Consider the following 288,358-nt stretch of genomic DNA (forward strand, 5'->3'; position numbering starts at 1 on the left):
ATTAGGGACCAAAGTGGCAATCTGTTTGTAGAGCCGGAAGATGTAGGTGAGGTTTTAAATGAATATTTTGCATCTGTGTTCACTATGGAGAAGGCCGATGTAAGCATAAAAATCAGGCAGGGGGACTGTAATATACTTGAACAAATTAGTATTGAGAGGGTGGAGGTACTAGCGGTTTTAGTGGGCTTAAAAGTGTATACACCCCCAGGCCCAAACGAGATGTATCCCAGGCTGCTGTGTGAGGCAAGGGAGGAGATTGCAGGGGCTCTGACATAAATTTTCAGAACCTCCCTGGCCACAGGGGAGGTGCCAGAGGACTGGAGGACAGCCAACATAGTACCATTATTCTGAGACTCACCGGCAGCAGCAGCGAGAGCGACCCTGGGTGGAGACTGAGCGCAGAGACCGAGGATTTAAAGAGTGGGGAGAGAGAGATGTAAAAAGTAAAAGAAGTGTGATGTCACCAGAAAGCAGGTAAGTGATTGGTTGGTGAGTATTTCTCGCTTTCTCGCTTTTTCCAAACTTAATTTTTGTGGTATATAGTTTCTAGGGTCTCTGTTGTGTAGTGGGGAGTGCTAGTAAACAAGGGCCCTTGAGTATATCATTTAATTGTAGTGTAATTAGTGGTATTGATTTGATTTAATATAATTTGAATTAATTAAAGGGTAAGTCATGGCAGCACAGCTCAGCCCCATGGCATGCACCTCCTGCACTATGTGGGAAATCAGGGACACTTCCTGTGTTCCTGATGACCATGTGTGCGGGAAGTGTATCCAGCTCCAGCTACTGGCAGACCGCATTGTGGTGCTGGAGCTGCAAATGGATACATACTGGAGCATTTGCGATGCTGAGGACATCGTGGATAGCAGGTTTAGAGAGTTGGTCACACCGCAGGTAAAGGCTGCACAGGCAGGAAGGGAAAGAGTGACCACCAGGCAGAGTAGTTGGCGCAGGCAGGTAGAGCAGGGGTCCCCTGTGGCCATCCCCCTCTCAAACAGATATACCGCTTTGGATATTGTTGTCATGGTGTGGTGATGCCGGTGTTGAACTGGGGTGGACAAATGTAAGAAATCACACAACACCAGGTTATAGTCCAACAGCTTTATTTGAAATCACAAGCTTTCGGAGCGCTGCTCCTTCGTCAGGTGAAGTGGAGAGATGCATAAAAACACAGCTTATATAGTCAGAGAATAATATCAGATGTTTACAGGTAATCTTTCTAACTGCCATTTATCACACCTCGGCAGAGAGATAATCACAGAAATCAAAGGTGTAAATGGTGTCCAAACAGGTCAGTCAGGAAAACATTACATAAAAGGTCAACACAGATACCATCATCACACGTGAGGACACCACCCACCAGGTACATGGTACATACTCATGTGACTCGGCCAACGTTGTCTACCTCATACGTTGCAGGAAAGGATGCCCTGGAGCATGGTACATCGGCGAGACCATGCAGACACTGCGACAACGGATGAACGGACACTGCGCAACAATCGCCAGACAGGAGTGTTCCCTCCCAGTCGGAGAACACTTCAGCAGTCAAGGACATTCAGCCTCCGATCTTCGGGTAAGCATTCTCCAAGGCGGCCTTCGAGACACACGACAACGCAAAATCATCGAGCAGAAACTGATAGCCAAGTTCCGCACCCATGAGGACGGCCTGAACCGGGATCTTGGGTTCATGTCATGTTACATGTAACCCCACCTGACGTAGGGTCATCCAGACTCGAGTCGTCGTTGGCTTGTTCTCTGCACACAGGTGCGGCCGGACCTGCTGTGATTTCCAGCAAAAAAAATGTTTTTTGTCTGTTTTTTTGTTTTTCATACAGACCCCAGCATCTGCAGCATTTGACCCCTTGTGACCCCACCTCATTGCTCTTTGATGTAATGTTTTCCTGACTGACCTGTTTGGACACCATTTACACCTTTGATTGCTGTGATTATCTCTCTGCCGAGGTGTGATAAATGGCAGTTAGAAAGATTACCTGTAAACACCTGACAATATTCTCTGACTATATAAGCTGTGTTTTTATGCATCTCTCCACTTCACCTGACGAAGGAGCAGCGCTCCGAAAGCTTGTGATTTCAAATAAAGCTGTTGGACTATAACCTGGTGTTGTGTGATTTCTTACATTGGATATTGTTGGGGAGGATGGCTTATCAGGGGAAGGCAGCAGCAACCAACTTCCTGGCACCAGGGGTGGTTCTGCTGCACAGGACGGGAGGAAAAAGTGCGGGAGAGCTATAGTGATAGGGGATCCTATTGTAAGGGGAATAGATAGGCGTTTCTGCGGCCGCAAACGAGACTCCAGGATGGTATGTTGCCTCCCTGGTGCAAGGGTCAAGGATGTCTCGGAGCGGCTGCAGGGCATTCTGGAGGGGGAGGGTGAACAGCCAGTTGTCGTGGTGCATATAGGTACCAACGATATAGGTAAAAAACAGGATGAGGTCCTAAAAGCTGAATATAGGGAGTTAGGAGGTAAATTAAAAAATAGGACCTCAAAGATAGTAATCTCAGGATTGTTACCAGTACGTGCTAGTCAGAGTAGAAATAGAAGAATATTTCAGATGAATACATGGCTAGAGGAATGGTGCAAGGGTGAGGGATTCAAATTCCTAGAACATTGGAACCGGTTCTGATGGAGGTGGGACCAGTACAAACTGGATGGTTTGCACCTGGGCAGGACCAGGACCGATGTCCTAGGGGGAGCATTTGCTAGTGCTGTTGGGGAGCGTTTAAACTAAAATGGCAGGGGGTTGGGAACCTGTGCAGGGAGACAGAGGAAAGCGAAGCAAGGATAGAAGCAAAAGACAGGAAGGAGAAAAGCAAAAGTGGAAGGCAGAGAAATCAAGGGTATAAATCAAACAGGGCCACAGTAAATAATAATTCTAAAAGGACTAAGAGTATTAAAAAAAACAAGCCTGAAGGCTTTGTGTCTTAATGCGAGGAACATTCATAATAAGGTGGATGAATTAGCTGCGCAAATAGATGTAAACGGATATGATATAATTGAGATAATGGAGACATGGCTCCAGGGAGACCAAGGCTGGGAATTCAACATCCAGGGGTATTCAATATACACGAAGGACAGGCAAAAAGGAAAAGGAGGTGGGGTAGCATTGCTGGTTAAAGAGGAGATTAACACAATAGTAAGGAAGGATATTAGCTCTGATGATGTGGAATCTGTATGGGTAGAGCTGAGAAATACCAAGGGGCAGAAAACGTTAGTGGGAGTTGTACACAGACCCCCAAACAGTAATGCTGAGGTTGGGTATGGCATTAAACAGGAAATTAGAGATGTGTGCATAAGGACACATAAGGTGGATGAACTGAAGTTGTTGATGAACACATGGGAGTACGATATTGTGGCTATCACGGAGACATGGTTGAGGGAGGGTCAGGACTGGCAGCTGAATATTCCGGGGTATAGAATCTTCAGGCGAGACAGAGGGGGGGGTAAAAGGGGAGGGGGTGTTGCAATATTAATTAAGGAGTCTATTACTGCTGTAAGGAGGGATGATATATTAGCGGGTTCCTCTAATGAGGCCATATGGGTAGAACTTAAAAACAAAAAGGGGGCAAGCACCTTGCTGGGAGTGTACTATAGGCCCCCAAACAGCCAGGGGGAGATAGAGGAACAGATATGCAGGCAAATCTCAGAGAAGTGCGAAAATAATAGGGTAATAATAGTGGGGGATTTCAACTTCCCCAATATAAATTGGGATAGTCAGAGTGTGAAAGGCTTGGAGGGTGAAAAATTCTTAAAGTGCATTCAGGAAAGCTTTTTGAGCCAACATGTAGAAGGTCCTACAAGAGAGGGAGCGGTGCTGGACCTAATTCTAGGGAATGGAGACGGGCAGGTGGTGGACGTGTCTGTAGGAGAGCATTTTGGCGATAGTGACCACAATTCGGTGAGATTTAAGGTGGTCATGGAAAAAGACAAAGACGGCCCGGAAATAAGGGTTCTAAATTGGGGGAAGGCAGATTTTAATAAGATAAGACAGGATCTGGCCAAAGTGGACTGGGAGCAGCTACTTATAGGAAAATCCACATCAAAACAGTGGGAGGCTTTCAGAAGGGAAATAGAGAGAGTACAACACCAACATGTTCCTGTAAGGGTCAAGGGTGGGACCAACAAGCAAAGGGAACCTTGGATGACAAAGGACATACAAAAATGCATTAGGAAAAAAAGGGGGGCTTTTGGCAGTTACAAAAGACAAAAGACGGTGGAAGCCCTAGAGGAGTATAAGAGGTGCAGGGGCATACTTAAAAAGGAAATTAGGAGGGCGAGGAGGGGCCATGAAATAACACTGGCGAGCAAGATAAAGGAAAATCCTAAGATGTTTTATAAGTATATTAAGGGCAAGAGGATAACCAGGGAAAGGGTAGGGCCCATTAGGGACCAAAGTGGCAAGCTGTGTGTAGAGCCAGAAGAAGTAGGTGGGGTTTTAAATGAATTTTTTGCCTCCGTGTTCACTGTGGAGAAAGATGATGTAGGCATAGAAATCGGGCAAGGGGACTGTGACATACTTGAACATATTAGCATCGAGAGGGAGGAGGTACTAGCGGTTTTAGCAGGCCAAAAAGTGGATAAATCCCCAGGCCCAGACGAGATGTATCCCAGGCTGTTGTGTGAGGCAAGGGAGGAGATTGCGGGGGCTCTGACACAAATTTTCAGAACCTCTCTGGCCACAGGGGATGTACCAGAGGACTGGAGAACAGCTAACGTAGTACCATTATTCAAGAAGGGTAGCAGGGATAAACCAGGGAATTACAGGCCAGTGAGCCTAACATCTGTGGTAGGGAAATTATTGGAAAAAATTCTGAGGGACAGAATTAGTCTCCACTTGGAGAGGCAAGGATTAATCGGGGATAGTCAGCATGGCTTTGTCAAGGGTAAATCATGTCTGACCAATCTGATTGAATTTTTCGAGGGGGTGACTAGCTGTGTAGATGAGGGAAATGCTGTGGATGTGGTTTACATGGACTTCAGTAAAGCTTTTGACAAAGTCCCGCATAGGAGACTGGTCAAGAAGGTAAGAGCCCATGGGATCCAGGGCTTGGCGCGTTGGATCCTAAACTGGCTGAGTGGCAGGAGGCAGAGGGTGATGGTCGAAGGTTGCTTTTGTGACTGGAAGCCTGTGTCCAGTGGGGTACCTCAGGGATCGGTGCTGGGTCCCTTGCTGTTTGTGATCTACATTAACGATTTGGATGAGAATGTAAAGGGTATGATCAGTAAGTTCGCGGATGACACGAAAATTGGTGGGGTGGTAAATTGCGAGGAGGAAAGTCTCAGGCTACAGGACGATATTAACGGGTTGGTCAGATGGGCGGAAAAGTGGCAAATGGAATTTAACCCGGAAAAATGCGAGGTGATGCATTTTGGACGGTCAAATAAGGCAAGGGAATACACAATGGGTGGTAGGGCCCTAGGAAGTACAGAGGGTCAGAGGGACCTTGGTGTACATGTACATAGATCCCTGAAGGCAGCGGAGCAGGTAGATAAGGTGGTTAAAAAGGCATATGGGATACTTGCCTTCATTAGCAGAGGCATAGAATATAAGAGTAGGGAGGTTATGATGGAGCTGTACAAAACGCTGGTCAGGCCACAGCTGGAGTACTGTGTGCAGTTCTGGTCGCCTCACTATAGGAAGGATGTGATTGCTCTGGAGAGGGTGCAGAGAAGATTCACCAGGATGTTACCTGGGATGGAGCGCCTTAGCTATGAAGAGAGACTCTACAGGCTGGGGTTGTTTTCCTTGGAGCAAAGGAGGCTGAGGGGGGACCTGATTGAGGTGTACAAAATGATGAGGGGCATAGATAGGGTAGATAAAGAGGAACTTTTCCCCTTAGTAGGGGGGTCAATAACAAGGGGGCACAGATTCAGGGTAAGGGGCAGGAGATTTAGGGGGGATTTGAGGAGGAACTTTTTCACCCAGAGGGTGGTTGGAAGCTGGAACTCACTGCCTGAAAGGGTGGTAGAGGCAGGAACCCTCACAACATTCAAGAAGCATTTGGATGAGCACTTGAAATGCCATTGCATACAAGGCTATGGACCAAATGCTGGAAAATGGGATTAGACTGGACAGGGATGGATGGGCGGCGCAGACACGATGGGCCGAAGGGCCTCTTTCTGTGCTGTAAAACTCTATGACTCTATGACTATGACACAGCAGTTATCATGGGTGACTTTAATCTACATATAGATTGGACTAACCCAATTAGTAACAATACTGTGGAGGAGGAATTCCTGGAGTGTATACGGGATGGTTACCTGGACCAATATGTCGAGGAACCAACTAGAGACCAGGCCATCTTAGACTGGGTATTATATAATGAGAAAGGATTGATTTGCAATCTTGTTGTGCGGGGCCCCTTGGGGAGCAGCGATCATAATATAATAGAATTCTTCATTAAGATGGAGAGTGAAGTAGTTGACTCAGAGATTAGGGCCCTGAATTTAAATAAAGGAAACTATGATGGTATGAGGTGCGAGTTGGCTAGGATGGATTGGGGAACGTTACTTAAAAGGTTGATGGTGGATAGGCAATGGCAAACATCGAAAGATCGCATGGATGAACTACAGAATTTGTCCATCCCTGTCTGGCATAAAAATAAAACAAAGAAGTTGGCGCAACCGTGGCTAACAAGGGAAACATAGGAGATAAGAGCAGGAGTAGGCCATTCGGCCTCTTGAGCCTGCTCCGCCAATCAATGAGATCATGGCTGATCATCCATACTCAGTACCCTGTCCCTGCCTTCTCCCCATATCTCTTGATCCCTTTAGCCTTAAGAAATATATCTAACTTCTCCTTGAATATATTTAATGAATTGGCCTCAACTGTCTTCTGTGGTAGAGAATTCCACAGGTTCACCACTCTCTGGGTGAAGAAATTCCTCCTCATCTCTGTCCTAATTGGCTTACCCCTTATCCTTAGACTGTGACCCCTGGTTCTGGACTCCCCCGCCATCGGGAACATCCTTCCTGCATCTGCTCTGTCTAGTCCTGTTAGAATTTTATAAGTTTCAATGAGATCCCCTCTCATTCTTCTAAACTCCAGCGAGTATAAGCCCAATCGACCCAATCTCTCCTCATACGTCATTCCTGCCATCCCAGGTATCAGTCTGGTGAATCTTCGCTGCACTCCCTCCATGGCAAGAACATCCTTCTTCAGATAAGGTGACCAAAACTGCACACAATACTCAAGGTGTGGTCTCACCAAGGCCCTGTACAACTGCAGCAAGACATCCTTGCTCCTGTACTCGAACCCTCTCGCTACGAAGGCCAACATACCATTTGCCTTCTTAACCGCCTGCTGCACCTGCATGTTTACCTTCAGTGACTGGTGCACAAGGACACCCAGGTCTCGTTGCACTTCCCCTTCTCCCAATCTATTGCCATTCAGATAATAATCTGCCTTCCTGTTTTTGCCACCAAAGTGGATAACCTCGCATTTATCCACATTATACTGCATCTGCCCAATCACCCAAACTGTCCAAATCATACTGGAATTTCTCGGCATCCTCCTCACAGCACACACGCCCACCCAGCTTTGTGTCGGCTGCAAATTTGGAGATATTACATCTGGTTCCATCGTCTAGATGATTAATATATATTGTGACTAGCTGGGGTCCTAGGACCGATTCCTGCGGTACCCCACGAGTCGCTACCTGCCACTCAGAAAAAGACCCAACTCTTTGCTTCCTGTCTGCCAACCAGTTCTCTATCCAAGACAGTGCCTTGCCCCCAATCCCATGTGCCTTAACTTTACACGCTAATCTCTTATGCGGGACCTTATCGAAAGCCTTCTGAAAGTCCAAATACACCACATCCACTGGTTCTCCCTTATCTATTTTATCAGTTACATCCTCAAAAAATTCCAGTAGATTAGTCAAGCATGATTTACCTTTTGTAAATCGATGTTGACTTTGTCCGATCCTGTCACTGTTTTCCAAGTGCTCTGCTATTACATCTTTTATAATGGACTCTAGCATTTTCCCCACTACCGATGTCAGGCTTACCAGTCTATAATTCCCCATTTTCTCTCTACCACCTTTTTTGAATAGTGGGGTAACATTAGCTACCCGCCAATCCATGGGTACTGTTCCAGAGTCTATCGAGTTCTGGAAGATGATCAGCAGTGCATCTACTATTTCTAGGGCCAGTTCCTTAAGTACCCTAGGATGTAGATTATCAGGCCCTGGGGATTTATAGGCCGTCAATCCCGTCAATTGCCCGAACACCATTTCCCTACAAATACTGATTTCAATCAGTTCCTCCGTCTTATTAGACCCTATGTTCCCCGACATCTCTGGGAGGTTATTCGTGATCTCCTTTGTGAAGACAGAACCAAAGTATGTATTTAATTGGTCTGCCATTTCTTTGCTCCACATTATAAATTCCCCTGATTCTGACTGCAAGGGACCTACGCTTGACTTCACCAATCTTTTTCTCTTCACATATCTATAGAAGCTTTTACAGTGAGTTTATATGTTCCCAGCAAGCTTAGTCTCATACTCGATTTTCCCCCTCTTAATTAATTTCTTTGTCCTCCTTTGCTGAATCCTAAACTGCTCCCAATCCTCAGGTTTACTGCTTTTTCTGGCCAATTTATATGTCCTCTCCTTGGATCTTATGCTATCCCTAATTTCCCTTGTTAGCCACGGTTGAGTCACATTTTTTGTTTTATTTTTATGCCAGACAGAGATGAACAAATTCTGTAGGACATCCATGCGATCTTTAAATGTTTGCCGTTGCCTATCCACCGTCAACCCTTTGAGTAACATTCCCCAATCAATCCTACCCAACTCGCGCCTCATACCATTGTAGTTTCCTTTATTTAAATTCAGGACCCTAGTCTCTGAGTCAACTACTTCACTCTCGATCTTAATGAAGAATTCTATCATATTATGATCGCTCCACCCCAAGGGGCCTCGCACAACATGATTGCTAATTATTCCTTTCTCATTACATAATACCCAGTCTAAATGGCCTGATCTCTAGTTGGTTCCTCGACATATTGGTCCAGGAAACCATCCCGTATACACTCCAGGAATTCTTCCTCCACAGTATTGTTACTAATTTGGTTAGCCCAATCTATATGTAGATTAAAGTCACCCATGATAACTTCTGTGCCCTTATTGCACGCGTCTCTAATTTCCCATTTAATGCCATCCCTAACATCCGCATTACTGTTTGGGGGTTTGTATACCACTCCCACTAACATTTTCTGTGCCTTGGTATTTCTCAACTCTACCCAAACAGATTCCACATCATCAGAGCTAATATCCTTCCTTACAATTGTGTTAATCTCCTCTTTAACCAGAAATGCTGCCCCACCTCCTTTTCATTTTTGCCTGTCTTTCCTGAATATTGAATACCCCTGGATGTTGAGTTTACCCCTGGATGAGGAAATTAGGGATAGCATAAGATCCAAGGAGAGGACATATAAATTGGCCAGAAAAAGCAGCAATCCTGAGGATTGGGAGCAGTTTAGGATTCAGCAAAGGACGACAAAAAGATTAATTAAGAGGGGGAAAATAGAGTATGAGAGTAAGTTTGCAGGGAACATTAAAACTGACTGTAAAAGCTTCTATAGATATGTAAAGCGAAAAAGATTGGTGAAGTCAAGTGTAGGTCACTTGCAGCCAGTATCAGGGGAATTTAAAAATGGGGAAGAAAGAAATGGCAGACCAATTAAATACATACTTTGGTTCTGTCTTCACAAAGGAGGACACAAATAACCTCCCAGAGATGCCGGGGAACATAGGGTCTAATGAGAGGGAGGAACTGAAAGAAATCAGTATTTGTAGCGAAATGGTGTTAGGGAAATTGATGGGATTGAAGGCCGATAAATCCCCAGGGCCTGATAATCTACATCCTAGGGTACTTAAGGAAGTGGCTCTAGAAATAGTAGATGCATTGCTGGTCATCCACCAAAATTCTATAGACTCTGGCACAGTTCCCATGGATTGGAGGGTAACTAATGTTACCCCACTATTTAAAAAAGGTGGTAGAGAGGAAACAGGGAATTATAGACCGGTAAGCCTGACATCGGTAGTGGGGAAAATGCTAGAGTCCATTATAAAAGATGTAATAGCAGAGCACTTGGAAAACAGTGACAGGATCGGACAAAGTCAACATGGATTTACAAAAGGTAAATCGTGCTTGGCTAATCTACTGGAATTTTTTGAGGATGTAACTGGTAGAATAGATAAGGGAGAACCAGTGAATGTGGTGTATTTGGACTTTCAGAAGGCTTTCGATAAGGTCCCGCATAAGAGATTAGCTTGTAAAGTTAAAGCACATGGGATTGGGGTAAGGTACTGACTTGGATAGAGAACTGGTTGGCAGACAGGAAGCAAAGAGTTTGAATAAACAGGCTTTTTTCTGAGTGGCAGGCAGTGACTAGTGGGGTACCGCAGGGATCGGTGCTAGGACCCCAGTTATTCACAATATATATTATGATATAGACGAGGGAACTAGATGTAATATCTCCAAGTTTGCAGATGACACAAAGTTGGGTGGGCATGTGTGCTGTGAGGAGGATGCCGAGAAACTCCAGTATGATTTGGACAGGTTGGATGATTGGGCAGATGCATGGCAGATGCAGTATAATGTGGATAAATGCGAGGTTATCCACTTTGGTGGCAGAAACAGGAAGGCAGATTATTATCTGAACGGCAATAGATTGGGAGAAGGGGAAGTGCAACGAGACCTGGGTGTCCTTGTGCACCAGTCGCTGAATGTAAGCATGCAGGTGCAGCAGGCGTTTAAGAAGGCAAATGGTATGTTGGCCTACATAGCAAGAGGATTCGAATACAGGGGCAAGGATGTCTTGCTGCAGATGTACAGGGCCTTGGTGAGACCACACCTTGAGTATTGTGTGCAGTTCTGGTCGCCTTATCTGAGGAAGGATGTTCTTGCCATGGAGGGAGTGCAGCGAAGATTCACCAGACTGATACCTGGGATGGCAGGAATGACATATGAGGAGAGATTGGGTCGATTGGGCTTATACTCGCTGGAGTTTAGAAGAATGAGAGGGGATCTCATTGAAACTTATAAAATTCTAACAGGACTAGACAGACTAGATGATGTTCCCGATGGCAGGGGAGTCCAGAACCAGGGGTCACAGTCTAAGGATAAGGGGTAAGCCATTTAAGACAGAGATGAGGAGGAATTTCTTCACCCAGAGAGTGGTGAACCTGTGGAATTCTCTACCACAGAAGGCAGTTGAGGCCAATTCATTAAATATATTCAAGAAGGAGTTAGATATATTTCTTAAGGCTAAAGGGATCAAGGGATATGGGGAGAAGGCAGGGACAGGGTACTCAATTTGGATGATCAGCCATGATCTCATTGAATGGCGGAGGAGGCTCGAGGGGCCGAATGGCCTACTCCTGCTCCTATCTTCTATGTTTCCTTGTTTCTATTCAAGAAGCGTAGTAGTGATAAACCAAGGTATTACAGGCCAGTGAGTCTAACATCAGTGGTAGGGAAATTATTGGAAAAAATTCTGAGGGACAGAATTAATCTCCACTTGGAGAGGCAAGGATTAATCAAGGGTAGCCAGCATGGCTTAGTCAGGGGGAGATCATGTCTACCCAGTTTGATTGAATTTTTTGAGGGGGTGACTAGGTGTGTGGATGAGGGTAGTGCAGTTGATGTAGTCTACATGGACTTCAGTAAGGCTTTTGACAAAGTCCCGATTGGGAGACTGGTCAAGAAGGTAAGAGCCCATGGGATCCAGGGCAATTTGGCACATTGGATCCAAAATTGGCTTAGTGGCAGGAGGCAGAGGGTGATGGTCGAAGGTTGTTTTTGTGACTAGAAGCCTGTGTCCAGTGGTGTACTGCAGGGATTGGTGCTGGGTCCTTTGCTGTTTGTAGTTTACATTAATGATTTAGATATGAATGTAGGACGTATGATCAGTAAGTTCACAGATGACACAAAAATTGGCGGAGTGGTAAATAGCGAGGAGGGAAGCCTCAGGCTACAGGACAATATAGACAGGTTGGTCAGATGGGCAGAACAGTGGCAAATGGAATTTAACTCTGAAAAGTTTGAGGTGATGCATTTTGGGAGGACTAACAAGGCAAGGGAATACACAATGAATGGTAGGACCCTCGGAAGGACAGATGATCAGAGGGACCTTGGTGTGCATATACATAGATTCCTGAAGGCAGCAGGACAGGTAGATAAGGTGGTTAAAAAGGCATATGGGATACTTGCCTTCATTAGCCGAGGCATAGAATATAAGAGCAGGGAGATTATGATGGAGCTGTACAAAACGCTAGTTAGGCCACAGCTGAAATACTGTGTGCAGTTCTGGTCGCCAAACTATAGGAAGGATGTGATTGCATTGGAGAGGGTGCAGAGGAGATTCACCAGGATGTTACCTGGGCTGGAGCGCTTCAGCTATGAGGAGAGACTGGACAGGCTGGGGTTGTTTTCCTTAGAGCAGAGAAGGCTGAGCGGGGACCTGATTGAGGTGTACAAAATTATGAGGGGCATAAATAGGGTAGATAGAAAGGAGCTTTTCCCCTTAGTAGAGGGGTCAATAACCAGGGGGCATAGTTTCAAGGTAAGGGCAGGAAGTTTAGAGGGGATTTGAGGAAAAGCTTTTTCACCCAGAGGGTGGTTGGTATTTGGAACTCACTGCCTGAAAGGGTGGTAGAGGCAGGAACCCTCACAACATTCAAGAAGCATTCAGATGAGCACTTGAAACGCCATAGCATACAAGGCTACGGACCAAGTGCTGGAAAATGGGATTAGAATTGACAGGGCTTGATGGCCGGTGTGGACACGATGGGCCGAAGGGCCTCTTTCTGTGCTGTATAACTCTATGACTCTATGACTATGACTAAACCTCTCCGCTACCTCTCTTTCCTCCTTTAAGACACTCCTTAAATCCTAACTCTTTGACCAAGAATATCTCCTTCTGTGGCTTGGTATCAAATTTTTTTCGATAACGCTCCTGTGAAGCCTCTTGGGACGTTTTACTATGTTAAAGGCGCTACATAAAGGCTGAGTTGTTGTTGCTGAGTCCTCTCCTCTTCCTTCTCCTCTTCTGGCTGTCTGTGCTGCTCCGTGGTCTCGTGCTGCCAGTCATGCTCTGTTCCTAGAGGCAGCCTTACCAGGCCGTCCATGTGAGGAGGCAGATCATTTTTGCAGACCAAGTCCACCACAGGAGTGCAAGAAGACCTCTCTCTGTGGTGACAAATTAATCTTTGAACAGCCCTAGAACTTTACAAAACTCACTTAGAAGTTGAGCAGCAGCCACAAGTAATAATCCAGCAATTTGCCTGCAAGTCTTGCATGATCCCTTTAACTAGCGTTGGCGAGGGAGCCTTCATGCCGGTTAGCATCACGTTCTGCTGAGCGAGGTCAGCAGGTGGCGTCCGATTCACCGGGACTTTCCAAACTGGCTGTGGCGACCTGCGCACTTCCCCTGGTGATTATCTCCCTCCTCTGCATGTTGCTGGTGTGCGATTATCTCGCTAGTTTTATTTCCTTCACCAAGACGGCAGGCTATAAGGTTGTGGGTTCAAAGTCCCCACTCCAGAGACTTGGGCACAAAAAGCTAGGCTGACACTCCAGTGCAGGGCTGAGGGAGTGCTGCACTATCGGAGGTGCCGTCTATCGGATGAGACATTAAACCGAGGCCCTGTCTGCTCTCTCAGGTGGACATAAAAGATCCCACAGCACTATTTCGAAGAAGAGCAGGGGAGTTCTCCCCGGTGTCCTTGCAAAAGGCTGGCAGAGTACAGCTAGACTCAACCGAGACAAGACAAGGCTGTGCACCATCCGTCAGAAGTGTGCACGTGCATTTTGTACGCCATTTTGGGACCTTGAGTGTCCCTGTAGCGCCTGAAAAATGCGCAGTACGCGGACCAAGTTAACCCCCGTGGCGTATTGACAATCTCAGGCTCTTGAAAAATAGCGGGGATCTGGAGGAGTGTAGGGCCAGTACTTGACCACCAGATGGAGCTATTACAAAGACAGAATCGTGGCCTCGGAGGCTGAGTGTGACGGGGTGTGAGTCTCCCAGGCAGGGGTGACAGGCCAATAGAGAGACTGCAAAGGGCTCTAGCGGTGAAGAGGGGGATAATATGTTCCACGATGGGGGAGACGATGATGAATACCGGAGTCGACTGGGAGGATTTGGCCCGACAGGCAGCCGAATACCATTGTGAAGATCAGGGAGCAGGTGGGGCAATGTGCCCCATGACCAATGCTCCCTTTAAGCTTCAAAATCCTCATCCTTGTTTTCAAATCCCTCCATGGCCTCGCCCCGCCCTATCTCTGTAATCTCCTTCAGTCCCACAACCCCCCCCGAGATATCTGCACTCCTCTAATTCTGCCCTCTTGAACATCCCCGATTATAATTGCTCCACCATTGGTGGCCGTGCCTTCTGTTGCCTCGGCCCGAAGCTCTGAAATTCCCTCCCTAAACCTCTCCACCTCGCTACCTCTCTTTCCTCCTTTAAGACGCTCCTTAAAACCTAGCTCTTTGACCAAACTTTTGGTCACCTGCCCTAATTTATCGTTATGTGAATCGGTGTCAATTATTTTTTGTCTTAAAATACTCCTGTGAAGTGCCTTGGGATCTTTTACTACGTTAACGGAGCTATATAAATACAAGTTGTTGTTGTTGCATGTCCGTGCAGTGGTGTGGCGGCCACGTGCAATCGGTTCACCAGCTTTTGAATGGAAAAACTGCGCATGTGCGGAGATTTGAATGGGCCGCACACCCAAAATAACCATTAAAGGGAACATTGCCCATGACGCAGGAAAAATACACTATGGATCCAGAAAGCAGTAAAGCCATCAGGCCTCCAGATTCATGGCTCCATGTTCCTCCCAAAAGCTGCAAGACACGGCAGCTCAGGTACCTAAACCTGAGAGAAAGGGAGGCGATATAAAACAGCCCAGTGATGCTGCACACAGGGCTGAACTCAACAATCTGGGCCAGGCGTTGAGCGCGGAGGCTTTAGTGGACATTGGGGCCACCATTTCCGGTGACCAGAAACACGGACAGGGGTCTGACGGAGCCTTACAGGAGGAGGTTCTGCCAACTGTAATCGAGGGGTTCCAGCTGAGATAGTGACTAAATGTAGAGAGTTGTATTTATACAGCGCATTTAACGCAGTGAAACGTCCCAGGCGCTTCACAGGAGCATTATAAAACATGGCAGTATAATGGCGATGTTACTGGACTAGTAATCCCAGAGATCTGGACTAGTAACCCCAGAGACCTGGACTAATAATCCCAGAGATCTGGACTAGTAACCCCAGAGATCTGCTCTAATAATCCCAGAGACGTGGACTAGTAATCCCAGAGATCTGGACTAGTAACCCCAGAGACCTGGACTAGTAATCCCAGAGACTTGGACTAGTAATCCCAGAGATCTGATCTAGTAATCACAGAGACCTGGACTAGTAATCCCAGAGAACTGGACTAGTAACCCCAGAGACCTGGACTAGTAATCCCAGAGACCTGGACTAGTAATCCCAGAGACCTGGACTAGTAATCACAGAGACCTGGACTAGTAATCCCAGAGACCTGGACGAGTAATCCCAGAGACCTGGACAAGTAATCCCAGAGATCTGGACATAGTAACCCCAGAGACCTGGACCAGTAACCCCAGAGACCTGGACTAGTAATCCCAGAGACCTGGACTAGTAAACCCAGAGACCTGGACTAGTAACCCCAGAGACCTGGACGAGTATCCCAGAGACCTGGACTAGTAATCCCAGAGACCTGGACTAGCAATGCCAGAGACCTGGACTATTAATCCCAGAGACCTGGACTAGTAATCCCAGAGACCTGGACTAGTAATCCCAGAGACCTGGACTAGTAATCTCAGAGGCCTGGACTATTAATCCCAGAGACCTGGACGAGTAATCCCAGAGACCTGGACTAGTAATCCCAGGGATCTGGACTAGTAACCCCAGATACCTGGACTAGTAATCCCAGAGACATGGACTAGTAACACCAGAGACCTGGACTAGTAACCCCAGAGACCTGGACTAGTAACCCCAGAGAGCTGGACTAGTAATCCCAGAGACCTGGACTAGTAACCCCAGAGACCTGGACTAGTAATCCCAGTGACCTGGAATAGTAATCCCAGAGACCTGGACTAGTAATCCCAGAGACCTGGACTAGTAATCCCAGAGACCTTGACTAGTAATCACAGAGACCTGGGCTAGTAATCCCAGTGACCTGGCCTAGTAATCCCAGAGACCTGGACTAGTAATCCCAGAGGCTTGGATTAGTAATCCCAGTGTCCTGGACTAGTAACCCCAGAGACCTGGACTAGTAATCCCAGAGTCCTGGACCAGTAATCCCAGAGACCTGGACTAGCAATCCCAGAGCCCTGGACTAGTAATCCCAGAGACCTGGACTAGTAATCCCAGTGTCCTGGACTAGTAATCCCAGAGACCTGGACGAGTAATCCCAGAAACCTGGACTAGAAACCCAGAGACCTGGACTAGTAATCCCAGTGTCCTGGAATAGTAACCCCAGAGACCTGGACTAGTAAACCCAGAGACCTGGACTAGTAATCCCAGTGTCCTGGACCAGTAGTCCCAGAGAACTGGACTAGTAATCCCAGTGTCCTGGACTAGTAACCCCAGAGACCTGGACTAGTAATCCCACAGAACTGGACTAGTAACCCCAGAGACATGGACTAGTAATCCCAGAGATCTGGACTATTATCCCAGAGACCTGGACTAGTAACACCAGAGTCCTGGACTAGTAATCCCACAGAACTGGAATAGTGATCCCAGAGACCTAGACTAATGATCCAGAGACCTGGACTAGTAATCCCAGAGACGTGGACTAGTAATCCCAGAGACCTGGACTAGTAATCCCAGAGACCTGGATGAATGATCCAGAGACCTGGACTAGTAATACCAGAGACCTGGACTAGTAATTCCAGAGACCTGGACTAATGATCCAGAGACCTGGACTAGTAATCCCAGAGACGTGGACTAGTAATCCCAGAGACCTGGACTAGTAATCCCAGAGACCTGGATGAATGATCCAGAGACCTGGACTAGTAATACCAGAGACCTGGACTAGTAACCCCAGAGACCTGGAGTAGTAATCCCGCGACCTGGACTAGTAATCCCAGAGACCTGGACTAGTAATCCCAGAGACCTGGACTAGTAATCCCAGAGACCTGGACTAGTAACCCCAGAGATCTGGACTAGTAATGCCAGAGACCTGGACTAGTAACCCCAGTGACCTGGGCTAGTAACCCCAGAGACCTGGACTAGTAATCCCAGAGACCTGGACTAGTAATCTCAGAGAGCTTGACTAGTAATCCCAGAGACCTGGACTCGTAATCCCAGAGATGTGGACGAGTAACCCCAGCGATCTGGACTAGTAATCCCAGAGGCCTGGACTAGTAATCCCAGTGACCTGGACTAATAATCCCAGAGACCTGGATTAGTAATCCCAGTGTCCTGGACTAGTAAACCCAGTGTCCTGGAATAGTAACCCCAGAGACCTGGACTAGTAAACCCAGAGACCTGGACTAGTAATCCCAGTGTCCTGGACTAGTAATCCCAGAGACCTGGACTAGTAATCCCAGAGACCAGGACTAGTAACCCCAGAGAACTGGACTAGTAATCCCAGTGTCCTGGACTAGTAACCCCAGAGACCTGGACTAGTAATCCCACAGAACTGGACAAGTAACCCCAGAGACCTGGACTATTATCCCAGAGACCTGGACTAGTAACCCCAGAGACCTGCACGAGTAATCCCAGAGAGATGGCCTAGTAATCCCAGAGACCTGGACTAGTAATCCCAGAGACCTGGACTAGTAACCCCAGAGACCTGGACTAGTAATCCCAGAGACCTGGACTAGTAATCCCAGAGACCTGGACTCGTAATCCCAGAGTCCTGGACTAGTAATCCCACAGAACTGGACTAGTAATCCCAGAGACCTAGACTAATGATCCAGAGACCTGCACTAGTACCCCCAGAGACCTGGAATAATAACCCCAGAGACCTGGACTAGTGATCACAGAGACCTGGGCTAATGATCCAGAGACCTGGACTAGTAATCCCAGAGACCTGGACTAGCAATCCCAGAGACCTGGACTAGTAATCCCAGGGACCTGGACTAGTAACCCCAGAGACCTGGACTAGTAATCCCGGGACCTGGACCAATAATCCCAGAGACCTGGACTAGTAATCCCAGAGACCTGGACTAGTAATCCCAGAGACCTGCACTAGTAACCCCAGAGACCTGGACTAGTAAACCCAGAGACCTGGACTAGTAAACCCAGTGACCTGGACTAGTAACCCCAGAGACCTGGATTGGTAACCCCAGAGACCTGGACAAGTATTCCCAGAGACCTGGACTAGTAATCGCAGAGACTTGGACTAGAAATCCCAGAGAACTGGACTAGTAATCCCAGAGATTTAGACTAGTAATCCCAGAGACCTGGACCAGTAATCCCAGAGACCTGGACTAGTAATCCCAGAGACCTGGTCTAGTAATCCCGGAGAACTGGACTAATGATCCAGAGACCTGGACTAGTAATCCCAGAGACCTGGACTAGTAATCCCAGTGTACTGGACTAGTAATCCCAGTGTCCTGGACTAGTAATCCCAGGGACCTGAACTAGTAATCCCAGAGACCTGGATTAATGATCCAGTGACCTGAACTAGTAATCCCAGAGACCTGGACTAGTAATCCCAGAGACCTGGACTAGTAATCCCAGAGACTTGGACTAGGAAACCCAGAGACCTGGACTAGTAATCCCAGAGACCTGGACTAGTAATCCCAGAGACCTGGACTAGTAATCCCAGAGTCCCGGACTAGTAATCCCAGAGACCTGGACTAGTAATCCCAGAGACCTGGACTAGTAATCCCAGAGACCTGGAGTAATGATCCAGAGACCTGGACTAGTAATCACAGAGACCTCGACTAGTGATCCCAGTGCCCTGGGCTAGTAATTCCAGTGTCCTGGACTTGTAATCCCAGGGACCTGGACTAGTAATCCCAGAGACCTGGACTAAACATCCAGAGACCTGGACTAGTAATCCCAGAGACCTGGACGAGTAATCCCAGAAACCTGGACTAGAAACCCAGAGACCTGGACTAGTAATCCCAGTGTCCTGGAATAGTAACCCCAGAGACCTGGACTAGTAAACCCAGAGACCTGGACTAGTAATCCCAGTGTCCTGGACCAGTAGTCCCAGAGAACTGGACTAGTAATCCCAGTGTCCTGGACTAGTAACCCCAGAGACCTGGACTAGTAATCCCACAGAACTGGACTAGTAACCCCAGAGACATGGACTAGTAATCCCAGAGATCTGGACTATTATCCCAGAGACCTGGACTAGTAACACCAGAGTCCTGGACTAGTAATCCCACAGAACTGGAATAGTGATCCCAGAGACCTAGACTAATGATCCAGAGACCTGGACTAGTAATCCCAGAGACGTGGACTAGTAATCCCAGAGACCTGGACTAGTAATCCCAGAGACCTGGATGAATGATCCAGAGACCTGGACTAGTAATACCAGAGACCTGGACTAGTAATTCCAGAGACCTGGACTAATGATCCAGAGACCTGGACTAGTAATCCCAGAGACGTGGACTAGTAATCCCAGAGACCTGGACTAGTAATCCCAGAGACCTGGATGAATGATCCAGAGACCTGGACTAGTAATACCAGAGACCTGGACTAGTAACCCCAGAGACCTGGAGTAGTAATCCCGCGACCTGGACTAGTAATCCCAGAGACCTGGACTAGTAATCCCAGAGACCTGGACTAGTAATCCCAGAGACCTGGACTAGTAACCCCAGAGATCTGGACTAGTAATGCCAGAGACCTGGACTAGTAACCCCAGTGACCTGGGCTAGTAACCCCAGAGACCTGGACTAGTAATCCCAGAGACCTGGACTAGTAATCTCAGAGAGCTTGACTAGTAATCCCAGAGACCTGGACTCGTAATCCCAGAGATGTGGACGAGTAACCCCAGCGATCTGGACTAGTAATCCCAGAGGCCTGGACTAGTAATCCCAGTGACCTGGACTAATAATCCCAGAGACCTGGATTAGTAATCCCAGTGTCCTGGACTAGTAACCCCAGAGACCTGGACTAGTAATCCCAGAGTCCTGGACCAGTAATCCCAGAGACCTGGACTAGCAATCCCAGAGACCTGGACTAGAAACCCAGAGACCTGGACTAGTAAACCCAGTGTCCTGGAATAGTAACCCCAGAGACCTGGACTAGTAAACCCAGAGACCTGGACTAGTAATCCCAGTGTCCTGGACTAGTAATCCCAGAGACCTGGACTAGTAATCCCAGAGACCAGGACTAGTAACCCCAGAGAACTGGACTAGTAATCCCAGTGTCCTGGACTAGTAACCCCAGAGACCTGGACTAGTAATCCCACAGAACTGGACAAGTAACCCCAGAGACCTGGACTATTATCCCAGAGACCTGGACTAGTAACCCCAGAGACCTGCACGAGTAATCCCAGAGAGATGGCCTAGTAATCCCAGAGACCTGGACTAGTAATCCCAGAGACCTGGACTAGTAACCCCAGAGACCTGGACTAGTAATCCCAGAGACCTGGACTAGTAATCCCAGAGACCTGGACTCGTAATCCCAGAGTCCTGGACTAGTAATCCCACAGAACTGGACTAGTAATCCCAGAGACCTAGACTAATGATCCAGAGACCTGCACTAGTACCCCCAGAGACCTGGAATAATAACCCCAGAGACCTGGACTAGTGATCACAGAGACCTGGGCTAATGATCCAGAGACCTGGACTAGTAATCCCAGAGACCTGGACTAGCAATCCCAGAGACCTGGACTAGTAATCCCAGGGACCTGGACTAGTAACCCCAGAGACCTGGACTAGTAATCCCGGGACCTGGACCAATAATCCCAGAGACCTGGACTAGTAATCCCAGAGACCTGGACTAGTAATCCCAGAGACCTGCACTAGTAACCCCAGAGACCTGGACTAGTAAACCCAGAGACCTGGACTAGTAAACCCAGTGACCTGGACTAGTAACCCCAGAGACCTGGATTGGTAACCCCAGAGACCTGGACAAGTATTCCCAGAGACCTGGACTAGTAATCGCAGAGACTTGGACTAGAAATCCCAGAGAACTGGACTAGTAATCCCAGAGATTTAGACTAGTAATCCCAGAGACCTGGACCAGTAATCCCAGAGACCTGGACTAGTAATCCCAGAGACCTGGTCTAGTAATCCCGGAGAACTGGACTAATGATCCAGAGACCTGGACTAGTAATCCCAGAGACCTGGACTAGTAATCCCAGTGTACTGGACTAGTAATCCCAGTGTCCTGGACTAGTAATCCCAGGGACCTGAACTAGTAATCCCAGAGACCTGGATTAATGATCCAGTGACCTGAACTAGTAATCCCAGAGACCTGGACTAGTAATCCCAGAGACCTGGACTAGTAATCCCAGAGACTTGGACTAGGAAACCCAGAGACCTGGACTAGTAATCCCAGAGACCTGGACTAGTAATCCCAGAGACCTGGACTAGTAATCCCAGAGTCCCGGACTAGTAATCCCAGAGACCTGGACTAGTAATCCCAGAGACCTGGACTAGTAATCCCAGAGACCTGGAGTAATGATCCAGAGACCTGGACTAGTAATCACAGAGACCTCGACTAGTGATCCCAGTGCCCTGGGCTAGTAATTCCAGTGTCCTGGACTTGTAATCCCAGGGACCTGGACTAGTAATCCCAGAGACCTGGACTAAACATCCAGAGACCTGAACTAGTAATCCCAGAGACCTGGACTAGTAATCCCAGAGACCTGGTCTAGTAATCCCAGAGACTTGGACTAGAAATCCCAGAGACCTGGAATAGTAATCCCAGAGATTTGGACTAGTAACCCCAGAGACCTGGACTAGTAATCCCAGGGACCTGTACTAGTAATCCCAGAGACCTGGACAAATGATCCAGAGACCTGAACTAGTAATCCTAGAAACCTGGACTAGTAATCCCAGAGACCTGGACAAATGATCCAGAGAACTGGACTAGCAATCCCAGAGACCTGGACTGGTAATCCTAGTGTCCTGGACTAGTAATCCCAGTGTCCTGGACTAGTAATCCCAGGGACATGGACTAGTAATCCCCGAGACCTGGACTAACGATCCAGAGACCTGGACTAGTAATCCCAGAGACCTGGACTAGTAATCCCAGAGACCTGGACTAGTAATCCCAGAGACCTGGACTAGTAACCCCAGAGAACTGGACTAGTAATCCCAGTGTCCTGGACTAGTAACCCCAGAGACCTGGACTAGTAATCGCACAGAACTGGAGTAGTAACCCCAGAGACATGGACTAGTAATAACAGAGGTCTGGACTATTAATCCCAGAGACCTGGACTAGTAATCCCAGAGACCTGGACGAGTAATCCCAGGGATCAGGACTAGTAACCCCAGAGACCTGGACTAGTAAACCCAGAGACCTGGACTAGTAACACCAGAGACCTGGACTAGTAATCCCAGAGACATGGACTAGTTACCCCAGAGACCTGGACTAGTAACCCCAGAGACCTGGACTAGTAATCCCAGATACCTGGACTAGTAACCACAGAGAGCTGGACTGGTAATCCCAGAGACCTAGTTTGGTAACCCCAGTGACCTGGAATAGTAATCCCAGAGACCTGGACTAGTAATCCCAGAGACCTTGACTAGTAATCACTGAGACCTGGACTAGTAATCCCAGTGACCAGGCCTAGTAATCCCAGAGACCTGGACTAGTAATCCCAGAGACCTGGACTAGTAATCTCAGAGAGCTTGACTAGTAATCCCAGAGACCTGGACTAGTAATCCCAGAGATGTGGACTAGTAATCCCAGAGACCTGGACTCGTAATCCCAGAGACCTGGATGAATGATCCAGAGACCTGGACTAGTAATACCAGAGACCTGGACTAGTAATTCCAGAGACCTGGACTAATGATCCAGAGACCTGGACTAGTAATCCCAGAGACGTGGACTAGTAATCCCAGAGACCTGGACTAGTAATCCCAGAGACCTGGATGAATGATCCAGAGACCTGGACTAGTAATACCAGAGACCTGGACTAGTAACCCCAGAGACCTGGAGTAGTAATCCCGCGACCTGGACTAGTAATCCCAGAGACCTGGACTAGTAATCCCAGAGACCTGGACTAGTAATCCCAGAGACCTGGACTAGTAACCCCAGAGATCTGGACTAGTAATGCCAGAGACCTGGACTAGTAACCCCAGTGACCTGGGCTAGTAACCCCAGAGACCTGGACTAGTAATCCCAGAGACCTGGACTAGTAATCTCAGAGAGCTTGACTAGTAATCCCAGAGACCTGGACTCGTAATCCCAGAGATGTGGACGAGTAACCCCAGCGATCTGGACTAGTAATCCCAGAGGCCTGGACTAGTAATCCCAGTGACCTGGACTAATAATCCCAGAGACCTGGATTAGTAATCCCAGTGTCCTGGACTAGTAACCCCAGAGACCTGGACTAGTAAACCCAGAGTCCTGGACCAGTAATCCCAGAGACCTGGACTAGCAATCCCAGAGACCTGGACTAGAAACCCAGAGACCTGGACTAGTAAACCCAGTGTCCTGGAATAGTAACCCCAGAGACCTGGACTAGTAAACCCAGAGACCTGGACTAGTAATCCCAGTGTCCTGGACTAGTAATCCCAGAGACCTGGACTAGTAATCCCAGAGACCAGGACTAGTAACCCCAGAGAACTGGACTAGTAATCCCAGTGTCCTGGACTAGTAACCCCAGAGACCTGGACTAGTAATCCCACAGAACTGGACAAGTAACCCCAGAGACCTGGACTATTATCCCAGAGACCTGGACTAGTAACCCCAGAGACCTGCACGAGTAATCCCAGAGAGATGGCCTAGTAATCCCAGAGACCTGGACTAGTAATCCCAGAGACCTGGACTAGTAACCCCAGAGACCTGGACTAGTAATCCCAGAGACCTGGACTAGTAATCCCAGAGACCTGGACTCGTAATCCCAGAGTCCTGGACTAGTAATCCCACAGAACTGGACTAGTAATCCCAGAGACCTAGACTAATGATCCAGAGACCTGCACTAGTACCCCCAGAGACCTGGAATAATAACCCCAGAGACCTGGACTAGTAATCACAGAGACCTGGGCTAATGATCCAGAGACCTGGACTAGTAATCCCAGAGACCTGGACTAGCAATCCCAGAGACCTGGACTAGTAATCCCAGGGACCTGGACTAGTAACCCCAAAGACCTGGACTAGTAATCCCGGGACCTGGACCAATAATCCCAGAGACCTGGACTAGTAATCCCAGAGACCTGGACTAGTAATCCCAGAGACCTGCACTAGTAACCCCAGAGACCTGGACTAGTAAACCCAGAGACCTGGACTAGTAAACCCAGTGACCTGGACTAGTAACCCCAGAGACCTGGATTGGTAACCCCAGAGACCTGGACAAGTATTCCCAGAGACCTGGACTAGTAATCGCAGAGACTTGGACTAGAAATCCCAGAGAACTGGACTAGTAATCCCAGAGATTTGGACTAGTAATCCCAGAGACCTGGACCAGTAATTCCAGAGACCTGGACTAGTAATCCCAGAGACCTGGTCTAGTAATCCCGGAGAACTGGACTAATGATCCAGAGACCTGGACTAGTAATCCCAGAGAGCTGGACTAGTAATCCCAGTGTACTGGACTAGTAATCCCAGTGTCCTGGACTAGTAATCCCAGGGACCTGAACTAGTAATCCCAGAGACCTGGATTAATGATCCAGTGACCTGAACTAGTAATCCCAGAGACCTGGACTAGTAATCCCAGAGACCTGGACTAGTAATCCCAGAGACTTGGACTAGGAAACCCAGAGACCTGGACTAGTAATCCCAGAGACCTGGACTAGTAATCCCAGAGACCTGGACTAGTAATCCCAGAGTCCCGGACTAGTAATCCCAGAGACCTGGACTAGTAATCCCAGAGACCTGGACTAGTAATCCCAGAGACCTGGAGTAATGATCCAGAGACCTGGACTAGTAATCACAGAGACCTCGACTAGTGATCCCAGTGCCCTGGGCTAGTAATTCCAGTGTCCTGGACTTGTAATCCCAGGGACCTGGACTAGTAATCCCAGAGACCTGGACTAAACATCCAGAGACCTGAACTAGTAATCCCAGAGACCTGGACTAGTAATCCCAGAGACCTGGTCTAGTAATCCCAGAGACTTGGACTAGAAATCCCAGAGACCTGGAATAGTAATCCCAGAGATTTGGACTAGTAACCCCAGAGACCTGGACTAGTAATCCCAGGGACCTGTACTAGTAATCCCAGAGACCTGGACAAATGATCCAGAGACCTGAACTAGTAATCCTAGAAACCTGGACTAGTAATCCCAGAGACCTGGACAAATGATCCAGAGAACTGGACTAGCAATCCCAGAGACCTGGACTGGTAATCCTAGTGTCCTGGACTAGTAATCCCAGTGTCCTGGACTAGTAATCCCAGGGACATGGACTAGTAATCCCCGAGACCTGGACTAACGATCCAGAGACCTGGACTAGTAATCCCAGAGACCTGGACTAGTAATCCCAGAGACCTGGACTAGTAATCCCAGAGACCTGGACTAGTAAACCCAGAGAACTGGACTAGTAATCCCAGTGTCCTGGACTAGTAACCCCAGAGACCTGGACTAGTAATCGCACAGAACTGGAGTAGTAACCCCAGAGACATGGACTAGTAATAACAGAGATCTGGACTATTAATCCCAGAGACCTGGACTAGTAATCCCAGAGACCTGGACGAGTAATCCCAGGGATCAGGACTAGTAACCCCAGAGACCTGGACTAGTAAACCCAGAGACCTGGACTAGTAACACCAGAGACCTGGACTAGTAATCCCAGAGACATGGACTAGTTACCCCTGAGACCTGGACTAGTAACCCCAGAGACCTGGACTAGTAATCCCAGATACCTGGACTAGTAACCACAGAGAGCTGGACTGGTAATCCCAGAGACCTAGATTGGTAACCCCAGTGACCTGGAATAGTAATCCCAGAGACCTGGACTAGTAATCCCAGAGACCTTGACTAGTAATCACTGAGACCTGGACTAGTAATCCCAGTGACCTGGCCTAGTAATCCCAGAGACCTGGACTAGTAATCCCAGAGACCTGGACTAGTAATCTCAGAGAGCTTGACTAGTAATCCCAGAGACCTGGACTAGTAATCCCAGAGATGTGGACTAGTAACCCCAGCGATCTGGACTAGTAATCCCAGAGACCTGGACTAGTAATCCCAGAGACCTGGACAAGTAATCCCAGAGACCTGGATTAGTAATCCCAGTGTCCTGGACTAGTAACCCCAGAGACCTTGACTAGTAATCCCAGAGTCCTGGACCACTAATCCCAGAGACCTGGACTAGCAATCCCAGAGCCCTGGACTAGTAATCCCAGAGACCTGGACTAGTAATCTCAGTGTACTGGACTTGTAATCACAGAGACCTGGACTAGTAAACCCAGAGAACTGGACTAGTAATCTCAGTGTCCTGCACTAGTAATCCCAGAGACCTGGACTAGTAATCCCAGAGGCCTGGACTCGTAACCCCAAAGAACTGGACTAGTAATCCCAGTGTCCTGGACTAGTAACCCTGGAGACCTGGACTAGTAATCGCACAGAACTGGAGTAGTAACCCCAGAGACATGGACTAGTAATAACAGAGACCTGGACTATTATCCCAGAGACCTGGACTAGTAATCCCAGAGACCTGCACTAGTAATCCCAGAGAGATGGACTAGTAATCCCAGAGACCTGGACTGGTAATCCCAGAGACCTGGACTAGTAACCTCAGAGACCTGGAATAGTAATCCCAGAGACCTGGATTAATAATCCCAGACACCCGGACTAGTAATCCCAGAGTCCTGGATTGGTTATCCCACAGAACTGGACTAGTAATCCCAGAGACCTAGACTAATGATCCAGAGACCTGCACTAGTAACCCCAGTGACCTGGAATAGTAACCCCAGAGACCTGGACTAGTAATCCCAGAGACCTGGACTAATGATCCAGAGACCTGGACTAGTAATCCCAGAGATGTGGACTAGTAATCCCAGAGATCTGGACTCGTAACCCCAGGGACCTGGACTAGTAACCCCAGAGACCTGGACTAGCAATCCCGGGACCTGGACGAGTAATCCCAGAGACCTGGACTAGTAATCCCAGAGACCTGGACTAGTAATCCCAGAGACCTGGACTAGTAACCCCAGAGACCTGGACTAGTAATCCCAGAGTCCTGGACTAGTAATCCCAGAGACCTGGACTTGTAATCCAAGAGACCTGTACCAGTAACCCCAGGGACCTGGACTAATAATCCCAGGGACCTGGACTAGTAATCACAGAGACCTGGATTAGTAATCCCAGAGACCTGGATTAGTCACCCCAGAGACCTGGACTAGTAATCACAGAGACCTGGACGAGTAATCCCAGAGACCTGGACTAGTAATTCCAGAAACCTGGACTAGTAACCTCAGAGACCTGGACTAGAAATCCCAGAGACGTGGACTAGTAATCCCAGAGACGTGGACTAGTAATCCCAGAGACCTGGACTAGTAATCCCAGAGACCTGGACTAGTAATCCCAGAGACGTGGACTAGTAATCCCAGAGACCTGGACTAGTAATCCCAGAGACCTGGACTAATGATCCAGAGACCTGGACAAGTAATCCCAGAGACCTGGACTAGTAATCCCAGAGACCTGGACTAGTAATCCCAGAGACCTGGACTAATGATCCAGAGACCTGGACTAGTAATCCCAGAGACCTGGACTAGTAATCCCAGGGACCTGGGCTAGTAATACCAGAGACGTGGACTAGTAATCCCAGAGACCTGGTCTAGTAATCCCAGAGACCTGGACTAGTAATCCCAGAGACGTGGACTAGTAATCCCAGAGACCTGGACTAGTAATCCCAGAGACCTGGACTAATGATCCAGAGACCTGGACTAGTAATCCCAGAGACCTGGACTAATAATCCCAGTGTCCTGGATTAGTAATCCCAGTGTCCTGGACTAGTAATCCCAGAGACCTGGACTAGTAATACCAGAGACCTGGACCAGTAATCCCAGGGACCTGGACTAGTAATACCAGAGACCTGGACTAATGATCCAGAGACCTGAACTAGTAATCCCAGAGACCTGGACTAGTAATCCCAGAGACCTGGACTAGTAATCCCAGGGACCTGGACTAGTAATACCAGAGACCTGGACTAATGATCCACAGAACTGAACGAGTAATCCCAGAGACCTGGACTAGTAATCCCAGAGACCTGGACTAGTAATCCCAGAGAACTGGATTAGTAATCACAGAGACCTGAACTAGTAATCCCAGAGACCGGGACTAGTAATCCCAGAGACCTGGACTAGTAATCCCAGAGACCTGGATTAGTTATTCCAGAGACCTGGACTAGTAATCCCAGAGACATGGACTAATGATCCAGAGACCTGGACTAGAAATCCCAGAGACTTGGACTAGAAATCCCAGAGACCTGGACTTGCAATCCCAGAGATTTGGACTAGTAACCCCAGAGACCTGGACTAGTAATCCCAGAGACCTGGACTAGTAATCCCAGAGACCTGGACTAGTAATCCCGGAGAACTGGACTAATGATCCAGAGACCTGGACCAGTAATCCCAGAGACCTTGACTAGTAATCCCAGTGTCCTGGACTAGTTATCCCAGTGTCCTGGACTAGTAATCCCCGGGACCTGGACTAGTAATCCCAGAGACCTGGATTAATGATCCAGAGACCTGGACTAGCAATCCCAGAGACCTGGACTAATAATCCCAGAGACCTGGACTAGTAATCCCAGAGACCTGGACTAGTAATCCCAGAGACCTGGACTAATGATCCAGCGACCTGGACTAGTAATCCCAGGGAACTGGACTAGTAATCCCAGAGACCTGGACTAATGATCCAGAGGCCTGAACTAGTAATCCCAGAGACCTGGACTAGTAATCCCAGTGTCCTGGACTAGTAGTTCCAGTGTCCTGGACTAGTAATCCCAGGGAACTGGACTAGTAATCCCAGAGACCTGGACTAATGATCCAGAGGCCTGAACTAGTCATCCCAGAGACCTGGACTAGTAATCCCAGAGACCTGGACTAATGATCCAGAGACCTGGACTAGTAATCCCAGAGACCTGGATTAGTAATCCCAGAGACCTGGACTAGTAATCCCAGAGACTTGGACTAGTAATCCCAGAGACCTGGACTAGTAACCCCAGGGAACTGGACTAGTAATCCCAGTGTCCTGGACTAGTAACCCCAGAGACCTGGACTAGTAATCGCACAGAACTGGAGTAGTAACCCCAGAGACATGGACTAGTAATAACAGAGACCTGGACTATTAATCCGAGAGACCTGGACTAGTAATCCCAGAGACCTGGACTAGTAATCCCAGGGATCAGGACTAGTAACCCCAGAGACCTGGACTAGTAAACCCAGAGACCTGGACTAGTAACCCCAGAGACCTGGACTAGTAATCCCAGAGACATGGACTAGTTACCCCAGAGACCTGGATTAGTAACCCCAGAGACCTGGACTAGTAATCCCATATACCTGGACTAGTAACCCCAGAGAGCTGGACTGGTAATCCCAGAGACCTAGACTAGTAACCCCAGTGACCTGGAATAGTAATCCCAGAGACCTGGACTAGTAATCCCAGAGTCCTTGACTAGTAATCACTGAGACCTGGACTAGTAATCCCAGTGACCTGGCCTAGTAATCCCAGAGACCTGGACTGGTAATCCCAGAGACCTGGACTAGTAATCTCAGAGAGCTTGACTAGTAATCCCAGAGACCTGGACTAGTAAGCCCAGAGATGTGGACTAGTAACCCCAGCGATCTGGACTCGTAATCCCAGAGACCTGGACTAGTAATCCCAGAGACCTGGATTAGTAATCTCAGTGTCCTGGACAAGTAACCCCAGAGACCTGGACTAGTAATCCCAGAGTCCTGGACCACTAATCCCAGAGACCTGGACTAGCAATCCCAGAGCCCTGGACTAGTAATCCCAGAGACCTGGACTAGTAATCCCAGTGTACTGGACTAGTAATCACAGAGACCTGGATTAGTAATCCCAGAGACCTGGACTAGAAACCCAGAAACCTGGACTAGTAATCCCAGTGTCCTGGAATAGTAACCCCAGAGACCTGGACTAGTAAACCCAGAGAACTGGACTAGTAATCTCAGTGTCCTGGACTAGTAATCCCAGAGACCTGGACTAGTAATCCCAGAGACCTGGACTAGCATCCCCAGAGAACTGGACTAGTAATCCCAGTGTCCTGGACTAGTAACCCCGGAGACCTGGACTAGTAATCGCACAGAACTGGAGTAGTAACCCCAGAGACATGGACTAGTAATAACAGAGACCTGGACTATTATCCCAGAGACCTGGACTAGTAATCCCAGAGACCTGCACTAGTAACCCCAGAGACCTGGACTAGTAACCCCAGAGACCTGGACTAGTAACCCCAGTGAGCTGGACTAGTAACCCCAGAGACCTGGATTGGTAACCCCAGAGACCTGGACAAGTATTCCCAGAGACCTGGACTAGTAATCCCAGAGACTTGGACTAGAAATCCCAGAGAACTGGACTAGTAATCCCAGAGATTTGGACTAGTAACCCCAGAGACCTGGACCAGAAATCCCAGAGACCTGGACTAGTAATCCCAGAGACCTGGGCTAGTAATCCCGGAGAACTGGACTAATGATCCAGAGACCTGGACTAGTAATCCCAGAGACCTGGACTAGTAATCCCAGTGTCCTGGACTAGTAATCCCAGTGTCCTGGACTAGTAATCCCAGGGACCTGGACTAGTAATCCCAGAGACCTGGATTAATGATCCAGAGACCTGAACTAGTAATCCCAGAGACCTGGACTAGTAATCCCAGATACCTGGACTAGTTATCCCAGAGACTTGGACTAGAAAACCCAGAGACATGGACTAGTAATCCCAGAGACCTGGACTAGTAATCCCAGAGACCTGGACTAGTAATCCCAGAGTCCTGGACTAGTAATCCCAGAGACCTGGACTAGTAATCCCAGAGACCTGGACTAGTAATCCCAGAGACCTGGATTAATGATCCAGAGACCTGAATTAGTAATCCCAGAGACCTGGACTAGTAATCCCAGAGACCTGGACTAGTAATCCCAGAGACCTGGACTAGAAAACCCAGAGACCTGGACTAGTAATCCCAGAGACTTGGACTGGAAAACCCAGAGACCTGGACTAGTAATCCCAGAGACCTGGACTAGTAATCCCAGAGACCTGGACTAGTAATCCCAGAGTCCTGGACTAGTAATCCCAGAGACCTGGACTAGTAATCCCAGAGACCTGGACTAGTAATCCCAGAGACCTGGACTAGTAATCCCAGAGACCGAACTAGAAAACCCAGCGACCTGGACTAGTAATCCCAGAGACTTGGACTAGAAAACCCAGAGACCTGGACTAGTAATCCCAGAGACCTGGACTAGTAATCCCAGAGTCCTGGACTAGTAATCCCAGAGACCTGGACTAGTAATCCCAGAGACCTGGACTAGTATTCCCAGAGACCAGGAGTAATGATCCAGAGACCTGGACTAGTAATCACAGAGACCTCGACTAGTGATCCCAGTGCCCTGGGCTAGTAATTCCAGTGTCCTGGACTAGTAATCCCAGGGACCTGGACTAGTAATCCCAGAGACCTGGACTAAACATCCAGAGACCTGAACTAGTAATCCCAGAGACCTGGACTAGTAATCCCAGAGACCTGGTCTAGTAATCCCAGAGACTTGGACTAGAAATCCCAGAGACCTGGAAAAGTAATCCCAGAGATTTGGACTAGTAACCCCAGAGACCTGGACTAGTAATCACAGGGACCTGTACTAGTAATCCCAGAGACCTGGACAAATGATCCAGAGAGCTGAACTAGTAATCCGAGAAACCTGGACTAGTAATCCCAGAGACCTGGACAAATGATCCAGAGAACTGGACTAGCAATCCCAGAGACCTGGACTGGTAATCCTAGTGTCCTGGACTAGTAATCCCAGTGTCCTGGACTAGTAATCCCAGGGACATGGACTAGTAATCCCCGAGACCTGGACTAACGATCCAGAGACCTGGACTAGTAATCCCAGAGACCTGGACTAGTAATCCCAGAGACCTGGACTAGTAATCCCAGAGACTTGGACTAGTAATCCCAGAGACCTGGACTAGTAACCCCAGAGAACTGGACTAGTAATCCCAGTGTCCTGGACTAGTAACCCCAGAGACCTGGACTAGTAATCGCACAGAACTGGAGTAGTAACCTCAGAGAAATGGTCTAGTAATAACAGGGACCTGGACTATTAATCCCAGAGACCTGGACTAGTAATCCCAGAGACCTGGACGAGTAATCCCAGGGATCAGGACTAGTAACCCCAGAGACCTGGACTAGTAAACCCAGAGACCTGGACTAGTAACCCCAGAGACCTGGACTAGTAATCCCAGAGGCATGGACTAGTTACCCCAGATACCTGGACTAGTAACCCCAGAGACCTGGACTAGTAATCCCAGATACCTGGACTAGTAACCCCAGAGAGCTGGACTGGTAATCCCAGAGACCTAGACTAGTAACCCCAGTGCCCTGGACTAGTAATCCCAGAGACCTGGACTAATAATCCCAGTGTACTGGACTAGTAATCACAGAGACCTGGATTAGTAATCCCAGAGACCTGGACTAGAAACCCAGAATCCTGGACTAGTAATCCCAGTGTCCAGGAATAGTAACCCCAGAGACCTGGACTAGTAAACGCAGAGAACTGGACTAGTAATCTCAGTGCCCTGTACTAGTAATCCCAGAGACCTGGACTAGTAATCCCAGAGACCTGGACTAGTAACCCCAGAGAACTGGACTAGTAATCCCAGTGTCCTGCACTAGTAACCCCGGAGTCCTGGACTAGTAATCGCACAGAACTGGAGTAGTAACCCCAGAGACATGGACTAGTAATAACAGAGACCTGGACTATTATCCCAGAGACCTGGACTAGTAATCCCAGAGACCTGCACTAGTAACCCCAGAGACCTGGACTAGTAACCCCAGAGACCTGGACTAGTAACCCCAGTGACCTGGACTAGTAACCCCAGAGACCTGGATTGGTAACCCCAGAGACCAGGACAAGTATTCCCAGAGACCTGGACTAGTAATCCCAGAGACTTGGACTAGAAATCCCAGAGACCTGGACTTGTAATCCCAGAGACATGGACTAATGATCCAGAGACCTGGACTAGAAATCCCAGAGACTTGGACTAGAAATCCCAGAGACCTGGACTTGTAAACCCAGAGATTTGGACTAGTAACCCCAGAGACCTGGACTGGTAATCCCAGAGACCTGGACTAGTAATCCCAGAGACCTGGACTAGTAATCCCGGAGAACTGGACTAATGATCCAGAGACCTGGACTAGTAATCCCAGAGACCTTGACTAGTAATCCCAGTGTCCTGGACTAGTTATCCCAGTGTCCTGGACTAGTAATCCCCGGGACCTGGACCAGTAATCCCAGAGACCTGGATTAATGATCCAGAGACCTGAACTAGTAATCCCAGAGACCTGGACAAGTAATCCCAGAGACCTGGACTAGTAATCCCAGAGACTTGGACTAGAAAATCCAGAGACCTGGACTAGTAATCCCAGAGACCTGGACTAGTAATCCCAGAGACCTGGACTAGTAATCCCAGAGACCTGGACTAGTAATCCCAGAGACCTGGACTAATGATCCAGCGACCTGGACTAGTAATCCCAGGGAACTGGACTAGTAATCCCAGAGACCTGGACTAATGATCCAGAGGCCTGAACTAGTAATCCCAGAGACCTGGACTAGTAATCCCAGAGACCTGGACTAATGATCCAGAGACCTGGACTAGTAATCCCAGAGACCTGGATTAGTAATCCCAGAGACCTGGACTAGTAATCCCAGAGACTTGGACTAGTAATCCCAGAGACCTGGACTAGTAACCCCAGAGAACTGGACTAGTAATCCCAGTGTCCTGGACTAGTAACCCCAGAGACCTGGACTAGTAATCGCACAGAACTGGAGTAGTAACCCCAGAGACATGGACTAGTAATAACAGAGACCTGGACAATTAATCCGAGAGACCTGGACTAGTAATCCCAGAGACCTGGACTAGTAATCCCAGGGATCAGGACTAGTAACCCCAGAGACCTGGACTAGTAAACCCAGAGACCTGGACTAGTAACCCCAGAGACCTGGACTAGTAATCCCAGAGACATGGACTAGTTACCCCAGAGACCTGGATTAGTAACCCCAGAGACCTGGACTAGTAATCCCATATACCTGGACTAGTAACCCCAGAGAGCTGGACTGGTAATCCCAGAGACCTAGACTAGTAACCCCAGTGACCTGGAATAGTAATCCCAGGGACCTGGACTAGTAATCCCAGAGACCTTGACTAGTAATCACTGAGACCTGGACTAGTAATCCCAGTGACCTGGCCTAGTAATCCCAGAGACCTGGACTAGTAATCCCAGAGACCTGGACTAGTAATCTCAGAGAGCTTGACTAGTAATCCCAGAGACCTGGACTAGTAAGCCCAGAGATGTGGACTAGTAACCACAGCGATCTGGACTAGTAATCCCAGAGACTTGGACTAGTAATCCCAGAGACCTGGACTAGTAATCCCAGAGACCTGGATTAGTAATCTCAGTGTCCTGGACTAGTAACCCCAGAGACCTGGACTAGTAATCCCAGAGTCCTGGACCACTAATCCCAGAGACCTGGACTAGCAATCCCAGAGCCCTGGACTGGTAATCCCAGAGACCTGGACTAGTAATCCCAGTGTACTGGACTAGTAATCACAGAGACCTGGATTAGTAATCCCAGAGACCTGGACTAGAAACCCAGAAACCTGGACTAGTAATCCCAGTGTCCTTGAATAGTAACCCCAGAGACCTGGACTAGTAAACCCAGAGAACTGGACTAGTAATCTCAGTGTCCTGGACTAGTAATCCCAGAGACCTGGACTAGTAATTCCAGAGACCTGGACTAGCAACCCCAGAGAACTGGACTAGTAATCCCAGTGTCCTGGACTAGTAACCCCGGAGACCTGGACTAGTAATCGCACAGAACTGGAGTAGTAACCCCAGAAACATGGACTAGTAATAAGAGAGACCTGGACTATTATCCCAGAGACCTGGACTAGTAATCCCAGAGACCTGCACTAGTAACCCCAGAGACCTGGACTAGTAATCCCAGAGACCTGGACTAGTAACCCCAGTGACCTGGACTAGTAACCCCAGAGACCTGGATTGGTAACCCCAGAGACCTGGACAAGTATTCCCAGAGACCTGGACTAGTAATCCCAGAGACTTGGACTAGAAATCCCAGAGAACTGGACTAGTAATCCCAGAGATTTGGACTAGTAACCCCAGAGACCTGGACCAGAAATCCCAGAGACCTGGACTAGTAATCCCAGACACCTGGGCTAGTAATCCCGGAGAACTGGATGAATGATCCAGAGACCTGGACTAGTAATCCCAGAGACCTGGACTAGTAATCCCAGTGTCCTGGACTAGTAATCCCAGTGTCCTGGACTAGTAATCCCAGGGACCTGGACTAGTAATCCCAGAGACCTGGTTTAATGATCCAGAGACCTGAACTAGTAATCCCAGAGACCTGGACTAGTAATCCCAGAGACCTGGACTAGTTATCCCAGAGACTTGGACTAGAAAACCCAGAGACCTGGACTAGTAATCCCAGAGACCTGGACTAGTAATCCCAGAGACCTGGACTAGTAATCCCAGAGTCCTGGACTAGTAATCCCAGAGACCTGGACTAGTAATCCCAGAGACCTGGACTAGTAATCCCAGAGACCTGGATTAATGATCCAGAGACCTGAACTAGTAATCCCAGAGGCCTGGACTAGTAATCCCAGAGACCTGGACTAGTAATCCCAGAGACCTGGACTAGAAAACCCAGAGACCTGGACTAGTAATCCCAGAGACTTGGACTAGAAAACCCAGAGACCTGGACTAGTAATCCCAGAGACCTGGGCTAGTAATCCCAGAGACCTGGACTAGTAATCCCAGAGACCTGGACTAGTAATCCCAGAGTCCTGGACTAGTTAACCCAGAGACCTGGACTAGTAATCCCAGAGACCTGGACTAGTAATCCCAGAGACCTGGATTAATGATCCAGAGACCTGAACTAGTAATCCCAGAGACCTGGACTAGTAATCCCAGAGACCTGGATTAATGATCCAGAGACCTGAACTAGTAATCCCAGAGACCTGGACTAGTAATCCCAGAGACCTGGACTAGTAATCCCAGAGACCTGGACTAGAAAACCTAGAGACCTGGACTAGTAATCCCAGAGACTTGGACTAGTAATCCCAGAGTCCTGGACTAGTAATCCCAGAGAACTGGACTAGTAATCCCAGAGACCTGGACTAGTAAACCCAGAGACCTGGATTAATGATCCAGAGACCTGAACTAGTAATCCCAGAGACCTGGACTAGTAATCCCAGAGACCTGGACTAGTAGTCCCAGAGACCTGGACTAGATAACCCAGAGACCTGGACTAGTAATCCCAGAGACTTGGACTAGAAAACCCAGAGACCTGGACTAGTAATCCCAGAGACCTGGACTAGTAATCCCAGAGACCTGGACTAGTAATCCCAGAGACCTGGACTAGTAATCCCAGAGACCTGGATTAATGATCCAGAGACCTGAACTAGTAATCCCAGAGACCTGGACTAGTAATCCCAGAGACCTGGACTAGTAATCCCAGAGACCTGGACTAGAAAACCCAGAGACCTAGACTAGTAATCCCAGAGACTTGGACTAGAAAACCCAGAGACCTGGACTAGTAATCCCAGAGACCTGGACTAGTAATCCCAGAGTCCTGGACTAGTAATCCCAGAGACCTGGACTAGTAATCCCAGAGACCTGGACTAGTATTCCCAGAGACCAGGAGTAATGATCCAGAGACCTGGACTAGTAATCACAGAGACCTCGACTAGTGATCCCAGTGCCCTGGGCTAGTAATTGCAGTGTCCTGGACTAGTAATCCCAGGGACCTGGACTAGTAATCCCAGAGACCTGGACTAAACATCCAGAGACCTGAACTAGTAATCCCAGAGTCCTGGACTAGTAATCCCAGAGACCTGGTCTAGTAATCCCAGAGACTTGGACTAGAAATCCCAGAGACCTGGAAAAGTAATCCCAGAGATTTGGACTAGTAACCCCAGAGACCTGGACTAGTAATCCCAGGGACCTGTACTAGTAATCCCAGAGACCTGGACAAATGATCCAGAGAGCTGAACTAGTAATCCGAGAAACCTGGACTAGTAATCCCAGAGACCTGGACAAATGATCCAGAGAACTGGACTAGCAATCCCAGAGACCTGGACTGGTAATCCTAGTGTCCTGGACTAGTAATCCCAGTGTCCTGGACTAGTAATCCCAGGGACATGGACTAGTAATCCCCGAGACCTGGACTAACGATCCAGAGACCTGGACTAGTAATCCCAGAGACCTGGACTAGTAATCCCAGAGACCTGGACTAGTAATCCCAGAGACTTGGACTAGTAATCCCAGAGACCTGGACTAGTAACCCCAGAGAACTGGACTAGTAATCCCAGTTTCCTGGACTAGTAACCCCAGAGACCTGGACTAGTAATCGCACAGAACTGGAGTAGTAACCCCAGAGAAATGGACTAGTAATAACAGAGACCTGGACTATTAATCCCAGAGACCTGGACTAGTAATCCCAGAGACCTGGACTAGTAATCCCAGGGATCAGGACTAGTAACCCCAGAGACCTGGACGAGTAATCCCAGAGAGCTGGACTAGTAACCCCAGAGACCTGGACTAGTAATCCCAGAGACATGGACTAGTTACCCCAGAGACCTGGACTAGTAACCCCAGAGACCTGGACTAGTAATCCCAGATACCTGGACTAGTAACCCCAGAGAGCTGGACTGGTAATCCCAGAGACCTAGACTAGTAACCCCAGTGCCCTGGACTAGTAATCCCAGAGACCTGGACTAGTAATCCCAGTGTACTGAACTAGTAATCACAGAGACCTGGATTAGTAATCCCAGAGACCTGGACTAGGAACCCAGAAACCTGGACTAGTAACCCCAGAGAGCTGGACTGGTAATCCCAGAGACCTAGACTAGTAACCCCAGTGCCCTGGACTAGTAATCTCAGTGTCCTGGACTAGTAATCCCAGAGACCTGGACTAGTAATCCCAGCGACCTGGACTAGTAACCCCAGAGAACTGGACTAGTAATCCCAGTGTCCTGCACTAGTAACCCCGGAGTCCTGGACTAGTAATCGCACAGAACTGGAGTAGTAACCACAGAGACCTGGACTATTATCCCAGAGACCTGGACTAGTAATCACAGAGACCTGCACTAGTAACCCCAGAGACCTGGACTAGTAACCCCAGAGACCTGGACTAGTAACCCCAGTGACCTGGACTAGTAACCCCAGAGACCTGGATTGGTAAGCCCAGAGACCTGGACAAGTATTCCCAGAGACCTGGACTAGTAATCCCAGAGACTTGGACTAGAAATCCCAGAGAACTGGACTAGTAATCCCAGAGATTTGGACTAGTAACACCAGAGACCTGGACCAGAAATCCCAGAGACCTGGACTAGTAATCCCAGAGACCTGGTCTAGTAATCCCGGAGAACTGGACTAATGATCCAGAGACCTGGACTAGTAATCCCAGAGACCTGGACTAGTAATCCCAGTGTACTGGACTAGTAATCACAGAGACCTGGATTAGTAATCCCAGAGACCTGGACTAGAAACCCAGAAACCGGGACTAGTAATCCCAGTGTCCAGGAATAGTAACCCCAGAGACCTGGACTAGTAAACCCAGAGAACTGGACTAGTAATCTCAGTGTCCTGGACTAGTAATCCCAGAGACCTGGACTAGTAATCCCAGAGACCTGGACTAGTAACCCCAGAGAACTGGACTAGTAATCCCAGTGTCCTGCACTAGTAACCCCGGAGTCCTGGACTAGTAATCGCACAGAACTGGAGTAGTAACCCCAGAGACATGGACAAGTAATAACAGAGACCTGGACTATTATCCCAGAGACCTGGACTCGTAATCCCAGAGACCTGCACTAGTAACCCCAGAGACCTGGACTAGTAACCCCAGAGACCTGGACTAGTAACCCCAGTGACCTGGACTAGTAACCCCAGAGACCTGGATTGGTAACCCCAGAGACCTGGACAAGTATTCCCAGAGACCTGGACTAGTAATCCCAGAGACTTGGACTAGAAATCCCAGAGAACTGGACGAGTAATCCCAGAGATTTGGACTAGTAACCCCAGAGACCTGGATTAATGATCCAGAGACCTGAACTAGTAATCCCAGAGACCTGGACTAGTAATCCCAGAGACCTGGACTAGTAATCCCAGAGACTTGGACTAGAAAACCCAGAGACCTGGACTAGTAATCCCAGAGACCTGGACTAGTAATCCCAGAGACCTGGACTAGTAATCCCAGAGTCCTGGACTAGTAATCCCAGAGACCTGAACTAGTAATCCCAGAGACCTGGACTAGTAATCCCAGAGACATGGACTAGTAACCCCAGAGACCTGGACTAGTAACCCCAGAGACCTGGACTAGTAATCCCAGAGACCTGGACTACTAACCCCAGAGAACTGGACTGGTAATCCCAGAGACCTGGACTAGTAACCCCAGAGACATGGACTGGTAATCCCAGAGAACTCGACTAGTAATCACAAAGACCTGGACTAGTAATCCCAGTGACATGGCCTAGTAATCACAGAGACCTGGACTAGTAATCCCAGAGACCATGGCTAGTCATCTCAGACAGCTTGACTCGTAATCCCAGAGAACTGGACTAGTAATCCCAGAGATGTGGATGAGTAACCCCAGCGATCTGGACAAGTAATCCCAGAGACCTGGACTAGTAACCTCAGAGACCTGGACAAGTAATCCCTGAGACCTGGACTAGTAATCCCAGAGACCTGGACTAGTAATCCCAGAGACATGGACTAGTAATCCCAGAGGCCTGGATTAATGATCCAGAGACCTGAACTAGTAATCCCAGAGACCTGGACTAGTAATCCCAGAGACCTGGACTAGTAATCCCAGAGACCTGGACTAGAAAACCCAGAGACCTGGACTAGTAATCCCAGAGACCTGGACTAGTAATCCCAGAGTCATGGACTAGTAATCCCAGAGACCTGGACTAGTAATCCCAGAGACCTGGACTAGTATTCCCAGAGACCAGGAGTAATGATCCAGAGACCTGGACTAGTAATCACAGAGACCTCGACTAGTGATCCCAGTGCCCTGGGCTAGTAATTCCAGTGTCCTGGACTAGTAATCCCAGGGACCTGGACTAGTAATCCCAGAGACCTGGACTAAACATCCAGAGACCTGAACGAGTAATCCCAGAGACCTGGACTAGTAATCCCAGAGACCTGGTCTAGTAATCCCAGAGACTTGGACTAGAAATCCCAGAGACCTGGAAAAGTAATCCCAGAGATTTGGACTAGTAACCCCAGAGACCTGGACTAGTAATCCCAGGGACCTGTACTAGTAATCCCAGAGACCTGGACAAATGATCCAGAGAGCTGAACTAGTAATCCGAGAAACCTGGACTAGTAATCCCAGAGACCTGGACAAATGATCCAGAGAACTGGACTAGCAATCCCAGAGACCTGGACTGGTAATCCTAGTGTCCTGGACTAGTAATCCCAGTGTCCTGGACTAGTAATCCCAGGGACATGGACTAGTAATCCCCGAGACCTGGACTAACGATCCAGAGACCTGGACTAGTAATCCCAGAGACCTGGACTAGTAATCCCAGAGACCTGGACTAGTAATCCCAGAGACTTGGACTAGTAATCCCAGAGACCTGGACTAGTAACCCCAGAGAACTGGACTAGTAATCCCAGTGTCCTGGACTAGTAACCCCAGAGACCTGGACGAGTAATCGCACAGAACTGGAGTAGTAACCCCAGAGAAATGGACTAGTAATAACAGAGACCTGGACTATTAATCCCAGAGACCTGGACTATTAATCCCAGAGACCTGGACTAGTAATCCCAGGGATCAGGACTAGTAACCCCAGAGACTTGGACTAGTAAACCCAGAGACCTGGACTAGTAACCCCAGAGACCTGGACTAGTAATCCCAGAGACATGGACTAGTAACCCCAGTGCCCTGGACTAGTAATCCCAGAGACCTGGACTAGTAATCCCAGTGTACTGGACTAGTAATCACAGAGACCTGGATTAGTAATCCCAGAGACCTGGACTAGAAACCCAGAAACCTGGACTAGTAATCCCAGTGTCCAGGAATAGTAACCCCAGAGACCTGGACTAGTAAACGCAGAGAACTGGACTAGTAATCTCAGTGTCCTGGACTAGTAATCCCAGAGACCTGGACTAGTAACCCCAGAGAACTGGACTAGTAATCCCAGTGTCCTGCACTAGTAACCCCGGAGTCCTGGACTAGTAATCGCACAGAACTGGAGTAGTAACCCCAGAGACATGCACTAGTAATAACAGAGACCTGGACTATTATCCCAGAGACCTGGACTAGTAATCCCAGAGACCTGCACTAGTAACCCCAGAGACCTGGACTAGTAACCCCAGAGACCTGGACTAGTAACCCCAGTGACCTGGACTAGTAACCCCAGAGACCTGGATTGGTAACCCCAGAGACCTGGACAAGTATTCCCAGAGACCTGGACTAGTAATCCCAGAGACTTGGACAAGAAATCCCAGAGAACTGGACTAGTAATCCCAGAGATTTGGACTAGTAACCCCAGAGACCTGGACCAGAAATCCCAGAGACCTGGACTAGTAATCCCAGAGACCTGGTCTAGTAATCCCGGAGAACTGGACTAATGATCCAGAGACCTGGACTAGTAATCCCAGAGACCTGGACTAGTAATCCCAGTGTACTGGACTAGTAATCACAGAGACCTGGATTAGTAATCCCAGAGACCTGGACTAGAAACCCAGAAACCGGGACTAGTAATCCCAGTGTCCAGGAATAGTAACCCCAGAGACCTGGACTAGTAAACCCAGAGAACTGGACTAGTAATCTCAGTGTCCTGGACTAGTAATCCCAGAGACCTGGACTAGTAATCCCAGAGACCTGGACTAGTAACCCCAGAGAACTGGACTAGTAATCCCAGTGTCCTGCACTAGTAACCCCGGAGTCCTGGACTAGTAATCGCACAGAACTGGAGTAGTAACCCCAGAGACATGGACTAGTAATAACAGAGACCTGGACTATTATCCCAGAGACCTGGACTAGTAATCCCAGAGACCTGCACTAGTAACCCCAGAGACCTGGACTAGTAACCCCAGAGACCTGGACTAGTAACCCCAGTGACCTGGACTAGTAACCCCAGAGACCTGGATTGGTAACCCCAGAGACCTGGACAAGTATTCCCAGAGACCTGGACTAGTAATCCCAGAGACTTGGACTAGAAATCCCAGAGAACTGGACGAGTAATCCCAGAGATTTGGACTAGTAACCCCAGAGACCTGGATTAATGATCCAGAGACCTGAACTAGTAATCCCAGAGACCTGGACTAGTAATCCCAGAGACCTGGACTAGTAATCCCAGAGACATGGACTAGAAAACCCAGAGACCTGGACTAGTAATCCCAGAGACTTGGACTAGTAATCCCAGAGACCTGGACTAGTAATCCCAGAGTCCTGGACTAGTAATCCCAGAGACCTGGACTAGTAATCGCAGAGACATGGACTAGTAACCCCAGAGACCTGGACTAGTAACCCCAGAGACCTGGACTAGTAATCCCAGAGACCTGGACTAGTAACCCCAGAGAACTGGACTGGTAATCCCAGAGACCTGGACTAGTAACCCCAGAGACATGGACTAGTAATCCCAGAGAACTCGACTAGTAATCACAGAGACCTGGACTAGTAATCCCAGTGACCTGGCCTAGTAATCCCAGAGACCTGGACTAGTAATCCCAGAGACCAGGGCGAGTAATCTCAGACAGCTTGACTAGTAATCCCAGAGAACTGGACTAGTAATCCCAGAGATGTGGATGAGTAACCCCAGCGATCTGGACTAGTAATCCCAGAGACCTGGACTAGTAACCTCAGAGACCTGGACTAGTAATCCCTGAGACCTGGACTAGTAATCCCAGAGACCTGAACTAGTAATCCCAGAGACCTGAACTAGTAATCCCAGAGACCTGGACAATAATCCCAGCGACCTGGACTAATGATCCAGAGACCTGGACTAGTAATCCCAGAGACCTGGACTAGTAATCCCAGAGACCTGGATTTGTAATCCCAGAGACCTGAACTAGTAATCCCAGAGACCTGGATTAGTAATCCCATAGACCTGGACTAGTAATCCCAGAGACCTGGACTAATAATCCCAGAGATCTGGATTAGTAACCCCAGTGACCTGCTCTAATAATCCCAGAGACGTGGACTAGTAATCCCAGAGACCTGGACTAGTAACCTCAGAGACCTGGACTAATAATCCCAGAGACCTGGACGAGTAATCCCAGAGACCTGATCTAGTAATCACAGAGACCTGGACGAGTAATCCCAGAGATCTGGACTAGTAACCCCAGAGACCTGGACTAGTAATCCCAGAGACCTGGACTAGTAATCCCAGAGACCTGGACTAGTAATCACAGAGACCTGGACTAGTAATCACAGAGACCTGGACTAGTAATCCCAGAGACCTGCACTAGTAATCCCAGAGACATGGACTAGTAATCCCAGAGACCTGGACTAGTAACCCCAGAGACCTGGACTAGTAATCACAGAGACCTGGACTAGTAATCCCAGAAACCTGGACTAGTAATCCCAGAGACCTGGACTAGTAATCACAGAGACCTGGACTAGTAATCCCAGAGACCTGGACTAGTAATCCCAGAGACATGGACTAGTAATCCCAGAGACCTGGACTAGTAACCCCAGAGATCTGGACTAGTAATCCCAGAGACCTGGACTAGTAATCCCAGAGACCTGGACTAGTAGTCACAGAGTCCTGGACTAGTAATCCCAGAGAACTGGACTAGTAATCCCAGAGACCTGGACTAGTGATGCCAGAGACCTGGACTATTAATCCCAGAGACCTGGACTAGTAACACCAGAGACCTGGACTAGTAATCCCAGAGTCCAGGCCTATTAACCCTAGAGACCTGGACCAGTAATCCCAGAGACCTGGGCTAGGAATCCCAGAGACCTGGACTAGCAATTCCAGAGACCTGGACTAATGATCCAAAGAACTGGACTTGTAATCCCAGAGACTTGTGTAGAAATGCCAGAGACCTGGAATATTAATCCCAGAGACCTGGGCTAGTTATCACAGTGTCGTTGACTAGTAATCCCAGAGACCTGGTCTAATGATCCAGAGACCTGGATGAGTAACCCCAGAGACCCGGACTTGTAACCCCAGAGACCTGGAATAGTAATCCCAGTGTCCTGGACTAGTAATCCCAGAGACCTGGACTAATGATCCAGAGACCTGGACAAGTAACCCCAGAGACCTGGACTAGCAATCCCACAGAACTGGACTAGTAACCCCAAAGACATGGACTAGCAATCCCAGAGACCTGGACTGTTATCCCAGAGACCTGGACTAGTAATCCCAGAGACCTGCACTAGTAATCCCAGCGAGGTGGACTAGTAATCCCAGAGACCTGAACTAGTAATCCCAGAGACCTGGACTAGTAACCCCAGAGACCTGGACTAGTAATCCCAGAGACCTGGACTGGTAATCCCGGAGAACTGGACTAGTAATCCCAGAGACCTGGACTAGTAATCCCAGAGTCCTGGACAATAATCCCAGAGACCTGGACTTGTAATCCCAGAGACCTAGACTAATGATCCAGAGACCTGCACTAGTAACCCCAGAGACCTGGAATAGTAATCCCAGAGACCTGGACTAGTAACCCCAGAGACCTGGATTAGTAATCCCAGAGACCTGGATTAGTAATCCCAGAGACCTGAACTAGTAATCCCAGAGACCTGGACTAGTAATCCCAGAGACCTGGATTAGTAATCCCAGAGACCTGGACTAGTAATCCCAGAGACATGGACTAATGATCCAGAGACCTGGATCATGGAGGAGGGGACCGAGTGTAACACATCAAAGTTTGCAGATGATACTAAGATGGGAGGGAAAGTAGTGAGTGAGGAGGACATAAAAAACCTGCAAGGGGACATAGACAGGCTAAGTAAGTGGGCAGAGATTTGGCAGATGGATTACAATACTGGAAAGTGTGAGGTTGTGCACTTTGGCAGGAAAAATCGTAGAGCAAGTTATTATCTTAATGGCAAGACACTTGAAAGTACTGAAGTACAAAGGGATCTGGGGGTCCTGGTGCACGAAACTCAAAAGGTTAGTATGCAGGTTCAGCAAGTGATTAAGAAGGCCAATGGAATGTTGGCTTTCATTGCTAGGGGGATAGAATATAAAAATAGGGAGGTATTGCTTCAGTTGTACAAGGTATTGGTGAGACCGCACCTGGAATACTGCATACAGTTTTGGTGTCCATACTTAAGAAAGGACATACTTGCTCTCGAGTCAGTACAAAGAAGGTTCACTCGATTAATCCCGGGGATGAGGGGATGGACATATGAGGAGAGGTTGAGTAGATTGGGACTCTACTCATTGGAGTTCAGAAGAATGAGAGGCGATCTTATTGAAACATATAAGATTATGAAGGGGTTGGATCGGGTGGATGCAGGGAGGATGTTCCAGATGATGGGTGAAACTAGAACTAGGGGGCATAGCCTTAGAATAAGGGGCTGCTCTTTCAAAACTGAGATGAGGAGGAACTACTTCACTCAGAGGGTGGTAGGTCCATGGAATATGCTGCCCCAAAAAGCTGTAGAAGCTTTACATAAATTTAAAACAGAAATAGACAGTTTCCTAGTAGAAAAGGGAATTAAGGGTTACGGGGAGCGGGCAGGAATTTGGACATGAGTCTAGGTTCGGATAGGTCATGGCCCTGTGGGTAGCGGAGCCGGCCCAGCGGCCGTGTAGCCTGATTCTGCTCCTGTTTTCGTGTGTCTAATGCTGTTAGATTCAGGAGATAGTCCTGTCATAGTGGATTGGCGGTTAGGATCAGATCAGCCATGATCTTATTGAATGGCGGAGCATGCTCGAGGGGCCAATTGGCCTACTCCTGCTCCTATTTCTTATGTTCTTATGTTCTTATAGTAACCCCAGGGACTTGGACTAGAAATCCCAGAGACCTGGACTAGTAATCCCAGAGATTTGGACTAGTAATCCCAGAGACCTGGACTAGTAATCCCAGAGACCTGGACAATAATCTCAGAGACCTGGACTAGTAATCCCAGAGACCTGGACTAGTAATCCCAGTGTCCTGGACTAGTAATCCCAGTGTCCTGGACTAGTAATCCCAGGGACCTGGACTAGTAATCCAAGAGACCTGGATTAATGATTCAGAGACCTGAACTAGTAATCCCAGAGACCTGGACTAGTAATCCCAGAGACCTGGACTAGTAATCCCAGAGACTTGGACTGGAAAACCAGAGACCTGGACTAGTAATCCCAGAGACCTGCACTAGTAATCCCAGAGGCCTGGACTAGTAATCCCAAAGACCTGGACTAGTAATCCCAGAGACCTGGACTAGTAATCCCAGAGACCTGGACTAGTAATCCCAGAGACCTAGGCTAATGATCCAGAGACCTGGACTAGTAATCACAGAGACCTGGACTAGTAATCCCAGTGTCCTGGACTAGTAATTCCAGTGTCCTGGACTAGTAATCCCTGGGACCTGGACTAGTAATCCCAGAGACCTGGACTAAACATCCAGAGACCTGAACTAGTAATCCCAGAGACCTGGACTAGTAATCCCAGAGACCTGGACTAGTAATCCCAGAGACTTGGACTAGAAATCCCAGAGACCTGGACTAGTAATCCCAGGGACCTGGACTAGTAACCCCAGAGACCTGGACTAGTAATCCCTGAGACCTGGACATGTAATCGCAGAGACCTGGACTAATGATCCAGAGACCTGAACTAGTAATCCCAGAGACCTGGACTAGTAATGCCAGAGACCTGGACTAAAGATCCAGAGACCTGAACTAGTAATCCCAGAGACCTGGACTAGTAATCCCAGAGACCTGGATTAGTAATCCCAGAGACCTGAACTAGTAATCCCAGAGACCTGGATTACTAATCCCATAGACCTGGACTAGTAATCCCAGAGACCTGGACTATTAATCCCAGAGACCTGGACTAGTAATCCCAGAGACCTGGACTAATAATCCCAGAGATCTGGATTAGTAACCCCAGAGACCTGCTCTAATAATCCCACAGACGTGGACTAGTAATCCCAGAGACCTGGACTAGTAACCTCAGAGACCTGGACTAGTAATCCCAGAGACCTGGACTAGTATTCCGAGAGACCTGATCTAGTAATCACAGAGACCTGGACGAGTAATCCCAGAGAACTGGACTAGTAACCCCAGAGACCTGGACTTGTAATCCCAGAGACCTGGACTAGTAATCCCAGAGACCTGGACTAGTAATCACAGAGACCTGGACTAGTAACACCAGAGACCTGGACCAGTAATCCCAGAGACCAGGCCTATTAACCCCAGAGACCTGGACTAGTAATCCCAGAGACCTGGACTAGTAATCCCAGAGACCTGGACTAGTAACCCCAGAGACCAGGACTAGTAATCCCAGAGCCCTGGACTAGTAACCCCAGAGATCTGGAGTAGTAATCCCAGAGACCTGGACTAGTAACACCAGAGACCTGGACTAGTAATCCCAGAGACCAGGCCTATTAACCCCAGAGACCTGGACTAGTAATCCCAGAGACCTGGACTAGTAATCTCAGAGGCCTGGACTAGTAACCCCAGAGACCTGGACTAGTAATCCCAGAGACATGGACCAGTAACCCCAGAGACCTGGGCTAGTAATCCCAGAGACCTGGACTAGTAACCCCAGAGACCTGGACTAGTAATCCCAGAGACATGGACGAGTAACCCCAGAGACCTGGACTAGTAACCCCAGAGACCTGGACTAGTAATCCCAGAGACCTGGACTAGTAACCCCAGAGAACTGGACTGGTAATCCCAGAGACCTGGACTAGTAACCCCAGAGACATGGACTAGTAATCCCAGAGACCTCGACTAGTAATCACAGAGACCTGGACTAGTAATCCCAGTGACCTGGCCTAGTAATCCCAGAGACCTGGACTAGTAATCCCAGAGACCAGGGCTAGTAATCTCAGACAGCTTGACTAGTAATCCCAGAGACCTGGACTGGTAATCCCAGAGATGTGGATGAGTAATCCCAGCGATCTGGACTAGTAATCCCAGAGACCTGGACCATTAATCCCAGAGAACTGGACTAGTAACCCCAGAGACCTGGACTAGTAATCCCAGAGACCTGGACTAGTAATCCCAGAGACCTGGATTAGAAATCGCAGTGTCCTGGACTAGTAACCCCAGAGACCTGGACTAGTAATCCCAGAGACCTGGACTAGTAATCCCAGAGACCTGGATTAGAAATCGCAGTGTCCTGGACTAGTAACCCCAGAGACCTGGACAAGTAATCCCAGAGTCCTGGACTAGTAATCCCTGAGACCTGGACTAGTAATCCCAGAGACCTGAACTAGTAATCCCAGAGACCTGAACTAGTAATCCCAGAGACCTGGACAATAATCCCAGCGACCTGGACTAATGATCCAGAGACCTGGACTAGTAATCCCAGAGACCTGGACTAGTAATCCCAGAGACCTGGATTTGTAATCCCAGAGACCTGAACTAGTAATCCCAGAGACCTGGATTAGTAATCCCATAGACCTGGACTAGTAATCCCAGAGACCTGGACTAATAATCCCAGAGATCTGGATTAGTAACCCCAGAGACCTGCTCTAATAATCACAGAGACGTGGACTAGTAATCCCAGAGACCTGGACTAGTAACCTCAGAGACCTGGACTAATAATCCCAGAGACCTGGACGAGTAATCCCAGAGACCTGATCTAGTAATCACAGAGACCTGGACGAGTAATCCCAGAGATCTGGACTAGTAACCCCAGAGACCTGGACTAGTAATCCCAGAGACCTGGACTAGTAATCCCAGAGACCTGGACTAGTAATCACAGAGACCTGGACTAGTAATCACAGAGACCTGGACTAGTAATCCCAGAGACCTGCACTAGTAATCCCAGAGACATGGACTAGTAATCCCAGAGACCTGGACTAATAACCCCAGAGATCTGGACTAGTAATCACAGAGACCTGGACTAGTAATCCCAGAGACCTGGACTAGTAATCCCAGAGACCTGGACTAGTAATCACAGAGACCTGGACTAGTAATCCCAGAGACCTGGACTAGTAATCCCAGAGACATGGACTAGTAATCCCAGAGACCTGGACTAGTAACCCCAGAGATCTGGACTAGTAATCCCAGAGACCTGGACTAGTAATCCCAGAGACCTGGACTAGTAGTCACAGAGTCCTGGACTAGTAATCCCAGAGAACTGGACTAGTAATGCCAGAGACCTGGACTAGTGATGCCAGAGACCTGGACTATTAATCCCAGAGACCTGGACTAGTAACACCAGAGACCTGGACTAGTAATCCCAGAGTCCAGGCCTATTAACCCCAGAGACCTGGACCAGTGATCCCAGAGACCTGGGCTAGGAATCCCAGAGACCTGGACTAGTAATTCCAGAGACCTGGACTAATGATCCAGAGAACTGGACTTGTAATCCCAGAGACTTGTCTCGAAATGCCAGAGACCTGGAATATTAATCCCAGAGACCTGGGCTAGTTATCACAGTGTCGTTGACTAGTAATCCCAGAGACCTGGTCTAATGATCCAGAGACCTGGATGAGTAACCCCAGAGACCCGGACTTGTAACCCCAGAGACCTGGAATAGTAATCCCAGTGTCCTGGACTAGTAATCCCAGAGACCTGGACTAATGATCCAGAGACCTGGACAAGTAACCCCAGAGACCTGGACTAGCAATCCCACAGAACTGGACTAGTAACCCCAAAGACATGGACTAGCAATCCCAGAGACCTGGACTGTTATCCCAGAGACCTGGACTAGTAATCCCAGAGACCTGCACTAGTAATCCCAGAGAGGTGGACTAGTAATCCCAGAGACCTGAACTAGTAATCCCAGAGACCTGGACTAGTAACCCCAGAGACCTGGACTAGTAATCCCAGAGACCTGGACTGGTAATCCCGGAGAACTGGACTAGTAATCCCAGAGACCTGGACTAGTAATCCCAGAGTCCTGGACAATAATCCCAGAGACCTGGACTTGTAATCCCAGAGACCTAGACTAATGATCCAGAGACCTGCACTAGTAACCCCAGAGACCTGGAATAGTAATCCCAGAGACCTGGACTAGTAACCCCAGAGACCTGGATTAGTAATCCCAGAGACCTGAACTAGTAATCCCAGAGACCTGGACTAGTAATCCCAGAGACCTGGACTAGTAATCCCAGAGACCTGGATTAGTAATCCCAGAGACCTGGACTAGTAATCCCAGAGACATGGACTAATGATCCAGAGACCTGGATCATGGAGGAGGGGACCGAGTGTAACACATCAAAGTTTGCAGATGATACTAAGATGGGAGGGAAAGTAGTGAGTGAGGAGGACATAAAAAACCTGCAAGGGGACATAGACAGGCTAAGTAAGTGGGCAGAGATTTGGCAGATGGAATACAATACTGGAAAGTGTGAGGTTGTGCACTTTGGCAGGAAAAATCGTAGAGCAAGTTATTATCTTAATGGCAAGAAACTTGAAAGTACTGAAGTACAAAGGGATCTGGGGGTCCTGGTGCACGAAACTCAAAAGGTTAGTATGCAGGTTCAGCAAGTGATTAAGAAGGCCAATGGAATGTTGGCTTTCATTGCTAGGGGGATAGAATATAAAAATAGGGAGGTATTGCTTCAGTTGTACAAGGTATTGGTGAGACCGCACCTGGAATACTGCATACAGTTTTGGTGTCCATACTTAAGAAAGGACATACTTGCTCTCGAGTCAGTACAAAGAAGGTTCACTCGATTAATCCCGGGGATGAGGGGATGGACATATGAGGAGAGGTTGAGTAGATTGGGACTCTACTCATTGGAGTTCAGAAGAATGAGAGGCGATCTTATTGAAACATATAAGATTATGAAGGGGTTGGATCGGGTGGATGCAGGGAGGATGTTCCAGATGATGGGTGAAACTAGAACTAGGGGGCATAGCCTTAGAATAAGGGGCTGCTCTTTCAAAACTGAGAAGAGGAGGAACTACTTCACTCAGAGGGTGGTAGGTCCATGGAATATGCTGCCCCAAAAAGCTGTAGAAGCTTTACATAAATTTAAAACAGAAATAGACAGTTTCCTAGTAGAAAAGGGAATTAAGGGTTACGGGGAGCGGGCAGGAATTTGGACATGAGTCTAGGTTCGGATAGGTCATGGCCCTGTGGGTAGCGGAGCCGGCCCAGCGGCCGTGTAGCCTGATTCTGCTCCTGTTTTCGTGTGTCTAATGCTGTTAGATTCAGGAGATAGTCCTGTCATAGTGGATTGGCGGTTAGGATCAGATCAGCCATGATCTTATTGAATGGCGGAGCAGGCTCGAGGGGCCAATTGGCCTACTCCTGCTCCTATTTCTTATGTTCTTATGTTCTTATAGTAACCCCAGGGACTTGGACTAGAAATCCCAGAGACCTGGACTAGTAATCCCAGAGATTTGGACTAGTAATCCCAGAGACCTGGACTAGTAATCCCAGAGACCTGGACAATAATCTCAGAGACCTGGACTAGTAATCCCAGAGACCTGGACTAGTAATCCCAGTGTCCTGGACTAGTAATCCCAGTGTCCTGGACTAGTAATCCCAGGGACCTGGACTAGTAATCCAAGAGACCTGGATTAATGATTCAGAGACCTGAACTAGTAATCCCAGAGACCTGGACTAGTAATCCCAGAGACCTGGACTAGTAATCCCAGAGACTTGGACTGGAAAACCAGAGACCTGGACTAGTAATCCCAGAGACCTGCACTAGTAATCCCAGAGGCCTGGACTAGTAATCCCAAAGACCTGGACTAGTAATCCCAGAGACCTGGACTAGTAATCCCAGAGACCTGGACTAGTAATCCCAGAGACCTAGGCTAATGATCCAGAGACCTGGACTAGTAATCACAGAGACCTGGACTAGTAATCCCAGTGTCCTGGACTAGTAATTCCAGTGTCCTGGACTAGTAATCCCAGGGACCTGGACTAAACATCCAGAGACCTGAACTAGTAATCCCAGAGACCTGGACTAGTAATCCCAGAGACCTGGACCAGTAATCCCAGAGACTTGGACTAGAAATCCCAGAGACCTGGACTAGTAATCCCAGGGACCTGGACTAGTAACCCCAGAGACCTGGACTAGTAATCCCTGAGACCTGGACATGTAATCGCAGAGACCTGGACTAATGATCCAGAGACCTGAACTAGTAATCCCAGAGACCTGGACTAGTAATGCCAGAGACCTGGACTAAAGATCCAGAGACCTGAACTAGTAATCCCAGAGACCTGGACTAGTAATCCCAGAGACCTGGATTAGTAATCCCAGAGACCTGAACTAGTAATCCCAGAGACCTGGATTAGTAATCCCATAGACCTGGACTAGTAATCCCAGAGACCTGGACTATTAATCCCAGAGACCTGGACTAGTAATCCCAGAGACCTGGACTAATAATCCCAGAGATCTGGATTAGTAACCCCAGAGACCTGCTCTAATAATCCCAGAGACGTGGACTAGTAATCCCAGAGACCTGGACTAGTAACCTCAGAGACCTGGACTAGTAATCCCAGAGACCTGGACTAGTATTCCGAGAGACCTGATCTAGTAATCACAGAGCCCTGGACGAGTAATCCCAGAGAACTGGACTAGTAACCCCAGAGACCTGGACTAGTAATCCCAGAGACCTGGACTAGTAATCCCAGAGACCTGGACTAGTAATCACAGAGACCTGGACTAGTAACACCAGAGACCTGGACTAGTAATCCCAGAGACGAGGCCTATTAACCCCAGAGACCTGGACTAGTAATCCCAGAGACCTGGACTAGTAATCCCAGAGACCTGGACTAGTAACCCCAGAGACCAGGACTAGTAATCCCAGAGCCCTGGACTAGTAACCCCAGAGATCTGGAGTAGTAATCCCAGAGACCTGGACTAGTAACACCAGAGACCTGGACTAGTAATCCCAGAGACCAGGCCTATTAACCCCAGAGACCTGGACTAGTAATCCCAGAGACCTGGACTAGTAATCTCAGAGGCCTTGACTAGTAACCCCAGAGACCTGGACTAGTAATCCCAGAGACATGGACCAGTAACCCCAGAGACCTGGACTAGTAATCCCAGAGACCTGGACTAGTAACCCCAGAGACCTGGACTAGTAATCCCAGAGACCTGGACTGGTAATCCCGGAGAACTGGACTAGTAATCCCAGAGACCTGGACTAGTAATCCCAGAGTCCTGGACAATAATCCCAGAGACCTGGACTTGTAATCCCAGAGACCTAGACTAATGATCCAGAGACCTGCACTAGTAACCCCAGAGACCTGGAATAGTAATCCCAGAGACCTGGACTAGTAACCCCAGAGACCTGGATTAGTAATCCCAGAGACCTGGATTAGTAATCCCAGAGACCTGAACTAGTAATCCCAGAGACCTGGACTAGTAATCCCAGAGACCTGGACTAGTAATCCCAGAGACCTGGATTAGTAATCCCAGAGACCTGGACTAGTAATCCCAGAGACATGGACTAATGATCCAGAGACCTGGATCATGGAGGAGGGGACCGAGTGTAACACATCAAAGTTTGCAGATGATACTAAGATGGGAGGGAAAGTAGTGAGTGAGGAGGACATAAAAAACCTGCAAGGGGACATAGACAGGCTAAGTAAGTGGGCAGAGATTTGGCAGATGGAATACAATACTGGAAAGTGTGAGGTTGTGCACTTTGGCAGGAAAAATCGTAGAGCAAGTTATTATCTTAATGGCAAGAAACTTGAAAGTACTGAAGTACAAAGGGATCTGGGGGTCCTGGTGCACGAAACTCAAAAGGTTAGTATGCAGGTTCAGCAAGTGATTAAGAAGGCCAATGGAATGTTGGCTTTCATTGCTAGGGGGATAGAATATAAAAATAGGGAGGTATTGCTTCAGTTGTACAAGGTATTGGTGAGACCGCACCTGGAATACTGCATACAGTTTTGGTGTCCATACTTAAGAAAGGACATACTTGCTCTCGAGTCAGTACAAAGAAGGTTCACTCGATTAATCCCGGGGATGAGGGGATGGACATATGAGGAGAGGTTGAGTAGATTGGGACTCTACTCATTGGAGTTCAGAAGAATGAGAGGCGATCTTATTGAAACATATAAGATTATGAAGGGGTTGGATCGGGTGGATGCAGGGAGGATGTTCCAGATGATGGGTGAAACTAGAACTAGGGGGCATAGCCTTAGAATAAGGGGCTGCTCTTTCAAAACTGAGATGAGGAGGAACTACTTCACTCAGAGGGTGGTAGGTCCATGGAATATGCTGCCCCAAAAAGCTGTAGAAGCTTTACATAAATTTAAAACAGAAATAGACAGTTTCCTAGTAGAAAAGGGAATTAAGGGTTACGGGGAGCGGGCAGGAATTTGGACATGAGTCTAGGTTCGGATAGGTCATGGCCCTGTGGGTAGCGGAGCCGGCCCAGCGGCCGTGTAGCCTGATTCTGCTCCTGTTTTCGTGTGTCTAATGCTGTTAGATTCAGGAGATAGTCCTGTCATAGTGGATTGGCGGTTAGGATCAGATCAGCCATGATCTTATTGAATGGCGGAGCAGGCTCGAGGGGCCAATTGGCCTACTCCTGCTCCTATTTCTTATGTTCTTATGTTCTTATAGTAACCCCAGGGACTTGGACTAGAAATCCCAGAGACCTGGACTAGTAATCCCAGAGATTTGGACTAGTAATCCCAGAGACCTGGACTAGTAATCCCAGAGACCTGGACAATAATCTCAGAGACCTGGACTAGTAATCCCAGAGACCTGGACTAGTAATCCCAGTGTCCTGGACTAGTAATCCCAGTGTCCTGGACTAGTAATCCCAGGGACCTGGACTAGTAATCCAAGAGACCTGGATTAATGATTCAGAGACCTGAACTAGTAATCCCAGAGACCTGGACTAGTAATCCCAGAGACCTGGACTAGTAATCCCAGAGACTTGGACTGGAAAACCAGAGACCTGGACTAGTAATCCCAGAGACCTGCACTAGTAATCCCAGAGGCCTGGACTAGTAATCCCAAAGACCTGGACTAGTAATCCCAGAGACCTGGACTAGTAATCCCAGAGACCTAGACTAGTAATCCCAGAGACCTAGGCTAATGATCCAGAGACCTGGACTAGTAATCACAGAGACCTGGACTAGTAATCCCAGTGTCCTGGACTAGTAATTCCAGTGTCCTGGACTAGTAATCCCAGGGACCTGGACTAGTAATCCCAGAGACCTGGACTAAACATCCAGAGACCTGAACTAGTAATCCCAGAGACCTGGACTAGTAATCCCAGAGACCTGGACTAGTAATCCCAGAGACTTGGACTAGAAATCCCAGAGACCTGGACTAGTAATCCCAGGGACCTGGACTAGTAACCCCAGAGACCTGGACTAGTAATCCCTGAGACCTGGACATGTAATCGCAGAGACCTGGACTAATGATCCAGAGACCTGAACTAGTAATCCCAGAGACCTGGACTAGTAATGCCAGAGACCTGGACTAAAGATCCAGAGACCTGAACTAGTAATCCCAGAGACCTGGACTAGTAATCCCAGAGACCTGGATTAGTAATCCCAGAGACCTGAACTAGTAATCCCAGAGACCTGGATTAGTAATCCCATAGACCTGGACTAGTAATCCCAGAGACCTGGACTATTAATCCCAGAGACCTGGACTAGTAATCCCAGAGACCTGGACTAATAATCCCAGAGATCTGGATTAGTAACCCCAGAGACCTGCTCTAATAATCCCAGAGACGTGGACTAGTAATCCCAGAGACCTGGACTAGTAACCTCAGAGACCTGGACTAGTAATCCCAGAGACCTGGACTAGTATTCCGAGAGACCTGATCTAGTAATCACAGAGACCTGGACGAGTAATCCCAGAGAACTGGACTAGTAACACCAGAGACCTGGACTAGTAATCCCAGAGACCAGGCCTATTAACCCCAGAGACCTGGACTAGTAATCCCAGAGACCTGGACTAGTAATCCCAGAGACCTGGACTAGTAACCCCAGAGACCAGGACTAGTAATCCCAGAGCCCTGGACTAGTAACCCCAGAGATCTGGAGTAGTAATCCCAGAGACCTGGACTAGTAACACCAGAGACCTGGACTAGTAATCCCAGAGACCAGGCCTATTAACCCCAGAGACCTGGACTAGTAATCCCAGAGACCTGGACTAGTAATCTCAGAGGCCTGGACTAGTAACCCCAGAGACCTGGACTAGTAATCCCAGAGACATGGACCTGTAACCCCAGAGACCTGGACTAGTAATCCCAGAGACCTGGACTAGTAACCCCAGAGACCTGGACTAGTAATCCCAGAGACATGGACGAGTAACCCCAGAGACCTGGACTAGTAACCCCAGAGACCTGGACTAGTAATCCCAGAGACCTGGACTAGTAACCCCAGAGAACTGGACTGGTAATCCCAGAGACCTGGACTAGTAACCCCAGAGACATGGACTGGTAATCCCAGAGACCTCGACTAGTAATCACAGAGACCTGGACTAGTAATCCCAGTGACCTGGCCTAGTAATCCCAGAGACCTGGACTAGTAATCCCAGAGACCAGGGCTAGTAATCTCAGACAGCTTGACTAGTAATCCCAGAGACCTGGACTGGTAATCCCAGAGATGTGGATGAGTAATCCCAGCGATCTGGAATAGTAATCCCAGAGACCTGGACCATTAATCCCAGAGAACTGGACTAGTAACCCCAGAGACCTGGACTAGTAATCCCAGAGACCTGGACTAGTAATCCCAGAGACCTGGATTAGAAATCGCAGTGTCCTGGACTAGTAATCCCAGAGACCTGGACAAGTAATCCCAGAGTCCTGGACCAGTAATCCCAGAGACCTGGACTAGCAATCCCAGAGCCCTGGACTAGTAATCCCAGAGACCTGGACTAGTAATCCCAGTGTCCTGAACTAATAATCGCAGAGACCTGGACTAGTAATCCCAGAGACCTGGACTAGAAACCCAGAGACCTGGACTAGTAATCCCAGTGTCCTGGAATATTAATCCCAGAGACCTGGACTAGTAAACCCAGAGACCTGGACTAGTAATCCCAGTGTCCTGGACTAGTAATCCCAGAGACCTGGACTAGTAATCCCAGAGACCTGGATTAGTAACCCCAGAGAACTGGACTAGTAATCCAAGTTTCCTGGACTAGTATCCCCAGAGACCTGGACTAGTAATCCCACAGAACTGGACTAGTAACCCCAGAGACATGGACTAGTAATCCCAGAGACCTGGAGTATTATCCCAGAGACCTGGACTAGTAATCCCAGTGACCTGCACTAGTAATCCCAGAGAGATGGACTAGTAATCCCAGAGACCTGGACTAGTTATCCCAGAGACCTGGACTAGTAACAGCAGAGACCTGGACTAGTAATCACAGAGACCTGGACTAGTAATCCCAGAGACCTGGGCTAGTAATCCCAGAGTCCTGGACTAGTAATCCCACAGAACTGGACTACAATCCCAGAGACCTAGACTAATGATCCAGAGACCTGCACTAGTAACCCCAGAGACCTGGAATAGTAACCCCAGAGACCTGGACTAATGCTCCAGAGACCTGAACTAGTAATCCCAGGGACCTGGACTAGTAACCCCAGAGACCTGGACTAGTAATCCCGGGACCTGGACTAGTAATCCCAGAGATCTGGACTAGTAATCCCAGAGACCTGGAATAGTAATCCCAGAGACCTGGACTAGTGACCCCAGAGTCCTGGACTAGTAACCCCAGAGACCTGGACTAGTAACCCCAGAGACCTGGACTAGTAATCCCAGAGACCTGGAGTAGTAATCCCAGAGTCCAGGACTAGTAATCCCAGAGACCTGGACTTGTAATCCCAGACACCTGTACCAGTAACCCCAGGGACCTGGACTAGTAATCCCAGGGACCTGGACTAGTAATCCCAGAGACCTGGACTAGTAATCCCAGAGACCTGGAATAGTAACCCCAGAGACCTGGACTAGTAATCCCAGAGACCTGGACTAGTAATCCCAGAGACCTGGACTAGTAATCAGAGAGACCTGGGCTAGTAATCCCAGAGACCTGGACTAGTAATCCCAGAGACCTGGACTAGAAACCCCAGAGACCTGGAGTAGAAATCCCAGAGACCTGGACGAGTAATCCCAGAGACGTGGACTAGTAATCCCAGAGACCTGGACTAGTAATCCCAGAGACCTGGACTAGTAACCCCAAAGACCTGGACTAGTAATCCCAGTGTCCTTGACTAGTAATCCCAGAGACCTGCACTAATCATCCAGAGACTTGAGCTAGTAACCCCAGAGACCTGGACTAGTAACCCCAGAGACCTGGACTAGTAATCCCAGTGTCCTGGACTAGTAATCCCAGAGACCTGAATTAATGATCCAGAGGCCTGGACTGTTATCCCAGAGACCTGGACTAGTAATCGCAGAGACCTGCACTAGTAATCCCAGAGAGATGGACGAGTAATCCCAGAGACCTGGACTAGTAATCCCAGAGACCTGGACTAGTAACCCCAGAGACCTGGACTAGTAATCCCAGAGACCTGGACTAGTAATCCCAGAGACCTGGACTAGTAATCCCAGAGACCTGGACTAGTAAACCCAGAGTCCTGGACTAGTAATCACAGAGACCTGGACTAGTAATCCCAGAGACCTAGACTAATGATCCAGAGACCTGCACTAGTAATCCCAGGGACCTGGAATAGTAATCCCAGAGACCTGGACTAGTAATCCCAGAGGCCTGGACTAATGATCCAGAGACCAGGACTAGTAATCCCAGAGACCTGGACTTGTAATCCCAGAGACCTGGACCAGTAACCCCAGGGACCTGGACTAGTAATCCCAGGGACCTGGACTAGTAATCGCAGAGACCTGGACTAGTAATCCCAGAGACCTGGACTAGTAATCCCAGAGACCTGGACTAGTAATCCCAGAGACTTGGACTAGAAATCCCAGAGACCTGGACTAGTAATCCCGGAGATTTGGACTAGTATCCCCAGAGACCTGGACTTGTAATACCAGGGACCTGGACTACTAACCCCAGAGACCTGGACTAGTAATCCCAGAGACCTGGACCAGTAATCCCAGAGACCTGGACTAATGATGCAGAGACCTGAACTAGAAATCCCAGAGAACTGGACTAGTAATCCCAGAGACCTGGATTAGTAATCCCAGAGACCTGAACTAGTAATCTCAGAGACCTGGATTAGTAATCCCATAGACCTGGACTAGTAATCCCAGAGACCTGCACTAGTAATCCCAGAGAACTGGACTAATGATCAAGAGACCTGGACTAGTAATCCCAGAGACTTGGACTAGAAATCCCAGTGACCTGGACTATTAATCCCAGAGACCTGGACTAGTAATCCCAGAGACCTGGACTAGTAATCCCAGAGACCTGGACTAGTAATCCCAGTGTCCTGGACTAGTAATCCCAGTGTCCTGGACTAATAATCCCAGTGTCCTGGACTAGTAAACCCAGGGACCTGGACTAGTAATCCCAGAGACCTGGACTAATGATCCAGAGACCTGAACTAGTAATCCCAGAGACCTGGACTAGTAATCCCAGGGACCTGGACTAGTAATCCCAGAGACTTGGACTAGAAATCCCAGAGACCTGGACTAGTAATCCCAGAGACCTGGACTAGTAATCCCAGAGACCTGGACTAGTATTCCCAGAGACCTGGACTAGTAATCCCAGAGTCCTGGACTAGTAATCCCAGAGACCTGGGCTAGTAATCCCAGAGACCTGGACTAGTAATCCCAGAGACTTGGACTAATGATCCAGAGACCTGGACTAGTAATCCCAGAGACTTGGACTGGTAATCCCAGTGTCCTTGACTAGTAATCCCAGAGACCTGGACTAGTGATCCAGAGACCTGGACTAGTAACCCCAGAGACCTGGACTAGTAACCCCAGAGACCTGGACTAGTAATCCCAGTGTCCTGGACTAGTAATCCCAGAGACCAGAACTAATGATCCAGAGACCTGGACTAGTAATCCCAGAGACCTGGAATAATAATCCCACAGAACTGGACTAGTAACCCCAGAGACATGGACTAGCAATCCCAGAGACCTGGACTGTTATCCCAGAGACCTGGACTAGTAATCCCAGAGACCTGCACTAGTAATCCCAGAGAGATGGACTAGTAATCCCAGAGACCTGGACTAGTAATCACAGAGACCTGGACGAATGATCCAGAGACCTGGACTAGTAATCCCAGAGACCTGGACTGGTAATCCTAGTGTCCTGGACTAGTAATCCCAGTACCCTGGACTAGTAATCCCAGGGACATGGACTAGTAATCCCAGAGACCTGGACTAATGATCCAGAGACCTGAACTACTAATCCCAGAGACCTGGACTAGTAATCCCAGAGACCTGGACTAGTAATCCCAGAGACTTGGACCAGAAATCCCAGAGACCTGGACTAGTAATCCCGGAGATTTGGACTAGTAACCCCAGAGACCTGGACTTGTAATACCAGGGACCTGGACTAGTAACCCCAGGGACCTGGACTAGTAATCCCAGAGACCTGGACCAGTAATCCCAGAGACCTGGACTAATGATGCAAAGACCTGAACTAGTAATCCCAGAGACCTGGACTAGTAATCCCAGAGACTTGGACTAATGATCCAGAGACCTGGACTAGTAATCCCAGAGACCTGGACTAGTAATCCCAGAGACCTGGATTAGTAATCCCAGATACCTGAACTAGTAATCTCAGAGACCTGGACTAGTAATCCCAGAGACCTGGACTAATGATCAAGAACCCTGGACTAGTAGTCCCAGAGACTTGGACTAGAAATCCCAGTCACCTGGACTATTAATCCCAGGGACCTGGACTAGTAATCCCAGAGACCTGTACTAGTAATCCCAGAGACCTGGACTAGTAATCCCAGTGTCCTGGACTAGTAATCCCAGTGTCCTGGACTAGTAATCCCAGGGACCTGGACTAGTAATCCCAGAGACCTGAACTAATGATCCAGAGACCTGAACTAGTAATCCCAGAGACCTGGACTAGTAATCCCAGAGACCTGGACAATAATCCCAGAGACTTGGACGAGAAATCCCAGAGACCTGGTCGAGTAATCCCAGAGACCTGGATTAGTAATCCCAGAGACCTGGACTAGTATTCCCAGAGACCTGGACTAGTAATCCCGGAGATTTGGACTAATATCCCCAGAGACCTGGACTTGTAATACCAGGGACCTGGACTACTAACCCCAGAGACCTGGACTAGTAATCCCAGAGACCTGGACCAGTAATCCCAGAGACCTGGACTAATGATGCAGAGACCTGAACTAGAAATCCCAGAGACCTAGACTAGTAATCCCAGAGACTTGGACTAATGATCCAGAGACCTGGACTAGTAATCCCAGAGTCCTGGATTAGTAATCCCAGAGACCTGGATTAGTAATCCCAGAGACCTGAACTAGTAATCTCAGAGACCTGGATTAGTAATCCCATAGACCTGGACTAGTAATCCCAGAGACCTGGACTAGTAATCCCAGAGACCTGGACTAATGATCAAGAGACCTGGACTAGTAATCCCAGAGACTTGGACTAGAAATCCCAGTGACCTGGACTATTAATCCCAGAGACCTGTACTAGTAATCCCAGAGACCTGGACTAGTAATCCCAGAAACCTGGACTAGTAATCCCAGTGTCCTGGACTAGTAATCCCAGTGTCCTGGACTTGTAAACCCAGGGACCTGGACTAGTAATCCCAGAGACCTGGACTAATGATCCAGAGACCTGAACTAGTAATCCCAGAGACCTGGACTAGTAATCCCAGAGACCTGGACTGGTAATCCCAGAGACTAGGACTAGAAATCCCAGAGACCTGGACTAGTAATCCCAGAGACCTGGACTAGTAATCCCAGAGACCTGGACTAGTATTCCCAGAGACCTGGACAAGTAATCCCAGAGTCCTGGACTAGTAATCCCAGAGACCTGGACTAGTAATCCCAGAGACCTGGACTAGTATTCCCAGAGACCTGGACAAGTAATCCCAGAGTCCTGGACTAGTAATCCCAGAGACCTGGGCTAGTAATCCCAGAGACCTGGACTAGTAATCCCGGAGAACTGGACCAATAATCCCAGAGACCTGGACTAATGATCCAGAGACCTGGACTAGTAATCCCAGAGACTTGGACTGGTAATCCCAGTGTCCTTGACTAGTAATCCCAGAGACGTGGACTAATGATCCAGAGACCTGGACTAGTAACCCCAGAGACCTGGACTAGTAACCCCAGAGACCTGGACTAGTAATCCCAGTGTCCTGGACTAGTAATCCCAGAGACCTGAACTAATGATCCAGAGACCTGGACTAGTAATCCCAGAGACCTGGAATAATAATCCCACAGAACTGGACTAGTAACCCCAGAGACATGGACTAGCAATCCCAGAGACCTGGACTGTTATCCCAGAGACCTGGACTAGTAATCCCAGAGACCTGCACTAGTAATCCCAGAGAGATGGACTAGTAATCCCAGAGACCTGGACTAGTAATCACAGAGACCTGGACTAATGATCCAGAGACCTGGACTGGTAATCCTAGTGTCCTGGACTAGTAATCCCAGTACCCTGGACTAGTAATCCCAGGGACATGGACTAGTAATCCCAGAGACCTGGACTAATGATCCAGAGACCTGAAATACTAATCCCAGAGACCTGGACTAGTAATCCCAGAGACCTGGACTAGGAATCCCTGAGACTTGGACCAGAAATCCCAGAGACCTGGACTAGTCATCCCGGAGATTTGGACTAGTAACCCCAGAGACCTGGACTTGTAATACCAGGGACCTGGACTAGTAACCCCAGAGAACTGGACTAGTAATCCCAGAGACCTGGACCAGTAATCCCAGAGACCTGGACTAATGATGCAGAGACCTGAACTAGTAATCCCAGAGACCTGCAGTAGTAATCCCAGAGACTTGGACTTATGATCCAGAGTCCTGGACTAGTAATCCCAGAGACCTGGACGAGTAATCCCAGAGACCTGGATTAGTAATCCCAGATACCTGAACTAGTAATCTCAGAGACCTGGACTAGTAATCCCAGAGACCTGGACTAGTAACCCCAGAGACCTGGACTAGTAATCCCAGTGTCCTGGACTAGTAATCCCAGAGACCAGAACTAATGATCCAGAGACCTGGACTAGTAATCCCAGAGACCTGGAATAATAATCCCACAGAACTGGACTAGTAACCCCAGAGACATGGACTAGCAATCCCAGAGACCTGGACTGTTATCCCAGAGACCTGGACTAGTAATCCCAGAGACCTGCACTAGTAATCCCAGAGAGATGGACTAGTAATCCCAGAGACCTGGACTAGTAATCACAGAGACCTGGACGAATGATCCAGAGACCTGGACTAGTAATCCCAGAGACCTGGACTGGTAATCCTAGTGTCCTGGACTAGTAATCCCAGTACCCTGGACCAGTAATCCCAGGGACATGGACTAGTAATCCCAGAGACCTGGATTAGTAATCCCATGGTCCTGGATTAGTAATCCCAGAGACCTGAACTAGTAATCTCAGAGACCTGGATTAGTAATCCCATAGACCTGGACTAGTAATCCCAGAGACCTGGACTAGTAATCCCAGAGACCTGGACTAATGATCAAGAGACCTGGACTAGTAATCCCAGAGACTTGGACTAGAAATCCCAGTGACCTGGACTATTAATCCCAGAGACCTGTACTAGTAATCCCAGAGACCTGGACTAGTAATCCCAGAAACCTGGACTAGTAATCCCAGTGTCCTGGACTAGTAATCCCAGTGTCCTGGACTTGTAAACCCAGGGACCTGGACTAGTAATCCCAGAGACCTGGACTAATGATCCAGAGACCTGAACTAGTAATCCCAGAGACCTGGACTAGTAATCCCAGAGACCTGGACTGGTAATCCCAGAGACTAGGACTAGAAATCCCAGAGACCTGGACTAGTAATCCCAGAGACCTGGACTAGTAATCCCAGAGACCTGGACTAGTATTCCCAGAGACCTGGACAAGTAATCCCAGAGTCCTGGACTAGTAATCCCAGAGACCTGGACTAGTAATCCCAGAGACCTGGACTAGTATTCCCAGAGACCTGGACAAGTAATCCCAGAGTCCTGGACTAGTAATCCCAGAGACCTGGGCTAGTAATCCCAGAGACCTGGACAAGTAATCCCGGAGAACTGCACTAGTAATCCCAGAGACCTGGACTCATGATCCAGAGACCTGGACTAGTAATCCCAGAGACTTGGACTGGTAATCCCAGTGTCCTTGACTAGTAATCCCAGAGACGTGGACTAATGATCCAGAGACCTGGACTAGTAACCCCAGAGACCTGGACTAGTAACCCCAGAGACCTGGACTAGTAATCCCAGTGTCCTGGACTAGTAATCCCAGAGACCTGAACTAATGATCCAGAGACCTGGACTAGTAATCCCAGAGACCTGGAATAATAATCCCACAGAACTGGACTAGTAACCCCAGAGACATGGACTAGCAATCCCAGAGACCTGGACTGTTATCCCAGAGACCTGGACTAGTAATCCCAGAGACCTGCACTAGTAATCCCAGAGAGATGGACTAGTAATCCCAGAGACCTGGACTAGTAATCACAGAGACCTGGACTAATGATCCAGAGACCTGGACTGGTAATCCTAGTGTCCTGGACTAGTAATCCCAGTACCCTGGACTAGTAATCCCAGGGACATGGACTAGTAATCCCAGAGACCTGGACTAATGATCCAGAGACCTGAAATACTAATCCCAGAGACCTGGACTAGTAATCCCAGAGACCTGGACTAGGAATCCCTGAGACTTGGACCAGAAATCCCAGAGACCTGGACTAGTCATCCCGGAGATTTGGACTAGTAACCCCAGAGACCTGGACTTGTAATACCAGGGACCTGGACTAGTAACCCCAGAGAACTGGACTAGTAATCCCAGAGACCTGGACCAGTAATCCCAGAGACCTGGACTAATGATGCAGAGACCTGAACTAGTAATCCCAGAGACCTGCAGTAGTAATCCCAGAGACTTGGACTTATGATCCAGAGTCCTGGACTAGTAATCCCAGAGACCTGGACGAGTAATCCCAGAGACCTGGATTAGTAATCCCAGATACCTGAACTAGTAATCTCAGAGACCTGGACTAGTAATCCCAGAGACCTGGACTAGTAACCCCAGAGACCTGGACTAGTAATCCCAGTGTCCTGGACTAGTAATCCCAGAGACCAGAACTAATGATCCAGAGACCTGGACTAGTAATCCCAGAGACCTGGAATAATAATCCCACAGAACTGGACTAGTAACCCCAGAGACATGGACTAGCAATCCCAGAGACCTGGACTGTTATCCCAGAGACCTGGACTAGTAATCCCAGAGACCTGCACTAGTAATCCCAGAGAGATGGACTAGTAATCCCAGAGACCTGGACTAGTAATCACAGAGACCTGGACGAATGATCCAGAGACCTGGACTAGTAATCCCAGAGACCTGGACTGGTAATCCTAGTGTCCTGGACTAGTAATCCCAGTACCCTGGACCAGTAATCCCAGGGACATGGACTAGTAATCCCAGAGACCTGGACTAATGATCCAGAGACCTGAACTACTAATCCCAGAGACCTGGACTAGTAATCCCAGAGACCTGGACTTGTAATCCCAGAGACTTGGACCAGAAATCCCAGAGACCTGGACTAGTAATCCTGGAGATTTGGACTAGTAACCCCAGAGACCTGGACTTGTAATACCAGGGACCTGGACTAGTAACCCCAGGGACCTGGACGAGTAATCCCAGAGACCTGGACCAGTAATCCCAGAGACCTGGACTAATGATGCAGAGACCTGAACTAGTAATCCCAGAGACCTGGACTAGTAATCCCAGAGACTTGGACTAATGATCCAGAGACCTGGACTAGTAATCCCAGAGACCTGGACTAGTAATCCCAGAGACCTGGATTAGTAATCCCAGATACCTGAACTAGTAATCTCAGAGACCTGGACTAGTAATCCCAGAGACCTGGACTAATGATCAAGAACCCTGGACTAGTAGTCCCAGAGACTTGGACTAGAAATCCCAGTCACCTGGACTATTAATCCCAGGGACCTGGACTAGTAATCCCAGTGTCCTGGACTAGTAATCCCAGTGTCCTGGACTAGTAATCCCAGGGACCTGGACTAGTAATCCCAGAGACCTGAACTAATGATCCAGAGACCTGAACTAGTAATCCCAGAGACCTGGACTAGTAATCCCAGAGACCTGAACTAATGATCCAGAGACCTGAACTAGTAATCCCAGAGACCTGGATTAGTAATCCCAGAGACCTGGACTAGTATTCCCAGAGACCTGGACTAGTAATCCCGGAGATTTGGACTAGTATCCCCAGAGACCTGGACTTGTAATACCAGGGACCTGGACTACTAACCCCAGAGACCTGGACTAGTAATCCCAGAGACCTGGACCAGTAATCCCAGAGACCTGGACTAATGATGCAGAGACCTGAACTAGAAATCCCAGAGACCTGGACTAGTAATCCCAGAGACTTGGACTAATGATCCAGAGACCTGGACTAGTAATCCCAGAGACCTGGACTAGTAATCCCAGAGACCTGGATTAGTAATCCCAGAGACCTGAACTCGTAATCTCAGAGACCTGGATTAGTAATCCCATAGACCTGGACTAGTAATCCCAGAGACCTGGACTAGTAATCCCAGAGACCTGGACTAATGATCAAGAGACCTGGACTAGTAATCCAAGAGACTTGGACTAGAAATCCCAGTGACCTGGACTATTAATCCCAGAGACCTGGACTAGTAATCCCAGAGACCTGGACTAGTAATCCCAGAAACCTGGAATAGTAATCCCAGTGTCCTGGACTAGTAATCCCAGTGTCCTGGACTAGTAAACCCAGGGACCTGGACTAGTAATCCCAGAGACCTGGACTAATGATCCAGAGACCTGAACTAGTAATCCCAGAGACCTGGACTTGTAATCCCAGACACCTGGACTAGTAATCCCAGAGACTAGGACTAGAAATCCCAGAGACCTGGACTAGTAATCCCAGAGACCTGGACTAGTAATCCCAGAGACCTGGACTAGTATTCCCAGAGACCTGGACAAGTAATCCCAGAGTCCTGGACTAGTAATCCCAGAGACCTGGGCTAGTAATCCCAGAGACCTGGACTAGTAATCCCGGAGACCTGGACTAGTAATCCCAGAGACCTGGACTAATGATCCAGAGACCTGGACTAGTAATCCCAGAGACTTGGACTGGGAATCCCAGTGTCCTTGACTAGTAATCCCAGAGACGTGGACTAATGATCCAGAGACCTGGACTAGTAACCCCAGAGACCTGGACTAGTAATCCCAGAGACCTGGACTAGTAATCCCAGAGACCTGGACTAGTAATCCCAGAGACCTGGACTAGTATTCCCAGAGACCTGGACAAGTAATCCCAGAGTCCTGGACTAGTAACCCCAGAGACCTGGACTAGTAACCCCAGAGACCTGGACTAGTAATCCCAGTGTCCTGGACTAGTAATCCCAGAGACCTGAACTAATGATCCAGAGACCTGGACTAGTAATCCCAGAGACCTGGAATAATAATCCCACAGAACTGGACTAGTAACCCCAGAGACATGGACTAGCAATCCCAGAGACCTGGACTGTTATCCCAGAGACCTGGACTAGTAATCCCAGAGACCTGCACTAGTAATCCCAGAGAGATGGACTAGTAATCCCAGAGACCTGGACTAGTAATCACGGAGACCTGGACTAATGATCCAGAGACCTGGACTGGTAATCCTAGTGTCCTGGACTAGTAATCCCAGTACCCTGGACTAGTAATCCCAGGGACATGGACTAGTAATCCCAGAGACCTGGACTAATGATCCAGAGACCTGAACTACTAATCCCAGAGACCTGGACTAGTAATCCCAGAGACCTGGACTAGGAATCCCTGAGACTTGGACCAGAAATCCCAGAGACCTGGACTAGTCATCCCGGAGATTTGGACCAGTAACACCAGAGACCTGGACTTGTAATACCAGGGACCTGGATTAGTAATCCCAGATACCTGAACTAGTAATCTCAGAGACCTGGACTAGTAATCCCAGAGACCTGGACTAATGATCAAGAACCCTGGACTAGTAGTCCCAGAGACTTGGACTAGAAATCCCAGTGACCTGGACTATTAATCCCAGGGACCTGGACTAGTAATCCCAGAGACCTGGACTACTAATCCCAGAGACCTGGACTAGTAATCCCAGTGTCCTGGACTAGTAATCCCAGTGTCCTGGACTAGTAATCCCAGGGACCTGGACTAGTAATCCCAGAGACCTGAACTAATGATCCAGAGACCTGAACTAGTAATCCCAGTGACCTGGACTAGTAATCCCAGAGACCTGGACTAGTATTCCCATAGACCTGGACTAGTAATCCCAGAGTCCTGGACTAGTAATCCCAGAGACCTGGGCTAGTAATCCCAGAGACCTGGATTTGTAATCCCAGAGACCTGGACTAGTAATCCCAGAGACCTGGACTAATGATCCAGAGACCTGGACGAGTAATCCCAGAGACTTGGACTAGTAATCCCAGAGACCTGGACTAGTATTCCCAGAGACCTGGACTAGTAATCCCAGTGTCCTTGACTAGTAATCCCAGAGACCTGCACTAATGATCCAGAGACCTGGACTAGTAACCCCAGAGACCTGGACTAGTAACCCCAGAGACCTGGACTAGTAATCCCAGTGTCCTGGACTACTAATCCCAGAGACCTGAATTAATGATCCAGAGACCTGGACTAGTAACCCCAGAGACCTGGACTAATAACCCCACAGAATTGGACTAGTAACCCCAGAGACATGGACTAGCAATCCCAGAGACCTGGACTGTTATCCCAGAGACCTGGACTAGTAATCGCAGAGACCTGCACTAGTAATCCCAGAGAGATGGACTAGTAATCCCAGAGACCTGGATTAGTAATCCCAGAGACCTGGACTAGTAACCCCAGAGACCTGGACTAGTAATCCCAGAGACCTGGACTAGTAATCCCAGAGAGCTGGACGAGTAATCCCAGAGACCTGGACTAGTAAACCCAGAGTCCTGGACTAGTAATCACAGAGACCTGGACTAGTAATCCCAGAGACCTAGACTAATGATCCAGAGATCTGCACTAGTAATCCCAGGGACCTGGAATAGTAATCCCAGAGACCTGGACTAGTAATCCCAGAGACCTGGACTAATGATCCAGAGACCAGGACTAGTAATCCCAGAGACCTGGACTAGTAATTCAAGAGACCTGGACTGGTAACCCCAAAGACCTGGACTAGTAACCCCAGAGACCTGGACTAGTAATCGCAGAGACCTGGACTAGTAATCCCAAAGTCCTGGACTAGTAATCCCAGAGACCTGGACTTGTAATCCCAGAGACCTGGACCAGTAACCCCAGGGACCTGGACTAGTAATCCCAGGGACCTGGACTAGTAATCCCAGAGACCTGGACTAGTAATCCCAGAGACCTGGAGTAGTAACCCCAGAGACCTGGACTAGTAATCCCACATGCCGGGACTAGTAATCCCAGAGACCTGGACTAGTAATCACAGAGACCTGGACTAGTAATCCCAGAGACCTGGACTAGTAACCACAGAGACCTGGATTAGAAATCCCAGAGACCTGGACTAGTAATCCCAGAGACCTGGATTAGTAATCCCAGAGACCTGAACTAGTAATCCCAGAGACCTGGACTAGTAATCCCAGAGACCTGGACTTGTAATCCCAGAGACCTGGACTAATGATCCAGAGACCTGGACGAGTAATCCCAGAGACCTGGACTAGTAATCCCAGTGTCCTGGACTAGTCATCCCAGTGTCCTGGACTAGTAATCCCAGAGACCTGGATTATTAATCCCAGAGACCTGGACTAGTAACCACAGAGACCTGGACTAATGATCCAGAGACCTGGACTAGTAATCCCAGAGACTTGGACTAGAAATCCCAGAGACCTGGACTAGTAATCCCAGAGATTTGGACTAGTAACACCAGAGACCTGGACTAGTAATCCCAGAGACCTGGACTAGTAATCCCAGTGTCCTGGACTAGTAATTACAGTGTCCTGGACTAGTAATCCCAGGGACCTGGACTAGTAATCCCAGAGACCTGGACTAATGATCCAGAAACCTGACCTAGTAATCCCAGAGATCTGGACTAGTAATCCCAGAGACCTGGACTCGTAATCCCAGAGTCTTGGACTAGAAATCCCAGAGACCTGGACTAGTAATCCCAGGGACCTGGATTAGTAATCCCAGAGACTTGGACTAGTAATCCCAGAGACCTGGACTACTAATCCCAGAGTCCTGGACTAGTAATCCCAGAGACCTGGGCTAGTAATCCCAGAGACCTGGACTAGTAATCCCAGAGACCTGGACTAGTAATCCCATAGACCTCGACTAATGATCCAGAGACCTGGACTAGTAATCCCAGTGTCCTTGACAAGTAATCCCAGAAACCTGCACTAATGATCCAGAGACCTGGACTAGTAACCCCAGAGACCTGGACTAGTAACCCCAGAGACCTGGACTAGTAATCCCAGTGTCCTGGACTGGTAATCCCAGAGACCTGAATTAATGATCCAGAGACCTGGACTAGTAACCCCAGAGACCTGGATTAATAATCCCACAGAATTGGACTAGTAACCCCAGAGACATGGACTAGCAATCCCAGAGACCTGGACTGTTATCCCAGAGACCTGGACTAGTAATCGCAGAGACCTGCACTGGTAATCCCAGAGAGATGGACTAGTAATCCCAGAGACCTGGACTAGTAATCCCAGAGACCTGGACTAGTAACCCCAGAGACCTGGACTAATAATCCCAGAGACCTGGACTAGTAATCCCAGAGACCTGGACGAGTAATCCCAGAGACCTGGACTAGTAAACCCAGAGTCCTGGACTAGTAATCACAGGGACCTGGACTAGTAATCCCAGAGACCTAGACTAATGATCCAGAGACCTGCACTAGTAATCCCAGGGACCTGGAATAGTAATCCCAGAGACCTGGACTAGTAATCCCAGAGACCTGGACTAATGATCCAGAGACCAGGACTAGTAATCCCAGAGACCTGGACTAGTAATCCCAGAGACCTGGACTAGTAACCCCAAAGACCTGGACTAGTAACCCCAGAGACCTGGACTAGTAATCGCAGAGACCTGGACTAGTAATCCCAAAGTCCTGGACTAGTAATCCCAGAGACCTGGACTTGTAATCCCAGAGACCTGGACCAGTAACCCCAGGGACCTGGACTAGTAATCCCAGGGACCTGGACTAGTAATCCCAGAGACCTGGACTAGTAATCCCAGAGACCTGGACTAGTAATCCCAGAGACTTGGACTAGACATCCCAGAGACCTGGACTAGTAATCCCGGAGATTTGGACTTGTATCCCCAGAGACCTGGACTTGTAATACCAGGGACCTGGACTACTAACCCCAGAGACCTGGACTAGTAATCCCAGAGACCTGGACCAGTAATCCCAGAGACCTGGACTAATGATGCAGAGACCTGAACTAGAAATCCCAGAGACCTGGACTAGTAATCCCAGAGACTTGGACTAATGATCCAGAGACCTGGACTAGTAATCCCAGAGACCTGGACTAGTAATCCCAGAGACCTGGATTAGTAATCCCAGAGACCTGGACTAGTAATCTCAGAGACCTGGATTAGTAATCCCATAGACCTGGACTAGTAATCCCAGAGACCAGGACTAGTAATCCCAGAGACCTGGACTAGTAATCCCAGAGACTTGGACTAGACATCCCAGAGACCTGGACTAGTAATCCCGGAGATTTGGACTTGTATCCCCAGAGACCTGGACTTGTAATACCAGGGACCTGGACTACTAACCCCAGAGACCTGGACTAGTAATCCCAGAGACCTGGACCAGTAATCCCAGAGACCTGGACTAATGATCAAGAGACCTGGACTAGCAATCCCAGAGACTTGGACTAGAAATCCCAGTGCCCTGGACTATTAATCCCAGAGACCTGGACTAGTAATCCCAGAGACCTGGACTAGTAATCCCAGAGACCTGGACTAGTAATCCCAGTGTCCTGGACTAGTAATCGCAGTGTCCCGGACTACTAAACGCAGGGACCTGGACTAGTAATCCCAGAGACCTGGACTAATGATCCAGAGACCTGAACTAGTAATCCCAGAGACCTGGACTAGTAATCCCAGAGACCTGGACTAGTAATCCCAGAGACTTGGACTAGAAATCCCAGAGTCCTGGACTAGTAATAGCAGAGACTGGGCTAGTAATCCCAGAGACCTGGACTAGTAATCCCGGAGACCTGGACTAGTAATCCCAGATACCTGGACTAATGATCCAGAGACCTGGACTAGTAATCCCAGAGACTTGGACTGGTAATCCCAGTGTCCTTGACTAGTAATCCCAGAGACCTGGACTAATGATCCAGAGACCTGGACTAGTAACCCCAGAGACCTGGACTAGTAACCCCAGAGACCTGGGCTAGTAATCCCAGTGTCCTGGACTGGTAATCCCAGAGACCTGAACTAATGATCCAGAGACCTGGACTAGTAATCCCAGAGACCTGGAATAATAATCCCACAGAACTGGACTAGTAACCCCAGAGACATGGACTAGCAATCCCAGAGACCTGGACTGTTATCCCAGAGACCTGGACTAGTAATCCCAGAGACCTGCACTAGTAATCCCAGAGAGAAGGACTAGTAATCCCAGAGACCTGGACTAGTAATCACAGAGACCTGGACTAATGATCCAGAGACCTGGACTCGTAATCCCAGAGACCTGGACTGGTAATCCTAGTGTCCTGGACTAGTAATCCCAGTGTCCTGGACTAGTAATCCCAGGGACCTGGACTAGTAATCCCAGAGACCTGAACTAATGATCCAGAGACCTGAACTAGTAATCCCAGAGACCTGGACTAGTAATCCCAGAGACCTGGACTAGTATTCCCAGAGACCTGGACTAGTAATCCCAGAGTCCTGGACTAGTAATCCCAGAGACCTGGGCTAGTAATCCCAGAGACCTGGATTAGTAATCCCAGAGACCTGGACTAGTAATCCCAGTGTCCTTGACTAGTAATCCCAGAGACATGCACTAATGATCCAGAGACCTGGACTAGTAACCCCAGAGACCTGGACTAGTAACCCCAGAGACCTGGACTAGTAATCCCAGTGTCCTGGACTACAAATCTCAGAGACCTGAATTAATGATCCAGAGACCTGGACTAGTAACCCCAGAGACCTGGACTAATAACCCCACAGAATTGGACTAGTAACCCCAGAGACATGGACTAGCAATCCCAGAGACCTGGACTGTTATCCCAGAGACCTGGACTAGTAATCGCAGAGACCTGCACTAGTAATCCCAGAGAGATGGACTAGTAATCCCAGAGACCTGGATTAGTAATCCCAGAGACCTGGACTAGTAACCCCAGAGACCTGGACTAGTAATCCCAGAGACCTGGACTAGTAATCCCAGAGAGCTGGACGAGTAATCCCAGAGACCTGGACTAGTAAACCCAGAGTCCTGGACTAGTAATCACAGAGACCTGGACTAGTAATCCCAGAGACCTAGACTAATGATCCAGAGATCTGCACTAGTAATCCCAGGGACCTGGAATAGTAATCCCAGAGACCTGGACTAGTAATCCCAGAGACCTGGACTAATGATCCAGAGACCAGGACTAGTAATCCCAGAGACCTGGACTAGTAATTCCAGAGACCTGGACTAGTAACCCCAAAGACCTGGACTAGTAACCCCAGAGACCTGGACTAGTAATCGCAGAGACCTGCACTAGTAATCCCAAAGTCCTGGACTAGTAATCCCAGAGACCTGGACTTGTAATCCCAGAGACCTGGACCAGTAACCCCAGGGACCTGGACCAGTAATCCCAGGGACCTGGACTAGTAATCCCAGAGACCTGGACGAGTAATCCCAGAGACCTGGAGTAGTAACCTCAGAGACCTGGACTAGTAATCCCACATGCCGGGACTAGTAATCCCAGAGACCTGGACTAGTAATCACAGAGACCTGGACTAGTAATCCCAGAGACCTGGACTAGTAACCACAGAGACCTGGATTAGAAATCCCAGAGACCTGGACTAGTAATCCCAGAGACCTGGATTAGTAATCCCAGAGACCTGAACTAGTAATCCCAGAGACCTGGACTAGTAATCCCAGAGACCTGGACTTGTAATCCCAGAGACCTGGACTAATGATCCAGAGACCTGGACGAGTAATCCCAGAGACCTGGACTAGTAATCCCAGTGTCCTGGACTAGTCATCCCAGTGTCCTGGACTAGTAATCCCAGAGACCTGGATTATTAATCCCAGAGACCTGGACTAGTAACCACAGAGACCTGGACTAATGATCCAGAGACCTGGACTAATGATCCAGAGACCTGGACTAGTAATCCCAGAGACTTGGACTAGAAATCCCAGAGACCTGGACTAGTAATCCCAGAGATTTGGACTAGTAACACCAGAGACCTGGACTAGTAATCCCAGAGACCTGGACTAGTAATCCCAGTGTCCTGGACTAGTAATTACAGTGTCCTGGACGAGTAATCCCAGGGACCTGGACTAGTAATCCCAGAGACCTGGACTAATGATCCAGAAACCTGACCTAGTAATCCCAGAGATCTGGACGAGTAATCCCAGAGACCTGGACTAGTAATCCCAGAGTCTTGGACTAGAAATCCCAGAGACCTGGACTAGTAATCCCAGGGACCTGGATTAGTAATCCCAGAGACTTGGACTAGTAATCCCAGAGACCTGGACTACTAATCCCAGAGTCCTGGACTAGTAATCCCAGAGACCTGAGCTAGTAATCCCAGAGACCTGGACTAGTAATCCCAGAGACCTGGACTAGTAATCCCATAGACCTCGACTAATGATCCAGAGACCTGGACTAGTAATCCCAGTGTCCTTGACTAGTAATCCCAGAAACCTGCACTAATGATCCAGAGACCTGGAGTAGTAACCCCAGAGACCTGGACTAGTAACCCCAGAGACCTGGACTAGTAATCCCAGTGTCCTGGACTAGTAATCCCAGAGACCTGAATTAATGATCCAGAGACCTGGACTAGTAACCCCAGAGACCTGGATTAATAATCCCACAGAATTGGACTAGTAACCCCAGAGACATGGACTAGCAATCCCAGAGACCTGGACTGTTATCCCAGAGACCTGGACTAGTAATCGCAGAGTCCTGCACTGGTAATCCCAGAGAGATGGACAATAATCCCAGAGACCTGGACTAGTAATCCCAGAGACCTGGACTAGTAACCCCAGAGACCTGGACTAATAATCCCAGAGACCTGGACTAGTAATCCCAGAGACCTGGACTAGTAATCCCAGAGACCTGGACTAGTAAACCCAGAGTCCTGGACTAGTAATCACAGGGACCTGGACTAGTAATCCCAGAGACCTAGACTAATGATCCAGAGACCTGCACTAGTAATCCCAGGGACCTGGAATAGTAATCCCAGAGACCTGGACTAGTAATCCCAGAGACCTGGACTAATGATCCAGAGACCAGGACTAGTAATCCCAGAGACCTGGACTAGTAATCCCAGAGACCTGGACTAGTAACCCCAAAGACCTGGACTAGTAACCCCAGAGACCTGGACTAGTAATCGCAGAGACCTGGACTAGTAATCCCAAAGTCCTGGACTAGTAATCCCAGAGACCTGGACTAGTAATCCCAGAGACCTGGACTAATGATCCAGAGACCAGGACTAGTAATCCCAGAGACCTGGACTAGTAATCCCAGAGACCTGGACTAGTAACCCCAAAGACCTGGACTAGTAACCCCAGAGACCTGGACTAGTAATCGCAGAGACCTGGACTAGTAATCCCAAAGTCCTGGACTAGTAATCCCAGAGACCTGGACTTGTAATCCCAGAGACCTGGACCAGTAACCCCAGGGACCTGGACTAGTAATCCCAGAGACTTGGACTAGACATCCCAGAGACCTGGACTAGTAATCCCGGAGATTTGGACTTGTATCCCCAGAGACCTGGACTTGTAATACCAGGGACCTGGACTACTAACCCCAGAGACCTGGGCTAGTAATCCCAGAGACCTGGACCAGTAATCCCAGAGACCTGGACTAGTGATGCAGAGACCTGAACTAGAAATCCCAGAGACCTGGACTAGTAATCCCAGAGACTTGGACTAATGATCCAGAGACCTGGACTAGTAATCCCAGAGACCTGGACTAGTAATCCCAGAGACCTGGACTAGTAATCCCAGAGACCAGGACTAGTAATCCCAGAGACCTGGACTAGTAATCCCAGAGACTTGGACTAGACATCCCAGAGACCTGGACTAGTAATCCCGGAGATTTGGACTTGTATCCCCAGAGACCTGGACTTGTAATACCAGGGACCTGGACTACTAACCCCAGAGACCTGGACTAGTAATCCCAGAGACCTGGACCAGTAATCCCAGAGACCTGGACTAATGATCAAGAGACCTGGACTAGCAATCCCAGAGACTTGGACTAGAAATCCCAGTGCCCTGGACTATTAATCCCAGAGACCTGGACTAGTAATCCCAGAGACCTGGACTAGTAATCCCAGAGACCTGGACTAGTAATCCCAGTGTCCTGGACTAGTAATCGCAGTGTCCCGGACTACTAAACCCAGGGACCTGGACTAGTAATCCCAGAGACCTGGACTAATGATCCAGAGACCTGAACTAGTAATCCCAGAGACCTGGACTAGTAATCCCAGAGACCTGGACTAGTAATCCCAGAGACTTGGACTAGAAATCCCAGAGACCTGGACTAGTAATCCCAGAGACCTGGACTAGTAATCCCAGAGACCTGGACTAGTATTCCCAGAGACCTGGACTAGTAATCCCAGAGTCCTGGACTAGTAATAGCAGAGACTGGGCTAGTAATCCCAGAGACCTGGACTAGTAATCCCGGAGACCTGGACTAGTAATCCCAGATACCTGGACTAATGATCCAGAGACCTGGACTAGTAATCCCAGAGACTTGGACTGGTAATCCCAGTGTCCTTGACTAGTAATCCCAGAGACCTGGACTAATGATCCAGAGACCTGGACTAGTAACTCCAGAGACCTGGACTAGTAACCCCAGAGACCTGGGCTAGTAATCCCAGTGTCCTGGACTGGTAATCCCAGAGACCTGAACTAATGATCCAGAGACCTGGACTAGTAATCCCAGAGACCTGGAATAATAATCCCACAGAACTGGACTAGTAACCCCAGAGACATGGACTAGCAATCCCAGAGACCTGGACTGTTATCCCAGAGACCTGGACTAGTAATCCCAGAGACCTGCACTAGTAATCCCAGAGAGAAGGACTAGTAATCCCAGAGACCTGGACTAGTAATCACAGAGACCTGGACTAATGATCCAGAGACCTGGACTCGTAATCCCAGAGACCTGGACTGGTAATCGTAGTGTCCTGGACTAGTAATCCCAGTGTCCTGGACTAGTAATCCCAGGGACCTGGACTAGTAATCCCAGAGACCTGAACTAATGATCCAGAGACCTGAACTAGTAATCCCAGAGACCTGGACTAGTAATCCCAGAGACCTGGACTAGTATTCCCAGAGACCTGGACTAGTAATCCCAGAGTCCTGGACTAGTAATCCCAGAGACCTGGGCTAGTAATCCCAGAGACCTGGATTAGTAATCCCAGTGTCCTTGACTAGTAATCCCAGAGACCTGGACTAGTATTCCCAGAGACCTGGACTAGTAATCCCAGAGACTTGGACTAGTAATCCCAGAGACCTGGACTAGTATTCCCAGAGACCTGGACTAGTAATCCCAGTGTCCTTGACTAGTAATCCCAGAGACATGCACTAATGATCCAGAGACCTGGACTAGTAACCCCAGAGACCTGGACTAGTAACCCCAGAGACCTGGACTAGTAATCCCAGTGTCCTGGACTACAAATCTCAGAGACCTGAATTAATGATCCAGAGACCTGGACTAGTAACCCCAGAGACCTGGACTAATAACCCCACAGAATTGGACTAGTAACCCCAGAGACATGGACTAGCAATCCCAGAGACCTGGACTGTTATCCCAGAGACCTGGACTAGTAATCGCAGAGACCTGCACTAGTAATCCCAGAGAGATGGACTAGTAATCCCAGAGACCTGGATTAGTAATCCCAGAGACCTGGACTAATAACCTCAGAGACCTGGACTAGTAATCCCAGAGACCTGGACTAGTAATCCCAGAGAGCTGGACGAGTAATCCCAGAGACCTGGACTAGTAAACCCAGAGTCCTGGACTAGTAATCACAGAGACCTGGACTAGTAATCCCAGAGACCTAGACTAATGATCCAGAGATCTGCACTAGTAATCCCAGGGACCTGGAATAGTAATCCCAGAGACCTGGACTAGTAATCCCAGAGACCTGGACTAATGATCCAGAGACCAGGACTAGTAATCCCAGAGACCTGGACTAGTAATTCCAGAGACCTGGACTAGTAACCCCAAAGACCTGGACTAGTAACCCCAGAGACCTGGACTAGTAATCGCAGAGACCTGCACTAGTAATCCAAAAGTCCTGGACTAGTAATCCCAGAGACCTGGACTTGTAATCCCAGAGACCTGGACCAGTAACCCCAGGGACCTGGACTAGTAATCCCAGGGACCTGGACTAGTAATCCCAGAGACCTGGACGAGTAATCCCAGAGACCTGGAGTAGTAACCCCAGAGACCTGGACTAGTAATCCCACATGCCGGGACTAGTAATCCCAGAGACCTGGACTAGTAATCACAGAGACCTGGACTAGTAATCCCAGAGACCTGGACTAGTAACCACAGAGACCTGGATTAGAAATCCCAGAGACCTGGACTAGTAATCCCAGAGACCTGGATTAGTAATCCCAGAGACCTGAACTAGTAATCCCAGAGACCTGGACTAGTAATCCCAGAGACCTGGACTTGTAATCGCAGAGACCTGGACTAATGATCCAGAGACCTGGACGAGTAATCCCAGAGACCTGGACTAGTAATCCCAGTGTCCTGGACTAGTCATCCCAGTGTCCTGGACTAGTAATCCCAGAGACCTGGATTATTAATCCCAGAGACCTGGACTAGTAACCACAGAGACCTGGACTAATGATCCAGAGACCTGGACTAGTAATCCCAGAGACTTGGACTAGAAATCCCAGAGACCTGGACTAGTAATCCCAGAGATTTGGACTAGTAACACCAGAGACCTGGACTAGTAATCCCAGAGACCTGGACTAGTAATCCCAGTGTCCTGGACTAGTAATTACAGTGTCCTGGACGAGTAATCCCAGGGACCTGGACTAGTAATCCCAGAGACCTGGACTAATGATCCAGAAACCTGACCTAGTAATCCCAGAGATCTGGACGAGTAATCCCAGAGACCTGAACTAGTAATCCCAGAGTCTTGGACTAGAAATCCCAGAGACCTGGACTAGTAATCCCAGGGACCTGGATTAGTAATCCCAGAGACTTGGACTAGTAATCCCAGAGACCTGGACTACTAATCCCAGAGTCCTGGACTAGTAATCCCAGAGACCTGAGCTAGTAATCCCAGAGACCTGGACTAGTAATCCCAGAGACCTGGACTAGTAATCCCATAGACCTCGACTAATGATCCAGAGACCTGGACTAGTAATCCCAGTGTCCTTGACTAGTAATCCCAGAAACCTGCACTAATGATCCAGAGACCTGGAGTAGTAACCCCAGAGACCTGGACTAGTAACCCCAGAGACCTGGACTAGTAATCCCAGTGTCCTGGACTAGTAATCCCAGAGACCTGAATTAATGATCCAGAGACCTGGACTAGTAACCCCAGAGACCTGGATTAATAATCCCACAGAATTGGACTAGTAACCCCAGAGACATGGACTAGCAATCCCAGAGACCTGGACTGTTATCCCAGAGACCTGGACTAGTAATCGCAGAGTCCTGCACTGGTAATCCCAGAGAGATGGACTAGTAATCCCAGAGACCTGGACTAGTAATCCCAGAGACCTGGACTAGTAAACCCAGAGACCTGGACTAATAATCCCAGAGACCTGGACTAGTAATCCCAGAGACCTGGACTAGTAATCCCAGAGACCTGGACTAGTAAACCCAGAGTCCTGGACTAGTAATCACAGGGACCTGGACTAGTAATCCCAGAGACCTAGACTAATGATCCAGAGACCTGCACTAGTAATCCCAGGGACCTGGAATAGTAATCCCAGAGACCTGGACTAGTAATCCCAGAGACCTGGACTAATGATCCAGAGACCAGGACTAGTAATCCCAGAGACCTGGACTAGTAATCCCAGAGACCTGGACTAGTAACCCCAAAGACCTGGACTAGTAACCCCAGAGACCTGGACTAGTAATCGCAGAGACCTGGACTAGTAATCCCAAAGTCCTGGACTAGTAATCCCAGAGACCTGGACTTGTAATTCCAGAGACCTGGACCAGTAACCCCAGGGACCTGGACTAGTAATCCCAGGGACCTGGACTAGTAATCCCAGAGACCTGGACTAGTAATCCCAGAGACCTGGACTAGTAATCCCAGAGACCTGGACTAGTAATCCCAGAGACTTGGACTAGACATCCCAGAGACCTGGACTAGTAATCCCGGAGATTTGGACTTGTATCCCCAGAGACCTGGACTTGTAATACCAGGGACCTGGACTACTAACCCCAGAGACCTGGACTAGTAATCCCAGAGACCTGGACCAGTAATCCCAGAGACCTGGACTAATGATTCAGAGACCTGAACTAGAAATCCCAGAGACCTGGACTAGTAATCCCAGAGACTTGGACTAATGATCCAGAGACCTGGACTAGTAATCCCAGAGACATGGACTAGTAATCCCAGAGACATGGACTAGTAATCCCAGAGACCTGGATTAGTAATCCCAGAGACCTGGACTAGTAATCTCAGAGATCTGGATTAGTAATCCCATAGACCTGGACTAGTAATCCCAGAGACCAGGACTAGTAATCCCAGAGACCTGGACTAGTAATCCCAGAGACTTGGACTAGACATCCCAGAGACCTGGACTAGTAATCCCGGAGATTTGGACTTGTATCCCCAGAGACCTGGACATGTAATACCAGGGACTTGGACTACTAACCCCAGAGACCTGGACTAGTAATCCCAGAGACCTGGACCAGTAATCCCAGAGACCTGGACTAATGATCAAGAGACCTGGACTAGCAATCCCAGAGACTTGGAGTCGAAATCCCAGTGCCCTGGACTATTAATCCCAGAGACCTGGACTAGTAATCCCAGAGACCTGGACTAGTAATCCCAGAGACCTGGACTAGTAATCCCAGTGTCCTGGACTAGTAATCCCAGTGTCCCGGACTACTAAACCCAGGGACCTGGACTAGTAATCCCAGAGACCTGGACTAATGATCCAGAGACCTGAACTAGTAATCCCAGGGACCTGGACTAGTAATCCCAGAGACCTGGACTAGTAATCCCAGAGACTTGGACTAGAAATCCCAGAGACCTGGACTAGTAATCCCAGAGACCTGGACTAGTAATCCCAGAGACCTGGACTAGTATTCCCAGAGACCTGGACTAGTAATCCCAGAGTCCTGGACTAGTAATACCAGAGACCTGGGCTAGTAATCCCAGAGACCTGGACTAGTAATCCCGGAGACCTGGACTAGTAATCCCAGATACCTGGACTAATGATCCAGAGACCTGGACTAGTAATCCCAGAGACTTGGACTGGTAATCCCAGTGTCCTTGACTAGTAATCCCAGAGACCTGGACTAATGATCCAGAGACCTGGACTAGTAACCCCAGAGACCTGGACTAGTAACCCCAGAGACCTGGGCTAGTAATCCCAGTGTCCTGGACTGGTAATCCCAGAGACCTGAACTAATGATCCAGAGACCTGGACTAGTAATCCCAGAGACCTGGAATAATAATCCCACAGAACTGGACTAGTAACCCCAGAGACATGGACTAGCAATCCCAGAGACCTGGACTGTTATCCCAGAGACCTGGACTAGTAATCCCAGAGACCTGCACTAGTAATCCCAGAGAGATGGACTAGTAATCCCAGAGACCTGGACTAGTAATCACAGAGACCTGGACTAATGATCCAGAGACCTGGACTAGTAATCCCAGAGACCTGGACTGGTAATCCTCGTGTCCTGGACTAGTAATCCCAGTATCCTGGACTAGTAATCCCAGGGACATGGACTAGTAATCCCAGAGACCTGGACAAATGATCCAGAGACCTGAAATACTAATCCCAGAGACCTGGACTAGTAATCCCAGAGACCTGGACTTGTAATCCCAGAGACCTGGACCAGAAATCCCAGAGACCTGGACTAGTAATCCCGGAGATTTGGACTAGTAACCCCAGAGACCTGGACTTGTAATACCAGGGACCTGGACTAGTAACCCCAGAGACCTGGACTAGTAATCCCAGAGACCTGGACCAGTAATCCCAGAGACCTGGACTAATGATGCAGAGACCTGAACTAGTAATCCCAGAGACCTGGACTAGTAATCCCAGAGACTTGGACTAATAATCCAGAGACCTGGACTAGTAATCCCAGAGACCTGGACTAGTAATCCCAGAGACCTGGATTAGTAATCCCAGAGACCTGGACTAGTAATCTCAGAGACCTGGATTAGTAATCCCATAGACCTGGACTAGTAATCCCAGAGACCAGGACTAGTAATCCCAGAGACCTGGACTAGTAATCCCAGAGACTTGGACTAGACATCCCAGAGACCTGGACTAGTAATCCCGGAGATTTGGACTTGTATCCCCAGAGACCTGGACTTGTAATACCAGGGACCTGGACTACTAACCCCAGAGACCTGGACTAGTAATCCCAGAGACCTGGACCAGTAATCCCAGAGACCTGGACTAATGATCAAGAGACCTGGACTAGTAATCCCAGAGACTTGGACTAGAAATCCCAGTGACCTGGACTATTAATCCCAGAGACCTGGACTAGTAATCCCAGAGACCTGGACTAGTAATCCCAGAGACCTGGACTAGTAATCCCAGTGTCCTGGACTAGTAATCCCAGTGTCCCGGACTACTAAACCCAGGGACCTGGACTAGTAATCCCAGAGACCTGGACTAATGATCCAGAGACCTGAACTAGTAATCCCAGAGACCTGGACTAGTAATCCCAGAGACCTGGACTAGTAATCCCAGAGACTTGGACTAGAAATCCCAGAGACCTGGACTAGTAATCCCAGAGACCTGGACTAGTAATCCCAGAGACCTGGACTAGTATTCCCAGAGACCTGGACTAGTAATCCCAGAGTCCTGGACTAGTAATACCAGAGACCTGGGCTAGTAATCCCAGAGACCTGGACTAGTAATCCCGGAGACCTGGACTAGTAATCCCAGAGACCTGGACTAATGATCCAGAGACCTGGACTAGTAATCCCAGAGACTTGGACTGGTAATCCCAGTGTCCTTGACTAGTAATCCCAGAGACCTGGACTAATGATCCAGAGACCTGGACTAGTAACCACAGAGACCTGGACTAGTAACCCCAGAGACCTGGGCTAGTAATCCCAGTGTCCTGGACTGGTAATCCCAGAGACCTGAACTAATGATCCAGAGACCTGGACTAGTAATCCCAGAGACCTGGAATAATAATCCCACAGAACTGGACTAGTAACCCCAGAGACATGGACTAGCAATCCCAGAGACCTGGACTGTTATCCCAGAGACCTGGACTAGTAATCCCAGAGACCTGCACTAGTAATCCCAGAGAGATGGACTAGTAATCCCAGAGACCTGGACTAGTAATCACAGAGACCTGGACTAAAGATCCAGAGACCTGGACTAGTAATCCCAGAGACCTGGACTGGTAATCCTAGTGTCCTGGACTAGTAATCCCAGTATCCTGGACTAGTAATCCCAGGGACATGGACTAGGAATCCCAGAGACCTGGACAAATGATCCAGAGACCTGAACTACTAATCCCAGAGACCTGGTCTAGTAATCCCAGAGACCTGGACTTGTAATCCCAGAGACCTGGACCAGAAATCCCAGAGACCTGGACTAGTAATCCCGGAGATTTGGACTAGTAACCCCAGAGACCTGGACTTGTAATACCAGGGACCTGGACTAGTATCCCCAGAGACCTGGACTAGTAATCCCAGAGACCTGGACCAGTAATCCCAGAGACCTGGACTAATGATGCAGAGACCTGAACTAGTAATCCCAGAGACCTGGACTAGTAATCCCAGAGACTTGGACTAATGATCCAGAGACCTGGACTAGTAATCCCAGAGACCTGGACTAGTAATCCCAGAGACCTGGATTAGTAATCCCAGATACCTGAACTAGTAATCTCAGAGACCTGGACTAGTATTCCCAGAGACCTGGACTAATGATCAAGAACCCTGGACTAGTAGTCCCAGAGACTTGGACTAGAAATCCCAGTGATCTGGACTATTGATCCCAGGGACCTGGACTAGTAATCCCAGAGACCTGTACTAGTAATCCCAGAGACCTGGACTAGTAATCCCAGTGTCCTGGACTAGTAATCCCAGTGTCCGGGACTAGTAATCCCAGGGGCCTGGACTAGTAATCCCAGAGACCTGAACTAATGATCCAGAGACCTGAACTAGTAATCCCAGAGACCTGGACTAGTAATCCCAGAGACCTGGACTAGTAATCCCAGAGACTTGGACTAGAAATCCCAGAGACCTGGTCGAGTAATCCCAGAGACCTGGATTAGTAATCCCAGAGACCTGGACTTGTATTCCCAGAGACCTGGACTAGAAATCCCAGAGTCCTGGTCTAGTAATCCCAGAGACCTGGGCTAGTAATCCCAGAGACCTGGATTAGTAATCCCGGAGACCTGGACTAGTAATCCCAGAGACCTGGACTAATGATCCAGAGACCTGGACTAGTAATCCCAGAGACTTGGACTAGAAATCCCAGAGACCTGGAATAGTAATCCCAGAGACCTGGACTAGTAATCCCAGTGTCCTTGACTAGTAATCCCAGAGACCTGCACTAATGATCCAGAGACCTGGACTAGTAACCCCAGAGACCTGGACTAGTAACCCCAGAGACCTGGACTAGTAATCCCAGTGTCCTGAACTAGTAATCCCAGAGACCTTAATTAATGATCCAGAGACCTGGACAAGTAACCCCAGAGACCTGGACTAATAATCCGACAGAATTGTACTAGTAACCCCAGAGACATGGACTAGCAATCCCAGAGACCTGGACTGTTATCCCAGAGACCTGGACTAGTAATCGCAGAGACCAGCACTAGTAATCCCAGAGAGATGGACTAGTAATCCCAGAGACCTGGACTAGTAATCCCAGAGACCTGGACTAGTAACCCCAGAGACCTGGACTAGTAATCCCAGAGACCTGGACTAGTAATCCCAGAGACCTGGACTAGTAATCCCAGAGGCCTGGACTAGTAAACCCAGAGTCCTGGACTAGTAATCACAGAGACCTGGACTAGTAATCCCAGAGACCTAGACTAATGATCCAGAGACCTGCACTAGTAATCCCAGGGACCTGGAATAGTAATCCCAGAGACCTGGACTAGTAATCCCAGAGACCTGGACTAATGATCCAGAGACCAGGACTAGTAATCCCAGAGACCTGGACTAGTAATCCCAGAGACCTGGACTAGTAATCCCAGAGACCTGGACTAATGATCCAGGGACCAGGACTAGTAATCCCAGAGACTTGGACTAGAAATCCCAGAGACCTGGACTAGTAATCCCAGAGACCTGGACTAGTAATCCCAGAGACCTGGACTAGTATTCCCAGAGACCTGGACTAGTAATCCCAGAGTTCTGGACTAGTAATACCAGAGACCTGGGCTAGTAATCCCAGAGACCTGGACTAGTAATCCCGGAGACCTGGACTAGTAATCCCAGAGACCTGGACTAATGATCCAGAGACCTGGACTAGTAATCCCAGAGACTTGGACTGGTAATCCCAGTGTCCTTGACTAGTAATCCCAGAGACCTGGACTAATGATCCAGAGACCTGGACTAGTAACCACAGAGACCTGGACTAGTAACCCCAGAGACCTGGGCTAGTAATCCCAGTGTCCTGGACTGGTAATCCCAGAGACCTGAACTAATGATCCAGAGACCTGGACTAGTAATCCCAGAGACCTGGAATAATAATCCCACAGAACTGGACTAGTAACCCCAGAGACATGGACTAGCAATCCCAGAGACCTGGACTGTTATCCCAGAGACCTGGACTAGTAATCCCAGAGACCTGCACTAGTAATCCCAGAGAGATGGACTAGTAATCCCAGAGACCTGGACTAGTAATCACAGAGACCTGGACTAAAGATCCAGAGACCTGGACTAGTAATCCCAGAGACCTGGACTGGTAATCCTAGTGTCCTGGACTAGTAATCCCAGTATCCTGGACTAGTAATCCCAGGGACATGGACTAGGAATCCCAGAGACCTGGACAAATGATCCAGAGACCTGAACTACTAATCCCAGAGACCTGGACTAGTAATCCCAGAGACCTGGACTTTTAATCCCAGAGACCTGGACCAGAAATCCCAGAGACCTGGACTAGTAATCCCGGAGATTTGGACTAGTAACCCCAGAGACCTGGACTTGTAATACCAGGGACCTGGACTAGTAACCCCAGAGACCTGGACTAGTAATCCCAGAGACCTGGACCAGTAATCCCAGAGACCTGGACTAATGATGCAGAGACCTGAACTAGTAATCCCAGAGACCTGGACTAGTAATCCCAGAGACTTGGACTAATGATCCAGAGACCTGGACTAGTAATCCCAGAGACCTGGACTAGTAATCCCAGAGACCTGGATTAGTAATCCCAGATACCTGAACTAGTAATCTCAGAGACCTGGACTAGTATTCCCAGAGACCTGGACTAATGATCAAGAACCCTGGACTAGTAGTCCCAGAGACTTGGACTAGAAATCCCAGTGATCTGGACTATTGATCCCAGGGACCTGGACTAGTAATCCCAGAGACCTGTACAAGTAATCCCAGAGACCTGGACTAGTAATCCCAGTGTCCTGGACTAGTAATCCCAGTGTCCGGGACTAGTAATCCCAGGGGCCTGGACTAGTAATCCCAGAGACCTGAACTAATGATCCAGAGACCTGAACTAGTAATCCCAGAGACCTGGACTAGTAATCCCAGAGACCTGGACTAGTAATCCCAGAGACTTGGACTAGAAATCCCAGAGACCTGGTCGAGTAATCCCAGAGACCTGGATTAGTAATCCCAGAGACCTGGACTTGTATTCCCAGAGACCTGGACTAGAAATCCCAGAGTCCTGGTCTAGTAATCCCAGAGACCTGGGCTAGTAATCCCAGAGACCTGGATTAGTAATCCCGGAGACCTGGACTAGTAATCCCAGAGACCTGGACTAATGATCCAGAGACCTGGACTAGTAATCCCAGAGACTTGGACTAGAAATCCCAGAGACCTGGAATAGTAATCCCAGAGACCTGGACTAGTAATCCCAGTGTCCTTGACTAGTAATCCCAGAGACCTGCACTAATGATCCAGAGACCTGGACTAGTAACCCCAGAGACCTGGACTAGTAACCCCAGAGACCTGGACTAGTAATCCCAGTGTCCTGAACTAGTAATCCCAGAGACCTTAATTAATGATCCAGAGACCTGGACAAGTAACCCCAGAGACCTGGACTAATAATCCGACAGAATTGTACTAGTAACCCCAGAGACATGGACTAGCAATCCCAGAGACCTGGACTGTTATCCCAGAGACCTGGACTAGTAATCGCAGAGACCAGCACTAGTAATCCCAGAGAGATGGACTAGTAATCCCAGAGACCTGGACTAGTAATCCCAGAGACCTGGACTAGTAACCCCAGAGACCTGGACTAGTAATCCCAGAGACCTGGACTAGTAATCCCAGAGACCTGGACTAGTAATCCCAGAGGCCTGGACTAGTAAACCCAGAGTCCTGGACTAGTAATCACAGAGACCTGGACTAGTAATCCCAGAGACCTAGACTAATGATCCAGAGACCTGCACTAGTAATCCCAGGGACCTGGAATAGTAATCCCAGAGACCTGGACTAGTAATCCCAGAGACCTGGACTAATGATCCAGAGACCAGGACTAGTAATCCCAGAGACCTGGACTAGTAATCCCAGAGACCTGGACTAGTAACCCCAAAGACCTGGACTAGCAACCCCAGAGACCTGGACTAGTAATCGCAGAGACCTGGACTAGTAATCCCAAAGTCCTGGACTAGTAATCCCAGAGACCTGGATTTGTAATCCCAGAGACCTGGACCAGTAACCCCAGGGACCTGGACTAGTAATCCCAGGGACCTGGACTAGTAATCCCAGAGACCTGGACTAGTAATCCCAGAGACCTGGAGTAGTAACCGCAGAGACCTGGACTAGTAATCCCACAGACCGTGACTAGTAATCCCAGTGTCCTGGACTAGTAATCCCAGAGACCTGAACTAATGATCCAGAGACCTGGACTAGTAATCCCAGAGACCTGGAATAATAATCCCACAGAACTGGACTAGTAACCCCAGAGACATGGACTAGCAATCCCAGAGACCTGGACTGTTATCCCAGAGACCTGGACTAGTAATCCCAGAGACCTGCACTAGTAATCCCAGAGAGATGGACTAGTAATCCCAGAGACCTGGACTAGTAATCACAGAGACCTGGACTAATGATCCAGAGACCTGGACTGGTAATCCTAGTGTCCTGGACTAGTAATCCCAGTACCCTGGACTAGTAATCCCAGGGACATGGACTAGTAATCCCAGAGACCTGGACTAATGATCCAGAGACCTGAACTACTAATCCCAGAGACCTGGACTAGTAATCCCAGAGACCTGGACTAGTAATCCCAGAGACTTGGACCAGAAATCCCAGAGACCTGGACTAGTAATCCCGGAGATTTGGACTAGTAACCCCAGAGACCTGGACTTGTAATACCAGGGACCTGGACTAGTAACCCCAGAGACCTGGACTAGTAATCCCAGAGACCTGGACCATTAATCCCAGAGACCTGGATTAATGATGCAGAGACCTGAACTAGTAATCCCAGAGACCTGGACTAGTAATCCCAGAGACTTGGACTAATGATCCAGAGTCCTGGACTAGTAATCCCAGAGACCTGGATTAGTAATCCCAGATACCTGAACTAGTAATCTCAGAGACCTGGACTAGTAATCCCAGAGACCTGGACTAATGATCAAGAACCCTGGACGAGTAGTCCCAGAGACTTGGACTAGAAATCCCAGTGACCTGGACTATTAATCCCAGGGACCTGGACTAGTAATCCCAGAGACCTGGACTAGTAATCCCAGACACCTGGACTAGTAATCCCAGTGTCCTGGACTAGTAATCCCAGTGTCCTGGACTAGTAATCCCAGAGACCTGGACTAGTAATCCCAGAGACCTGGACTAGTAATCCCAGAGACTTGGACTAGAAATCCCAGAGACCTGGTCGAGTAATCCCAGAGACCTGGATTAGTAATCCCAGAGACCTGGACTAGTATTCCCAGAGACCTGGACTAGTAATCCCAGAGTCCTGGACTAGTAATTCCAAAGACCTGGGCAAGTAATCCCAGAGACCTGGATTAGTAATCCCGGAGACCATGACTAGTAATCCCAGAGACCTGGACTAATGATCCAGAGACCTGGACTAGTAATCCCAGAGACTTGGACTAGAAATCCCAGAGACCTGGAATAGTAATCCCAGAGACCTGGACTAGGAATCCCAGTGTCCTTGACTAGTAATCCCAGAGACCTGCACTAATGCTCCCAGAGACCTGGACTAGTAACCCCAGTGTCCTGGACTAGTAATTCCAGTGTCCTTGATTAGTAATCCCAGGGACCTGGACTAGTAATCCCAGAGACCTGGACTAATGATCCAGAGACCTGAACTAATAATACCAGAGATCTGGACTAGTAATCCCAGAGACCTGGACTAGTAATCCCAGAGACTTGGACTAGAAATCCCAGAGACCTGGACTCGTAATCCCAGAGACCTGGACTAGTAATCCCAGAGTCCTGGACTAGTAATCCCAGAGACCTGGACTAGTAAACCCAGAGACCTCGACTAGTAATCCCAGAGTCCTGGACTAGTAATCCCAGAGACCTGGACTAGTAATCCCAGACACCTGCACTAATGATCCAGAGACATGGACTAGTAATCCCAGAGACCTGGACTAGTAATCCCAGAGACCTGGACTAGTAATCCCAGAGTCCTGGACTAGTAATCCCAGAGACCTGGACTAGTAAACCCAGAGACCTGGACTAGTAATCCCAGAGACCTGGACTAGTAATCCCAGACACCTGGACTAATGATCCAGAGACATGGACTAGTAATCCCAGAGACCTGGACTAGTAATCCCAGTGTCCTGGACTAGTAATTCCAGTGTCCTGGACTAGTAATTCCAGTGTCCTGGACTAGTAATCCCAGACGCCTGGACTAATGATCCAGAGACATGAACTAGCAATCCCAGAGAACTGGACTAGTAATCCCAGAGACCTGGAATAGTAATCCCAGAGACTTCGACTAGAAGTCCCAGAGACCTGGGCTAGTAATCCCAGAGATTTGGACTGGTAACCCCAGAGACCTGGACTAGTAATCCCAGGGACCTGGACTAGTAATCCCAGAGACCTGGACTAATGATCCAGAGATCGGAACTAGTAATCCCAGGGACCTGGACTAGTAATCCCAGAGACCTGGACTAATGATCCAGAGACCTGTACTAGTAATCGCAGAGACCTGGACTAGCAATCCTAGTGTCCTGGACTAGTAATCCCAGGGACCTGGACTAGTAATCCTAGAGACCTGGACTAATGATCCAGAGACCTGAACTAGTAATCCCAGAGACCTGGAGTAGTAATCCCAGAGACGTGGACTAGTAATCCCAGAGACTTGGAATAGAAATCCCAAAGACCTGGACTAGTAATCCCAGAGATTTGGACGAGTAACCCCAGAGACCTGGACTAGTAATCCCAGGGACCTGGGCTAGTAACCCCAGAGACCTGGCCTAGTAATCGCAGAGACCTGAACTAGTAATCCCAGAGACCTGGACTAATGATCCAGAGACCTGAACTAGTAATCCCAGAGACCCGGACTAGTAATCCCAGAGACCTGGACTAATGATCCAGAGATCTGGACTAGTAATCCCAGAGACCTGGACTAGTAATCCCAGAGACCTGGATTAGTAATCCCAAAGACCTGAATTTATAATCACAGAGACCTGGATTAGTAATCCCATAGACCTGGACTAGTAATCCCAGATACCTGGACTAGTAATCCCAGAGTCCTGGACTAATGATCCAGAGACCTGGACTCGTGATCCCAGAGACTTGGACTAGAAATCCCAGAGACGTGGACTAGTAATCCCAGAGACCTGGACTAGTAATCCCAGAGATCTGGACCAATAATCCCAGAGACCTGGACCAGTATTCCCAGTGTTCTGGACTAGTAATCCCAGTGTCCTGGACTAGTAATCCGAGGGACCTGGACTAGTAATCCCAGAGACCTGGACTAATGATCCAGAGACCTGAACTAGTAATCCCAGAGACCTGGACTATTAATCCCAGAGACCTGGACTAGTAATCCCAGAGACTTGGACTAGAAATCCCAGAGACCTGGACTAGTAATCCCAGAGACCTGGACCAGTAATCCCAGAGACCTGGACTAATGATGCAGAGACCTGAACTAGTAATCCCAGAGACCTGGACTAGTAATCCCAGAGACTCGGACTAATGATCCAGAGTCCTGGACTAGTAATCCCAGAGACCTGGACTAGTAATCCCAGAGACCTGGATTAGTAATCCCAGATACCTGAACTAGTAATCTCAGAGACCTGGACTAGTAATCCCAGAGACCTGGACTAATGATCAAGAACCCTGGACGAGTAGTCCCAGAGACTTGGACTAGAAATCCCAGTGACCTGGACTATTAATCCCAGGGACCTGGACTAGTAATCCCAGAGACCTGGACTAGTAATCCCAGACACCTGGACTAGTAATCCCAGTGTCCTGGACTAGTAATCCCAGTGTCCTGGACTAGTAATCCCAGGGACCTGGACTAGTAATCCCAGAGACCTGAACTAATGATCCAGAGAACTGAACTAGTAATCCCAGAGACCTGGACTAGTAATCCCAGAGACCTGGACTAGTAATCCCAGAGACTTGGACTAGAAATCCCAGAGACCTGGTCGAGTAATCCCAGAGACCTGGATTAGTAATCCCAGAGACCTGGACTAGTATTCCCAGAGACCTGGACTAGTAATCCCGGAGACCTGGACTAGTAATCCCAGAGACCTGGACTAATGATCCAGAGACCTGGACTAGTAATCCCAGAGACTTGGACTAGAAATCCCAGAGACCTGGAATAGTAATCCCAGAGACCTGGAGTAGTAATCCCAGTGTCCTTGACTAGTAATCCCAGAGACCTGCACTAATGATCCCAGAGACCTGGACTAGTAATCCCAGTGTCCTGGACTAGTAATTCCAGTGTCCTTGATTAGTAATCCCAGGGACCTGGACTAGTAATCCCAGAGACCTGGACTAATGATCCAGAGACCTGAACTAATAATCCCAGAGATCTGGACTAGTAATCCCAGAGACCTGGACTAGTAATCCCAGAGACTTGGACTAGAAATCCCAGAGACCTGGACTAGTAATCCCAGAGACCTGGACTAGTAATCCCAGAGTCCTGGACTAGTAATCCCAGAGACCTGGACTAGTAAACACAGAGACCTGGACTAGTAATCCCAGAGACCTGGACTAGTAATCCCAGTGTCCTGGACTAGTAATTCCAGAGTCCTGGACTAGTAATTCCAGTGTCCTGGACTAGTAATCCCAGACGCCTGGACTAATGATCCAGAGACCTGAACTAGCAATCCCAGAGACCTGGACTAGTAATCCCAGAGACCTGGAATAGTAATCCCAGAGACTTCGACTAGAAGTCCCAGAGACCTGGGCTAGTAATCCCAGAGATTTGGACTGGTAACCCCAGAGACCTGGACTAGTAATCCCAGGGACCTGGACTAGTAATCCCAGAGACCTGGACTAATGATCCAGAGATCGGAACTAGTAATCCCAGGGACCTGGACTAGTAATCCCAGAGACCTGGACTAATGATCCAGAGACCTGTACTAGTAATCGCAGAGACCTGGACTAGCAATCCTAGTGTCCTGGACTAGTAATCCCAGGGACCTGGACTAGTAATCCTAGAGACCTGGACTAATGATCCAGAGACCTGAACTAGTAATCCCAGAGACCTGGAGTAGTAATCCCAGAGACGTGGACTAGTAATCCCAGAGACTTGGAATAGAAATCCCAGAGACCTGGACTAGTAATCCCAGAGATTTGGACTAGTAACCCCAGAGACCTGGACTAGTAATCCCAGGGACCTGGGCTAGTAACCCCAGAGACCTGGCCTAGTAATCCCAGAGACCTGGACTAGTAATCCCAGAGACCTGGACTAATGATCCAGAGACCTGAACTAGTAATCCCAGAGACCTGGACTAGTAATCCCAGAGACCTGGACTAATGATCCAGAGATCTGGACTAGTAATCCCAGAGACCTGGACGAGTAATCCCAGAGACCTGGATTAGTAATCCCAAAGACTTGAACTTATAATCACAGAGACCTGGATTAGTAATCCCATAGACCTGGACTAGTAATCCCAGATACCTGGATTGTAATCCCAGAGTCCTGGACTAATGATCCAGAGACCTGGACGAGTGATCCCAGAGACTTGGACTAGAAATCCCAGAGACCTGGACTAGTAATCCCAGAGACCTGGACTAGTAATTCCAGAGATCTGGACCAATAATCCCAGAGACCTGGACCAGTATTCCCAGTGTTCTGGACTAGTAATCCCAGTGTCCTGGACTAGTAATCCGAGGGACCTGGACTAGTAATCCCAGAGACCTGGACTAATGATCCAGAGACCTGAACTAGTAATCCCAGAGACCTGGACTATTAATCCCAGAGACCTGGACTAGTAATCCCAGAGACTTGGACTAGAAATCCCAGAGACCTGGACTAGTAATCCCAGAGACCTGGACTAGTAATCCCAGAAACCTGGACTAGTAATCCCAGAGACCTGGACTAATGATCCAGAGACCTGAACTAGTAATCCCAGGGACCTGGACTTGTAATCCCAGAGACCTGGACTAATGATCCAGAGACCTGGACTAGTAATCCCAGAGACCTGGACGAGTAATCCTAGTGTCCTGGACTAGTAATCCCAGTGTCCTGGACTAGTAATCGCAGGGACCTGGACTGGTAATCTTAGAGACCTGGACTAATGATCCAGAGACCTGAACTAGTAATCCCAGAGACCTGGACTAGTAATCCCAGAGACCTGGACTAGTAATCCCAGAGATTTGGACTAGTAACCTCAGAGACCTGGACTAGTAATCCCAGGGACCTGGACTAGTAACCCCAGAGACCTGGCCTAGTAATCCCAGAGACCTGGACTAGTAATCCCAGAGACCTGGACTAATGATCCAGAGACCTGAACTAGTAATCCCAGAGACCTGGACTCGTAATCCCAGAGACCTGGACTAATGATCCAGAGACCTGGACTAGTAATCCCAGAGACCTGGACTAGTAATCCCAGAGACCTGGATTAGTAATCCCAAATACCTGAACCAGTAATCACAGAGACCTGGATTAGTAATCCCATAGACCTGGACTAGTAATCCCAGAGACCTGGACTAGTAATCCCAGAGTCCTGGACTAATGATCCAGAGACCTGGACTAGTAATCCCAGAGACTTGGACTAGAAATCCCAGAGACCTGGACTAGTAATCCCAGAGACCTGGACTAGTAACCCCAGAGACCCGATCTAGTAATCCCAGAGACCTGGACTAGTAATCCCAGTGTCCTGGACTAGTAATCCCAGTGTCCTGGACTAGTAATCCCAGGGACCTCGACTAGTAATCCCAGAGACCTGGACTAATGATCCAGAGACCTGAACTAGTAATCCCAGAGACGTGGAATATTAATCCCAGACACCTGGACTAGTAATCCCAGAGACTTGGACTAGAAATCCCAGAGACCTGGACTAGTAATCCCAGAGACCTGGACTAGCAATCCCAGAGTCCTGGACTAGTAATCCCAGAGACCTGGACTAGTAATCCCAGAGACCTGGACTAGTAATCCCAGAGACCTGGACTAGTAATCCCAGAGACCTGGACTAGAAATCCCAGAGACCTGGACTAGTAATCCCAGAGACCTGGACTAGTAATCCCAGAGACTTGGACTAGTAATCCCAGTGTCTTGGACTAGTAATCCCAGTGTCCCGGACTTGTAATCCCAGGGACCTGGACTAGTAATCCCAGAGAGCTGGACTAATGATCCAGAGACCTGAACTAGTAATCCCAGAGACCGGGACTAGTAATCCCAGAGACCTGGACTAGTAATCCCAGAGACTTGGACTCGTAATCCCAGAGACCTGGACTAGTAATCCCAGAGATTTGGACAAGTAACCCCACAGACCTGGACTAGTAATCCCAGGGACCTGTACTAGTAATCCCAGAGACCTGGACTAGTAATCCCAGAGACCTGGACTGGCAATCCCAGTGACCTGGACAAATGATCCAGAGACCTGGACTAGTAATCCCAGAGACTTGGACTAGAAATCCCAGAGACCTGGACTAGTAATCCCAGAGACCTGGACTAGTAACCCCAGAGACCTGGACTAATGATCCAGAGACCTGGACGAGTAATCCCCGTGTCCTGGACTAGTAATCCCAGTGTCATGGACTAGTAATCCCAGGGACCTGGACTAGTAATCACAGCGACCTGGACTAGTAATCCCAGAGACTTGGACTAGAAATCCCAGAGATCTGGACTAGTAATCCCAGAGACCTGGACTAGTAATCCCAGAGTCCTGGACTAGTAATCCCAGAGACCTGAACTAATGATCTAGAGACCTGAACTAGTAATCCCAGAGACCTGGACTAGTAATCCCAGAGACCTGAACTAGTAATCCCAGAGACCGGGACAAGTAATCCCAGAGACCTGGACTAGAAATCCCAGAGACCTGGACTAGTAATCCCAGAGACCTGGACTAGTAATCCCAGTGTCTTGGACTAGTAATCCCAGTGTCCTGGACTTGTAATCCCAGGGACCTGGACTAGCAATCCCAGAGAGCTGGACTAATGATCCAGAGACCTGGACTAGTGATCCCAGAGACTTGGACTAGAAATCCCAGAGACCTGGACTCGTAATCCCAGAGACCTGGACTAGTAATCCCAGAGACCTGGACCAATAATCCCAGAGACCTGGACCAGTATTCCCAGTGTTCTGGACTAGTAATCCCAGTGTCCTGGACTAGTAATCCGAGGGACCTGGACTAGTAATCCCAGAGACCTGGACTAATGATCCAGAGACCTGAACTAGTAATCCCAGAGACCTGCATTATTAATCCCAGAGACCTGGACTAGTAATCCCAGAGACTTGGACTAGAAATCCCAGAGACCTGGACTAGTAATCCCAGAGACCTGGACTAGTAATCCCAGAAACCTGGACTAGTAATCCCAGAGACCTGGACTAATGATCCAGAGACCTGAACTAGTAATCCCAGGGACCTGGACTTGCAATCCCAGAGACCTGGACTAATGATCCAGAGACCTGGACTATTAATCCCAGAGACCTGGACTAGTAATCCTAGTGTCCTGGACTAGTAATCCCAGTGTCCTGGACTAGTAATCCCAGGGACCTGGACTGGTAATCTTAGAGACCTGGACTAATGATCCAGAGACCTGAACTAGTAATCCCAGAGACCTGGACTAGTAATCCCAGAGACCTGGACTAGTAATCCCAGAGATTTCGACTAGTAACCCCAGAGACCTGGTCGAGTAATCTCAGAGACCTGGACTAGTAATCCCAGAGACCTGGACTAATGATCAAGAACCCTGGACGAGTAGTCCCAGAGACTTGGACTAGAAATGCCAGTGACCTGGACTATTAATCCCAGGGACCTGGTCTAGTAATCCCAGAGACCTGGACTAGTAATCCCAGACACCTGGACTAGTAATCCCAGTGTCCTGGACTATTAATCCCAGTGTCCTGGACTAGTAATCCCAGGGACCTGGACTAGTAATCCCAGAGACCTGAACTAATGATCTAGAGACCTGAACTAGTAATCCCAGAGACCTGGACTAGTAATCCCAGAGACCTGGACTAGTAATCCCAGAGACTTGGAGTAGTAATCCCAGAGTCCTGGACTAGTAATTCCAGAGACCTGGGCTAGTAATCCCAGAGACCTGGATTAGTAATCCCGGAGACCTGGACTAGTAATCCCAGAGACCTGGACTAATGATCCAGAGACCTGGACTAGTAATCCCAGAGACTTGGACTAGAAATCCCAGAGACCTGGAATAGTAATCCCAGAGACCTGGACTAGTAATCCCAGTGTCCTTGACTAGTAATCCCAGAGACCCACACTAATGATCCCAGAGTCCTGCACTAGTAACCCCAGTGTCCTGGACTAGTAATTCCAGTGTCCTTGATTAGTAATCCCAGGGACCTGGACTAGTAATCCCAGAGACCTGGACTAATGATCCAGAGACCAGAACTAATAATCCCAGAGATCTGGACTAGTAATCCCAGAGACCTGGACTAGTAATCCCAGAGACTTGGACTAGAAATCCCAGAGACCTGGACTAGTAATCCCAGAGACCTGGACTAGTAATCCCAGAGTCCTGGACTAGTAATCCCAGAGACCTGGACTAGTAAACCCAGAGACCTGGACTAGTAATCCCAGAGACCTGGACTAGTAATCCCAGACACCTGGACTAATGATCCAGAGACATGGACTAGTAATCCCAGAGACCTGGACTAGTAATTCCAGTGTCCTGGACTAGTAATCCCAGACGCCTGGACTAATGATCCAGAGACCTGAACTAGCAATCCCAGAGACCTGGACTAGTAATCCCAGAGACCTGGAACAGGAATCCCAGAGACTTCGACTAGAAGTCCCAGAGACCTGGGCTAGTAATCCCAGAGATTTGGACTGGTAACCCCAGAGACCTGGAGTAGTAATCCCAGGGATCTGGACTAGTAATCCCAGAGACCTGGACTAATGATCCAGAGATCGGAACTAGTAATCCCAGGGACCTGGACTAGTAATCCCAGAGACCTGGACTAATGATCCAGAGACCTGTACTAGTAATCGCAGAGACCTGGACTAGCAATCCTAGTGTCCTGGACTAGTAATCCCAGGGACCTGGACTAGTAATCCTAGAGACCTGGACTAATGATCCAGAGACCTGAACTAGTTATCCCAGAGACCTGGAGTAGTAATCCCAGAGACGTGGACTAGTAATCCCAGAGACTTGGAATAGAAATCCCAGAGACCTGGACTAGTAATCCCAGAGATTTGGACTAGTAACCCCAGAGACCTGGACTAGTAATCCCAGGGACCTGGGCTAGTAACCCCAGAGACCTGGCCTTGTAATCCCAGAGACCTGGACTAGTAATCCCAGAGACCTGGACTAATGATCCAGAGACCTGAACTAGTAATACCAGAGACCTGGACTAGTAATCCCAGAGACCTGGACTAATGATCCAGAGATCCGGACTAGTAATCCCAGAGACCTGGACTAGTAATCCCAGAGACCTGGATTAGTAATCCCAAAGACCTGAACTTATAATCACAGAGACCTGGATTAATAATCCCATAGACCTGGACTAGTAATCCCAGTTACCTGGACTAGTAATCCCAGAGTCCTGGACTAATGATCCAGAGACCTGGACTAGTGATCCCAGAGACTTGGACTAGAAATCCCAGAGACCTGGACTAGTAATCCCAGAGACCCGGACTAGTAATCCCAGAGATCTGGACCAATAATCCCAGAGACCTGGACCAGTATTCCCAGTGTTCTGGACTAGTAATCCCAGTTTCCTGGACTAGTAATCCGAGGGACCTGGACTAGTAATCCCAGAGACCTGGACTAATGATCCAGAGACCTGAACTAGTAATCCCAGAGACCTGGACTATTAATCCCAGAGACCTGGACTAGTAATCCCAGAGACCTGGACTAGTAATCCCAGAGACCTGGACTAATGATCCAGAGACCTGAACTAGTAAACCCAGGGACCTGGACTTGTAATCCCAGAGACCTGGACTAATGATCCAGAGACCTGAACTCGTAATCCCAGAGACCTGGACGAGTAATCCCAGAGACCTGGACTAGTAATCCCAGAGATTTGGGCTAGTAACCCCAGAGACCTGGACTAGTAATCCCAGGGACCTGGACTAGTAACCCCAGAGACCTGGCCTAGTAATCCCAGAGACCTGGACTAGTAATCCCAGAGACCTGGACTCATGATCCAGAGACCTGAACTGGTAATCCCAGAGACCTGGACTAGTAATCCCAGAGACCTGGACTAATGATCCAGAGACCTGGACTAGTAATCCCAGAGACCTGGACTAGTAATCCCAGAGACCTGGATTAGTAATCCCAAATACCTGAACCAGTAATCACAGAGACCTGGATTAGTAATCCCATAGACCTGGACTAGTAATCCCAGAGACCTGGACTAGTAATCCCAGAGACCTGGACTAGTAATCCCAGAGTCCTGGACTAATGATCCAGAGACCTGGACTAGTAATCCCAGGGACCTGGACTAGTAATCCCAGAGACCTGAACTAATGATCTAGAGACCTGAACTAGTAATCCCAGAGACCTGGACTAGTAATCCCAGAGACCTGGACTAGTAATCCCAGAGACTTGGAGTAGTAATCCCAGAGTCCTGGACTAGTAATTCCAGAGACCTGGGCTAGTAATCCCAGAGACCTGGATTAGTAATCCCGGAGACCTGGACTAGTAATCCCAGAGACCTGGACTAATGATCCAGAGACCTGGACTAGTAATCCCAGAGACTTGGACTAGAAATCCCAGAGACCTGGAATAGTAATCCCAGAGACCTGGACTAGTAATCCCAGTGTCCTTGACTAGTAATCCCAGAGACCCACACTAATGATCCCAGAGTCCTGCACTAGTAACCCCAGTGTCCTGGACTAGTAATTCCAGTGTCCTTGATTAGTAATCCCAGGGACCTGGACTAGTAATCCCAGAGACCTGGACTAATGATCCAGAGACCTGAACTAATAATCCCAGAGATCTGGACTAGTAATCCCAGAGACCTGGACTAGTAATCCCAGAGACTTGGACTAGAAATCCCAGAGACCTGGACTAGTAATCCCAGAGACCTGGACTAGTAATCCCAGAGTCCTGGACTAGTAATCCCAGAGACCTGGACTAGTAAACCCAGAGACCTGGACTAGTAATCCCAGAGACCTGGACTAGTAATCCCAGACACCTGGACTAATGATCCAGAGACATGGACTAGTAATCCCAGAGACCTGGACTAGTAATTCCAGTGTCCTGGACTAGTAATCCCAGACGCCTGGACTAATGATCCAGAGACCTGAACTAGCAATCCCAGAGACCTGGACTAGTAATCCCAGAGACCTGGAACAGGAATCCCAGAGACTTCGACTAGAAGTCCCAGAGACCTGGGCTAGTAATCCCAGAGATTTGGACTGGTAACCCCAGAGACCTGGAGTAGTAATCCCAGGGATCTGGACTAGTAATCCCAGAGACCTGGACTAATGATCCAGAGATCGGAACTAGTAATCCCAGGGACCTGGACTAGTAATCCCAGAGACCTGGACTAATGATCCAGAGACCTGTACTAGTAATCGCAGAGACCTGGACTAGCAATCCTAGTGTCCTGGACTAGTAATCCCAGGGACCTGGACTAGTAATCCTAGAGACCTGGACTAATGATCCAGAGACCTGAACTAGTTATCCCAGAGACCTGGAGTAGTAATCCCAGAGACGTGGACTAGTAATCCCAGAGACTTGGAATAGAAATCCCAGAGACCTGGACTAGTAATCCCAGAGATTTGGACTAGTAACCCCAGAGACCTGGACTAGTAATCCCAGGGACCTGGGCTAGTAACCCCAGAGACCTGGCCTTGTAATCCCAGAGACCTGGACTAGTAATCCCAGAGACCTGGACTAATGATCCAGAGACCTGAACTAGCAATACCAGAGACCTGGACTAGTAATCCCAGAGACCTGGACTAATGATCCAGAGATCCGGACTAGTAATCCCAGAGACCTGGACTAGTAATCCCAGAGACCTGGATTAGTAATCCCAAAGACCTGAACTTATAATCACAGAGACCTGGATTAATAATCCCATAGACCTGGACTAGTAATCCCAGTTACCTGGACTAGTAATCCCAGAGTCCTGGACTAATGATCCAGAGACCTGGACTAGTGATCCCAGAGACTTGGACTAGAAATCCCAGAGACCTGGACTAGTAATCCCAGAGACCCGGACTAGTAATCCCAGAGATCTGGACCAATAATCCCAGAGACCTGGACCAGTATTCCCAGTGTTCTGGACTAGTAATCCCAGTTTCCTGGACTAGTAATCCGAGGGACCTGGACTAGTAATCCCAGAGACCTGGACTAATGATCCAGAGACCTGAACTAGTAATCCCAGAGACCTGGACTATTAATCCCAGAGACCTGGACTAGTAATCCCAGAGACCTGGACTAGTAATCCCAGAGACCTGGACTAATGATCCAGAGACCTGAACTAGTAAACCCAGGGACCTGGACTTGTAATCCCAGAGACCTGGACTAATGATCCAGAGACCTGAACTCGTAATCCCAGAGACCTGGACGAGTAATCCCAGAGACCTGGACTAGTAATCCCAGAGATTTGGGCTAGTAACCCCAGAGACCTGGACTAGTAATCCCAGGGACCTGGACTAGTAACCCCAGAGACCTGGCCTAGTAATCCCAGAGACCTGGACTAGTAATCCCAGAGACCTGGACTCATGATCCAGAGACCTGAACTGGTAATCCCAGAGACCTGGACTAGTAATCCCAGAGACCTGGACTAATGATCCAGAGACCTGGACTAGTAATCCCAGAGACCTGGACTAGTAATCCCAGAGACCTGGATTAGTAATCCCAAATACCTGAACCAGTAATCACAGAGACCTGGATTAGTAATCCCATAGACCTGGACTAGTAATCCCAGAGACCTGGACTAGTAATCCCAGAGTCCTGGACTAATGATCCAGAGACCTGGACTAGTAATCCCAGAGACTTGGACTAGAAATCCCAGAGACCTGGACTAGTAATCCCAGAGACCTGGACTAGTAACCCCAGAGACCTGGTCTAGTAATCCCAGAGACCTGGACTAGTAATCCCAGTGTCCTGGACTAGTAATCCCAGTGTCCTGGACTAGTAATCCCAGAGAGCTGGACCAGTAATCCCAGAGACCTGGACTAATGATGCAGAGACCTGAACTAGTAATCCCAGAGACTTGGACTAGTAATCCCAGAGACTTGGACTAATGATCCAGAGTCCTGGACTAGTAATCCCAGAGACCTGGACTAGTAATCCCAGAGACCTGGATTCGTAATCCCAGATACCTGAACTAGCAATCTCAGAGACCTGGACTAGTAATCCCAGAGACCTGGACTAATGATCAAGAACCCTGGACGAGTAGTCCCAGAGACTTGGACTAGAAATCCCAGTGACCTGGACTATTAATCCCAGGGACCTGGACGAGTAATCCCAGAGACCTGGACTAGTAATCCCAGACACCTGGACTAGTAATCCCAGTGTCCTGGACTAGTAATCCCAGTGTCCTGGACTTGTAATCCCAGGGACCTGGACTAGTAATCCCAGAGACCTGAACTAATGATCCAGAGACCTGAACTAGTAATCCCAGAGACCTGGACTAGTAATCCCAGAGACCTGGACTAGTAATCCCAGAGACTTGGACTAGAAATCCCAGAGACCTGGTCGAGTAATCCCAGAGACCTGGATTAGTAATCCCAGAGACCTGGACTAGTATTCCCAGAGACCTGGGCTAGTAATCCCAGAGTCCTGGACTAGTAATTCCAGAGACCTGGGCTAGTAATCCCAGAGACCTGGATTAGTAATCCCGGAGACCTGGACTAGTAATCCCAGAGACCTGGACTAATGATCCAGAGACCTGGACTAGTAATCCCAGAGACTTGGACTAGAAATCCCAGAGACCTGGAATAGTAATCCCAGAGACCTGGACTAGTAATCCCAGTGTCCTTGACTAGTAATCCCAGAGACCTGCACTAATGATCCCAGAGACCTGGACTAGTAATCCCAGTGTCCTGGACTAGTAATTCCAGTGTCCTTGATTAGTAATCCCAGGGACCTGGACTAGTAATCCCAGAGACCTGGACTAATGATCCAGAGACCTGAACTAATAATCCCAGAGATCTGGACTAGTAATCCCAGAGACCTGGACTAGTAATCCCAGAGACTTGGACTAGAAATCCCAGAGACCTGGACTAGTAATCCCAGAGACCTGGACTAGTAATCCCAGAGTCCTGGACTAGTAATCCCAGAGACCTGGACGAGTAAACCCAGAGACCTGGACTAGGAATCCCGGAGACCTGGACTAGTAATCCCAGACACCTGGACTAATGATCCAGAGACATGGACTAGTAATCCCAGAGACCTGGACTCGTAATCCCAGTGTCCTGGACTAGTAATTCCAGTGTGCTGGACTAGTAATTCCAGTGTCCTGGACTAGTAATCCCAGACGCCTGGACTAATGATCCAGAGACCTGAACTAGCAATCCCAGAGACCTGGACTAGTAATCCCAGAGACCTGGAATAGTAATCGCAGAGACTTCGACTAGAAGTCCCAGAGACCTGGGCTAGTAATCCCAGAGATTTGGACTGGTAACCCCAGAGACCTGGACTAGTAATCCCAGGGACCTGGACTAGTAATCCCAGAGACCTGGACTAATGATCCAGAGATCGGAACTAGTAATCCCAGGGACCTGGACTAGTAATCCCAGAGACCTGGACTAATGATCCAGAGACCTGTACTAGTAATCGCAGAGACCTGGACTAGCAATCCTAGTATCCTGGACTAGTAATCCCAGGGACCTGGACTAGTAATCCTAGAGACCTGGACTAATGATCCAGAGACCTGAACTAGTAATCCCAGAGACCTGGAGTAGTAATCCCAGAGACGTGGACTAGTAATCCCAGAGACTTGGAATAGAAATCCCAGAGACCTGGACTAGTAATCCCAGAGATTTGGACTAGTAACCCAAGAGACCTGGACTAGTAATCCCAGGGACCTGGGCTAGTAACCCCAGAGACCTGGCCTAGTAATCCCAGAGACCTGGACTAGTAATCCCAGAGACCTGGACTAATGATCCAGAGACCTGAACTGGTAATCCCAGAGACCTGGACTAGTAATCCCAGAGACCTGGACTAATGATCCAGAGATCTGGACTCGTAATCCCAGAGACCTGGACTAGTAATCCCAGAGACCTGGATTAGTAATCCCAAAGACCTGAACTTATAATCACAGAGAGCTGGATTAGTAATCCCATAGACCTGGACTAGTACTCCCAGATACCTGGACTAGTAATCCCAGAGTCCTGGACTAATGATCCAGAGACCTGGACTAGTGATCCCAGAGACTTGGACTAGAAATCCCAGAGACCTGGACTAGTAATCCCAGAGACCTGGACTAGTAATCCCAGAGATCTGGACCAATAATCCCAGAGACCTGGACCAGTATTCCCAGTGTTCTGGACTAGTAATCCCAGTGTCCTGGACTAGTAATCCGAGGGACCTGGACTAGTAATCCCAGAGACCTGGACTAATGATCCAGAGACCTGAACTAGTAATCCCAGAGACCTGGACTATTAATCCCAGAGACCTGGACTAGTAATCCCAGAGACTTGGACTAGAAATCCCAGAGACGTGGACTAGTAATCCCAGAGACCTGGACTAGTAATCCCAGAAACCTGGACTAGTAATCCCAGAGACCTGGACTAATGATCCAGAGACCTGAACTAGTAATCCCAGGGACCTGGACTTGTAATCCCAGAGACCTGGACTAATGATCCAGAGACCTGGCCTAGTAATCCCAGAGACCTGGACTAGTAATCCTAGTGTCCTGGACTAGTAATCCCAGTGTCCTGGACTAGTAATCCCAGGGACCTGGACTGGTAATCTTAGAGACCTGAACTAATGATCCAGAGACCTGAACTAGTAATCCCAGAGACCTGGACTAGTAATCCCAGAGACCTGGACTAGTAACCCCAGAGACCTGGCCGAGTAATCCCAGAGACCTGGACTAGTAATCCCAGAGACCTGGACTAATGATCCAGAGACCTGAACTAGTAATCCCAGAGACCTGGACTAGTAATCCCAGAGACCTGGATTAGTAATCCCAAATACCTGAACCAGTAATCACAGAGACCTGGATTAGTAATCCCATAGACCTGGACTAGTAATCCCAGAGACCTGGATTAGTAATCCCAAATACCTGAACCAGTAATCACAGAGACCTGGATTAGTAATCCCATAGACCTGGACTAGTAATCCCAGAGACCTGGACTAGTAATCCCAGAGTCCTGGACAAATGATCCAGAGACCTGGACTAGTAATCCCAGAGACTTGGACGAGAAATCCCAGAGACCTGGACTAGTAATCCCAGAGACCTGGACTAGTAACCCCAGAGACCTGGTCTAGTAATCCCAGAGACCTGGACTAGTAATCCCAGTGTCCTGGACTAGTAATCCCAGTGTCCTGGACTAGTAATCCCAGGGACCTCGACTAGTAATCCCAGAGACCTGGACTAATGATCCAGAGACCTGAACTAGTAATCCCAGAGACGCGGACTATTAATCCCAGACACCTGGACTAGTAATCCCAGAGACTTGGACTAGAAATCCCAGAGACCTGGACTAGTAATCCCAGAGACCTGGACTAGCAATCCCAGAGTCCTGGACTAGTAATCCCAGAGACCTGGACTAGTAATCCCAGAGACCTGGACTAGTAATCCCAGAGACCTGGACTAGTAATCCCAGAGACCTGGACTAGAAATCCCAGAGACCTGGACTAGTAATCCCAGAGACCTGGACTAGTAATCCCAGAGACCTGGACTAGTAATCCCAGTGTCTTGGACTAGTAATCCCAGTGTCCTGGACTTGTAATCCCAGGGACCTGGACTAGTAATCCCAGAGAGCTGGACTAATGATCCAGAGACCTGAACTAGTAATCCCAGAGACCGGGACTAGTAATCCCAGAGACCTGGACTAGTAATCCCAGAGACTTGGACTCGTAATCCCAGAGACCTGGACTAGTAATCCCAGAGATTTGGACTAGTAACCCCACAGACCTGGACTAGTAATCCCAGGGACCTGTACTAGTAATCCCAGAGACCTGGACGAGTAATCCCAGAGACCTGGACTGGCAATCCCAGTGACCTGGACTAATGATCCAGAGACCTGAACTAGTAATCCCAGAGACTTGGACTAGAAATCCCAGAGACCTGGACTAGTAATCCCAGAGACCTGGACTAGTAACCCCAGAGACCTGGACTAATGATCCAGAGACCTGGACTAGTAATCCCCGTGTCCTGGACTAGTAATCCCAGTGTCATGGACTAGTAATCCCAGGGACCTGGACTAGTAATCACAGCGACCTGGACTAGTAATCCCAGAGACTTGGACTAGAAATCCCAGAGACCTGGACTAGTAATCCCAGAGACCTGGACTAGTAATCCCAGAGTCCTGGACTAGTAATCCCAGAGACCTTGACTAGTAATCCCAGAGACCTGGACTAGTAATCCCAGAGACCTGGACGAGTAATCCCAGAGACCTGGACTAGTAATCCCAGAGACCTGGACTAGAAATCCCAGAGACCTGGACTAGTAATCCCAGAGACCTGGACTAGTAATCCCAGAGACCTGGACTAGTAATCCCAGTGTCTTGGACTAGTAATCCCAGTGTCTTGGACTAGTAATCCCAGTGTCCTGGACTTGTAATCCCAGGGACCTGGTCTAGCAATCCCAGAAAGCTGGACTAATGATCCAGAGACCTGGACTAGTGATCCCAGAGACTTGGACTAGAAATCCCAGAGACCTGGACTAGTAATCCCAGAGACCTGGACTAGTAATCCCAGAGACCTGGACCAATAATCCCAGAGACCTGGACCAGTATTCCCAGTGTTCTGGACTAGTAATCCCAGTGTCCTGGACTAGTAATCCGAGGGACCTGGGCTAGTAATCCCAGAGACCTGGACTAATGATCCAGAGACCTGAACTAGTAATCCCAGAGACCTGGACTAGTAATCCCAGAGACTTGGACTAGAAATCCCAGAGACCTGGACTAGTAATCCCAGAGACCTGGACTAGTAATCCCAGAAACCTGGACTAGTAATCCCAGAGACCTGGACTAATGATCCAGAGACCTGAACGAGTAATCCCAGGGACCTGGACTTGTAATCCCAGAGACCTGGACTAATGATCCAGAGACCTGGACTAGTAATCCCAGAGACCTGGACTTGTAATCCTAGTGTCCTGGACTAGTAATCCCAGTGTCCTGGACTAGTAATCCCAGGGACCTGGACTGGTAATCTTAGAGACCTGGACTAATGATCCAGAGACCTGAACTAGTAATCCCAGAGACCTGGACTAGTAATCCCAGAGACCTGGACTAGTAATCCCAGAGATTTGGACTAGTAACCCCAGAGACCTGGCCGAGTAATCTCAGAGACCTGGACTAGTAATCCCAGAGACCTGGACTAATGATCAAGAACCCTGGACGAGTAGTCCCAGAGACTTGGACTAGAAATCCCAGTGACCTGGACTATTAATCCCAGGGACCTGGACGAGTAATCCCAGAGACCTGGACTAGTAATCCCAGACACCTGGACTCGTAATCCCAGTGTCCTGGACTAGTAATCCCAGTGTCCTGGACTAGTAATCCCAGGGACCTGGACTAGTAATCCCAGAGACCTGAACTAATGATCCAGAGACCTGAACTAGTAATCCCAGAGACCTGGACTAGTAATCCCAGAGACCTGGACTAGTAATCCCAGAGACTTGGACTAGAAATCCCAGAGACCTGGTCGAGTAATCCCAGAGACCTGGATTAGTAATCCCAGAGACCTGGACTAGTATTCCCAGAGACCTGGACGAGTAATCCCAGAGTCCTGGACTAGTAATTCCAGAGACCTGGGCTAGTAATCCCAGAGACCTGGATTAGTAATCCCGGAGACCTGGACTAGTAATCCCAGAGACCTGGACTAATGATCCAGAGACCTGGACTAGTAATCCCAGAGACTTGGACTAGAAATCGCAGAGACCTGGAATAGTAATCCCAGAGACCTGGACTAGTAATCCCAGTGTCCTTGACTAGTAATCCCAGAGACCTGCACTAACGATCCCAGAGACCTGGACTAGTAACCCCAGTGTCCTGGACTAGCAATTCCAGTGTCCTTGATTAGTAATCCCAGGGACCTGGACTAGTAATCCCAGAGACCTGGACTAATGATCCAGAGACCAGAACTAATAATCCCAGAGATCTGGACTAGTAATCCCAGAGACCTGGACTAGTAATCGCAGAGACTTGGACTAGAAATCCCAGAGACCTGGACTAGTAATCCCAGAGACCTGGACTAGTAATCCCAGAGTCCTGGACTAGTAATCCCAGAGACCTGGACTAGTAAACCCAGAGACCTGGACTAATGATCCAGAGACATGGACTAGTAATCCCAGAGACCTGGACTAGTAATCCCAGTGTCCTGGAATAGTAATCCCAGAGACCTGGACTAGTAATTCCAGTGTCCTGGACTAGTAATTCCAGTGTCCTGGACTAGTAATCCCAGACGCCTGGACTAATGATCCAGAGACCTGAACTAGCAATCCCAGAGTCCTGGACTTGTAATCCCAGAGACCTGGAATAGTAATCCCAGAGACTTCGACTAGAAGTCCCAGAGACCTGGGCTAGTAATCCCAGAGATTTGGACTGATAACCCCAGAGACCTGGACTAGTAATCCCAGGGATCTGGACTAGTAATCCCAGAGACCTGGACTAATGATCCAGAGATCGGAACTAGTAATCCCAGGGACATGGACTAGTAATCCCAGAGACCTGGACTAATGATCCAGAGACCTGTACTAGTAATCGCAGAGACCTGGAATAGCAATCCTAGTGTCCTGGACTAGTAATCCCAGGGACCTGGACTAGTAATCCTAGAGACCTGGACTAATGATCCAGAGACCTGAACTAGTAATCCCAGAGACCTGGAGTAGTAATCCCAGAGACGTGGACTAGTAATCCCAGAGACTTGGAATAGAAATCCCAGAGACCTGGACTAGTAATCCCAGAGATTTGGACTAGTAACCCCAGAGACCTGGACTAGTAATCCCAGGGACCTGGGCTAGTAACCCCAGAGACCTGGCCTAGTAATCCCAGAGACCTGGACAAGTAATCCCAGAGACCTGGACTAATGATCCAGAGACCTGAACTAGTAATCCCAGAGACCAGGACTAGTAATCCCAGAGACCTGGACTAATGATCCAGAGATCCGGACTAGTAATCCCAGAGACCTGGACTAGTAATCCCAGAGACCTGGATTAGTAATCCCAAAGACCTGAACTTATAATCACAGAGACCTGGATTAGTAATCCCATAGACCTGGACTAGTAATCCCAGATACCTGGACTAGTAATCCCAGAGTCCTGGACTAATGATCCAGAGACCTGGACTAGTGATCCCAGAGACTTGGACTAGAAATCCCAGAGACCTGGACTAGTAATCCCAGAGACCTGGACTAGAAATCCCAGAGATCTGGACCAATAATCCCAGAGACCTGGACCAGTATTCCCAGTGTTCTGGACTAGTAATCCCTGTGTCCTGGACTAGTAATCCGAGGGACCTGGACTAGTAATCCCAGAGACCTGGACTAATGATCCAGAGACCTGAACTAGTAATCCCAGAGACCTGGACTATTAATCCCAGAGACCTGGACTAGTAATCCCAGAGACTTGGACTAGAAATCCCAGAGACCTGGACTAGTAATCCCAGAGACCTGGACTAGTAGTCCCAGAAACCTGGACTAGTAATCCCAGAGACCTGGACTAATGATCCAGAGACCTGAACTAGTAATCCCAGGGACCTGGACTTGTAATCCCAGAGACCTGGACTAATGATCCAGAGACCTGGACTAGTAATCCCAGAGACCTGGACTAGTAATCCTAGTGTCCTGGACTAGTAATCCCAGTGTCCTGGACTAGTAATCCCAGGGACCTGGACTGGTAATCTTAGAGACCTGGACTAATGATCCAGAGACCTGAGCTAGTAATCCCAGAGACCTGGACTAGTAATCCCAGAGACCTGGACTAGTAATCCCAGAGATTTGGACTAGTAACCCCAGAGACCTGGACTAGTAATCCCAGGGACCTGGACTAGTAACCCCAGAGACCTGGCCTAGTAATCCCAGAGACCTGGACTAGTAATCCCAGAGACCTGGACTAATGATCCAGAGACCTGAACTAGTAATCCCAGAGACCTGGACTAGTAATCCCAGAGACCTGGACTAATGATCCAGAGACCTGGACTAGTAATCCCAGAGACCTGGACTAGTAATCCCAGAGACCTGGATTAGTAATCCCAAATACCTGAACCAGTAATCACAGAGACCTGGATTAGTAATCCCATAGACCTGGACTAGTAATCCCAGAGACCTGGACTAGTAATCCCAGAGTCCTGGACTAATGATCCAGAGACCTGGACTAGTAATCCCAGAGACTTGGACTAGAAATCCCAGAGACCTGGACTAGTAATCCCAGAGACCTGGACTAGTAACCCCAGAGACCTGGTCTAGTTATCCCAGAGACCTGGACTAGTAATCCCAGTGTCCTGGACTAGTAATCCCAGTGACCTGGACTAGTAATTCCAGGGACCTCGACGAGTAATCCCAGAGACCTGGACTAATGATCCAGAGACCTGAACTAGTAATCCCAGAGACGTGGACTATTAATCCCAGAGACCTGGACTAGTAATCCCAGAGACTTGGACTAGAAATCCCAGAGACCTGGACTAGTAATCCCAGAGACCTGGACTAGCAATCCCAGAGTCCTGGACTAGAAATCCCAGAGACCTGGACTAGTAATCCCAGAGACCTGGACTAGTAATCCCAGAGACCTGGACTAGTAATCCCCGTGTCTTGGACTAGTAATCCCAGTGTCCTGGACTTGTAATCCTAGGGACCTGGACTAGTAATCCCAGAGAGCTGGACTAATGATCCAGAGACCTGAACTAGTAATCCCAGAGACCGGGACTAGTAATCCCAGAGACCTGGACTAGTAATCCCAGAGACTTGGACTCGTAATCCCAGAGACCTGGACTAGTAATCCCAGAGATTTGGACTAGTAACCCCACAGACCTGGACTAGTAATCCCAGGGACCTGTACTAGTAATCCCAGAGACCTGGACTAGTAATCCCAGAGACCTGGACTGGCAATCCCAGTGACCTGGACTAATGATCCAGAGACCTGGACTAGTAATCCCAGAGACTTGGACTAGAAATCCCAGAGACCTGGACTAGTAATCCCAGAGACCTGGACTAGTAACCCCAGAGACCTGGACTAATGATCCAGAGACCTGGACTAGTAATCCCCGTGTCCTGGACTAGTAATCCCAGTGTCATGGACTAGTAATCCCAGGGACCTGGACTAGTAATCACAGCGACCTGGACTAGTAATCCCAGAGACTTGGACTAGAAATCCCAGAGACCTGGACTAGTAATCCCAGAGACCTGGACTAGTAATCCCAGAGTCCTGGACTAGTAATCCCAGAGACCTGGACTAGTAATCCCAGAGACCTGGACTAGTAATCCCAGAGACCTGGACTAGTAATCCCAGAGACCTGGACTAGAAATCCCAGAGACCTGGACTAGTAATCCCAGAGACCTGGACTAGTAATCCCAGAGACCTGGACTAGTAATCCCAGTGTCTTGGACTAGTAATCCCAGTGTCCTGGACTTGTAATCCCAGGGACCTGGACTAGCAGTCCCAGAGTGCTGGACTAATGATCCAGAGACCTGAACTAGTAATCCCAGAGACTGGGACTAGTAATCCCAGAGACCTATACTAGTAATCCCAGAGACCTGGACTAGTAATCCCAGAGACCTGGACTAGTAATCCCAGTGTCTTGGACTAGTAATCCCAGTGTCCTGGACTTGTAATCCCAGGGACCTGGACTAGCAATCCCAGAGAGCTGGACTAATGATCCAGAGACCTGGACTAGTGATCCCAGAGACTTGGACTAGAAATCCCAGAGACCTGGAATAGTAATCCCAGAGACCTGGACTGGTAATCCCAGAGACCTGGACCAATAATCCCAGAGACCTGGACCAGTATTCCCAGTGTTCTGGACTAGTAATCCCAGTGTCCTGGACTAGTAATCCGAGGGACCTGGACTAGTAATCCCAGAGACCTGGACTAATGATCCAGAGACCTGAACTCGTAATCCCAGAGACCTGGACTATTAATCCCAGAGACCTGGACGAGTAATCCCAGAGACTTGGACTAGAAATCCCAGCGACCTGGACTAGTAATCCCAGAGACCTGGACTAGTAATCCCAGAAACCTGGACTAGTAATCCCAGAGACCTGGACTAATGATCCAGAGACCTGAACTAGTAATCGCAGGGAATTGGACTTGTAATCCCAGAGACCTGAACGAATGATCCAGAGACCTGGACTAGTAATCCCAGAGACCTGGACTAGTAATCCTAGTGTCCTGGACTAGTAATCCCAGTGTCCTGGACTAGTAATCCCAGGGACCTGGACTGGTAATCTTAGAGACCTGGACTAATGATCCAGAGACCTGAACTAGTAATCCCAGAGACCTGGACTAGTAATCCCAGAGACCTGGACTCGTAATCCCAGAGATTTGGACTAGTAACCCCAGAGACCTGGACTAGTAATCCCAGGGACCTGGACTAGTAACCCCAGAGACCTGGCCTAGTAATCCCAGAGACCTGGACTAGTAATCCCAGAGAGCTGGACTAATGATCCAGAGACCTGAACTAGTAATCCCAGAGAACTGGACTAGTAATCCCAGAGACCTGGACTAATGATCCAGAGACCTGGACTAGTAATCCCAGAGACCTGGACTAGTAATCCCAGAGACCTGGATTAGTAATCCCAAATACCTGAACCAGTAATCACAGAGACCTGGATTAGTAATCCCATAGACCTGGACTAGTAATCCCAGAGACCTGGACTAGTAATCCCAGCGTCCTGGACTAATGATCCAGAGACCTGGACTAGTAATCCCAGAGACTTGGACTAGAAATCCCAGAGACTTGGACTAGTAATCCCAGAGACTTGGACTAGAAATCCCAGAGACCTGGACGAGTAATCCCAGAGACCTGGACTAGTAACTCCAGAGACCTGGTCTAGTAATCCCAGAGACCTGGACTAGTAATCCCAGTGTCCTGGACTAGTAATCCCAGTGTCCTGGACTAGTAATCCCAGGGACCTCGACTAGTAATCCCAGAGACCTGGACTAATGATCCAGAGACCTGAACTAGTAATCCCAGAGACGTGGATTATTAATCCCAGAGACCTGGACTAGTAATCCCAGAGACCTGGACTAGTAATCCCAGAGACCTGGACTAGCAATCCCAGAGTCCTGGACTAGTAATCCCAGAGACCTGGACTAGTAATCCCAGAGACCTGGACTAGAAATCCCAGAGACCTGGACTAGTAATCCCAGAGACCTGGACTAGAAATCCCAGAGACCTGGACTAGTAATCCCAGAGACCTGGACTAGTAATCCCAGAGACCTGGACTAGTAATCCCAGTGTCTTGGACTAGTAATCCCAGTGTCCTGGACTTGTAATCCCAGGGACCTGGACTAGTAATCCCAGAGAGCTGGACTAATGATCCAGAGACCTGAACTAGTAATCCCAGAGACCGGGACTAGTAATCCCAGAGACCTGGTCTAGTAATCCCAGAGACTTGGACTAGTAATCCCAGAGACCTGGACTTGTAATCCCAGAGATTTGGACTAGTAACCCCACAGACCTGTACTAGTAATCCCAGGGACCTGTACTAGTAATCCCAGGGACCTGTACTGGTAATCCCAGAGACCTGGACTAGTAATCCCAGAGACCTGGACTGGCAATCCCAGTGACCTGGACTAATGATCCAGAGACCTGGACTCGTAATCCCAGAGACTTGGACTAGAAATTCCAGAGACCTGGACTAGTAACCCCAGAGACCTGGACTAATGATGCAGAGACCTGGACTAGTAATCCCCGTGTCCTGGACTAGTAATCCCAGTGTCATGGACTAGTAATCCCAGGGACCTGGACCAGTAATCACAGCGACCTGGACTAGTAATCCCAGAGACTTGGACTAGAAATCCCAGAGACCTGGACTAGTAATCCCAGAGACCTGGACTAGTAATCCCAGAGTCCTGGACTAGTAATCCCAGAGACCTGGACTAGTAATCCCAGAGACCTGGACTAGTAATCCCAGAGACCTGGACTAGTAATCCCAGAGACCTGGACTAGTAATCCCAGAGACCTGGACTAGAAATCCCAGAGACCTGGACTAGTAATCCCAGAGACCTGGACTAGTAATCCCAGAGACCTGGACTAGTAATCCCAGTGTCTTGGACTAGTAATCCCAGTGTCCTGGACTTGTAATCCCAGGGACCTGGACTAGCAATCCCAGAGAGCTGGACTAATGATCCAGAGACCTGAACTAGTAATCCCAGAGACCGGGACTAGTGATCCCAGAGACCTGGACTCGTAATCCCAGAGACTTGGACTAGAAATCCCAGAGACCTGGACTATTAATCCCAGAGATTTGGACTAGTAACCCCAGAGACCTGGACTTGTAATCCCAGGGACCTGTACTAGTAATCCCAGAGACCTGGACTAGTAATCCCAGAGACGTGGACTGGCAATCCCAGTGACCTGGACTAATGATCCAGAGACCTGGACTAGTAATCCCAGAGACTTGGACTAGAAATCCCAGAGACCTGGACTAGTAATCCCAGAGACCTGGACTGGTAACCCCAGAGACCTGGACTAATGATCCAGAGACCTGGACTAGTAATCCCCGTGTCCTGGACTAGTAATCCCAGTGTCATGGACTAGTAATCCCAGGGACCAGGACTAGTAATCACAGCGACCTGGGCTAGTAATCCCAGAGACTTGGACTAGAAATCCCAGAGACCTGGACTAGTAATCCCAGAGATTTGGACTAGTAACCCAAGAGACCTGGACTAGTAATCCCAGGGACCTGGACTAGTAATCCCAGAGACCTGGACTAGTAATCCTAGAGACCTGGACTAGTAATCCCAGTGACCTGGACTAATGATCCAGAGACCTGGACTAGTAATCCCAGAGACTTGGACTAGAAATCCCAGAGACCTGGACTAATAATCCCAGAGACGTGGACTAATGATCCAGAGACCTGGACTAGTAATCCCAGTGTCCTGGACTAGTAATCCCAGGGAACTGGACTCGTAATCCCAGAGACCTGGACTAATGATCCAGAGACCTGAACAATAATCCCAGAGACCTGGACTAGTAATCCCAGAGATTTGGACTAGTAACCCCAGAGACCTGGACTAGTAATCCCAGGGACCTGGACTAGTAACCCCAGAGACCTGGACTAGTAACCCCAGAGACCTGGACTAGTAATCCCAGAGACCTGGACTAGCAATCCCAGAGACCTGGACTAGTAATCCCAGAGATTGGGACTAGTAACCCCAGAGACCTGGACTAGTAACCCCAGAGACCCGGACTAGTAATCCCAGAGACCTGGACTAGTAATCCCAGAGACCCGGACTAATGATCCAGAGACCTGAACTAATAATCCCAGAGACCTGGACTCGTAATCCCATAGATTTGGACTAATAACCCCAGAGACCTGGACTAGTAATCCCAGAGACCTGGACTTGTAATCCCAGAGACCTGGACTAATGATCCAGAGACCTGAACTAATAATCCCAGAGACCTGGACTAGTAATCCCAGAGACCTGGACTAGTAATCCCAGAGAACTGGAATAATGATCCAGAGACGTGAGTTCAAATCCCACCACGGCAGCTGGGGAATTTAAATTCAGTTAAATAAATAAATCTGGAATAAAATGCTAATCTCAGTAATGGTGACCATGTAAATACCGGATTGTCATAAAAACCCATCTGGTTCGCTAATGTCCTGGCCTATATGTGACTCCAGACCCACAGCAATGTTGTTGATGCTTAACTGCCCTCTGAAATGGCCCAGCAAGCCACTCAGTTGTCAAGAAAGTGTCTCACCACCGCCTTCTCAAGGGCAATTAGGGATGGGCAATAAATGCTGGCCTTGCCAGCGACACCCACATCCCCTGAATGAAAAAAGAGTTGCCAGATGTGAACCCCCTTGTCTGAGCGGCCTGTTTGGGGCAGTAGTGTAACAGGGTGTACGGACCGGGGCGAGTGAGGAACAACCAAACTAGGGCCAACAATGGGGAACATGTGATTCTGATACATCACTTGCTTCTGTATCTCCAGACAACCCTGGAAGGATTTGCCCCTGAGGATGTGAATCACAGAGCAGTGAATCACACCGAGCAGTGAATCACACAGAGCAGTGAGTCACACCGAGCAGTGAATCACACCGAGCAGTGAATCACACAGAGCAGTGAAACACACAGAGCAGTGAATCTCACAGAGCAGTGAGTCACACCGAGCAGTGAATCTCACAGAGCAGTGAATCTCACAGAGCAGTGAATCACACCGAGCAGTGAATCTCACAGAGCAGTGAATCTCACAGAGCAGTGAATCACACCGAGCAGTGAATCTCACAGAGCAGTGAATCTCACAGAGCAGTGAATCACACAGAGCAGTGAGTCACACAGAGCAGTGAATCTCACCGAGCAGTGAGTCACACAGAGCAGTGAGTCACACCGAGCAGTGAATCACACCGAGCAATGAACCACACCGAGCAGTGAGTCACACAGAGCAGTGAATCACACTGAGCAGTGAGTCACACTGAGCAGCGAGTCACACAGAGCAATGAATCACACCGAGCAGTGAATCACACCGAGCAGTGAGTCACACCGAGCAGTGAGTCACACAGAGCAGTGAATCACACCGAGCAGTGAGTCACACAGAGCAGTGAATCACACCGAGCAATGAGTCACACAGAGCAGTGAATCTCACAGAGCAGTGAGTCACACCAAGCAGTGAATCTCACAGAGCAGTGGGTGAATCACACAGTGAATGCTTTGGAAGATGGTTTTAAACTGGGAAAATCAGAAAGCAAGCAGAGGATAGGGTCGAGTGAATACTGTCACTGCATTACTGGTGATAGCGAGGAAGAACGAGGGGCCCTCAAGAAACAGACGCTGGCCATTGGTAGAGGGGACCTGAATTTTCTTGTGGTAAAGGCCGGAATTGACGGAGCAACTGTGACATTAAATAAATGTGGAATAAAAAGCTAGTATCAGAGATGGTGAGCATGGCCGTGATATTCCTTACCTTGGTGGGTCCGGGGCAGGCTTCATCGGTGGCAGGTCCCGACCCCGCTGCCGGCTCCATCCCGCTCTGGAAAATGATTTTCCATTGATTGGGCTTGTTAAGCCCACACAGCGCGTTTCCCAGTCCAATTAGAGGAAGCGGGTCTGGTGATGTTATTCATGACGCGTCATCAGCTGGTTTCCTTAAAGGGACCAAGCGCAAATTTCTTTTGACATTTGTGCCGTCAGTGTTCTAGAGCATTGAGGTGCTGCAAACACTGACAATAACTGCACAGAGGTGCAGGGCTGCACCCAGGCTCTCCCATGACTCCCTCCATGCGCTTGTGGAGGGAGTCACAGCACGCAGGGAAGTACCCTTCCCTTCCCATGGGCTGAAGAGACCTCCACAGGAGACAAACACAGCCTGGTTGCACATTGCACAGGAGGGCACAAGCAGGGATGTTGTCAGGAGGACCAGGCTGCAGTGGCGCAAACCTTTCACTGATCTCAGTAGATCACGAAACGTTAGTACAAAGCCACACTCCACCTCATCCTCCTGTGCCTGTCATCACATCCCCATCACTCTGCATTCCCTACCCTACTCCTGCACATCCTCACTCACACCAACTTACCTTGCACCTCCACCCATCCCTCTCTCTCTCTCTACATTATCACATCCTCATCTCACCCCTCCTACTCACCCTCATCCTAGTGCAATCATACCAACTAACAACACATGAGGGTAGCCACTTGGGTGTTTTATCCAAAGTTCATGTAAAGTTTCTGTTAATGTGCTGTCAAGCATTGAAACTTTTATTTTCAACACTCTGCGTTCTTGGACAGATTTATGCTCACCTTTGGAAGTGGCTTAGTGAGTTGCAGTGAATGGTCATGAGGGTGAAAGGAATGGCTTGGACATTGTTGGGATGCTTTATCGTGTTGGTGTGGGGTGGTGCCAACCTGGTGCTTCATGTGGCAGCCAGGGTGTACAGCGTCAAGTGAAGTAAATCTGGCCTTGGTGAGGCCATCCCTGGCCTCCCGGGCAGCAATGTGGTCGGGTGCTGATGCCCTCTGTCCTGTGCAGCATCAGTTGATTGCGGAGAAGGTTGGTGTTGTTGTTGTTGCTGCTGGTGTGCCTGGTGCTGCTGGTGTTGGGGCTGATCATGGTCGGATTTTGAGGACCAAGGTGAGACAGTATAAAGGGCACCCATGTTGATGGAATAGATGGCAGGTGAAGTAGAGATGACAGAAGTGATCTGTCAATGGTGAGAGAGTTCTTCCAATGAGATAAGACTGGATGGAGAGTGGAAAGTGGAAAGCCTGCAGAATCCATACTGGAAATGGACTGAGAAACAGCTTCTGCCTGAGGAGAGTGACCATCTGTCAGGTGGGAGTTTTTACTGTACATTTGAAGCTGTCAATAATCAGCTGGAGCAATAGCCACTGAACTCCCGCCTCAAGTTGACAGCCATGGTCCTGGAAAAGCGTGGTTCCTGTGGCCATGAAGTTAAAGTGAAAATGTAAGTTAAAAAAGCCTGTTAATGATCTGTCAACTAGATGCTAATGAGTTTAATTGGGTCGCTCGCCGCTGCCTGTCAGGTCTGCTCAGCGCTGACAGACCCGACATCGGGAAAGGCGTGTTGCGGCGGGTTGACGGCGGGTTCCTGACCCGTTGTCAAAAAAATCTAATTTACCACCCGACCCACCACTGATCCCGCCCGCTGACCCCCCAGAATATTCCGGCCCGTGTAACTACTGGATTGTCGTAAAAATGCATCTAGTTCACTAATGTCCTTTAGGGAAGGAAATCTGCCGTCTTTACCCAGTCTGACCTATAATTGACTCCAGACCCACAGCAATGTGATTGACTCTTAAGTGGGGAAGGCTGCCCTTTCGGTGCCTGTCTGTGCAATATCTGACTTGGGGAATGAGGTTCAGCCACCACTTCCACAGCCACGATTATGATGGTGTCTGGCCTCAGTAAGCATGTTGTATCAGTTTGACCGTTATGGGAGACAGTGCAGGCAAAATTAGATTAGGCCGAAAAACGGGCGCAGGGATTGCAATGCCGATCTGCCCATGCCCGTTGAAAGTAGTGCAGGCAGCACACGAAATTCACGCTGCCTGCTCATTCCCACGACAGGAGCGCTGAACCCAGTGCTAAACCCGCTGCTGGTGGACTCAGCACTCAACAGGAGGACCCAATATCGTGTGAAGTCTGCTCTCTATTTAAAGGTTGCCTGCAGAGTGAAAGGCGGTCTGCACTTCTCAAAGGGGAGGTGCTCTGTTACAGAAGTACCTCATTGTGGCTGAAGCTGGAGCAATATGTCTCAACAGGGGAGAAAGCGTGCACCTCGGTTCTCAGATGAAGCACTGGAGGCCTTGGTGTGGTGTGGGGGTACAGGAAGAGACAGATCCTGTACCCACAGGGGGGCAGGAGGCCTCCCAGGCACACTGTGCGAAGGCAGTGGGAGGAGATCACAGAACGTAAGAACATAAGAAATAAGAGCAGGAGTAGCCATACGGCCCCTCGAGCCTGCTCCGCTATTCAATAAGATCATGGCTGATCATCGACCTCAACTCCACTTTCCTGCCCGATCTCCATATCCCTTGATTCCCCTAGAGTCCAAAAATCTATTTATCTCAGCCTTGAATATACTCAAAGACTCAACATTCACAGCCCTCTGGGGCACAGAATTCCAAAGATTCACAACCCTCTGAGTGAAGAAATTCCTCCTCATCTCAGTCTGAAATGACCGACCCCTTATCCTGAGACTACGCCCCCTAGTTCTAGACACTCCAGCCAGGGGAAACTATCTCTTAGCATCTACCCTGTCAATCCCCTTCAGAATCTTGTAATCAGAAGCCGTCAGTACCAACAGTGTCGCCCCCCAGGACATAGATCCAGTGCCGGAAGAAGTTTAATGACATCACACAAGTGGTCAAGGTCAGTGAATGCATCTTCAAATGCCATACCCTACCAACTGCACCACTAGCCTCACACACTGCTCAATGCACCACACCCCCCTCACTCACCTACCAACAATCTCTAGCAATCACGACTCATACCTCTCAAAGCTTCACCTCACATTTACCACTGCTGCAAGCCTCAGGCTCACATCTCACACCTTGCACACAATACCAGCTATTCAACCATGATGAACACATCACCCAAACACATTGCACTACACTCACTGACACACACATCAGCCAAACACATTGCACCACACTCACTGACACACTTCACCCAAACACATTGCACCACACTCACTGACACACTTCACCCAAACACATTGCACCACACTCACTGACACACACATCACCCAAACACATTGCACCACACTCACTGACACACTGCACCCAAACACATTGCACCACACTCACTGACACACTGCACCCAAACACATTGCACCACACTCACTGACACACTGCACCCAAACACATTGCACCACACTCACTGACACACACTTCACCCAAACACATTGCACCACACTCACTGACACACTTCACCCAAACACATTGCACCACACTCACTGACACACTTCACCCAAACACATTGCACCACACTCACTGACACACTTCACCCAAACACATTGCACCACACTCACTGACACACTTCACCCAAACACATTGCACCACACTCACTGACACACACTTCACCCAAACACATTGCACCACTGTGGTAAACCACTGTTTGTATTCCTGTTTGTCCTGTTTGTATTCCACTGTGTACATGCCTGGACATGCCTCGGCTGACTCCTCCCACAGGTCCTAGTATAAAGGTGACTGCTCCCCAGCCCTTGTATCCTGGACCGGTCGACCACTCGAGGCAGACCTCCATTCTGTTGTTAATAAAAGCCTTTAGTTACTCTTCTAACTCTCAGTCTTTTATGAGTAATTGATAGCGCATCAATTTTATTAACAACATTTTTATAATGGAGAAGATCCTCACACCAGCATGCCTGGACTTACATCATCGGGAGGCGGACTCATCCACCAAGTTTACTCACTGGCTTAAGTGTTTCGAAAAATTCCTGACCGCCTCCGAAGCAATCAAATCGGACGAGGACAAACTGGATGTCCTGACCTCCAAAGTGAACCACCGAGTGTACTCGGTCATCCAAGACGCGACCTCGTACGCGGATGCTATCAAGCTCCTCAAGGACCAGCACACGCGCCCAGTGAACGAAGTGTACGCCAGGCACCTCCTGGGGAGTCGTAAACAACAACCTGGGGAATCGACCGTGGAATACCTTCAGGCACTGTCTGTGCTTGGCCGGGCCTGTGGTTGTAAGGATGTAAAGGCCGCCGTGTACACAGAGGAACTTATCCGGGACGCTTTTGTAGCGGGCCACAGATCCAATTACACACGACAGCGACTGTTGGAGCAGAGTAACCTCGACCTCAACAAGGCCTCTGAACTCGCACTATCGTTGGATGCAGCCTACCAGGGCATGGATGCCTACTCCTCTGCACCGTGGACGCCGCGGGGAATGACAGCCTGGGACACGGTAGGACCGCCTCATAGCGCCGTGCCACCCCAGCCACACCCCAACAACGGCCCAACTACCGCAGCAGTGTCCCAAGGCCAGACAGCAGTGCCCCAAGGCCAGAAATGCTACTTCTGTGGCCAGGCAAAACACCCCAGAGCGCGCTGCCCGGCGAAAAACACGATCTGCTCGGGCTGCGGGAAGAAGGGACACTACGCTAGCGTCTGCAGGGCCAAAGCCACCCCGAACCCCAGCAGCGCCGCGTGTGGGCCATGCGGGCCGCCATTTTGGACCTCCCCGGCCGTGTGCGAATCACCGGTACAGCAGCCATTTTGGACGCCTCCAGCCACATGGGGATCATGGACGCCGCCATCTTGGACGACAGCCGGGACGCAGCAGGCCCCCGACACCGCCTCATCTGATACCCGCAGCGACACACCGACCACTACGCTGGCATCCGTTACACTGGACCAAGCGAGACCGCACCAACTGGCCAGTTCCACAATGGACATTAAGGTAAATGGTCACGATACAATCTGCCTTTTTGACTCTGGGAGCACGGAGAGCTTCATCCACCCCGACACGGTGCGGCGTTGCTCTCTCCCAGTCCTGCCTGCGCAACAGCGGATTTCTATGGCCTCCGAGTCCCAGTCGGCGGACATCGGCGGCTACTGCGTGGTGACACTCGTAGTAGACGGGACCGTGTACGATCATTTTAAACTTCTGGTCCTGCCTGACCTCTGCGCTGCCGTCCTGCTGGGGTTAGATTTTCAGTGCCACCTTAAAAGTGTTACGATGGCGTACGGTGGACCCCTACCCCCACTCACAGTCCGCAGCCAGCAGCTTCCAAATTGCCCGCCGCGCACCAGGTGCAACCTCTCCACACTCAGAGTCACCCCCCCACCACTGTTTGCTAACCTCACCCCCGACTGTAAGCCCATCGCCACAAAGAGCAGGCGATACAGTGCCGGGGACAGGGTTTTCATTAAAACCGAAGTGGAGCGGCTCCTGAAAGAAGGGATTATTGAGGGCAGCACCAGCCCCTGGCGAGCCCAGGTTGTGGTCGTTAAGACCAGCGAGAAGCAGCGCCTGGTCATCGACTACAGCCAGACAATAAATCGCTACACCCTGCTGGACGCCTACCCACTCCCCCGTATAGCTGATATGGTCAACCAGATCGCGCAGTACCGCGTCTTCTCGACCATTGACCTGAAATCAGCGTACCACCAGCTCCCCATCCGCCCTGAGGACCGCCAGTACACTGCCTTTGAGGCAAACGGCCGCCTCTATCACTTCCTTAGGGTTCCCTTTGGCGTCACCAACGGGGTCTCCATCTTCCAAAGGGAGATGGACCGGATGGTAGATCAAAATGCGTTGCAGGCCACTTTCCCATATCTGGACAATGTGACCATCTGCGGCCGTGACTTGCAGGACCATGACGCAAACCTCGAAAAATTCCTCCGCACCGCCCAACTCCTAAACCTGACATATAACAAGGAGAAGTGCATATTCCGCACAAACCGCCTCGCCATCCTTGGCTGTGTTGTGGAACACGGAGTCATCGGCCCCGACCCCGACCGGATGCGTCCCCTTATGGAACTTCCACTGCCCCACTGCCTCAAGGCCCTGAAGAGGTGCCTAGGGTTTTTCTCCTATTACGCCCAGTGGGTCCCCTACTATGCGGACAAGGCCCGTCCGCTGATCAAGTCCACCTCTTTTCCCTTGACGGCAGAGGCCCGCTTAGCCTTCCACCGTATCAAGGAGGACATTGCCAAAGCCACCATGCACGCAGTGGACGAATCCATCCCCTTCCAGGTGGAAAGCGACGCGTCCGACTTTGCCCTGGCCGCTACCCTCAATCAGGCGGGGAGACCCGTGGCCTTCTTTTCACGAACCCTCCAAGGCCCGGAGACCAGACACTCCGCTGTTGAGAAGGAGGCCCAGGTGATTGTGGAGGCTGTGCGTCATTGGAGGCACTACCTGGCCGGAAAACGATTTACCCTGCTCACTGACCAGCGTTCAGTTGCTTTTATGTTTAACAACAAGCAGAGGGGCAAAATCAAAAATGACAAGATCTTGAGGTGGAGAATCGAACTTTCCACCTACAACTACGAGATCTTGTACCGGCCAGGGAAGCTAAATGAACCCCCGGATGCGCTATCGCGTGGCACCTGCGCCAGCGCGCAGATCGATAGACTACGGGTCCTCCACAATGACCTCTGCCACCCGGGGGTCACCAGGTTCTTCCACCTCATCAAGGCCCGCAACCTGCCTTACTCTATTGAGGAGGTCAGGACCATGACCAGGAACTGCCAAGTCTGTGCTGAGTGCAAACCACACTTTTATAGACCAGACAGGGCCCACCTGATAAAAGCCACTTGCCCCTTCGAGCGCCTGAGCGTTGATTTTAAAGGGCCTCTCCCCTCCTCCGACCGCAATGTGTACTTCCTCAATATTATTGATGAGTACTCCCGTTTCCCGTTCGCCTTCCCCTGCCCGGACATGACCAGTGCCACGGTCATTAAATGTCTGAACAACCTCTTCACCCTGTTCGGCTTCCCCAGCTATATCCATAGCGACCGGGGCTCATCGTTTATGAGCGACGAACTCCGTCAGTACCTGCTAACTAGGGGTATTGCCACAAGCAGGACCACCAGTTACAACCCCCGGGGGAACGGACAGGTGGAAAGAGAAAATGCGACAGTTTGGAAGGCCGTCCTGCTAGCCTTAAAGTCTAGGGGCCTTCCAACCTCCCGCTGGCAGGATGTGCTCCCCGATGCGCTCCACTCTATTCGGTCACTGCTCTGCACTGCCACTAACGCCACCCCTCATGAGAAAATGTTTGTCTTCCCAAGGAAGTCCACATCGGGGACATCGCTACCGCCATGGCTGACGTCCCCAGGGCCGGTCCTACTGAGAAGACACGTGAGGACCCATAAAACGGACCCCCTGGTCGAGAGGGTCGACCTCCTCCACGCCAACCCGCTTACATCGCATACCCGGACGGGCGGGAGGACACAGTCTCCATAAGAGACCTTGCACCCTCGGGGACCACAGTAACCCACTACCCACTACCACTCCCCCCCCACGATCCGATATCCAGCCCCAGCAGACGGCAGGCCTGGGCCCCGCGACCCGCTCGACATCTACGAGGACGACACGCCTGTGCCACAGCCTACGCTGGACTCGACGCCGGAAGCTTCACTACCCCTGCCGTCGCCACGCCGATCACAGCGGCAGACAAGACCTCCGGAGAGACTCCAATACACTAACTTTTAATACACTTCACCCCGCCGGACTCAATTTTAAACAAGGGGTGAATGTGGTAAACCACTGTTTGTATTCCTGTTTGTCCTGTTTGTATTCCACTGTGTACATGCCTGGACATGCCTCGGCTGACTCCTCCCACAGGTCCTAGTATAAAGGTGACTGCTTCCCCAGCCCTTTGTATCCTGGACCGGTCGACCACTCGAGGCAGACCTCCATTCTGTTGTTAATAAAAGCCTTTAGTTACTCTTCTAACTCTCAGTCTTTTATGAGTAATTGATAGCGCATCAACCACACTCACTGACACACTTCCCTTTCTCTTGCAGGCCAAGGTGGCTCATAACAGGAGCGAGCAGAAACAAATGGGGGGCGGGGGCAGGGCAAGCACAGCTGCACAACCTAACCCCCATGGAGGAGACTGTGCTGGAGGTCATTGGAAGGGCTGTCACTGAGATCGTTCCACAGGGCGAGGCTGAAACCATTGATGATAACATACCTAATCCTTCTTCTCACATCCCACTTCCCCCTCATCCCACAATTGCTTCTCACTTGCAAGCTGCTGATGGTGTATGCACGGACATCTTGCTTTCCCCCCTCCCCTCACTACAACCCAACCCTTGTGCCTTTCTCCTTTCAGATACCCAAGAACTGCCAGCAGCCCAGCCTGTGCAGCATGAATTAGAGGAGGAGAGTGATGGAGAAGAAGAGGTACCCTCACTCGATCTGACACTTCCAGGCACCAGCTCAGATACTGGCACTCGTGTACTTTAGAGGGTAGTATAGAGGCGGGATCTACACATGGTGAGTCACCGGGCACGAGTGGGCTGCAGCCAGGCCAGGGGGAAAGGATGGCACAGGTGCCAGTTCTCCGGAGGGCAAAGTTGCACATGGGCTCTGCTGTACAGGACTCTGATGTGGACCTCGATAGGGCAGCCTTCAGAAGAAGGGTGAGAGCGTGCACACAGAAATACTTGGTGCAATGGCAGGCCTGCCAGAGAGCCTGTTGTCAGTGTCAAGGAGCATGGAGGTGTCCGGCTCCAACATTGCACGGGCTTTATGCGGAGCTTGGAGCCCATGATTTCCAGGATGGAAGTGATGGGAAACTCCATTAAAGAACGTGTAGACCCAACCATGATGCAGGGTCTGATGGGCGATGTCGCAGCTTCCGTTGCAGCACAAGCAGAAGCGACCTAACGTCTGAGTGCTGCTCTGGAAGCTCAGACTTCTGCCAAGCAGGCTCAATTTGCGGCCACGCAAGCTCAGACTGCTGCCATCGTGGCTGGGTCTACGAGTGTGGAAAGGGGATTGCAGGGTCTCACAGCAGTCCAGCAATCTGTGCTCAAACAGATGGCGAGGAATGCTGAGGCACCGGCCTGGGGGGACTGGCAGTGACTCTGTGGAGCAAGAACCTGCTGTCCCCACTCAGGATGACAGTATTCGTATTCCCATCACTGTCACCTGTTACATCCTGAAAGGAGCCTGCGGATAAAGGGCAATGGTAGCCTTAACACAGACAACGCTGTCCATGCCCTGGTTTGGCAGCAGTGAGTGCCAGAGCTCAGTGACAGGCTCCTTGGTGAAGAGAGGGGTTCTCATACATTAATCTTTACTGAAGTCGATGTAGGAGACGTACTCCTTGAAGACCTGCCGTGGATATGGCTTCCTACTGGGTGAGCAGAAATTTCCTCCAACTAATTATCAGGAAGCCATTGTTTTCAGTCCCCGCCACAAACTCCGTTCCCTAGCCACCGACTCCATCCCTCTCCCTGATAACTGTCTGAGGCTGAACCACACTGTTCGCAACCTTGGTTTCATATTTGACCCTGAAATGAGCTTCCGACCACATATCCGCACCATCACGAAGACCGCCTACTTCCACCTCCGTAACATCGCTCGACTCCGCCCCACCTCAACTCATCCGCTGCTGAAACCCTCATCCATTCCTTTGTTACCTCCAGACTTGACTATTCCAACGCACTCCTGACTGGCCTCCCATCTTCCACCCTCCATTAACATAAGGTCATCCAAAACTCTGCTGCCCGTGTCCTAACTCGCACCGAGTCCCGTTCACCCATCACCCCTGTGATCACTGACCTACACTGACTCCCAGTTAAGCAATGCGTCGATTTTAAAATGTTCGTATTTTAACTTTTTAAATTAATTCATGGTATGTGCATCGCTGGCAGGGCCAGTATTTATTGCCCATCCCTAGTTGCCCTTGAGAAGGTGGTGTTGAGCCGCCTTCTTGTACCGCTGCAGTCCGTGTGGGGAAGGTGCTGTTAGGGAGGGAATTCCAGGATTTTGACCCAGCGACGATGAAGGATCAGCGATGTACTGCCAAGTCAGGACAGTGTGTGACGTGGAGGGGAACTTGGAGGTGGTGGTGTTCCCATGCACCTGCTGCCCTTGTCCTTCTAGGTGGAAGAGGTCGCGGGTTTGAGAGGTGCTGCTGAAGAGTTTTGTTTCATCATCTTCTCTATCTCCCTGTGCGGATGAGTTAGTAAGTGGAGGGGCTGGGGGGTGGAGGAGAAAGGAGGGGATCCCCAGGCGTTGCCCCTCCAGCTGATTCAGTCGTTCCACAGTCTGAAACCCAACCTTTAGATTCACAACAGGCCCACAGGGAGGATGCATCTCTCCCTCTGCCGATCAGAGTCTGAACAGCCTTAGCCTAAGCCGTGCTCCAAGTGTATGACCAATTGCAGACCGAGAATGGCGTCCCCCTTTATCTGGGATTCGGGTTGTGCTGAATCTACTGATTTGCCAGGTTCCTGTTTCTGTAACTGCTGGTCAGGCCGGAGCAGCAAGCACACTGGCCCGGCTCCAGGAGATAGCCAGGTGGCCTGGGTGGAAAGGCGATGATGATCACTATTGTCAGAACTGCATTATTTGTGCTGAACACAACCCCGACCCACACGCCAAGAAGGCCCCTCGCCGACATACCAGGCCCTGGACCAACTTCACATCAAAAGATATTTAACTGAACTATAATTCGTTTTGTCAAACCCATTTTCCCTTATTGTGCAGAGCCCCATCCCCCAGTTATTAACCCTTTAGAGACCATGGCACGGTTTAGTTCCTCATAAATATCTTTTGAATCTTTTAAGAATGAGGTGTGTGAGCTCAGGGCTGTTTCCAGAGTCGTTCCCTCTCTGTTCTTTTGCTTCCTCTCCTTCTCCCCATCTCTTTCTCTCTCACTCTTCTCTGTCCATTCACTTTTCCCCCATTTCTCTCTCCTTCTCTCTCATTCTGCCCTCAATCCATTTCTCCCCTTCTTAGTCTCCTCCGCCCAATCCCCCGTCCTTTCTCTCTCGGCTTGTCCCTGCCTGGTTTTCTAGTTCCCTCTGCTGTTTCGTTCACTTTCTCTCTCTTTTCTCAAGTGTCGGGGATGCGCTGAAGTGCGAAATGAGCCTGTGAACGTTCGTTTTGGTAATTAAACTTTGACAAGAAGAGGGAGAAGAAGCGATGGAGGGTGAACAATGGTGACAGTGTTGTGGAGTCTCGGGCCAGCAGTGCTCACTCTGGGACAGCCTTTCTTTTGGCGAACAAAAGCATTTGTTTACATGTGTTAACTTCAACAGACTGCAGCTTGATGTCAGCGAGCCAGGTGCAAGAACATCACAACTCATCACACCTCCACCAGCCTGATGGGCAGTCATTCGTCACAAACAATAATCCCCGGGCCCATGTCTGCACCACTTCAAAGTTACTATGTTACAATATAAATATTGTGTTCTGAAACAAATTCAGAATCATTATTTCCGATGCACAGCACTGTCAGACAGATTAGAACAAAACTCGTAACTTTTTATTTTGGTTTGAGAGGATTGTAAGGACTTAACTCCCTGCGTTAATGATGGGACTGTGAACATGAAGCAGTCTCTAAGTGTAAGGACATGCCCCACGTCCATGGACTGTAACTCAAATAACCCAGATTTCAGATAAATCCGATGACTTAAACTAAAATTATTTGGCAAAATTAAAATCATGAACTTTCAAACTTCAATCATTTTAAAATAAAATGAATTGCTCATAACTCACTGACTGTGCACTGCCAGTAAACAAGCTGTGAGTTAAACTTGTGTAAATCATTGCCCGATGTCCTATTTCTGCTCCTGTGCTTTAATTATTTTAGGCTGTGAAATATATTTCCTCTCCAGAGTGGCATTGCAAGGCATTGGATGTTCCTACACTCCTTCCTACAAGACCTGGTTAAGAACCGCTCGGAATTGACAGTGAGGGTTCCATTTATTTGCCAGTTCAGAGTCAGAGACTGATAACACACGTTGGCATCTGTCGGGTAGAAGTGGAATTCTGAAAGACTTTACTAGGTCTGGATTGCTTTGCAAAGCTGGACGAGCAAAGTTTTAGAAACAAGAATGTTTAGGAATCTAGAAATTATATTCTGGATTTTTAAATTGCAGTGTTTAAAACGGCCTGGGGGCTAATTTGGGGAAAGGGTGAGAACAGGTGCTAGGTGAGTGCTGTGCTAATAAGATGCGCCTGTTTAAAAGTCCGGTACTAGCATGCAATTTTGGCACTAATTGCTGATTACCATGATTTAAACGTGCCTAGAGGTGCTAAACCTGCAGGTTTAGCACTCATGTGTTAATTAGGAGCAATTTTCCTGGAGTGGTGTATGTGGACTCCACGCGCGCACTTCCAGTGAAGGTGTGGAGTGTGCTGCCTGACACAAAATGGAATGTTTCAGGGTGGCTCAGGCACCGAGGGAGAGGGCGCACAGGTTCTCAGATGCGGCACTGGAAGTCCTGGTGGAGGCGGTCCAGAGGAGGAGGCGTGTCTTGTACCCACGGGGGGAAGGAGACCACAGAGGCAGCTAATCACGTGGGAGGTGATCGCCCAGGAGGTGACAGCCAGAAGCAATGCAACCAGGACATGGCTCCAGTGCTGCCAGAAATTTAATGACTTGACACGCGTGGTCAAGGTAAGATCCCATCTCACAAACACACTTCTTAATAACTGCACCACCACCAGCATCACAACCTCAGCATCCACCATCTAACTACACACTGACATTCACACACCCCACACTATTGCATCCTTCATAGGGACTACTCACACCTCAGACACATCTCACAGCTCTTCAACCATTTGAGGCATGACACACACACAAACACACCTGCCAATACCTCATTCACAATCCCCACTCTTTCTCTTGTATGCAACCTCGCCCTCCGGGGAGCTCACACCTGCGCTATACTTCACTCCCCACCCACCCCGGCCCTGGCTGCAGCCCACTCATGCCTGATGAATCACCACATGCAGATCACACCACTAAGCTACCCTCTAAAGTCTGTGAAGTGCCTTTACCTGAGCTGATGGCTGCGAGTGTCAGATTGAGTGATGGTGTTTCTTCCTCATCATCACTCGCCTCTCCCTCTTCTTCTTGCACCACTGGCTGGCCAGGTTGGATTTCTTGGGTCTCTGAAATCAGAATGGCACAAGGGTAAGGTTGTGGTGATTTTTTTTTCATTCATTCCTGGGATGCGGACATTGCTGGCAAGGCCAGCATTTATTGGCCATTCCTAGTTGCCCTTGAGAAGGTGGTGGTGAGCCACCTTCTTGAACTACTGCAGTCCGTGTGGTGAAGGTACTCCTACAGTGCTGTTAGGGAGGGATTTCCAGGGTTTTGACCCAGTGACGATGAAGGAATAGCGATATATTTCCAAGTCAGGATGGTGTGTAACTTGGAGGGGAACTTAGAGGTGGTGGTGTTCCCATGCGCCTGCTGTCCTTGTCCTTCTAGGTGGAAGAGGTCGCGGGTTTGAGAGGTGCTGCCGAAGAAGCCTTGGCAAGTTGCTGCAGTGCATCTTGTAGATGGTGCACACTGTAGTCATGGTGTGCCGGTGGTGGAGGGAGTAAATGTTTAAGCTGGTGGATGGGGTGCTAATCAAGCGGGCTGCTTTGTCCTGGATGGTGTCGAGCTTTTTGAGTGTTGTTGGAGCTGCACTCATCCAGGCAAGTGGAGAGTATTCCATCACACTCCTTACTTGTGCCTTGTAGATGGTGGAAAGGCTTTCGAGAATCATGAGGTGAGACACTCACCACAGAATACCCAGCCTCTGACCAGCTCTTGTTGCCACAGTATTTATGTGGCTGGTCCAATTAAGTACCATTGGGTAACCCCAGGATGTTGATAGTGGGGTTTCGGTGATGGTAATGCCGTTGAATGTCATGGGGCGGTGGTTAGACTCTCGCTTGTTGGAGATAGTCATTGCCTGGCACTTGTGTGGCGCGAATGTTACCTGCCACTTATCAGCCCAAGCCTGAATGTATTCCAGGTCTTGCTGCATGTGGGCATGGACTGCTTCATTATCTGAGGAGTTGCGAATGGCACTGAACACTGTGCAGTCATCAGCGAACATCCCCACTTCTGACCTTATGATGGAGGGAAGGTCATTCATGAAGCAGCTGAAGATGGTTGGGCCGAGGGCACTGCCCCGAGGAACTCCTGCAGCGATGTCCTGGGGCTGTGATGATTGACCTTCAACCACCACAACCATCTTTGTGTATGACTCCAGCCGGTGGAGAGTTTTCCCGCTGATTCCCATTGACTTCAGTTTTACTAGGGCTCCTTGATGCCAGATTCGGTCAAATGCTGCCTTGATGTCAAGGGCAGTCACTCTCACTGCACCTCTCTTCTGGAGTTGACCTCCTGGACCAATGCTTCCAGTGCTGCATCTCTGAGAATCTTAGAGTCCTTTTCTCTAGCCTGTTGGGTCATTACTCAATCTTGTTTTTCTGGTAGCAGCTTTCACAATCACTTCCATCACCTATTGCAGGCAGAAGGCACCTCCTCTTTAAGAAGTGCAGACAGATTTTAAGTGCAGGCTAGCTTTAATTGGAGCGAGCCTCCTATGAACTTGGGCCCCCTGCTGGGCATTCAGCAACTCAGAAACACGTTCAGTTAATTAGCAGGCAGCAGGAATTTTATGTGCTGCCTACAGTCCTCCGAATGGGCGCGGGTTGCTATCGCATCGCAATCACCATGCCCGTTTTCAAGGGCTATCGAATTTCTCAGCCTGTGTTTGTGGGGGAGAATGTATGTTTGTGGGGAGTGTGTGTGTTTGTTCACATGTGTGTGAGTGGGGAGTGTGTTTGTGTGTGTGAGGAGTGTGTGTTGAGTTTGGAGTGTTTGTGTATTACTGTGTGTATGTGTGTGCGAGTGGGAATTGTGTGTGTATGTTCGAGTGGAGAGAGTATGTTGTGCGTGTGGGCAGTGTGTGCATTGTGTGGGGAGAGTGTCCATGTGAGTGGGGAGTGTGTGTGTGTTTTGCTGCAAGTGTGTTTGAGTGTGTGTTTGTTTGAGTGGGGAGTGTCCGAGTCTCGCACATTGTCCCAATGTCATACACTCTCCAAGTCACACACTGTCCAATTCACTCACACTTTGATCGTCACACACTGACCCAATCTCTGAAACTGTCTGAATCTGAAAGATTACCCCAACCTCACACACACTGTCCCAATCGGTAACACAGTGGTGATGTTACTGGGCGAGTAATCCCGAGGCCTGGACTAATGATCCAGAGACGTGAGTTCAAATCTCACCAGCTGGGGAATTAAAATTCAATTAATTAAATAAATCTGGAATAAAAAGCTCGTATCAGTAATGGTGACCATGTAAATATCGGATTATCGTAAAAACCCATCTGGTACAGTAATGTCCTTTAGGGAAGGAAATCTGCCGTCCTTACCCGGTCTGGCCTACATGTGACTCCAGACCCACAGCAATGTGGTTGACTCTTAACTGCCCTCTGAAATGGCCCAGCGAGCCACTCAGTTGTAACTAACCGCTATGAAACAAAATAATAAGAATGAAACCAGATGGACCACCTGGCATCGACCTCGGCACCGGCTACAGACACGGCAACGGCACACACAGCCCAGTCGACCCGGCAAAGTCCTCTTCACCAACATCTGGGGGCTTGTGCCAAAATTGGGAGAGCTGTCCCACGGACTAGTTAAGCAACAGCCTGACATAGTCATACTCACAGAATCATACCTTTCAGACAATGTCCCAAACTCCTCCCTCACCATCCCTGGGTATGTCCTGTCCCACCGGCAGGACAGACCCACCAGGGGTGGTGGCACAGTGGTATACAGTCGGGAAGGAGTGGCCCTGGGAGTCCTCAACATTGACTCTGGACCCCATGAAGTCTCATGGCTTCAGGTCAAGCATGGGCAAGGAATCCTCCTGCTGATTACCACCTACTGCCCTCCCTCAGCTGATGAATCAGTACTCCTCCATGTTGAACACCACTTGGAAGAAGCACTGAGAGTAGCATAGAATATAATCTGGGTGGGGGACTAAATGTCCATCACCAAGGGTGGCTCGGTAGCACCACTACTGACCGAGCTGGCCAAGTCAGAACATAAGAAATAGGAGCAGGAGCAGGGTTAGGCCATTCGGCCCCTCGAGCCTGCCCCGCCATTCAATAAGATCATGGCTGATCTGATCCTGGTTTCAACGCCACTTTCCTGCCCGCTCCCCATAACCCTCGACTCCCCTGTAGCTCAAATATATGTTAATCTCCGCCTTGAATATATTCAATGACTCCGTCTCCACAGCTCTCTGGGCTAGAGAACTCCAAAGATTCACGACCCTCTGAAAGAAGAACTTCCTCCTCATCTCTGTCTTAAATGGGCGACCCCTTATTCTGAAACTGCACCCCCTAGTTCTAGATTCCCGCATGAGAGGAAACATCCTCCCTGCATCTACCTTGACAAGCCCCCTCAGAATTACTTAACCTATCAATATCCCTTATCCCTTCGCAGACTCTTTGTGTCCTCCTCACAACTTGCTAACCCACCTATCTTTGTATCATCAGCAAATTGTGCTACAGTACACTCGGTCCCTTCATCTATATCATTAATATAGATTGTAAATAGTTGAGGCCCCAGCACTGATCCCTGTGGCACCCCACTAGTTACAGTTTGCCAACCGAAAAATGACCCATTTATCCCGACTCTCTGTTTTCTGTTAGTTAGCCAATCCTCTATCCATGCCAAAATATTACCCCCAAACATGTGAGCTCTTATCTTGTGCAGTAACCTTTTATGTGGCACCTTATCGAATGCCTTCTGGAAATCCAAATACACTACATCTACTGGTTCCCCTTTATCCACCCTGCTCGTTACATCCTCAAAGAACTCTAGAGTAAATTTGTCAAACACGATTTCCCTTTTATAAAACCATGTTGACTTTGCTTGATTGTATCATGATTTTCTAAATGTCCTGCTATTACTTCCTTAATAATGGATTCCAGCAATATCCCAATGACAGATGTTAGGCTAAATGGCCTATAGTTTCCAACTTTTTACCTCCCTCCTTTCTTGAATAGGGGCGTTACATTTGTGGTTTTCCAATACGCTAGAATCTCTCCACAATCCAGGGAGTTTTGGTAGATTACAACCAACGCATCCACTATCTCTGCAACCACATCTTTTAAGACCCTAGGATGTAGGCCATCAGATCTAGGGGACTTGTCAGCCTTTAGTCCCATTAGTTTGCCTAGTACTTTTTCTCTAGTGATTGTCATTGATTAAGTTCCTCCCTCCCTATAGCCCCTTGATTATCAATTGTTATTGCCAGTTTGGGCCTGCGACAGGTGGGGAGAGAACCAACACGAAGGAAAAGCCTACTTGGTCTCATCCTCACCAATCTACCTGTCGTAGATGCATCTGTCCATGACAGTATTGGTAGCAGTGACCACCACAAAGTCATTGTGGAGACAAAGTCCCGTCTTCACACTGAGGACACCCTCCATCGCATTTTGTGGCACTACCACCGTGCTAAATGGGATAGACTCAGAACAGATCTAGCAGCTCAAAACTGGGCATCCAAGAGGTGCTGTGAGCCATTAGCAGCAGCAGAATTGTATTCCACCATAATCTGTAACCTCATGGCCCAGCATATCCCTCACTTTACCATCACCATCAAGCCAGGGGACCAACCCTGGTTCAATAAGGAGTGTAGAAGAGCATGCCAGGAGCAGCACCAGGTGTACCTAAAAATGAGGTGCCAACCTGGGGAAGCTGCAACACAGGACTACATGCATGCTAAAAAGCAGAAGCAGCATGCTATAGACAGGGCTAAGCGATCCTACAATCAACGGATCAGATCAAAGTTCTGCAGTCCTGCCACATCCAGTCGTGAATGGTGGTGGACCATTAAACAACTAACGGGAGGAGGAGGCTCCATGAATATCCCCATCCTCAATGATGGTGGAGCCCAGCATGTGAGTGCAAAAGACAAGGCTGAAGTCTCCACCATCAGAGAAGCCAGCCTTCAGCCAATTCGATTCACTCCATGTGATATCAAGAAACTGCTGAGCACACTGGATACAGCAAAGGCTATGGGCCCCGACAACATCCCGGATATCGTGCTGAAGACTTGTGCTCCAGAACTAGCCGCACCTCTAGCCAAGCTGTTCCAGTACAGCTATAACACTGTCGTCTATCTGACAATGTGGAAAACTGCCCAGGTATATCCTGTCCACAAAAAGAAGAACAAATCCAATCTGGCCAATTACCACCCCATCAATCTACTCTCAATCATCAGCAAAATGATGGAAGGTGTCATCAAGTGGCACTTACTCACCAATAACCTGCTCACTGATGCCCAGTTTGGGTTCCGCCAAGATCATTCGGCTCCCGACCTCATTACAGCCTTGGTCCAAACATGGACAAAGGAGCTGAATTCCAGAGGTGAGGTGAGAGTGGCTGCTCTTGACATCAAGGCAGCATTTGACCAAGTGTGACATGAAGGAACCCTAGTAAAACTGAAGTCAATGGGAATCGGCGGGAAAACCCTCCACTGGCTGGAGTCATATCTTGTGCAAAGGAAGATGTTTGTGATGGTTGAAGGTCAATCATCACAGCTCCAGGACATCGCTGCAGGAGTTCCTCAGGGCAGTGTCCTAGGCCCAACCACCTTCAGCTGCTTCATCAACCACCGCCCCTTGACACTTAACTGGACCAGCCACATAAATACTGTGGCAACAAGAGCAGTGATGTAATAAAACTCACTACGCACTTGGTTTGAGCGTAAAGCAAGGCTTTAATCAACTTGTTTCAGAACATGGAAGTCTAGTTGTATTTCACTAGCTCCTTGCCTTTACAAAATGTCCCTGAAAAGCTGGGGCCAACGCCCGAGTATTTATACTCCTTAGACGGCGCCACCAGCTGGCCGTCCAGTGTTATTTCATAAGTAGTTTCTTGATGATGAGATTTATGACAAGCAGTTTAGAGGCTGGGTATTCTGCGGCGAGTGTCTCACCTCCTGACTCCCCAAAGCCCTTCCACCATCTAAAAGGGACAAGTAATGAGTGTGATGGAATTCTCTCCACTTGCCTGGATGAGTGCAGCTCCAACAACACTCAAGGAGCTCGACACCATCCAGGACAAAGCAGTCCGCTTGATTGGGACCCCATCCACCACCTTAAACATTCACTCCACCACCGGCGTATCGTGGCTGCAGTGTGTACCATCTACAAGATGCACTGCAGCAACTCGCCAAGGCTTCTTCAGCAGCACCTCCCAAACCCGCGACCTCTACCACCTAGAAGGACAAGGGCAGCAAGCGCATGGGAACACCACCACCTCCAAGTTCCCCTTCAAGTCACACACCATCCTGACTTAGAAGTATATCGCCGACCCTTCATTGTCACTGGGTCAAAATCCTGGAACTCCCTCCCTAACAGGGAGTACCTTTACCACACGGACTGCAGCAGTTCAAGAAGGTGGCTCACCACCACCTTCTCGAGGGCAATTAGGGATGGGCATAAATGCTGGCCTTGCCAGCAACGCCCTGATCCCATAAACTAATAAAAAAAATCTCTCTCACACTGTCCCAATCTCTCTCACACTGTCCCAATCTCTTGCACTATACCAATCCTTCGCACTGTCCCTATGTCTCACGCTGTCCCCATATCTCGAACTGTCTGCATCCCACACTATCTGAATCTTTCATACTGCCTAAATCTAAAACTATCTGAAACTCACACATTGTCAGAATCTCCCACTGTCTGATTCTCACACTGTCCAAATCCCACATTGCCCGAATCATAAGTAAGAACATAAGGAATTGGAGCAGGAGTAGGTCATATAGCCACTCGAGCCTGCTCCGTCATTCAATAAGATCATGGCTGATTTTCTACCTCAAATCAATCTTCCCGCCCTATCTCCGTATCCCTTGTTTCCCTTAGTATCCAAAAATCTTTCGATCTGTCTTGAATATACCCAACGACTGAGCATCCACAGCCCTCTGGGGTAGAGAATTCCAAAGATTCACCACCCTCTGAGTGAAGAAATTTCTCCTCAGCTCAGTCCTTATTCGGAGACTGTGACTGTGACCCTGTAATGTATTATCACATGGTTTAGTGTGAGCATGCTCAGTTCGCTCTGGCCTAATAAAGTAAGCACATGGACCAGCAACTCATCCTGTCTCTGTTCTTCATTTGTTCTACCCACATATATTACATTTTGGCAACGAGGATGGGATCCCAAAGCCATTTTTAGGGATCATGGAAGGACACAGTGTTCAACCTTCGAGTGGACAAGATTAAGGTGAATTTTGACACCTAAACTGAATTTTTGTGATGTTTTACCGTTAATGCTGATGCAGAATCGTCTGTGCTTCGCCTTTGCGTGTATGTATACACAGCAACAGCGGTGTTGATTCGCTCAGGTGCTGAGTCACTGTTCAACGGGATCGGGACAATCATGGCCGCGCCTACGGAATTCATTGGAAGCCTCAGCATGTATGACCGAGCTTGCAAACCATTCAGTTCTTACATTGAGCGGATGAAGATGTTTTTTTAAGGCCAATAACATTATTGAGACCGAAGGTGCAGATGAGAATGTTCAAGCTCAAATTAAAGTAATTCGTGAACGGAAGAAAGCAATTTTTCTAATGGAGATCGGGCCAGGTGTCTACGGAACGCTGACAAACCTACTCGCGCCAGGGAAAGCGAAGGATGCATCGCTTGAAAACATTGCTGAGAAAATTGAGGACCATTTCAACCCAAAACCATTAGAAGTAGCAGAGAGCTCTAAGTTTCATATCAGAAACCAAAAACAAATTGAAACCATCAGTGAGTACATTGTAGCTCTTAAGAACCTGTCTTTGGTTTGTAATTTCAGCACATTTTTGGATCGTGCGTTGTGAGATAAGTTTGTGTGTGGACTGGTGGATGAGTGCACACAGTCCAAGTTACTGAACACTCCGAACCTAACGTTTGACATAGCATGCAAAATTGCCCCATCTATGGAGATGGTGTCTAAGAATGCTAGGGAGCTCCGTCCATGCAAGTGACTGGTGCAGCTGAGGTCTACAGTCACAGAGCCACCGCCAAACCAAAAGCTGCGAAACTGAGTCAAAAGCATGTCGGTGAGAGCAATTCAGTGAATTGTTTTCACTACAATGGAAATCACTCACCACAGTCCTGCCAATACAGAAATGCGAAGTGTTTTTACTGCCAGAGCAAGGCCCTATTTCAACAGCTTGCAGAGCTCGATCTAAAGCAGGAAGTAAGAACCATTCTAGTGGCAATGCAAAGCAGCAACAACAAAAGGGAGGAGTTCACAATATTGAAGTGAACACGCCTGATGTTGAAGAACTAGGCGTTACAGTATCTATGTCATCAGCAGCAACGCTAGCAGTCGTGAGAAAGACTTCCGAACAAAACTTTTGATCAATGACCAATATATTGACATGTGTATCGACACGGCAACGGACTGCTCTATCATGAGTAAGGACACATATGAGAGTAAGTTTAAGCAGGTCTCACTTACAAAGAGTACAGTAGAGTTAAAAACCTACGCTGGAGAAATCCTAGAGACATGTGGACAAATTCAACACAATGGCCAGGCAACACAATGGCCAGCCAGTAAAGCTGCCTATTATTGTAGTGAGCTGCAACAACAGGCCAACCCTCATGGGCAAAGACTGGTTAAGAAAGTTACAAATAGACTGTAAAAACGTCTTCAGTGTAGATGCTTCAAAGAAACGACTCGGCACAATGCTAAACAAATATAAAAGCATATTCTCAGACAGTTATGAGGGCATCACTGGGTATGACACGCATATCCACATCAAGTCCAACGTGAAGCCTGTCTATTGTAAGGCAAGGCCGGTCCCCTGTGCATTGAAAAGTCAGGTGGCGGAAGAGCTAGCGAAGCTTAGAGAGAAAACGGAGTGCTAGTAAAAACTCCCCGATTGTTGTAGTGCCCAAAGCAAACAAAACTGTACTTGTACAGTGACTACAAAGTTACTATCACCAATCAGTTGACGATGAGCAGTTCCTGTTACCAACATCACAGGATTTGTATGCAGCACTCTCAGGGTCAAAGGTTTTCTCCAAGTTTGACCTGTCGCACGCTTACGCTCAGCTGAATGTCGACAAAGAGAGTCAACAGTATCTCACCATCAACACACACAAGGGATTGTACTCATACACCAAGCTGCTGTACGGTGTAAAGTCCTCCTCCACAATCTTCCAGGCTACGATGGATAAGATTTTGCAAGGAGTTTCAAATTGCTTATGCAATCAAGACAATGTGCTGATCGCAACAAGCAGCGAGGAAGAAAATCTAGAAATGTTAGATATAGCGCTTCAAAGGTTGAATGCCCATAACATCAAATTGAAAAGGAGCAAATGTGCTTTTGTGCAGCCTGAGGTTGTGTACCTTGGTCTGAAAGTTGATGCAAATGGATTGCAACCAGTGAAGGAAAAGGTTGATGCTGTCATCAATGCTCCAAAGACACAGAACGTGTCTGAGTTAAGATCTTTCCTTGGAATGGTCCAGTACTATGTACGTTTCTTACCTGAGTTAGCGACCATGTTAGCTCCTCAAGAAGGATGTCCAGTGGAAGTGGATGAAAGTGCAACAGGAAGCTTATAACAATTATAAGAGAAGTCTCTCTAGTGAAGCTCTCCTTGTGCACTACGACACAGAGCGTGAGCTTGTTAGCGTGTGATGCTTCCAGTTACGGTGTGGGAGTCGTCATAAGCCATGTAATGGATGACAGCCAAGAGAAACCAATTGCGTTCGCATTGCGAACCCTCACAAAGAGCAAAAGAAACTACACGCAAACTGAAAAGGAAGCACTCACCGTAGTGTTTGGAATCAAGAAATTCCAACAGTTCCTGATCGGCAGAAAGTTTACCCTGATAACCAATCACAAACCGCTCCTAGCAATATTGGGGCCCAAATCTGCCATCCCTGCAATGGCCGCATCAAGAATGCAACGTTGGGCAGTTTTGTCACAATATGACTAACGATTGAATATCGCACTTCAAAGCAAAACGCAATCGCAGATGCCTTGTCCAGGTTGCCACATGAGGACTCGTATGTTGGGAGTGAAGGTGCTATTTTCACGCTAGATGCAGTTGACAAAGATTTTCCTGTGAATGCAACTGAGATTGCAGATGAGACTCAAAAGTACTCAGTACTGAAAAGAGTGTATGAAAACACCTTGAATGGATGGACTGATCAGTGTCTGGACACAGAGTTGAAACCATTCCATAACCGTCATACTGAATTGTCCTGTGAGCAAGGTTGTATCAAGTGGAAAAACAGAGTGGTGGGACCTACTTCTTTGAGAGATAGAATTCTGTCCGAACTTCATACTGAACATCCAGGGATTGTCAGTATGAAATCAATTGCAAGAAGCTTTGTTTACTGGCCTGGATTGGACAGTGATCTTGAATCACTTGTCAGCAAATGCAACGTTTGCCAAAATTGCAGAACCAAACCACCCAAACCTCCACTCCAACCCTGGTCATGGCCAAGTAGACCTTTTCAGAGAGCACCTGTAGACTTCTGTGAGAAAGCAAATGATTATTTCCTGGTACTTGTAAATAGTCACTCAAAGTGGATTGAAGTGAAACACATGGGTTCAAATACTACAACTGAATGTACCATAGATGAGTTGAGGTCCATCTTCGCATGTCATGGTTTACCTGAAGAGCTTGGTTCTGACAATGGCCCTCAGTTCCATTCTGCTCTATTCTGAGAATTAATGAAATGGAACAGTATCAAACACACTCTCGTTCCACCATATCATCCAGCTTCAAACGGAGCAACTAGTCAGAATAGTGAAAGAAGCTCTCAAAAAGCAAGTGTTGCAGGGTTGTTCAGGACTCAGCATGAAGCAACATTTGGAAAATTTCTTGCTGAAGTACAGAACTACTCCGCACACTACAACTGGACATACCCCAGCAGGACTCTTGATGAAGAGGAGATTGAGAACACGATTGAGTCTTGTTCAACCAAATTTGGCCTCAAGAGTTGAACAGAAACACTTGAGTCAGAAACATTATTATGGCAGCAATCGGAAAGAACGCAGTTTCAAACAAAACGAGTGTGTTCGTGTTCTCTGTCCCCTTGGAAAGACGAGTTCACACAAGTGAGATGTAGGAGCCATAGTAGAGGTTGGTGGAACCAAGAGATATTTGGTTGAAATTGGTGACAACATCTGAAGTGTTCATGTAGATCAAATGATCTCTGCTAGAGATGAACCAAGACATGATCTTGAAACCCTTGATCATGAACACATACATGAGTTTGACTCCGTGCAGACTTCAGTAACTGAAATACCAGGTTCACACAAATCTGAGATAGAAATGGGATCATCTTTGAGTTCAGAACCAAAACAAAACAGCTCGAAAATTGGTTCAACACCGAAACCTTCTGTAAGGAGATCAGGAAGGCTCCGCAAACCTTCCATTAAACTGGATTTGTAGTTCATTTAATAGAAAAAAGCTAGGAGTCTTTGTTATGTGGTACATGTAATGCTGGGAAATGTGGGACCATAGATTTGTTGTATTTGAGAGGGGAATATGTACATTTATTTTTAAGGGGAAAGCAGTGTAATGTATTGTCACATGGTTTATCACATGGTTTGGTATGAACATGCTCAGTTCGCTCTGGTCTAATAAAGCCAGCACATGGGGTTGGATTTTGATACTGGAGGCGTGTAGGAGGCGGGGCTACAACTTTCGGGGTTGTAGCCCGCCTCCATCGAGTTGTGGCCAACCCACGCGATTTTCACTTGATTAACCTTGTTGAGCCCGCCCAGCAGGCTCAGCAGGCCAATTAAGGGCTACCCGGCAACAGGTGACGTCACAGATTGACATTTCATCTGTCAAGAGCTTTTGACAGATGAAGTACCAGCGTTTGACAGCTCTTTGAAGCTGTCAAACACTGACAATCTGTACTCCAAGTTAATTCCTTCCTCTCAGGCTGATTTAGAGATCTCCCCGGAACAGAAAGCTGAATGCTGCAACTTTTGACAGCTCGCAGGCATTCTGCTTTCTGTGCCAGTGAGATGAGGGACTCCTGAGACCTGAAGGAAGGAAGGCTGTAAAGGTAAGTAAAGGTAAGTAAAACTTCTTTAAACACTTTACACACGCCAAACACACTTACCTCTGCACTCATGCACCCATCACTCACCTGAACACCGGACATCACGAACCCTCCAGCCCTTGAGCCCGACGGTCCGCCTCGCAAACTTGGCATGGTTTGGAGCCATCAGGAATCCCACACTTCAGGAATAAAAATAGGGATTAGGCTAAAAACTGCCTGTTAACTACCTGTTAACAGGCAGTTAATTGGCACTAATCCCCTTCCTGCCTCGGGGAGGTGGGTCCCAGCACAGGTCAGGTATCCACCTCCTTTGAAACTGGCATGGAGGCGGGTTGGGGGCGGGATGGGTTCATGCCCCCCGATTTCGAGATTTTACCCGCCACATGCCTCCAATCCCGCCTCCACGGCCCAATGAAAATCCTGCCTATCGTGTCCCTGTCCTTCATTTGTTCCACACAAGTATATTACAGACCCCTAGTTCTAGACTCCCCAGTCAGGGAAAAATCCTCCCAGCATCTACCCTGTCAAGCCCTGTAAGAATTTTATGCATTTCAATGAGATCACCTCTCATTCTTCTAAACTCTAGAGAATATAGGCCTAGTCTACTCAATCTCTCCTCATAGGACAATCCCCCCATCCCAGGAACCAGTCTGGTGAACCTTCATTGCACTCCCTCTATGGCAAGTAGGTAAGGAGACCAAAACTGTACACAATACTCCAGGTGTGGTCTCACCAGGGCCCTATATAATTGCAGTAAGATTTCTTTACTCTTATACTCCTATCCTCTTGTTCTAAAGACTTTCTTAATTGCTTGCTGTACCTGCATGCTAACTTTTTGTGATTCGTGTACAAGGACACCCAGTTCCCTCTGAACACCAACATTTCTCAATCTCTCACCTTGTAAAAATATTCTGCTTTTCTATTTTTCCTACCAAAGTGAATAGCTTCACATTTCTCCATATTATATTCTATCTCTCCTGTTCTTGCCCACTCACTTAATGGCTGGAAATTTCTGGGGTCCATGCGGGCGCGATCGGAGGCGGGTCAGGTGGGAAATTTGAAAAAAGTCGGAGTGGGTCGGGAACCCACCATCATCCCGCCCCACTCGCTTTACTCTTGGGTGCATTTGCTGGGGCAGCAGCAATCCAACCGGCAGGGGCGGGCGACCCAATTGAAATCATTATCAGCTTGATGTCAGACACTTACGAGTCTTTTCCCCCCCCACATTTCAAATTTCCCTGCATGGCCATGGGATTCACGCAGCTTGGGAACCACATCTATCAACCTGAGGCAGGAGTTGAGTGGCCATTGTTCCAGCTGATTACTTGACAGCATCAAATGTACTATAAAAGCTCTGACCTCACAGCTGATCACTTTCCTCAGGCAGAAGCTGTTGCTGACTACATTGTCAGCACAGATTTAGCTTTCTGCAGGCTGCAAGTGTTTCAAGCAAAGTCTCCATCCAGTGTCACCTAATTGGAAGAACCTCTCTCACCATTGACAAATTGCTTCTGTCAACTCTACTTCACCTGCCTTCTATTCAATCAGCATGGGTGCCATCTATATTGTCTCACCTTGGTCCTTAGGATCTGACCACGATCAGCCCCAACACCAGCAGCACCAGCAACACCAACAACAACACCACCACCAACCTTCTCCACAACCACCTGATGCTGCACAGGATAGAGGGCATCATCACCCGAGCATATTGCTGCCCAGAGGGCCAGGGATAGCCTCATCATGGCCAGATGGCTGCCACATTCTGCGTCAGGTTGGCACCACCCCACAGCAACAGCGTAAACCATCCCCTCAATGACCAAGCCATTCACCATTGGTGGTGGTGCCATTATGTCTCACCATTCACTGCAACTCACTGAGCCACTTCCAAAGGTGCGCACAAATTTCTCCAAGACCAGAAAGTGGTGAAAACAAAGATTTTTATGGTTGAGATCACATTAACGGAAACTTGACATTAGCATTGAATAAACCACCCAAGTGGCTAGCCTCGTGAATCTACTTATAGAGAGCCATAGGGGGAAAATTCAGTTGGTTTTCCACCTCCCGTTAGCGCCTTAAGAGGGCGCCAATTGGGGCGCAAAGCAACTAGCGCCTGTGTGTGGCGATGTTTGCACCGTTCACGAAATTAACTAGACATTTTGCGGCAGCGCTAAACACTACCGCCACGATCTCCTGCGCCAGCAGATTGTGATGTCAGTCGAGTGTGCAATGCCCCGATAGCACCCCAGACCGGGTATTGAGTGGCGCCCCCTGCCTTACCGCGTGTGGTGACCAGAACTGGATGCAATACTCCAGTGGCCTAACCAGCGCTTTATAAAGGTTCAGCATAACTTCTCTACTTTTGTACTCAATATCTCTATTTATGAAGCCCAAGATCCCATATACTTTGTTAACCACTCTCTCAATATGTCCTGCCACCTTCAGGGACCTATGCACATTAACTCCCAGGTCCCTCTGTCCCTGCACACTCTTTAAAACTGTGCCATTAAGTGTATATTGCCTCTCCCTGTTCCTTCTGCCAAAATGCATCACCTCACACTTCTCTGTATTCAATTCTATCTGCCACTTGTCTGCCCATTCTGCTAGCCTTTCTATGTCCTGTTGCTATGATTTCTATGATTGATATCATCATCACTGTTTGCCACACTCCCAAGTTTGGTGTCATTGGCAAATTTAGAAATTCTACTCGGTATTTCAATATCCAGGTCATTTATATATATATCAAAAAAGGCAGGGGCCCCAGCACTGAGCCTTGGGGAACACTACGGTCTACCATCCTCCAGTCTGAAAGACAGCCATTTGCCAGAACTCGCTGTTTTCTGTCCTTAAGCCAATTCCTTAACCAAGCTGCCACTGACCCACCTATTCCATGCATGAGCCTCAATTTTGTTAAGCAGCCTTCTATGTGGTACTTTGTCAAATGCCTTCCGAAAATCCATGTAGACAACTTCCATTGCATTCCCTTCATCAATCCTCTCTGTTACTTCATCAAAAAATTCAAATAGATTAGTCAAACTCAATCTGCCTTTTACAAACCCGTGTTGGCTCTCCTTAATTAGCTTAAACCTCTCCAAATGCCCGTTAATTTTTTCCTTGATCATTGTTTCTAAAACTTTACCCACCACTGATGTTAAACTGTAGTTACTAGGATTGTCCTTACACCCTTTCTTGAACAATGGTGTCACATTTGCCACTTTCCAATCCTCGGGCACCTCCCCCGCATCTAGGGAAGATTGGAAAATTATGGCGAGCCCTTCCGCTATCTCCTCCCCCAATTCCCTTAGCAACCTGGGATGCAAACCATCTGGACCGGGCGACTTGTCCACTCTAAGCACACCCAGCCTTTCTAGTACATCCTGTCTATCAATTTTCACCCCTTCCATTGCTTCTACCTTTTCCACTTCTACCGATATTTTGTCAACATCCACCTCCTTAGTAAACACCGATACAAAGTACTCATTGAGTATTCTAGCCTTGCCTTGCGCCTCCAAAGATATATCACCTTCTTTGTCTCTAATAGGCCTCACCTTACTACCCGCTTACTGTTTACATGCCGGTAGAAGATTTTTGGGTTCCCTTTTATGTTAACTGCCATTCTGCTCTCATATTCTCTCTTTGCCAATCTTATTTTCATCTTCACTTCCCCACTCAACTTATTGTATTTGGCCTGATTCTCCCTTGAAGAATTCACCTGACATGCAACATACACCCTCTTTTTTTGTTTCATCATCTTCTCTATCTCCCTCGTCATCCAAGGAGCCCTTGCTTTGGTTCCCTTACCCTTCCCTCTTGTTGGAATATACCTAGCCTGTACTTGGAACATCTCCTCCTTAAAGATCACCCATTGTTCCGTTACAGTTTTTCCTGTCGGTCTTTGGTTCCATTTTACTCTGGCTAGATCCTTTCACATCCCATTGAAGTTAGCCCTATTTCAGTTTAGAAGTTCCACTCTAGATTGTTCCTTGCTCCTCTCCATTGCTAATCTAAATCTTATGATGCGATGATCACTCGTACCCAAGTGTTCTCCCACAGACACTTGGTCGACCTGGCCCACCTCATTCCCCAGCACCAGATCCAGCAATGCCGAGTTCCTAGTTGGGCCAAGAATATACTGGTCAAGGAAATTCTCCTGAACACATTTCAGAAATTCCACCCCCTCCTTTCCCTTCACCCTCACATTATCCCAATCGATATTTGGGTAATTAAAGTCCCCCAATATCACCACTCTATAGCTCTTGCATATCTCTGCGATTTCCCTGCAGATTTGCTCCTCTACCTCCCTCTCACTATTTGGAGGCCTGTAGAATACCCCCAATAGTGTGATCAGACCCTTTTTTGCTCCTCAACTCTAAACAAATGGATTCTGTCCTTGTCCCCTCAAGAACATCCTCCCTTTCCAACACTACAATATCTTCCTTAATCAGCAGTGCCACCCCACCTCCCTTTTGTCCTTCCCTATCTTTTTCTGAACACCTTGTACCCTTGAATATTAAGTGCCCAGTCCTCACCGTTTTTAAGCCATGTTTCCGTTATTCCCTCAACATCATATTGCCACACAACTAATTGTGCTTGTAGCTCACTAACCTTATTCACCACACTTTGTACATTTACGTACATGCATTCTAAACCCATTTTTGAATTTTTCGTAGTCTTTCTTAGTCTGCTCCCATCTAATATGGTACTACTTCCGCCTCTAGTACTATCTTCTCTAGTACTATCCAACACACTCACTCTTTTATGCACCTTATTCCTCTTTTCTACTCCTATATGCTGGTGCCATTCCCCTGCCAAGCTAGCTTAAGCCCTCCCCAACAGCACTAACCAACCTCCCCGCGAGAATATTGGTCCCGGCTCTGTTGAGGCGTAACCCGTCCGGCTTGTACAGATCCCACCTTCCCCAGAAACAGTCCCAATGCCTCAGGAATCTAAATCCCTCCCTCCTGCACCATCTCTCCAGCCACGCATTCGCCTATTCCTGTACTCACTAGCATGTAGCACCGGGAGTAACCCGGAGATTACTAACTTTGAGGCCCTGCTTTTTAATCTCTCTCCTAGCTTCCTAAACTCTGCCTGCAGGACCTCATCCCTCTTTCTGCATATGTTGTTGATACCAATATGGACAATGACCTCTGGCTGTTCACCCTCCCCCCTCAGAGTGACCTGCAGTCACTCAGTGACATCCTTGACCCTGGCACCAGGGAGGCAACATACCATCCTGGAGTCACGTCTGCGGCCACAGAAACACCTGTCTGCTCCCCTAACTATTGAATCCCCTATCACTATTGCTCTTCCACTCTTTTTCCTCCCCCACTGTGCAGCTGAGCCACCCATGATGCCGTGGACTTGACTCTGGCTGCACTCCACAGAGGAACCATTCAGAACAGAATACTGGTTGGAGAGTGCGATGCACTCAGGGGACTCCTGCCCTACCTGCCTGGTCCTCCTCTTCTGTCTGGCAGTCACCCATTCCCTCTCTGCCTGCACACTCTTAAGCTGCGGGGTGACCACCTCTAGAAACGTGCTAACCACGTAACTCTCAGCCTCGCGGATGCACCGCAATGACTCCAGCCGCAGCTCCAGCTCCGAAACACGGATCTCAAGCTGCCACAGCTGTTGACACTTCCCACACATGTGGTCATCCAGGCTACATAAAGCGTCCAGGACTTCCCACATGGCACAGGATGTGCACGCCATGGGACTGAGCTGCCCTGCCATGCCTCTATTTAATAGACTAAGAACTAACCCAGCAGAAATAAACATAAAACTTAACAAAAAACACTCCCCAGCAACTCACCAATCAGCTCTTCCCCTCTATTTAATAGGCTATTAACTAACTTAACAGAAATAAAGTTGTAAACTTTAAAAAAATACACTCACCAGCTACTCACCAATCAGCTCCTTCCCTTGTGCCGATATCACTTGTTTTCCTCTGACGTTACTTTTTCAAGAACTGCCCCTGTTGAGTTGTTGCTGCTCGGGACTGCTCGGTCTCGCTGTGCTCCCTCCAGGTCCGTTCCTTCCGATCTCAGGCTTCTGCCGCTCAGGACTGCTCCTTTTAACTGCTCTGCTCATGCTGTGCTCCATCCAAGTGCATTCCTCCCAGTCTCCTTGTGTGTCATCTTTCTCATCCATGTGCTTCTGCGAGGTGCTACCCCTGTGGCTTCAACAGAGGTAGAGGCAGCCTGCTCACTTCCCTGCTGCGACTGCTTAGACACTCTTAGCAGATGTCCTCTAGGCTTTGGAGTCTCTAATGGCCCCGCCAAACTCTGCTCCTCCTGCGACTGTGCAGGGGCAGACTCGGCCATCGCTGTCCGAGGAGGCATCTGGCCCTCTGACCGAGGGGGTGGCAACAGGGGAGGAGTGTAAGCACTTTGAGAGGAGCCCACACTTCCATGTCCCCTCTCACTATCAGCCCTCTCATGTGCCACCCGCACTTCCCTGCTAGCAAGGAGATGGAGAGCACCTTGCTGCATAGCAATGGGGCCATGAGGACCCACGTCTACACTGACATCCCTCCTAGACAGGAGGTCTATGAGCCTCTGCCATCTATTCTCCATAGATAGCATGTGCTCATGTCAGTGGCACATCAGCTGCTCCATACAGGTGGCCGTCCTTTTCATGGAAGAGCATACAGTCGCCGTCACCTGCAACACGGTGGTGCTCATGTTGGAGATGGACTCCTCCACTCCCTGAATAGTTGCAGATATCTCGGTCGCAAAACCTGACAAAGCCTCCTGCTCATCTTGCTGCATCTCCAGGATCATCCTCTTTCTCGATGGCCCCTGAGGCTCAGCGTCTGCATGCAGCTGAGCAGAGCTCAGAGTGTCCTGCGCCCTCCGGCGAGGAGTCTCCACTGCTGTCCCGGTCTCCACCATCTCCTCTTGCTCACTTGTGAATTGTGAGACACCAGGTGACAACACTACTCTATCTCACGTAGGACCCACTGAGGTGTGCGTATCTGCACTGGTGCTGGGTGTGCTTATGTCTTGTAACAGTGCATCCTCAGAGGCTGGAGCCTCCTCTGAGGAGTCCTTGTCCTCCTGTACAGTGGCAGGGCGGGGGGGGAGGGCTCTTGATGGACCTGTGGGAGAGTAAAGAGATGATTTAGAAACGTTATATTAAGAATGGGTAATGATACCATTATGCACATGATGAGCATTCACTGGCTGCTGACATCAGTCACCATATGAGTGAGTGATGTATGCCATGTAGCTGTTTGATATGTAATTCTGTCACCAGGTTGCTGAGATGTCCCCCTCGCTCCATCTCCCACCTCCAGCAGCTCGGCGACTCCCGATACTTTTAACGCAGCCTCCTCTGCTGTTATGAGGGTGGAGGTTCGCTCCCTCTCTCGCTTATTGTGGGCTCTCTTTTCCTTCAAGGAGGGAAAGAAGCGAAGGTTGAATGAGACTGGTGGAATTAGTGTAACGAATAGATGGATTAGATCTTTATAGGGAGACTATGATGATTTTATATTGAGCTTGAAAGTGATTTAGTTAAATCTGAAACTAGGGTCTTAAATCTAAACAAAGCAAACTACGTAGGTATGAGGGGAAAGTTGGCTAAGGTAGATTGGGAAGCTACATTAAAAGGTATGAAGGTAGACAAGCAATAGCTAGCATTTAAAGGATTAATACATAATTTACAACAAATATATTTTCCTTTAAGGCACAAAAACCCAACAGGAAAAGTGGTCCAACCGTGGCTAACAAGAGAAGTTAAAGATAGTATTAGATCAAAGGAAGAGGCTTATAATGTTGCCAAAAAGAGTAGTTAGCCTGAGGATTGGGAGGATTTTAGAATTCAGCAAAGGAGGACCAAGAAATTGATAAAGAAAGGGAAAATAGAATAAGAGAATAAACTAGCGAGAGACATAAAAACAGACTGTTAAAGGTTCTATAAGGTATATAAAAAAGAAAAGATTCGTGAAAGTAAATGTGGGTCCCTTACAGGCTAAGACAGGAGAAATTATAATGGGGAATAAGGAAATGACAGAGAAATTAAACAAATACTTTGGGCAGGATTTTCATTGGGCCATGGAGGCGGGATTGGGGGCATGTGGGGCATTAAAATCTCAAAATTGGGGGGCACGAACCCATCCCTCCATGCCAATTTCAAAGGAGGCGGATACCCGACCTGTGCTGGGACCTGCCTCCCCGAGGCGGGAAGGTGATTAGTGCCTAATTCCTATTTTTATCCCTGAAGTGTGGGATTCCCGATGGCTCCAAACCACGCCAAGTTAGCGAGGTGGGCCGTCGGGCTGAAGGGCTTGGAGGGTTCGAGATGTCCGGTGTTCAGGTGAGTGATGGGTGCATGAGTGCAGAGGTAAGTGTGTTTGGTGTGTGTAAAGTGTTTAAAGAAGTTTTACTTACATTTACTTACCTTTACAGCCTTCCTTCCTTCAGGTCTCAGGAGTCCCTCATCTCACCGGCACAGAAAGCAGAATGGCCACGAGCTGTCAAAAGTTGCATCATTCAGCTTTCTGTTCTGGAGTGATCTCTAAATCAGCCTGAGAGGAAGGAATTAACTTGGAGTACAGATTGTCAGTGTTTGACAGCTTCAAACAGCTGTGAAACGCTGATATTTCATCTGTCAAAAGCTTTTGACAGATGAAATATCAATCTATAATAATAATAATAATTCAACTTTATTGTCATTGTACAATGCACAAGTACATGAACAACGAAATGTGATCTTGCAAGCTCCCATGAGTCCAGTACAAATAACATTAACATTAAACATAAATAGCACCATCCTGGGAGAAGCACCTGTTGCCGGGTGGCCCTTAATTGGCCTGCTGAGCCCGCTGGGTGGGCTCAATAAGGTCAATCAAGTGAAAATCACGTGGGTTGGCCACAACTCTTTGGAAGCGGGACTACAACCCTGAAAGTTGTAGTCACGCCTCCTACACGCCTCTTCAATCAAAATCCAGCCCTAAATGTCTGTCTTCACGGAAGAAGACGCAAAAAACTTCCCGGAAATAGTGGAGAACCAAGGCTCTAGCGAGAATGAAGAGCTGAAAGAAATTAATATTAGTAAAAAAATAGTACTGGAGAAATTAATGAGACTGAAAGCCAATAAATCTCCTGGAGCTGATGGCCTACATCCTGGGGTTTTAAAAGAGATGGCTATAGTGATAGTGGATGCATTGGTTGTCATTTTCCAAAATTCCATAGATTCTAGAACGGTTCCCGCTGATTGGAAGGTGGCAAATGTAACCCCACTATTTAAGAAAGGAGGGAGAGAGAAAACGGGGAACTACAGACTAGTTAGCCTGACATCAGTAGTAGGGAAAATGCTAGAATCTATTATTGAGGATGTGGTAACAGGGCACTTAGAAAATAATAATAGGATTGGGCAGAGTCAACACGGGTTTATGAAAGGGAAATCATGTTTGATGAATCTGTTAGATATTTTAGAGGTTGTAACTAGCAGAATAGATAAGGGGGAACCAGGGGATGTAGTGTATTTGGATTTTCAGAAGGCATTCGGTAAGGTGCCACACAAGAGGTTGTTAAACAAAATTAGGGTTCATGGGATTGGGGGTAATATACTAGCATGGATTGAGGATTGGTTAACGGACAGAAAACAGAGAGTAGGAATAAACGGGTCATTTTCAGGTTGGCAGGTTGTAACTAGTGGGGTACCGCAAGGATCAATGTTTGGGCCTCAGCTATTCACAATCTACATCAATGATTTGGATGAGGGGACTGTGTGTAATATGTCCAAGTTTGCTGATGATACAAAGCTGGGTGGAAATGTAAGTTGTGAGGAGGATGCAAGGAGGCTTCAAGGGGATATAGGCAGGCTAAGTGAGTGGGCAAGAACATGGCAAATGTAATGTAATGTGGAGAAATTTTAAGTTGGCAGGAAAAATAGAAAAGCAGAGTATTTTTTAAATGGTGAGAGATTGGGAAATGTTGGTGTTCAGAGGAACCCGGGTGTCCTTGTACACGAATCACGGAAAGTTAACATGCAGGTACAGCAAGTAATTAGGAAAGCAAATCGCCTTTATTACAAGAGGATTTGAGTATAAGAGTAAAGATGTCTTACAGCAATTATATAGGGCCCTGGTGAGACCACACCTGGAGTATTGTGTACAGTTTTGGTCTCCTTACCTAAGAAACGATATATTTGCCATAGAGGGAGTGCAACAAAGGTTCACCAGACTGGTTCCTGGGATGGGGGGATTGTCCTATGAGGAGAGATTGAATAGACTAGACCTATATTCTCTAGAGTTTGGAAGAATGAGGTGATCTCATTGAAACATACAAAATTCTTACAGGACTTGACAGGGAGGATGTTTCTCCTGGCTGGGGAGTCTAGAACCAGGGGTCACAGTCTCAGAACAAGGGGTCGGCCATTTAGGATTGAGATGAGGAGAAATTTCTTCACTCAGAGGGTGGTGAATCTTTGGAATTCTCTACCCCAGAGGGCTGTGGAGGCTCAGTCGTTGAGTATATTCATGACAGAAATCGATAGATTTTTGAATATTAAGGGAATCAAGGGATATGGGGATAGTGCAGGAAAGTAGAGATGAGGTAGAAGATCAGCCATGATCTTATTGAATGGTGAAGCTCGAAGGGACAAATGGCCGACTCCTGCTCCTATTTCTTATGTTCATATGTTCTTATGAAGGAGTGGGATACCAATGCCTAATGGCCTCCTTGTGTGTTGTTATTTGGTATGAGTGTGAGGGGTGGTTAGTCAGAGGGGGACGTGAATGTACATGGAGAGAGGGATGGGTGGACGTGCAAGGTATGTTGGTGTGAGTAATGATGTGCAGGAGTAGGGTAGGGAAGGCAGAGTGATGGGGATGTGATGAGAGGCACAGCAGGATGAAGGTAAGTGTGGCTTTATGCTCACCTTACCTGATCTCATGAGATCATTGAAATGTTTCCGGCACTGAACCTAGGTCCTCCTGACCACATCCCTGCTGTTGACCTCCTCTGCAATTTGGAGCCAGGCTCTTTTTGTCTCCTGGGGAGGTGTCTTCCACCCATCGGAAGGGAAGAGGACCTCCCTGCGCACTCTGACTCCCTCCACAAGCATATATTCCAGTGAGAAAGAAAGAGTCTAAGAGAAGGATGCACCATCCGTGGCTAACTAAGGAAGGAAAGAATGGTATCAAATTGAAAACAAAGGCATACAATGTTGTGAAGAATAGTGGAAGGCCAGAGGATTGGGAAATTTTTTTTAAACCAGCAAAGACAGCAAGAGCTTCTACAGGTATATAAAAAGGAAGAGAGTAGCTAAAGTAAATGTTGGTCCCCTAGAGAATGCATCTGGGGAATTAATAATGGGAAACAGGGAAATGGTGGAGACTTTGAACAAATATTTTGTATCGGTCTTCACGGTCGAAGACACTAAATGTAATGGATAATCAAGGGGCTATTGGGGTGGGGGGCGGGGGCGGCTTAAAACAATCACTGTCGCTAGAGAAAAAATACTAGGCAAACTAATAGGACTAAAGGTGGACAAGTCCCCTGGACCCGATGGCCTGCATCCTAGGGTCTTAAAAGAGGTGGCTGCAGAGATATTGGTTATAATCTACCAAAATTACTTGGATTCTGGAGAGGTCCCAGCAGACTGGAAAACCACAAATGTAACGCCCCTATTTAAGAAAGGAGGGAGACAGAAAGCAGGCAACTATAGACCAGATGGCCTAACATTTGTCATTGGGAAAATGCAGGAGTCCATCATTAAGGAAGTGGCAGCAGAACATTTAGAAAATCATAATTTAGTCAAGCAGAGTCAGCATGGTTTTATGAAAGGGAAATCATATTTGACAAATTTGCTGTAGCTCTTTGAGGATGTAATGAGCAGGATGAATAAAGGGCAACCAGTAGATGTAGTGTATTTGGATTTCCAGAAGGCATTCGACAAGGTGCCACATAAAAGGTTACTGCACAAGATAAGAGCTCACGGGGTTGGAGGTAATATATTAGCATGGATAGAGGATTGACTAACTAATGGAAAACAGAGAGGCGGGATAAATGGGTCATTTTCAGGTTGGCAAACTGTAACTAGTGGGGTGCTGCAGGGATCAGTGCTGGGGCCTCAACTATTTACAATCTATATTAATGACTTGGATGAAGGGACCGAGTGTAATGTAGCCAAATTTGCTGATGATACAAAGATAGGTGGGAAAGCAAATTGTGTGGAGGACGCAAAGAATCTCCAGAGTGATATAGATAGACTAAGTGAGTGGGAAAAAATCTGGCAGATGGAGTATAGTGTGGGAAAATGCGAGGTTATCCACTTTGGTAGGAATAATAAAAAAGCAAATTATTATTTAAATGGGGAGAGATTACAAAATGCTGAGGTACAGAGGGATCTGGGGGTCCTTGTAGATGAATCACAAAAAGTTAGCATGCAGGTACAGCAAGTAATTAGAAAGGCAAATGGAATGTTGGCCTTTATTGCAAAGGGAATGGAATGTAAAAGTAGGGAAGTGTAAGAACTGGGGTTCCTAGCCGAAGAATTGAGATCGACTCAGAAAATCAAAAACAATAAAATTTAATGAACAAACAAAGCTGTACAGGAAACAGTAGGATACAATGCAAATAGGTCTGGTCTGCTTGAAAGCCTCTCTGGCACTGCTAGAAGGTTCCGAGCTCCACTGCTAGCAGGTTCCGAGCCAACTGCTAGTAGGTTCCGACATCAACTGCTAGAAGGTTCCGAGCTCAACTGCTAGCAGGTTCCGAGCTCAACTGCTAGCAGGTTCCAAGCTCTACTGCTAGAAGGTTCCGAGCTCTGACGTCATGACGTCATCACGTTCTTCCCGCCGTTGAGAGATCACGTGACGGATGGCATGATGTCATCATGCGGAGTATAGGAAAGAAGCCCTAGTACAGTTAACAGATACATTAAAGGTGCAGCCCCCAGCTGTACTACATTGCTGAAAAAGGAATTATATACAATTGTCCGTAATCCTCTGGTGGTTCTGCCACATGCGCCCCCCTAGAATTGCTTTTAACAGAGAAGGTAAGGCGAGAAGGGGGTCTGACGAGTCTGTCCGACCGACTGTGATACCCCGGCAGCTGGAATGGAGCGTTAGAAGACGAACTGGCTGTTGGCTGTGGTTGGGATGACGCCGCAGGCAGAGGAGAAGAAGAGGCCGGCTGTGGTCGACCTGGTGAGGCGGGCACTGGCGACTCGGCGGATGACTGTGGCTGTACTGGACCGGCAGTCGATGGTGGACAACCACGACGAGGCGGCTGAGCAGTGACGACTGGTTCGCTCAGATCCAGATGCGCCGGTTTCAACTGGTCGATGGAGATGTGGTCAGGCTTACCGCCGACGTCGACTGTGAAGGACTTGTCACCTGACGAGATGACACGGAACGGACCTGCGTAAGGCGGTTTGAACGGGTTTTTGCACGCATCCTGCCGAATGAACACGTATTCTGTGCTCTTAAGATCCACCAGGACATGGGAGCGCTGCAGGCCATGATGCGACGTAGGCACTGGGATGAAATTCCTAGCTGCTTCCTGGTGGCTGACGAGCTGCTGAGCTGGGGACCAGGGTTCCGTGTGAGGAGGAAGAAAATCGCCAGGCACTCTGAATGGTTGGACGTAAACCAGCTCTGCTGAAGAAGAATGCAGGTCACCCTTAAGCGCCGTGCGAAGACCTAGCAGCACCCAAGGGAGCCTGTCCACCCAACTAGGCCCATGGAGACTAGCACGCAGTGCGGCTTTAAGGGACCTGTGGAATCTTTCACACAGACCGTTCGCCTGTGGATGGTAGGTGGTGGTACGATGAAGCTTGGTGCCCAAACCTTGAGCTACGGCGTTCCAAAGCTTAGAGGTAAATTGAGGCCCCCGGTCGGAGGAGATGTCAGCCGGTACCCCGAACCAAGCTACCCACGACGAGATGAAGGCTCTGGAGACGTCTGCTGCTGTGGTGGCAACCAAAGGAATTGCCTCTGGCCACCTGGTGGTGCGGTCTACCACGGTGAGGAGGTGAGTGTACCCGCGAGAGGAAGGGAGAGGACCAACCAGGTCCATGTGCACATGGTCGAATCGACGCTCCGAAACCGGAAAAGTGGCGACTGGGGCCTTAACATGGCGTTGTATCTTGGACTTCTGGCAACTCACGCAGGTATTGGTCCAGTCACGGACGTCGAGATGCATGCCCTTCCAGACGAATTTCTTTGCCATGAGTCGTGACGCTCTCATGCCAGGGTGTGACAACCCGTGGATAGTGTCGAAAATTCTCCTGTGCCATTCGACTGGAACGATTGGACGTGGGACGTCCATCGAGATGTCACACAGGAGTGTGGTCCCTACGGCCTGGAAACTGACATCAGCCACTTGTAAGCTGGAAGGTGCGGTCCGGTATGCCTGCACTTCAGGGTCTGCCTTCTGTTCTTTTGCCAAACCAACATAGTCGACTCCCAGGTGTACTGCGTGGAGCTGGGCGCGGGAGAGACAATCCGCCACCAGGTTGTCTTTGCCCGAGACATATTGTATGTCGGTTGTAAATTCAGATATGTACGTAAGATGACGTTGTTGCCGTGCCAACCATGGTTCCGCTGTCTTGGCCATCGCAAAAGTAAGTGGCTTGTGGTCTACAAAAGCCGTGAATGGGCATCCTTCCAGTAGGAAGTGAAAATGGCGGACGGCCAGAAACAATGCCAACAACTCCCTATCAAAAGTACTATACTTGCGTTCGTTCTTCCGCAATTGGCGGCTGAAGAAAGCCAGTGGTTGCCATGTGCCACCGACCCACTGCTCCTGTACTGCCCCGATGGCATAATCAGATGCGTCGGTGGTAAGGGCAATGGTTGCGCCCGGAAGGGGATGTGCCAACATGGTCGCAGCAGCCAAAGCGTTCTTAGTGTCGAGGAAAGCCTGGTCCATCTGGGGTGTCCAATCGATCGGGTCTTTGCCCGATTTACCTCTGAGGTACAAAGGTTGCATCAACAATGCCGCCTTGGGAATGAACCGATGATAAAAATTGACCATTCCCAGAAATTCCTGGAGGGCCCTGACGGTCTGAGGAAGAGGGAACGAGGTAACTGCTTCCACCTTCGTGGCCAGCGGGACGGTGCCTTCTGAGGTGATTCTGTGTCCCAGGAAATCAATGCTGTGCAACCCAAACTGGCACTTGGCCGGGTTGATAATAAGGCCATGTTGGCTGAGACGAGAAAAAAGGGTACGCAAGTGCATAATGTGTTCTTTCGTGCTGTTACTGGCAATAAGGATGTCGTCTAGGTAGACGAAGATGAACGGCAGATCACGCAACACGGAATCCATGAGACGTTGGAAGGCTTGTGCTGCATTCTTCAGCCCAAACGGCATACGAAGAAACTCAAAGAGCCCGAAAGGTGCGATGACGGCAGTTTTGGGGATGTTCTGAGGATGCACGGGCACTTGATGATAGCCTTGGATGAGGTCTACTTTGGAGAAGATGGAATTCCCTGCCAGATGGGCTGAAAAATCCTGAATGTGAGGAATTGGGTACCGATCCGGTGTGGTAGCCTCATTCAGGCGTCTGTAGTCGCCGCATGGTCGCCATCCGCCACCCGGCTTAGGAACAATGTGTAATGGCGAGGACCAAGGACTATTTGAACGTCGAATAATACCCAGGCGTTCCATTGTATGGAACTCTGCCTTGGCGGCCGCGAGTTTACCGGGTTCCAGCCTTCGAGCTCTTGTATAAACGGGGGGTCCTGTCATGGTAATGTGATGCGCCACACCGTGCCTCGTGACTGAAGAAGAAAATGTGGGCCTGGTGAGTTCAGGGAACTCACTGAGAAGACGAGAGAACTCATTTGGAGATGGGACTGCACAGGCAACTGACCAAGACATCGCGGTGCTTCGGTGGCAGGGGACCGAGTGAAAAGTGGAGGCACTGATTAGCCGGCTGTGTCGGACGTCGACGAGAAACCCGTTTGCGCAGAAGAAATCTGCCCCCAGGATGGCCTGTGAGACTTTCGCCGTGATGAACTCCCAAACAAAACGTTGGCCGCCAAAACTCAACTGGACCCTACGCTTTCCGAACGTGCGAATGGCCGCACCATTGGCTGCCTCGAGGGGGGGACCTTGACTGCCGGATTGAAGATCTAGCTTCGATGCTGGTAGGATACTGCACTGGGAGCCAGTATCACAGAGAAAACGTCGCCCTGACAGGGAGTCTGTAATGTATAGGAGTTTCCCTGCGGACCAGACGGCCATCGCAACTCCGGCGTGTCCCTTAGGCCTTATTGATCTTCTCAGAAACCGCTGGTTTAAGGTAGGTTTTTTTTTTGGTGAGAAACTGCAGGGCGGGCGGCAATTTCTGGCCTTCACGCCGAAACGAGCATGGTATGCACACCAACCTGCAGGAGGAGGAGTCGGATTTGCTCTTGTGGGGGATGGGTGCCTCGTGGTTGCACAACATGGCTGTGTGCAGGAGCATATTTTATCCGCCTCTGCGGCGAGTTCAGTATAGTTTTGGCGCCTCGTGGCTGTACAAGATTGTTGTGAGACGGTGAATATTTTATCCGCTTCTGCGGCGAGTTCAGCACAATCCGTGATCGCGGAATTGGCCAAGGCCGTCTGTACTGGCTCTGGTAGTTGACAGAGAAACAGCTCACGGAACAGAAAACATTGCGATTCCGAGCCCAAAAGCGTGAGCATTTGGCTCATGAGCTCTGAGGGTTTTGAGTCCCTGAAGGCCGGGCATGGAGATAAGTCTGCGAGCGCGCTCCGACTTGGACAGACCGAAAACCTGCAGTAAACGTGCTTTTAAAGCTTCGTACTTGCCATCGTTCGGTGGATTCTCGAGGAGGCTGATGACCCGCGAGGCCGTGGCGCTGTCGAGGGCGGAGACCACGTAATAATAACGGGTCAAATCCGCTGCTACTCCACGGATTGCAAATTGGGCCTCCGCCTGGAAAAACCACGCGGCCGGTTGTTGCTCCCAAAATTGCGGCAGTTTGAGGGTGACGGCATTCGTGTCCATGATGTAACTTCAACGAAAATTGTTCGAAGAAATCGGGGTCACCAATGTAAGAACTGGGGTTCCTAGCCGAAGAATTGAGATCGACTCAGAAAATCAAAAACAATAAAATTTAATGAACAAACGAAGCTGTACAGGAAACAGCAGGATACAATGCAAATAGGTCTGGTCTGCTTGAAAGCCTCTCTGGAAACTGCTAGAAAGTTCCGAGCTCAACTGCTAGCAGGTTCCGAGCTCAACCGCTAGCAGGTTCCGAGCTCAACTGCTAGAAGGTTCCGAGCTCTACTGCTAGAAGGTTCCGAGCTCTGACGTCATGACGTCATCACGTTCTTCCCGCCGTTGAGAGATCACGTGACGGACGGCACGACGTCATCACGCGGAGTACAGGAAAGAAGCCCTAGTACAGTTAACAGATACATTAAAGGTGCAGCCCCCAGCTGTACTACATTGCTGTAAAAGGAATTATATACAATTGTCCGTAATCCTCTGGTGGTTCCACCACAGAAGTCCTGTTACAACTGTACAGGGCATTGGTGAGACCACAGCTGGAGCACTGCATACAGTTTTGGTCTCCTTATTTAAGGAAGGATATACTTGCATTGGAGGCAGTTCAGAGAAGGTTCACGAGGTTGATTCCGGAGATGAAGGGGTTGTCTTATGAAGAAAGGTTGAGCAGGTTGGGCCTGTACTCATTGGAGTTTAGAAGAATGAGAGGGGATCTTATTGAAACATATAAGATTCTGAAGGGGCTCGACAGGGTAGATGCAGAGAGGATGTTTCCCCTTGTGGGGGAATCTAGAACTAGGGAGCATAATTTCAGAATAAGGGGGCACCCATTTAAAACGGAAATGAGGAGGAATTTCTTCTCTCAGATGTTATGTTCATTAATAAATAGACATTCTTATTGTGAACACAGCTAGCTTTTGCTAGACACTTTTATTGAGCACATGTGGACTTGTACAGCACCTTGTAGAGGCTTCCATCTTGACTGCTGCCTTGTGGGTAGCCTAGCCTCATGGGTAATGTAGTCTTAATATATATATAGCTGGGTAGTGTAGTCTTATACATACAGCTATATACAGCTCTACGGCTCCACCTAGTGTCCACTATAGAATGACATGCTATTGATCACTACATCCCCCTTTCTTTGAGGTTTAACAAAATCAATATCAATCAACTTTCAAGAAAACAATAAAGATAATATCAGTAACACTTTTGTTAGTGCTCTATAAACATAAACATTTTCAAAACAGTCAACACATTTTCAAAGCTTTACATTGTACTCAAAGATTAAGTCTATCAGGCTTTTTTACTTCACGTGTGGATCTTCTCAACACGAGTAAGTCTGATGTGTCTTCATGAGATTGTTCTGGCGGTGAATGACAAGATGCAGTTGCGGCATTGTCATCAATCTGCTCTTGTATAGATCGAGGTCTCCTTGCGATCTTTGCTTGGAGAGGGTTTCAGTGTTTCCTTCACTCTTCATGCCATAACTCTCAATGTAGTCAATGCACTCTCGAAAAACTGCTGGCAGCTGGTTCACTTTATGTTCAGCATAGTCCTCTCAGCAGCCTCGGCTAATGGAACACCAAAGATTGGCCGAAGGGAAGAAGGAGTATCCACCGGAACTGCTTCCTGCTCTGGTGCAGGCTTCTTCTTTTTCTTTTTCTCCTTCCACTGCTTAACAACATCTGCTGCGGTTATACCTTTGGACTTTTTCTCCTTGTGTTTTTTCTCTTTGTGCTTAAAGTCTTTTTCTTTCTTCTTGGAGAAACTAGGCTTTTTGAAGACATGGATACCCTTTGGCCTTTTCATCCTTGATGGGCTCTCTGCTTCATCAGCTGAGTCATCTGGTCTGCTTATGGCACAGTTTATACGGTAGACTCTCTTGACCAGTTCTAAGTCTTCACAAGCTTTGTCACCTAATATCGAATCAAGTCTTTCAGCCACAACAGAAAACATGAGATGATGCACTTTGTCTTTGACTGTCACTTTAAGTCTGCATACACCTAAGCTATCTATTTTCTGTCCATTATAGCTCTTCAGTAGTACTGACTTTTTCTGTATTTTGGGCTTTTCTTTCATATTTTTTATGTCACTCATACTGATTAAGTTTGCTTTTGCCCCAGTGTCTAGTTTCAAGGTAACTAATGCTCCATTTACCTGCAGTGGGATCATCCATTTGTCCACTTTTACTGCATTGACTTTATGTTCAGCATTGTCCATTTCTGAGGGCTGCACATTTTCTGTATCCTTTTTGATATCGTCACATGACACCATTCCGACAAAAAATGTCTCACTTAAATCAGTGTCCTCAATTACATTAACTCGTTGCCCTTTCTTAGTTTGTACTTTTGAAAAGCATTGTTTGGCAAAGTGATTCTTTCCATTACACTTTGTGCACATTTTTCCAAATGCTGGGCATTGTCTTTGTTAAGTCTGTGTGTTATAGTGAGAATTACTACACAGACCACAAGAGTAAATTCAACAGGTCTTTACTGGTTGGAGGTCGGACTATACTGAATACAATATTATTACACTGTGCTTATATACCGGTGTGGTCACCACCGGTATTACGTATACAGCAGCCAAAGAAAGTAGTACCTTTCTTAAGGTGGACCAGGCTTAAGTTCTCTTAAGGTGGAACAGGTTACATACACCACAATCCTCCCTTTTTAGCTTAACAGTCATATCCCCAAATAAACATAACATATATACATATATAACTTCAGGTATAACAGTTCAAAGGTTCAGTCTCTCAGGAGGCTTTCTGATTCGGCTTGGATAACGCCTTTCAGTGGTCTCTGATTCTTGTTGTTGAGGTGCCTCCTCTAGTTGGTTGCCAATGTATTGGGTGTCATCATCATCAAATACATTCTCGGCCGAGGTAGATGCTTCAGGTTCATGAACGTCTTCCACAGCTGTCTCTGTCACAACCATGGGTTCGACCCTTGCTCTCGACTCTACCAGTTGATCCGCATGACGCCTTATCACATTATGACCAATATCTACGGTGTACATCAGAGGTCCTTGTCTGGCCCGGATTGTTCCGGACTGCCATTTGTCATTTCCATAGCCCCTTGCCAACACTGGTTGTCCTACGTCGAAAGTTCGAGTGGTCTTGCTGTTAATATGCCAAAACTGTTTGTTTTCCACTTCCCTCCGCACATTTGGTTTTAACAAGTCCAACTTGGACCGCAACCTCCTGTTAGAAAACATCATAGCAGGACTTTGGTTAGTCACGGCATGATCGGCGTTTCTATATGACATCAGGAACTTATCGACCTTGTGTTGCAGCGGAATCTGATCATCATTCATGGCCTTAATAGCCTTTTTGAATGTCTGGACAAATCTTTCAGCCAACCCGTTTGTCGCCGGATGATATGGGGCAGAGGTATAATGTTTAACTCCATTCTTCTTTAAGAATTGTTGGAATTCTTCCGATACAAACTGTGGTCCATTGTCCGAACAGATCTGTTCTGGCAATCCGTTCCTTGCGAATATTGTTCTTAACACCGCAATTGTCTTTTCTGAAGTAGTGGCATTCATCTTGATGACTTCTGGCCATTTGGAATGTGCGTCCACCGCGATTAGGAACATGGAGTCCATGAATGGACCAGCAAAGTCAATGTGTACGCGTTGCCATGGGGCTGAAGGCCATTCCCATGGGTGTAGCGGTGCTATCGGAGGTGCATTTTGCACTTTTTGACACCCAGCGCAGCTTTTCGTTAACTCCTCAATCTGTTGGTCAATACCCGGCCACCATACGTAAGCCCTAGCAAGACTTTTCATTTTAACTCCCCCCAGATGACCTTCATGTAGTTCTTTTAAAACTCTTTCCCTTAACTTGGGAGGAATAATCACTCTTGTCCCATACATCAAAGTACCATGGCAGACGGACAGCTGGTCTCGCCTTGCCGAGAATGCCGGTAACAGAGGATCACCCCGTGTTGGCCATCCTTTCACTGTCACCTCGTAGACTCTGGACAGTGTCGGGTCGTTCCTGGTTTCTCTTTCAATACTTGCGTTGGTGACAGGTAAACACTCGATAATGGTCGAATGAAATAACTCAACAAGGTCAACTTCCGTCGTGTCTTCATCTTCAGGTAGTGGCAGGCGTGACAGGCCATCAGCATTGCCATGCTGTTTCGTACCTTTGAATTCTATCTGATATTGATGTGCCCCTAAGAAAAGAGACCATCTCTGGAGACGCTGTGCTGTCATCACCGAAACACCCTTCTTAGGGTTAAAAATGGACACCAACGGTTGATGGTCCGTCAGAAGTGTGAATTTTTGGCCCTGTAGGTAATGATTAAACTTCTTCACTCCCCATACAAGGCTAAGGGCCTCCCTATCGATCTGCGCATAGTTGCGCTCAGCGGAGGTCAATGATCTGGATGCAAACGCGACTGGCCTTTCCGTGCCATTTGGCAATTTATGTGAGAGTACTGCCCCAATACCATATGGAGAAGCATCACAAGCCAACCGAATAGGCAGTGTCGGGTTGAAGTGAGCCAACACTTCCTCTGAGGTGATCAGTTCTTTGCTTTTGCGAAATGCCTTCTTACAGTTTTTGCCCCAGTCCCATGGTACCCCTTTCTGTAAAAGAGCGTTCAACGGATGCAGCACCGTGGATAGATTTGGCAGAAATTTATGGTAGTAGTTAATTAATCCTAGAAACGACCTCAACTGAGAGACATTCTCTGGAGCGGGAGCCTTTACAACTGCCGCTATCTTGTCAGGAGACTTATGAAGTCCCTCCCGGTCAATGACATGACCACAGTACGAGATCCGCTTCTGGAAGAACTCACATTTCTGCCGATTTACCCTAAGTCCATACTTTTTCAGTCTGTTGAGCACCAGTTCCAAGTTAGCGAGATGTTGTTCATCACCATCACCTGTGATCAGAATGTCGTCCAGGTAACATTGTGTGCCTGGAATTCCCTGTAATACCTGCTCCATGGCCCTCTGCCAAATTGCTGGAGCTGATGCCACACCAAAAACCAGCCTATTGTACCGGTACAACCCTCGATGCGTGTTGATCGTGAGGTATTGGCGTGACTCTTCTTCAACCTCCATCTGCAAGTACGCCTGCGCCAGGTCTATCTTGGTGAAGTGTTTCCCGCCAGACAGTGAAGCAAAAATATCCTCAATCCGTGGAAGCGGATACTGCACCGTGTGAAGCACCGGATTAACGGTGATCTTGAAATCTCCACAGATGCGAACCTTCCCTGGATCTCCTGGCTTATTGTTCGCAGGACGTTTCATAACGGGAACAATGGGCGTAGCCCACTCACTCCAATCTACTTTAGACAGTACCCCTGAACGTTCTAGTGCTTCCAGCTCCGCTTCAACCGCAGGTCGTATTGCATAGGGTACCGGTCTGGCTTTAAAAAATTTTGGTTGTGCATGTTCATCAATCTTGATGTTTGCCGTAATTCCTCTCAGTGTTCCCAGTCCCGGCTGGAACACCTCTTTAGCCTCATCCAATATTCTGGACAATCGTTTAGGTTTGACAGCTGTTTCCCCGGAATCTACCGTTAGTGCTTTCAAGGAGTGCCAGTCCATATTCATTTTCCTAATCCACTCCCGTCCTAGTAGTGGTGGACCTCCTTCAGGTAGCACATATAAGTCCATTACTTGGCTTCCTTCGCCCTTGTGGACCACTTCTACCTCTATTTTTCCGATGGGGTACACTCTTTGCCCCGTGTACGTTTTCAATATAATCTCTGTATCCTGTAAGGGAATATGTTGGAATAACCTTCTGTAATCTTTCTTATTCATGACCGTCAATGCCGATCCAGTGTCCAATTCCATTTTTACTTGGACTCCTGCTATCTTAAGAGTGACCCAAATTGTCTGGAGGTCTGTATCCTTACCAACGTTGTGTATTCTTAAGCTATCCAGTTCATTACTGCTAGCGTCTGAATCTGACTTCTGTTCAGTCAAACTGTTCTTTGTCACCTTGTGTACCTTTGCATATTTTCCTTGCGGTGACTTTTTATTGCTGGTCTTCTTTCCTGACCGGCATACTTTAGTTATGTGGCCAAACCTGCCACACGTTCTGCATTCTTGGTTTTTAAACCAACACTGGTTCTGATCGTGCGTTGTCTTTCCACAACGATAACATTTGACAGAACTCAAACCCAATCTGTTTGTACCGAGTTCCGGTGGCCGTAGCTGCATTACTGCCGTGCCTCTCGCTGCGGCCTCGTGTGCTGCTGCCATAGTGACCGCCTTCTCGAGAGACATCTCATTCTCCTCGAGCAGTCGCCTTTGTGTATCTTGTTTAAATAAACCACACACAAATCTATCTCGAAGTGCCTCTGTCAGTCCCGTTCCAAACTGACAATATTTTGCTAGCTTACGTAATTCCATCAAATATTCAGCATTGCTTTCATTTTGCCGCTGTCTTCTACCGTAAAATTTAAATCGTTCCGCTAGCATCAGCGGCGTGGGGCTGAGATGATTTTTTAGGACAGTAACAATCTGTTCGAACGTCTTATCCGCCGGTTCATCTGGTGATAACAGGTGTTTCAATTGCCCGTATGTCTTCGCACCCATTAAGTTTAGTAATGTTAGTGCTTTATCTGTCTCAGGAATTTTATTTGCCTTACAATAGTTTTGTATGCGTTCTACATACATAGCCCAGTCTTCTATATCACTGTCGAAGGCATTAATGTTCCCATGTTTAGGCATCATAGCAATTTATCGTATTTTTAATGTTATCTAAGATGGTGGCTTCCCGCTCTTGCCGTCGTCCTCCGCCCACAAAATGGCGGTTTTCCCGCGCTTGGCGGTCTTCACCCGTCCCCCGACGCTGTCTCCGCTTCACCGCGGCTCTCGCGCCTTCAGTTTCCCCAGACGCTGCGCCTTTAGCCCGAATGCGGCCCTTATCTCCGGTCGCGATCGATGTCCCACGCTGCGCCTCTCGCTCGAAGGCGGCCCGGCCCTTATCTCTGGTCGTGATCGACCTCACCGCCCTTATTCCTCCGTCTTCCCAGCCCCGTCTGTACAGCCAACGCGGTTGACTTTCTGTCGCGTCGCTGCCCGGCTTACCCACCACGAGGTAGTAGAAGAAGCTGACAGTCGCTGATGGAGGCTTCGAGGTCAGGATGTCTTCTGCACCCTGGTTGCTCGATGCCTGCTGCTCGACGTGTCTTCCCGTAGGTGATGAGGGTGGAAACCTCTCTTCGACGTCCTGTCTGTGGACGAAGTCACCGTGGAAATTACTGCAGCAGGGTAAGAATCGGACTCGTCGCCACTGTTAAGTCTGTGTGTTATAGTGAGAATTACTACACAGACCACAAGAGTAAATTCAACAGGTCTTTACTGGTTGGAGGTCGGGCTATACTGAATACAATATTATTACACTGTGCTTATATATATATTACGTATACAGCAGCCAAAGAAAGTAGTACCTTTCTTAAGGTGGACCAGGCTTAAGTTCTCTTAAGGTGGAACAGGTTACATACACCACAGTCTTAACTGGTGTTTGTAACCACAGCGTTTACAATTAAAAATTTCATCCTCCGATTGCTTTTCATTTCTGTTCTGCCCACGTTTCTTCCACTTGTAGGACACAGCACCGACAGCAGCATTATCACTCATTACAATCGCATCATTATTGATTTCACTGAACGTCTTCGCGTGCTTTCGAGCTAGCTCGCTGGCTTGGCATATTTTCACCGCATTTTCCAAATTTAGCTCGGTTTCTCTCAACAGACGTTCCCTGACTTTTTTATCATGAATACCAAACACAATCTGGTCACGAATCATGGATGCTTTGAGCTCAGAGAAATTTCATGTCTGTGCTTTCAGTTTCAGATCAGTTATAAAGCTATTAAAAGCCTCATTTTGTTGCTGTGTCCGAGAACGGAAGATGTATCTTTCATACGTCTCATTCTTTTTGGGAGAGCAATGTGCATCAAATTTTTTTAGCACATCTTCTAATTTTTCTCTGTTCTCCGCTGGATTAAATACAAATGTATTAAATACCTCTATCGCCTGTGGGCCTGCAACCGTAAGCAGCAACGCTATCTTCCTTGCGTCTGGCTTCGTACCGAATCCGATGGCTGCAATGTAGAGTTCGAATTGTTGTTTAAAAATCCGCCAATTGTAGTCGACATTTCCCTCGAGATTCAAACGCTCTGGTGGCTTCAAATTCTCCATGTCGCTTTTCACAATTTTCAGCAGATCTTCACCACCCTGGTACCATGTTATGTTCATTAATAACTAGACATTCTTATTGTGAACACAGCTAGCTTTTGCTAGACACTTTTATTGAGCACATGTGGACTTGTACAGCATCTTGTAGAGGCTTCCATCTTGATTGCTGCCTTGTGGGTAGCCTAGCCTCATGGGTGATGTAGTCTTAATATATATACAGCTGGGTAGTGTAGTCTTATACATACAGCTATATACAGCTCTACGGCTCCACCTAGTGTCCACTATAGAATGACATGCTATTGATCACTACATCAGAGGGTCATGAATCTTTGGAATTCTCTTCCCCAGAGTGCTGTGGAGGCTGGGTCATCATTGAATATATTTAAGGTGGAGATAGACACATTTTTGAAAGGTAAGGGAGGCAAGGGTTATGGGGAGCGGGCAGGGAATGGAGTTGAGGCCAAGATCAGATCAGCCATGATCGCATTGAATGGCGGAGCAGGCTCGAGGGGCCAAATGACCGACTCTTCTCCTACGTCTTATGTTCTTATGAGGGAGTCACCGGAGAACCTGGATGCAGTCCTCTGCCTCTGTTTAATTATATTTCCAAGTGTTTGGAACAATCAAAACCTCCAGAGTGCTGCCTGCACACTCCTAGATGAACCTTCAAATGCAATGTGGCCATGGCTCCTTTAAATCTACTGGCTGAGAACGGACCATGGATGAAGTTATCAGAACGGTACCATTTCATTAGGCCGGGTAACGTGCTGGGCAGGCTTAATAAGCCCCATTAGTGCAAAGTCGATTTCTGAAGTGGGATGGAGGCAGCAGCGGGGTCACGATCCGCCACGCCCACCGCCCGCACCCGACCCGCCCACCGCCACGCCCACTGCCGCGCCCACCGCCCGCACCCGACCCGCCCACCGCCCGCACCCGACCTGCCCAGGTACAGAAAATTCCGGCCAATCTGTCTATATCCCTTTGCAGCCTCTTTGCATCCTCCTCACAGCTTACCTTTCCTCCTAACTTTGTATTATCAGCTAACTTGGATACATTACACTTGGTCCCCTCGTCTAAGTCATTGATATAGATTGTGAATAGCTGAGGGCCAAGCATTGATCCTTGCGGAATCCCACTAGTTACAGCCTGCCAAACTGAAAATAACCTTTTTATTCCTACTCTCTGTTTTCTGTCTATTAATACATTACATCCATTGGTTCCCCCTTATCAACCCTGCTAGTTACAACCTCAGAAACTCTTACAGATTTGCCAAACACAATTTCACTTTCATAAATCCGTGTTGACTTTGCCCAATCATATTATGATTGTCTAAGTGTCCTGCTACCACGTCCCTAATAATAGATTCTAGCATTTTCCCCACTACTGATGCCAGGCTAGCTTGTCTATAGTTGAATCTACAGGGCTACGGACCAAGAGCTGCAAAGTGGGATTAGGCGGGAGAGCTCTTTTTAGGCTGGCATGGACACGATGGGCCGAATGACCTCCTTATGTACCATAAATTTCTACAATTCTTTGATGTCCCTACTACTGATGTCAGGCTAGCTTGTCTATAATTCCCTGTTTTCTCCCTTCCTCCTTTCTTGAATAGCGGGGTTACATTTGCTACCTTCCAATCCACGGGGACCATTCTAGAATCTAGGGAATTCTGGAAGATGAAAACCAATGCATCCACTATCACTGTAGCCACCTCTTAAAACCCTAGGATGCAGGCCATCACATCTGGGGGATTTGTCGACTTTTAATCCCATTAATTTCCCCAGTACTATTTCTTTACTAATACTAATTTTTTAAGCTCCTCGTTCTCACTAGACCCTTGGTTCTCCACTATTTCCGGGAAATTTTTTGGTCTTCTTCCGTGAAGACAGATATAAAGTATTTGTCTAATTTCTCGGCCATTTCCTTATTCCTCATTATAATTTTCTCTGTCTCAGCCTGTAAGGGACCCACATTTACTTTTGCTAATCTCCCCTTTTTTACATACCTATAGAAACGTTTACAATCTGTTTTCATGTCTCTTGCTAGTTTACTCTTATATTCTATTTTCTCTTTCTTTATCAATTTCTTAGGCATCCTTTGATGAAATCTAAAATCCTCCCAATCCTCAGGCTTACTACTCTTATTGGCAACATTAAAAGCCTCTTCCTTTGATCTAATACTATCTTTAAATTCTCTTGTTAGCCACGGTTGGACCATTTTGCCCATGCAGTTTTTATTCCTTAAGGGAATGTATTTTTGTTGTGAATTATGAATTATTTCTTTAAATGTTTGCCATTGCTTATCTACCATATCTTTTAATCTAGTTTCTCAATCTACCTTCGCCAACTCGCCCCTCATACTTACGTAGTTTGCTTTGTTCAGATATAAGACCCTAGTTTCATACTTAACTAAATCACTCTCCAACTCAATATAAAATTCTATCATATTATGATCACTAAACCCTTAAGGGCCCCTTTACTACAAGGTTATTAATTACCCCTTTCTCATTACACAATACTAGATCTAAAATAGCCTGTTCCCTAGTTGGTTCCTCGACAAACTGATCTACAAAACTATCTTGAATGCATTCCATTAACTCGTCCTCCACACTATTTCTGCAAATTTGGTTTGTCCAGTCTGTATATAGATTAAAGCCCCCCATGATTGCTGTCTTACCCTGTTACATACGCTTCTAATTTCCTGATTTATACTGTTCCCTACACTTCAACTACCATTAGGAGGCCTATAAATTATTCCCACCAGTGTATTCTGCCCCTTGTTGTTTCTTAGCTCCACCCAAAGTAATTCTACATCTTAATTTTCCGAGCTAAGATCTTTTATCTCTACTGTCTTTATCCAATATTAATTATTATCCATCTTTTTCCATTTTGCCTATCTCTTCCAAAAGTCAAGTATCCTGGGATATTTAGTTTCCAACCTTGGTCACTCTGCAACCACATCTCCATAATGGCTATTAAATCAAACCCATATTTTTTCAATCTGTGCTACTAATTCATCTATTTTTTGCGAATGCTTCATGCATTCAGATATAGTACCTTTAGCTTTAACTTTTTTCTATTTTCCCTGATGTGTTAGTCACAAATCTCACACTGTCCCAATCTCACACTGTCCCAATCTCTCACTGTCCCAATCTCACACTGTCCCAATCTCTCACTGTCCCAATCTCACACTGTCCCAATCTCACACTGTCCCAATCTCACACTGTCCCAATCTCACACTGTCCCAATCTCTCACTGTCCCAATCTCACACTGTCCAAATCACTCACTGTCCCAATCTCACACTGTCCCAATCTCACACTGCCACAATCTCACACTGTCCCAATCTCAAAATGTCCCAATCTCACACTGTCCCAATCTCTCACTGTCCCAATCTCACACTGTCCCAATCTCACACTGTCCCAATCTCACACTGTCCCAATCTCACACTGTCCCAATCTCACACTGTCCCAATCTCATACTGTCCCAATCTCACTCTGTCCCAATCTCACACTGTCCCAATCTCACACTGTCCCAATCTCACACTGCCCCAAGCTCACACTGTCCCAATCTCACACTGTCCCAATCTCACACTGCCCCAATCTCACACTGTCCCAATCTCACTCTGTCCCAATCTCACACTGCCCCAATCTCACACTGTCCCAATCTCTCACTGTCCCAATCCCACACTGTCCCAATCTCTCACAGTCCCAATCTCTCACTGTCCCAATCTCTCAATGTCCCAATCTCTCACTATCCCAATCTCAGACTGTCCCAATCTCACACTGTCCCAATCTCACACTGCCCCAATCTCACATTGTCCCAATCTCACACTGTCCCAATCTCACACTGTCCCAATCTCTCACTGTCCCAATCTCACACTCTCCCAATCTCACGCTGTCCCAATCTCACACTGTCCCAATCTCTCACTGTCCCAATCTCACACTGTCCCAATCTCACACTGTCCCAATCTCACACTGTCCCACTCTCACTCTGTCCCAATCTCACACTGTCCCAATCTCACACTGTCCCAATCTCACACTGTCCCAATCTCTCACTGTCCCAATCTCTCACTGTCCCAATCTCAAACTGTCCCAATCTCTCACTGTCCCAATCCCTCACACTGTCCCAATCTCACACTGTCCCAATCTCTCACTGTCCCAATCTCACACTGCCCCAATCTCACACTGCCCCAATCTCGCACTGTCCCAATCTCACACTGTCCCATCTCACACTGTCCCAATCTCATACTGTCCCAATCTCACACTGTCCCAATCTCATACTGTCCCAATCTCACTCTGTCCCAATCTCACACTGTCCCAATATCTCACTGTAACAATCTCACACTGTCCCAATCTCACACTGTCCCAATCTCACACTGTCCCAATCTCACACTGCCCCAATCTCACACTGCCCCAATCTCACTCTGTCCCAAACTCACACTGTCCCAATCTCACACTGTCCCAATCTCTCACTGTCCTAATCTCTCACTGTCCCAATCTCACACTGTCCCAATCTCACACTGTCCCAATCTCACACTGCCCCAATCTCACATTTTCCCAATCTCACACTGTCCCAATCTCACACTGTCCCAATCTCTCACTGTCCCAATCTCACACTCTCCCAATCTCATGCTGTCCCAATCTCACACTGTCCCAATCTCTCACTGTCCCAACTCACACTGTCCCAATCTCACACTGTCCCAATCTCACACTGTCCCACTCTCACTCTGTCCCAATCTCACACTGTCCCAATCTCACACTGTCCCAATCTCACACTGTCCCAATCTCTCACTGTCCCAATCTCTCACTGTCCCAATCTCAAACTGTCCCAATCTCTCACTGTCCCAATCCCTCACACTGTCCCAATCTCACACTGTCCCAATCTCTCACTGTCCCAATCTCACACTGTCCCAATCTCACACTGCCCCAATCTCGCACTGTCCCAATCTCACACTGCCCATCTCACACTGTCCCAATCTCATACTGACCCAATCTCACACTCTCCCAATCTCAAACTGTCCCAATCTCACTCTGTCCCAATCTCACACTGTCCCAATATCTCACTGTAACAATCTCACACTGTCCCAATCTCACACTGTCCCAATCTCACACTGTCCCAATCTCACACTGTCCCAATCTCACACTGTCCCAATCTCACACTGTCCCAATCTCACACTGTCCCAATCTCACTCTGTCCCAATCTCACACTGTCCCAATCTCTCACTGTAACAATCTCACACGGTCCCAATCTCACACTGTCCCAATCTCACACTGTCCCAATCTCACACTGCCTCAATCTCACACTGCCACAATCTCACTCTGTCCCAATCTCACAATGTCCCAATCTCACACTGTCCCAATCTCTCACTGTCCTAATCTCTCACTGTCCCAATCTCACACTGTCCCAATCTCACACTGTCCCAATCTCTCAATTTCCCAATCTCTCACTGTCCCAATCTCACACTGTCCCAATCTCACATTGCCCCAATCTCACTCTGTCCCAATCTCACACTGTCCCAATCTCACACTGTCCCAATCTCTCACTGTCCCAATCTCATACTGCCTCAATCTCACACTGTCCCAATCTCACACTGTCCCAATCTCACTCTGTCCCAATCTCTCACTGTCCCAATCTCACACTGTCCCAATCTCACTCTGTCCCAATCTCACACTGCCCCAATCTCACTCTGTCCCAATCTCACACTGTCCCAATCTCACACTGTCCCAATCTCACACTGTCCCAATCTCACACTGCCCCAATCTCACACTGACCCAATCTCACACTGTCCCAATCTCACACTGTCCCAATCTCACACTGTCCCAATCTCACACTGTCCCAATCTCACACTGTCCCAATCTCACACTGTCCCAATCTCTCACTGTCCCAATCTCACACTGTCCCAATCTCTCACTGTCCCAATCGCACACTGTCCCAGTCTCTCACTGTCCCAATCTCACACTGTCCCAATCTCACTCTGTCCCAATCTCTCACTGTCCCAATCTCTCACTGCCCCAATCTCACACTGTCCCAATCTCACACTGTCCCAATCTCACACTGTCCCAATCTCACACTGTCCCAATCTCTCACTGTCCCAATCTCACACTGTCCCAATCTCACACTGCCCCAATCTCGCACTGTCCCAATCTCACACTGTCCCAATCTCACTCTGTCCCAATCTCACACTGTCCCATCTCACACTGTCCCAATCTCATACTGTCCCAATCTCACACTGTCCCAATCTCATACTGTCCCAATCTCACTCTGTCCCAATCTCACACTGTCCCAATATCTCACTGTAACAATCTCACACTGTCCCAATCTCACACTGTCCCAATCTCACACTGTCCCCATCTCACACTGCCCCAATCTCACACTGCCCCAATCTCACTCTGTCCCAATCTCACACTGTCCCAATCTCACACTGTCCCAATCTCTCACTGTCCTAATCTCTCACTGTCCCAATCTCACACTGTCCCAATCTCACACTGTCCCAATCTCACACTGCCCCAATCTCACATTTTCCCAATCTCACACTGTCCCAATCTCACACTGTCCCAATCTCTCACTGTCCCAATCTCACACTCTCCCAATCTCATGCTGTCCCAATCTCACACTGTCCCAATCTCTCACTGTCCCAAGTCACACTGTCCCAATCTCACACTGTCCCAATCTCACACTGTCCCACTCTCACTCTGTCCCAATCTCACACTGTCCCAATCTCACACTGTCCCAATCTCACACTGTCCCAATCTCTCACTGTCCCAATCTCTCACTGTCCCAATCTCAAACTGTCCCAATCTCTCACTGTCCCAATCCCTCACACTGTCCCATTCTCACACTGTCCCAATCTCTCACTGTCCCAATCTCACACTGTCCCAATCTCACACTGCCCCAATCTCGCACTGTCCCTATCTCACACTGCCCATCTCACACTGTCCCAATCTCATACTGTCCCAATCTCACACTGTCCCAATCTCAAACTGTCCCAATCTCACTCTGTCCCAATCTCACACTGACCCAATATCTCACTGTAACAATCTCACACTGTCCCAATCTCACACTGTCCCAATCTCACACTGTCCCAATCTCACACTGTCCCAATCTCACACTGTCCCAATCTCACACTGTCCCAATCTCACACTGTCCCAATCTCACTCTGTCCCAATCTCACACTGTCCCAATCTCTCACTGTAACAATCTCACACGGTCCCAATCTCACACTGTCCCAATCTCACACTGTCCCAATCTCACACTGCCTCAATCTCACACTGCCACAATCTCACTCTGTCCCAATCTCACAATGTCCCAATCTCACACTGTCCCAATCTCTCACTGTCCTAATCTCTCACTGTCCCAATCTCACACTGTCCCAATCTCACACTGTCCCAATCTCTCAATTTCCCAATCTCTCACTGTCCCAATCTCACACTGTCCCAATCTCACATTGCCCCAATCTCACTCTGTCCCAATCTCACACTGTCCCAATCTCACACGGTCCCAATCTCTCACTGTCCCAATCTCATACTGCCTCAATCTCACACTGTCCCAATCTCACACTGTCCCAATCTCACTCTGTCCCAATCTCTCACTGTCCCAATCTCACACTGTCCCAATCTCACTCTGTCCCAATCTCACACTGCCCCAATCTCACTCTGTCCCAATCTCACACTGTCCCAATCTCACACTGTCCCAATCTCACACTGTCCCAATCTCACACTGCCCCAATCTCACACTGTCCCAATCTCACACTGTCCCAATCTCACACTGTCCCAATCTCACACTGTCCCAATCTCACACTGTCCCAATCTCACACTGTCCCAATCTCACACTGTCCCAATCTCTCACTGTCCCAATCTCACACTGTCCCAATCTCTCACTGTCCCAATCGCACACTGTCCCAGTCTCTCACTGTCCCAATCTTACACTGTCCCAATCTCACTCTGTCCCAATCTCTCACTGTCCCAATCTCTCACTGCCCCAATCTCACACTGTCCCAATCTCACACTGTCCCAATCTCACACTGTCCCAATCTCACACTGTCCCAATCTCTCACTGTCCCAATCTCACACTGTCCCAATCTCACACTGCCCCAATCTCACACTGCCCCAATCTCACACTGTCCCAATCTCACACTGTCCCAATCTCACACTGTCCCAATCTCACACTGTCCCAATCTCTCACACTGCCCCAATCTCACACTGTCCCAATCTCACACTGTCCCAATCTCACACTGTCCCAATCTCACATGTCCCAATCTCAAACTGTCCCAATCTCTCACTCTCCCAATCTCAAACTGTCCCAATCTCACTCTGTCCCAATCTCTCACTTTCCCAATCTCTCACACTGCCCCAATCTCACACTGTCCCAATCTCTCACTGCCCCAATCTCACTCTGTCCCAATCTCATACTGTCCCAATCTCACTCTGTCCCAATCTCACACTGTCCCAATCTCACACTGTCCCAATCTCACACTGTCCCAATCTCACACTGTCCCAATCTCATACTGTCCCAATCTCACTCTGTCCCAATCTCACACTGTCCCAATCTCACACTGTCCCGATCTCACACTGCCCCACTCCCACACTGTCCCAATCTCACACTGTCCCAATCTCACTCTGTCCCAATCTCACACTGCCCCAATCTCTCACTGTCCCAACTCACACTGTCCCAATCTCACTCTGTCCCAATCTCACACTGTCCCACTCTCACTCTGTCCCAATCTCACACTGTCCCAATCTCACACTGTCCCAATCTCACACTGTCCCAATCTCTCACTGTCCCAATCTCTCACTGTCCCAATCTCAAACTGTCCCAATCTCTCACTGTCCCAATCCCTCACACTGTCCCAATCTCACACTGTCCCAATCTCTCACTGTCCCAATCTCACACTGTCCCAATCTCACACTGCCCCAATCTCGCACTGCCCCAATCTCACACTGTCCCATCTCACACTGTCCCAATCTCATACTGTCCCAATCTCACACTGTCCCAATCTCAAACTGTCCCAATCTCACTCTGTCCCAATCTCACACTGTCCCAATATCTCACTGTAACAATCTCACACTGTCCCAATCTCACACTGTCCCAATCTCACACTGTCCCAATCCCACACTGTCCCAATCTCACACTGTCCCAATCTCACACTGTCCCAATCTCACTCTGTCCCAATCTCACACTGTCCCAATCTCTCACTGTAACAATCTCACACGGTCCCAATCTCACACTGTCCCAATCTCACACTGTCCCAATCTCACACTGCCTCAATCTCACACTGCCACAATCTCACTCTGTCCCAATCTCACAATGTCCCAATCTCAAACTGTCCCAATCTCTCACTGTCCTAATCTCTCACTGTCCCAATCTCACACTGTCCCAATCTCACACTGTCCCAATCTCTCAATTTCACAATCTCTCACTGTCCCAATCTCACACTGTCCCAATCTCACATTGCCCCAATCTCACTCTGTCCCAATCTCACACTGTCCCAATCTCACACGGTCCCAATCTCTCACTGTCCCAATCTCATACTGCCTCAATCTCACACTGTCCCAATCTCACACTGTCCCAATCTCACTCTGTCCCAATCTCTCACTGTCCCAATCTCACACTGTCCCAATCTCACTCTGTCCCAATCTCACACTGCCCCAATCTCACTCTGTCCCAATCTCACACTGTCCCAATCTCACACTGTCCCAATCTCACACTGTCCCAATCTCACACTGTCCCAATCTCACACTGTCCCAATCTCACACTGTCCCAATCTCTCACTGTCCCAATCTCACACTGTCCCAATCTCTCACTGTCCCAATCTCACACTGTCCCAGTCTCTCACTGTCCCAATCTCACACTGTCCCAATCTCATTCTGTCCCAATCTCTCACTGTCCCAATCTCTCACTGCCCCAATCTCACACTGTCCCAATCTCTCACTGTCCCAATCTCACACTGTCCCAATCTCACACTGCCCCAATCTCACACTGCCCCAATCTCACACTGTCCCAATCTCACACTGTCACAATCTCACACTGTCCCAATCTCACACTGTCCCAATCTCTCACACTGCCCCAATCTCACACTGTCCCAATCTCACACTGTCCCAATCTCACACTGTCCCGATCTCACACTGCCCCACTCTCACACTGTCCCAATCTCACACTGTCCCAATCTCACTCTGTCCCAATCTCACACTGCCCCAATCTCACACTGTCCCAATCTCACTCTGTCCCAATCTCACACTGCCCCAATCTCACACTGTCCCAATCTCTCACTGTCCCAATCCCACACTGTCCCAATCTCTCACTGTCCCAATCTCTCACTGTCCCAATCTCTCAATGTCCCAATCTCTCACTGTCCCAATCTCAGACTGTCCCAATCTCACACTGTCCCAATCTCACACTGCCCCAATCTCACATTGTCCCAATCTCACACTGTCCCAATCTCACACTGTCCCAATGTCTCACTGTCCCAATCTCACACTCTCCCAATCTCACACTGTCCCAATCTCACACTGTCCCAATCTCACACTGTCCCACTCTCATTCAGTCCCAATCTCACACTGTCCCAATCTCACACTGTCCCAATCTCACACTGTCCCAATCTCTCACTGTCCCAATCTCTCACTGTCCCAATCTCACACTGTCCCAATCTCTCACTGTCCCAATCCCTCACACTGTCCCAATCTTACACTGTCCCAATCTCTCACTGTCCCAATCTCACACTGTCGCAATCTCACACTGTCCCATCTCACACTGTCCCAATCTCACACTGTCCCAATCTCACACTGTCCCAATCACACACTGTCCCAATCTCACTCTGTCCCAATCTCACACTGTCCCAATATTTCACTGTAACAATCTCACACTGTCCCAATCTCACACTGTCCCAATCTCACACTGTCCCAATCTCACACTGCCCCAATCTCGCACTGTCCCAATCTCACACTGTCCCATCTCACACTGTCCCAATCTCATACTGTCCCAATCTCACACTGTCCCAATCTCACACTGCCCGAATCTCACACTGTCCCAATCTCTCACTGTCCTAATCTCTCACTGTCCCAATCTCACACTGTCCCAAACTCACACTGTCCCAATCTCACACTGTCCCAATCTCACATTGTCCCAATCTCACACTGTCCCAATCTCACACTGTCCCAATCTCTCACTGTCCCAATCTCACACTCTCCCAATCTCATGCTGTCCCAATCTCACACTGTCCCAATCTCTCACTGTCCCAACCTCACACTGTCCCAATCTCACACTGTCCCAATCTCACTCTGTCCGAATCTCTCACTGTCCCACTCCCTCACACTGTCCCAATCTCAGACTGTCCCAATCTCTCACTGTCCCAATCTCACACTGTCCCAATCTCACACTGCCCCAATCTCGCACTGTCCCAATCTCACACTGTCCCATCTCACACTGTCCCAATCTCACACTGTCCCAATCTCACACTGTCCCAATCTCACACTGTCCCAATCTCACTCTGTCCCAATCTCACACTGTCCCAATCTCTCACTGTAACAATCTCACACGGTCCCAATCTCACACTGTCCCAATCTCACACTGTCCCAATCTCACACTGCCTGAATCTCACACTGCCACAATCTCACTCTGTCCCAATCTCACACTGTCCCAATCTCACACTGTCCCAATCTCACACTGTCCCAATTTCATACTGTCCCAATCTCAGTCTGTCCCAATCTCACACTGTCCCAATCTCACACTGTCCCGATCTCACACTGCCCCACTCTCACACTGTCCCAATCTCACACTGTCCCAATCTCACTCTGTCCCAATCTCACACTGCCCCAATCTCACACTGTCCCAATCTCACTCTGTCCCAATCTCACACTGCCCCAATCTCACACTGTCCCAATCTCTCACTGTCCCAATCCCACACTGTCCCAATCTCTCACTGTCCCAATCTCTCACTGTCCCAATCTCTCAATGTCCCAATCTCTCACTGTCCCAATCTCAGACTGTCCCAATCTCACACTGTCCCAATCTCACACTGCCCCAATCTCACATTGTCCCAATCTCACACTGTCCCAATCTCACACTGTCCCAATGTCTCACTGTCCCAATCTCACACTCTCCCAATCTCACACTGTCCCAATCTCACACTGTCCCAATCTCACACTGTCCCACTCTCACTCAGTCCCAATCTCACACTGTCCCAATCTCACACTGTCCCAATCTCACACTGTCCCAATCTCTCACTGTCCCAATCTCTCACTGTCCCAATCTCACACTGTCCCAATCTCTCACTGTCCCAATCCCTCACACTGTCCCAATCTTACACTGTCCCAATCTCTCACTGTCCCAATCTCACACTGTCGCAATCTCACACTGTCCCATCTCACACTGTCCCAATCTCACACTGTCCCAATCTCACACTGTCCCAATCACACACTGTCCCAATCTCACTCTGTCCCAATCTCACACTGTCCCAATATTTCACTGTAACAATCTCACACTGTCCCAATCTCACACTGTCCCAATCTCACACTGTCCCAATGTCACACTGCCCCAATCTCACACTGCCCCAATCTCATTCTGTCCCAATCTCACACTGCCCCAATCTCACACTGTCCTCATCTCTCACTGTCCCAATCTCACACTGTCCCAATCTCACACTGTCCCAATCTCACACTGTCCCAATCTCACATTGTCCCAATCTCACACTGTCCCAATCTCACACTGTCCCAATCTCTCACTGTCCCAATCTCACACTCTCCCAATCTCACGCTGTCCCAATCGCACACTGTCCCAATCTCTCACTGTCCCAATCTCACACTGTCCCAATCTCACACTGTCCCAATCTCACTCTGTCCGAATCTCTCACTGTCCCAATCCCTCACACTGTCCCAATCTCACACTGTCCCAATCTCTCACTGTCCCAATCTCACACTGTCCCAATCTCTCACTGTCCCAATCTCTCACTGTCCCAATCTCAAACTGTCCCAATCTCTCACTGTCCCAATCCCTCACACTGTCCCAATCTCACACTGTCCCAATCTCTCACTGTCCCAATCTCACACTGTCCCAATCTCACACTGCCCCAATCTCGCACTGTCCCAATCTCACACTGTCCCATCTCACACTGTCCCAATCTCATACTGTCCCAATCTCACACTGTCCCAATCTCACACTGCCCCAATCTCACACTGTCCCAATCTCTCACTGTCCTAATCTCTCACTGTCCCAATCTCACACTGTCCCAAACTCACACTGTCCCAATCTCACACTGTCCCAATCTCACATTGTCCCAATCTCACACTGTCCCAATCTCACACTGTCCCAATCTCTCACTGTCCCAATCTCACACTCTCCCAATCTCATGCTGTCCCAATCTCACACTGTCCCAATCTCTCACTGTCCCAACCTCACACTGTCCCAATCTCACACTGTCCCAATCTCACTCTGTCCGAATCCCTCACTGTCCCACTCCCTCACACTGTCCCAATCTCAGACTGTCCCAATCTCTCACTGTCCCAATCTCACACTGTCCCAATCTCACACTGCCCCAATCTCGCACTGTCCCAATCTCACACTGTCCCATCTCACACTGTCCCAATCTCACACTGTCCCAATCTCACACTGTCCCAATCTCACACTGTCCCAATCTCACTCTGTCCCAATCTCACACTGTCCCAATCTCTCACTGTAACAATCTCACACGGTCCCAATCTCACACTGTCCCAATCTCACACTGTCCCAATCTCACACTGCCTGAATCTCACACTGCCACAATCTCACTCTGTCCCAATCTCACACTGTCCCAATCTCACACTGTCCCAATCTCTCACTGTCCTAATCACTCACTGTCCCAATCTCACACTGTCCCAATCTCACACTGTCCCAATCTCTCAATTTCCCAATCTCTCACTGTTCCAATCTCACACTGTCCCAATCTCACACTGCCCCAATCTCACTCTGTCCCAATCTCACACTGTCCCAATCTCACACTGTCCCAATCCCTCACTGTCCCAATCTCACACTGCCTCAATCTCACACTGTCCCAATCTCACACTGTCCCAATCTCACTCTGTCCCAATCTCTCACTGTCCCAATCTCACACTGTCCCAATCTCACTCTGTCCCAATCTCACACTGCCCCAATCTCACTCTGTCCCAATCTCACACTGTCCCAATCTCACACTGTCCCAATCTCACACTATCGCAATCTCACACTGCCCCAATCTCACACTGTCCCAATCTCACACTGTCCCAATCTCACACTGTCCCAATCTCACACTGTCCCAATCTCACACTGTCCCAATCTCTCACTGTCCCAATCTCACACTGTCCCAATCTCTCACTGTCCCAATCTCACACTGTCCCAATCTCTCACAGTCCCAATCTCACACTGTCCCAATCTCACACTGTCCCAATCTCTCACTCTCCCAATCTCACACTGTCCCAATCTCACACTGTCCCAATCTCACTCTGTCCCAATCTCACACTGTCCCAATCTCACACTGTCCCAATCTCACTCTGTCCCAATCTCTCACTGTCCCAATCTCTCACTGCCCCAATCTCACTCTGTCCCAATCTCACACTGTCCCAATCTCACACTGTCCCAATCTCTCACTGTCCCAATCTCTCACTGTCCCAATCTCACACTGTCACAATCTCACACTGCCCCAATCTCACACTGCCCCAATCTCAAGCTGTCGCAATCTCACACTGTCCCAATCTCTCACACTGCCCCAATCTCACACTGTCCCAATCTCACATGTCCCAATCTCACACTGTCCCAATCTCTCACTCTCCCAATCTCACACTGTCCCAAGCTCACTCTGTCCCAATCTCTCACTGTCCCAATCTCTCACACTGCCCCAATCTCACACTTCCCAATCTCTCACTGCCCCAATCTCACTCTGTCCCAATCTCATACTGTCCCAATCTCACTCTGTCCCAATCTCACACTGTCCCAATCTCACACTGTCCCAATCTCACACTGTCCCAATCTCACACTGTCCCAATCTCATACTGTCACAATCTCACTCTGTCCCAATCTCACACTGTCCCAATCTCACACTGTCCCGATCTCACACTGCCCCAATCTCACACTGTCCCAATCTCACACTGTCCCAATCTCACTCTGTCCCAATCTCACACTGCCCCAATCTCACACTGTCCCAATCTAACTCTGTCCCAATCTCACACTGCCCCAATCTCACACTGTCCCAATCTGACTCTGTCCCAATCCCACACTGTCCCAATCTCTTACTGTCCCAATCTCTCACTGTCCCAATCTCTCAATGTCCCAATCTCTCACTGTCCCAATCTCAGACTGTCCCAATCTCACACTGTCCCAATCTCACACTGCCGCAATCTCACATTGTCCCAATCTCACACTGCCCAATCTCACACTGTCCCAATCTCTCACTGTCCCAATCTCACACTCTCCCAATCTCACACTGTCCCAATCTCACACTGTCCCAATCTCACACTGTCCCACTCTCACTCAGTCCCAATCTCACACTGTCCCAATCTCACACTGTCCCAATCTCACACTGCCCAATCTCTCACTGTCCCAATCTCTCACTGTCCCAATCTCACACTGCCCCAATCTCTCACTGTCCCAATCCCTCACACTGTCCCAATCTCACACTGTCCCAATCTCTCACTGTCCCAATCTCACACTGTCGCAATCTCACACTGCCCCAATCTCGCACTGTCCCAATCTCACACTGTCCCATCTCACACTGTCCCAATCTCACACTGTCCCAATCTCACACTGTCCCAATCTCACACTGTCCCAATCTCACTCTGTCCCAATCTCACACTGTCCCAATATCTCACTGTAACAATCTCACACTGTCCCAATCTCACACTGTCCCAATCTCACACTGTCCCAATCTCACACTGCCCCAATCTCACACTGCCCCAATCTCATTCTGTCCCAATCTCACACTGCCCCAATCTCACACTGTCCCAATCTCTCACTGTCCTAATCTCTCACTGTCCCAATCTCACACTGTCCCAATCTCACACTGTCCCAATCTCACACTGTCCCAATCTCTCACTGTCACAATCTCACACTCTCCCAATCTCACGCTATCCCAATCTCACACTGTCCCAATCTCTCACTGTCCCAATCTCACACTGTACCAATCTCACACTGTTCCAATCTCACTCTGTCCGAATCTCTCACTGTCCCAATCCCTCACACTGTCCCAATCTCACACTGTCCCAATCTCTCACTGTCCCAATCTCACACTGTCCCAATCTCACACTGACCCAATCTCACGCTGCCCCAATCTCGCACTGTCCCAATCTCACACTGTCCCATCTCACACTGTCCCAATCTCACACTGTCCCAATCTCACACTGCCACAATCTCACTCTGTCCCAATCTCACACTGTCCCAATCTCAAACTGTCCCAATCTCTCACTGTCCCAATCTCTCACTGTCCCAATCTCACACTGTCCCAATCTCACACTGTCCCAATCTCGCACTGCCCCAATCTCACTCTGTCCCAATCTCACACTGTCCCAATCTCACACTGTCCCAATCTCATACTGTCCCAATCTCACACTGTCCCAATCTCACACTGTCCCAATCTCACTCTGTCCCAATCTCACACTGTCCCAATATCTCACTGTAACAATCTCACACTGTCCCAATCTCACACTGTCCCAATCTCACACTGTCCCAATCTCACACTGCCCCAATCTCACACTGCCCCAATCTCACTCTGTCCCAATCTCACACTGTCCCAATCTCAAACTGTCCCAATCTCTCACTGTCCTAATCTCTCACTGTCCCAATCTCACACTGTCCCAATCTCACACTGTCCCAATCTCACACTGTCCCAATCTCACATTGTCCCAATCTCACACTGTCCCAATCTCACACTATCCCAATCTCTCACTGTCCCAATCTCACACTCTCCCAATCTCATGCTGTCCCAATCTCACACTGTCCCAATCTCTCACTGTTCCAATCTCACACTGTCCCAATCTCACACTGTCCCAATCTCACTCTGTCTGAATCTCTCACTGTCCCAATCTCACTATGTCCCAATCTCACACTGTCCCAATCTCACTCTGTCCCAATCTCTCACTGTCCCAATCTCACACTGTCCCAATCTCACTCTGTCCCAATCTCACACTGCCCCAATCTCACTCTGTCCCAATCTCACACTGTCCCAATCTCACACTGTCCCAATCTCACACTGTCCCAATCTCACACTGCCCCAATCTCACACTGTCGCTATCTCAAACTGTCCCAATCTCACACTGTCCCAATCTCACACTGTCCCAATCTCACACTGTCCCAATCTGTCACTGTCCCAATCTCACACTGTCCCAATCTCTCACTGTCCCAATCTCACACTGTCCCAATCTCTCACTGTCCCAATCTCACACTGTCCCAATCTCACACTGTCCCAATCTCTCACTCTCCCAATCTCACACTGTCCCAATCTCTCACTGTCCCAATCTCTCACTGTCCCAATCTCTCACTGTCCCAATCTCTCACTGTCCCAATCTCACACTGTCCCAATCTCTCACTGTCCCAATCCCTCACACTGTCCCAATCTTACACTGTCCCAATCTCACACTGTCGCAATCTCACACTGCCCCAATCTCGCACTGTCCCAATCTCACACTGTCCCATCTCACACTGTCCCAATCTCAAACTGTCCCAATCTCACACTGTCCCAATCTCACACTGTCCCAATCTCACTCTGTCCCAATCTCACACTGTCCCAATATCTCACTGTAACAATCTCACACTGTCCCAATCTCACACTGTCCCAATCTCACACTGTCCCAATGTCACACTGCCCCAATCTCACACTGCCCCAATCTCATTCTGTCCCAATCTCACACTGCCCCAATCTCACACTGTCCTAATCTCTCACTGTCCCAATCTCACACTGTCCCAATCTCACACTGTCCCAATCTCACACTGTCCAAATCTCACATTGTCCCAATCTCACACTGTCCCAATCTCACACTGTCCCAATCTCTCACTGTCCCAATCTCACACTCTCCCAATCTCACGCTGTCCCAATCTCACACTGTCCCAATCTCTCACTGTCCCAACCTCACACTGTCCCAATCTCACACTGTCCCAATCTGACTCTGTCCTAATCTCTCACTGTTCCAATCCCTCACACTGTCCCAATCTCAGACTGTCCCAGTCTCTCACTGTCCCAATCTCACACTGTCCCAATCTCACAATGCCCCAATCTCGCACTGTCCCAATCTCACACTGTCCCAATCTCTCACTGTCCCAATCTCACACTGTCCCAATCTCACACTGTCCCAATCTCACTCTGTCTGAAAATCTCATATTGTCCCAATCTCACACTGTCCCAATCTCACACAGTCCCAATCTCTCACTGTCCCAATCTCACACTCTCCCAATCTCATGCTGTCCCAATCTCACACTGTCCCAATCTCTCACTGTCCCAACCTCACACTGTCCCAATCTCACACTGTCCCAATCTCACTCTGTCCGAATCTCTCACTGTCCCAATCCCTCACGCTGTCCCAATCTCAGACTGTCCCAATCTCTCACTGTCCCAATCTCACACTGTCCCAATCTCACACTGCCCCAATCTCGCACTGTCCCAATCTCACACTGTCCCATCTCACACTGTCCCAATCTCACACTGTCCCAATCTCACTCTGTCCCAATCTCACACTGTCCCAATCTCTCAGTGTAACAATCTCACACGGTCCCAATCTCACACTGTCCCAATCTCACACTGTCCCAATCTCACACTGCCTCAATCTCACACTGCCACAATCTCACTCTGTCCCAATCTCACACTGTCCCAATCTCACACGGTCCCAATCTCTCACTGTCCTAAACTCTCACTGTCCCAATCTCACACTGTCCCAATCTCACACTGTCCCAATCTCACACTGTCCCAATCTCACTCTGTCCGAATCTCTCACTGTCCCAATCCCTCACACTGTCCCAATCTCACACTGTCCCAATCTCTCACTGTCCCAATCTCACACTGTCCCAATCTCACGCTGCCCCAATCTCGCACTGTCCCAATCTCACACTGTCCCATCTCACACTGTCCCAATCTCACACTGTCCCAATCTCACACTGCCACAATCTCACTCTGTCCCAATCTCACACTGTCCCAATCAAACACTGTCCCAATCTCTCACTGTCCCAATCTCTCACTGTCCCAATCTCACACTGTCCCAATCTCACACTGTCCCAATCTCTGAATTTCCCAATCTCTCACTGTCCCAATCTCACACTGACCCAATCTCACACTGCCCCAATCTCACTCTGTCCCAATCTCACACTGTCCCAATCTCACACTGTCCCAATCTCTCACTGTCCCAATCTCAAACTGCCTCAATCTCACACTGTCCCAATCTCACACTGTCCCAATCTCACTCTGTCCCAATCTCTCACTGTCCCAATCTCACACTGTCCCAATCTCACTCTGTCCCAATCTCACACTGCCCCAATCTCACTCTGTCCCAATCTCACACTGTCCCAATCTCACACTGTCCCAATCTCACACTGTCCCAATCTCACACTGCCCCAATCTCACACTGTCCCAATCTCACACTGTCCCAATCTCACACTGTCCCAATCTCACACTGTCCCAATCTCACACTGTCCCAATCTCTCACGGTCCCAATCTCAAACTGTCCCAATCTCACACTGTCCCAATCTCACATTGTCCCAATCTCACACTGTCCCAATCTCACACTGTCCCAATCTCTCACTGTCCCAATCTCACACTCTCCCAATCTCATGCTGTCCCAATCTCACACTGTCCCAATCTCTCACTGTCCCAACCTCACACTGTCCCAATCTCACACTGTCCCAATCTCACTCTGTCCGAATCTCTCACTGTCCCACTCCCTCACACTGTCCCAATCTCAGACTGTCCCAATCTCTCACTGTCCCAATCTCACACTGTCCCAATCTCAGACTGCCCCAATCTCGCACTGTCCCAATCTCACACTGTCCCATCTCACACTGTCCCAATCTCACACTGTCCCAATCTCACTCTGTCCCAATCTCACACTGTCCCAATCTCTCAGTGTAACAATCTCACATGGTCCAAATCTCACACTGTCCCAATCTCACAATGTCCCAATCTCACACTGCCTCAATCTCACACTGCCACAATCTCACTCTGTCCCAATCTCACACTGTCCCAATCTCACACGGTCCCAATCTCTCACTGTCCTAATCTCTCACTGTCCCAATCTCACACTGTCCCAATCTCACACTGTCCCAATCTCACACTGTCCCAATCTCACTCTGTCCGAATCTCTCACTGTCCCAATCCCTCACACTGTCCCAATCTCACACTGTCCCAATCTCTCACTGTCCCAATCTCACACTGTCCCAATCTCACGCTGCCCCAATCTCGCACTGTCCCAATCTCACACTGTCCCATCTCACACTGTCCCAATCTCACACTGTCCCAATCTCACACTGCCACAATCTCACTCTGTCCCAATCTCACACTGTCCCAATCTCACACTGTCCCAATCTCTCACTGTCCCAATCTCTCACTGTCCCAATCTCACACTGTCCCAATCTCACACTGTCCCAATCTCTCAATTTCCCAATCTCTCACTGTCCCAATCTCACACTGACCCAATCTCACACTGCCCCAATCTCACTCTGTCCCAATCTCACACTGTCCCAATCTCACACTGTCCCAATCTCTCACTGTCCCAATCTCACACTGCCTCAATCTCACACTGTCCCAATCTCACACTGTCCCAATCTCACTCTGTCCCAATCTCCCACTGTCCCAATCTCACACTGTCCCAATCTCACTCTGTCCCAATCTCACACTGCCCCAATCTCACTCTGTCCCAATCTCACACTGTCCCAATCTCACACTGTCCCAATCTCACACTGCCCCAATCTCACACTGTCCCAATCTCACACTGTCCCAATCTCACACTGTCCCAATCTCACACTGTCCCAATCTCACACTGTCCCAATCTCTCATGGTCCCAATCTCACACTGTCCCAATCTCACACTGTCCCAATCTCACATTGTCCCAATCTCACACTGTCCCAATCTCACACTGTCCCAATCTCTCACTGTCCCAATCTCACACTCTCCCAATCTCATGCTGTCCCAATCTCACACTGTCCCAATCTCTCACTGTCCCAACCTCACACTGTCCCAATCTCACACTGTCCCAATCTCACACTGTCCCAATCTCAAACTGTCCCAATCCCTCACTGTCCCAATCTCACACTGCCTCAATCTCACACTGTCCCAATCTCACACTGTCCCAATCTCACTCTGTCCCAATCTCTCACTGTCCCAATCTCACACTGTCCCAATCTCACTCTGTCCCAATCTCACACTGCCCCAATCTCAGTCTGTCCCAATCTCACACTGTCCCAATCTCACACTGTCCCAATCTCATACTATCGCAATCTCACACTGCCCCAATCTCACACTGTCCCAATCTCACACTGTCCCAATCTCACACTGTCCCAATCTCACACTGTCCCAATCTCTCACTGTCCCAATCTCACACTGTCCCAATCTCTCACTGTCCCAATCTCACACTGTCCCAATCTCTCACAGTCCCAATCTCACACTGTCCCAATCTCACACTGTCCCAATCTCACACTGTCCCAATCTCACTCTGTCCCAATCTCACACTGTCCCAATCTCACACTGTCCCAATCTGACTCTGTCCCAATCTCTCACTGTCCCAATCTCTCACTGCCCCAATCTCACTCTGTCCCAATCTCACACTGTCCCAATCTCACACTGTCCCAATCTCACACTGTCCCAATCTCTCACTGTCCCAATCTCACACTGTCACAATCTCACACTGCCCCAATCTCACACTGCCCCAATCTAAACTGTCCCAATCTCACACTGTCACAATCTCACACTGTCCCAATCTCACACTGTCCCAATCTCTCACACTGCCCCATTCTCACACTGTCCCAATCTCACACTGTCCCAATCTCACACTGTCCCAATCTCACATGTCCCAATCTCACACTGTCCCAATCTCTCACTCTCCCAATCTCACACTGTCCCAATCTCACTCTGTCCCAATCTCTCACTGTCCCAATCTCTCACACTGCCCCAATCTCACACTGTCCCAATCTCTCACTGCCCCAATCTCACTCTGTCCCAATCTCATACTGTCCCAATCTCACTCTGTCCCAATCTCACACTGTCCCAATCTCACACTGTCCCAATCTCACACTGTCCCAATCTCACACTGTCCCAATCTCATACTGTCCCAATCTCACTCTGTCCCAATCTCACACTGTCCCAATCTCACACTGTCCCGATCTCACACTGCCCCAATCTCACACTGTCCCAATCTCACACTGTCCCAATCTCACTCTGTCCCAATCTCACACTGCCCCAATCTCACACTGTCCCAATCTAACTCTGTCCCAATCTCACACTGCCCCAATCTCACACTGTCCCAATCTGACTCTGTCCCAATCCCACACTGTCCCAATCTCTTACTGTCCCAATCTCTCACTGTCCCAATCTCTCAATGTCCCAATCTCTCACTGTCCCAATCTCAGACTGTCCCAATCTCACACTGTCCCAATCTCACACTGCCTCAATCTCACACTGCCACAATCTCACTCTGTCCCAATCTCACACTGTCCCAATCTCACACTGTCCCAATCTCTCACTGTCCTAATCTCTCACTGTCCCAATCTCACACTGTCCCAATCTCACACTGTCCCAATCTCTCAATTTCCCAATCTCTCACGGTTCCAATCTCACACTGTCCCAATCTCACACTGCCCCAATCTCACTCTGTCCCAATCTCACACTGTCCCAATCTCACACTGTCCCAATCCCTCACTGTCCCAATCTCACACTGCCTCAATCTCACACTGTCCCAATCTCACACTGTCCCAATCTCACTCTGTCCCAATCTCTCACTGTCCCAATCTCACACTGTCCCAATCTCACTCTGTCCCAATCTCACACTGCCCCAATCTCACTCTGTCCCAATCTCACACTGTCCCAATCTCACACTGTCCCAATCTCACACTATCGCAATCTCACACTGCCCCAATCTCACACTGTCCCAATCTCACACTGTCCCAATCTCACACTGTCCCAATCTCACACTGCCCAATCTCACACTGTCCCAATCTCTCACTGTCCCAATCTCACACTGTCCCAATCTCTCACTGTCCCAATCTCACACTGTCCCAATCTCTCACAGTCCCAATCTCACACTGTCCCAATCTCACACTGTCCCAATCTCTCACTCTCCCAATCTCACACTGTCCCAATCTCACACTGTCCCAATCTCACTCTGTCCCAATCTCACACTGTCCCAATCTCACACTGTCCCAATCTCACTCTGTCCCAATCTCTCACTGTCCCAATCTCTCACTGCCCCAATCTCACTCTGTCCCAATCTCACACTGTCCCAATCTCACACTGTCCCAATCTCACACTGTCCCAATCTCTCACTGTCCCAATCTCACACTGTCACAATCTCACACTGCCCCAATCTCACACTGCCCCAATCTCAAACTGTCCCAATCTCACACTGTCACAATCTCACACTGTCAAAATCTCACACTGTCCCAATCTCTCACACTGCCCCATTCTCACACTGTCCCAATCTCACACTGTCCCAATCTCACACTGTCCCAATCTCACATGTCCCAATCTCACACTGTCCCAATCTCTCACTCTCCCAATCTCACACTGTCCCAATCTCACTCTGTCCCAATCTCTCACTGTCCCAATCTCTCACACTGCCCCAATCTCACACTGTCCCAATCTCATACTGTCCCAATCTCACACTGTCCCAATCTCACATTGTCCCAATCTCACACTGTCCCAATCTCACACTGTCCCAATCTCTCACTGTCCCAATCTCACACTCTCCCAATCTCATGCTGTCCCAATCTCACACTGTCCCAATCTCTCACTGTCCCAACCTCACACTGTCCCAATCTCACACTGTCCCAATCTCACTCTGTCCGAATCTCTCACTGTCCCACTCCCTCACACTGTCCCAATCTCAGACTGTCCCAATCTCTCACTGCCCCAATCTCGCACTGTCCCAATCTCACACTGTCCCATCTCACACTGTCCCAATCTCACACTGTCCCAATCTCACACTGTCCCAATCTCACACTGTCCCAATCTCACTCTGTCCCAATCTCACACTGTCCCAATCTCTCACTGTAACAATCTCACACGGTCCCAATCTCACACTGTCCCAATCTCACACTGTCCCAATCTCACACTGCCTCAATCTCACACTGCCACAATCTCACTCTGTCCCAATCTCACACTGTCCCAATCTCACACTGTCCGAATCTCTCACTGTCCTAATCTCTCACTGTCCCAATCTCACACTGTCCCAATCTCACACTGTCCCAATCTCTCAATTTCCCAATCTCTCACTGTTCCAATCTCACACTGTCCCAATCTCACACTGCCCCAATCTCACTCTGTCCCAATCTCACACTGTCCCAATCTCACACTGTCCCAATCCCTCACTGTCCCAATCTCACACTGCCTCAATCTCACACTGTCCCAATCTCACACTGTCCCAATCTCTCACTCTCCCAATCTCACACTGTCCCAATCTCACTCTGTCCCAATCTCTCACTGTCCCAATCTCTCACACTGCCCCAATCTCACACTGTCCCAATCTCACACTGTCCCAATCTCACACTGTCCCAATCTCACACTATCGCAATCTCACACTGCCCCAATCTCACACTGTCCCAATCTCACACTGTCCCAATCTCACACTGTCCCAATCTCACACTGTCCCAATCTCTCACTGTCCCAATCTCACACTGTCCCAATCTCTCACTGTCCCAATCTCTCACTGCCCCAATCTCACTCTGTCCCAATCTCACACTGTCCCAATCTCACACTGTCCCAATCTCTCACAGTCCCAATCTCACACTGTCCCAATCTCACACTGTCCCAATCTGTCACTCTCCCAATCTCACACTGTCCCAATCTCACACTGTCCCAATCTCACACTGTCCCAATCTCACACTGTCCCAATCTCTCACTGTCCCAATCTCACACTGTCACAATCTCACACTGCCCCAATCTCACACTGCCCCAATCTCAAACTGTCCCAATCTCACACTGTCACAATCTCACACTGGCCCAATCTCACACTGTCCCAATCTCTCACACTGCCCCATTCTCACACTGTCCCAATCTCACACTGTCCCAATCTCACACTGTCCCAATCTCACATGTCCCAATCTCACACTGTCCCAATCTCTCACTCTCCCAATCTCACACTGTCCCAATCTCACTCTGTCCCAATCTCTCACTGTCCCAATCTCTCACACTGCCCCAATCTCACACTGTCCCAATCTCTCACTGCCCCAATCTCACTCTGTCCCAATCTCATACTGTCCCAATCTCACTCTGTCCCAATCTCACACTGTCCCAATCTCACACTGTCCCAATCTCACACTGTCCCAATCTCACACTGTCCCAATCTCATACTGTCCCAATCTCACTCTGTCCCAATCTCACACTGTCCCAATCTCACACTGTCCCGATCTCACACTGCCCCAATCTCACACTTTCCCAATCTCACACTGTCCCAATCTCACTCTGTCCCAATCTCACACTGCCCCAATCTCACACTGTCCCAATCTAACTCTGTCCCAATCTCACACTGCCCCAATCTCACACTGTCCCAATCTGACTCTGTCCCAATCCCACACTGTCCCAATCTCTTACTGTCCCAATCTCACACTGTCCCAATCTCTCAATGTCCCAATCTCTCACTGTCCCAATCTCAGACTGTCCCAATCTCACACTGTCCCAATCTCACACTGCCTCAATCTCACACTGCCACAATCTCACTCTGTCCCAATCTCACACTGTCCCAATCTCACACTCTCCCAATCTCTCACTGTCCTAATCTCTCACTGTCCCAATCTCACACTGTCCCAATCTCACACAGTCCCAATCTCTCAATTTCCCAATCTCTCACGGTTCCAATCTCACACTGTCCCAATCACACACTGCCCCAATCTCACTCTGTCCCAATCTCACACTGTCCCAATCTCACACTGTCCCAATCCCTCACTGTCCCAATCTCACACTGCCTAAATCTCACACTGTCCCAATCTCACACTGTCCCAATCTCACTCTGTCCCAATCTCTCACTGTCCCAATCTCACACTGTCCCAATCTCACTCTGTCCCAATCTCACACTGCCCCAATCTCACTCTGTCCCAATCTCACACTGTCCCAATCTCACACTGTCCCAATCTCACACTATCGCAATCTCACACTGCCCCAATCTCACACTGTCCCAATCTCACACTGTCCCAATCTCACACTGTCCCAATCTCACACTGCCCAATCTCACACTGTCCCAATCTCTCACTGTCCCAATCTCACACTGTCCCAATCTCTCACTGTCCCAATCTCACACTGTCCCAATCTCTCACAGTCCCAATCTCACACTGTCCCAATCTCACACTGTCCCAATCTCTCACTCTCCCAATCTCACACTGTCCCAATCTCACACTGTCCCAATCTCACTCTGTCCCAATCTCACACTGTCCCAATCTCACACTGTCCCAATCTCACTCTGTCCCAATCTCTCACTGTCCCAATCTCCCACTGCCCCAATCTCACTCTGTCCCAATCTCACACTGTCCCAATCTCACACTGTCCCAATCTCACACTGTCCCAATCTCTCACTGTCCCAATCTCACACTGTCACAATCTCACACTGCCCCAATCTCACACTGCCCCAATCTCAAACTGTCCCAATCTCACACTGTCACAATCTCACACTGTCAAAATCTCACACTGTCCCAATCTCTCACACTGCCCCATTCTCACACTGTCCCAATCTCACACTGTCCCAATCTCACACTGCCCCAATCTCACACTGTCCCAATCTAACTCTGTCCTAATCTCACACTGCCCCAATCTCACACTGTCCCAATCTGACTCTGTCCCAATCCCACACTGTCCCAATCTCTTACTGTCCCAATCTCTCACTGTCCCAATCTCTCAATGTCCCAATCTCTCACTGTCCCAATCTCAGACTGTCCCAATCTCACACTGTCCCAATCTCACACTGCCCCAATCTCACATTGTCCCAATCTCACACTGTCCCAATATCACACTGTCCCAATCTCTCACTGTCCCAATCTCACACTCTCCCAATCTCACACTGTCCCAATCTCACACTGTCCCAATCTCACACTGTCCCACTCTCACTCAGTCCCAATCTCACACTGTCCCAATCTCACACTGTCCCAATCTCACACTGTCCCAATCTCTCACTGTCCCAATCTCTCACTGTCCCAATCTCACACTGTCCCAATCTCTCACTGTCCCAATCCCTCACACTGTCCCAATCTCACACTGTCCCAATCTCTCACTGTCCCAATCTCACACTGTCGCAATCTCACACTGCCCCAATCTCGCACTGTCCCAATCTCACACTGTCCCATCTCACACTGTCCCAATCTCACACTGTCCCAATCTCACACTGTCCCAATCTCACACTGTCCCAATCTCACTCTGTCCCAATCTCACACTGTCCCAATATCTCACTGTAACAATCTCACACTGTCCCAATCTCACACTGTCCCAATCTCAACTGTCCCAATCTCACACTGCCCCAATCTCACACTGCCCCAATCTCATTCTGTCCCAATCTCACACTGCCCCAATCTCACACTGTCCCAATCTCTCACTGTCCTAATCTCTCACTGTCCCAAACTCACACTGTCCCAATCTCACACTGTCCCAATCTCACACTGTCCCAATCTCACACTGTCCCAATCTCTCACTGTCCCAATCTCACACTCTCCCAATCTCACGCTGTCCCAATCTCACACTGTCCCAATCTCTCACTGTCCCAATCTCACACTGTCCCAATCTCACACTGTTCCAATCTCACTCTGTCCGAATCTCTCACTGTCCCAATCCCTCACACTGTCCCAATCTCACACTGTCCCAATCTCTCACTGTCCCAATCTCACACTGTCCCAATCTCACGCTGCCCCAATCTCGCACTGTCCCAATCTCACACTGTCCCATCTCACACTGTCCCAATCTCACACTGTCCCAATCTCACACTGCCACAATCTCACTCTGTCCCAATCTCACACTGTCCCAATCTCACACTGTCCCAATCTCTCACTGTCCCAATCTCACACTGTCCCAATCTCACACTGTCCCAATCTCTCAATTTCCCAATCTCTCACTGTCCCAATCTCACACTGTCCCAATCTCGCACTGCCCCAATCTCACTCTGTCCCAATCTCACACTGTCCCAATCTCACACTGTCCCAATCTCATACTGTCCCAATCTCACACTGTCCCAATCTCACACTGTCCCAATCTCACTCTGTCCCAATCTCACACTGTCCCAATATCTCACTGTAACAATCTCACACTGTCCCAATCTCACACTGTCCCAATCTCACACTGTCCCAATCTCACACTGCCCCAATCTCACACTGCCCCAATCTCACTCTGTCCCAATCTCACACTGTCCCAATCTCACACTGTCCCAATCTCTCACTGTCCTAATCTCTCACTGTCCCAATCTCACACTGTCCCAATCTCACACTGTCCCAATCTCATACTGTCCCAATCTCACATTGTCCCAATCTCACACTGTCCCAATCTCACACTGTCCCAATCTCTCACTGTCCCAATCTCATACTCTCCCAATCTCATGCTGTCCCAATCTCACACTGTCCCAATCTCTCACTGTTCCAATCTCACACTGTCCCAATCTCACACTGTCCCAATCTCACTCTGTCTGAATCTCTCACTGTCCCAATCTCACTATGTCCCAATCTCACACTGTCCCAATCTCACTCTGTCCCAATCTCTCACTGTCCCAATCTCACACTGTCCCAATCTCACTCTGTCCCAATCTCACACTGCCCCAATCTCACTCTGTCCCAATCTCACACTGTCCCAATCTCACACTGTCCCAATCTCACACTGTCCCAATCTCACACTGCCCCAATCTCACACTGTCCCAATCTCAAACTGTCCCAATCTCACACTGTCCCAATCTCACACTGTCCCAATCTCACACTGTCCCAATCTCTCACTGTCCCAATCTCACACTGTCCCAATCTCTCACTGTCCCAATCTCACACTGTCCCAATCTCACACTGTCCCAATCTCTCACTCTCCCAATCTCACACTGTCCCAATCTCTCACTGTCCCAAACTCTCACTGTCCCAATCTCTCACTGTCCCAATCTCACACTGTCCCAATCTCTCACTGTCCCAATCCCTCACACTGTCCCAATCTTACACTGTCCCAATCTCTCACTGTCCCAATCTCACACTGTCGCAATCTCACACTGCCCCAATCTCGCACTGTCCCAATCTCACACTGTCCCAATCTCACACTGTCCCAATCTCACACTGTCCCAATCTCACTCTGTCCCAATCTCTCACTGTCCCAATCTCTCACTGCCCCAATCTCACTCTGTCCCAATCTCACACTGTCCCAATCTCACACTGTCCCAATCTCACACTGTCCCAATCTCTCACTGTCCCAATCTCACACTGTCACAATCTCACACTGCCCCAATCTCACACTGCCCCAATCTCAAACTGTCCCAATCTCACACTGTCACAATCTCACACTGTCCCAATCTCACACTGTCCCAATCTCTCACACTGCCCCATTCTCACACTGTCCCAATCTCACACTGTCCCAATCTCACACTGTCCCAATCTCACATGTCCCAATCTCACACTGTCCCAATCTCTCACTCTCCCAATCTCACACTGTCCCAATCTCACTCTGTCCCAATCTCTCACTGTCCCAATCTCTCACACTGCCCCAATCTCACACTGTCCCAATCTCTCACTGCCCCAATCTCACTCTGTCCCAATCTCATACTGTCCCAATCTCACTCTGTCCCAATCTCACACTGTCCCAATCTCACACTGTCCCAATCTCACACTGTCCCAATCTCACACTGTCCCAATCTCATACTGTCCCAATCTCACTCTGTCCCAATCTCACACTGTCCCAATCTCACACTGTCCCGATCTCACACTGCCCCAATCTCACACTGTCCCAATCTCACACTGTCCCAATCTCACTCTGTCCCAATCTCACACTGCCCCAATCTCACACTGTCCCAATCTAACTCTGTCCCAATCTCACACTGCCCCAATCTCACACTGTCCCAATCTGACTCTGTCCCAATCCCACACTGTCCCAATCTCTTACTGTCCCAATCTCACACTGTCCCAATCTCTCAATGTCCCAATCTCTCACTGTCCCAATCTCAGACTGTCCCAATCTCACACTGTCCCAATCTCACACTGCCTCAATCTCACACTGCCACAATCTCACTCTGTCCCAATCTCACACTGTCCCAATCTCACACTGTCCCAATCTCTCACTGTCCTAATCTCTCACTGTCCCAATCTCACACTGTCCCAATCTCACACAGTCCCAATCTCTCAATTTCCCAATCTCTCACGGTTCCAATCTCACACTGTCCCAATCACAAACTGCCCCAATCTCACTCTGTCCCAATCTCACACTGTCCCAATCTCACACTGTCCCAATCCCTCACTGTCCCAATCTCACACTGCCCCAATCTCACACTGTCCCAATCTCACACTGTCCCAATCTCACTCTGTCCCAATCTCTCACTGTCCCAATCTCACACTGTCCCAATCTCACACTGTCCCAATCTCACACTGCCCAATCTCACACTGTCCCAATCTCTCACTGTCCCAATCTCACACTGTCCCAATCTCTCACTGTCCCAATCTCACACTGTCCCAATCTCTCACAGTCCCAATCTCACACTGTCCCAATCTCACACTGTCCCAATCTCTCACTCTCCCAATCTCACACTGTCCCAATCTCACACTGTCCCAATCTCACTCTGTCCCAATCTCACACTGTCCCAATCTCACACTGTCCCAATCTCACTCTGTCCCAATCTCTCACTGTCCCAATCTCCCACTGCCCCAATCTCACTCTGTCCCAATCTCACACTGTCCCAATCTCACACTGTCCCAATCTCACACTGTCCCAATCTCTCACTGTCCCAATCTCACACTGTCACAATCTCACACTGCCCCAATCTCACACTGCCCCAATCTCAAACTGTCCCAATCTCACACTGTCACAATCTCACACTGTCAAAATCTCACACTGTCCCAATCTCTCACACTGCCCCATTCTCACACTGTCCCAATCTCACACTGTCCCAATCTCACACTGCCCCAATCTCACACTGTCCCAATCTAACTCTGTCCTAATCTCACACTGCCCCAATCTCACACTGTCCCAATCTGACTCTGTCCCAATCCCACACTGTCCCAATCTCTTACTGTCCCAATCTCTCACTGTCCCAATCTCTCAATGTCCCAATCTCTCACTGTCCCAATCTCAGACTGTCCCAATCTCACACTGTCCCAATCTCACACTGCCCCAATCTCACATTGTCCCAATCTCACACTGTCCCAATATCACACTGTCCCAATCTCTCACTGTCCCAATCTCACACTCTCCCAATCTCACACTGTCCCAATCTCACACTGTCCCAATCTCACACTGTCCCACTCTCACTCAGTCCCAATCTCACACTGTCCCAATCTCACACTGTCCCAATCTCACACTGTCCCAATCTCTCACTGTCCCAATCTCTCACTGTCCCAATCTCACACTGTCCCAATCTCTCACTGTCCCAATCCCTCACACTGTCCCAATCTCACACTGTCCCAATCTCTCACTGTCCCAATCTCACACTGTCGCAATCTCACACTGCCCCAATCTCGCACTGTCCCAATCTCACACTGTCCCATCTCACACTGTCCCAATCTCACACTGTCCCAATCTCACACTGTCCCAATCTCACACTGTCCCAATCTCACTCTGTCCCAATCTCACACTGTCCCAATATCTCACTGTAACAATCTCACACTGTCCCAATCTCACACTGTCCCAATCTCAACTGTCCCAATCTCACACTGCCCCAATCTCACACTGCCCCAATCTCATTCTGTCCCAATCTCACACTGCCCCAATCTCACACTGTCCCAATCTCTCACTGTCCTAATCTCTCACTGTCCCAATCTCACACTGTCCCAATCTCACACTGTCCCAATCTCACACTGTCCCAATCTCACACTGTCCCAATCTCTCACTGTCCCAATCTCACACTCTCCCAATCTCACGCTGTCCCAATCTCACACTGTCCCAATCTCTCACTGTCCCAATCTCACACTGTCCCAATCTCACACTGTTCCAATCTCACTCTGTCCGAATCTCTCACTGTCCCAATCCCTCACACTGTCCCAATCTCACACTGTCCCAATCTCTCACTGTCCCAATCTCACACTGTCCCAATCTCACGCTGCCCCAATCTCGCACTGTCCCAATCTCACACTGTCCCATCTCACACTGTCCCAATCTCACACTGTCCCAATCTCACACTGCCACAATCTCACTCTGTCCCAATCTCACACTGTCCCAATCTCACACTGTCCCAATCTCTCACTGTCCCAATCTCTCACTGTCCCAATCTCACACTGTCCCAATCTCACACTGTCCCAATCTCTCAATTTCCCAATCTCTCACTGTCCCAATCTCACACTGTCCCAATCTCGCACTGCCCCAATCTCACTCTGTCCCAATCTCACACTGTCCCAATCTCACACTGTCCCAATCTCATACTGTCCCAATCTCACACTGTCCCAATCTCACACTGTCCCAATCTCACTCTGTCCCAATCTCACACTGTCCCAATATCTCACTGTAACAATCTCACACTGTCCCAATCTCACACTGTCCCAATCTCACACTGTCCCAATCTCACACTGCCCCAATCTCACACTGCCCCAATCTCACTCTGTCCCAATCTCACACTGTCCCAATCTCACACTGTCCCAATCTCTCACTGTCCTAATCTCTCACTGTCCCAATCTCACACTGTCCCAATCTCACACTGTCCCAATCTCATACTGTCCCAATCTCACATTGTCCCAATCTCACACTGTCCCAATCTCACACTGTCCCAATCTCTCACTGTCCCAATCTCATACTCTCCCAATCTCATGCTGTCCCAATCTCACACTGTCCCAATCTCTCACTGTTCCAATCTCACACTGTCCCAATCTCACACTGTCCCAATCTCACTCTGTCTGAATCTCTCACTGTCCCAATCTCACTATGTCCCAATCTCACACTGTCCCAATCTCACTCTGTCCCAATCTCTCACTGTCCCAATCTCACACTGTCCCAATCTCACTCTGTCCCAATCTCACACTGCCCCAATCTCACTCTGTCCCAATCTCACACTGTCCCAATCTCACACTGTCCCAATCTCACACTGTCCCAATCTCACACTGCCCCAATCTCACACTGTCCCAATCTCAAACTGTCCCAATCTCACACTGTCCCAATCTCACACTGTCCCAATCTCACACTGTCCCAATCTCTCACTGTCCCAATCTCAAACTGTCCCAAACTCTCACTGTCCCAATCTCACACTGTCCCAATCTCTCACTGTCCCAATCTCACACTGTCCCAATCTCACACTGTCCCAATCTCTCACTCTCCCAATCTCACACTGTCCCAATCTCTCACTGTCCCAAACTCTCACTGTCCCAATCTCTCACTGTCCCAATCTCACACTGTCCCAATCTCTCACTGTCCCAATCCCTCACACTGTCCCAATCTTACACTGTCCCAATCTCTCACTGTCCCAATCTCACACTGTCGCAATCTCACACTGCCCCAATCTCGCACTGTCCCAATCTCACACTGTCCCAATCTCACACTGTCCCAATCTCACACTGTCCCAATCTCACTCTGTCCCAATCTCACACTGTCCCAATATCTCACTGTAACAATCTCACACTGTCCCAATCTCACACTGTCCCAATCTCACACTGTCCCAATCTCACACTGCCCCAATCTCACACTGCCCCAATCTCATTCTGTCCCAATCTCACACTGCCCCAATCTCACACTGTCCAAATCTCTCACTGTCCCAATCTCACACTGTCCCAATCTCACACTGTCCCAATCTCACACTGTCCCAATCTCACATTGTCCCAATCTCACACTGTCCCAATCTCACACTGTCCCAATCTCTCACTGTCCCAATCTCACACTCTCCCAATCTCACGCTGTCCCAATCTCACACTGTCCCAATCTCTCACTGTCCCAACCTCACACTGTCCCAATCTCACACTGTCCCAATCTGACTCTGTCCGAATCTCTCACTGTCCCAATCCCTCACACTGTCCCAATCTCAGACTGTCCCAATCTCTCACTGTCCCAATCTCACACTGTCCCAATCTCACAATGCCCCAATCTCGCACTGTCCCAATCTCACACTGTCCCAATCTCTCACTGTCCCAATCTCACACTGTCCCAATCTCACACTGTCCCAATCTCACTCTGTCTGAAAATCTCACATTGTCCCAATCTCACACTGTCCCAATCTCACACAGTCCCAATCTCTCACTGTCCCAATCTCACACTCTCCCAATCTCATGCTGTCCCAATCTCACACTGTCCCAATCTCTCACTGTCCCAACCTCACACTGTCCCAATCTCACACTGTCCCAATCTCACTCTGTCCGAATCTCTCACTGTCCCAATCCCTCACACTGTCCCAATCTCAGACTGTCCCAATCTCTCACTGTCCCAAACTCACACTGTCCCAATCTCACACTGCCCCAATCTCGCACTGTCCCAATCTCACACTGTCCCATCTCACACTGTCCCAATCTCACACTGTCCCAATCTCACTCTGTCCCAATCTCACACTGTCCCAATCTCTCAGTGTAACAATCTCACACGGTCCCAATCTCACACTGTCCCAATCTCACATTGTCCCAATCTCACACTGCCTCAATCTCACACTGCCACAATCTCACTCTGTCCCAATCTCACACTGTCCCAATCTCACACGGTCCCAATCTCTCACTGTCCTAATCTCTCACTGTGCCAATCTCACACTGTCCCAATCTCACACTGTCCCAATCTCACACTGTCCCAATTTCACTCTGTCCGAATCTCTCACTGTCCCAATCCCTCACACTGTCCCAATCTCACACTGTCCCAATCTCTCACTGTCCCAATCTCACACTGTCCCAATCTCACGCTGCCCCAATCTCGCACTGTCCCAATCTCACACTGTCCCATCTCACACTGTCCCAATCTCACACTGTCCCAATCTCACACTGCCACAATCTCACTCTGTCCCAATCTCACACTGTCCCAATCTCACACTGTCCCAATCTCTCACTGTCCCAATCTCTCACTGTCCCAATCTCACACTGTCCCAATCTCACACTGTCCCAATCTCACTCTGTCCCAATCTCTCACTGTCCCAATCTCACTCTGTCCCAATCTCACTCTGTCCCAATCTCACACTGCCCCAATCTCACTCTGTCCCAATCTCACACTGTCCCAATCTCACACTGTCCCAATCTCACACTGTCCCAATCTCACACTGCCCCAATCTCACACTGTCCCAATCTCACACTGTCCCAATCTCACACTGTCCCAATCTCACATTGTCCCAATCTCACACTGTCCCAATCTCTCACGGTCCCAATCTCACACTGTCCCAATCTCTCATTTGCCCAATCTCACACTGTCCCAATCTCTCACAGTCCCAATCTCACACTGTCCCAATCTCACACTGTCCCAATCTCTCACTCTCCCAATCTCACACTGTCCCAATCTCACACTGTCCCAATCTCACTCTGTCCCAATCTCACACTGTCCCAATCTCACACTGTCCCAATCTCACTCTGTCCCAATCTCTCACTGTACCAATCTCTCACTGCCCCAATCTCACTCTGTCGCAATCTCACACTGTCCCAATCTCACACTTTCCCAATCTCACACTGTCCCAATCTCTCACTGTTCCAATCTCACACTGTCCCAATCTCACACTGCCCCAATCTCACACTGCCCCAATCTCAAACTGTCCCAATCTCACACTGTCACAATCTCACACTGTCCCAATCTCACACTGTCCCAATCTCTCACACTGCCCCAATCTCACACTGTCCCAATCTCACACTGTCCCAATCTCACACTGTCCCAATCTCACATGTCCCAATCTCACACTGTCCCAATCTCCCACTCTCCCAATCTCACACTGTCCCAATCTCACTCTGTCCCAATCTCTCACTGTCCCAATCTCTCACACTGCCCCAATCTCACACTGTCCCAATCTCTCACTGCCCCAATCTCACTCTGTCCCAATCTCATACTGTCCCAATCTCACTCTGTCCCAATCTCACACTGTCCCAATCTCACACTGTCCCAATCTCACACTGTCCCAATCTCACACTGTCCCAATCTCATACTGTCCCAATCTCACTCTGTCCCAATCTCACACTGTCCCAATCTCACACTGTCCCAATCTCACACTGTCCCAATCTCACACTGTCCCAATCTCTCATTGTCCCAATCTCACACTGTCCCAATCTCACACTGTCCCAATCTCACTCTGTCTGAAAATCTCACATTGTCCCAATCTCACACTGTCCCAATCTCACACAGTCCCAATCTCTCACTGTCCCAATCTCACACTCTCCCAATCTCATGCTGTCCCAATCTCACACTGTCCCAATCTCTCACTGTCCCAACCTCACACTGTCCCAATCTCACACTGTCCCATTCTCACTCTGTCCGAATCTCTCACTGTCCCAATCCCTCACACTGTCCCAATCTCAGACTGTCCCAATCTCTCACTGTCCCAATCTCACACTGTCCCAATCTCACACTGCCCCAATCTCGCACTGTCCCAATCTCACACTGTCCCATCACACACTGTCCCAATCTCACACTGTCCCAATCTCACTCTGTCCCAATCTCACACTGTCCCAATCTCTCAGTGTAACAATCTCACACGGTCACAATCTCACACTGTCCCAATCTCACACTGTCCCAATCTCACACTGCCTCAATCTCACACTGTCACAATCTCACTCTGTCCCAATCTCACACTGTCCCAATCTCACACTGTCCCAATCTCTCACTGTCCTAATCTCTCACTGTCCCAATCTCACACTGTCCCAATCTCACACTGTCCCAATCTCACACTGTCCCAATCTCACTCTGTCCGAATCTCTCACTGTCCCAATCCCTCACACTGTCCCAATCTCACACTGTCCCAATCTCTCACTGTCCCAATCTCAAACTGTCCCAATCTCACGCTGCCCCAATCTCGCACTGTCCCAATCTCACACTGTCCCATCTCACACTGTCCCAATCTCACACTGTCCCAATCTCACACTGCCACAATCTCACTCTGTCCCAATCTCACACTGTCCCAATCTCACACTGTCCCAATCTCTCACTGTCCCAATCTCTCACTGTCCCAATCTCACACTGTCCCAATCTCACACTGTCCCCATCTCTCAATTTCCCAATCTCTCACTGTCCCAATCTCACACTGACCCAATCTCACACTGCCCCAATCTCACTCTGTCCGAATCTCACACTGTCCCAATCTCACACTGTCCCAATCTCTCACTGTCCCAATCTCACACTGCCTCAATCTCACACTGTCCCAATCTCACACTGTCACAATCTCACTCTGTCCCAATCTCTCACTGTCCCAATCTCACACTGTCCCAATCTCACTCTGTCCCAATCTCAAACTGCCCCAATCTCACTCTGTCTCAATCTCACACTGTCCCAATCTCACACTGTCCCAATCTCACACTGTCCCAATCTCACACTGCCCCAATCTCACACTGTCCCAATCTCACACTGTCCCAATCTCACACTGTCCCAATCTCACACTGTCCCAATCTCACACTGTCCCAATCTCTCACTGTCCCAATCTCACACTGTCCCAATCTCTCATTTGCCCAATCTCACACTGTCCCAATCTCTCACAGTCCCAATCTCACACTGTCCCAGTCTCACACTGTCCCAATCTCTCACTCTCCCAATCTCACACTGTCCCAATCTCACACTGTCCCAATCTCACTCTGTCCCAATCTCACACTGTCCCAATCTCACACTGTCCCAATCTCACTCTGTCCCAATCTCTCACTGTACCAATCTCTCACTGCCCCAATCTCACTCTGTCCCAATCTCACACTGACCCAATCTCACACTGTCCCAATCTCACACTGTCCCAATCTCTCACTGTCCCAATCTCACACTGTCCCAATCTCACACTGCCCCAATCTCACACTGCCCCAATCTCAAACTGTCCCAATCTCACACTGTCACAATCTCACACTGTCCCAATCTCACACTGTCCCAATCTCTCACACTGCCCCAATCCCACACTGTCCCAATCTCACACTGTCCCAATCTCACACTGTCCCAATCTCACATGTCCCAATCTCACACTGTCCCAATCTCTCACACTGCCCCAATCTCACACTGTCCCAATCTCTCACTTCCCCAATCTCACTCTGTCCCAATCTCATACTGTCCCAATCTCACTCTGTCCCAATCTCACACTGTCCCAATCTCACACTGTCCCAATCTCACACTGTCCCAATCTCACACTGTCCCAATCTCATACTGTCACAATCTCACTCTGTCCCAATCTCACACTGTCCCAATCTCACACTGTCCCGATCTCAAACTGCCCCAATCTCACACTGTCCCAATCTCACACTGTCCCAATCTCACTCTGTCCCAATCTCACACTGCCCCAATCTCACACTGTCCCAATCTAACTCTGTCCCAATCTCACACTGCCCCAATCTCACACTGTCCCAATCTCTCACTGTCCCAATCCCACACTGTCCCAATCTCTCACTGTCCCAATCTCTCACTGTCCCAATCTCTCAATGTCCCGATCTCTCACTGTCCCAATCTCAGACTGTCCCAATCTCACACTGTCCCAATCTCACACTGCCCCAATCTCACATTGTCCCAATCTCACACTGTCCCAATCTCACACTGTCCCAATCTCTCACTGTCCCAATCTCACACTCTCCCAATCTCACACTGTCCCAATCTCACACTGTCCCAATCTCAAACTGTCCCAATCTCACGCTGCCCCAATCTCGCACTGTCCCAATCTCACACTGTCCCATCTCACACTGTCCCAATCTCACACTGTCCCAATCTCACACTGCCACAATCTCACTCTGTCCCAATCTCACACTGTCCCAATCTCACACTGTCCCAATCTCTCACTGTCCCAATCTCTCACTGTCCCAATCTCACACTGTCCCAATCTCACACTGTCCCAATCTCTCAATTTCCCAATCTCTCACTGTCCCAATCTCACACTGACCCAATCTCACACTGCCCCAATCTCACTCTGTCCGAATCTCACACTGTCCCAATCTCACACTGTCCCAATCTCTCACTGTCCCAATCTCACACTGCCTCAATCTCACACTGTCCCAATCTCACACTGTCACAATCTCACTCTGTCCCAAGCTCTCACTGTCCCAATCTCACACTGTCCCAATCTCACTCTGTCCCAATCTCAAACTGCCCCAATCTCACTCTGTCTCAATCTCACACTGTCCCAATCTCACACTGTCCCAATCTCACACTGTCCCAATCTCACACTGCCCCAATCTCACACTGTCCCAATCTCACACTGTCCCAATCTCACACTGTCCCAATCTCACACTGTCCCAATCTCACACTGTCCCAATCTCTCACTGTCTCAATCTCACACTGTCCCAATCTCTCATTTGCCCAATCTCACACTGTCCCAATCTCTCACAGTCCCAATCTCACACTGTCCCAGTCTCACACTGTCCCAATCTCTCACTCTCCCAATCTCACACTGTCCCAATCTCACACTGTCCCAATCTCACTCTGTCCCAATCTCACACTGTCCCAATCTCACACTGTCCCAATCTCACTCTGTCCCAATCTCTCACTGTACCAATCTCTCACTGCCCCAATCTCACTCTGTCCCAATCTCACACTGTCCCAATCTCACACTGTCCCAATCTCACACTGTCCCAATCTCTCACTGTCCCAATCTCACACTGTCCCAATCTCACACTGTCCCAATCTCTCACTTCCCCAATCTCACTCTGTCCCAATCTCATACTGTCCCAATCTCACTCTGTCCCAATCTCACACTGTCCCAATCTCACACTGTCCCAATCTCACACTGTCCCAATCTCACACTGTCCCAATCTCATACTGTCACAATCTCACTCTGTCCCAATCTCACACTGTCCCAATCTCACACTGTCCCGATCTCAAACTGCCCCAATCTCACACTGTCCCAATCTCACACTGTCCCAATCTCACTCTGTCCCAATCTCACACTGCCCCAATCTCACACTGTCCCAATCTAACTCTGTCCCAATCTCACACTGCCCCAATCTCACACTGTCCCAATCTCTCACTGTCCCAATCCCACACTGTCCCAATCTCTCACTGTCCCAATCTCTCACTGTCCCAATCTCTCAATGTCCCGATCTCTCACTGTCCCAATCTCAGACTGTCCCAATCTCACACTGTCCCAATCTCACACTGCCCCAATCTCACATTGTCCCAATCTCACACTGTCCCAATCTCACACTGTCCCAATCTCTCACTGTCCCAATCTCACACTCTCCCAATCTCACACTGTCCCAATCTCACACTGTCCCAATCTCACACTGTCCCACTCTCACTCAGTCCCAATCTCACACTGTCCCAATCTCACACTGTCCCAATCTCACACTGTCCCAATCTCTCACTGTCCCAATCTCTCACTGTCCCAATCTCACACTGTCCCAATCTCTCACTGTCCCAATCCCTCACACTGTCCCAATCTCACACTGTCCCAATCTCTCACTGTCCCAATCTCACACTGTCACAATCTCACACTGCCCCAATCTCGCACTGTCCCAATCTCACACTGTCCCGTCTCACACTGTCCCAATCTCACACTGTCCCAATCTCACACTGTCCCAATCTCACACTGTCCCAATCTCACTCTGTCCCAATCTCACACTGTCCCAATATCTCACTGTAACAATCTCACACTGTCCCAATCTCACACTGTCCCAATCTCACACTGTCCCAATCTCACACTGCCCCAATCTCACACTGCCCCAATCTCATTCTGTCCCAATCTCACACTCCCCCAATCTCACACTGTCCCAATCTCTCACTGTCCTAATCTCTCACTGTCCCAATCTCACACTGACCCAATCTCACACTGTCCCAATCTCACACTGTCCCAATCTCACATTGTCCCAATCTCACACTGTCCCAATCTCACACTGTCCCAATCTCTCACTGTCCCAATCTCACACTCTCCCAATCTCGCGCTGTCCCAATCTCACACTGTCCCAATCTCTCACTGCCCCAATTTCACACTGTCCCAATCTCACACTGTCCCAATCTCACTCTGTCCGAATCTCTCACTGTCCCAATCCCTCACACTGTCCCAATCTCACACTGTCCCAATCTCTCACTGTCCCAATCTCACGCTGCCCCAATCTCGCACTGTCCCAATCTCACACTGTCCCATCTCACACTGTCCCAATCTCACACTGTCCCAATCTCTCACTGTCCCAATCTCACACTGTCCCAATCTCACACTGTCCCAATCTCTCAATTTCCCTATCTCTCACTATCCCAATCTCATACTGTCCCAATCTCACACTGCCCCAATCTCACTCTGTCCCAATCTCACACTGTCCCAATCTCACACTGTCCCAATCTCATACTGTCCCAATCTCACACTGTCCCAATCTCACACTGTCCCAATCTCACTCTGTCCCAATCTCACACTTTCCCAATATCTCACTGTAACAATCTCACACTGTCCCAATCTCACACTGTCCCAATCTCACACTGTCCCAATCTCACACTGCCCCAATCTCACACTGCCCCAATCTCACTCTGTCCCAATCTCACACTGTCCCAATCTCACACTGTCCCAATCTCTCACTGTCCTAATCTCTCACTGTCCCAATCTCACACTGTCCCAATATCACACTGTCCCAATCTCACACTGTCCCAATCTCACATTGTCCCAATCTCACACTGTCCCAATCTCACACTGTCCCAATCTCTCACTGTCCCAATCTCACACTCTCCCAATCTCAGGCTGTCCCAATCTCACAATGTCCCAATCTCTCACTGTCCCAATCTCACACTGTGCCATTCTCACACCGTCCCAATCTCACTCTGTCCGAATCTCTCACTGTCCCAATCCCTGACACTGTCCCAATCTCAGACTGTCCCAATCTCTCACTGTCCCAATCTCACACTGTCCCAATCTCACACTGCCCCAATCTCGCACTGTCCCAATCTCACACTGTCCCATCTCACACTGTCCCAATCTCACACTGTCCCAATCTCACACTGTCCCAATCTCACACTGTCCCAATCTCACTCTGTCCCAATCTCACACTGTCCCAATCTCTCACTGTAACAATCTCACACGGTCCCAATCTCACACTGTCCCAATCTCACACTGTCCCAATCTCACACTGCCTCAATCTCACACTGCCACAATCTCACTCTGTCCCAATCTCACACTGTCCCAATCTCACACTGTCCCAATCTCTCACTGTCCTAATCTCTCACTGTCCCAATCTCACACTGTCCCAATCTCACACTGTCCCAATCTCTCAATTTCCCAATCTCTCACTGTCCCAATCTCACACTGTCCCAATCTCACACAGCCCCAATCTCACTCTGTCCCAATCTCACACTGTCCCAATCTCACACTGTCCCAATCTCTCACTGTCCCAATCTCACACTGCCTCAATCTCACACTGTCCCAATCTCACACTGTCCCAATCTCACTCTGTCCCAATCTCTCACTGTCCCAATCTCATACTGTCCCAATCTCACTCTGTCCCAATCTCACACTGCCCCAATCTCACTCTGTCCCAATCTCACACTGTCCCAATCTCACACTGTCCCAATCTCACACTGTCCCAATCTCACACTGCCCCAATCTCACACTGTCCCAATCTCACACTGTCCCAATCTCACTCTGTCCCAATCTCACACTGTCCCAATCTCACACTGTCCCAATCTCTCACTGTCCCAATCTCACACTGTCCCAGTCTCTCACTGTCGCAATCTGACACTGTCCCAATCTCTCACTGTCCCAATCTCACACTGTCCCAATCTCACACTGTCCCAATCTCTCACTCTCCCAATCTCACACTGTCCCAATCTCACACTGACCCAATCTCACTCTGTCCCAATCTCACACTGTCCCAATCTCACACTGTCCCAATCTCACACTGCCCCAATCTCGCACTGTCCCAATCTCACACTGTCCCATCTCACACTGTCCCAATCTCACACTGTCCCAATCTCACACTGTCCCAATCTCACACTGTCCCAATCTCACTCTGTCCCAATCTCACACTGTCCCAATCTCTCACTGTAACAATCTCACACGGTCCCAATCTCACACTGTCCCAATCTCACACTGTCCCAATCTCACACTGCCTCAATCTCACACTGCCACAATCTCACTCTGTCCCAATCTCACACTGTCCCAATCTCACACTGTCCCAATCTCTCACTGTCCTAATCTCTCACTGTCCCAATCTCTCACTGTCCCAATCTCACACTGTCCCAATCTCTCAATTTCCCAATCTCTCACTCTCCCAATCTCACACTGTCCCAATCTCACACTGCCCCAATCTCACTCTGTCCCAATCTCACACTGTCCCAATCTCACACTGTCCCAATCTCTCACTGTCCCAATCTCACACTGCCTCAATCTCACACTGTCCCAATCTCACACTGTCCCAATCTCACTCTGTCCCAATCTCTCACTGTCCCAATCTCACACTGTCCCAATCTCACACTGTCCCAATCTCACACTGTCCCAATCTCTCTCTGTCCCAATCTCACACTGCCCCAATCTCACTCTGTCCCAATCTCACACTGTCCCAATCTCACACTGTCCCAATCTCACACTGTCCCAATCTCACACTGCCCCAATCTCACACTGTCCCAATCTCACACTGTCCCAATCTCACTCTGTCCCAATCTCACACTGTCCCAATCTCACACTGTCCCAATCTCTCACTGTCCCAATCTCACACTGTCCCAGTCTCTCACTGTCGCAATCTGACACTGTCCCAATCTCTCACTGTCCCAATCTCACACTGTCCCAATCTCACACTGTCCCAATCTCTCACTCTCCCAATCTCACACTGTCCCAATCTCACACTGACCCAATCTCACTCTGTCCCAATCTCACACTGTCCCAATCTCACACTGTCCCAATCTCACTCTGTCCCAATCTCTCACTGTCCCAATCTCTCACTGCCCCAATCTCACTCTGTCCCAATCTCACACTGTCCCAATCTCACACTGTCCCAATCTCACACTGTCCCAATCTCTCACTGTCCCAATCTCACACTGTCCCAATCTCACACTGCCCCAATCTCACACTGCCCCAATCTCACACTGTCCCAATCTCACACTGTCACAATCTCACACTGTCCCAATCTCACACTGTCCCAATCTCTCACACTGCCCCAATCTCACACTGTCCCAATCTCACACTGTCCCAATCTCACACTGTCCCAATCTCACATGTCCCAATCTCACACTGTCCCAATCTCTCACTCTCCCAATCTCACAATGTCCCAATCTCACTCTGTCCCAATCTCTCACTGTCCCAATCTCTCACACTGCCCCAATCTCACATTGTCCCAATCTCTCACTGCCGCAATCTCACTCTGTCCCAATCTCATACTGTCCCAATCTCACTCTGTCCCAATCTCACACTGTCCCAATCTCACATTGTCCCAATCTCACACTGTCCCAATCTCACACTGTTCCAATCTCATACTGTCCCAATCTCACTCTGTCCCAATCTCACACTGTCCCAATCTCACACTGTCCCGATCTCACACTGCCCCAATCTCACACTGTCCCAATCTCACACTGTCCCAATCTCACTCTGTCCCCATCTCACACTGCCCCAATCTCACACTGTCGCAATCTCACTCTGTCCCAATCTCACACTGCCCCAATCTCACACTGTCCCAATCTCTCACTGTCCCAATCCCACACTGTCCCAATCTCTCACTGTCCCAATCTCTCACTGTCCCAATCTCTCAATGTCCCAATCTCTCACTGTCCCAATCTCAGACTGTCCCAATCTCACACTGTCCCAATCTCACACTGCCCCAATCTCACATTGTCCCAATCTCACACTGTCCCAATCTCACACTGTCCCAATCTCTCACTGTCCCAATCTCACACTCTCCCAATCTCACACTGTCCCAATCTCACACTGTCCCAATCTCACACTGTCCCACTCTCACTCAGTCCCAATCTCACACTGTCCCAATCTCACACTGTCCCAATCTCACACTGTCCCAATCTCTCACTGTCCCAATCTCTCACTGTCCCAATCTCACACTGTCCCAATCTCCCACTGTCCCAATCCCTCACACTGTCCCAATCTCACACTGTCCCAATCTCTCACTGTCCCAATCTCACACTGTCGCAATCTCACACTGCCCCAATCTCGCACTGTCCCAATCTCACACTGTCCCATCTCACACTGTCCCAATCTCAAACTGTCCCAATCTCACACTGTCCCAATCTCACACTGTCCCAATCTCACTCTGTCCCAATCTCACACTGTCCCAATATCTCACTTTAACAATCTCACACTGTCCCAATCTCACACTGTCCCAATCTCACACTGTCCCAATCTCACACTGCCCCAATCTCACACAGCCCCAATCTCATTCTGTCCCAATCTCACACTGCCGCAATCTCACACTGTCCCAATCTCTCACTGTCCTAATCTCTCACTGTCCCAATCTCACACTGTCCCAATCTCACACTGTCCCAATCTCACACTGTCCCAATCTCACATTGTCCCAATCTCACACTGTCCCAATCTCACACTGTCCCAATCTCACACCCTCCCAATCTCACGCTGTCCCAATCTCACACTGTCCCAATCTCTCACTGTCCCAATCTCACACTGTCCCAATCTCACACTGTCCCAATCTCACTCTGTCCGAATCTCTCACTGTCCCAATCCCTCACACTGTCCCAATCTCACACTGTCCCAATCTCTCACTGTCCCAATCTCACACTGTCCGAATCTCACGCTGCCCCAATCTCGCACTATCCCAATCTCACACTGTCCCATCTCACACTGTCCCAATCTCACACTGTCCCAATCTCACACTGTCCCAATCTCACACTGTCCCAATCTCACTCTGTCCCAATCTCACACTGTCCCAATCTCTCACTGTAACAATCTCACACTGTCCCAATCTCACACTGTCCCAATCTCACACTGTCCCAATCTCACACTGCCCCAATCTCACACTGCCACAATCTCACTCTGTCCCAATCTCACAATGTCCCAATCTCACACTGTCCCAATCTCTCACTGTCCCAATCTCTCACTGTCCCAATCTCACACTGTCCCAATCTCACTCTGTCCCAATCTCTCAATTTCCCAATCTCTCACTGTCCCAATCTCACACTGTCCCAATCTCACACTGCCCCAATCTCACTCTGTCCCAATCTCACACAGTCCCAATCTCACACTGTCCCAATCTCTCACTGTCCCAATCTCACACTGCCCCAATCTCACACTGTCCCAATCTCACACTGTCCCAATCTCACTCTGTCCCAATCTCTCACTGTCCCAATCTCACACTGTCCCAATCTCACTCTGTCCCAATCTCACACTGCCCCAATCTCACTCTGTCCCAATCTCACACTGTCCCAATCTCACACTGTCCCAATCTCACACTGTCCCAATCTCACACTGCCCCAATCTCACACTGTCCCAATCTCACACTGTCCCAATCTCACACTGTCCCAATCTCACACTGTCCCAATCTCACACTGTCCCAATCTCACACTGTCCCAATCTCTCACTGTCCCAATCTCACACTGTCCCAATCTCTCACTGTTCCAATCTCACACTGTCCCAATCTCACAATGTCCTAATCTCACTCTGTCCCAATCTCACACTGTCCCAATCTCTCACTGTCCCAATCTCACACTGCCTCAATCTCACACTGTCCCAATCTCACACTGTCCCAATCTCACTCTGTCCCAATCTCTCACTGTCCCAATCTCACACTGTCCCAATCTCACACTGTCCCAATCTCACACTGTCCCAATCTCTCTCTGTCCCAATCTCACACTGCCCCAATCTCACTCTGTCCCAATCTCACACTGTCCCAATCTCACACTGTCCCAATCTCACACTGTCCCAATCTCACACTGCCCCAATCTCACACTGTCCCAATCTCACACTGTCCCAATCTCACTCTGTCCCAATCTCACACTGTCCCAATCTCACACTGTCCCAATCTCTCACTGTCCCAATCTCACACTGTCCCAGTCTCTCACTGTCGCAATCTGACACTGTCCCAATCTCTCACTGTCCCAATCTCACACTGTCCCAATCTCACACTGTCCCAATCTCTCACTCTCCCAATCTCACACTGTCCCAATCTCACACTGACCCAATCTCACTCTGTCCCAATCTCACACTGTCCCAATCTCACACTGTCCCAATCTCACTCTGTCCCAATCTCTCACTGTCCCAATCTCTCACTGCCCCAATCTCACTCTGTCCCAATCTCACACTGTCCCAATCTCACACTGTCCCAATCTCACACTGTCCCAATCTCTCACTGTCCCAATCTCACACTGTCCCAATCTCACACTGCCCCAATCTCACACTGCCCCAATCTCATACTGTCCCAATCTCACACTGTCACAATCTCACACTGTCCCAATCTCACACTGTCCCAATCTCTCACACTGCCCCAATCTCACACTGTCCCAATCTCACACTGTCCCAATCTCACACTGTCCCAATCTCACATGTCCCAATCTCACACTGTCCCAATCTCTCACTCTCCCAATCTCACAATGTCCCAATCTCACTCTGTCCCAATCTCTCACTGTCCCAATCTCTCACACTGCCCCAATCTCACATTGTCCCAATCTCTCACTGCCGCAATCTCACTCTGTCCCAATCTCATACTGTCCCAATCTCACTCTGTCCCAATCTCACACTGTCCCAATCTCACATTGTCCCAATCTCACACTGTCCCAATCTCACACTGTTCCAATCTCATACTGTCCCAATCTCACTCTGTCCCAATCTCACACTGTCCCAATCTCACACTGTCCCGATCTCACACTGCCCCAATCTCACACTGTCCCAATCTCACACTGTCCCAATCTCACTCTGTCCCCATCTCACACTGCCCCAATCTCACACTGTCGCAATCTCACTCTGTCCCAATCTCACACTGCCCCAATCTCACACTGTCCCAATCTCTCACTGTCCCAATCCCACACTGTCCCAATCTCTCACTGTCCCAATCTCTCACTGTCCCAATCTCTCAATGTCCCAATCTCTCACTGTCCCAATCTCAGACTGTCCCAATCTCACACTGTCCCAATCTCACACTGCCCCAATCTCACATTGTCCCAATCTCACACTGTCCCAATCTCACACTGTCCCAATCTCTCACTGTCCCAATCTCACACTCTCCCAATCTCACACTGTCCCAATCTCACACTGTCCCAATCTCACACTGTCCCACTCTCACTCAGTCCCAATCTCACACTGTCCCAATCTCACACTGTCCCAATCTCACACTGTCCCAATCTCTCACTGTCCCAATCTCTCACTGTCCCAATCTCACACTGTCCCAATCTCCCACTGTCCCAATCCCTCACACTGTCCCAATCTCACACTGTCCCAATCTCTCACTGTCCCAATCTCACACTGTCGCAATCTCACACTGCCCCAATCTCGCACTGTCCCAATCTCACACTGTCCCATCTCACACTGTCCCAATCTCAAACTGTCCCAATCTCACACTGTCCCAATCTCACACTGTCCCAATCTCACTCTGTCCCAATCTCACACTGTCCCAATATCTCACTTTAACAATCTCACACTGTCCCAATCTCACACTGTCCCAATCTCACACTGTCCCAATCTCACACTGCCCCAATCTCACACAGCCCCAATCTCATTCTGTCCCAATCTCACACTGCCGCAATCTCACACTGTCCCAATCTCTCACTGTCCTAATCTCTCACTGTCCCAATCTCACACTGTCCCAATCTCACACTGTCCCAATCTCACACTGTCCCAATCTCACATTGTCCCAATCTCACACTGTCCCAATCTCACACTGTCCCAATCTCACACCCTCCCAATCTCACGCTGTCCCAATCTCACACTGTCCCAATCTCTCACTGTCCCAATCTCACACTGTCCCAATCTCACACTGTCCCAATCTCACTCTGTCCGAATCTCTCACTGTCCCAATCCCTCACACTGTCCCAATCTCACACTGTCCCAATCTCTCACTGTCCCAATCTCACACTGTCCGAATCTCACGCTGCCCCAATCTCGCACTATCCCAATCTCACACTGTCCCATCTCACACTGTCCCAATCTCACACTGTCCCAATCTCACACTGTCCCAATCTCACACTGTCCCAATCTCACTCTGTCCCAATCTCACACTGTCCCAATCTCTCACTGTAACAATCTCACACTGTCCCAATCTCACACTGTCCCAATCTCACACTGCCCCAATCTCACACTGCCCCAATCTCACACTGCCACAATCTCACTCTGTCCCAATCTCACAATGTCCCAATCTCACACTGTCCCAATCTCTCACTGTCCCAATCTCTCACTGTCCCAATCTCACACTGTCCCAATCTCACTCTGTCCCAATCTCTCAATTTCCCAATCTCTCACTGTCCCAATCTCACACTGTCCCAATCTCACACTGCCCCAATCTCACTCTGTCCCAATCTCACACAGTCCCAATCTCACACTGTCCCAATCTCTCACTGTCCCAATCTCACACTGCCCCAATCTCACACTGTCCCAATCTCACACTGTCCCAATCTCACTCTGTCCCAATCTCTCACTGTCCCAATCTCACACTGTCCCAATCTCACTCTGTCCCAATCTCACACTGCCCCAATCTCACTCTGTCCCAATCTCACACTGTCCCAATCTCACACTGTCCCAATCTCACACTGTCCCAATCTCACACTGCCCCAATCTCACACTGTCCCAATCTCACACTGTCCCAATCTCACACTGTCCCAATCTCACACTGTCCCAATCTCACACTGTCCCAATCTCACACTGTCCCAATCTCTCACTGTCCCAATCTCACACTGTCCCAATCTCTCACTGTTCCAATCTCACACTGTCCCAATCTCACAATGTCCTAATCTCACTCTGTCCCAATCTCACACTGTCCCAATCTCACACTGTCCCAATCTCACTCTGTCCCAATCTCTCACTGTCCCAATCTCTCACTGCCCCAATCTCACTCTGTCCCAATCTCACACTGTCCCAATCTCACACTGTCCCAATCTCACACTGTCCCAATCTCTCACTGTCCCAATCTCACACTGTCCCAATCTCACACTGCCCCAATCTCACACTGCCCCAATCTCACACTGTCCCAATCTCACACTGTCACAATCTCACACTGTCCCAATCTCACACTGTCCCAATCTCTCACACTGCCCCAATCTCACACTGTCCCAATCTCACACTGTCCCAATCTCACACTGTCCCAATCTCTCACTCTCCCAATCTCACACTGTCCCAATCTCACTCTGCCCCAATCTCTCACTGTCCCAATCTCTCACACTGCCCCAGTCTCACACTGTCCCAATCTCTCACTGCCCCAATCTCACTCTGTCCCAATCTCACACTGTCCCAATCTCACACTGTCCCAATCTCTCACACTGTCCCAATCTCACTCTGTCCCAATCTCACACTGTCCCAATCTCACACTGTCCCAATCTCACACTATTCCAATCTCTCACATTGCCCCAATCTCACACTGTCCCAATCTCACACTGTCCCAATCTCTCACACTGCCCCAATCTCACACTGTCCGAATCTCACACTGTCCCAATCTCACAATGTCCCAATCTCACACTGTCCCAATCTCTCACTGTCCCAATCTCTCACTGTCCCAATCTCACACTATCCCAATCTCTCACATTGCCCCAATCTCACTCTGTCCCAATCTCACACTGTCACAATCTCACACCGCCCCAATCTCACACTGTCCCAATCTCACACTGTCCCAATCTCACACTGTCCCAATCTCACACTGTCCCAATCTCACCCTGTCCCAATCTCACACTGTCCCAATCTCACACTATCCCAATCTCTCACATTGCCCCAATCTCAAACTGTGCCAATCTCACAATGTCCCAATCTCAGACTCTGATCTAATTTCACTATATCCGTATCTCACATTGTCTGAATCTCTCAAATTGTCCACATTTCACACATGGTCCGTGAGTCTCATTTTCCAACGATCACACTTTCCTATTCTTACACTGACCGAATCTCACACTCTCCAATATCTCACAAGGTACCATTCTCACTCACTGTTGGAATCGCACACATTGTCCCCATGTCTCACACTATATGAATTTCTCGTATTGTCCGAATTTGTAACATAGAATCATAGAATAGCTTCTTTCTTCTTATGCAGTCCCCGGAGCCAAGGATGACTTGCTTCCACACTAAAAATGATTTCTCAGGTGACTGATGTGTCCATTGCTGGACCTACAATCTCTATCACAGGTGGGGCAGATGGTGGTTGAAGGGGCGGGTGGGTGGGCTGCTTGGGTTGACGTGCGATCCTTCCACTGTTTGCGCTTGGCTTCCGCTTGCTCCTGGTGAAGAGACTCGAGGTGTTTGACTGTTCCTGGATGCTTCTCCTCCACTTTGAGCGGTCTTGGGCTAGGGATTCCCAGGTGTCCAAGGGGCTGTTGCACTTTTTCAAGGAGGCTTTGAGGATGTCCTTGAAGCATTTCCTCTGCTCGCCTGGGGCTCTCCTGCCATGCCAGAACTCTGAGTAGAGCGCTTGTTTTGGGAGTCTCGTATTGGGCATGTGGACAATGTTACTCGTCCATCGGAGCTGATCGAGCGTGGTCAAAGCTTCACTGCTGGGGATGTTGGCCTGAGTGAGAACACTGATGTTGGTGCGCCTATCCTGCCAATGGATTTGCAGGATCTTGTGGAGGCAGCATTGGTGGTACCTCTCCAGTGCTTTGACGTGCCTGCTGTACATGGTCCATGTCTCTGAAGCATACAAGAGGGCGGGAGTCACTACTGCTCTGTAGACCATGAGCTTTGTGCTGGGTTTGAGGTCCTGGTCTTCAAACACTCTCTTCTTCAGGTGATTGAAGGCTGCACTGGCACACTGAAGGTGGTGTTGGACTTTATCATCGATGTCTGCCCTTGTTGACAGTAGGCTCCTGAGGTATGGAAAGTGGTCCACGTTGTCCAAGGCCTCGTCGTGGATTTTGATAATTGTGGGGCAGTACTGTGTGGCGGGGGCAATTTGGTAGAGGACCTTTGCCTTATGGATGTTTAGTGAAAGGCCCATGCTCTCGTACGCTTCGGTGAAGGTGTTGACGATGGTTTGGAGTTCGACCTCCGAGTGTGCACAGACGCAAGCATCATTTGCATACTGTATTTCGATAACAGAGGTGACGGAGGTTGAACAGTATCCCATTTGTTCTGTAGATTAGCTCCACTCCAGCAGGGAGCTTACTGAGGGTGAGATGGAGCATTGCAGCAAGGTAGATTGAGAAGTGCGTTGGTGCGATGGCACAGCCTTGCTTGACCCCGGTCCGTACGTGAATTGGGTCTGTGGTGGATCCGTTGGTCAGGATCATGGCTTGCATGTCGTCGTGAAGCAGGCGGCGGATGGTGACAAACTTTTGGGGGCAGCCGAATTTTAGGACACTCCATAATCCCTCACGGTTGACAGTGTCGAAGGCCTTTGTGAGATCAAAGAAGGCCATGTACAGTGGTTGGTGCTGTTCCCTGCAATTCTCTTGTATTTGACGTGTGGTGAAGATCATGTCCATTGTGCCCCTAAGTGGGCAGAATCTGCATTGCGACTCTGGGAGGAGCTCTTCAACCACTGGGAGAAGGAGATTGAGGAGGATTCTTGTGATTACTTTCCCTGTAGCACAGCACAGTAGTTGACCATTTGCCCTATCGCGTCTGCGCTGTATTGTCTCTCCTCATTCTTTCTACCAAAATGTATCACCTCACACTTTTCCGCTTTGAATTTCTTTTGCCACATGTCTGCCCATTCCACCAGCCTGTCTATGCCCTCTTGAAGTCTATTACTATCTTACTCAGTGTTTGCTACACCTCCAAGTTTCGTGTCATCAAATTGTGCCCTGTACCCCCAATTCCAAGTCATTAAAATATATCAAAAACAGCACTGATCCTGGTAATGAACCTTGGGGAATGCCACAGTATACCTCCCTCCAGTCTGGAAAACAGCCATTGACCACAACTCTCTGTTTTCAATCCCTTAGCCAATTTTGTGTCCATGTTGCTACAATCCCTTTTGTCCCATGGGCTTCTATTTTGCTAACAAGCCTAATATGTGGTACTTTATCAAACGTCTGTTGACAGTCCACATACACAACATCAACTACACTGCCCTCATCCACCCTCTCCATTACCTCATCAAAAAACTCAATCAAATTAGTCAAACACGATTTGCCTTTAACAAGTCCATGCTGGCTCTTCTTTATTAGTCCATGCTTGTCCAAGTGGCTGTTAATTTTCTCCCGGATTATTGTTTCTATCAGCTTCCCCACCACCAATGTTAAACTGACTGGCCTGTAATTGCCAGGTTTATTCTTCTCCCCTTTTTTGAACAAGGATATAACATTTGCAATCCTCCAGTCCTCTGGCACTACCCCTGTATCTAAGGAGGATGGGAATATTGTGGCCAGCACCGCCGCGATTTCGACCCTTACTTCCCTCAGCAACTGAGGATGCATCCCATCCGGACCAGGAGACTTATCCACTTTAATTACCGCCAGCCTTTCTAATACCTCCTCTTTAGCTATTATAATCTCCTCCAGTGTTCCAGCAACCTCCTTGTTTACCGTAGCTTTGGTAAAGCCCTCTTCCTTGGTAAACACCGAAGCAAAATACTCATTTATTACCTCACTAAAGAGGAGTGTTCCACTTTCTGCAGAAACTCCGCCTGCTGAAGACACTTAAAAATCTTACGCCTGGTAAAAAGCAGGTGTAAGGGCTGCTTTACCCAGCATAAGAGTTGAAAAAAGTTTTTTTTTAAATTTAAATTCACGCATTTATAATTTAAAAATACTTTAAAAAAGGTAAGTTTATTTTTAGCCCCGTAAAAAACTTAAATTATTTTTTCAAAAAATTACATTTTTGTTTAAAATATTTAATTTAATTTTAACTCATTTTAAAAACGTGATGGTTTTTTAAAAATTTATTTAATGTTTGATGTGTTTTTGGGGTGATCTCCATTCATATATTTGATGGGTCTATCTGTCAAAAGTATGAAGGGAGACTCAGTTCTCCTATTGGCTCGCCTGGCCCATGTGATCCCAGGGACGCTTGCAAACTGCCTGCGCCCCTGGGATACGTGGGCACTGCGCATTTCGACTGTGGAGAGGCCCAGCATCGGATGTGTCTGGACCTCGGGAGCCCTCAGGTAAGAGCGTAGATTTTTTTCTGATAGGAGACATCCGCACGCAGGAAGTCTCAGGGAATTATGAGCCATCAGATTCGGACATTGTGCGAGTTTGCGATAGTGTGTGAGGTTCATTCTGTTTGAGATATTCAGACAACGTGAGAGATTGGGACTGTTTCAGAGGTTCTGACAATAATAGATTCTTACAGTGTGTGGGTTTTGGACAGTGCTACACCTATATAAAACACTCGTTCGACCCCAGCTGCAGTATTTGGATAGTTTGAGAGATTCGGACAGTGAGAGAGACTGGGGCAGTGCGAGAGAGTGGGACAGTGCCTGAGAGTGAGACAGTGAGAGATTGGGACAGTGAGAGTGGTTGGTGTAACATTTGCATATTGAATTATCATTGGCCCGCAGGCATCTGTAAGGAATACTTATTATATTCACATGTGATCACATGCTGAGTTGTCATTGGCCTGCAGGCATCTGTAAGGACTACTATTGTTTTGAAGACCCAGGCTAGGGGTCCTAATGCCATGCTTCCCCCACCAGTGCTGCTATGAGTAAGATCAGACCTAATGCTTAATAAAAGAGCTAAACTGTAATACTCCGTTGTCCTGCAAGTTATTATTTTTGTACAAAGTGTGGAAAACAAGACATGGTGTCAGAACAGGGATTGAAAATGGACATCGTTGGAGCTCCCTTGCCTTGAATGGATTGGAAATCTTTGAACTTACTTGGAGAATTGCGCAAGTTCAAGCAACACGTGGAGTTGATGTTCTCGGGTCTGCTGAAAAGCAGAGGGGAGGAAGAAAGATGCAGCTACCTACTCCTGTGGATCGGAGAAAAAGGGAGAGGCATTTTTAACACATGGTCTCTCACCGCGGATGAAGCAAAGGTACTGAAAAGTTATTTTGACCGTTTTGAAGCATATGTGATGCCCAAGACAAATACGATATTCGCTCGGTACAAGTTTCAGGAGAAAGTACAAGGAGCTAGTGAGTCGTTTGAACAGTTCGTGACTGAGTTAAAACTGCTGGTAAAAGACTGTGAATATGCAGATAACGATGAGATGGTCAGAGACTGCATCGTGTTTGGAATACATTCAGCTAAAGTGAGAGAAAAACTTTTGAATGTTGGGTCCGGGCTAACATTGGACAAAGCTATGGGCATAGCTAGATCACACGAGATACAAGCACACAAGCACAGTTGAAAACCATAACCGGCGCCACGAGCAGTTCGCGTGAACAGACAGTGCATGCAGTTAATAGACATACACCAAAGAACACTGCCCAGAGAGCGTGTTTCAGAACAGAAAGAACAGAGAGAGTTCTAAAAATGAGTGACACAGACATAAAACACTCATGGACAAAGCCAAAGCGGACAAAAGAGACCCCTACATCAGTCTCCTTGAGTACCGCAACACTTCGGTTGACAACTTCAAGTCACCAGCACAGCTGTTGATGAGCCGCAGACTTCGCTCAATCCTTCCAAGCACCAACCAGCAGCTGCAGCCAGAGGTCGTCGGCTGCAAGCAAGTGCATGCAAAACGTGGACAGAGACAGCAACACCAAAAGAGATACTATGACAGGTCAGCTAGACTACTGCTGCCGCTGCACAATGGAGAATCCATCAGAATCCAGGAGCATGACTACTGGAAGCCAGCAGTCGTCATCCAGCCAGCTGACACTGAGCGATCGTATCACGTCCGCACCCCAGAAGGACAGGTGAACTGCCACAATCGCAGGCACCTCCTGAACACCAAGGAACAACACCGTCATTCTGACGAGAGGATCAGTTCAACAGAGTGTGATGAACTGAGCAATACACATAACACATCGGCCTAGAAATTCAGTTGTTTGCACCAGCGGTTAGCGCCTAAAGAGACCGAGAATTGGGGCGTTACCCAATGTTGGGGCGGGCGCAATGAAGATAGCGACAACTCCCACATTGACTATACATTTAACGCCTGCGCTAAGTGTTTGCGCGCGCCCGCGAGCGCAAACAGATCATGATGTCATTTCAGTGTGCAACGCCTTTTAGGGGCGTCTGAGCGGATATTGGGTGGCGCCCGGAGCCTTTACGCCTAGCACTATTAGTGACAGTTCGAAGGAGCATTAGCAGGCCCTTCTCGGAGACGGGGGGCACTATTTAAAGGGGACAGCTCTAGTATAGAAGCGTCAGCCACTTGGCCTGTTCATTGCGATCGTTGGTGGAGAGAGTTGGTGAGCTACTGTGGAGCAGAGTTTTTGGAATTTAGCATTAGAGTACTTGGGACCTTCAAACCTGTCCGGAGCAGTTGGAGCACTAGACCTAACAGCCTTTTGACCAACTGGCATCGGAATGGGAGATGCTTTGGAGGGCGACGGCCTCATGGCCGAACACTATGAAGGGGCAGAGAGACGGCGGGAGAGAGGGCCGGGATTGGCCAGAAGGAGGAGGGGCAATGGAGGTTGCCAATCCGAGGGTATGCTGCGAGGGTCTTTAGGCAGCAGGTATCATACCTTGACATGTCGGAGGAGCAGTGTGTGCGAAGGCTCCAAATCGGGAGGGACGTTGTTACTGAGCTGTGCCACATAGAAACATAGAAACATAGAAGATAGGAGCAGGAGTAGGCCATTCGGCCCTTTGAACCTGCTCCGCCATTCAATGAGATCATGGCTGATCATCCAAATTCAGTACCCTGTCCCTGCCTTCTCCCCATATCCCTTGATCCCTTTAGCCTTAAGAAATATATCCAAATCTTTTTTGAATATATTTAATGAACTGGCCTCCACCGCCCTCTGTGACAGAGAATTCCACAGGTTCACCACTCTCTGGGTGAAGAAATTCGTCCTCATTTCAGTCCTAAATGGCTTACCCCTTATCCTTAGACTATGACCCCTGGTTCTGGACTCCCCGGCCATCATAAACATCCTTCCTGCATCTAGTCTGTCCAGGCCTGACAGAATTTTATAAGTTTCGATGAGATCCCCTCTCAATCTTCTAAACTCCAGTGAGTATAAGCCCAATCGACACAATCTCTCCTCATACGTCATTCCTGCCATCCCAGGTATCAGCCTGGTGAATCTTCGCTGCAATCCTTCCATGGCAAGAACGTCCTTACTCAGGTAAGGCGACCAAAACTGCACACAGTACTCAAAGTGCGGTCTCACCAAGGCCCTGTACAACTGTAGCAAGACATCCTTGTTCCTGTACTCGAACCCTCTCGCTACGAAGGCCAACATACCATTTGCCTTCTTAACCGCCTGCTGCACCTGCATGCTTACCTTCAGTGACTGGTGCACAAGAACACCCAGGTCTCTTTGCACTTCCCCTTCTCCCAATCTATGGCCATTCAAATAATAATCTGCCTTCCTGTTTTTGCCACCAAAGTGGATAACCTCACATTTATCCACATTATAGTGCATTTGCCATGTTTCTGCCCAATCACCCAATCTGTCCAAATCGTACTGGAGTTTCACAACATCCTCCTCACAGCTTACCCTCCCACCCAGCTTTGTGTCGTCTGCAAATTTGGAGATATTACATCCAATTCCCTTGTCCAGATCATTAATATATATTGTGAACAGCTGGGGTCCTAGGACCGATCCTTGCGGTACCCGACTAGTCACTGCCTGCCACTCGGAAAATGACCCGTTTATTCCAACTCTTTGCTTTCTGTCCGCCAACCAGTTCTCTATCCAAGTCAATACCTTGCCCCCAATCCCATGTGCCTTAATTTTGCACGCTAATCTCTTATGTGGGACCTTATCGAAAGCCTTCTGAAAGTCCAAATACACCACATCCACTGGTTCTCCCTTATCTATTTTACCAGTTACATCCTCAAAAAATTCCAGTAGATTAGTCAAGCATGATTTACCTTTTGTAAATCCATGTTGACTTTGTCCGATCCTGTCACTGCTTACCAAGTGCTCTGCTATTACATCTTTTATAATAGATTCTAGCATTTTCCCCACTACTGATGTCAGGCTTACCGGTCTATAATTCCCCGCTTTTTCTCAACCACCTTTTTTGAATAGTGGGGTAACATTAGCTACCCTCCAATCCATGGGTACTGTTCCAGAGTCTATCGAGTTCTGGAAGATGACCAGCAATGCATCTACTATTTCCAGGGCCACTTCCTTAAGTACCCTGGGATGTAGATTATCAGGCCCTGGGGATTTATCGGCCTTTAGTCCCATCAATTTTCCTAACACCATTTCCCTACAAATACTGATTTCTTTCAGTTCCATCCTTTCATCAGGCCCTATGTTCCCCGGCATCTCTGGGAGGTTATTTGTGTCCTCCTTTGTGAAGACAGAACCAAAGTATGAATTTAGTTGGTCTGCCATTTCTTTGTTTCCCATTATAAATTCCCCTGATTCTGACTGTAAGGGACCTACGCTTGACTTCACCAATCTTTTTCTCTTCACATATCTATAAAAGCTTTTACAGTCAGTTTTTATGTTCCCTGCAAGCTTACTCTCATATTCTATTTTCCCTTTCTTAATTAATCCCTTTGTCCTCCTTTGTTGAATCCTAAACTGCTCCCAATCCTCAAGATTATTGCTTTTTCTGGCCAATTTATATGTCGTCTCCTTGGATCTTATGCTATCCCTAATTTCCCTTGTTAGCCACGGTTGAGTTACCTTTTTTAAAAAATTTTATGCCAAACTGGGATGAACAAATTCTGTAGCTCATCCATTCGACCTTTGAATGTTTGCCATTGCCTATCCACCATCAACCCTTTGAGTGCCATTCCCCAATCAATCCTACCCAACTCGCTCCTCAGACCATCGTAGTTTCCTTTATTTAAATTGAGGACCCTAGTCTCTGAATCAACTACTTCATTCTCCATCTTAATGAAGAATTCGATCATATTATGATCGCTCAGACCCAAGGGGCCTCGTACAACAAGATTGCTAATTAATCCTTTGTCGTTACATAATACCCAGTCTAAGATGGCCTGATCTCTGGTTGGTTCCTCGACATATTGGTCCAGGAAACCATCCCGTAAACACTCCAGGAATTCCTCCTCCACAGTATTGTTACTAATTTGGTTGGCCCAATCTATATGCAGATTAAAGTCACCCATGATGACTACTGTGCCCTTATTGCACGCTTCTTTAATTTCCCTTTTAATGCCATTCCCAACCTCCGCCTTACTGTTGGGAGGTCTATATACCACTCCCACTAATGTTTTTTTCCCCTTAGTATTTCTCAATTCTACCCATACAGATTCCATATCATCAGAGCTAATATCCTTCATTACAATTGTATTAATCCCTTCTTTAACCAGTAATGCTACCCCACCTCCCTTTCCTTTTTGCCTATCTTTCCTGAATATCGAATACCCCTGGATGTTGAGTTCCCAGTCTTGGCCATCCTTGAGCCACGTTTCCGTAATCCCAACCAAATCATATTCGTTTACCTCTATTTGCGCAGCCAATTCGTCCACCTTATTACAAATGCTCCTCGCATTAAGACACAAAGCCTTCAGGCTTGTTTTTTTAACGCACTTAGACCTATTAGAATTATTATTTACTGTGGCCACGTTTGATTTAAACCGTTGATTTCTCTGACTGCCGCTTTTGTTTTTCTCCTTCCTATCTTTTGCTTTTATCCTTGTTTCCCTTTCCTCTGTCTCCCTGCTCAGGTTCCCAACCCCCTGCCATTTTAGTTTAAACCCCCCCGAACAGTGCTAGCAAACCTCCCCGCAAGGATATTTGTCCCGCTCTGGTTCAGGTGCAACCCGTCCGACTTGTACAAGTCCCACCTTTCCCAGAAGCAGGCCCAGTGATCCAGGAAACTAAAGCCCTCCCTCCTGCACCAACTCTTTAGCCACGCATTCATCTGCTCTATCCTCCTATTCCTATACTCACTAGCACGTGGCACCGGGAGTAATCCAGAGATTACAGCCTTTGAGGCCCTGCTCTTTAATCTGCTACCTAGCTCCCTAAATTCTTGCTGCAGGACCTCATCCCTCTTCCTACCCATGTCATTGGTCCCAATGTGAACCACGACCTCTGACTGTTCACCCTCCCCCTTCAGAATGCCCTGAAGCCGTTCAGTGACATCCTTGACCCTGGCACCAGGGAGGCAACAAACCATCCTGGAGTCACGTCTACGGCCACAGAAACGCCTATCTGTACCCCTTGCGATAGAATCCCCTACCACTATTGCTCTCCCACTCTTTTTCCTCCCTTCCTGAGCAGCAGAAGCACCCCTGGTGCCAGGAAGTTGGCTGCTGCTGCCTTCCTCTGGTAAGTCATCCCCCTCAACAGTATCCAAATCGGTATACCTGTTTGAGAGGGGGATGGCCACAGGGGTCCCCTGCACTACCTGCCTGCCTCTACTGCTCTGCCTGATGGTCACCCATTTCCCTTCTGCCTGTGCAGCCCTTACCTGTGGTGTGACCAACTCACTAAACGTGTTATCCACGACCCTCTCAGCATCGTGAATGCTCCAAAGCCCATCCATCCGCAGCTCCAGCGCCGCAATGCGGTCTGCTAGTAGCCGCAGCTGGATGCATTTCTGGCACACGTGGTCATCAGGGACACTGGCAGTGTCCCTGAATTCCCACATAGAGCAAGAGGAGCATAACACGGGGCTGGGCTCTCCTGGCATGACTTACCCTTTAATTAATTTAAATTAATTCACTATCACCAATTAAAGATAAACTCTAAGGCGCTTGTATGGTTTACCAACAGTCCCTGCTACACCAGAAAAGACCTTAGCAACTATAAACTACAGAGTTAAAGTTTAAAAAAGAGAAATACTCACCAACCAATCACTTACCTGCTCCCTGGTGACGTCACACTCTGATTACTTTTTACCTCTCTCCCCGCTGCTGAGTTGGTCGGGCCTCGCCTCTCTCCTGCTTTTGTACTGCCGCCTCGGTGCTCTCCTGGTCCGATCTGGTCGGGCCTCGCCTCGCTCCTGCTTTTGTACTGCCGCCTCCGTGCTCTCCTGGTCCGATCTGGTCGGGCCTCGCCTCGCTCCTCCTTTTATACTGCCGCCTCGGTGCTCTCCTGGTCCGATCTGGTCGGGCCTCGCCTCTCTCCTGCTTTTATACTGCCGCCTCGGTGCTCTCCTGGTCCGATCTGGTCGGGCCTCGCCTCGCTCCTCCTTTTATACTGCCGCCTCGGTGCTCTCCTGGTCCGTTTTGGTCAGGCCTCGCCTCTCTCCTGCTTTTGTACTGCCGCCTCGGTGCTCTCCTGGTCCGATCTGGTCGGGCCTCACCTCGCTCCTCCTTTTGTACTGCCGCCTCGGTGCTCTCCTGGTCCGATCTGGTCGGGCCTCGCCTCGCTCCTCCTTTTGTACTGCCGCCTCGGTGCTCTCCTGGTCCGATCTGGTCGGGCCTCGCCTCGCTCCTCCTTTTGTACTGCCGCCTCGGTGCTCTCCTGGTCCGATCTGGTCGGGCCTCGCCTTGCTCCTCCTTTTGTACTGCCGCCTCGGTGCTCTCCTGGTCCGATCTGGTCGGGCCTCGCCTCGCTCCTCCTTTTGTACTGCCGCCTCGGTGCTCTCCTGGTCCGATCTGCTTGCTGAGGATCTGCAGCCACGTCTACGGTGCAGGACCTCTCTGTCGGTGGCTGTTAAACTGACTGTTGCCCTCAATTTTTATGGCAACGGATCCTTTCAGTCAGCCATTGGGGACATTGCGAATATCTCTCAGGTTGCAGTCCACTGTTGCACCCGGCAAGTTACAGCTGCCCTTTATAGGCGAAGGCGTCAATTCATCACCTTCCCTCTGACCCTGGAGAAGCAGGCAGGGCTTCTCTGCTATTGCGGACTTCCCCATGGTGCAGGGGGCAATTGACTGTACACACATGGCTTTGAGAGCGCCATTCCAGAATCCTGAGGACTTCCGCAGCCGCAAGGGGTTCCACTCCCTCAACGTGCAGCTGGTCTGTGACCACCGCCAAATCATCATGGCAGTCAACGCCCAATTCCCAGGGAGCAGCCACGATGCCTTTATCCTGCGGTAGACCTCAGTTTGTGACCTTTTTGAGGGGCCGGCTCGACCACAAGGCTGGCTTATTGGGGACAAGGGCTATCCTCTCTGCCCATGGCTGATGACACCACTCCGTGTGGCCGCCACCCCAGCAGAAGAGCTGTTCAACAGCAGCCATCAGGCGACCAGGAACATTGTAGAGCACACTATTGGTGTGCTCAAAAAGCGTTTCCGATGTCTGGACCATTCGGGGGGAGCCCTGCAGTACTCGCCGGAGCAAGTGGGTCACATCGTCGTCGTCTGCTGCATGCTCCACAACTTGGCGATTCGACGCACCCAGCCAATTCCAGCTGTCCCTCAAGGTCCAGCAGAGCAGGCGGACGAGGAGGAGGAGGAGGAAGAGCAGGCGGAGGAGGAGGAGCATGCGGACGAGGAGGAGGAGGAGGAGGAGAAGGAAGATGGAAGGGCTCCTGAAAGTGGAAGGGCCATCCGTCAGAGGCTCATGAGGACTCGTCTCGAGGCCCCTCTGGCGGAATGATGAGTGTCTTTACTCCTGCGCACTTTGGATGTTTGAAAGCCTCTGACGGCCAGTATCACTGTAATTAGTCACGTGCACCATAGCACATTAAAACGTCTCTTTATTGTCACAAAAGTCTTTCATTACAGCAAAACAACGTCATGTCAACAGAAACCATAACTAACAAAATAACAGTTAACTCTTCAGCAAAGCCGCAAAACTAAACAAACCATTTCCAACAATTACAACAGATGAGGGTGTCCTTGAATTTGGCCAAAGAAACGTCTCAGCACCTCCCTCTACTGCTGGCCCCTTGATGGAGAATGACTTCTCTTTCGCGGTTGGCCCCTTCCCTCCCTGCTGCTCCTACGTAATTGAACCCCAGTGGCGGGGTGAAGGCTGGGGTACACCTGCTGACTGTGTGGAAGCGCAGAAGCCCCTGAGGGACGGCCTGGCCGACCTCTGGGCTTGGAGGGTGCGGACGCAGGATGCTTGATCTGAGCATGGCTGGAAGCAGTGTGCCCTGCAGGTGGTGGCAGCTGCACTGCAGACGTACCAGCGCTGGCATGTGCAATGGTCACCTGCCGAGAGAGGACACCTGCACCATGGTCGGATGACACACTGGCTCTCTGAGGGGACCGGCTCGGCTCATCTGCCACAATCGCATGCTCCACTGATTCCTGGCCTTGTATGGGACTGGAAGGGCCCGGGGTGATCCTAGCTGATGCAGATAGGGTGGCTGCAGTGAGAGTTCGTGTTGCCTCAATCTGGGTGTGGACGAGGCCGGCAAGTGACTGCGTGGCAGCAGTGAGGACCTGTGTGCCAGGTGCCAGTGCTTCGGAGAAGCCCTGGACAGTTCTTTCCATTGCTTCGGACAAGGCCGGTGCCGACCGCTCCACTGCCTCGGACAAGCCCTGGACAGACCTTTCCAGGGATTGTCCGAAGCCCTGAACAGTCCTTTCCATAATGGCCTCGAAGCCCTGGAAAGTCCTCTCCATTGTTGGCCCGAAGCCCTGGACAGTCCTCTCCATTGTTGCCCCAAAGCCCTGGAGAGTCCTGTCCATTGTTGCCCCGAAGCCCTGGAGAGTCCTGTCCATTGTTGCCCCGAAGCCCTGGAGAGTCCTCTCCATTGTTGCCCTGAAGTCCAACACACTCTTTGCCAGTGTATCTATTGACTGAGGCATCCTCCCCACTGCAGCCATCAGCTCAGTGTGCCTGAGCCGGGCCTGGGGGCTCATTTCAGCCAAGCGACGCACCTCCTCTGCACTCTGTGCAGCAGTCATCACCACCTGCCTTGCCCTCCGGGGAGACGGTGGCCGAACTTGCCTACCCCGCCTTGCGTTGCTGCATGCCGCTTGTTCTGGCAACTGGCTGATCCTCAGAGCACCCCCCCTCCCCTCCAGGGGACTACTATCCCCAGTCTGTAGATATGTATGCTCCCCTGAGATTGGAACGGATGGTCCGGCTTCCTCCTGATCCTCACCTCCGGAGGCACTGGCGCTGGCAGCTTCAGGGCGTTGAGCCCGAGTTGGTGATGAATCATCTGAAAGCAGGGAGGTGGAAGAGTGGCTTTAGCAAAAGGACAGGTTGCCGGAAAGGCATGCCAGATTGCGGCAAGGCCCTGACATGGCTGCACACTGAGGAAGCATGCTGGCGGGGGGACCAAGTGGAAGGAAACAGCTGAAAAAGGAGAGAGCCTTGCCCTCGCTGTCGGAAATGGGGTCGGCAGCTGCAGTGGTAACAGGACCAGACAGACGTCCTCCAAGAATCTGGTGCACTCTCTCCTCAAGATCCGTCAGAGTGACGACTTGTGGAGGCCCGCCACCGGTTCGACTCTGGTCCTTTCGCCTCGCCGCCAGCTTGGACTGCAGGGGAAAGAAGGGGAAGTTCTGTAACATGATGCCTTGAGAGATCATCGCATGCCCCCCATGGTGCAAGAGCCCTTACATGATGCCTTGAGAGATCATCTCATGCCCCCCATGGTGCAAGAGCCCTTACATGAGGCCTTGAGAGATCATCTCATGCCCCCCATGGTGCAAGAGCCCTTACATGAGGCCTTGAGAGATCATCGCATGCCCCCTATGGTGCAAGAGCCCTTACATGTGGCCTTGAGTGAAATGTCCATGTGTGTGCCCAGAAAGGGCCTTGGGTGCTTGCTGACAGATGGCCATTGGGGCATCATGGCAACAGGGTGCTCGAAGTCAGGTGCAGATGGAGGGAATCAGAAGTTTGCATAACCAACACTCACCCTAACGACCCGAGTGAGGTCGTTGAATTTCTTCCTGCACTGAACAGGGGTCCTGGTCGCCATGCTGCTGGAGTTGACCCTCAGAGAAACCTCCCTCCAAGATCGCCGGTAAGCCTTTTGATTCGGCCTCTTGCCATTGTCAGGATACAGAACAGCTCGACGGCGCTCAACTGCAGACACCAACTGGTCCAGAGCCTCAGTGCTGAAGCGCTCTGCTCTCTGTCTCACCTTCTCCATCCTGACCAAGTTTCTTGCACCAGAGAAGGGCGAGCGCCGATTCTGAGGCCTACAGGGCATTGAGTGTGGCAGCTCAGGCTGACTGACCCACCCCTTTAAGAGCCAGCCGGCGCCTGGAAGTCTCGTGGTTTCCGGTAACTGAGATCACCTGCGCTGCGCCCGTCCGCGCCGATATTGGGTGGCGCCTGAACTTTTGCGCCTTAGGAGCCCCGTGCAACGTCTGATTTTGCGCCTCAATACCCTTTGGGGGCGATGCAACCCAATAGCTTGCCAGGCAGCGATAAGTTTCGTCTGGCTATAAACTTTGCGCAGCGCCAGTTCTAACGCCTCAAGCGGGGCTATACCCAATTTCTAGGCCATCATACTTACCTGAACCTAAATCTGAACCTGAATTGTTGACCAATTCAGGAGCATGCTCAGTTTCATACCACACAAGGTCGGGACGAGAGGTCAAGCCGAGAGTTATCCTTGACTTGTGAACTGTCAAAGGGTGTAGGCGGATCGCTGCCCTAAAAAAAAACTGTACATCGTTATTGAAATGTTAAGTTGTTTTCAGTGCTAGTTAAATGCTGACTTTACTTATATGTTTATGCTACCGAGAACATTATCACAGAATCACAGAATCACAGAATCTACAGTGCAGATAGAGGCCATTTCGGCCCATCGAGCCTGCACCGACACATATCCCACCCCATCCCCGTAACCCCACGTATTTAATCTCCTAACACTAAGGGTCAATTTATCATAGCCAAATCAACCTAACCTGCACATCTTTGGACTGTGGGAGGAAACCGGAGCACCCGGAGGAAACCCACGCAGACACAGGGAGAATGTGCAAACTCCACACAGACAGTCGCCCGAGGCCAGATTTGAACCCGGGTCCCTGGCGCTGTGAGGCAACAGTGCTAACCACTATGCCACCGTGCTATGTAGAAGAAAGGTTTAAAAGTAATGCATAACATTTTTCTTTAAGAAAGGAGATGTAACATTTGCATATTGAATTATCATTGGTCCGCAGGCATCTGTAAGGAATACCTATTATATTCACATGTGATCACAGGCTGAGTTGTCACTGGCCTGCAGGCATCTGTAAGGACTACTATTGTTGTCCTGCAATTTATTATTTTTGTATAAAGTGTGCAAAACAAGACAGTTGGGACAGTGAGAGAGATTGGGACATTGTGAGATTGGGACAGTGAGAGATTGGGACAGTGTGAGATGGGGACAGAGTGAGATTGGGACAGTGTGAGATTGGGACAGTGTGAGATTGGGGCAGTGTGAGATTGGGACAGTGTGAGATTGAGACAGTGAGAGTGGGACAGTGAGAGATTGGGACAGTGAGAGATTGGGACAGTGTGAGATTGGGACAGTGTGAGAATGGGACAGTGTGAGATTGGGACAGTGAGAGATTGGGACAGTGTGAGATTGGGACAGTGTGAGATTGGGACAGAGTGAGATTGGGACAGTGTGAGATTGGGACAGTGTGAGATTGGGACAGTGTGAGATTGGGACAGTGAGAGATCGGGACAGTGTGAGATCGGGACAGTGAGAAATTGGGGCAGTGTGAGATTGGGACAGTGAGAGATTGGGACAGTGTGAGATTGGGACAGTGTGAGATTGGGACAGAGCGAGATTGGGACAGTGTGAGATTGGGACAGTGAGAGATCGGGACAGTGTGAGATTGGGACAGTGAGAGATCGGGACAGTGAGAGATTGGGGCAGTGTGAGATTGGGACAGTGTGAGATTGGGACAGTGTGAGATTGGAACAGTGAGAGATTGGGACAGAGTGAGATTGGGACAGTGAGAGATTGGGGCAGTGTGAGATTGGGACAGTGTGAGATTGGGACAGTGTGAGATTGGGACAGTGAGAGATTGGGACAGTGTGAGATTGGGGCAGTGTGAGATTGGGACAGTGTGAGATTGGGACAGTGAGAGATTGGGACAGTGTGAGATTGGGACAGTGTGAGATGGGACAGTGTGAGATTGGGACAGTGTGACATTGGGACAGTGTGAGATTGGGACAGTGTGAGATTGGGACAGTGAGAGGTTGGGACAGTGAAACATTGGGACAGTGTGAGATTGGGACGGTGTCAGATTGGGGCAGTGTGAGATTGGGACAGTGTGAGATTGGGACAGTGAGAGATGGGACAGTGTGAGATTGGGACAGTGTGAGATTGGGACAGTGAGAGATTGGGACAGTGAGAGATCGGGACAGTGTGAGATCGGGACAGTGTGAGATCGGGACAGTGTGAGATCGGGACAGTGTGAGATCGGGACAGTGTGAGATCGGGACAGTGAGAGATTGGGCAGTGTGAGATTGGGACAGTGTGAGATTGGGACAGTGAGAGATTGGGACAGCGTGAGATTGGGACAGTGTGAGATTGGGACAGTGAGAGATTGGGGCAGTGTGAGATTGGGACAGTGTGAGATTGGGACAGTGTGAGATTGGGACAGTGAGAGAAAGGGACAGTGAGAGATCGGGACAGTGTGAGATCGGGACAGTGTGAGATCGGGACAGTGTGAGATCGGGACAGTGTGAGATCGGGACAGTGTGAGATCGGGACAGTGAGAGATTGGGCAGTGTGAGATTGGGACAGTGTGAGATTGGGACAGTGTGAGATTGGGGCAGTGTGAGATTGGGACAGTGTGAGATTGAGACAGTGAGAGTGGGACAGTGAGAGATTGGGACAGTGACAGATTGGGACAGTGTGAGATTGGGACAGTGTGAGATTGGGACAGTGTGAGATTGGGACAGTGAGAGATTGGGACAGTGTGAGATTGGGACAGTGTGAGATTGGGACAGAGTGAGATTGGGACAGTGTGAGATTGGGACAGTGTGAGATTGGGACAGTGTGAGATTGGGACAGTGAGAGATCGGGACAGTGTGAGATCGGGACAGTGAGAGATTGGGGCAGTGTGAGATTGGGACAGTGAGAGATTGGGACAGTGTGAGATTGGGACAGTGTGAGATTGGGACAGAGCGAGATTGGGACAGTGTGAGATTGGGACAGTGAGAGATCGGGACAGTGTGAGATTGGGACAGTGAGAGATCGGGACAGTGAGAGATTGGGGCAGTGTGAGATTGGGACAGTGTGAGATTGGGACAGTGTGAGATTGGAACAGTGAGAGATTGGGACAGAGTGAGATTGGGACAGTGAGAGATTGGGGCAGTGTGAGATTGGGACAGTGTGAGATTGGGACAGTGTGAGATTGGGACAGTGAGAGATTGGGACAGTGTGAGATTGGGACAGTGTGAGATTGGGACAGTGAGAGATTGGGACAGTGTGAGATTGGGACAGTGTGAGATGGGACAGTGTGAGATTGGGACAGTGTGACATTGGGACAGTGTGAGATTGGGGCAGTGTGAGATTGGGACAGTGAGAGGTTGGGACAGTGAATCATTGGGACAGTGTGAGATTGGGACGGTGTCAGATTGGGGCAGTGTGAGATTGGGACAGTGTGAGATTGGGACAGTGAGAGATGGGACAGTGTGAGATTGGGACAGTGTGAGATTGGGACAGTGAGAGATTGGGACAGTGAGAGATCGGGACAGTGTGAGATCGGGACAGTGTGAGATCGGGACAGTGTGAGATCGGGACAGTGTGAGATCGGGACAGTGTGAGATCGGGACAGTGAGAGATTGGGCAGTGTGAGATTGGGACAGTGTGAGATTGGGACAGTGAGAGATTGGGACAGCGTGAGATTGGGACAGTGAGAGATTGCGACAGTGAGAGATTGGGGCAGTGTGAGATTGGGACAGTGTGAGATGCGACAGTGTGAGATTGGGACAGTGTGAGATTGGGACAGTGAGAGATTGGGACAGTGTGAGATAGGGACAGTGTGAGATTGGGACAGTGAGAGATTGGGACAGTGTGAGATTGGGACAGGGTGAGATTGGGACAGTGAGAGATTGGGACAGTGAGAGATTAGGACAGTGTGAGATTGGGACAGTGTGAGATGCGACAGTGTGAGAGTGGGACAGTGTGAGATTGGGACAGTGAGAGATTGGGACAGTGTGAGATTGGGGCAGTGTGAGATTGGGACAGTGTGAGATTGGGACAGTGAGAGATTGGGACAGTGTGAGATTGGGACAGTGTGAGATGCGACAGTGTGAGATTGGGACAGTGTGAGATTGGGACAGTGAGAGATTGGGACAGTGTGAGATTGGGACAGTGTGAGATTGGGACAGTGAGAGATTGGGACAGTGTGAGATTGGGACAGTGTGAGATGGGACAGTGTGAGATTGGGACAGTGTGACATTGGGACAGTGTGAGATTGGGGCAGTGTGAGATTGGGACAGTGAGAGGTTGGGACAGTGAATCATTGGGACAGTGTGAGATTGGGACGGTGTCAGATTGGGGCAGTGTGAGATTGGGACAGTGTGAGATTGGGACAGTGAGAGATGGGACAGTGTGAGATTGGGACAGTGTGAGATTGGGACAATGAGAGATTGGGACAGTGAGAGATCGGGACAGTGTGAGATCGGGACAGTGTGACATCGGGACAGTGTGAGATCGGGACAGTGTGAGATCGGGACAGTGTGAGATCGGGACAGTGAGAGATTGGGCAGTGTGAGATTGGGACAGTGTGAGATTGGGACAGTGAGAGATTGGGACAGCGTGAGATTGGGACAGTGAGAGATTGCGACAGTGAGAGATTGGGGCAGTGTGAGATTGGGACAGTGTGAGATGCGACAGTGTGAGATTGGGACAGTATGAGATTGGGACAGTGAGAGATTGGGACAGTGTGAGATAGGGACAGTGTGAGATTGGGACAGTGAGAGATTGGGACAGTGTGAGATTGGGACAGGGTGAGATTGGGACAGTGAGAGATTGGGACAGTGAGAGATTAGGACAGTGTGAGATTGGGACAGTGTGAGATGCGACAGTGTGAGAGTGGGACAGTGTGAGATTGGGACAGTGAGAGATTGGGACAGTGTGAGATTGGGGCAGTGTGAGATTGGGACAGTGTGCGATTGGGACAGTGAGAGATTGGGACAGTGTGAGATTGGGACAGTGTGAGATGCGACAGTGTGAGATTGGGACAGTGTGAGATTGGGACAGTGTGAGATTGGGACAGTGAGCGATTGGGACAGTGTGAGATTGGGACAGTGTGAGATTGGGACAGTGAGAGATTGGGACAGCGTCAGATTGGGACAGTGAGAGATCGGGACAGTGTGAGATTGGGACAGTGAGAGATCGGGACAGTGAGAGATTGGGACAGTGTGAGATTGGGACAGTGAGAGATTGGGACAGTGTGAGATTGGGACAGTGTGAGATTGGGATAGTGAGAGATTGGGACAGCATGAGATTGGGACAGTGAGAGATTGGACAGTGAGAGATTGGGGCAGTGTGAGACTGGGACAGTGTGAGATTGGGACAGTGTGAGATTGGGACAGTGTGAGATTGGGACAGTGAGAGATTGGGACAGTGTGAGATTGGGACAGTGTGAGATTGGGACAGTGTGATATTGGGTCAGTGAGAGATTGGGACAGTGTGAGATTGGGACGGTGTGAGATTGGGACAGTGTGAGATTGGGACAGTGTGAGATTGGGACAGTGAGAGATTGGGACAGTGTGAGATTGGGGCAGTGTGAGATTGGGACAGTGTGAGATTGGGACAGTGAGAGATTGGGACAGTGTGAGATTGGGACAGTGTGAGATTGGGACAGTGTGAGATTGGGACAGTGAGAGATTGGGACAGCGTGAGATTGGGACAGTGAGAGATTGTGACTGTGAGAGATTGGGGCAGTGTGAGACTGGGACAGTGTGAAATTGGAACAGTGTGAGATTGGGACAGTGTGAGATTGGGACAGTGAGAGATTGGGACAGTGTGAGATTGGGACAGTGTGAGATTGGGACAGTGTGAGATGGGACAGTGTGAGATTGGGACAGTGTGATATTGGGTCAGTGAGAGATTGGGACAGTGTGAGATTGGGACAGTGTGAGATTGGGACTGTGTGAGATTGGGACAGTGTGAGATTGGGACAGTGAGAGATTGGGACAGTGTGAGATTGGGGCAGTGTGAGATTGGGACAGTGTGAGATTGGGACAGTGAGAGATTGGGACAGTGTGAGATTGGGACAGTGCGAGATTGGGACAGTGAGAGATTGGGACAGCGTGAGATTGGGACAGTGAGAGATTGTGACTGTGAGAGATTGGGGCAGTGTGAGACTGGGACAGTGTAAGATTGGGACAGTGTGAGATTGGGACAGTGTGAGATTGGGACAGTGAGAGTTTGGGACAGTGTGAGATTGGGACAGTGTGAGATTGGGACAGTCTGAGATTGGGTCAGTCTGAGATTGGGACAGTGTGAGATTGAGACAGTGTGAGATTGGGACAGTGTGAGATTGGGACAGTGAGAGCTTGTGCCAGTGTGAGATTGGGACAGTGTGAGATTGGAACAGTGAGAGGTTGGGACAGTGAGAGATTGGGACAGTGTGAGATTGGGACGGTGTCAGATTGGGACAGTGTCAGATTGGGACAGTGTGCGATTGGGACAGTGAGAGATGGGACAGTGTGAGATTGGGACAGTGTGAGATTGGGACAGTGAGAGATTGGGACAGTGAGAGATCGGGACAGTGTGAGATCGGGACAGTGTGAGATCGGGACAGTGTGAGATCGGGACAGTGTGAGATCGGGACAGTGAGAGATTGGGACAGTGTGAGATTGGGACAGTGTGAGATTGGGACAGTGAGAGATTGGGACAGCGTGAGGTTGGGACAGTGAGAGATTGGGACAGTGAGAGATTGGGGCAGTGTGAGATTGGGACAGTGTGAGATGCGACAGTGTGAGATTGGGACAGTGTGAGATTGGGACAGTGAGAGATTGGGACAGTGTGAGATTGGGACAGTGTGAGATTGGGACAGTGAGAGATTGGGACAGTGTGAGATTGGGACAGTGTGAGATTGGGACAGTGTGAGATTGGGACAGTGTGAGATTGGGACAGGGTGAGATTGGGACAGTGAGAGATTGGGACAGTGAGAGATTGGGACAGTGTGAGATTGGGACAGTGTGAGATGCGACAGTGTGAGATTGGGACAGTGTGAGATTGGGACAGTGAGAGATTGGGACAGTGTGAGATTGGGGCAGTGTGAGATTGGGACAGTGTGAGATTGGGACAGTGAGAGATTGGGACAGTGTGAGATTGGGACAGTGTGAGATGCGACAGTGTGAGATTGGCACAGTGAGAGATTGGGACAGTGTGAGATTGGGACAGTGTGAGATTGGGACAGTGAGAGATTGGGACAGCGTCAGATTGGGACAGTGAGAGATCGGGACAGTGTGAGATTGGGACAGTGAGAGATCGGGACAGTGAGAGATTGGGACAGTGTGAGATTGGGACAGTGAGAGATTGGGACAGTGTGAGATTGGGACAGTGAGAGATTGGGACAGTGAGAGATTGGGACAGTGTGAGATTGGGACAGTGAGAGATTGGGATAGTGAGAGATTGGGACAGCGTGAGATTGGGACAGTGAGAGATTGGGACAGTGAGAGATTGGGGCAGTGTGAGACTGGGACAGTTTGAGATTGGGACAGTGTGAGATTGGGTCAGTGTGAGATTGGGACAGTGAGAGATTGGGACAGTGTGAGATTGGGACAGTGTGAGATTGGGACAGTGTGAGATTGGGACAGTGTGAGATTGGGACAGTGTGATATTGGGTCAGTGAGAGATTGGGACAGTGTGAGATTGGGACAGTGTGAGATTGGGACAGTGAGAGATTGGGACAGTGTGAGATGGGGCAGTGTGAGATTGGGACAGTGTGAGATTGGGACAGTGAGAGATTGGGACAGTGTGAGATTGGGACAGTGAGAGATTGGGACAGCGTGAGATTGGGACAGTGAGAGATTGTGACTGTGAGAGATTGGGGCAGTGTGAGACTGGGGCAGTGTGAGATTGGGACAGTGTGAGATTGGGACAGTGTGAGATTGGGACAGTGAGAGATTGGGACAGTGTGAGATTGGGACAGTGTGAGATTGGGACAGTCTGAGATTGGGTCAGTCTGAGATTGGGACAGTGTGAGATTGAGACAGTGAGAGATTGGGGCAGTTTGAGATTGGGACAGTGTGAGATTGGGGCAGTGTGAGATTGGGACAGTGTGAGATTGGGACAGATTGAGATTGGGACAGGGTGAGATTGGGACAGGGTGAGATTGGGACAGGGTGAGATTGGGGCAGTGTGAGATTGGGACAGTGTGTGATTGTGACAGAGTGAGATTGGCACAGTGAGAGATTGGGACAGTGTGAGATTGGGACAGTTTGAGATTGGGACAGTGTGAGATTGGGACAGTGAGAGATTGGGACAGTGTTAGAGATTGGGACAGTGAGAGATTGGGACAGTGTGAAATTGGGACAGTGTGAGATTGGGACAGTGTGAGATTGGGACAGTGTGAGATTGGAACAGTTTGACATTGGGACAGTGTGAGATTGCGACAGTGTGAGATTGGGACAGTGTGAGATTGGGACAGTATGAGATTGGGACAGTGTGAGATTGGGGCAGTGAAAGATTGGGGCAGTGTGAGATTGGGACAGTGTGAGATTGGGACAGTGTGAGATTGGGGCAGTGTGACATTGGGACAGTGTGAGATTGTGACAGTGTGAGTTTGGGACAGTGTGAGATTGGGACAGTGAGAGATTGGGACAGTGTGAGATTGGGACAGTGTGAGATTGGGACAGTGAGAGATTGGGACAGTGAGAGATTGGGACAGTGTGAGATTGGGACAGTGTGAGATTGGGACAGTGAGAGATTGGGACAGTGAGAGATTGGGACAGTGTGATATTGGGACAGTGAGAGATAGGGACAGTGAGAGATTGGGACAGTTTGAGATTGGGACAGTGTGAGATTGGGATAGAGTGAGATTGGTAGAGTATGAGATTTGGACAGTGTGAGATTGGGACAGTGAGAGATTGGGACAATGTGAGATTGGGACAGTGAGAGATTGGCACAGTGAGAGATTGGGACAGTGCGAGATTGCGACAGTGAGATTAGGACAGTGAGAAATTGGGACTGTTGTGTCCGTGTGTTAATAGAGACACTGAAGACAGGAGTTGGTTTCACAGGTGTTTACTGAACAAAGTCTGGAGGGGAACTAACTGATACAACACAATATACAGGCTTTTATAGCCCAAGTGGCCATTACCGGCATTACAGTACACAGGGGGCTCTTAAAGGCACATACACTACAATTCCTCCCCTTTTAGCCAACCAGGACATAATATTTTAAGTAATCATTAATTACATGTTACAAGAAAAATAATCTACACATTGCTGCAGTTAATTAATTATAAGTCAGTCCCTCTGGAGTCTTCCTGACTCGGTCCGGATAATGCCTCGGTGGTGTCGTAGTTTCTGGTGGTGTCGTAGGTTCTTTTGGCATGGCTGATTCAGCTTGAATGCCAGTGTCGGGCTCATCGGTTTCCAGTATCACCGGATCGGAGGTAGATATGGGTATCTCTTCTTCATCATTAGGCGTATAGAGTTGTGGTGTAGGTCCCTTTTTGGATGACTCTATGATTTGGTCAGCATGGCGCCTTATTATGCTTTCTCCGATGTCCACGGTATACATCAGCGGTCCTAGTCGTGTGCAGATAGTTCCAGGCTGCCATTTCTCGGTACGGTAGTCCCGGGCCAAAACTTGTTGACCTATCTGGAAGGTTCTAGTTGGCCTTTCATTCATGCCTTGAAATTGCCGGTTCTCCACGTCCCTTCTGATGTTTGGCTTCATCAAATCCAGCCGGCATCTTAGGCTTCTATTGAAGAACATCATGGCTGGAGTTTGGTTTGTAACCATATGTGTTGCATTCCTGTATGCAAACAAGAAGTTATCCACCTTGTGCTGAAGTTTCATGTCTTCATTACCCATGGCCTTTATGGCCTTCTTGAAGGTCTGGACAAACCTTTCAGCCAATCCATTGGTGGCGGGATGGTATGGGGCGGATGTGTACTGCTTAACCCCATTGTTTTTTAAGAACTTCTTTAAGTTAATTAAAGAAATTAATGGTGGGAAATTTGGAGATGGCAAAAACACTGAATGAATATTTTGTATCAGTCTTTACAGTAGAAGACACTAAGAATATCCCAACACTGGACAAACAGGGGGCTATAGGGGGGGAGGAGCTAAACATGATCAAAATCACTAAGGAAGTGGTAATCGGTAAAATAATGGGACTCAAGGCGGATAAATCACCTGGACCTGATGGCTTACATCCTAGGGTCTTGAGGGAAGTGGTGGTAGGGATTGTGGATGCATTGGTAATAATTTTCCAAAACTCCCTGGACTCAGCAAAGGTCCCGGCAGACTGGAAAACTGCTAATGTAACGCCCTTATTTAAAAAGGGCAGTAGACAGAAGGCTGGAAACTATAGACCGGTTAGCCTAACATCTGTGGTAGGTAAAATATTGGAGTGCATTATTAAGGAGACAGTAACAGGACATTTGGATAATCATAATTTAATAGGACAAAGTCAGCATGGTTTTATGAAGGGGAAGTCATGTTTGACAAATTTGCTGGAGTTCTTTGAGGAAGTAACATATAGGGTGGATAAAGGGGAACCAGTGGACGTAGTGTATTTAGACTTCCAAAAGGCATTTGACAAGGTGCCACACAGAAGATTATTGCTTAAGATAAAAAATCACGGGATTGGGGGTAATATTCTGGCATGGATAGAGGATTGGCTATCTAACAGAAGGCAGAGAGTTGGGATAAATGGTTCATTCTCAGACTGGCAATCAGTAACTAGTGGTGTTCCACAGGGGTCAGTGCTGGGTCCCCAACTCTTTACAATCTATATTAACGATTTGGAGGAGGGGACCAAGTGTAACATATCAAAGTTTGCAGATGATACTAAGATGGGAGGGAAAGTAGTGAGTGAGGAGGACATTAAAACCTGCAAGGGGACATAGACAGGCTAAGTAAGTGGGCAGAGATTTGGCAGATGGAATACAATACTGGAAAGTGTGAGGTTATGCACTTTGGCAGGAAAAATCGTAGAGCAAGTTATTATCTTAATGGCAAGAAACTGGAAAGCACTGAAGTACAAAGGGATCTGGGGGTCCTGGTGCACGAAACTCAAAAGGTTAGTATGCAGGTGCAGCAAGTGATTAAGAAGGCCAATGGAATGTTGGCTTTCATTGCTAGGGGGAATAGAATATAAAAATAGGGAGGTATTGCTTCAGTTGTACAAGGTATTGGTGAGACCGCACCTGGAATACTGCGTACAGTTTTGGTGTCCATACTTAAGAAAGGACATACTTGCTCTCGAGTCAGTACAAAGATGGTTCACTCGGTTAATCCTGGGGATGAGGGGATGGACATATGAGGAGAGGTTGAGTAGATTAGGACTCTACTCATTGGAGTTCAGAAGAATGAGAGGCGATCTTATTGAAACATATAAGATTGTGAAGGGGTTGGATCGGGTGGATGCGGGGAGGATGTTCCCGATGATGGGTGAAACTAGAACTAGGGGGCATAGTCTTAGAATAAGGGGCTGCTCTTTCAAGACTGAGATGAGGAGGAACTACTTCACTCAGAGGGTGGTAGGTCCATGGAGTATGCTGCCCCAAAAAGCTGTAGAAGCTACATCATTACATAAATTTAAAACAGAAATAGACAGTTTCCTAGGAGTAAAGGGAATTAAGGGTTATGGGGAGCGGGCAGGAATTTGGACATGAGTCTAGGTTCAGATCGGACATGGCCCTGTGGGTAGCGGAGCGGGCCCAGGGGCCGTGTAGCCTGATCCTGCTCCTATTTCATGTGTCTAATTCTGTTAGATTCAGGAGATGGTTCTGTGATAGTGGATTGGCGGTTAGGATCAGATCAGCCATGACCTTATTGAATGGCGGAGCAGGCTCGAGGGGCCGATTGGCCTACTCCTGCTCCTATTTCTTATGTTCTTATGTTCTTATGTTCCTGAATTCTTCGGACACAAATTGCGGTCCATTATCAGAACAGATCTGTTCAGGCAGCCCATTCCTGGCAAATATGGTCCTTAATAATGTGATGGTTTTTTCCGTGGTGGTGGAGGACATCTTTATTACCTCCGGCTACTTGGAGTGTGCATCAACCGCGATTAAGAACATTGAGTTCATAAATGGACCAGCAAAGTCGATGTGTACCCTTTGCCAGGGAGATGAGGGCCACTCCCATGGATGTAGAGGGGCTTGTGGTGGAGCGTTTTGGACCTTCTGGCATCCTAGGCAGCTCTTTGTCATTTCTTCGATGTCTCCATCGATACCTGGCCACCATACAAACGCCCTGGCTAGGTTCTTCATTTTCACTCCACCCAGATGCCCCTCGTGAAGCTCCTTTAGAACTTTATCCTGGAGTTTGGGTGGAATCACCACTCTGGATCCACACATCAAGGTTCCTCGGCACACTGACAGCTGTTCCCTTCTTTGCGAGAATGCTGGCAACAGTGGTTCGCCATGTGCTGGCCATCCCTTCACTGTTAAATCGTAGACTCGTGAGAGAGTCGGGTCATTTCTAATTTCCCTTTCAATGGCAGAATTTGTTACTGGTAGACATTCGACTATGGTAGAGTGAAAAATCTCCACTGGGTCTACGGTAGGTGCTTCTTCTACCATTGGCAATGGTAGGCGCGATAAACCGTCAGCATTCCCATGCTGTTTTGATCCTTTGTATTCTATGTTATATTGGTGTGCCCCTAGAAAAAGGGACCACCTCTGTAGCCTTTGCGCTGTCATAATGGGAACACCCTTTTTAGGGTTGAATATGGAGATGAGGGGTTGATGGTCAGTCAACAAGGTAAATTTTTGTCCGTGTAGGTAATGGTTGAATTTCTTCACTCCCCATACCAGGCTGAGTGCTTCCCTGTCGATTTGGGCATAGTTACGCTCAGCTGAGTTCAATGAGCATGACGCCAAAGCTATCGGCCGTTCCGAGCCATCAGGGAATTTATGCGATAATACTGCTCCTATGCCGTAAGGGGATGCATCGCACGCCAGTCTGATTGGCAGTGATGGGTTGTAATGAGCCAAAACTTCTTTGGACGTGATTAAGTCGTTGCATTTATGGAAGGCACGTTTACAGTCTTTGCTCCATTTCCAAATTACTCCTGTTTGTAGCAGTTCATTAAGAGGTTGCAGAAGAGTTGATAAGTTCGGTAAAAATTTATGATAGTAATTTATTAATCCCAGGAACGACCTTAATTTTGAAACATTTTCAGGTGCTGGGGCTTTTATGACCGCTTCAATTTTTTCAGGTGACTTATGCAACCCTTCCTTATTAATTATGTGGTGTGGCGACACGCCACCACTGGACATAATCCGCTCACGGCGGCACAGACAGTCTAAGCAGAAGCCCCCAGCCGGGGGCCCTTTCCTCCAGCAACTTGTTTCCCGCAGGGACAGGCTGCCGGGAGCACTTCCTGTCTGGGAAGTATTTAAGTGGATGCGCGGGCTTTTCTAGTTCCTGTTTGCCATGTGGTCAGAATAAAGAAGCTGTGTTTTCAATAGCTCTGTCTCGACTCCCACGTTTGCCGCGGTATCTCAACACTGGTGACCCCGACGCTCAGGACGAATCCTAAGCTAGCATGGCGGATACAAACGCAGTCACGGTTAAATTACCTGACTTTTGGGAGAACCTCGCCGAAGCCTGGTTCGTTCAAGCTGAGTCCAGATTCCGGCTGAAAGGCATTACAGTCGACGCCACGAAGTACGACTACCTCGTCGCCTCGCTCACCTACGCTACAGTCCCCAAGGTTTGGGCAGCGCTGCAGAATCCACCAACGGAGGGCAAGTACGAGCATCTGAAGGCTGCGCCACTTAAAAAATTTCAAACGTCCTCTTACCAGCGCCACTGCCAACTCCTGGACCTCCCCGGCCTTGGTGATGCTTCACCATCAGACCTGCTTTCCCACATGCTGTCCCTCTCAGACGACAAAAATCCCGGCGCCCTTTTTCGCACGCTTTTCATTCGACAGCTCCCCGCCAGCATCCGCCCGCTCCTTGTGGAGTCTGACTCCGCGGACCTGAATGAGATAGCCGAAAAGGCCGACCGGCTGCTCTCTGCACAGGCCGCTCGCGACGTCGCGCCCGACCTCACGGCAACGACCACGCAGTCTTCCCGGGCCGCTAGGCCCGACCGCCCTACCACACCGGGTCACTGCTACTACCACACCCGTTTTGGCGCTAGGGCTCAACGCTGCACGCCACCGTGTTCCTTCAAACCCCCCCCCGCACCGGCCCCCGCGATGGCCGCGGGGCAGAAGGAGCCCCTACTGTACGTCACTGACGACAGAACCAACCGCCGATTTCTGTGCGACACAGGGGCCCAGCACAGCATCACCCCCGCCTCCGCCCTCGAGATCCAACGCGGCACATGGGGTATCACACTGGCTGCAGCCAACGGCTCTGAAATCCGCACATATGGCACCCGCATGGTCACGCTCGACCTCGCGGGCCGCCGCTACCGCTGGGAGTTCCTGACAGCCAAGGTCCTCTGCCCACTCATCGGCGCCGACTTCCTACGCGCCCACGGCCTCCTTGTCGACATTCCGAGGCACCGCCTCGTCGACATCAACACTATGGCCCCCATCCCCGGCGCCTTTACCCCGGCCCGTTCGGCCGGCCCGATGACCTACTGCCTCGCCAGAGCCACGGACGACTACTCGGCACTCCTAGCTGAGTTTCCCGCCCTCACTAACCCGACCTTTTCGGCCAAAGCCGCCAAGCACGGTGTGGAACACTATATCCCCACCACCGGCCCCCCAGTTTCTGCCCACGCCCGCAGACTCAACCCGGCCAAGCTGGAAATCGCGCGGGCCGAGTTTACCAACATGGAACAACTCGGCATCATCCGCCGCTCCAGCAGCCCTTGGGCCTTGCCCCTCCACATCGCCCCCAAGCCCGGCGGAGGCTGGCGCCCTTGCGGGGACTACCGCCGCCTCAATGACGCCACCACCCCCGATCGGTACCCGGTGCCACACATCCAGGACTTCTCGGCCCGACTGGCCGGACGAACCGTCTTTTCCAAAGTCGACCTGGTGCGCGGTTACCACCAAGTCCCCGTACACCCCGCGGACATCCCCAAAACGGCCGTCATCACCCCATTCGGCCTGTTCAAGTTCCTGAGGATGCCCTTCGGCCTCAAGAATGCAGCACAGGCTTTCCAGCGCCTTATGGACTCAGTCCTCCGGGACCTGAACTTCCTATTCGTCTATCTAGACGACATTCTCGTGGCCAGCTCCTCCAAACAGGAACACCTTCGCATCCTGTTCGGGCGCCTAGCCCAACACGGGCTCATCCTCAGCCCGGCGAAGTGCCAATTCGGCCTAACCGAGATCGATTTTCTCGGTCACCACATCACCCCTGCCGGGGCAGTCCCCCTGCCCAACAAGGTGCAGGCCGTCCAGCAATTCCCCCGCCCCACAACCATCAAGGGCCTCCAGGAGTTCCTCGGGATGGTGAACTTCTACAACAGGTTCATCCCCAGAGCCGCAGCCCTTATGAAGCCCCTATACGACTCCCTCCGAGGGAAATCCGGCAAGTTGGACGTAGCCTGGACCACTGACATGGCAGCCGCCTTCGACGCCACCAAAAACACGCTCGCCGACGCCACTCTGCTCGCGCACCCGAGGGCCGATGCCCGGGTCGCGCTCACCACCGACGCCTCCGACCACGCGGTCGGGGCCATGTTCGAGCAGTGGGTCAATGGTGCGTGGCAGCCACTTGCCTTCTACAGCCGCCAACTGCGCCCCCCGGAGGTCAAATACTCCACTTTCGACCGCGAGCTTCTCGCACTCCACCTGTCGGTCCGCCATTTCAGGTTCCTCCTGGAAGGCCACCCCTTCACCGCGTATGTGGACCACAAGCCACTCACATACGCGATGGCCAAGCACACCGAACCCTGGTCCGCTAGGCAGCAACGCCAGCTCGCGGCCATCTCCGAGTTTACTACGGACATTCAGCACGTCTCCGGTAGAGACAACGTGGTCGCCGACTGCCTTTCCCGTCCCGCTGTCTGTGCGAATCACCTCACGGTCGACTACGCACAACTAGCAGCGGCCCAGCTCACGGACCCAGACCTCCTCTCGGCGGCTACCAGCCTGCCAGGGCTACGCCTAGCCAAGGTCGCGCACGGGCCCGAAGCCACGGCAGTCACGTGCGACGTCTCACTCGGCCAACCCAGGCCAGTCGTCCCTGAGACCTGGCGCCGCCGCATCTTTGATGCGCTCCACGGGCTCTCTCACCCGGGTTCCCGCGCATCCGTCAAACTCCTCTCCAAGCGCTTTGTCTGGCGCGGCCTTAGCAGAGATGTTCGGACTTGGGCCACCTCCTGCCTCGCCTGCCAACGGGCTAAGGTACAGCTGCACACCAAAGCACCCCTGGGAGACTTCGAGGTACCCAGCCGCCGCTTCGACCACGTACACGTCGACATCGTCAGTCCCCTGCCGCCATCGCAAGGCCAAACTTATCTCCTCACGATGGTCGACCGCTACACACACTGGCCTGAGGCAGTGCTGCTGACCTCCACCACCACAGCCGACATCGCCAGGGCATTCGTTAACACCTGGGTTGTGAGGTTCGGCGTACCGGCCGACATAACCTCCGACAGAGGCGCCCAGTTCACCTCCGAACTCTGGACGGCCACAGCACGCAACCTCGGGGTGACGCTCCACCGCACCACGGCGTACCACCCGCAGGCCAACGGACTTTGTGAACGCTTCCACAGGTCACTCAAGGCCTCACTCCGCGCCGGCCTGCAGGACAGTACCTGGACTGACCGCCTACCGTTGGTGCTACTCGGCCTACGCACCGCGGTCAAGGAAGACCTCCAGTCCTCGGCAGCGGAGTTAGTCTACGGACAACTGCTGCGCGTCCCAGGCGAATTCCTTCCGAAGCCTACCAAGCCTTGGTCGGCCGAACAGCAGCGGCTCGACTCTTTCTCTTCCGCTCAGCAGTTCGCCCCACTTCCGGTCAACCGACACGGCGAACTCGCACCTCACGTCCCGCCAAATTTACAGCAGGCGCGCTTCATCTTCGTGCGACACGACGCGCACCGCGGGCCCCTGCGACCCCCGTACGATGGTCCGTACGAGGTACTACAAACCGGGGACAAGGTATTCAAGCTGCGACTCGGCGACAGGGTCGAGACAGTCTCCATCGACCGGCTCAAACCAGCACACACAGAACCAGGGGAACAGGTCCCCGTGGCCCAGCCTCCAGCCAGAGGCCGTCCCCCCGGCAAGCCAGCACAGCCGGCGGCGAACCGCCCGACCCAACCAACCAGACCGCCGACCACTCAGAGCCGCTGCGGCAGAACCATTAGACCACCGTCACGACTCGTCCACTCCTCCTAAGTGGATTCTGGGGGGAGCTCTGTGGCGACACGCCACCACTGGACATAATCCGCTCACGGCGGCACAGACAGTCTAAGCAGAAGCCCCCAGCCGGGGGCCCTTTCCTCCAGCAACTTGTTTCCCGCAGGGACAGGCTGCCGGGAGCACTTCCTGTCTGGGAAGTATTTAAGTGGATGCGTGGGCTTTTCTAGTTCCTGTTTGCCATGTGGTCAGAATAAAGAAGCTGTGTTTTCAATAGCTCTGTCTCGACTCCCACGTTTGCCGCGGTATCTCAACAGTGGCCACAATATGATATTTGATTCTGGAAAAATTCGCACTTGGGGCGATTTGCTCGTAGGCCCCGTTCTCTCAGCCTGGTGAGCACCTGCTCCAAATGGGCAAGGTGCTCGTTGTCGTTTTCTCCTGTTACAAGGATGTCGTCTAGGTAGCATTGAGTCCCCGGAATCCCTTGGAGGACTTGTTCCATAGCTCTTTGCCAGATAGCTGGAGCGGATGCTACTCCGAAAACCAGTCGATTGTACTGGTACAGACCTTTGTGTGTATTTATCGTGAGATACTTTTTAGAGGCCTCTTCAACCTCCATCTGTAGATATGCCTGTGCCAAGTCAATTTTGGTGAAACGTTTCCCTCCGGATAGTGAGGCAAAAATATCTTCTATCCTCGGAAGAGGATACTGTACCGTGTGAAGGACCGGGTTTACAGTCACCTTGGAGTCTCCACAGATGCGAATTTTTCTCTGTTCTTCAGGTTTATCATTATTCAACGCTTTCTTCATGACTGGGACGATTGGTGTTGCCCACTCGCTCCAATCTATTTTGGATAATACGCCTGCCTTTTCCAAATTCTCCAGCTCTGCCTCGACTGCTGGAAGAATTGCGTATGGCACCGGTCTTGCCTTAAAAAACTTGGGAATTGCCGCATCTTCCACTTTTATTGAGGCGGTGATGCCTTTCAAGGTTCCTAGTTTCTCTTGAAACATTTCTTTGGCGTTGGCCAAGATGTCTTTTAATTGTTCAGGTATGACGTCATCATCATTTTTTCCCTTACTGGTCACCGTCAGTGCCTGAATGGAGTGCCAGTCTAAACGTATTTTCCTGATCCATTCACGTCCCAACAGCGGTGGACCACCATATTGTAGAACGTATAAATACAACTTTTGTATTTCCTTGCCGTTGTATACAACAGGCACCCTTATTTTTCCTTTGGGGTATACTTTCTGCCCCGTATATGTTTTCAAGATAATGGATGTGTCTTTTAAAGGTATATGCGGAAATAGCCGCTCGTAATCCCGTCGATTTATGACGGTCAGAGCTGATCCTGTATCTAGCTCCATTTTAACTGGGGACCCTGCTATCGTGAGGGTAACCCAAATGGTTTGGTAATCTTCTTTGGCAATTACATTATGTAATTTGAGACAGCTTAGTCTCTCATTTTCGGAGTCGCTATTGCTCTTCTGGTCTTCGGAGCTACTGTCCGTCATCATTTGTACCTTTCTGTACTTTTCTTTATTGATTTTTTTCTCCTGCCCGTGAATTTTTTTTTTCCAGATCGGCATACCCGTGCAATGTGTCCAATCTTTCCGCATTGCCTGCATGCTTTGTCCTTGAACCAGCAGTCCCTCTGGTCATGGGTGGATCTGCCGCAGCGATAACATCTCTCGAAACCCTGTGTCATTTCATGGGTGCCGAAGTCCTGTGTCTTTTGTTGTATCTCTGCAGCTCCTCTTGCGGCTGCTTCGTATGATACAGCCACACTAAAAGCTTTGTCCAATGTTAAATCTTTTTCAGAAAGCAGCCTTTTCTGTGTTCCTTCACTTAGGAGACCGCAGATGAATTTGTCTCGAAGATAATCTGCTAGTCCTGCCCCGAATTGGCAGTGCTTTGATAGCTTTCTTAATTCGGTGAGGTAATCAGCGTTACTTTCATTCTTGTGTTGATTCCTCTTGAAGAATTTGAATCGTTCCGCTATCAGCAGCGGTGTTGGGGTTAAGTGCTCCTGTAGGGTATCAACAATTTCTTTAAAATTCTTGTCCTTTGGTTTGGCTGGAGTGATTAAGTTTCGTAACAGCCCGTATGTCTTTGCGCCCATTAGATTTAGAAGTACTGATGCTTTTTTTTCATTTTCTATTCCATTTGCGATGCAATATACCTCCACTCTTTCCACATATGTGGTCCAATCCTCTATCTCGTTATGAAAAGCATCAATATTGCCAGACTTAGGAATCCTAGAAAAAAAATGGCGCTTCCCGCGCTTTTCTTTCTTTTTTGCAGAAAAGATATGGCGCTTCCCGCGCTTCCCCGCCGCTGCTGCCGATGACAATGCTGTTTCCCGCGGGTTTCCCTTCTTTTTATTTATTTATTTACAGGTGGAGACTCGTTCCCGCCGGACTCTCTCTGCTAGGTCTGAACGCCGACCTGCTTGCAGCGCTGGCCGTCTCCCGAGTGCTCCCTCCCCGTCTGTTACTGCTTGCCTCCGCCTTCGCTGCTTGGCCTAGCTGCAGAGCCAGCCGCTGGAGCCCCAGCCCGACACCCAGGAAGGATTATTGCAGTACCTGCCACCAGCTCGGTTAGCTGGTGAAACCACAGCTTTTTATTTTTCTTGATTTTCTTCGACTTTGGACGCCAGAGGAATCAATGTCCTTGAGGTGCTGCCAAATTGCAGGTAAGTCCGTTTCCAATTCGTCGCCACTGTTGTAGCCGTGTGTTAATAGAAACACTGAAGACAGGAGTTGGTTTCACAGGTGTTTACTGAACAAAGTCTGGAGGGGAACTAACTGATACAACACAATATACAGGCTTATATAGCCCAAGTGGCAATTACCGGCATTACAGTACACAGGGGGCTCTTAAAGGCACATACACTACAGGGACAGTGAGAGAGATTGGGACAGTGAGAGATTGGGACAGTGCGAGATTGGGACAGTGAGACTGGGACAGTGAGAGATTGGGAAAGTGAGAGAGATTATGACAGTGAAAGAGATTGGGACAGTGAGAGATTGGGACAGTGAGAGAGATTGGGACAGCGAGAGAGATTGGGACAGTGTGAGGGATTGGGAAACTGAGAGAGATTTGGACAGTGAGAGATTGGGCAGCACGGTGGCATAGTGGTTAGCACTGTTGCCTCACAGCGCCAGGGACCCGGGTTCGAATCCGGCCTCGGGCGACTGTCTGTGTGGAGTTTGCACATTCTCCCCGTGTTTGCGTGGGTTTACTCCGGGTGCTCCGGTTTCCTCCCACAGTCCAAAGATGTGCAGGTTAGGTTGATTGGCTATGATAAATTGATCCTTAGTGTTAGGGGGATTAAATACGTGGGGTTACGGGGATAGGGTGGGATATGTGTTGGTGTAGGGGTTATGGGGATCGGGTGGGATATGTGTCGGTGCAGGCTCGATGGGCCGAAATGGCCTCTATCTGCACTGTGGGGTTTCTGTGATTTCTGTGATTTCTGTGAGTATCTGAGATTGGGACGGTGTGAGATTGGGACAGTGAGAGAGATTGGGACAGTGTGAGATTGTGAAAGTGTGAGATTGGGACAGTGTGAGATTGGGACAGTGAGAGATTGGGACAGTGAGAGATTGGGGCAGTGTAAGATTGGGACAGTGAGAGATTGGGACAGTGTGAGATTGGGACAGTGTGAGTTTGGGACAGTGTGAGATTGGGACAGTGTGAGTTTGGGACAGTGTGAGATTGGGAAAGTGCGAGTTTGGGACAGTGTGAGATTTTAACAGTGTGAGATTGGGACAGTGTGAGATTGGGACAGTGAGAGATTGGGACGGTGTGAGATTGGGACAGTGTGAGATTGGGACAGTGTGAGATTGGGACAGTGAGAGATTGGGACAGTGTGAGATTGGGGCAGTGAGAGATTGGGACAGTGAGTGTTTGGGACAGTGTGAGATTGGGACAGTGCGAGATTGGGACAGTGTCTGAGTTTGGGACGGTGTGAGATTGGGACAGTGTGAGATTGGCAAAGTAAGCAATTGGGACAGTGTGAGACTGGGAAAGACTGAGTTTGGGACAGTTTTAGATTTGGGGCAGTATTAGCTTGGGACAGGGTGAGATGGGGAAAGTGAGAGATTGGGACAGTGTGAGATCGGGACAGTGAGAGAGTGGGACAGTGAGAGATCAGGACAGTGAGAGATCGGGAAAGTGAGAGATTGGGACAGTGTGAGATTGGGACAGTGAGAGATCGGGACAGTGAGAGATCGGGACAGTGAGAGATGGGGACAGTGTGAGATGGGGACAGTGCGAGATTGGGATAGTGCAAGATTGGAACAGTGTGAGACTGGGACAGTGTATGAGATTGCAACAGTGTGAGACTGGGACAGTGTATGAGATTGCGACAGTGAGAGATTGGGAAAGGGTGAGTTTGGGCCAGTGTGAGATTGGAACAGTGAGAGATTGGGATAGTGAGAGATCGGGACAGTGAGAGATCGGGACAGTGTGAGATTGGGACAGTGAGAGAGATTGGGACAGTGTGAGATTGGGACAGTGTGTGATTGGGGCATTGTGAAATTGGGCCAGTGTTAGATTGGGACAATGTGAGATTGGGGCAGTGTGAGATTGGGACAGTGAGAGATCATAGAGTGTATTAGGGACGGGTTCCTTGAGCAGTATGTAAATACATAGATACATAGAAGATAGGAGCAGGAGTAGGCCATTCGGCCCTTCGTGCCTGCTCCGCCATTCGATGAGATCATGGCTGATCCTTTAATTCAGTATCCCGTCCCCGCCTTCTCTCCGTAACCCTTAACCCCTTTTGCCCGTAGAAATATATCTAATTCCCTCTTAAATATATTTAATGAGCTGGCGTACACTGCCCTCTGTGGCAATGAGTTCCACAGGTTCACCACTCTCTGAGTGAAGAAATTCCCCCTCATCTCTGTCCTAAATGGTTTAGCCCTTATCCTTAAATTATGTCCTCTAGTTCTGTTCTCACCCGCCAAGGGAAACATTCCTTCTGCATCCAGTCTGTCTAGACCTGTCAGAATTTTATACACTTCTATGAGGTCCCCTCTCAATCTTCTAAACTCCAGTGTGTACATCCCTAAACTACATAGTCTCTCCTCATAGGTCATTCCCGCCATTCCTGGTATCAGCCTGGTGAATCGCCGCTGCACCCCCTCCATGGCAAGAACATCCTTCCTCAGATGAGGCGACCAAAACTGTACACAGTACTCGAGGTGTGGTCTCACCAGTGCCCTGTACAGCTGCAGCAAGGTATCCCTGTTCCTGTATTCTAACCCTTTTGCTATGAAGGCCAGCATACCGTTTGCCTTCTTGACCGCCTGTTGCACCTGCATGCTCGCCTTCAGTGACTGGTGTACAAGAACACCCAGGTCTCTCTGTACTTCCCCCTCTCCCAATCTATTGCCATTTAAATAATAATTTGCCCTCCCGTTCCTGCACCCAAGGTGGATAACTTCGCACTTGTCCACATTATAGTGCATCTGCCATTTATCCGCCCAATCGCCCAGTCTGTCCAAATCGCTCTGGAGCTTCCTGGTCTCTTCCTCTGAGCCCACCCCCCCTCCTAGTTTAGTGTCGTCTGCAAATTTGGAAATGCTGCATCCGACTCCCTGATCCAGGTCATTAATGTAAATTGTGAACAGCTGGGGGCCCAGGACAGATCCCTGTGGTACCCCACTTGTTACTGCCTGCCATTCAGAAAATGAGCCGTTTATTCCAACTCTCTGTTTTCTATCTGACAGCCAGTTCCCTATCCACGCCAAAACTTTCCCCTTTATCCCATGAGCCTCAATTTTCCATGCTAATCTTTTATGTGGGACCTTATCGAAGGCCTTTTGGAAGTCCAGGTACACCACATCTACTGGCTCTCCCCCATCTATTCTACCAGTTACTCCCTCAAAAAATTCCAATAGATTAGTCAAGCACGATTTACCCTTTGTAAATCCATGTTGACTCTGTCCTATCCTGTCCCCATTTGCTAAGTGCTCCGCTATTTCATCCTTAATGATGGACTCCAGCATTTTGCCCACAACTGATGTAAGGCTTACAGGTCTGTAATTACCTGCTTTTTCCCTACCCCCCTTTTTGAATAGTGGGGTAACGTTAGCTACCCTCCAATCCATCGGCACTGTTCCCGAGTCTAATGAATTCTGAAAAATCATCCTTAGTGCATCCGCTATCTCTAGGGCCACCTCCTTCAGTACCCTAGGATGCATGTTATCAGGCCCTGGGGATTTGTCCACCTTCAATCCCTTTAGCTTCCTTAACACCATATCCTTAGAGATATTGATTTGCGTCAGTTCCTCCTTTGCCAATGTCCCTATTTTTCCCGATATCCCAGGGAGGTTTTTTGTGTCTTCCTTCGTAAAGACTGACCCAAAGTATGCATTTAGTTGATCTGCCATTTCCTTATTTCCCATTATATATTCCCCCGTATCTGACTGCAATGGACCAACTTTGGTTTTCACCAGTCTTTTCCTTTTGATATATTTATAAAAGCTTTTGGAGTTAGTTTTTATATTTTCCGCCAGCTTGTTTTCGTAAGCCAATTTGCCCCTCTTGATCATGCCCTTTGCCCTCCTTTGCTCTATCTTAAACTGTTCCCAATCTTCCGCTCTGGCGCTTTTTTTGGCTATTTTATACGCCCTATCTTTGGATTTTATGCTGTCTCTAATTTCCCCTGTTATCCACGGTTGAGTCACCTTTTTAGATTTCCTTTTATGCCAGATTGGTATAAACAATTTTTGCAATTTTGTCATTCTATCTTTAAATGTTTGCCATTGTTTATCTACCTCCAGTCCTCCCAGGAACGTTGTCCAATCAGACCTACTCAGTTCCCGTCTCATGGCATCATAATTCCCCTTGTTTAAATTCAGGACCTTAGTCTCTGAGTCAATTTCTTCGCTCTCCATTTCGAGTGAGAAATCGATCATGTTATGATCGCTCTGACCCAAGGGTCCCCGTACAACAAGATTACTGATTAGTCCCTTCTCATTGCACAGTACCCAGTCCAATATAGCCTGTTCCCGAGTTGGTTCCTCGACATATTGATCCAGATAACCATCCCTTAAACACTCAAGGAATTCCTCCTCCTCATTATTTTTACTGATTAGGCTAGTCCAATCTATATGTAAGTTAAAGTCACCTATGATGACAGCTGTGCTCTTATTGCACGCTTCTCTAATTTCCCTCGTGATGCCCTCCCTAACCTCTATTTTACTATTTGGAGGCCTATATACCACTCCTATTAATGTTTTTCGCCCCTCGCTATTTCTTAGCTCCACCCATATAGATTCTGTATTAACTGAGTTAATATCCTTCTTTTCAATTGCATTTATCCCCTCTTTTACTAGCAATGCTACCCCTCCTCCCTTTCTTTTTTGTCGATCCTTCCTAAATACTGAATACCCCTGTATGTTAAGCTCCCAGCCCTGCTCACCCTGCAACCATGTTTCCGTAATCCCAATTAGATCATAATTATTAACCTCTATTTCCACAGCTAATTCATCTACCTTGTTCCTGATGCTTCTCGCATTAAGGTATAAAACCCTCAGGCTTTTTTTATGCTCACATTTTTTATGAATTAGTTTGGCCCTTCGTTTTTTGTTCCTCACCCTTTTACCATTTATTTCTGTCTGCCTTTCACTTTCCTCTATTTCACTACATAGGTTTCTAGCCCCCTGCCATACTAGTTTAAATGCTCCCGAACTGCTTTATCAAAAATTACCCCGAGAACATCAGTTCCATCTCTGCACAGGTGTAGACCGTCCCTTTTGTATAGGTCACACCTACCACAAAACTGGTTCCAATGCCTCAAAAATTTAAAACCCTCCCTCTTACACCACTGCTCAAGCCACGTATTTAGCCTAACTATCCTGTTCTCTGTACTCTTACTAGCACGTGGCACTGGTAGTAATCCAGAGATTACTACCTTCGAGGTCCTACTTTTTAGCTTGGCTCCTAACTCCCTAAATTCTACTTGTAGGACCTCTTCCCTTTTTTTAGCTACGTCGTTGGTACCAACATGTATCACGACAACTGGCTGTTCCCCCTCCCCCTCCAGAATGTTCTGCACCCGCGCCGAGACATCCTTGACCCTTGCACCAGGGAGGCAACATACCATCCTGGAGTCTCGGTCGCGACCACAGAAACCCCTATCTATTCCCCTTACAATCGAATCCCCTATTACTATAGCCCTGCCACTCTTTTTCCCTCCCTTCTTTGCAACAGAGCCAGTCATGGTGCCATGAGCCTGGCTGCTGGTGCCTTCCCCCGATGCGTCACCCCCCCCGACAACAGTACCTAAGACGGTGAACCTGTTGCTAAGGGAGACAACCCCAGGGGATTTCTGCACTACCTTCCTGCCCTTGCTCTGCCTTTTGGTCACCCATGTACTGTCTACGCTGGCCTTAACCTGCGGTGTGACCAACTCACTAAATGTGCTATCCACACCCCTCTCAGAATCGTGGATGCTCCAAAGTGAGTCCATCTGCAGCTCAAGGGCCGTCATGCGGTCCCACATGAGCTGCAGCTGGACACACTTCCCGCACACATAGTCGTCAGGGACACAGGAAGCGTCCCTGATTTCCCACATGTTACAGGAGGAGCATGACACAGGTCCGAGCTCTACTGCCATGACTTAACCCTTATATTACTTTTTAATTTTCTAGTTTTAGTTTATTTATCGACTTTTGTTTTCCCAAAGCTTACTTAGACCAATGTATACTGTACTCCTCTTATTCCTTTTTAAACTAACCAAATCCCACTAGTTTTGGTTTTACTTTCTAGGAAGGTTTGAGGAAAGTACTTACCAGTTAGTCTTACCTCCCTGGTCTTTCACTGACTTCCCGGTCTTGTCCCCTTGGTCCTACGCCGACTTCCCGCTCCTCCCGGTTCCTGCCCTGCTGAAAAGAAACTGAGACCAAAAAATTTGTGACCTCTGTTTTTAGACAGCTGCTAAAAGACTACTAGGTTAGAGGAGGGGGGCGGTGGGGGTTCCTACTCTGTAGGAACTCGGGTTTAAGCCACCACCCTCCTTAAATACCTTTCACCTGGGTGCTTCCCACCAGGTCCGCTTCTGAAAAAAAGCTCAAGAGCTGGACTTCCGCCTCAGCTGTTTTTTAAATGGCCCCGAGTCTCGCCGACTGCTGCCTCTCCGCTCCGCTCCTGGGCTGCTGCTCCTCCCCCGAACTGGTCGGGCCTCTGCCTTTGGCGCCGGTTTTTAAACCGGGCTCCTCACCTCCTCCGCTGCTGCTCCTCCCCCGAACTGGTTGGGCCTCTGCCTTTGGCGCCGGTTTTTAAACCGGGCTCCTCACCTCCTCCGCTGCTGCTCCTCCCCCGAACTGGTCGGGCCTCTGCCTTTGGCGCCGGTTTTTAAACCGGGCTCCTCACCTCCTCCGCTGCTGCTCCTCCCCCGAACTGGTCGGGCCTCTGCCTTTGGCGCCGGTTTTTAAACCGGGCTCCTCACCTCCTCCGCTGCTGCTCCTCCCCCGAACTGGTCGGGGGAGGAACCAACCAGGGGGCAGGCAATCTTAGATCTGGTCCTGTGTAATGAGACAGGATTAATAAAAAATGTCCTAGTAAAGGATCCCCTTGGAATGAGTGACCATAATATGGTTGAGTTCCGAATTCAGTTTGAGGGTGAGAGAGTTGGATCTCAAACCAGCATACTAAGCTTAAATAAAGGAGACTATGAAGGTATGAGAGTAGAATTGACTAAAGTGGACTGGGAAAACAGATTAAAGTGTAAGACGGTACAAGAGCAGTGGTCTACATTCAAGGAGATATTTCACATCTTTCAAGGTAAATATATTCCGTTGACAAAAAAGGGGAGTAAAAGAAAAGACAGCCATCCGTGGCTTAGTAAAGTAATAAAGGATAGTATTCGGCTGAAAACAAGGGCATATAAATTAGCCAAATCTAGTGGGAGGATAGAAGGTTGGGAAGCATTCAAAAGCCAGCAAACAATAACTAAAAGATTAATTAAGAAAGGGAAGATAGATGATGAAAGTAAACTAGCAAAAAATATAAAAACAGATAGCAAGAGTTTCTACGGCTATATAAAAAGGAAAAGGGTGGCTAAAGTGAACGTTGGTCCCTTAGAGGATGGGACCGGGAAACTAGTGGTGGGGAACATGGAGATGGCAAAGACACTGAACAAATATTTTGTATCAGTCTTTACAGTAGAGGACACTAAAAATATCCCAACACTGGACAAACAGGGGGCAATGGCGGGGGAGGAGCTAAACACGATTAAAATCACTAAGGAGATGGTACTCAGTAAAATAATGGGACTTAAGGCGGATAAATCCCCCAGACCTGATGGCCTACATCCTAGGGTCTTGACAGAAGTGGCGGTAGGGATTGTGGTTGCATTGGTGATCACTTTCCTGAACTCCCTGGACTCAGGGACGGTCCCGGCAGACTGGAAAACTGCTAATGTAACACCCTTATTTAAGAAGGGAAGTAGACAAAAAGCTGGAAACTATAGACCAGTTAGCCTAACATCTGTGGTTGGCAAAATGTTGGAGTCCATTATTAAGGAAACAGTAACAGAGCATTTGGATAAACATAATTTAATAGGACAGAGTCAGCATGGTTTTACGAAGGGGAAGACATGTTTGACAAATTTGCTCGAATTCTTTGAGGATGTAACATACAGGGTGGATAAAGGGGAACCAGTGGATGTAGTGTATTTGGACTTCCAAAAGGCATTTGACAAGGTTCCACACAAAAGATTACTGATCAAGATAAAAAATCACAGGATTGGGGGTAATATACTGGCATGAGTGGAAGATTGGCCATCGAACAGAAACCAAAGAGTTGGGATAAATGGTTCGTTCTCGGGCTGGCAATCAGTAACTAGTGGTGTTCCGCAGGGGTCAGTGCTGGGACCCCAACTCTTTACAATCTATATTAACGATTTGGAGGAAGGGACCGAGTGCAACATATCCAAGTTTGCCGATGATACAAAGATGGGAGGGAAAGCAGTGAGTGAGGAGGACATAAAAAACCTGCAAAAGGACATAGACAGGTTAAGTGAGTGGGCAGAGATTTGGCAGATGCAATATAATGTTGGAAAGTGTGAGGTTATGCACTTTGGCAGAAAAAATCAAAGCGCAAGTTATTATCTAAATGGAGAGAAACTGCAAAGTGCTACAGTACAAAGGGGTCTGGGGGACCTGGTGCATGAAACACAAAAAGTTAGTATGCAGGTGCAGCAGGTGATCAGGAAGGCCAATGGAATCTTGGCTTTTATTGCAAGGGGGATGGAGTATAAAAACAGGGACGTCTTGCTGCAGTTATACAGGGTATTGGTGAGGCCACACCTGGAATACTGCGTGCAGTTTTGGTTTCCATATTTAAGAAAAGATATACTTGCTCTCGAGGTGGTTCAGAGAAGGTTCACTCGATTGATTCCAGAGATGAGGGGGTTGACGTATGAGGAAAGGTTGAGTAGGTTGGGACTCTGCTCATTGGAGTTCAGAAGAATGAGAGGCGATCTTATCGAAACAGATAAGATTGTGAGGGGGCTTGATCGGGTGGATGCGGTGAGGATGTTTCCACTGATGGGTGAGACTAGAACTAGGGGGCATAATCTTAGAATAAGGGGCTGCCGTTTCAAAACTGAGATGAGGACAAACTTCTTCACTCAGAGGGTAGTAAATCTATGGAATTTGCTACCCCAGAGAGCTGTGGAAGCTGCAATATTAAATAAATTTAAAATGGAGATAGACATTTTCCAAGCAGATAAGGCAATTAGGGGTTACGGGGAGAGGGCAGGGAAGTGGACGTGAGTCTAGATTCAGATCAGCCATGACCCTATTGAATGGTGGAGCAGGCCTGAGGGGCCGAATGGCCTACTCCTGCTCCTATTTCTTAAGTTCTTATGACAGTGAGAGATTGGGACCGTGTGAGATTGGGACAGTGAGAGATTGGGGCAGTGTGAGATTGGGACAGTGTGAGATTGGGACAGTGTGAGATTGGGACAGTGAGAGATTGGGGCAGTGTGAGATTGGGACAGTGTGAGATTGGAACAGTGTGAGATTGGGACAGTGAGAGATTGGGACAGTGTGAGATTGGGACAGTGAGAGATTGGGACAGTGTGAGATTGGGACAGTGTGAGATTGGGACAGTGAGAGATTGGGACAGTGTGAGATTGGGACAGTGAGAGATTGGGACAGTGTGAGATTGGGACAGTGTGAGATTGGGACAGTGTGAGATTGGGACAGTGAAAGATTGGGACAGTGTTAGATTGGGACAGTGTGAGATTGTGACAGTGTGAGATTGGGACAGTGAAAGATTGGGACAGTGTGAGATTGGGAAAGTGACAGATTGGGACAGTGACAGATTGGGACAGTGTGAGATTGGGACAGTATGAGATTGGGACAGTGTGAGCTTGGGACAGTGAGAGATTGGGACAGTGTGAGATTGGGACAGTGAGAGATTGGGACAGTGTGAGATTGGGTCAGTGTGAGATTGGGACAGAGTGAGATTGGGACAGTGTGAGATCGGGACAGTGTGAGATCGGGACAGTGAGAGATTGGGACAGTGAGAGATTGGGACAGTGAGAGATTGGGACAGTGTGAGATTGGGACAGTGTGAGATTGGAACAGTGTGAGATTGGGACAGCGAGAGATTGGGACAGTGTGAGATTTGGACAGTGAGAGATTGGGACAGTGTGAGATTGGGACAGTGTGAAATTGGGTCAGTGTGAGATTGGGACAGTGTGAGATTGGGACAGTGAGAGATTGGGACAGTGTGAGATTGGGACAGTGTGAGATTGGGACAGTGTGAGATTGGGAGAGTGAGAGATTGGGACAGTGAGAGATTGGGACAGTGTGAGATTGGGACAGTGTGAGATTGGGACAGTGTGAGATTGGGACAGTGTGAGATTGGGACAGTTTGAGATTGGGGCAGTGTGAGATTGGGACAGTGTGAGATTGGGGCAGTGTGAGATGGGGACAGTGTGAGATTGGGGCAGTGTGAGATTGGGACAGTGAGAGATTGGGACAGTGTGAGATTGGGACAGTGAAAGATTGGGACAGTGTAAGATTGGGACAGTGAGAGATTGGGACAGTGTGAGATTGGGTCAGTGTGAGATTGGGACAGTGTGAGATTGGGACAGTGTGAGATTGGGACAGTGTGAGATCGGGACAGTGTGAGATCGGGACAGTGTGGGATCGGGACAGTGAGAGAACAGGACAGTGAGAGATCGGGACAGTGTGAGATCGGGACAGTGTGAGATCGGGACAGTGTGAGATCGGGACAGTGTGAGTTCGGGACAGTGTAAGATCGGGACAGTGAGAGATTGGGACAGTGTGAGATTGGGACAGTGTGAGATTGGGACAGTGAGAGATTGGGACAGTGAGACATTGGGACAGTGAGAGATTGGGACAGTGTGAGATTGGGACAGTGTGAGATTGGAACAGTGTGAGATTGGGACAGCAAGAGATTGGGACAGTGTGAGATTTGGACAGTGAGAGATTGGGACAGTGTGAGATTGGGACAGTGTGAAATTGGGTCAGTGTGAGATTGGGACAGTGTGAGATTGGGATAGTGTGAGATTGGGACAGTGTGAGATTGGGACAGTGTGAGATTGGGACAGTGAGAGATTGGGGCAGTGTGAGATTGGGACAGTGTGAGATTGGGACAGTGTGAGATTGGGACAGTGAGAGATTGGGACAGTGAGAGATTGGGACAGTGTGAGATTGGGACAGTGTTAGATTGGGACAGTGTGAGATTGGGAAAGTTTGAGATTGGGACAGTGTGAGATTGGGGCAGTGTGAGATTGGGACAGTGTGAGATTGGGGCAGTGTGAGATGGGGACAGTGTGAGATTGGGGCAGTGTGAGATTGGGACAGTGAGACATTGGGACAGTGTGAGATTGGGACAGTGTGAGATTGGGACAGTGTGAGATTGGGACAGTGAGAGATTGGGACTGTGTGAGATTGGGACAGTGAGAGATTGGGATAGTGTGAGATTGGGACAGTGAGAGATTGGGACAGTGAGAGATTGGGACAGTGACAGATTGGGACAGTGTGAGATTGGGACAGTGTGAGATTGTGACAGTGTGAGATTGGGACAGTGAAAGATTGGGAAACTGTGAGATTGGGACAGTGAGAGATTGGGACAGTGTGAGATTGTGACAGTGTGAGATTGTGACAGTGTGAGATTGGGGCAGTGAAAGATTGGGACAGTGTGAGGTTGGGACAGTGAAAGATTGGGACAGTGAGAGATTGGGACAGTGAGAGATTGGGACAGTGAGAGATTGGGACAGTGTGAGATTGGGACAGTGTGAGATTGGGACAGTGTGAGATTGGGACAGTGTGAGATTGGGACAGTGTGAGATTGGGGCAGTGAGAAATTGGGACAGTGAGAAATTGGGACAGTGTGAGATTGGGACAGTGTGAGATTGGGACAGTTTGAGATTGGGACAGTGAGAGATTGGGACAGTGAGAGATTGGGAAAGTGTGAGATGGGGCAGTGTGAGATTGGGACAGTGTGAGATTGGGACAGTGTAAGATTGGGACAGTGTGAGATTGGGACAGTGAGAGATTGGGACAGTGTGAGATTGGGACAGTGTGAGATTGGGACAGTGTGAGATTGGGACAGTGAGAGATTGGGACAGTGTGAGATTTGGAAAGTGTGAGATTGGAACAGTGTGAGATTGGGAAAGTGTGAGATTGGGACAGTGTGAGACTGGGACAGTGTGAGATTGGGAAAGTGTGAGATTGGGACAGTGTCAGATTGGGAAAGTTTGAGATTGGAACGGTGTGAGATTGGGACAGTGTGAGATTGGGACAGTGTGAGTTTGGGACAGTGTGAGATTGGGACAGTGTGAGATTGGGACAGGGTGAGATTGGAACAGAGTGAGATTGGCACAGTTTGAGATTGGGACCGTGTGAGATTGGGACAGTGTGAGATTGGGACAGTGTGAGATTGGAATAGTGAGAGATTGGGACAGTGTGAGATTGGGACAGTGAGAGATTGGGACAGTGTGAGATTGGGACAGTGAGAAATTGGGCCAGTGTTAGATTGGGACATTGTGAGATTGGGACAGTGAGAGATTGGGTCAGTGAGAGATTGAGACAGTGAGAGATTGGGACAGTGTGAGATTGGGACAGTGTGAGATTGGGACAGAGAGAAATTGGGACAGTGTGAGATTGGGACAGTGTGAGATTGGGACAGTGAGAGATTGGGACAGTGTGAGATTGGGACAGTGAGAGATTGGGACAGTGAGAGATTGGGACAGTGTGAGATTGGGACAGTGAGAGATTGGGACAGTGAGAGATTGGGACAGTGTGAGATTGCGACAGAGAGAGATTGGGACAGTGTGAGATTGGGACAGTGTGAGATTGGGACAGTGAGAGATTGGGACAGTGCGAGATTGGGACAGTGTGAGATTGGGCCAGTGTTAGATTGGGACATTGTGAGATTGGGACAGTGAGAGATTGGGACAGTGTGAGATTGGGACAGTGAGAGTTTGGGACAGTGTGAGATTGGGGCAGTGAGAGAATGGGACAGTGTGAGATTGGGACAGTGAGAGATTGGGCCAGTGTTAGATTGGGACATTGTGAGATTGGGACAATGTGAGATTGGGACAGTGTGAGATTGGGACAGTGAGAGAATCGGACAGTGTGAGATTGGGGCAGTGTGAGTTTGGGACAGTGTGAAATTGGGACAGTGTGAGATTGGGGCAGCGTGAGATTGGGACAGTGAGAGATTGGGACAGTGTGAGATTGGGACGGTGTGAGATTGGGAGAGTGAGAGATTGGGACAGTGTGAGATTGGGACAGTGAGAGGTTGGGACAGTGTGAGATTGGGACAGTGAGTGATTGGGACAGTGTGAGATTGGGGCAGTGTGAGATTGGGGCAGTGTGAGATTGGGGCAGTGTGAGAATGGGGCAGTGTGAGATTGGGACAGTGTGAGATTGGGACAGTGAGAGATTGGGACAGTGTGACATTCGGACAGGGTGAGATTGGGACAGTGAGAGATTGGGCCAGTGTGAGATTGGGACAGTGAGAGATTGGGACAGTGTGAGATTGGGACAGTGAGAGATTGGGACAGTGTGAGATTGGGACAGTGAGAGATTGGGACAGTGTGAGATTGGGACAGTGAGAGATTGGGACAGTGTGAGATTGGGACAGTGTGAGATTGGGACAGTGAGAGATTGGGACAGTGTGAGATTGGGACAGTGAGAGATTGGGACAGTGTGAGATTGGGACAGTGTGAGATTGGGACAGTGTGAGATTGGGACAGTGAAAGATTGGGACAGTGTGAGATTGGGACAGTGTGAGATTGTGACAGTGTGAGATTGGGACAGTGAAAGATTGGGACAGTGTGAGATTGGGAAAGTGACAGATTGGGACAGTGACAGATTGGGACAGTGTGAGATTGGGACAGTATGAGATTGGGACAGTGTGAGGTTGGGACAGTGAGAGATTGGGACAGTGTGAGATTGGGACAGTGAGAGATTGGGACAGTGTGAGATTGGGTCAGTGTGAGATTGGGACAGAGTGAGATTGGGACAGTGTGAGATCGGGACAGTGTGAGATCGGGACAGTGTGAGATCGGGACAGTGTGAGATCGGGACAGTGAGGGATCGGGACAGTGAGAGATCGGGACAGTGTGAGAGCGGGACAGCGTGAGATCGGGACAGTGTGAGATCGGGACAGTGCGAGATCGGGACAGTGAGAGATTGGGACAGTGAGAGATTGGGACAGTGAGAGATTGGGACAGTGTGAGATTGGGCCAGTGTGAGATTGGAACAGTGTGAGATTGGGACAGCGAGAGATTGGGACAGTGTGAGATTTGGACAGTGAGAGATTGGGACAGTGCGAGATTGGGACAGTGTGAAATTGGGTCAGTGTGAGATTGGGACAGTGTGAGATTGGGACAGTGTGAGATTGGGACCGTGTGAGATTGGGACAGTGAGAGATTGGGACAGTGTGAGATTGGGACAGTGTGAGATTGGGACAGTGAGAGATTGGGACAGTGAGAGATTGGGACAGTGTGAGATTGGGACAGTGTGAGATTGGGATAGTGTGAGATTGGGACAGTGTGAGATTGGGACAGTTTGAGATTGGGACAGTGTGAGATTGGGGCAGTGTGAGATTGGGACAGTGTGAGATTGGGGCAGTGTGAGATGGGGACAGTGTGAGATTGGGGCAGTGTGAGATTGGGACAGTGTGAGATTGGGACAGAGTGAGATTGGGACAGTGTGAGATTGCGACAGTTTGAGATTGGGACAGTGTGAGATTGGGGCAGTGTGAGATTGGGACAGTGTGAGATTGGGGCAGTGTGAGATGGGGACAGTGTGAGATTGGGGCAGTGTGAGATTGGGACAGTGAGGGATTGGGACAGTGTGAGATTGGGACAGTGAAAGATTGGGACAGTGTGAGATTGGGACAGAGTGAGATTGGGACAGTGTGAGATTGGGACAGTGTGAGATCGGGACAGTGTGAGATCGGGACAGTGTGGGATCGGGACAGTGAGAGATCGGGACAGTGAGAGATCGGGACAGTGTGAGATCGGGACAGTGTGAGATCGGGACAGTGTGAGATCGGGACAGTGTGAGATCGGGACAGTGTGAGATCGGGACAGTGTGAGATCGGGACAGTGTGAGATCGGGACAGTGAGAGATTGGGACAGTGTGAGATTGGGACAGTGTGAGATTGGGACAGTGAGAGATTGGGACAGTGAGACATTGGGACAGTGAGAGATTGGGACAGTGTGAGATTGGGACAGTGTGAGATTGGAACAGTGTGAGATTGGGACAGCGAGAGATTGGGACAGTGTGAGATTTGGACAGTGAGAGATTGGGACAGTGTGAGATTGGGACAGTGTGAAATTGGGTCAATGGGAGATTGGGACAGTGTGAGATTGGGACAGTGTGAGATTGGGACAGGGTGAGATTGGGACAGTGAGAGATTGGGACAGTGTGAGATTGGGACAGTGTGAGATTGGGACAGTGGGAGATTGGGGCAGTGTGAGATTGGGACAGTGTGAGATTGGGACAGTGTGAGATTGGGACAGTGAGAGATTGGGACAGTGAGAGATTGGGACAGTGTGAGATTGGGACAGTGTGAGATTGGGCAGTTTGAGATTGGGACAGTGTGAGATTGGGACAGTTTGAGATTGGGACAGTGTGAGATTGGGGCAGTGTGAGATTGGGACAGTGTGAGATTGGGGCAGTGTGAGATGGGGACAGTGTGAGATTGGGGCAGTGTGAGATTGGGACAGTGAGAGATTGGGACAGTGTGAGATTGGGACAGTGTGAGATTGGGACAGTGTGAGATTGGGACAGTGAGAGATTGGGACTGTATGAGATTGGGACAGTGAGAGATTGGGATAGTGTGAGATTGGGACAGTGAGAGATTGGGACAGTGAGAGATTGGGACAGTGACAGATTGGGACAGTGTGAGATTGGGACAGTGTGAGATTGGGACAGTGTGAGATTGTGACTGTGTGAGATTGGGACAGTGAAAGATTGGGAAACTGTGAGATTGGGACAGTGAGAGATTGGGACAGTGTGAGTTTGGGACAGTGTGAGATTGGGACAGTGAGAGATTGGGACAGTGCGAGATTGGGACAGTGTGAGATTGGGCCAGTGTTAGATTGGGACATTGTGAGATTGGAACAGTGAGAGATTGGGACAGTGTGAGATTGGGACAGTGAGAGTTTGGGACAGTGTGAGATTGGGGCAGTGAGAGAATGGGACAGTGTGAGATTGGGACAGTGAGAGATTGGGCCAGTGTTAGATTGGGACATTGTGAGATTGGGACAATGTGAGATTGGGACAGTGTGAGATTGGGACAGTGAGAGAATCGGACAGTGTGAGATTGGGGCAGTGTGAGTTTGGGACAGTGTGAAATTGGGACAGTGTGAGATTCGGGCAGCGTGAGATTGGGACAGTGAGAGATTGGGACAGTGTGAGATTGGGACGGTGTGAGATTGGGAGAGTGAGAGATTGGGACATTGTGAGATTGGGACAGTGAGAGATTGGGACAGTGTGAGATTGGGACAGTGAGTGATTGGGACAGTGTGAGATTGGGACAGTGTGAGATTGGGGCAGTGTGAGATTGGGGCAGTGTGAGAATGGGGCAGTGTGAGATTGGGACAGTGTGAGATTGGGACAGTGTGAGATTGGGACAGTGAGAGATTGGGACAGTATGACATTGGGACAGGGTGAGATTGGGACAGTGAGAGATTGGGCCAGTGTGAGATTGGGACAGTGAGAGATTGGGACAGTGTGAGATTGGGACAGTGAGAGATTGGGACAGTGTGAGATTGGGACAGTGAGAGATTGGGACAGTGTGAGATTGGGACAGTGAGAGATTGGGACAGTGTGAGATTGGGACAGTGTGAGATTGGGACAGTGAGAGATTGGGACAGTGTGAGATTGGGACAGTGAGAGATTCGGACAGTGTGAGATTGGGACAGTGTGAGATTGGGACAGTGTGAGATTGGGACAGTGAAAGATTGGGACAGTGTGAGATTGGGACAGTGTGAGATTGTGACAGTGTGAGATTGGGACAGTGAAAGATTGGGACAGTGTGAGATTGGGAAAGTGACAGATTGGGACAGTGACAGATTGGGACAGTGTGAGATTGGGACAGTATGAGATTGGGACAGTGTGAGGTTGGGACAGTGAGAGATTGGGACAGTGTGAGATTGGGACAGTGAGAGATTGGGACAGTGTGAGATTGGGTCAGTGTGAGATTGGGACAGAGTGAGATTGGGACAGTGTGAGATCGGGACAGTGTGAGATCGGGACAGTGTGAGATCGGGACAGTGTGAGATCGGGATAGTGAGGGATCGGGACAGTGAGAGATCGGGACAGTGTGAGAGCGGGACAGCGTGAGATCGGGACAGCGTGAGATCGGGACAGCGCGAGATCGGGACAGTGAGAGATTGGGACAGTGAGAGATTGGGACAGTGAGAGATTGGGACAGTGTGAGATTGGGCCAGTGTGAGATTGGAACAGTGTGAGATTGGGACAGCGAGAGATTGGGACAGTGTGAGATTTGGACAGTGAGAGATTGGGACAGTGTGAGATTGTGACAGTGTGAAATTGGGTCAGTGTGAGATTGGGACAGTGTGAGATTGGGACAGTGTGAGATTGGGACCGTGTGAGATTGGGACAGTGAGAGATTGGGACAGTGTGAGATTGGGACAGTGTGAGATTGGGACAGTGTGAGATTGGGACAGTGAGAGATTGGGACAGTGAGAGATTGGGACAGTGTGAGATTGGGACAGTGTGAGATTGGGACAGTGTGAGATTGGGACAGTGTGAGATTGGGACAGTTTGAGATTGGGACAGTGTGAGATTGGGGCAGTGTGAGATTGGGACAGTGTGAGATTGGGGCAGTGTGAGATGGGGACAGTGTGAGATTGGGGCAGTGTGAGATTGGGACAGTGTGAGATTGGGACAGTGTGAGATTGGGACAGTTTGAGATTGGCACAGTGTGAGATTGGGGCAGTGTGAGATTGGGACAGTTTGAGATTGGGGCAGTGTGAGATGGGGACAGTGTGAGATTGGGGCAGTGTGAGATTGGGACAGTGAGGGATTGGGACAGTGTGAGATTGGGACAGTGTAAGATTGGGACAGTGTGAGATTGGGACAGAGTGAGATTGGGACAGTGTGAGATTGGGACAGTGTGAGATCGGGACAGTGTGAGATCGGGACAGTGAGGGATCGGGACAGTGAGAGATCAGGACAGTGAGAGATCGGGACAGTGTGAGATCGGGACAGTGTGAGATCGGGACAGTGTGAGATCGGGACAGTGTGAGATCGGGACAGTGTGAGATCGGGACAGTGAGAGATTGGGACAGTGTTTGATTGGGACAGTGTGAGATTGGGACAGTGAGAGTTTGGGACAGTGAGACATTGGGAAAGTGAGAGATTGGGACAGTGTGAGATTGGGACAGTGTGAGATTGGGACAGTGTGAGATTGGAACAGTGTGAGATTGGGACAGCGAGAGATTGGGACAGTGTGAGATTTGGACAGTGAGAGATTGGGACAGTGTGAGATTGCGACAGTGTGAAATTGGGTCAATGTGAGATTGGGACAGTGTGAGATTGGGACAGTGTGAGATTGGGACAGTGTGAGATTGGGACAGTGAGAGATTGGGACTGTGTGAGATTGGGACAGTGTGAGATTGGGACAGTGAGAGATTGGGGCAGTGTGAGATTGGGACAGTGTGAGATTGGGACAGTGTGAGATTGGGACAGTGAGAGATTGGGACAGTGAGAGATTGGGACAGTGTGAGATTGGGACAGTGTGAGATTGGGACAGTTTGAGATTGGGACAGTGTGAGATTGGGACAGTTTGAGATTGGGACAGTGTGAGATTGGGGCAGTGTGAGATTGGGACAGTGTGAGATTGGGGCAGTGTGAGATGTGGACAGTGTGAGATTGGGGCAGTGTGAGATTGGGACAGTGAGAGATTGGGACAGTGTGAGATTGGGACAGTGTGAGATTGGGACAGTGTGAGATTGGGACAGTGAGAGATTGGGACTGTGTGAGATTGGGACAGTGAGAGATTGGGATAGTGTGAGATTGGGACAGTGAGAGATTGGGACAGTGATAGATTGGGACAGTGACAGATTGGGACAGTGCGAGATTGGGACAGTGTGAGATTGGGACAGTGTGAGATTGTGACAGTGTGAGATTGGGACAGTGAAAGATTGGGAAACTGTGAGATTGGGACCGTGAGAGATTGGGACAGTGTGAGATTGGGACAGTGTGAGATTGTGACAGTGTGAGATTGGGGCAGTGAAAGATTGGGACAGTGTGAGATTGGGACAGTGAAAGATTGGGACAGTGAGAGATTGGGACAGTGAGAGATTGGGACAGTGAGAGATTGGGACAGTGTGAGATTGGGACAGTGTGAGATTGGGACAGTGTGAGATTGGGACAGTGTGAGATTGGGACAGTGAGAGATTGGGACAGTGAGAGATTGGGACAGTGTGAGATTGGGACAGTGTGAGATTGGGACAGTTTGAGATTGGGACAGTGAGAGATTAGGACAGTGAGAGATTGGGACAGTGTGAGATGGGGCAGTGTGAGATTGGGACAGTGTGAGATTGGGACAGTGTAAGATTGGGACAGTGTGAGATTGGGACAGTGAGAGATTGGGACAGTGTGAGATTGGGACAGTGTGAGATTGGGACAGTTTGAGATTGGGACAGTGAGAGATTGGGACAGTGTGAGATTTGGAAAGTGTGAGATTGGGACAGTGTGAGATTGGGAAAGCGTGAGATTGGGACAGTGTGAGATTGGGACAGTTTGAGATTGGGACAGTGTGAGATTGGGAAAGTGTGAGATTGGGACAGTGTGAGATTGGGAAAGTGTGAGATTGGGACAGTGTGAGACTGGGACACTGTGAGATTGGGAAAGTGTGAGATTGGGACAGTGTGAGATTGGGAAAGTTTGAGATTGGAACGGTGTGAGATTGGGACAGTGTGAGATTGGGACAGTGTGAGTTTGGGACAGTGTGAGATTGGGACAGTGTGAGATTGGGACAGGGTGAGATTGGAACAGAGTGAGATTGGCACAGTTTGAGATTGGGACCGTGTGAGATTGGGACAGTGTGAGATTGGGACAGTGTTAGATTGGGACAGTGTGAGATTGGGACAGAGAAAGATTGGGACAGTGTGAGATTGGGACAGTGTGAGATTGTGACAGTGTGAGATTGGGACAGTGAAAGATTGGGACAGTGTGAGATTGGGAAAGTGACAGATTGGGACAGTGACAGATTGGGACAGTGTGAGATTGGGACAGTATGAGATTGGGACAGTGTGAGGTTGGGACAGTGAGAGATTGGGACAGTGTGAGATTGGGACAGTGAGAGATTGGGACAGTGTGAGATTGGGTCAGTGTGAGATTGGGACAGAGTGAGATTGGGACCGTGTGAGATCGGGACAGTGTGAGATCGGGACAGTGTGAGATCGGGACAGTGTGAGATCGGGACAGTGAGGGATCGGGACAGTGAGAGATCGGGACAGTGTGAGAGCGGGACAGCGTGAGATCGGGACAGTGTGAGATCGGGACAGTGCGAGATCGGGACAGTGAGAGATTGGGACAGTGAGAGATTGGGACAGTGAGAGATTGGGACAGTGTGAGATTGGGACAGTGTGAGATTGGAACAGTGTGAGATTGGGACAGCGAGAGATTGGGACAATGTGAGATTTGGACAGTGAGAGATTGGGACAGTGTGAGATTGGGACAGTGTGAAATTGGGTCAGTGTGAGATTGGGACAGTGTGAGATTGGGACAGTGTGAGATTGGGACAGTGTGAGATTGGGACAGTTTGAGATTGGGACAGTGAGAGATTGGGACAGTGTGAGATTGGGACAGTGTGAGATTGGGACAGTGTGAGATTGGGACAGTGAGAGATTGGGACAGTGAGAGATTGGGACAGTGAAAGATTGGGACAGTGTGAGATTGGGACAGTGTGAGATTGTGACAGTGTGAGATTGGGACAGTGAAAGATTGGGACAGTGTGAGATTGGGAAAGTGACAGATTGGGACAGTGACAGATTGGGACAGTGTGAGATTGGGACAGTATGAGATTGGGACAGTGTGAGGTTGGGACAGTGAGAGATTGGGACAGTGTGAGATTGGGACAGTGAGAGATTGGGACAGTGTGAGATTGGGTCAGTGTGAGATTGGGACAGAGTGAGATTGGGACAGTGTGAGATCGGGACAGTGTGAGATCGGGACAGTGTGAGATCGGGACAGTGTGAGATCGGGATAGTGAGGGATCGGGACAGTGAGAGATCGGGACAGTGTGAGAGCGGGACAGCGTGAGATCGGGACAGCGTGAGATCGGGACAGCGCGAGATCGGGACAGTGAGAGATTGGGACAGTGAGAGATTGGGACAGTGAGAGATTGGGACAGTGTGAGATTGGGCCAGTGTGAGATTGGAACAGTGTGAGATTGGGACAGCGAGAGATTGGGACAGTGTGAGATTTGGACAGTGAGAGATTGGGACAGTGTGAGATTGTGACAGTGTGAAATTGGGTCAGTGTGAGATTGGGACAGTGTGAGATTGGGACAGTGTGAGATTGGGACCGTGTGAGATTGGGACAGTGAGAGATTGGGACAGTGTGAGATTGGGACAGTGTGAGATTGGGACAGTGTGAGATTGGGACAGTGAGAGATTGGGACAGTGAGAGATTGGGACAGTGTGAGATTGGGACAGTGTGAGATTGGGACAGTGTGAGATTGGGACAGTGTGAGATTGGGACAGTTTGAGATTGGGACAGTGTGAGATTGGGGCAGTGTGAGATTGGGACAGTGTGAGATTGGGGCAGTGTGAGATGGGGACAGTGTGAGATTGGGGCAGTGTGAGATTGGGACAGTGTGAGATTGGGACAGTGTGAGATTGGGACAGTTTGAGATTGGCACAGTGTGAGATTGGGGCAGTGTGAGATTGGGACAGTTTGAGATTGGGGCAGTGTGAGATGGGGACAGTGTGAGATTGGGGCAGTGTGAGATTGGGACAGTGAGGGATTGGGACAGTGTGAGATTGGGACAGTGTAAGATTGGGACAGTGTGAGATTGGGACAGAGTGAGATTGGGACAGTGTGAGATTGGGACAGTGTGAGATCGGGACAGTGTGAGATCGGGACAGTGAGGGATCGGGACAGTGAGAGATCAGGACAGTGAGAGATCGGGACAGTGTGAGATCGGGACAGTGTGAGATCGGGACAGTGTGAGATCGGGACAGTGTGAGATCGGGACAGTGTGAGATCGGGACAGTGTGAGATCGGGACAGTGAGAGATTGGGACAGTGTTTGATTGGGACAGTGTGAGATTGGGACAGTGAGAGTTTGGGACAGTGAGACATTGGGACAGTGAGAGATTGGGACAGTGTGAGATTGGGACAGTGTGAGATTGGGACAGTGTGAGATTGGAACAGTGTGAGATTGGGACAGCGAGAGATTGGGACAGTGTGAGATTTGGACAGTGAGAGATTGGGACAGTGTGAGATTGCGACAGTGTGAAATTGGGTCAATGTGAGATTGGGACAGTGTGAGATTGGGACAGTGTGAGATTGGGACAGTGTGAGATTGGGACAGTGAGAGATTGGGACTGTGTGAGATTGGGACAGTGTGAGATTGGGACAGTGAGAGATTGGGGCAGTGTGAGATTGGGACAGTGTGAGATTGGGACAGTGTGAGATTGGGACAGTGAGAGATTGGGACAGTGAGAGATTGGGACAGTGTGAGATTGGGACAGTGTGAGATTGGGACAGTTTGAGATTGGGACAGTGTGAGATTGGGACAGTTTGAGATTGGGACAGTGTGAGATTGGGGCAGTGTGAGATTGGGACAGTGTGAGATTGGGGCAGTGTGAGATGTGGACAGTGTGAGATTGGGGCAGTGTGAGATTGGGACAGTGAGAGATTGGGACAGTGTGAGATTGGGACAGTGTGAGATTGGGACAGTGTGAGATTGGGACAGTGAGAGATTGGGACTGTGTGAGATTGGGACAGTGAGAGATTGGGATAGTGTGAGATTGGGACAGTGAGAGATTGGGACAGTGATAGATTGGGACAGTGACAGATTGGGACAGTGCGAGATTGGGACAGTGTGAGATTGGGACAGTGTGAGATTGTGACAGTGTGAGATTGGGACAGTGAAAGATTGGGAAACTGTGAGATTGGGACCGTGAGAGATTGGGACAGTGTGAGATTGGGACAGTGTGAGATTGTGACAGTGTGAGATTGGGGCAGTGAAAGATTGGGACAGTGTGAGATTGGGACAGTGAAAGATTGGGACAGTGAGAGATTGGGACAGTGAGAGATTGGGACAGTGAGAGATTGGGACAGTGTGAGATTGGGACAGTGTGAGATTGGGACAGTGTGAGATTGGGACAGTGTGAGATTGGGACAGTGTGAGATTGGGACAGTGAGAGATTGGGACAGTGAGAGATTGGGACAGTGTGAGATTGGGACAGTGTGAGATTGGGACAGTTTGAGATTGGGACAGTGAGAGATTAGGACAGTGAGAGATTGGGACAGTGTGAGATGGGGCAGTGTGAGATTGGGACAGTGTGAGATTGGGACAGTGTAAGATTGGGACAGTGTGAGATTGGGACAGTGAGAGATTGGGACAGTGTGAGATTGGGACAGTGTGAGATTGGGACAGTTTGAGATTGGGACAGTGAGAGATTGGGACAGTGTGAGATTTGGAAAGTGTGAGATTGGGACAGTGTGAGATTGGGAAAGCGTGAGATTGGGACAGTGTGAGATTGGGACAGTTTGAGATTGGGACAGTGTGAGATTGGGAAAGTGTGAGATTGGGACAGTGTGAGATTGGGAAAGTGTGAGATTGGGACAGTGTGAGACTGGGACACTGTGAGATTGGGAAAGTGTGAGATTGGGACAGTGTGAGATTGGGAAAGTTTGAGATTGGAACGGTGTGAGATTGGGACAGTGTGAGATTGGGACAGTGTGAGTTTGGGACAGTGTGAGATTGGGACAGTGTGAGATTGGGACAGGGTGAGATTGGAACAGAGTGAGATTGGCACAGTTTGAGATTGGGACCGTGTGAGATTGGGACAGTGTGAGATTGGGACAGTGTTAGATTGGGACAGTGTGAGATTGGGACAGAGAAAGATTGGGACAGTGTGAGATTGGGACAGTGTGAGATTGTGACAGTGTGAGATTGGGACAGTGAAAGATTGGGACAGTGTGAGATTGGGAAAGTGACAGATTGGGACAGTGACAGATTGGGACAGTGTGAGATTGGGACAGTATGAGATTGGGACAGTGTGAGGTTGGGACAGTGAGAGATTGGGACAGTGTGAGATTGGGACAGTGAGAGATTGGGACAGTGTTAGATTGGGTCAGTGTCAGATTGGGACAGAGTGAGATTGGGACCGTGTGAGATCGGGACAGTGTGAGATCGGGACAGTGTGAGATCGGGACAGTGTGAGATCGGGACAGTGAGGGATCGGGACAGTGAGAGATCGGGACAGTGTGAGAGCGGGACAGCGTGAGATCGGGACAGTGTGAGATCGGGACAGTGCGAGATCGGGACAGTGAGAGATTGGGACAGTGAGAGATTGGGACAGTGAGAGATTGGGACAGTGTGAGATTGGGACAGTGTGAGATTGGAACAGTGTGAGATTGGGACAGCGAGAGATTGGGACAATGTGAGATTTGGACAGTGAGAGATTGGGACAGTGTGAGATTGGGACAGTGTGAAATTGGGTCAGTGTGAGATTGGGACAGTGTGAGATTGGGACAGTGTGAGATTGGGACAGTGTGAGATTGGGACAGTTTGAGATTGGGACAGTGAGAGATTGGGACAGTGTGAGATTGGGACAGTGTGAGATTGGGACAGTGTGAGATTGGGACAGTGAGAGATTGGGACAGTGAGAGATTGGGACAGTGTGAGATTGGGACAGTGTGAGATTGGGACAGTGTGAGATTGGGACAGTGTGAGATTGGGACAGTTTGAGATGGGGACAGTGTGAGATTGGGGCAGTGTGAGATTGGGACAGTGTGAGATTGGGGCAGTGTGAGATGGGGACAGTGTGAGATTGGGGCAGTGTGAGATTGGGACAGTGTGAGATTGGGACAGTGTGAGATTGGGACAGTTTGAGATTGGGACAGTGTGAGATTGGGGCAGTGTGAGATTGGGACAGTGTGAGATTGGGGCAGTGTGAGATGGGGACAGTGTGAGATTGGGGCAGTGTGAGATTGGGACAGTGAGGGATTGGGACAGTGTGAGATTGGGACAGTGAGAGATTGGGACAGTGTGAGATTGGGACAGAGTGAGATTGGGACAGTGTGAGTTTGGGACAGTGTGAGATCGGGACAGTGTGAGATCGGGACAGTGTGGGATCGGGACAGTGAGAGATCGGGACAGTGAGAGATCGGGACAGTGTGAGATCGGGACAGTGTGAGATCGGGACAGTGTGAGATCGCGACAGTGTGAGATCGGGACAGTGTGAGATCGGGACAGTGTGAGATTGGGACAGTGAGAGATTGGGACAGTGTGAGATTGGGACAGTGTGAGATTGGGACAGTGAGTGATTGGGACAGTGAGACATTGGGACAGTGAGAGATTGGGACAGCGTGAGATTGGGACAGTGTGAGATTGGAACAGTGTGAGATTGGGACAGCGAGAGATTGGGACAGTGTGAGATTGGGACAGTGTGAGATTGGGACAGTGTGAGATTGGGACAGTGTGAGATTGGGACAGTTTGAGATTGGGACAGTGTGAGATTGGGGCAGTGTGAGATTGGGACAGTGTGAGATTGGGGCAGTGTGAGATGGGGACAGTGTGAGATTGGGGCAGTGTGAGATTGGGACAGTGAGAAATTGGGACAGTGTGAGATTGGGACAGTGTGAGATTGGGACAGTGTGAGATTGGGACAGTGAGAGACTGGGATTGTGTGAGATTGGGACAGTGAGAGATTGGGATAGTGTGAGATTGGGACAGTGAGAGATTGGGACAGTGAGAGATTGGGACAGTGAGAGATTGGGACAGTGAGAGATTGGGACAGTGTGAGATGGGGCAGTGTGAGATTGGGACAGTGTGAGATTGGGACAGTGTAAGATTGGGACAGTGTGAGATTGGGACAGTGAGAGATTGGGACAGTGTGAGATTGGGACAGTGTGAGATTGGGACAGTGTGAGATTGGGACAGTGAGAGATTGGGACAGTGTGAGATTTGGAAAGTGTGAGATTGGGACAGTGTGAGATTGGGAAGGCGTGAGATTGGGACAGTGTGAGATTGGGACAGTTTGAGATTGGGACAGTGTGAGATTGGGAAAGTGTGAGATTGGGACAGTGTGAGATTGGGAAAGTGTGAGATTGGGACAGTGTGAGACTGGGACACTGTGAGATTGGGAAAGTGTGAGATTGGGACAGTGTGAGATTGGGAAAGTTTGAGATTGGAACGGTGTGAGATTGGGACAGTGTGAGATTGGGACAGTGTGAGTTTGGGACAGTGTGAGATTGGAACAGAGTGAGATTGGCACAGTTTGAGATTGGGACCGTGTGAGATTGGGACAGTGTGAGATTGGGACAGTGTTAGATTGGGACAGTGTGAGATTGGGATAGTGAGAGATTGGGACAGTGTGAGATTGGGACAGTGAGAAATTGGGACAGTGTGAGATTGGGACAGTGAGAAATTGGGCCAGTGTTAGATTGGGACATTGTGAGATTGGGACAGTGAGAGATTGGGTCAGTGAGAGATTGAGACAGTGAGAGATTGGGACAGTGTGAGATTGGGACAGTGTGAGATTGGGACAGAGAGAGATTGGGACAGTGTGAGATTGGGACAGTGTGAGATTGGGACACTGAGAGATTGGGACAGTGTGAGATTGGGACAGTGAGAGATTGGGACAGTGAGAGATTGGGACAGTGTGAGATTGGGACAGTGAGAGATTGGGACAGTGAGAGATTGGGACAGTGTGAGATTGTGACAGAGAGAGATTGGGACAGTGTGTGATTGGGACAGTGTGAGATTGGGACAGTGTGAGATTGGGACAGTGAGAGAATGGGACAGTGTGAGATTGGGACAGTGAGAGATTGGGCCTGTGTTAGATTGGGACAGTGTGAGATTGGGACAGTGAGAGAATCGGACAGTGTGAGATTGGGGCTGTGTGAGTTTGGGACAGTGTGAAATTGGGACAGTGTGAGATTGGGGCAGCGTGAGATTGGGACAGTGAGAGATTGGGACAGTGTGAGATTGGGACGGTGTGAGATTGGGAGAGTGAGAATTGGGACAGTGTGAGATTGGGACAGTGAGAGATCGGGACAGTGAGAGATCGGGACAGTGTGAGATCGGGACAGTGTGAGATCGGGGCAGTGTGAGATCGGGACAGTGTGAGATCGGGACAGTGTGAGATCGGGACAGTGTGAGATCGGGACAGTGAGAGATTGGGACACTGTGAGATTGGGACAGTGTGAGATTGGGACAGTGAGTGATTGGGACAGTGAGACATTGGGACAGTGAGAGATTGGGACAGTGTGAGATTGGGACAGTGTGAGATTGGAACAGTGTGAGATTGGGACAGCGAGAGATTGGGACAGTGTGAGATTGGGACAGTGTGAGATTGGGACAGTGTGAGATTGGGACAGTGTGAGATTGGGACAGTTTGAGATTGGGACAGTGTGAGATTGGGGCAGTGTGAGATTGGGACAGTGTGAGATTGGGGCAGTGTGAGATGTGGACAGTGTGAGATTGGGGCAGTGTGAGATTGGGACAGTGAGAGATTGGGACAGTGTGAGATTGGGACAGTGTGAGATTGGGACAGTGTGAGATTGGGACAGTGAGAGACTGGGACTGTGTGAGATTGGGACAGTGAGAGATTGGGATAGTGTGAGATTGGGACAGTGAGAGATTGGGACAGTGAGAGATTGGGACAGTGACAGATTGGGACAGTGTGAGATTGGGACAGTGTGAGATTGGGACAGTGTGAGATTGTGACAGTGTGAGATTGGGACAGTGAAAGATTGGGAAACTGTGAGATTGGAACAGTGAGAGATTGGGACAGTGTGAGATTGGGACAGTGTGAGATTGTGACAGTGTGAGATTGGGGCAGTGAAAGATTGGGACAGTGTGAGATTGGGACAGTGAAAGATTGGGACAGTGAGAGATTGGGACAGTGAGAGATTGGGACAGTGAGAGATTGGGACAGTGTGAGATTGGGACAGTGTGAGATTGGGACAGTGTGAGATTGGGACAGTGTGAGATTGGGACAGTGTGAGATTGGGACAGTGAGAGATAGGGACAGTGAGAGATTGGGACAGTGTGAGATTGGGACAGTGTGAGATTGGGACAGTTTGAGATTGGGACAGTGAGAGATTGGGACAGTGAGAGATTGGGACAGTGTGAGATGGGGCAGTGTGAGATTGGGACAGTGTGAGATTGGGACAGTGTAAGATTGGGACAGTGTGAGATTGGGACAGTGAGAGATTGGGACAGTGTGAGATTGGGACAGTGTGAGATTGGGACAGTGTGAGATTGGGACAGTGAGAGATTGGGACAGTGTGAGATTTGGAAAGTGTGAGATTGGGACAGTGTGAGATTGGGAAGGCGTGAGATTGGGACAGTGTGAGATTGGGACAGTTTGAGATTGGGACAGTGTGAGATTGGGAAAGTGTGAGATTGGGACAGTGTGAGATTGGGAAAGTGTGAGATTGGGACAGTGTGAGACTGGGACACTGTGAGATTGGGAAAGTGTGAGATTGGGACAGTGTGAGATTGGGAAAGTTTGAGATTGGAACGGTGTGAGATTGGGACAGTGTGAGATTGGGACAGTGTGAGTGTGGGACAGTGTGAGATTGGGACAGTGTGAGATTGGGACAGGGTGAGATTGGAACAGAGTGAGATTGGCACAGTTTGAGATTGGGACCATGTGAGATTGGGACAGTGTGAGATTGGGACAGTGTTAGATTGGGACAGTGTGAGATTGGGATAGTGAGAGATTGGGACAGTGTGAGATTGGGACAGTGAGAAATTGGGACAGTGTGAGATTGGGACAGTGAGAAATTGGGCCAGTGTTAGATTGGGACATTGTGAGATTGGGACAGTGAGAGATTGGGTCAGTGAGAGATTGAGACAGTGAGAGATTGGGACAGTGTGAGATTGGGACAGTGTGAGATTGGGACAGAGAGAGATTGGGACAGTGTGAGATTGGGACAGTGTGAGATTGGGACACTGAGAGATTGGGACAGTGTGAGATTGGGACAGTGAGAGATTGGGACAGTGAGAGATTGGGACAGTGTGAGATTGGGACAGTGAGAGATTGGGACAGTGAGAGATTGGGACAGTGTGAGATTGCGACAGAGAGAGATTGGGACAGTGTGTGATTGGGACAGTGTGAGATTGGGACAGTGTGAGATTGGGACAGTGAGAGAATGGGACAGTGTGAGATTGGGACAGTGAGAGATTGGGCCAGTGTTAGATTGGGACAGTGTGAGATTGGGACAGTGAGAGAATCGGACAGTGTGAGATTGGGGCTGTGTGAGTTTGGGACAGTGTGAAATTGGGACAGTGTGAGATTGGGGCAGCGTGAGATTGGGACAGTGAGAGATTGGGACAGTGTGAGATTGGGACGGAGTGAGATTGGGAGAGTGAGAATTGGGACAGTGTGAGATTGGGACAGTGAGAGATTGGGAGAGTGTGAGATTGGGACAGTGAGTGATTGGGACAGTGTGAGATTGGGACAGTGTGAGATTGGGGCAGTGTGAGATTGGGGCAGTGTGAGAATGGGGCAGTGTGAGATTGGGACAGTGTGAGATAGGGACAGTGTGAGATTGGGACAGTGAGAGATTGGGACAGTGTGACATTGGGACAGGGTGAGATTGGGACAGTGAGAGATTGGGCCAGTGTGAGATTGGGACAGTGAGAGATTGGGACATTGTGAGATTGGGACAGTGAGAGATTGGGACAGTGTGAGATTGGGACAGTGTGAGATTAGGACAGTGTGAGATTGTGACAGTGTGAGACTGGGACAGTGAAAGATTGGGACAGTGTGAGATTGGGACAGTGTGAGATTGGGACAGCGTGAGATTGGGACAACTTGAGATTGGGACAGTGAGAGATTGGGACAGTGAGAGATTGGGACAGTGTGAGATTGGGACAGTGTGAGATTGGGACAGTGTGAGATTGGGACAGTGTGAGATTGGGACAGTGAGAGATTGGGACAGTGTGAGATTGGGACAGTGAGAGATTGGGACAGTGTGAGATTGGGACAGTGCGAGATTGGGACAGTGAGAGATTGGGACAGTGAGAGATTGGGACAGTGTGAGATTGGGACAGTGTGAGATTGGGACAGTGTGAGATTGGGACAGTGAAAGATTGGGACAGTGTGAGATTGGGACAGTGAGAGATTGGGACAGTGTGAGATTGGGACAGTGTGAGTTTGGGACAGTGTGAGATTTGGACAGTGTGAGATTGGGACAGGGTGAGATTGGAACAGAATGAGATTGGCACAGTGTGAGATTGGGACCGTGTGAGATTGGGACAGTGTCAGATTGGGACAGTGTTAGATTGGGACAGTGTGAGATTGGGATAGTGAGAGATTGGGACAGTGTGAGATTGGGACAGTGAGAGATTGGGACAGTGTGAGAGTGGGACTGTGAGTAATTGGGCCAGTGTTAGATAGGGACATTGTGAGATTGGGACAGTGAGAGATTGGGTCAGTGAGAGATTGGGACAGTGAGAGATTGGGACAGTGTGAGATTGGGACAGCGTGAGGTTGGGACAGTGAATGATTGGGACAGTGTGAGATTGGGACAGTGTGAGATTGGGGCAGTGTGAGATTGGGGCAGTGTGAGAATGGGGCAGTGTGAGATTGGGACATTGTGAGATTGGGACAGTTTGAGAATGGGACAGAGTGAGATTGGGACAGTGTGTGATTGGCACAGTGTGAGATTGGGACAGTGAGAGATTGGGACAGTGTGAGATTGGGACAGTGTGAGATTGGGACAGTGAGAGATTGGGCCAGTGTGAGATTGGGACAGTGAGAGATTGGGACAGTGTGAGATTGGGACAGTGAGAGATTGGGACAGTGTGAGATTGGGACAGTGTGAGATTGTGACAGTGTGAGATTGGGACAGTGAAAGATTGGGACAGTGTGAGATTGGGACAGTGTGAGATTGGGGCAGTGTGAGATTGGGACAGCGTGAGAATGGGACAGCGTGAGATTGGGACAGTGAGAGATTGGGACAGTGAGAGATTGGGACAGTGTGAGATTGGGACAGTGTGAGATTGGGACAGTGTGAGATTGGGACAGTGTGAGATTGGGACAGTGAGAGATTGGGACAGTGTGAGATTGGGACAGTGAGAGATTGGGACAGTGTGAGATTGGGACAGTGAGAGATTGGGAGAGTGAGAGATTGGGACAGTGAGAGATTGGGGCAGTGTGAGATTGGGACAGTGTGAGATTGTGACAGTGTGAGATTGGGACAGTGAAAGATTGGGACAGTGTGAGATTGGGACAGTGAGAGATTGGGACAGTGTGAGATTGGGACAGTAAGAGATTGGGACAGTGTGAGATTGGGACAGTGTTAGATTGGGACAGTGAAAGATTGGGACAGTTTGAGATTGGGATAGTGAAAGATTGGGACAGTGAGAGATTGGGACAGTGAGAGATTGGGACAGTGTGAGATTGGGACAGTGTGAGATTGGGACAGTGTGAGATTGGGACAGTGTGAGATTGTGACAGTGTGAGATTGGGACAGTGAATGATTGGGACAGTGTGAGATTCGGACAGTGAAAGATTGGGACAGTGAGACATTGGGACAGTGAGAGATTGGGACAGTGTGAGATTGGGACAGTGTGAGATTGGGACAGTGTGAGATTGGGACAGTGTGAGATTGGGACAGTGTGAGATTGGGACAGTGAGAGATTGGGACAGTGTGAGATTGGGGCAGTGTGAGATTGGGAGAGTGTGAGATTGGGACAGTGTGAGATTGGGACAGTGAGAGATTGGGCCAGTGTTAGATTGGGACAGTGTGAGATTGGGACAGTGAGAGAATCGGACAGTGTGAGATTGGGGCTGTGTGAGTTTGGGACAGTGTGAAATTGGGACAGTGTGAGATTGGGGCAGTGAGAGATTGGGACAGTGTGAGATTGGGACGGTGTGAGATTGGGAGAGTGAGAATTGGGACAGTGTGAGATTGGGACAGTGAGAGATTGGGAGAGTTTATACACTGTATGAATAGAACTGCGTTTATGTGGTAAACCATAAATGTATTTTGATGCTTTGGCAACATAAGATGTAACTTATCATGCCAATAAAGCGATTTGAATTGTGAATTGTGAATTGTGTGAGATTGGGACAGTGAGTGATTGGGACAGTGTGAGATTGGGACAGTGTGAGATTGGGGCAGTGTGAGATTGGGGCAGTGTGAGAATGGGGCAGTGTGAGATTGGGACAGTGTGAGATTGGGACAGTGAGAGATTGGGACAGTGTGACATTGGGACAGGGTGAGATTGGGACAGTGAGAGATTGGGCCAGTGTGAGATTGGGACAGTGAGAGATTGGGACATTGTGAGATTGGGACAGTGAGAGATTGGGACAGTGTGAGATTGGGACAGTGTGAGATTAGGACAGTGTGAGATTGTGACAGTGTGAGACTGGGACAGTGAAAGATTGGGACAGTGTGAGATTGGGACAGTGTGAGATTGGGACAGCGTGAGATTGGGACAACTTGAGATTGGGACAGTGAGAGATTGGGACAGTGAGAGATTGGGACAGTGTGAGATTGGGACAGTGTGAGATTGGGACAGTGTGAGATTGGGACAGTGTGAGATTGGGACAGTGAGAGATTGGGACAGTGTGAGATTGGGACAGTGAGAGATTGGGACAGTGTGAGATTGGGACAGTGCGAGATTGGGACAGTGAGAGATTGGGACAGTGAGAGATTGGGTCAGTGTGAGATTGGGACAGTGTGAGATTGGGACAGTGTGAGATTGGGACAGTGAAAGATTGGGACAGTGTGAGATTGGGACAGTGAGAGATTGGGACAGTGTGAGATTGGGACAGTGTGAGTTTGGGACAGTGTGAGATTTGGACAGTGTGAGATTGGGACAGGGTGAGATTGGAACAGAATGAGATTGGCACAGTGTGAGATTGGGACCGTGTGAGATTGGGACAGTGTCAGATTGGGACAGTGTTAGATTGGGACAGTGTGAGATTGGGATAGTGAGAGATTGGGACAGTGTGAGATTGGGACAGTGAGAGATTGGGACAGTGTGAGAGTGGGACTGTGAGTAATTGGGCCAGTGTTAGATAGGGACATTGTGAGATTGGGACAGTGAGAGATTGGGTGAGTGAGAGATTGGGACAGTGAGAGATTGGGACAGTGTGAGATTGGGACAGCGTGAGGTTGGGAAAGTGAGTGATTGGGACAGTGTGAGATTGGGACAGTGTGAGATTGGGGCAGTGTGAGATTGGGGCAGTGTGAGAATGGGGCAGTGTGAGATTGGGACAGTGTGAGATTGGGACAGTGTGAGATTGGGACAGTTTGAGAATGGGACAGAGTGAGATTGGGACAGTGTGTGATTGGCACAGTGTGAGATTGGGACAGTGAGAGATTGGGACAGTGTGAGATTGGGACAGGGTGAGATTGGGACAGTGAGAGATTGGGCCAGTGTGAGATTGGGACAGTGAGAGATTGGGACAGTGTGAGATTGGGACAGTGAGAGATTGGGACAGTGTGAGATTGGGACAGTGTGAGATTGTGACAGTGTGAGATTGGGACAGTGAAAGATTGGGACAGTGTGAGATTGGGACAGTGTGAGATTGGGGCAGTGTGAGATTGGGACAGCGTGAGATTGGGACAGCGTGAGATTGGGACAGTGAGAGATTGGGACAGTGAGAGATTGGGACAGTGTGAGATTGGGACAGTGTGAGATTGGGACAGTGTGAGATTGGGACAGTGTGAGATTGGGACAGTGAGAGATTGGGACAGTGTGAGATTGGGACAGTGAGAGATTGGGACAGTGTGAGATTGGGACAGTGAGAGATTGGGAGAGTGAGAGATTGGGACAGTGAGAGATTGGGGCAGTGTGAGATTGGGACAGTGTGAGATTGTGACAGTGTGAGATTGGGACAGTGAAAGATTGGGACAGTGTGAGATTGGGACAGTGAGAGATTGGGACAGTGTGAGATTGGGACAGTAAGAGATTGGGACAGTGTGAGATTGGGACAGTGTTAGATTGGGACAGTGAAAGATTGGGACAGTGTGAGATTGGGATAGTGAAAGATTGGGACAGTGAGAGATTGGGACAGTGAGAGATTGGGACAGTGTGAGATTGGGACAGTGTGAGATTGGGACAGTGTGAGATTGGGACAGTGTGAGATTGTGACAGTGTGAGATTGGGACAGTGAATGATTGGGACAGTGTGAGATTCGGACATTGAAAGATTGGGACAGTGAGACATTGGGACAGTGAGAGATTGGGACAGTGTGAGATTGGGACAGTGTGAGATTGGGACAGTGTGAGATTGGGACAGTGTGAGATTGGGACAGTGTGAGATTGGGACTGTTTGAGATTGGGGCAGTGTGAGATTGGGACAGCGTGAGATTGGGACAACTTGAGATTGGGACAGTGAGAGATTGGGACAGTGAGAGATTGGGACAGTGTGAGATTGGGACAGTGTGAGATTGGGACAGTGTGAGATTGGGACAGTGTGAGATTGGGACAGTGAGAGATTGGGACAGTGTGAGATTGGGACAGTGAGAGATTGGGACAGTGTGAGATTGGGACAGTGCGAGATTGGGACAGTGATAGATTGGGACAGTGAGAGATAGGGACAGTGTGAGATTGGGACAGTGTGAGATTGGGACAGTGTGAGATTGGGACAGTGAAAGATTGGGACAGTGTGAGATTGGGACAGTGAGAGATTGGGACAGTGTGAGATTGGGACAGTGTGAGTTTGGGACAGTGTGAGATTTGGACAGTGTGAGATTGGGACAGGGTGAGATTGGAACAGAATGAGATTGGCACAGTGTGAGATTGGGACCGTGTGAGATTGGGACAGTGTCAGATTGGGACAGTGTTAGATTGGGACAGTGTGAGATTTAGATAGTGAGAGATTGGGACAGTGTGAGATTGGGACAGTGAGAGATTGGGACAGTGTGAGAGTGGGACTGTG

Source organism: Somniosus microcephalus, chromosome 27, assembly GCF_052327205.1.
Source record: "Somniosus microcephalus isolate GS21.2 chromosome 27, FLI_Smic_1.0, whole genome shotgun sequence".
Classification (NCBI taxonomy): Eukaryota; Metazoa; Chordata; class Chondrichthyes; order Squaliformes; family Somniosidae; genus Somniosus; species Somniosus microcephalus.